This window comes from Perca fluviatilis, chromosome 20 (assembly GCF_010015445.1).
Source record: "Perca fluviatilis chromosome 20, GENO_Pfluv_1.0, whole genome shotgun sequence".
Classification (NCBI taxonomy): domain Eukaryota; kingdom Metazoa; phylum Chordata; class Actinopteri; order Perciformes; family Percidae; genus Perca; species Perca fluviatilis.
Window position 1 is genome coordinate 30,969,452 of NC_053131.1, and position 288,358 is coordinate 31,257,809.

At 41.1% G+C, this 288,358-nt stretch overlaps 5 protein-coding genes across 10 annotated transcripts in view; 4 read left to right on the forward strand and 1 right to left on the reverse strand.

Annotated features, from left to right (window-relative positions):
• Positions 1–1,663: 1,663 nt before the first annotated feature.
• Positions 1,664–7,507, reverse strand: LOC120549706. Of its 2 annotated transcripts, none has more exons than XM_039786798.1 (6): positions 7,385–7,507; positions 3,998–4,234; positions 3,642–3,905; positions 3,156–3,422; positions 2,774–2,914; positions 1,664–2,210 (listed from the first exon to the last, which is right to left on the reverse strand). In XM_039786798.1, the coding sequence occupies exons 1-6, from the start codon at positions 7,437–7,439 to the stop codon at positions 1,975–1,977; spliced, it is 1,200 nt and encodes a 399-aa protein (XP_039642732.1). In that variant the 5' UTR covers positions 7,440–7,507; the 3' UTR covers positions 1,664–1,974. The 2 variants fall into 2 exon arrangements, with proteins under 2 accessions (XP_039642732.1, XP_039642733.1); XM_039786799.1 differs by lacking the exon at positions 7,385–7,507 and adding an exon at positions 4,692–4,982.
• Positions 7,508–10,517: 3,010 nt separating this feature from the next.
• rragd (ras-related GTP binding D) lies at positions 10,518–69,443 on the forward strand. Of its 3 annotated transcripts, none has more exons than XM_039786275.1 (7): positions 10,518–10,804; positions 18,007–18,302; positions 19,756–19,955; positions 22,149–22,263; positions 31,036–31,178; positions 45,457–45,605; positions 46,996–47,762. In XM_039786275.1, the coding sequence occupies exons 1-7, from the start codon at positions 10,678–10,680 to the stop codon at positions 47,034–47,036; spliced, it is 1,071 nt and encodes a 356-aa protein (XP_039642209.1). In that variant the 5' UTR covers positions 10,518–10,677; the 3' UTR covers positions 47,037–47,762. The 3 variants fall into 3 exon arrangements, with proteins under 3 accessions (XP_039642209.1, XP_039642210.1, XP_039642208.1); XM_039786276.1 differs by lacking the exon at positions 46,996–47,762 and adding an exon at positions 69,049–69,443 and having other exon boundaries at positions 10,519–10,804; XM_039786274.1 differs by lacking the exon at positions 46,996–47,762 and adding an exon at positions 49,562–51,244 and having other exon boundaries at positions 10,519–10,804.
• A 20,610-nt stretch (positions 69,444–90,053) lies between these two features.
• gabrr2a (gamma-aminobutyric acid type A receptor subunit rho2a) lies at positions 90,054–169,865 on the forward strand. Of its 3 annotated transcripts, XM_039786523.1 has the most exons (10): positions 90,054–90,323; positions 122,560–122,826; positions 126,442–126,548; positions 145,633–145,700; positions 149,496–149,719; positions 156,248–156,330; positions 159,146–159,286; positions 160,669–160,821; positions 164,018–164,226; positions 168,688–169,865. In XM_039786523.1, exons 2-10 carry the CDS (start codon positions 122,705–122,707, stop codon positions 169,024–169,026), a joined length of 1,446 nt encoding a protein of 481 aa, XP_039642457.1. In that variant the 5' UTR covers positions 90,054–90,323; positions 122,560–122,704; the 3' UTR covers positions 169,027–169,865. The 3 variants fall into 3 exon arrangements, with proteins under 3 accessions (XP_039642457.1, XP_039642458.1, XP_039642456.1); XM_039786524.1 differs by lacking the exon at positions 90,054–90,323 and having other exon boundaries at positions 122,501–122,826; positions 160,669–160,855; positions 168,688–169,012; XM_039786522.1 differs by lacking the exon at positions 90,054–90,323 and having other exon boundaries at positions 122,503–122,826.
• A 5,533-nt stretch (positions 169,866–175,398) lies between these two features.
• Positions 175,399–238,638, forward strand: syne3 (spectrin repeat containing, nuclear envelope family member 3). Its single transcript, XM_039785810.1, has 18 exons — positions 175,399–175,514; positions 177,871–178,028; positions 180,114–180,286; positions 184,023–184,332; positions 191,068–191,223; positions 194,758–195,117; positions 197,791–197,927; positions 198,761–198,935; positions 202,081–202,263; positions 204,604–204,747; positions 206,025–206,159; positions 207,863–208,024; positions 211,670–211,842; positions 213,568–214,105; positions 218,051–218,194; positions 224,124–224,309; positions 226,415–226,465; positions 233,675–238,638. Exons 2-18 carry the CDS (start codon positions 177,885–177,887, stop codon positions 233,855–233,857), a joined length of 3,354 nt encoding a protein of 1,117 aa, XP_039641744.1. The 5' UTR covers positions 175,399–175,514; positions 177,871–177,884; the 3' UTR covers positions 233,858–238,638.
• Positions 238,639–255,289: 16,651 nt separating this feature from the next.
• clmna (calmin a) overlaps positions 255,290–288,358 on the forward strand; it is a 43,222-nt gene continuing 10,153 nt past the window's right edge. The window contains exons 1-5 of the mRNA XM_039785896.1: positions 255,290–255,664; positions 279,513–279,574; positions 284,129–284,224; positions 285,867–285,950; positions 286,037–286,129. Of these exons, the coding sequence (XP_039641830.1) occupies positions 255,580–255,664; positions 279,513–279,574; positions 284,129–284,224; positions 285,867–285,950; positions 286,037–286,129 (420 nt within the window). The 5' untranslated portion in view covers positions 255,290–255,579. The remainder of the gene's footprint in view (positions 255,665–279,512; positions 279,575–284,128; positions 284,225–285,866; positions 285,951–286,036; positions 286,130–288,358) is intronic.

The window sequence follows — 288,358 nt, forward strand, 5'->3', positions numbered from 1 at the left end:
ATAAATAAAAAAGGTCTCCAATGTTGTTTTGCGCCATTGCTTTGGCAAAGAACCCGCCAACAAACTAAATGTCTTTGGGCCCTTATCCAATTACAAAAGACTGTTATTTAGTATAAAAAGTAGAAATAAGATATTAAAAAGTGTAAATCCACTGCAGATGATCATAACTTACCCTGGATATGGTCAAAACCATTAGACTAGTAATCAGATTATTAGTGTGCATTTTAACATACATAAAGACAGTAAACATGACTGCTTGTGAGAGAGTGACTTATTAACACGGACGTCTGTGTAACACTTTGATAAATGTCTTTCAGACGAGAAAGATTGTCAAACAAAAGACACTGTACACTTAGGAGGAGATGTAATGCAGTGTCAACATTAAAATTCATTCAAACAACATACATTACATATTTGACAAAAAATGAAGACTTTGATTTCTTTTTATTGCAGAAATATGTCAGACATCAAATAATAGAAAAAAAACATAAAATGCAACTGTTCAGGAGAGGAAAGAAACCCTGCTGTGATTCTCCTAAACTGTGGACAGACCAAGCTCTTATATCCATATCGTCCTGATTACATCACATATAAAATGAAAATATAAATAAAAATTATTGAACATAGTTCATATATGACATACAGTTGCTATACACAGTACACACACAAAACAATTACAGAATGTTAAACAACTTAAAGTGCACATCTACATTCAGAACACATAGGCTCATGAAGAAGACATTTAAAGTGATTATATGGAATCAGGCTGTTTAATTTCTTTAGAATATGCAGCTAATTCCATTTATATGGAGCATAATACTCAAATGCAGTTTTGCCAAATTCTGTCCTAACAAATGGAATATTTAAGACCAAGGAATCACTAGTGTGAGTGCTATAGTGATACGATTTAAAATTCAGCAAGCTTGTTACACACATACATACAGGCAATTTTTTTAAGCAAGGCTTTGTAAATAAATAAAGTGCATCATGAAAAGTACAGCCAACACTTTGATAAAGGAGACAGCGGTAAGTTCTGAATCCGTCACCAGATATAAATCTAAGGGCAGAGTGATGAACTGCATCAAGTGGCTTTGTAAAGGAAGCTGCATGCATATGAATGACATCCCCGTAATCTAAAACTGATAGAAACGTAGTTTGAACAATCAGTTTCCTACAACTTTGGGTGAGGCAAGATTTATGTATATGAAAGAATGCCAATTTTGGCTTTAATTTCTTTACAAGTTCAGTTATGTGTGGTTTAAAAGACAGCTTATCATCCACCCAAATGCCCAAATACTCTAAACTGGACACTTTTTCAATTTGTGTCCCATCAAAAGTGAGATGGCTCTTTTAGTATTCACAGTAGACACATTTCTTATAAATGTCATAGTTTGCTAAGTTTAAGCGCCAAAAAAACTTGTTAGGATAAGAAAAAAGTTTTTGGTTTGCGTTCATACACCGGTCATCTTAAGTAGTATTTCAGGGACAGGAACATCAGTTTCCCAGGTGAAAGTCTTCTATTTTCCCACCTTAACTCTCCCCCAGCTTTAAAGCCTGTGTTTTGTAGCCTCTTCAATAACGTACATATTAACGGCCATGATAAATGGAAAGTGCAGCTGTGTCCAAAATCATTCCCTCTTTGCTGCATGGTTCACCATATATACGTTGGACCGTTGTATTGAAGTGTCTGAAATCTCAGTGTGAACGTCCACAATGCAATTCTTCACTTTTGATCATTATGAAAAATGACGTGTTGTCCTTACAACTTTCCGATAATGACACAAAACCACTGGGATTTCTAAAGTTTCAAATGTGTCACTGTAGAGAATGATGAACACAGTTCTGTAATTAATGGATTCAGTGCAAAATAACAGCGTCTCTGAGAGACTGACAGTAAAACCTGATGTTCACAGTTGATATTAAATATGTTTGTCTTTCTACAATTTCAAATTCCCTGCTCCATTCCTCAATTAACTATCGCTGTGGCCCCTCAATTTTATCAGCAAAGTACTCTGGGTCATAGTGACTTTGATCCCTTAACATAACGACCATCTCCCACTGCTCGTGGGACTTTCTGTTTCCCTCTCTCCCTTGTGTGACTGAAAAAATAACGCTCTGCAGATCTGGAGAAGCAACACTCTCCATCATCCTGGTAAACTGCTCAACCAGCTGTGGATCAACTCTTGAAGGAGGACTGGGCTTCTTTTTCACTGCAAGGAAAATCACAATTAGGACACATGTTGAAGAAATGTGACCAACAGATGTAGTGAGCTGTACATTTTACAATTGAAAAATAAAGTTCCTCTCCAGTGGACAAAGTATGTAATGGTGACTCTGTTTCTAAAACCCAACCTGACCCCAATAATGGCGACACTGAAAAGTGATAGAGAGAGAAGAGAAAGAGAGGAATAGAAAGTATTGTGGATGAGTGAAATGCAGAAAGTGTGTGCGAGATGAATGCAGAAAGTGTGCATGTGTGTGTATGTTTGTGTATGCGTGTGTGTGTGTGTGTGTGTGTGTGTGTGTGTGTGTGTGTGTGTGTGTGTATGTATATAGAAGAAGGGAGGTGAAACAGAATCACAGCGGACTCATAAATGGGTCCAACACATCTGCTGTATGAAATACATACATTTATTTATTTTACTATTTATTTTTTGCCATTTCTGCTCCGACATTTCTTGGTACTTATATTTTGACTCATATTTCGACTGAGCCCATCGGTTTATTGATGTCGCTGTAGTGAATTTCTGAAAACAGAAATAATAAGTCTTACCACATTTAACCAGATATCGGATTGCACGGTATATACTAGCGATTGTAAACCCAGCGCAGACGACTCCAAGGATTACTTGCAGGATTTTCCAAAACACTCTTGAGTTATCAAGAAGGTTTCTGCCGTCAACAGTATTCCCATCTGTAAGGAAAGACAGAAGATCTTGAAAACCCATGAAAAGTTCTCCATTCTGTCCTCTCTGTTTGAAACTAAGAATAGGAACGATCAGATTTTAAAAAACAGGTTTAGAGTACCATGGAGGTATAAATTCTAAATACCGATACTGACTAAAGCTTTTAGCATGGAATTGTTATTTTCATTTTCAAACTATGTAAACCAAAATATTACAACCATGTTTTGTTAACCTCAAAAAAGGCCTCACCCCAAAAGACGGTGGTGTTGTGACTTCCTGTTTGTACTGTGCAGCCGTACGTGACAGTGTTTCGGCTCTTGGAGATCTCAGCTGTCAGTCGGAGGATCACGGATCCGTCTTCAGCAGGCATCGGTCCAGTTACCCTGATCCAACTGGCCCTGGAAGCCCCGTTTCCAATCAGATGCACCGAGCTCACTGATTTGTCAGTACTCGTCACATGACACCTCAGCAGTGCCTGGTCTGTGTCAACAATGGGCTTGGCAAAAACACGTAGCTCTGCAGAGAAATAAATGATATATTAAGTATCAAAGTATCAATTTCCAGGATAACTGCCCCACATCGCCTCACCTTCCACTCTGTGTGTGTTGCTGTTCTTAAACTCCCTTCGCTTCGGGAAACCACAACAAACTTAGAGCTAGCAAGCTAAAAATGTCAAGTTTTGAAGAAAGTGTGTGTGTGTGTGTGTGTGTGTGTGTGCACTGTTCCAGCTCTTACCTGTTTTCTGCTGTATTGGTCTTAATTGAATTTCCTGGATCATCTGTGGACATTCCACTCTGATGAAGTGTCTATAGGCATGATTCATTAATGTATTCTTGTTCCAGAGTTGTTCCACTGGTCTTGCAGAGGGAGACTGGGACGTCCATCTCTGAGATTCAGGGTCAAAGCTTATGAAGTCCATCCCATCTACTGCCCAGGCTTCAAAAGCAAACACCATCCCATTGGCTGACAGGATGCAGCCCCGCCGCCGCTGTACAACATCTGTACAGGAAGACTGCAAGATTAACTTCTGGTTTTGGATCAGGCAGCTTTTATCATCATGTCACAAAAAACACACACAAAACGTAGCCTACACACTGTGCTGTTCATGAGTCTTGGAATCCCGTAGAGAGACAATATGATATTAAGACTCGCTTCATGACAGTTTTCAGGAAACTTTTGGGACTCCAGGGTAGGTTTGAGTTGTTCTCTTTTCGTCAGGGTGTCACAGTAAGAGATGGGAACTCCATCAAATACAGTTAGTTGTTCAACTAAAGGCTGATCTCCAGGCTGCACACGTCCTGTAGACAAGAACTTCAGAGAGTGGGAACCTGAAAAGAAAAAGAAAACATTTAAAGGGTCAAAACTTACACTCTATGAGGTTTATGGGCTTATCTTTATGTCATATGTGAATTTAAAAATGTCATATGCAAATATATTAACTGCCACTCACACAATATGAGTAATAGTATAATATAATAGGAGAGGCAAGGAATGGCCCCTGACTTTATAGAACTAAGGAGCAAGTGTACAGATAAGCCTGAATTCTGAGAAGACTGAATTCTTATGATTGATCTTACTGTGCTTAGGTTTGTAGTCAGGACCACATACTAGGAATCAAAGACAAATTCAAGACCAAACACAGCTGAGTTCAGACAGGAGACTAAGTCAAATAAGTCAAAATCCAGCATCAACTATTACTTCAGCATCTGTTTTAAACTGTTGTTACTTCAGATCTGAGGACAATCCACTACTGGATTACAGTGTGAGATAGGAACAGGACTTTACCTGTCAGGATCCGGCTGAGACTGATTGCCTTTGTGCCACTCTTGTGGCCTTTTTGTGTATGTTGTTGTTATCTGTGGTTGTTGCTGTGTTCCATGTGTTCTGTTGTTACCTGTCTGTCATCTGTCTTTGTCTCCGCCCTTCCCCTTATATGGTTTGCACTTCCTCTCTTGTTTGTTTCCCTCCAGTTCTGTTCTCACCTGTTCCCAATTGTCAGGTTAGTTTCCCTCCGTTTCTATTCTCACCTGTTGCTCGTTACTGTCTTGTCCAATCCCCTGTCTTTCTGTTTATTGGTCTGTGTATTTCTACACCCCTTTGTTCCTTTGTTTTGTCTCTCTCTGTTCATCTGTAGTTGTGAGTTTATTAGTTGTTTGAGTCAAAATAAAGAGTTTGTTCTGCACACTTGCTGGGAGAGTCTTGCGTTTGGGTCCACCTGCTGCAACCCTGACATTACCGTTGGTCCATACTGTCTAATATAATCACGGTTGGCATATTGTTAAGTAAAACTTGGTAAAATAATGTAGCTCTGATTACAAAGAAATTCATGAGATCTTCCTCCAAATAGCGGAGCACATTGTCCTATCAAGTGTATAAAACACAACAAGAAAGAATCATCACTGAGTGACTTTAGAGGTTTGACGAACCCTGTCTCCCAATGGATTGATGTTAAAAACACTTTTTCCGTCTAAAGTCTTTGTCCCTGTGGAATACATTCTTTTATTAGGAATAACCCCTTGAGATGTAGCATCTCGTTATCAAGGGGGTCCTTAAAGGCAAACATATACAATACATTCACAATTAGACAAAACAACTTGAGGAAAACTCAAGAAAAACATACATCATCAGACATACATAGGCTACATCCTGACTAGGGTTGGGTACCGAAACTCGGTGCCAATAGGGAACCGGTGCCGACGTAAACGGTAGTAACGAGACCGAATAAGAACGAAAGTTTCGGTGCCTCATTTCGGTGCTTGACTTTACACTACACCTGACAGCATGTAACGTTAGCCTACCTTTAGCTAGCAGCTGGATTAAACACCGGTAAAATGCTGACAGCTAACGTTAAACAGTGTAAAGTTTGACTGTATTTCACTGTGGAGGACTTCAACAGCGGGATGTAACAGTCTGCTCTGCAGCGCAGCAGCTGCTGCCGTTGTCGCAATTCATAGATATACAGTAGTAGTACTAGTAGTACTAGTAGTACTATGTTTATATGGTCGGAATGAAACAACACAGACGGTGCGTTCACTTGCAGCTGCCGTTGTCGGAATTAAAAAACACAGACGGTGCGTTCACTCGCAGCTGCCGTTGTCGGAATTAAACAACACAGACGGTGCATTCACTTAAAACAGGTAGCCTCGTGGTGCATTCACAGTAATTGTAAAATACCCTTTTCCCATCTGGGGTTCAACAGCAATTTACTGGTGAAATAAGTTATTGTTATAGTTATTACATTATTATTAAATCTTTAATTTTGACCATGGCCTTAGCAATAAACAAGTCACTGACTTCTTTTTTTTCTTCTTCTTTTTTTTTTTTTTTTTACTTTATTGAAAAGTACCGGTTCAGGCACCGTTTAGGCACCGGCACCGTTTTAAAAGTATCGATTTAGCACCGGAATCAAAAAAACAAAAAACGATACCCAACCCTAATCCTGACAAACAAAAGCAAAGCTCTCCTTCACACCAAAACCACCCATATCCTCTCCATTTAAACCATTAAATATTAGACAGTAAACAGTGAAGGTCATTCATATACAGTTAAAGAAAAAAAAAACAGTTGCAGCTTGTATGAAAATAATTAAGAAGAGCCATCTTAAACTGATGAAAAGAGGAGATAGATCTTAAAGACCTAGGTAAACCATTCCAGTCGGAAGGGGCTTTACATTTAAAGGCTCTCCTCCCAATTTCTTTTGATATATGTGGTACAGAGAAAAAAAGGTGGTCAGTATCTCTTAAACTATAGGGTGATTGATATAAAATCAAGTGTTGTTTCAGATAGAATGGGTAGTTTGAAAAAATGCATTTATGAACAAACTGCAACCAGTGAAACTGTGTATGTTAATACTTTGTGGGAACTGTGCCATTAGGTTCCTGGTCTGCATATCAATGTGTAGAATTCAAAGAATAAAACTACTCAACTAATTGGAACAATGTCATCTTTAAATGCATGTAATGCATACACTCGCCCACCCACTATGCAGTAAAGTTGTTTCCTAAAGAGTATTATATAGCAAGCTATTCAAATCAACAGAAGTCTGATGCACTTTTGACTTAAGTAAAAGTCCTGCTTTTTGTGAAGGTCCTGCTCTAAGATCAGTTTAAACCTACAAACATATCATCATCAAGATAAAACTGCTTTTCTTTAGTTTTGTTTTCTTTATAGTGGAGAAACAAGATGTTTACTTAAGAACAATATTTGTTTTTCTCTCAAATCTTTATCTGCATAATCTAGGTGTTTTAACTTCAGCCATCATAAAAAATGCAAATGAAATGTTATGGAGTAGAAGACATAGTAATTAGTTATGTTTTACCTTAACTTAAAAATGAAAGAAAATGAAAAGAGTTTTTGGTTCCTGCCAACAAATCCTCACACCAACCCCAGCTTGGTGTTGTGCAGTCTTTGTTCTGCAGCTGCAGAACACATAATTGCGCCTCATAATTCAGCAGTAGCATTGATGAATTTTTACTTACCACAGGCATTAGTTGACATCAGTAAACATGGAATTAAAAGTTGAATCCACTTCATCTTGGAGCATTATCATCATCAATCTTTTAGAGTAGCTGGATCCGCTCTGACACATGCTCAGGCTTGCATTGTTCAACCAACTGACATGCAGGTAAGGGGGAAGTCCAAAAATGTATTCCATTACAACGACCACCCTACCTTGACCTATCACAAGATTGGACAAGATAATACAGGATAATTATTTTGCCCAGCAGGTTCAGAACATCTTTAAAAAAGCACTTGTGTGCCTTGAACTTCTCTGTGGATATTAACATCCAGCAGATGGAAGATGTTTCTCTATGAATTGTGTTCATGAAAGAGAATTACACTGAAAAACCTAACTATCATAAATGGTTAGATGTTGGAGTTTGTGAAATAAAAAAAGGATTGGGATGCAATCAGCTTGTGATTCTAACAAAATGTGTGTTGTAGTAGGAAACAGTTGGATGAAATAACAAAATGTATAATTTCTACCACAATACAGTATGTACCTCTAATTTAAGCAACCATGTGTAGTATTATTTAGACTCCAGCTGCTTTAAGTTGAGAAAGCAAGTTTATAGTTTAGAAAAGTTTAGATAGCATGTGCACTGTAGTACGATAACAATCTATCTGTAAACATGGAGACATTTTTATCATTAATGATCTAAACAGTCATCTAGCACACCTGTAGTGTTGAGTTTCTCAACAGGACCAACCAGGCCTAAACCTGCTTATGTTAAAGATCAGATGGCACTGGCTGTGCTCAGCGTAGTCTGACTTTGAAAAGGTGTTGTTCTGATATACGGGTGTGTTTTGAATATTCTATTGAATCACACCTTAAAAAAACGGTTGGTGTTATGGAAGAGTGAATGAGCAGCGAGCTACACACATTCCATGGCAGTCTGCCTGCTGCTGATATTGTTTCCCTGCAAACCTGTGTAGTTTCACTTTCATCTGTAGAATCCTTGGTCCGTCCCTTCTCTGATTAACAAAGAAGTGCCGATCTATACCTTTTCTCACTAAGTTTGAAATCACAATGTCTGCCTAAGTGATATTTTTTAGCCCTGGGTCTTAAAGGTGCACTATGAGTTCCTGCGTGGTTTCAGCACGATTTCATTTTTGTCTCAAATCGTAGGCATCTTTTTGATAGTGACAGTGGATAGACAGGAAAGGGGGGAGAGAAAGAGAGTGGAAGACACTCAGTAAAGGGTAGCAGGTCAGGTTCGAACACGGGCCGCTGCAAAGGCCTCAGCCTACATGGGGCACACGCTCTACTGGGTGAGCAAGAGGCCGCCCCAGGCATCTCTCCTTGATGCGCTAGCTGCCTGGCCCTTGAATACACTGTGAAAAAGACCGGTCTCGGGAGACAACACAGGGGTCATTAACGTCAAACAAACACTAGGGGCACAGGATTCAAGCAATGAAACTGAGGACTATCAAGCATGTAAAGTGTGTTTTTTGCTGGACTTGCAAAAATAATATTAAGATAAAAGCAATTTTTAATGGAGATCAGTTGATTTTTAAAAGAAAAGAATTGATGATTGGCGGCAATGGCAGCCAGGATAGAATGAGGATACGTCTAATATAATTATTTTAAAATCTCATTCAAAACCACTTCGACGTGTTGTTCTGATGTGTGGTCTGGTGTGGTTGCCAGAAATTAATGGTTATATTATGTTTTTTACTGTTTGCTCACCCATGTTTTACCTTATCTTGTTTTTCATTATATCATTGTCACATTATCCTTTTCTTTCTTCTAAATATTTTGTAGAGCCATCTGGTGGTCATACTTTGTGCATACTGCGTTTGTTATGTGAGCTCACTGGCTCCTAGTTCAGGTGTTTAAGATAAGATAAGATAAGATAGACTTTATTAATCCCACATGGGAAATTCCTGTGCTACAGCAGCTCAAAAGAAAAAAAATTACACAAATCAGAATAACAGAAATACACATTAAGTAGACATAGGAGAGACAAAATATACATAAAGTATGAGAAATAGAAAAAAAATAGAATTAGTTATAATAATAATAATAATAGTAAAACAAACATATTTACACAATAAACACCCTTATATAAACAGACAGTGTATAAACAGATATACAGATGAGTAAGATGCGGATGAATATAAAATGACATATTGCACAGTTGGAGGTAACGGAGTAATAAATAAATAAATAAATATGTATAGTGCAGACTATTGTCCAGTGATGGCTCATATTGCAGAAACAGTTAGCAGTGCTACATTGTGATGTTGCATTAAAGAGTCTGACTGCTGCTGGAATGAAGGACCTGCGGTAGCGCTCCTTCTTGCACTGAGGGCCCAGCAGTCTGCAATCATCTTGTCTCTACTAAAGGTGAAACTGTACTGAGGGCTCGGACCTGAAGAAGGCTGTTTGTGTCACTATATGCATGGGTTGTTACTCAGCCCTATTTTAATATGTACTAGTAATTTCAACATCAAATATCCATCTAAAATAAAAGGCTTTTAAATTATCTAAACCCAATTCATGTTGATTTAACACACTGTTCTTAAAGCTGACATTTGATAAATGAAAAAATGCAGTCTATGTGATCCATTATCAATCAATGTAGTATACATTATGGAATTGCCTTTTGGTATTCCTTTTCATTATGAAGTTTATTTTGTGTGTATATATATATATATATTTATTTATGTGCAATTGCATTTTTATCAACAGCTACATAAAAGTGTTTTATTAACCAAACACACATTTATGTAACTGTGGACATGTATGTCAGATGTAATGAAATGCATTCAAAAATACATTAGTAGATGTGCAGTATATTAATAAGATATGCGTACAAATATAAATATATCCAAGACCCATGCAATGACCATGTCATGCAACTGCTGAATTATGGGTACTGCACCTTTTTGGTCCAATTCAGGCACTGGTTCAGAATGTCATTGATGTCATATTATTATAGCAAACTATTTACGGTTGGCTGGTTTCTCTTGTAAGTCTTTAATATATGCCTACACATCTCTTAAAGACCAATTGTCTCATTCTGACTTTTTTTCTCAGAATTCTGACTTTAAACTCTCATCCATAAACCTAACAGAATTAGGCTATAGCCCGGACCCCCGAAGGAGCGGCTGCAGTGTGTCAGACTCCGTGTGTCTGGAGGGGGCAGCAGGGGTGAAAGTTCACCAGCATGGCTCTCACGTATCAGGTGACAATGGGGGAAAGTTGGACACCACACGCGGCTTGAAACCAAGCCCAAAACAAGGCGAAGGGAGAAGAAGTAGAAGCATGTCGGGTGAGATGGTTTCGGCAGCGCTGAGCGGGGAGGAGGAGGAGGACGCAACCCTGGGATATTACGACGACGAAGACGACCTGGAGGCGTTTTCAGACGCAGAGCTTGGCTGTGAGGACGGAGGTAGGCGGATATTTCTGCTGCTTAGGAAGGTCACATTCTAGCAGAGAGCGAGGGGACACGGCACACTTTCACTTCGGCGCTGTACTCGCTGCTGGGGTGTCATGTTACTGGTCTTAGCTAGCCCGTCCTATGGTTAGCGTTAGCTAACTGAAGCTAGTTTACATGGTTTCCCCACGCTGTAGAATGTAGCATTTACCTCTGCGTCAGTTGGGAACTTAACCAGTGTTTTTCCTATTTGCGGAAGAAACCTAGGACTTAAGGTGGCGGCGCACGTATTTGGCGGCGGGGGGGGGGTTTAGGGGTTTAGGGGTCAAAAAAATGCTACGTTTACGGTTTTTCAATAAAAAAATTTAATTTCACATTACTTTGGACCATTATTTTATAACCATATAGCTATGTGTAGAGCAGATAATAAAGAACACTCAAAAAGACAAAACTTGCTAAAGAAGTCCACTTGGAACAAACTAACGTTAACGTTACAATTATTAAATATGATAAAAGTTAGTTATGGGTTCAGTTAGTTTAGTTTTGCTCACATTGATTTTACATTCATGCAGTGGACGTCATTTTTTGATGACATAACTTGCATTACATTAGTGTACTAGTAACAGTTCTACCCATAGATATATACATAGATATAGAATATCGATGGATATATATCTATGGTTCTACCTTTAACCAGGTTTGAGTTTACATGGACCTGGTTGACAGTTGTAAACAAACATTGTAAATGGCCCCAAGTTGATTATCTGTTGCAGTGTTTGTGAATGACATCAACTGGCAGGACGTTAACAAGGGGCGGTTGCCTAGCAATGGAATTCCATTGAAAAGGTGTGTTTTCACAGTTCAATAGTTTGCATTGTCGACACTAAACACTAAAGTACATTAAAAACCATCTACTTCCTGACATCTACTTCTTATAACGTATTCCCTGTTATATATTGTTCTTAAAGTATATTATTTCTAGCAATTCTATTATGTTTACATTCTTGTCTTTTCATAGTCATAGTTAATATTTAATAATAAGCTATTGCACTGTTCAATCCCTGCACTGTTCACTTTTGCACTACGACCACTGCACCCACTCTACCATAGCACCTATCCTGGTCATTGGATCACATGGTCAGTCCACCAGACCTTTGTAATCACTTCACAAATTGTTAACTCTTTAAATTTCTGTGAGTGATTTTTATGTATGTGAGATATATGTGTGCATGTGTGTTTGTTGTCTTATGGTTTTCTAAGCTAGTGCATGCCTAAAATTTCCTTCCGGATGAATAAAATATCTATCTATCTAGCTATCTATCTGTCTAAAAGAAGAAGCAGTTGGCCAAATTGGTCAAATGTTCTAGGCTATATGGCAGTGCTATGCTTCAAGAGCCATTGTACTATTTAAATGTAAACCCCAAGCTGCTTTATTTACACCACATTAGGAGCTCATGCTGCGGGACTAGATTTGACTTGAGACTCACTAGACTAGGTTTGTTAACAGCCTGCATTACTCTGTGTATAATAACACAGCTGTGACAACAGGTGGCTGTGTATGGAGGGAGATGGTCTTGTGAATGGACTACTTGATCCTTGGTCCTGATCTTATGTAACGTTATCTGACATTTGTCCTGCTTACTTGCGGTCTGCAAAACTGGAGATCATGTGTTAAAAACCGGTCAATAATCACATAAAGTTTCTGTAACATTGTTAGCATAATTATGTTTCATTTTCCACATTGTGTTGGAGTTACCAAATGTACATACTTTTATTTTCGGTTTATTTCTTACTTACTATTTTTGGATATATAGAGTTGCTATATATTATAGTAGAATGTACAGATGTTTACATATTATTCTACATTTTATATTCTGTTTTATTTCTTATTTCTATTTGTTCTCATAATGTATCTATTTATATCTCTACTTCAGAATGGAGCAAATGTAACAAAACCCACGTTCCCCCTGGCCCCCGGGAATCAATAAAGTGTTTGTGATATTCACCAACCAAACATTTAATGTTTTATCTGATCAAAGTTAAAGTCATGAGAAAGGTCTGCTTCTATCCCTTTAGTGTGTGTTGATAGAATATATTATCTCATGGTTATAAATAGGCACACTTATTTGAAGGTCTGGTGGCAGAATCATTTCCAATAAGTTTTACTCTGGATGAGACCAACCTGTGGCGGTTTATGCTGCATGGAAAAGCTGAATAATAAGCCTAGTAACTAGCCTAGTACTGTATCTTTTGGAGCAGAGTGGGCAATTTTCCAGGAAGTCGCTGGGTCTGTGTACAGACGCTGGTGTTGACAACAGCGCGAGGATATGTGTTACTACACAGCAGGGGACATTGTTACAGCACAGAGAGCAAGCCTTTGGTCTGTGAATGTGGACACGAATGTGTTCTTAACCCTTGTGTTGTCTTCCATTCTACCATGCATTTTTTTTAAACACTTTTGGTGCTTTAAAAAAAAAAAAAATGTTGGTGCTTTTTTGACGTTTAACGCTTTTTTTCACTACCATGTATAAACACCACTAACACTAACTTATCACCACTAGTTTTACACTTATTTTTGGAATTCATAATCAATAAACCTCAATTATAGAAAGTTATACCTAATTCTTGAGTTATAAAAGCAGAAATTATGAATTATTTAGACTCATTAAAGGAAGGATAATCACAGAAGGGTATATGTCAACGTTCAGTCGGCATACTGTTTAGAAACATTTCAATTTTTTTCATCTTGATGTGGGTCTGGCTTGTCAGGCTAGTTGTGTAGAATGAGTTATTTTTGGGTAATAAAAATTAGGTAGTTAAAATGAAACCCATATTTCTGATAGAGACATTTTGAAAACAGGTCAAATTTGACCCAAAGACATCACAAGGTTTAAAGAACTTCAAACTTAATTGAAGCATTTCCACAAAAATGTGTGCTTAACTGAATGCACCAACCACTGTTTATTTCTGACTGGTCTTCAGTGAAGTATTTCATTCATTTTAAATTATTTTTTTTTTAACTTAGTTTTGTTGAGTTTTCTGTTCATTTGCTCACATGTTCCAAAATTATAAATGAGCGTAGGATGTAAAAGTTCAATCAGCAAAGTCCTCTGGCAAAGTATTATTTTTTTTTACAGATTATTTTTCTAATTGGGATTTAGTTTTGTGACAGTCAGTTCAGTTGTACTGTTGTAGTTGTATCTGCTGTAGTCTTGTTGGATGTACAGTGACTGGTTGGATAGTTGAGCAGCATCTTATCCACTAGGTGGCAGTGTTCGCTTACGGATGTCTATACACAGCACCATAATACTGTATATTGCATTGTTCATTTTGCATTGTTCAGGAACAATGTGACACATGTTGTAATGACATTTTTGTGGACCATTTGTTTTCAATTTCTAAGTTTACAAATTAACAAACTCAATTGTCAAAACTGGTCCTTCCTAACCCTTTTGTTGTCTTCCCTTTGACCATGAAGAACGTTCTTTCCCTATCTCCTGTTGCTTATTTTTTATTTATTTTTTTTACATTTTTGGTCACTATATTCAATAAACTTTTTTCGCTTTTTTAAAATGTCTATCCCTTTTTTTTCTCTCGACGTTTATGGTGCTATTTTCAATGTTTTCGACACTTTCTTCCAGTGTTTTTGAAAAACAAAATTCAGCAATTTTGTCGCTTTTTCCAAGATTTTGGACCATTATTCTGACTTCCTTCATTTCCGATATAAAAACCCTTTGAAACATGAGGGCTAATTTTTTTTAATTTATGTGACGCTAATATGCTTAATAATTGTCCTAGCAAACTGATGAATCCCCTAATGATGAATGATGAATCCCCCCTAATACAAGCTGTAGGCTACTAGTTTATTCATTCATTGGTTTTTAGATTTTACAGTGGTCAGTTTTAAGTGTTTTCATTGGTTTTGTCCCATTATATTTTGTCTGTGGTGTCTGAAACTTTAACAGCGCAACAAATAGAGTAACCTGAACCTGAACCTGTGGTTTAATATATAACAAAACATCTTATAAACTCTTGTGTGTTTTGTGTGCAAAAATCTTAATCTGTCAGAAATTGAACTTTGACATGCATGAGTACAATGCAGTACTTCCCAACGTTTCCTTTATAATACTTAGTTTAGTAGTTAAATACTTGGTAGTTTATTTGTAAGAGCATATAGTTCACGAGATTAAAGGGTGTCTGCAAATCCATATTGTAGTGGAGCGCATACCCTTGTTAATGGAAGGTATTTTGCATTTTATGATGCATGCATTTGTCAGCGTGTAATTTATATATATCAAGGTTTTATTACAGAAGTGGAGGCCTCAGCATTGCATTTTTCATATTGGTGCCAAAATTGCATTTTTGTTCTTGCATTAAGATGCAATTTGCTGCTTCAGCCATGGCCCCGTTTATATGGGGTGTACCTAGAAATCCTTGAAAGTTTGTGAATTTAAGGGGCCCTTCAAGGCCTTGAATGTTTTTGAAAATAGACCTTTAGATGAACTTTTAAAATAAATAGATTTTGTGCAAGAAGAGAAAGTTCTTTTGATATTCATTTTACTTAACGTGGGTAAAGAGGCTTTCCGCTGTTTTAATGTGTCTCCCGCTGTTGCATCATTGTTTTCACACGCCAGCCTGCTAGCTCTCATTATACAAATTCTCAGTGTTTGAATTCACAGTAATTCCCTTTGATAAAGGACTTAAAGGCAGGGTTGGTATTTATTTCCAATATATACACTTTTTTATATATTGTTTGAAATGGTCTTCAAAACCCGACAGCAATAAATAACTTATGGGCTCTGAAAAATGGATAAAAAATATCCTTCATCTGTTGCTGCTGTAATCCTGTAAAAACCTAGACTGGGTAAACCCAGCCCGATCTGTCGGGGGTTTGATTTCACCCTGCAGCTCAGGCTGGAAACCTGTACGTTTTTTCTATCCTGCTTCTGTTACAACCGGGGACCAATCACAAACTGGTTTATGTAAGGGGAAAAAATTCATTATTATTATTATTATTATTATTATTATTTTATCACTTGTTTTAGAATTTTCACTTGTGTGAATTGAACTATTTAAATATATAGTTATCATTTTAAATTGGCAAAATGTCCTTGACAAGATTAGACACCTGGGGGGAGGATTTCTCGAGGCCTTAGGAGGTCTGAGAAAGAAACTGATAATAATGTAACTGCTAGCTTATTAAGAAACTCCTTATATGGTCAAAGGTAGTGATGTAATGAAACTGTTAAGCTTCTCTTCAATGTGTGTGTGTCTTTTGTATAAAGTTCTGTGGGACTGCCTCAAAGATTTTTTGCGGACTGACACTCTGTAAACTATCTTTTCTTGTGCACAAGAATAAAATACCACAGAGACATTGATTGACGCAAGGTCTTTTATTGAACAAATCCTTGTTACCGAAATTTCTTTTACACTTATCCACCTGGCACGCTATTGGCGGGTTTAACACGATGGCGATAGAGAAGCGACCAAGCAGCTTTTTGTTTACATTCAACATGGCGGCCACCGAAGCGCAGCAACCGTTGGTGCCGCTGTCGCTGCTGTTTTAAAAGATTTCAAAGGCAAGTTTTCTCTGAAAATGGAACAGAAACTTGCCCTGGAACAATTCCTACAAAAGAAGGATGTGTTTGCCTTACTACCGACCGGCTTTGCAAAGTACGTCACCCGGATCGTTGGTCTGATTGGTTGAAGGACTGTCCAATTGTGTACAGAGTCATTTGAACTATGGCTGTTGATCACGCCTCTTGTGCAGTAGAAAATACAGAGCAGACTCCCCAGACTAATGTTCAATCTTATAAGACTGAGCTTGGTCTGGTGATAGTCAGACTAGTAAAAACACCCACCAATCACTGCCTCGCGGTCCGCTTTCCCCGCTGTGCGTACTCTACCCCTCCCGTGTACGATGCGTGAGCTTAATGCGCGTCGGTGGCGCATTGCTAACCGTAGTTAAGACATGAATGTCATGAGACACAAAGTAAAATTGCGGTCCTTTCTCTGCTCATGCACGTCTGTGTGGGTCGGAGCCCCGAGGAGATTGCAGGTTTTCCCCTTTCCCCAGCCTAAGCAGAGATAACCTGATGACATCACCAGGGTTATTTTCTCAGACTTAAAGCCCCCACAGAGCCGCAGAATTAAAACTGCCATCATAGACTGAGTAGCGAGGGTGAGCCATAGTGTATTGTTCACGATAATACCGGTGTTATTTTCAGTGTGATTATAGATCCATCATTTCATAATGAATTTGATGTGTTGATGCGTTTACACCAGGACTACGTACAGCAGCAACACACATGATCCGCTAGGAAACGGAGCAACTTCAGTGGAATTGGTTTGGTTGTAAAAGATCCGAATTACAACAAACTAATAAGAAAGACTATCCTATCGGAGCAAGAAGGCGTTAACGGCAAATGGGCAGTATTGCCAGTATTTAATCACATTGTCATAACTATTTTTGATAAATGTAATAGTTAAATATTTATTTTGTTATTTTTGTTTGAATTATACAGCGGAATAAGTTTGATTATGACATTATTTTCTGGATTTTAGTTACTTTAAGTACCTGTTAGTGCTTTTGTTTTGAAGGAACTACGTAGCCTGAGCCACCGGGTGAAGATATTACCAGGTAGACGCTGGGGAGGGCTTATGGTTTTTTTACCAGGGCATAAGAGACGCCATTGTTCTTTTGTTGTTTGCTTGCCAAAAACTGGAGAAATAAACCCCCAAAAACACCATCCTTGCCTGGACAGTAAACATTTTTTATTCTCTGTGTAAGATTCATTCCCTCGGTGCTTCAGTGGCTGTTTGATTTTGAGTTATTAGTTGTAGTTTTTTAATCCAAGGTAGGGCTGCACAATTAATCGCAATTTTATCGAAATCGCAATATGGAGTAGTGCAATATCAAAATCACAGTTTGGTACAGATCCTTGCAAAGATCACACTATAATCATTTCATATTTGAATATTTTTCAATCAAAATAAGAATAATGATACAAAAAAGATAATTCGCTCCAATACAGTGAATCGTATCGGAATCGCAATATCAGTCAAAAATAATCACAATTAGATATTTTCCTCAGATCGTGCAGCCCTAATCTAAGGGCTTTACATTATTTGAAGACTACTCTGCCATATAATTACTCTGCGTTGTCGTTCTAAGCGGTTACCTAACTTAGTGCCTCTGTTCCCTTGCTGTTGTGTAGTGTTGGGCTTCAGCGATTCTCTGAACGGAGAGGTCAAACCTCGTATACTGTTGATGGGCCTGAGGAGGAGCGGGAAGTCCTCCATCCAGAAGGTGGTTTTCCATAAAATGTCGCCCAATGAGACCCTGTTCCTGGAGAGCACCAATAAGATCTGCAGAGAGGACGTCTCCAGCAGCTCCTTCGTCAGCTTCCAGATCTGGGACTTCCCCGGCCAGATCGACTTCTTCGACCCCACCTTTGACTATGAAATGATCTTCAGAGGCACCGGGGCGCTAATCTTTGTCATCGACTCACAGGTCAGCCCACAACTCCACATAATGCATTATAAACATACTTAAGCAGCACATACATTTCTTGTTCCTTATGTGCTGACACAGATGCAATAAATCTGTGATACAAGAACCCAAGGCAGCTTTATTTGTATAGCACATTTCAGGAACAAGGCCATTCAAAGTGATTTACATAAAATATAAAAGAGAAGTTAAAACAGTTAAATATAAAAAAAAATAGAATAAGACATATGAAATACCAGAAAAAGTTCAAATGCAAGAAATTAACAATTCATTTAAGAAAGGCAACATCAAATAGAAAGGTCTTCAGCCTTGATTTAAAAGAACTGAGAGTTGCAGCAGACCTGCAGTTTTCTGGGAGTTTGTTCCAGATATGTGGAGCATAAAAACTGAACGCTGCTTCCCCCTGTTTAGTTCTGACTCTGGGGACAGGAAGACAGGTCTGGGTGGTTCATAACGTAGCAGCAGATCAGAAATAAACCATTCAGTGCTTTTTAAACCAAAATAAGTAGTTTGAAATCAATTCTTTGAGGGACAGGAAGCCTGTGTGAACACTTCAGAACTGGAGTGATGTGATCTACTTTCTTAGTCTTAGGCTACATTTACATTGCTACGTTTTGGTTTAAAAGCAAATACTTTTTGCTACGTATACACCTCGCATTCACACTGCTCTGGCGTTTCAGAGCAAATAAAAAGGAGACATTTGGAAACGTACGTTTGCGTATAGGACCAGTTAACGTTACCTGCCGGTCACATGGTCTCTAAACAGTCCGCTCACGGTGAAGTTCTGCACGGATCAACAGCTGGCCAAAGCGGCCAAAGCGTCAAAAAGCTTCCCCGTACTTTCTGACAAGGCGGCCAGAGCTTCTTTGCAGCTCAAGTCGGCGCCGGTGTGTACGTACAGTGAGTTACTAACGTTACTATGGCAACTAACCGCAACGGGCAGAGTATACATGTTGCCTCCTGTTTACCCCGGCACACGCATGCCCAGCATACGAGAATGTTGATGAGTTTTGAGGTTTGGCCGTGTTAGTTTAAACAGAGATTAGTTCTTCTACTGGAGCTAAAAACACTAAATGTAGTCTTAGTGAGCAGCAGCGTTCTGAATCAGCTGCAGCTGTTTGATAGACTTTTTTAGTGAGACCTGTAAAGACACTTTTACAGTACAGTCTAGTCTACAGAAGATAAAAGCATGGACAAGCAAGTTTTTCTAAATCCTACTGAGACCTAAGTCCTTTAATATATTCTCATGGTTGACTTTGTAACTGTCTTAATGTGGCTTCAAGTCTATGTCCATGACTACACCAAGTTTTCGGCTTTGTCGGTTGTTTATAACATTGCCGATTGAAGCTGAGCGCTGACTTTTACCAAGAAAACTTTTGTCGTTCAAACTCCAAATCTACACCGTAGATGATATTAAAAGGTAAGTTGTGTGAATCTTTTGTCTTCGTCGTGATAGGATGACTATGTGGAGGCTCTGAGTAGACTGCACCTCACAGTGACCCGGGCCTACAAAGTCAACCCAGAAATCAACTTCGAGGTGTTCATTCACAAAGTGGACGGCCTGTCAGATGACCATAAGATCGAGAAGCAGAGGGACATTCACAAACGAGCCAACGATGACCTGGCAGACGCAGGCCTGGAAAGAATACACCTGAGGTGGGCTTTACCTGCAGCACATTTTTGGTTTCACCATTTGTATGGATTGAACAGATATTGTAATAAAAGTAGATTTTAAAATTGTATATAGAGTCATAAATCTTCAGTCTTTTAAGTCAGTGTTCTTTGATATTTTTATACCATGGAAACTGACAAACGGACTCACCTGACTCACATTTGATGCATTTTAGACCTTGAAACCCAGATTGGCTCAGACATGTTTCATATTGATTTATATTTAGTGAACGTTGTTTTGTACGGTACCTGGGGATGATGTAACTTCCAGTAATTTCCACACTTTCTTTGGGTAAATTATTTGTAGTTAAATTTTACTTGATCTTGCTGCAGAGTCACCACAACTCAAAGACTCCTATTGGTTATTTAATACCACCTTGAGAATCGCTGCGCTGGAGACTTGCAAGACTTTCTTGCGAGAAAAGGAGATCAGGGCTGGCTATTGAACTTTTTTGGGAATGAAAGAAACAGCCCATCAAGTATGCAAAACTGTCAAGTACTGATTTAAATCTTAATTTTGCCATTTTCAGGCTCAGTTCTTGTGCAGTTGCATGTGCTTACAGACATGAGACGTTTGTCTTTTTAAAAAAACAAGAGTTTTGTAGAAAAATATCTCTGTTCCTCAAAGTAAGGTTTCAAAACAGAGGTGCTATGGAAGGCTTTGAAAGCCTATATCAGAAGACAGCTTATCTCCTTTGTCTCTCATTTAAAAAGAGTCGTAATGTCCTGAACGGCAGACTTGCTACGGAAAATGAAGGACATCAATGACAAACTGGCGGCCGGCCCAGACCCTACCCTTTACAGAGAACGTCTTAGGCTGCAGGCAGACTTTAACCTCTTATCTATGAATAAATCCAAGCTTCGTCTGCTCAAATCTAGGCAGCGCTTTTTTGAGTCTGGGGATAAAGCTGGGAAGCTATTGGCTCACCAGGCCAGAGCCGAGGCAACCTCACGGCTAATTCCTACCATTAGAGCTAACTCAGGCGAGATCCACCCATATGCTGTCAACATTAACAAAATATTTGCCAAATTTTATGCTGAACTATATACCTCTGACAGCCCTCCCATTGCAGACGACACGCTTAATGATATAACCTTCCCCCAAATAGACGTTGAATCTGCAAATGACTTGGGTGGCCTTATAACCACTGCTGAGGTTCAAGGAGCCATTAACTCTACAGAGCGGTAAATCCCCGGGGCAGGATGGCTGCACTGTTGAGTATTATAAAACGTTTTCTGCTCTCCTCGCGGCAGTTCTAAGAGATGTGTACAACGAGGCTTTTCGTCATCGTCGCCTACCAGACACCCTGTAAAAGGCAACTATCTCCCTAATTCTTAAGAAGGGGAAAGATCCCCTGCTTTGTGGCAGCTATAAACCAATCTCACTTCTCAATGTGGACCTCAAAATTCTCTCGAAGGTTCTTGTACTCTGTCATCAACGGGTGATGCCCTCCATTATCTCGCAGGATCAGACAGGGTTCGTGCCTGGCCGACAGTCCTCCCACAACACTAGACCCCTACTTAACATCATCCACTCGTCAAGTAATGATACCCCGGAAATCGTGGTGTCCCTCGACGCCGAAAAGGACTTTGACAGGGTTGAGTCAGCTTATCTCCTGACTTGGAGACGAGGCCCTCTCTCTTTGTCTTCCTGTATCTACTTTAATTGGTCTGTTTTGCACTTGTATCTTTTGATGTGTGCCCTTACTGGTGTGTGTTTGTCCGTGTGCATGGGTCTGTGTTGTGTGTCCCCGTCTGTTTTGGACCTGAACTGGGTTGGTTTCGGGGTGGGTAAAGGAATTGAAGGGAAGTGACACACTGTTTTCACTATGCTTTGTTCCCCATGGATTGTGACTAAAAGTTAGCTGTGATATCTGCATTATTAACGGACATTTTCAAAAGAAAGCCAGCCCTAAAAAAGATGATTTCTATCACAGACTAAAGTAGCTGAATATGCTCAGTAGGCCTCTACTTACATTTTCTACAGGAACTTTAATGTTGGGTCTATAATGTTTTTTAGAAATGTGTGGGATCAACTTGAAATGCTAATATTTTTATTGGTGACTGCTTTTTTGTTTTCTGTCCACCTCTCTCTGTACAAACCTAAGAATGATCAATACACACAGTAGGTTGTTATTGAAATATATTCTGATTCAAAATTTTCTCTGATTTCTACAGCTTCTATTTAACCAGTATATATGATCACTCCATATTCGAAGCTTTCAGTAAAGTGGTCCAGAAGCTTATTCCACAGCTCCCCACACTGGAAAACCTGCTCAACATCTTCATATCTGTGAGTAACCCGGCTGCTGTGACACACAACCATCCTGACGCTACACCACAGAACATAAAGAGAATGCACCTGGGCCTGGCATCGGTGAACCAAGCAGTGCTACTGAACCAAATTAATCTGACTAAAACCTGACTACAGGATTTGAGTCAAATCTCTATGGAAACCTTACCCTAGTGTGCTGCTGTATTTCCCCCACATTTTAATAATCAAGTTGGATTAGGCACAGCACAGTATATTGCATGTGTGTGTGTGTGTGTCCTCCTATTCTTTACAATCCAGTCACTAGGTGGTAGTGATACATAACGTACAAGTTGTATTGCATCAAATGTCACCACTGATTTTCAAATTAATTTTACCCTGCAAAAGAGCATTCATGAATTTGAAAACTAATGCATATGAACTAGATTTTCCCCCTGACATGGCTGCTACATGCTTTCTGCCACCACATCACCAGTGTTTGGGAGTAACTACTTACATGTAAAGGCGTTAGAAAGACACCAAATCCCAGAATGCACTTGCTTCGCTGCTTTAGCGTCCACTCCCAAGCTAAGCCTACGTTACAGACAGACAGACAGACAGTGAGACAGTCAACTCAACTTAAGTGTGTTTTATTGTCATTTGAACCACGAAACAACGTTTCACCGTGGCTCAAGTGTTTACACAATTAAAATATATAAAAACGACTTTATAAAAAAAAAACGACATACGAAACAGGCTACATTTAGTGCACTGCACACACATTATGTGCTCCGTAAAGTTCGGGTAACGCATATACTAGCATTAGCGCTTGTGGGCTATAAACCGTGTAAACACCAAGTGTAAACACAGCCGTAAATTTGCGTGGAATGTAGAATGGTCGGCATTTTACAGTCAAAAACTCTACTGTCTCTACTCTCTGGATACAAGCACCCCATTTCTGCACCAGGCAGTCCGTGTTAACACAGCCCACCTCGACTAGCTAGTCTTACCTGGCGACAGAGCAGCCGGCCTGGTAGCTGGATAGTCCGGTACAGCAATGTTTAAAAAAACACAGCAATCTCTGGACTCGCGTTGGGAGTTTCGTTGAAGTTGGATGTAGTCCAGTTTATTGTCTAATGAGCGGACACTTGCAAGCAGGATTGATGGAACAGGTGGCCGGTCATTCAAAAATACTACCGTGTTTCTGCTGATACTAAGCTTAATGCTAAATCGGTGAAGTATCCCTTTAATTAATTCAGTTCAATTCAATTTCACTTCAGTTTTATTTATAGTATCAAATCATAACAAGAGTTATCTTTACAGATACTTTACAGATAGAGTAGGTCTAGACAACACTCACAATTTACAAAGACCCAACAATTCCAATAATTCCCCCAAGAGCAAGCATTTAGTGCGACAGTGGCGAGGAAAAACTCCCTTTTAGGGAGAAACCTCGGACAGACCCAGGCTCTTGGTAGGCGGTGTATGACAGTGCCAGTTGGGGGTGTGATGAACAGTGGCAATTATAGTCACAGTAAAGATAATGGAACTATGACTAGAAATAGTAATTGTTGTACTAGTTCAAGGCGTAGCAGGGCACCTCAGGGAGTAGCAGGACATAGCATGACGTAGCCGGGCGTAGCAGGGCACTGCAGGGCGTAGCCGGGCGTAGCAGGGCGTAGCAGGGCACTGAAGGGCGTAGCTGGACGTACCAGGGCACTGCAGGGCGTAGCAGGGCACTGCACGGCGTATTGAATTAAGCTTCATGAAGTTTCATTATGCCATCACTACCGCTCAGTTCCTGTATTCACTGGGCTTCAATCTTCAATTGGATAGTGGCACTTGATACCAATATAGATTATGTATGACTTCACAGATAGTTATGATAACTGTACTTTATATCTATATCTATATATATATATATATATCTTTTCATGTCACAATAATGTATTTGCAAAAAGGTTTGCAAAACAAGTCCATAGTGACTTTTCAAAATGCTTATATGTTGCTTGGCAAAAAAGCGCGGTGGAACGATGATAAACTTATATTGGATTTATGACCACAACTAAGGATTATTTCTTATTGATTAATCTGGAGATTATATGCTTGATTATTTGATAAATAATTTTGTCTATAAAATGTTCGAAGATGATGGTAAAATAATAATAATAAATGTAGCCACAAGCGGCAATTCAAGGGTTCAAACCCTTATTTCGGCCAACAGAAGAAAGCTGCCCAATCGCCAAAGTCAAAGCTGCAAGCATCATTGAGCGGGTTTCGTTCTTCACAAAGCTGAGCTAAGTTACTTCCGCTGGTTTAATTCTGTAGAAAAAGGGGTCAGACCAAGCACACCCCTGTTTTATCTCTACAATTAATGCAGAATTTAATACGTCCCACCATTTCGCCCCCGTTCTTCGGATTTTAATGAAAAAATTGTTTCGTACGTTCAAGTCTTCGTGCAAGATGTCTCCATCTAGTTTTAGCAGGGTTATTTCATAATAGCTTGAATTTTTATTAAGCATCCTTAAAGGCATCCAAGGATGCTTTACACACGATGGCAGAATCACGCGTTTGCTGGGGATAACATAATTAACTGATGTTCATAGATGTAGCATTCCAGATTTCTGCTGGGAGATAGTTTCAGTGTGGAGACTGCCACACTGAAGGCTCTGTCCCTGAAAGTCTGCAGGTTGGTGCAGCATATACAGTGCCTTGCGAAAGTATTCGGCCCCCTTGAACGTTTCGACCTTTTGCCACATTTCAGGCCTCAAACATAAAGATATAAAACTGTAATTTTTTGTGAAGAATCAACAACAAGTGGGTCCCAATTATGATGTGGAACGAAATTCATTGGCTATTTCAAACTTTTTTAACAAATAAAAAACTGAAAAAGTGGGCGTGCAAAATTATTCAGCCCCTTTACTTTCAGTGCAGCAAACTCTCTCAGAAGTTCAGTGAGGATCTCTGAATGATCCAATGTTGACCTAAATGACTAATGATGATAAATAGAATCCAGCTGTGTGTAATCAAGTCTCCGTATAAATGCACCTGCTCTGTGATAGTCTCAGAGGTCCGTTTAAAGCGCAGAGAGCATCATGAAGAACAAGGAACACACCAGGCAGGTCCGAGATACTGTTGTGGAGAAGTTTAAAGCCGGATTTGGATACAAAAAGATTTCCCAAGCTTTAAACATCCCAAGGAGCACTGTGCAAGATATAATATTGAAATGGAAGGAGTATCAGACCACTACAAATCACGAAGAACCCGGCCCGTCCCTCTAAACTTTCAGCTCATACAATGAGAAGACTGATCAGAGATGCAGCCAAGAGGCCCATGATCACTCTGGATGAACTGCAGAGATCTACAGCTGAGGTGGGAGACTCTGTCCATAGGACAACAATCAGTCGTATACTGCACAAATCTGGCCTTTATGGAAGAGTGGCAAGAAGAAAGCCATTTCTTAAAGATATCCATAAAAAGTGTCGTTTAAAGTTTGCCAAAAGCCACCTGGGAGACACACCAAACATGTGGAAGAAGGTGCTGTGGTCAGATGAAACCAAAATCGAACTTTTTGTCAACAATGCAAAACGTTATGTTTGGCGGTAAAAACCACACAGCTCATCACCTGGACACACCATCCCCACTGTCAAACATGGTGGTGGCAGCATCATGGTTTGGGCCTGCTTTTCTTCAGCAGGGACAGGGAAGATGGTTAAAATTGATGGGAAGATGGATGGAGCCAAATACAGGACCATTCTGGAAGAAAACCTGATGGAGTCTGCAAAAGACCTGAGACTGGGACGGAGTTTTGTCTTCCAACAAGACAATGATCCAAAAAAGTAAAATATACAGGATGTTAAGTATTGGCCAAGTCAAAGTCCGAGACCTGAATCCAATCGAGAATCTGTGGAAAGAACTGAAAACTGCTGTTAAGAAACGCTCTCCATCCAACCTCACTGAGCTCGAGCTGTTTTGCAAGGAGGAATGGGCAAAAATGTCAGTCTTCGATGTGCAAAACTGATAGAGACATACCCCAAGCGACTTACAGCTGTAATCGCAGCAAAAGGTGGCGCTACAAAGTATTAATTTAGGGGGCTGAATAATTTTGCACGCCCAATATTTCAGTTTTTTATTTGTTTAAAAGGTTTGAAATATCCAATAAATTTCGTTCCACTTCATGATTGTGTCCCACTTGTTGTTGATTCTTCCCAAAAAATTACAGTTTTATATCTTTATGTTTGAGGCCTGAAATGTGGCAAAAGGTCGAAAAGTTCAAGGGGGCCGAATACTTTCGCAAGGCACTGTACTCAGCGTTCATGCCAGTGTTTTTAACACAGCTAACCTAGCAGTCAAACAGGCGATTCGAAAAGGATCATTTAAGTATAAAGCTAAAACCGATGCATTACTTTTTTTTGTGGATCGGGCCTGATTACTTTTGGCTTGTGTTCATTAGACATTCAAACTGTAAATGCATTGGGTCTTTTATGGAAAGCTATGGTTCACCTATTAGTGCTTGATTGATTAAATGACATTAATTAATGGGTTGAATATGATGGTTTAAATGCAGTATAACTCTGCCTAGTAGTAACACCGATTGAGGACAAAACCAAAGTAAAGCTTAATGGCTCATTTCCATTGTGATTGTTCAGAGTTGATGTGTTAATTAAATGTTCAGCTTTCTCTGATTCACTTCTGTTCTGTCACATCTTCCTCTCTCACTGTGAGTGAGATTTCATATTGTTTTAGCTCTCATATTTAAAGTTTTAAACTTCACAATTTAATCCAAACTTTTCATGGTGTTTTGGCAGACTACAAAATAAGAGATGTTCTCCTGCTAATTGAATTTCAAGCCTTAAAGACAATAGTCTCCCCTTAAGGCGAATTTAATTGGAAAAGCAGTAATTAAGATAAGGTAATTATTAAATAAAGCTTTCCTTGAAGTGATCTAATGTTACCTTTTAAGTTTTAAGTTTACCTAAGATACATTTTTTGTAGAAATGTGTGTTTTTCATTGAGAAAGTGCTTCTCCCTCTGGGGTTAGGATTAACTGTGTTGGTGCCAGTGCTCAAAGTGGGCCGGTACTCACCAGTACGCAGTACCGGCACTTCTACATTTTACTCTTAAGCGTACCTGCACTTTTTCTTGCGTGCCGCTACTTCTCGCGTGTAGCCGGTACTCTACCACTGACAGAGAAAGAGTCACTGTCAGAGAGATTAGTAAGGACCCTAACGTTACATAAACTACACTACCCAGAGGGCACTACGTGACTTACCTCAGATCTTGAAAAATTACGTAAAGGCAAGCACAGCCCACCCTATCAGAAATTCGCTTCTCCACGGACGCTTATTCGAAAAAGCCGTCTGACCGTAACCGATTTTTCACTGCTAAAAATCTAGAAACTAAAAAGAAGTGTGTCGAGTTTGTGAGTCGTTATGTTAGCCTGGCTTCAGAAAGGTGCTAAAAGAAGGCGTGTGCCAGAGCCAGACACGTCAACAGAGGTCCAAGTCCAACCAGAAACATCGATTTGTACGATTCATGAGCTTCAAACTAACGTTAAGGTTGATGTGAGCGGAACAGTTAGCGTTAATGAGGAGTCTGCAGCTACCAACCTTAACGTTACCTTAGTCAATGACACCGACGTCAACAATAACGTGAGTAACGAAACACATGGATGGCCTGACTGTTGGTCAAGGGACCACATTTTTAAAGATGACAAACTGGGCTGGAAAACAGCAGCACCCCGTCACTTGCTGGCCAGACAGAGAGGGGACTGAAGCTGTCAAGAGAATGTATGGGATGTTTAATTCAAGCCTTTTGGTACAGACAAGGCGAAGCAACCGCTGTCACTGCGCAAAAAATTGAAAGACCAGAGATTCGAAAGCACACATTAAGGCAGCCGAAATAGCGGAGATGGCATCCCGCAATGAGCTGAGCAGGCTTAATATCTCCAAGTTTAGTTTTTCACTGTAGAAATCTCAAATGTCCTAATGATTTGCCAATGCAAGAGAGTACCGGCACCTTTTTGTTTTCTCCACTTCAAGCAATGGTTGGTGCAAAATGGTGACTCTACAAAGACTCTATTTACTTTTGATATTTTGTGTGGCTGAAAAGTGTTTTATTTGAACCACATGATAGCTGTACTGGAACATTTTGATGAAATGGACTGTACGCTGTTTTCTAGGAATGTGAAGGTTAATACTTGTTTTCATGAAGGTATTGATTCTTACACAACTACAGAACAACCTTTTGTCTTCACTATAGCTGTCCAAAAAAAACATTTTAAGCATTACTCTCAATGTGTCTCTTGTCTGTTTGTCTGACTGGATAAACAACCTTCTCTCTGCTCTCTGGTCTTTTGAAACCCTGAAATGAATTGCTACAGAATCCAGCGTGTGCATACATACTACTATGATATATACCACCAACCCAAATACTTAAAAGTGCAACTGAAATTCATTGCATTTTTCTGTGACCGCCTGCTTTCTCGACATAAGCAGACAAAAACATTCTTTGCATATCTAGTTAAATAATGTAACCCTTGTGTTGACTTTGGGTCACATTGACCTGTTTTCAATTTTTGTTTTATATCAGAAAATATGGGACGTAGAAATAAGCGCTGAAAATGTGTATAAGAAAAATTTAACAATTTACAACGTTAGAAAAAGCAATAACAAACTGTAAAAGTTTTCAAGGTTGACGGGAAGACAACACAAGGGTTAATGCCAAGCCTATGTGCTTAAAGCAGTAATCATCTGTGTTTCTATCATCGGCTGACATGACACTGATTAGAGTATTAGTATCTTTCATCCCATTTTAGCAATTATGGCATGATGGTATGATTTCATAACTATGTTTTGGAGCATGCTGTAGCTAGTTACAAACAAAATAAAAAAATTAAAATTGGTTTGATGTAAAAACATTTTGCCTTATGTAATGTAATTTAACTTTTTACATATCGTCGCTGTCAGAAAGAAACCTTGTATCTCTATATTTTCATCATAAAATTTTTTAGCATCTGTCTGTGGGTTTTACGCATTTTTAAACAGTGACAAGAGGAGTTTGTCTGATTTTGTCTCACTTCTAGAAAAATAGCTCAATAAAATGTTTTCAAATGAGCCTTTTTTCATTTCCTGAAAAGCAGCAAATTTGGACATACAAGGTTTTCGCCTGACCGTGACACAATATGATTTGTATTACTGAGAATTGTGATGAATATTTAGAGTAACATAATGATTTTAACCACGTTGCTCAGTCCGGACACTGGCTAACAGCATCAAAACACACACATTCTCACTCCCGACTCGTCATACATGGACGCTTGGTCAGGACCCTCGTGGCTCTGTCACTGTTTTAACCAGGCCCCCAGGAAGTATGCCAGGCTTTGAAGCCAATTGAACACAGTGGAATTACAACCTCCAGCCCATCACGTGATGCCCTCTGGCCCAAAAAGACTTTCCAATAGACTTGCATGGCTGAAGAGACGTCTGTAAATCAGTAGTCTATATCCACGACGTTTCATTTCTGGGATTGCTCCGTTGTCGCCGGAAATTATGCGGGATGTCCCTCATTTTGGCCGGATGTCCGTCACCTTCTGCTTTCTTTGCGTTGCCATTCTAAACTCCGGTCGATCTACGTATGAGGACTATACTCCTCAGATCTCTGCAGGGTAAATCCAGACCGCTAGCTAGACTATCTGTCATATCTGAATTTTCTGTTGCACAAATAAAACAACCTTACATACACATGTCAACAACAAGTTCCTTCCCGAGGCTATATTTAATGGGACGTTGCTCCGTCTGATAATTGTGATTGATTTAAAGAAATGCCCATAAACTTAGAGCATGTTTTTTTTTCCTATCCCGGAATGCTGTGTGGACTAGCCAGACCCTCCTCCGCAGCGCTGGGGAGGAAGGTCTGGCAATGCAAGTGGATACATTTTGGAGCGTCACAACCCCCGCAAAAGGACTCGTTTCACTATCAGAATTTGATCCATTCGGTCCGATAACTTTTGGAAAGGAGCAGCACAATTAAATCATTTAATCTCCTTTCAAGTTAGCAGAGCGCCAAATCGGAAATAGCCAGCTCGGTCCGAGGAGTTCTCTAGTGCGCCTGCTCTATCGGCCACACAGTGTGAAAGTAGTGCTGATCATCCGGGTAATATGTTGCTCCATGAAGGCTGTTAGGATAATTATTTATCAAAGAATGGACAAAAATCACTGGAGTTCTCTCAAAGTTCGTTTTTACTTGCAAGTAGAGTCAGTTTTACAGCACTTCAGCGCGTAGGAAGTAAGTACAGAAAAAAATGACTGTTGATAGTCATAAACAGTAGCTTTTCATAGGGAAAAGGGAGTAATATCACACAAAGAGAAACTTTCTTGTCTCTGGTCAGGCTTGACGTCTCCTCCGCATGCCCTGCCCCCAGGGGTTTTCTGTGCTTTCCGCAAGGTCAGTGATAATCACGATTATCACATGAGAAACAGAAATGGATGCACAGTTTCTTATGCAAATAGTTTAACACTAAAATAAAACAAAGACTATAGCAAGCATAACTTTTCTAACAAAGGCTTCATGCGCCACTGAGCAACTCTCATAGGAATGAACAGGGCTCCGCCTCGAATGCTGTATGCAGTAGATCTGAGGCACTGGTAAGATGGAGGGAAGTTAATAATTTACACATACTACCAACATTATTATGATACAAAGTTGGTTGAATATCAGCAACGAATCCCTTCAATGGCCACTAGAGCTCAGTTGTGGTAACATGAATGATTGACTCTAAGTGATGCTCTTCTTTGTCTCGGCCTCTGTTCTCAGAACTCCGGCGTTGAGAAGGCCTTCCTGTTCGATGTGGTCAGTAAGATCTACATCGCCACAGACAGCAGTCCGGTGGATATGCAGACATATGAACTGTGTTGTGACATGATCGATGTGGTCATTGACATCTCCTGCATCTATGGGTAAGCCAACAGACAATCAACAGACCGTAACGTAACAAAAAGTTCCATAATGTCACAAAACACAACACGTTGTTGCAGCTCCATCAGAAATGGTGTCCGTTGGCCTCCTAAATGTCAAAAGAATGGAATCATGGTTGGAAAGTCTTTTAAGAATTGATTTTTCGTTCAGTCATTCCCAATATAAAGGAACACGCCGGGACTTTAGCTAATTCCCGTATCCCCCAGAGTTAGATAAGTCCATACATACCCTTCGCACCCACCGCTAGCCTAGCCTAGCACAGATCCTGGAGGTAACCGGCTCCATCTAGCCTACTGCTCCCAATAAGTGACAAAATAACGCCAACATTTTCCTATTTCCATGTTGTGATTTGTATAGTCACAGAGTGTACAAATAACAAGGTCACATGAGACACAGCCGTCTTCTAACCGTATACATACTGGGATCTATATTCTCAGAAGGGCGAAGCACTGCTACTTGGGTGGAGTGATTATTACTCCAACTCTGAGCGAACTCCAGGCGAACTCTCTGCTTCTCACCACGGGGCTTCTCAGGTGCTGCGAGCAAATCACTCCGCCCAAGTAGCAGAAGTAGCAGTGCGTTGACCTTTTGATTCTGCGATTGGTTGGTTTTGTGGCACACTTGTACCGCTGTGAAAATCTGAGCGAGCGTGTCTAGAGTTGAGCGTGCAGAGAGAGGAGGTTGAGAGTGAGGGAGATGTGACCGGAGTGCAACAGCTTCTACCTGCGAGCAGAGAAAGACATGCAAAGACATTTATTGTGCCCGAAATAGGTTTTTGTTTACTCAAACTAAATTATTTTTGGCAAGTGTAAATTTCTGTTCAAAATGCAATGTAACGTGCAAAATATAGTTCTCTGTGCTCAAAACATGCAATTACTCGCTCAGGAATGTGACACCGCCATACAAAATGTTCTTTATGACCTATATCAGTGTAAATCGTTATCGGGACTTAGAATCTTCGTTCCAAGGATTTTTTCCTTCTGTCTGTTCCAAAGGTTACTGAACTGGGGAAACAGGCGTTTAACCCTTGTGTTGTCCTTCGGGTCATGGGGGCGTTTATTTTACTTTTTGTATTAGCCTTGTGTTGCGCTTCGGGTCCCCGGGACCCTTACTTATTTCATTTCATTTAATGTCAACTACCGTCGACTCGCCCTTCAGGTCTCAGCGACCCTTCCTTTATTTCATTTCATGTTAACAAGGGTTAAAGATGTCACAAGGGTTATGTTTGCTGCTCCCTCTACCTGGAACAAGTTACAGAAAACCATGAAACGTATTGAGTCGATCTCATTGGTCACTTTTAATAGGATGTTGATTGACTTGGAGGCAGCCACATCTGGCTGCAGATGTTTTGCCTGATGTGTTTAGGATTGTGGTTGACTTTGAGGGATTTGCTGATTCAGTTGTTTGATGTTTTTAGTGTTTTTGTGTATTTTATGTTTGTTCATATGTGTGGTTGTACTGCTGCCTGTCTTGGCCAGGACACTCTTGAAAAAGATTTAATCGGAGTTAAAATGAGTCTTTTCCTGGTTGAATAAAGGTAAAGAGAAGTGTCAGTCACTATCAATGTGTGTATACTGTAATGTATATTAAAAAGATTGTATTAGAAAATGAAGAAAAACTGAAAAATAAAGACACAACTTGTACGTCATCAAGAGTATAGAAATCATTTAGATCTTAACAAAGCATCAGAGCCTTGAGATGTGGCAGTAGCTGTTGGATGGTGATATCATTGTCCTCATCAAGGTGAAGTGTGCATGGTCTTCTGTGAGTTCAGAGTGAATTTGCGTACTGGATATTATAGTATAACGGAGCTAAATGTGATGTTGAGCCCAAAGCACACTCTCTCTATCCCCCAGCAGATTCTCTCTGATCTGCTCTATATTCTCGCTTCAATTAGCACTCCAGCTGGGAGCATAATTACGTCCTAATCTAGATCTGTGAACAACTTATATCAAGGTGTAAAGTCATAAATCCTTCTGTTGTGTGTCATACCTGTCACAGGGTCGTATAACACCCCCGGCATACGTCAGATGTGCCATGGTGCAGAACAAAAACAGGGCCACACAAGCAATAGAGTGGACGCCTGCTTTGGGATCTTTTGTGTGTTACTGTTCCTCACTTGAAAAGGCGATCTCTGTAACTTTGGCTCCCCAGGATATGTCTTATTAATATATTATATACATATGAAGCCAGGGCTGTGGGTCATAGAAGTCCGGATATTCTAATGCCTCAATAATAAGTTTCTCTTTGTCCATTGCGACAATGTGACCACAGATGAAAATATGCCATCATGAGACGAGAGAAAGCACAGACTGTAAAATAAAATAATGGAAGTAGCATCAGTGACGTACCCATTGGTTTATGGACTGCCGTTATGAAGCCTTGAGTTTGGCAATTTGGCCGTATTTTGAAACCAGAAGCCGGAGCTGTGGAGGATGATGCGGCCAAGCCAATGTTGTTAATGGTTGCGATGGCGCTGTGCTAAGCTAAACGCTTTCAACCCTTTTTAAGCGAGTCATGCAGCGGAGATTCAGCGATAACGGTAAACCCAATTCATCTGCATGTGCGGCAGTACAGAAAATTGTCAAACTTTCCCTTGAGTTACGCTAGCTAGACAGCATGGTTGGCAAAAACGCTCAACAGGACATTTTTAGGTGATGAAAGTGTTCCAATTAACTTTGATGAAGTAAAAACACACAGTGTTAGACAGAAGTTTACACAGAGTTTTATTTAAGTGAGAAGTAGGGTCGTTTCCCCAAGTTAGATAGAACGCAGGTTTCGGGCACTTCCACATTCTGCACGTTGTCGGATTCTGACAATTATGCAACTTTTCTGGAGCTTCAACTGATCTTAGACCAGTGGGGACATGGAACAGTGAGGTTTACATTAAAAATAATTGGGCCAGTTGTCATGACAGGTGTCATATGGTTCTTGTGTATCAACACCACATCTAAATATTTGACGTCAATTAATTCTGTACATGCCACACAATAAGATAAATAAAAAAGACACATTGGAACACTGTGACAACACCAGAATTGTTGGACAGAACTGTACAACTAAGTACATGACCCACCTTCTTCTTTTTGTGACTCTGTCATGGGGCAAATAAGGTGAAGCGTCTGGAATGTTTTTTTTTTTTATAGATATAGACAAGGACCCAGTTGGAGATAGAGAAGGGGCTGGCAAAGGAAGAAGAAGGCAGGGATGTTATCTTTCTATCAAGCAAGTCTTGTCTGCAGCTAAAGGCAGCATTGGATGATCAGCCTTGATCACGACACAGAAATCCCACTTTCACTCTCACCTGTCATTATTTCAGTTGTTTCTGACATCAAAGGCAGCAGTAAGAGAACATTGAAGAGAGCAAATTCTCCCCATTGGGTGACATCAATTAGTCTCTCTGAAAGAGGTTTCAGTCTCCAGCTCGATCAAATAAATAAAAGAAATGTCTGTAGAAGTTCCCCAACCTCTGTTTATATTACATTGGGTGTCTTAATTGAATGGACGCGGTTCTACATTTTGGCGCCAAATATCAGTAACCTGAATGTGCCCCTCATGACTAGAGCCGTCAATCAAACTCCCAACAGTACCATGGGTTTGAAAGATGCAGAGACACTGTGAGCGTCCCGAACAAAGCGGCTCAAGAGTTGTTAGCCAAGTTAGCAAACAAATCAGAAGACGTTCTGATGCTAACTTTAAGATGATGAATGCAGCAGAGTCGCCAAACAACTGCCAAGCAGCGAACACATACTGTGTCACAGAATTTAATGTACGGAGATGGCAGGCCTCAAAAAGACCATCTTTAAAAAAAGCCAACAGTCAAAGAAAAGCATGCAGCGGTCGCCAAACCGGCTGCTTCCACGAGATTGACCAAAAGGTGTGTGAATATGTGATGGAAAAACGAAATAAAGGGTCTGGATGCTCTAGTCCTTGCACTTCCAATCCGGCCTTTGCAATTTTGGCAGAGCGAAGAGCGGCTTCTGTGACGCTCTGCGTCTCGGCTGTCACAGGTATCGTCTTGACTGGCCGCTTTTGCTCCCAGCAGCCGCGGGCGCAACCAGAGCGCAGCGTCGACGCCCCTGGTGGAATGTAGGGTTAATTCTGACCTGGTTGTTAACGTGAATGCAAGTCGTATGGTGTCATACAGTGATTATGGCAACTCCCATATGGCATAATTCTTGCTTGTGTTTAACTTATTCTCACCATGTTTAAATGCTGGAAATTTCAATTTCTAATGTGTGGTGTTGAGATGTAACTTCAATTTCTTCTGTTTTTTTTCTGATTTGCTTGCGTTTCTGTGCATTGAGCTTCTCAGCTACAGTAGAGGACAATGTCTAAGCTTACACACGTGAGGACAGAATCTAAGTAAGCAGCCTAGAGGGGAAAAGGCTTCAAAACCAACAACGTTTTTGGTTAACATTGGTTGGGATTGGGAACACACAGGCAAGTGTAATATAACCACCAAAACCGAATGACGTATGGTCACAATGCCTCCCCTGGGCCAGGTGGTCCTTGTTTGACCCATGTTTGTTATCGAGATAATAAGGGGAAGTGTGTGTGTGTGTGTGTGTGTGTGTGTGTGTGTGTGTGTGAGATTCACCTTAGGCATCACGTTTGGGGTTTTTAACTGAACTAGGCCACATATGGCCTGAAGTGAGTGAAATATTTAACCCATCACAGCTGCAATGCGGAATCTGCAGCCGAGGGCACAAACAGGACTCCTGCTAATTTTGTATTGGATAGAGGTGGCTGCCAGATGTCTGCGGATTATGTTCTCTTTGTAAACACGTACCATTTAGTTAACCGTAACTCCCCGATTAAGTAAGCCCTAATGATATTTGCACTCACCTGTTTCCTGGAATTGTTCCACATTAACATGTTCATTGGTACCAGTTGGGCCTGCTCACATAAATCCGCTGATTGTTGGACAGAAGGCTGCCATCATTATCATGACAAAACAGCTGGGATGTGATCCTTAATTAGAGGCATTAGTGAATGGAGTCCTTTTTTTTTTACCTCATTTAATTATTGGACTCCTCTCTTGTGAGAAACCTGGCATGCTACACGCTTGGAAAGCTTAAATGTGACTAAAATATTCCTTTGCCAATTCTTTTGTCTGTGAAATACAATTATGTCTTTTTCTCTTTTTGACAACATAAATGAATTCACATTTGACTAAACTCACATTAGTGATGCATGTTTTCTCTTCTTTGGAGCCCTGAAACTATTCTAGGACTACATACGTCACCATGATTAGGCCAGTGGCCATGGAAACGTATGACGGTGTTTTATTTATTTTGATAATTATATTTAAGCCTACATCTGTTGCATAGAAATGCTTTTTAATCATATTTCTTCGGCATATGTTTGTTGCCGGCAATGCCTCAGGTACAGATATGACCGGCAGAAGTTCAGCTTGGTGCTGTCTGTTTGCCTTTATGAAGATTGCTCCCTGATGTGTTAACATAATTGCCTGTGAAACCGTTATAGTTCTTCACAGCTACTTGAACACATTTTGTGAAATGTATTCCATTTCCCACGCAATTTTATAAATTTAGACAAACTTAAGTTAAGGAAAGATTTCACGACAGGTCCAAATTGTTTCACTTTACTTGAGGTCAAGGAAAAATATTCATGACACAATTATAATGCTCTCACAACAGCCAATGGAAAAACAAACATCTTAATGACAGTTAAATGTAATGTTAACACACGAAGCTAAATAATTTATTAAAGTTTGATAATTGGGCCTGTCATGACATATTTATGGCAGGTTATGTTGTCTAGGTTAATGTCAAGTTGTCATTACAAAGACATCGACAGGTTGTATTGTCTAGTTTAATGTCAAGTTGTCATAACACAGACATTGTTGTCTTTGTTAATGTCACGTTGTCATGACAAAGACATCTCGGACAGTGCTAACTTTGCATTAAAAGTGTCAGAATTTACCGAATGACACAGTATTAATGACTGTTGTCATTAATACTCAAAATGACTCCTTCATGTTCATGACAGGTGTCACGTCATAATAATGACTAGGGTTGGGTACCGAAACTCGGTGCCAATAGGGAACCGGTGCCGACGTAAACGGTAGTAACGAGACCGAATAAGAACGAAAGTTTCGGTGCCTCATTTCGGTGCTTGACTTTACACTACACCTGACTGCATGTAACGTTAGCCTCCCTTTAGCTAGCAGATGGATTAAACACCGGTAAAATGCTGACAGCTAACGTTAAACAGTGTAAAGTTTGACTGTATTTCACTGTGGAGGACTTCAACAGCGCGATGTAACAGTCTGCTCTGCAGCGCAGCAGCTGCCGTTGTCGCAATTCATAGATATACAGTATGTTTATATGGTCGGAATTAAACATCACAGACGGTGCGTTCACTTGCAGCTGCCGTTGTCGGAATTAAAAAACACAGACGGTGCGTTCACTTGCAGCTGCCGTTGTCGGAATTAAACAACACAGACGGTGCATTCACTTAAAACAGGTAGCCTCGTGGTGCATTCACAGTAATTGTAAAATACCCTTTTCCCATCTGGGGTTCAACAGCAATTTACTGGTGAAATAAGTTATTGTTATAGTTATTACATTATTATTAAATCTTTAATTTTGACCATGGCCTTAGCAATAAACAAGTCACTGACTTCTTTTTTTTCTTCTTCTTTTTTTTTTTTTTTTTTAACTTTATTGAAAAGTACCGGTTCAGGCACCGTTTAGGCACCGGCACCGTTTTAAAAGTATCGATTTAGCACCGGAATCGAAAAAAAACCAAACGATACCCAACCCTAATAATGACGGTGTCATGTCAGCCTTACTCCGGATTTCCACTGGATGCAGAATGTCTGCAGACCGGGCTGGGCTGCGTGCCGGCTGCGTGGTCAATACCCACCAGGTCCGGATTTGTTGCGGCACGGCTGAGGCCATGACTGACAGCTGTAGTCACGAGGACCCACAAGTTCGCGAATTCACGTAGAATAGAACCACAAAACCAACAACAGTTAGTTTCCATCCAGAGGAGTAGAGGGGAAACAGCTCTGTGCTGTGTTTTCAAGGTGGAGTGCAGGGAGATATGATCCGCCATGAGCACGGTGTATTATATTTTGAAAATTAACCGGATGTTTTATTTTGCTTCTGTGCTCTGCATATCTGCTCTGGAGGGCTGCGGATCACCGGAGCTGTGCCGGAGTTGGAACGCAGCCGTTCTGCACAGTGGAAATACACACATTGACTTTAATGGAAACCTAATGACCGTTCTGGAGCCGGTGGAAATTGGGGGTTATGAACATTCCTTCAAATAAAGTGTTACCAAACTGTCTTTTGAGTAAAACACCAAGTCACTGGAACGAATTTTGAATGGTACAAACTCCAACACAAAAGTTAGTTTAAATGCTTTAAGCAATAATTTAGTAAAACTGAAACTTTAAACATAATACGCAGTCATTTAAAAAAAAAAAAAAAAAACGAAAATAGCTTCCTGAAGTTTTAACGTGCTATCAGTTTGTGTTGCAGACTGCTTACAGAGCTGTAGTAGAGCTAAAGTAGCGCACTTTATAGTTAATTAACTGTAATGGTTATCATCAGTAAAATAAAACACAGATGCAGATAATCTGCAAATTGCCAAATATCGGCCACGATGATAGGCCAGGCCGATAATTGGTTGATCCCTACTATTTAATGCCATTTGTTGCATGAGGGACATGCTTACAGTTTTTGTTAACATCTATTTCCTGTTTGTGTGGACTTTACATGCACTCGTATGTTCTTTAGAGAAAATGTCAAATGAATGTGATGTAATCCATTCAAAGGAGATGTGGAAATGGAGTTTCTGCTGCTTATGTGACAACATGTACGCAGATGGAACGGTAGTAGCAGGTAATGTCTTGATTAGACTCAAAATGAATACAAGGCACGAACGTAAACAGCACAGATGATATCAGGTGCTTTCTCCACGGCAGAAAACAGGACTTGCAAATGAGGTTGGCTTATCTGAGTTCTGACCCAGTTTTACAATTCCTGTTTATCTGTTCTGAGTTTTCCTGATGCTACGTTTTCACATACACTTTCAATCGTTTTGGCCATTTGTGAAGCCCTATGATGAAAGGGCCATACAAATTAACGTGGCCATTTATTTGGCTTTTGGGGCTTCTTCGGTATCAAAGAGTTGATGCTACAGCATATGTATACTGTGAAATGAAAAGTCCCATTCGGTTCAAAAAGAGAAGGAAACCTGAATATATATAAACCAGGAAGACCCATTTGTATTTATCAGATCTTGTTTGCTTTCTTTGTGACCAAGACAGAATAAATTACTAGAGAAAAGCTAAAAAGAACAGCATGTTCTCTCTGTCCAGTGATCAGTTTCTCTGTGTCCTTCTGCTCTGCTTGTTTAAATTCTCAGACTCCTATCTGCCTTTAAACCGCTGCCATCACTGCTTCCATTTCCCTCTCAGTCTCTTCCCTTTCAACCTTATTTTCTACATTTTGAAATGTAGGCTGTGTGGCTGAATACTAAAATCCGGTCTGTGTGCTTCCATGCTGCAACGGCACACTGATGGGTAAATTCACAACGAATGGATATGACCTAAATGTATATCACAGTATTTTATTTGTTTTTTTGCGGTGACGGTATTATATCACGGTACTACAACATTTAAAAGTTACAGTGCCTTGCGAAAGTATTCGGCCCCCTTGAACTTTTCGACCTTTTGCCACATTTCAGGCCTCAAACATAAAGATATAAAACTGTAATTTTTTGTGAAGAATCAACAACAAGTGGGACACAATCATGAAGTGGAACAAAATTTATTGGATATTTCTAACCTTTTAAACAAATAAAAAACTGAAATATTGGGCGTGCAAAATTATTCAGCCCCCTTTAAGTTAATACTTTGTAGCGCCACCTTTTGCTGCGATTACAGCTGTAAGTCGCTTGAGGGTATGTCTCTATCAGTTTTGCACATCGAGAGACTGACATTTTTGCCCATTCCTCCTTGCAAAACAGTCTAGCTCGAGCTCAGTGAGGTTGGATGGAGAGCGTTTGTGAACAGCAGTTTTCAGTTCTTTCCACAGATTCTCGATTGGATTCAGGTCTGGACTTTGACTTGGCCATTCTAACACCTGGATATGTTTATTTGTGAACCATTCCATTGTAGATTTTGCTTTATGTTTTGGATCATTGTCTTGTTGGAAGACAAATCTCGGTCCCAGTCTCAGGTCTTTTGCAGACTCCATCAGGTTTTCTTCCAGAATGGTCCTGTATTTGGCTCCATCCATCTTCCCATCAATTTTAACCATCTTCCCTGTCCCTGCTGAAGAAAAACAGACCCAAACCATGATGCTGCCACCACCATGTTTGACAGTGGGGATGGTGTGTTCAGGGGGGTGATGCGCTGTGTTGCTTTTACGCCAAACATAACGTTTTGCATTGTTGCCAAAAAGTTCGATTTTGGTTTCATCTGACCACAGCACCTTCTTCCACATGTTTGGTGTGTCTCCCAGGTGGCTTTTGGCAAACTTTAACGACACTTTTTATGGACATCTTTAAGAAATGGCTTTCTTCTTGCCACTCTTCCATAAAGGCCAGATTTGTGCAGTATACGACTGATTGTTGTCCTATGGACAGAGTCTCCCACCTCAGCTGTAGATCTCTGCAGTTCATCCAGAGTGATCATGGGCCTCTTGGCTGCATCTCTGATCAGTCTTCTCATTGTATGAGCTGAAAGTTTAGAGGGACGACCGGGTCTTCCGTTAGCTTTGTAGTGGTCTGATACTCCTTCCATTTCAATCTTATCGCTTGCACAGTGCTCCTTGGGATGTTTAAAGCTTGGGAAATCTTTTTGTATCCAAATCCGGCTTTAAACTTCTCCACAACAGTATCTCGGACCTGCCTGGTGTGTTCCTTGTTCTTCATGATGCTCTCTGCGCTTTAAACGGACCTCTGAGACTATCACAGAACAGATGCATTTATACGGAGACTTGATTACACACAGCTGGATTCTATTTATCATCATTAGTCATTTAGGTCAACATTGGATCATTCAGAGATCCTCACTGAACTTCTGGAGAGAGTTTGCTGCACTGAAAGTAAAGGGGCTGAATAATTTTGCACGCCCACTTTTTCAGTTTTTTATTTGTTAAAAAAGTTTGAAATAGCCAATGAATTTCGTTCCACTTCATTATTGGGACCCACTTGTTGTTGATTCTTCACAAAAAATTACAGTTTTATATCTTTATGTTTGAGGCCTGAAATGTGGCAAAAGGTCGAAACGTTCAAGGGGGCCGAATACTTTCGCAAGGCACTGTATACTCCACTTAAAACATGATTCTACTGCTCTTCATTCTATTATCAGTGCAAGGCAAGGCAGCTTTATTTGTAGAGCACATTTCAGCAACATGGCAATTCAAAGTGCTTTACATAAAACATTAAAGAGTATTTAAAACATGTTATGAAAACAGCCAAAATAGAATAAGACAGGTATAACATAAAAGTGTAAAAATGTAAGGGAACATAGCTTAAAGAAATAATTCTTTTTAAAAATTCTTTTGTTCTTTTTGTTCTTCATGTTTATTGGCTCCTAATTAGAATGAGAAGGAGGTACAGGCCTACATGTGTTTTGGTAGGAGTAGCCTGTCCCATAATGTAGCTTAATTGGTAAATGTAATGTGATTTATCTCATAGTTAGGCTATTGGTAACAGCCATGCAGTTGTTTTGAGTTGTGAGTGAACTGTATTGAGCAACCTAAATCTGAGCAATAAAGAATATTAGATTTTTTTTCTTCACGTTTACTGTTGTTTTATTATATCTTATATATAACTTTTGTCACCACTGAAACAAAGTTGCCACAGCTTTTGCGATCTGACATACCACAAACATACCAGCCAAACTGGGTATTACATTACACTTTAATCTACGTCTTTGAAGAAACTAAAAGCCAACATAACCTTTTGCATCTCTCCTCATTTAATGAAGAGTAGAGAGAGTTTGAAAATAACACTTCTCTTCTCGATGTTTGTCTTGCTAAAAAAGAGTACAACCTGTGTGGGTGTGACATAGATCATGTTGTGTTGTGGCAAGCAGATGTCTCTTGTGTGTGTTTATCTCGGTAATTACTTATTGCAAAATCCGTGTTGTGGCAGAACAGGTGACAGTGACGAAAGCGCTACAGTACGCCGCCCACACCTGAATTGCTGCCGCCGACAGCAGCATTAATTCCACATCACTTGCAACCTCTATCTGCCCCGTACACAGCCATTACGTTTTGCATCTGATTGCAATTATCCATGTGGCTTGTCTCCTGTCAGTTGATTTCCCCGTTTGGTCATCTATAGTTGACACTCTTTCACGCGTGTACTCCAGTTTTGTTAATTGGGGTTTCATTTATTGAAGCATAATAAGCATTTTTGTTTATCAAATTGTCAGAAAAAAAGATAGATTTCTGTCAAATAAGCTAACATTGAATCATTGACTATACGCAAACCGATCATGCTTGCTGTTGTGCATAGTCCTTGTGGTCAGCAGTAAAAATACTAAATGACATGGCAGTCCTTCCCTGGATTACTTCAACAGCCTACTATGCACCAGTGTGACTGAGTAAGGTCCCTAAATTTACCTGTGAGTGTTTCCTGAAACAAGTGAAAATGTTGCCTCAATAGAAATCCTCCCTGTCTTTGAAACAGGGACAGGGTTATATGGGAGATGATGCTAGCAGTGCCTTCAGCTCAGAACTGGCAGAAACCAGTGGGACCCAGGTACACCCATCTACTGTCTGGAGAAGTCTGGCCAGAAGTGGTCTTCATGGAAGAGTTGCAGCCAAAAAGCCATACCTCCGACATTGAAACAAGGCCAAGCGACTCAACTATGCACGAAAACATAGGAACTGGGGTGCAGAAAAATGGCAGCAGGTGCGATGGACTGATGAGTCACAATTTGAAATATTTGGCTGTAGCAGAAGGCAGGTTGTTCGCCGAAGGGCCGGAGAGCGGTACAATAATGAGTGTCTGCAGGCAACAGTGAAGCATGGTGGAGGTTCCTTGCAAGTTTGGTGCTGCATTTCTGCAAATGGAGTTGGAGATTTGGTCAGGATTAATGGTGTCCTCAGTGCTGAGAAATACAGGCAGGTACAGTGCCTTGCGAAAGTATTCGGCCCCCTTGAACGTTTCAACCTTTTGCCACATTTCAGGCCTCAAACATAAAGATATAAAACTGTAATTTTTTGTGAAGAATCAACAACAAGTGGGTCCCAATTATGAAGTGGAACGAAATTCATTGGCTATTTCAAACTTTTTTAACAAATAAAAAACTGAAAAAGTGGGCGTGCAAAATTATTCAGCCCCTTTACTTTCAGTGCAGCAAACTCTCTCCGAAGTTCAGTGAGGATCTCTGAATGATCCAATGTTGACCTAAATGACTAATGATGATAAATAGAATCCAGCTGTGTGTAATCAAGTCTCCGTATAAATGCACCTGCTCTGTGATAGTCTCAGAGGTCCGTTTAAAGCGCAGAGAGCATCATGAAGAACAAGGAACACACCAGGCAGGTTCGAGATACTGTTGTGGAGGAAGTTTAAAGCCGGATTTGGATACAAAAAGATTTCCCAAGCTTTAAACATCCCAAGGAGCACTGTGCAAGCGATAATATTGAAATGGAAGGAGTATCAGACCACTACAAATCTACGAAGACCCGGCCGTCCCTCTAAACTTTCAGCTCATACAATGAGAAGACTGATCAGAGATGCAGCCAAGAGGCCCATGATCACTCTGGATGAACTGCAGAGATCTACAGCTGAGGTGGGAGACTCTGTCCATAGGACAACAATCAGTCGTATACTGCACAAATCTGGCCTTTATGGAAGAGTGGCAAGAAGAAAGCCATTTCTTAAAGATATCCATAAAAGTGTCGTTTAAAGTTTGCCAAAAGCCACCTGGGAGACACACCAAACATGTGGAAGAAGGTGCTGTGGTCAGATGAAACCAAAATCGAACTTTTTGGCAACAATGCAAAACGTTATGTTTGGCGTAAAAAGCAACACAGCTCATCACCCTGAACACACCATCCCCACTGTCAAACATGGTGGTGGCAGCATCATGGTTTGGGCCTGCTTTTCTTCAGCAGGGACAGGGAAGATGGTTAAAATTGATGGGAAGATGGATGGAGCCAAATACAGGACCATTCTGGAAGAAAACCTGATGGAGTCTGCAAAGACCTGAGACTGGGACGGAGATTTGTCTTCCAACAAGACAATGATCCAAAACATAAAGCAAAATCTACAATGGAATGGTTCACAAATAAACATATCCAGGTGTTAGAATGGCCAAGTCAAAGTCCAGACCTGAATCCAATCGAGAATCTGTGGAAAGAACTGAAAACTGCTGTTCACAAACGCTCCATCCCAACCTCACTGAGCTCTAGCTGTTTTGCAAGTAGACGAACTTACAGCTGTAATCGCAGCAAAAGGTGGCGCTACAAAGTATTAACTTAAGGGGGCTGAATAATTTTCGCGCCCAATATTTCAGTTTTTTATTTGTTTAAAAGGTTTGAAATATCCAATAAATTTCGTTCCACTTCATGATTGTGTCCCACTTGTTGTTGATTCTTCACAAAAAATTACAGTTTTATATCTTTATGTTTGAGGCCTGAAATGTGGCAAAAGGTCGAAAAGTTGAAGGGGGCCGAATACTTTCGCAAGGCACTGTACTTATCCATCATGCAATACCATCAGGGAGACGTATGATTGGCCCCAAATTTATTCTGCAGCAGGACCATTACCCCACACATACAGCCAAGGTCATTAAGAACTATCTTCAGCATAAAGAAGAACAACAAGTCTTGGAAGTGATGGCATGGCCCCCACAGAGCGTTGATCTCAGCAGCATTGAGTCTGTCTGGGATAACATGAAGAGACAGAAGGATTTGAAGAAGCCTACATCCACAGAAGATTTGTGATTAGTTCTCCAAGATGTTTGTAATAACCTACCTGCCGAGTTCCTTCAAAAACCTTTTTTTTGTGTGCAAGTGTACCTAGAAGAATTGATGCTGTCTTGAAGGCAAAGGGTGGTCACACCAACTATTGATTTGATTTAGATTTCTCTTCTGTTCATTCACTGCATTTTGTTAATTGATGAAAATAAACTATTAACACTTTAAACACATTTTTTCATACCTGCCTAAAACTTTTGCACAGTACTGTATACGTGCAGCCCTAGTTGATGCATTCTTTTTCAGACAAAATGTTTTTCTGTCTCCTCTCCTTCAGCCTGACGGACAGTGAAGCTGGTTTACCCTATGACGAGGAGTCTATGGCCATCATCCACCTGAACAACACCACAGTCATGTACCTGAAGGAGGTCACCAAGTTCCTCGCCATGGTCTGCTTCCTCCGCAAGGAAAGCTTTGAGAGAAAAGGTCAGTACATTTACATGCACGTTAGAAACTCGCAGCATGCATCAACAATCATTCACCATGCCCTCCTGTACTTGAGCTCAGCACTTGATATAGAAAAGATGTGAAAAGATGTGGTTCTTTGATAAAAAGTCCAAGGGTCAAGCTTGTGTAATGGATATAAAAATAACGAGGAATTATCCTTCTGGGAGTGAAAAAATGAAGAGAAAAAAGGAGGATGAGGAGAAAAGAAAACAAGACAGTGGTAAGTAGAGCAGATAACCAAGATTACATTGTAGATATAGAAATTGTGTAACAGTAACAGTAAGTCTGAATGCTGTCATTTAGCCTTAACTATGGGGGCGACACTTGCATAACTTTAGCTAGCTAGCATTAACGTTAGAGTTATGGCGTTTATTCTTTCACGTTTTTGTTAACTACTTAATCTAGCAAGCAGTAGTTGTTCATCATCAAAATCTGTGTTGCCCATTCACAAACTTGTCCTTTTTCATGAATATTTACCACCACCATCAATTCCAAGTATTCCTATTGGCTTGAAATTTTACATTTGCGCTTGCATGAACTGGGGTAGACGCTCCATATTCATGCACCATCTTGAAATACGTTAGCCGGTAAGGGACATACAGGACATACTGCTCCACCGTTCGCCTTTTTGCTGTCACATGATAAACTCCCAGCTGCTGCTAATGCTGCTAACGGGTATCGTAGCTTCCCGGCTCTGGCAAGTTTGAAGAAGGAAAACATGGAGGACCACACGTATTCTAAATCAAAAATTTCAGGAACAGGAGTCTTCTTCTTCTTCACCCAGAATAAGAAAACGGATATTGAAAAGAACAAGAGACCGGCGTCATCAGAAAAAAAGAGTGAACAATGGAGCTGCTTTGGACGCACACACCAAATCCCAACTAGTTAATTATCCTCCGGACCGCTGCAGTCTCCTTTTCTTTCTCTCTCCTTTCCGTCGGGTGGGGCGCGTGCCCGCTGGCGGTGTGAAGCGCGCGTACGCGCCACTGTCCGGCATTCACTCCCACCATAGATACATACACTGACAACCACGGCTGATAGACGGCCTTTTGTACACCTTCGCTTTTTGAAGCGAGAAGGCTACCGTAGCTGTAATACGTACTTTGAACTGTGTGGCGAGAGAGAGTTGATTGTGATTTATGATCTCAATGCTAGATGGGAGAAATTCCCACACATTGGACCTTTAAGAACCCAGTGAAAGCTTCACCCGAGTTAAGCTATGAATGCTATGATAGCTATAAATAATAAAAGCTATGTCCGAGGAGAACATTTAATTCTAATTCTAACGTGAAAGCATTTTCAATTGACTTTATTAACATGCTACTATGATAAGTATCATACACTATATCACTTTCTTATCTCTCCTCAGGATCATTATTGGAAGTTTCTTACAGCAGCGAAAGCGTATAAAGTCCCCTCGCCAAATGCAGCTGATTATTAAAACTGTAAGTTACAAAATCCATTATTAATTATTAAGAGAGCGAAATGTGCGAAGGTCCTTGGATCTGGAGGACATAGTGGCAGCATTTGCCACAGGCAAGGCCCAAAAGCAGCATTTGAAGAGTTGAAAACATAAAAGTGATGAACATTGGTTTATGAGCCAACACTTAAAAATATTCTGCACTATGTCTAGCTATTTATCCATTACTCTGCACTTTCTTCTGTGACCTGTGCAATATGCCATTTTATTTTCATGTGTATATTCATCTGTATATCTGTATATGTTCTTGCCACCTGTATAAAGAAGTGTTTATAGTGTACATTTTACCATTATCACTCTTATTTTTCTATTTTCTATTTTATTTTTTGTGTATTTTTCTATTCTATTTATATTTATTGTGTATTTTTCTTTTTTGTTCTGTTGAATCTGAGCTGCTGTGACCAGTGAATTTCCCCAGTGTGGAATCAATAAAGTCTATCTTATCTTTTGAGGGGCCCCCTGGGAATTTTTGCCTAGGGCACCAACAGACCCTAGAATCACCACAGATTGAACTCCATACAGGGGATCTGCCGTGCCTACTTGCTGTGAGGCAGCAGCGTTAACCACTGAGCCACCGTGCCACCCTTAAATGTAATGTAACACTCTTTATTCCAAGGCCTTTGATATCTTCATCGAAATGTATTAGCGCTCTGTAATTAAACTGAAACTTTGTATTAATTATTTACGTACGTGTTGTCTATTTTATTTAATTCTACTTTAATTGATTTAATCGAACTTGTTCGTCACAGATGCACGTTAAATCGCCTGGGATACTGTACAAATAAACATGTCATCTTGTCTCAACTGGCCTAAATCAACCTGAGTAACTTCAATACAGGTGATTATGGTTCTGTAGAAAGCAAATAAAGCAAGCGCACTTCGGCGGTTGTGTGTGTATCTTCGGCTGCTGTTCCACAGAGTGCTTTAAAATTATGGAGCAGTCAGGTCAGCTGCTGGGAGCTGCCCTGGATCAGTGGGGGGTTCACCGCCTCACTGAAGGGTACTTATCCACTGGCGGTGGATGGATTTAAAGGGCATTGCTTGTTCACTCCGAACATTTTCATACAGGCTGCTTCAATTCTTTGGTCCCAGGTTGACTCTAACGTCTGCAGCATTCAGTCACTGCATTGAGCTTCCTTTAGGAACAGAATATCAGGGTCAGTGGTTTGTTTGTAGCAGCCAAATTGGATTCAAACCCACAATGTCCACAGTGCATAAGGATGAAAAGAGATAGACACAGATAAAACATGTCAGCCAAATGAATCAGCAGGTGTGAAGCCATATCCCTTTGATGTCCTGAACGAACGATCTCCTGTTTACTCTCATTGCTGTGGTAATTATTTTTGCACAAGTACATGTTTAGTTCAGCGGTGTGGTGGAGTAGTCACTTTGAAGTCTGATATATTTCTCTCAGGCTACAACGAATGGTCTCGCTACAAATGGAAAAGTTCTTCCTTTAGGTTTTAAAAAAGACAAGTGCGCCGCTTCACCGTCTCCACTTAAAATCTGAGTTAGTTTCTGGCTCTGGCTTTACAAAGACCGGTTTTGCTAGTTTACTCTGCGACACTGGAGTTGCATGATCTAAAGATCTCACTCAGGTTTCAAAGGTTTTTGTTTGCAGCCCCCCCCCCCAAAACACCGTTGTCATGTAAACAGCCTCTTGGTTCATATGGCCGTTTTCAGACCTGCCTTGTTTAGTTCTGTGGAATCAAACACTGGAGCATTAACCCCCTTGGTTCGCTTCGTTTGGGCTGGTGTGAACACGGCAACCGCACTCGGTTCCGGTTACAAACAAACTGTTGTACGCTTTGGTACGGTTAGTTTTTGGTAACTACGTGATCCGACCCAGCTACCAGGTGTGCGCCTGAAGTTTGAGCTAAACGGCTCCTGTAGTCAGGTCTGCTTTGCAGTCTGCGATGCAGCATCTCCGTGGTCAAACCAAGCGGCAACCTTCGGTGCCGAAAAATGTACGCGGAACTGATGAAAACTGCACTTCATCAAGTGGCCATTTGATGTTTGCTCCAAAAGGGAGTCAGTTTTTCCCCTTTGGAAATATGTGACGGGCTGGTGGCTATTTCTGTCTGCTACTCATCTGTAGTAAATTTTATTTATCAGCGCTACATCAGCAGCTCAATTCACATTCTCAGCCAAACAGTGGCCAAACAGTAGCCGTAATCGTTTTTATACCGCAGATTTTTGTGGGAAAGATGTTGAAAGTGGGAGGGGCACCCTCATCCCTTGTGGAAATTACGCCTCACGTTCAACCTTTAGTATAACTAACCATGACTGGTTACTGATTTCACACAACCAGATAAGTTAAGTTAGCCTTCAATGCTTTTATCTAATTTCTGGTTTATGGTGGAACTTTATTGGATTTTCTGTTTCTGAAAGTATATTCCGTCATCAGCTGTCTGACCTGTAATAGACGTGACCGTCTTCTCTCTGTCCCTCACAGGACTGATTGACTACAATTTCCACTGCTTCAAGCAAGCCATCCAGGAGGTTTTTGATGTCCGAGTAAAGGTTCAACAGAATCGTAAACTTCTCAGTCAGAGGAGGCGGAGCAAACTGACTATGACCAATGGAGAGTTCGGCAACGCCCACTGAGGACTGATGATGTCACATCAGACAGCCAAATGTGCCTGAGCTGCACCCCGACAAATCCATGAGATTCCATCCTCATTCAGAGGGGCACATCAGATTTTTTTTTATCTTGCTGGGAGTTGTTCAGTTTGTTCAATCCACACCGACTCCGACCGCCATCGTCTCTGTTAACACATTCTCACTCCCATTGCGTCAAAAAGCCACGCTCGGTCAGGTGCCTTTGGCGTTTGGCATTGACGCAGAAAGTCTCCTTTAGCGTCATATTTAGACGCACTTAGTTGGGACTCTTGGCGTCATTATTTGACGCTCTCGGGACTCGCGTCTAGCCCCTTTGGTGTCATATTTAGAAGCGATTGGTCGGTACTCTGGTGTCACTATTTGACACTCTGGATCAGGACATATGTTGAACTGACATGCGGCACAAGAACGGGACAGTTAGGTTTAGTAAAATATCGTGGGTGGGGTTACAAAATGTATGTTTCAGGGACATAGGGAACCAGAACGGGACACAAACCCCAGTCTCCTGGGCGAAAGTCTTGTCGTTTGACACCTCTACCACTCCAACCTGCCTCGTTATGCGGATTTTCGGCCTTTCATACTACTCGCTAACATTGTCGAGCTGCTGCTCTGCCCGGTGCGTCCCATACAGAAGCTAAAGGGTGATTTTCGCGCTGGTATCTGGCGCTGAGAGCCACTGACCAAGCGTCCGTATTTTACCACTTGGGAGTGAGAACAGGTCCTCTCTGTACTCAGAAGCAGTTTGTCTGTCAGCAGCAGAGACGACAAACTGACGTCCGCCAGGCTGACTAGATTTACCGGCCCAAACCTTTTTTTGAATAGGCCCCATATGAAGTATACTGTACAGGAAGGTTCATTGGGCCTAATTCACTAATATATTCCTAAGTTTTTTTTTCTCAAAAATGTTCTTAAAAAAGGTCCTAAAACAAGTCTGTCCCTGTAGTGACGTGTGCCTCAGAGTCAGTCTGGGACAATCCTGTTTGTGCCCCTCCCACTTCCGAAATCTTAAATATTTTTTTTACCACAAAAATCGCTGGTATAAAAACGATTACCCTTGCTGTTTAGCCAGCCGTCAGATACTGGCTAAGAATGTGAAGTGAGCTGCTGATGTTGCTCTGATATACTCAGTGGTGGAATGTAACTAAGTACATTTACTCAAGTACTGTACTGAAGTACAAATTTCGAGGCACTTGTACTTTACTTGAGTCTTTTGTTTTAACGCCACTTTCTACTTCTACATTTCAGAGAGAAATATTGTACTTTTTACTGCACTAAATTATTCTGGCATTTCTAGATACTAGTTACTTTACAAATTAGTATTTTTGCACACAAAACACATGTAGTTTATAAAATATGATGTTTATTATAAGTGAAACTACCCAAAAATATACAGGTGATTAAACACAGAACAGTTTTAACTGTTTCCTGTTTCTAAAATGTCAGGATTTTTCTGCATTGAGTACTCTAACTTTAATACTATAAGTACATTTTCCTGATGATACTTACATACTTTTACTTAAGGAACATTTTCAATGCAGGATTTTTACTTGTAAAAAAACCCTGTAATATTTTACAGTGTGGTATTAGTACTTTTTCTTAAGAAAAGAATCTGAATACTTCTTCCACCACTGGATATACTCCATTACTGTTTATTTTTTTCACCCCCATCTTAGTAATAATTACAGCCACAATTACCTGCAATTTTTTCTGCTAACTCACCAATGTTCCCGTAATTGAAATCCCGTCCGGAGCAACATTCTTGTATTTTAAACTAGATGCTGAGTTTTCACCACTGGAGCTAGATCAGCTTGTTCTTCTACCTTTGTATATTTTCAGCTCAGTGTGAAAATTGACTTTTTTGTAAAAAAAAAAAAAAAACAATAAGTAGGAATTCTAAACTGTTTTCAGCTGAGGTACTGGTATTCTCTTTTGTGCCCCATTTCTTTTAGCACATATACAGTAGGTTTACATTTGTGTGTGCAACGGTACCCATGGATAAACGGACAACAACTGATTATGGACGGTTATTCCCGATGGACATCAAAGATAATGATATCCTCCAGAAGTGTAAGTCACACTGAATGATATCAATTCAATTTTATTTATAGTATCAAATCATAACAAGAGTCATCTCAAGACACTTTACAGATAGAGTAGATCTAGACCACACTCTTTAATTTACAAAGACCCAACAATTCCAGTAATTCCCCCAAGAGCAAGCATTTAGTGCGACAGTGGCGAGGAAAAACTCCCTTTTAGGCAGAAACCTCGGATAGACCCAGGCTCCCGGTGGGCGGGCAGTCCGCTGGTGCCGGTTGGGGGTATGATGATGAGTTATGACTCTAAGAAGGAGTAAGATTTGTGATTCAAATTCACCTGACGCATTATATTTGCCCAATGTCCATGTCTATTACAAATCACAACCTAATCAGGTAATTTCCTGATTCAGTTCAAATTCCGTCCGGTCACGATGAGTTAAATTACAAAAGAGCAGAGTGAATTTATTCCCAACCTCCCCCTGTAATTGCAATCCCGTTTAAATATGGCTTTAGTGTTGGCGTTTAATTCCACATATGACCACAGTGCGGTATACAGTTTTGATATGGACTTTTCAGAATGCGTTTAAAAAAGAAAATCCTCCTAAAAAACTATTGGAACTTTGATAATGAAGCCCATGCCAAATTATACCGCCTCAGTCAAAACATACATATTTGATATAGCTTTGATGGAAATTTATTAGGTCACAAAACTTTTCTACTAGGGCTGTCAAACGATAAAAGAAATTTGATCGCGATTAATCGCTGAATTTCTATAGTTAATCGCGATTAATCACGTTTTATCACATGATTAAAATTCTAATATTTTGGATTTCAGAACTGTTTTTAAGTACATATTAACATTGGAAAGCAATTCTTACCAGTGTATCTTGATTGGGAATCAAATGAATGCAAAGAAAGTGACTTTATGAACTTGATTTTAAGATTTGTATTTGTTTATTATTATTTACTGTAAACAAAAGAAAAATGTGTTAATCTAGTCACACATTTGAATCTAGAGTCAATATAGTGTGCAAGTAACTCCTAAATAATTTTGATTACTCACTGCATCACTTTGCAGCAGTTCCAGTTTGGCTTCTCCGTGTCGTACAGGCTGTGTATGCGTGCGTGAAACTACTGTCCCCCTCGACGGCAGTGTATAATGGCCGTTATATACTAGACGCATCCAAGGTGGCGCGCGACATTGTGACGTCAAATTTCCGTAATATCCGGCCGGCGCGTCCGATTTATGGCGCGCAAGCCGAGGTCGTGCACGGCTCTTTTTTTTTTTTTCAGCAGCGCGCGACAAAGCAGAAACTGAATGAGTTTGCCGACAACCGGATGCCAGGACTCTCAGAGTGACTGCAAGTGTCTCCTGTAAACTCACCGGGTTAAGATGAGTTCTTTTATGGTGAATGAAAGGCTCGATCCGACGAAGCAGCTCACTGAATCAAATCAAAGCATTGACGGCATGCTGCTGCCAGTTCTGCCGTTATTTACCTTTTTCTTCTTCTTCTAGTCTGTAGAAAGAGCAACGTCGGTAGCATTTGCTCATTAGCGCCACCGCTGTTCAGGAGAAGACGAACTAGTGTCGCGAGCACCAGCGCAGGTATAAATAGTCACGGCGATCTCATGACGTCACATTTGTATGCGCCAGCTGCGCTGCGTCCAGTATATAACACGCTTAAGACGGGTCAGAACATGCCAACCGTAGTCTTTAAGACCAAGTCTTCTACAATGCTGACAGGTCTGCACTTAGTTGCCACCCATTTTGCAAGAGCAGTAGTAATTTTTTGGGATTTGGTTTCATCCACAGCAAGTAGCACTCCCCAAAATAGTGCTTTGCCTGAGCCCGCTAGCATCAACCTGAGTCACGTTAACTGTACTATGCTTAGCTCGTAGGTGGTAGCTCAAGCTTGACATGCTTCGATGATATTTTAATTCGGCTTTACATAATGTGCATATGGCTTTCCACCCGTCCGGGAGTTTTGGAAAATAAAAAGCGCCATTCAGAATTGTGTTGCTGCTGTCTTTCTCCATCATGCCTGCAGCCTACAACAGCAGGATGGGTTACGAGGAAGTATGGCAAAGTGCGGCAAAGGTTCAAAATAGTAGCTAGTCACGACTCGAAGCCGAGTGAAGTGAAAATAAATTAATAAATAACAAAAATGAATGCGTTATGCTCGGCCCTTAATCGCATCGCGATTAACGCGTTAATGCTGACAGCCCTATTTTCTACCAATAACAATGATAAAGCTGTTAATTGTCCTGCCTGAACAGGTGCAACAACGCTAACAGGAGACTCAGGAAGATGTCAGTCAATCAGTCTAAACTCAGCCACACAGTCCTGGGAAGAGGTCTAATCAGCCAGATTAACTGAAAACAGGTGTGGGTGTTTAGAGCCTTTAATACTGGATGGAACAGGTACCGGAGAATGAGGACCCAAGCGCATAAACAGGCAGGAGACAAGGCACATATCGCTTCAAAGCTTTACTTTTGGCAGTTGCACGCAGGAACCAAAAATATAGCAAAACACTCTGAAGATGAGCCAAGACGAAAAACTTTGGCAGGAACTACGTGGCAAAGTTATTACAGTCAAGCAGCAACTTCATCAGCTGCTTGACTGTAATAACTCCCACAGCCTGACGCGCTGATTGAGTAAAGGGCTGATTCACTCTCAGTGGTTTCTGTGACATGAGAAATACTTTCAAAGTTCTATTTCTAAAAATACAAAAATAAACAGAGCTGAAGGATCGTAGCCAGAGTTCAAAATGAGCTCCATATACCAGCCAAATGCTGGTATAATATGCAAGTGGCTGGTAGATTTGCTTCACTTACCAGCCAAAAAAAAACAGGTAAATTATTGAGTGGCTGGTAACATTGAACATTCATTAACCATTTGTCTTGTAGACAAAAATGTAAATTTTGAACCCTGTGATTCGTAGCCCCACCGAGGGGAAAAGTCACGTCACGCCACTGACCACCTGTGTGGAACAAATCTCTGCCGTGCCATGTTGTAAACTCAGATGGATTTTCATTGGCTGTCAGCGTTTCTATCGTTCTTCTAATCGCTCTAAAAGGGATCCCAACGATATCGTTCGCCACTGTCCTTGCCGTTATAATTGCGGTGTGGACTTCGCCATCCACTTGAGTTAGAACCATTTTTAAAACTATATGTAGAGGCTGAGCCCAAGCTTTAAGCTCCTGAGGTGCTGTTCCACGGGTAGAGTCATTGACGCACTTTTTACCTTTTTGATCAATGAAAGTCCAAGTCCTATTTGCAGTTAAAACCTTTGGTTCCATTTATTTCCATGAGATCTTAGTTGGGTTTCCAGACAAATCACTGCTTGTATGTATGCCTGTGTAGTGTTGTGGTGTTGGTGTGCGTGTGTGCGTGTGGTCAAAAACTGTATGTGCTTCCGGGTTGCACCCGAGGAACCAAAGATTGGTTCCTATTTATACCAAGGGCACTAATTGGCTCTTACACTATATATTCATAGTTATTGTTCTTGGTGTGGGCGGCCCTTAAGGCTGGCGAGTGCACCCCGCTCTCAGGTAGGGAAGATAGCACAGGGATTAGTGACAGCATGCATGAGAAAACGGGCAAGTATGCCAAATCTACCAGTCTCACCGAACCCGTCCCTTTAGGACAGAGACGTTCGGACGCATTTGTTCCTTTCCGATACCTGAACTTGCGTATCGGCCGATGCCGAGCACTGATCCGAACCAGTGCATTGAAAAATACCTATATTTTATTATGCTTTAACAGCTATATATTACTATCCCTATATGGATGTGATATGATTGCTATCATAGTTGTTAAAACTATTTGTGAAACATGAACAAACACAAACAATAAATGCCAAAGAACTTCCTTTTATTACCCAGTTTGACAGCGAGTCATAACGAATAAAAGAACATGAATAAACTACTTTAAAGTAGATTTTATTCTCGGCTAAATTACGTGCATAAACCCTAGTACTTACCGATACCAGCATTTTATGCGGTATCGGAGGCGAACATCTCTACTTTAGGAGCGGCTCCTGATGTCGCTCCTGGGTCCCTAAGGCAGGCACCAGAAGTTTATTAATTAAATTGTATTTATATTGTCAAATCATAACAGGAGTTAGGTGAAGTCAGGTAAAGTGGGACACTTTTTGGTAAATTGCATTTTAAACAACCTAAATCAGTTAGAATGTATTAAAATTGTATGTGTTTTGTTTAAATAGATTGTAATGAAGGCCACTATGGTGACATTTTCCCAATTGATGTATTTATTAACAAACTGTTCATCTTTAAACACCATCTGACACCCTCTTCAGCAAACTGGAAGCAATCAGGTTGAGTGGGACACTTTGTTAGGGAAAGTGGGACACTATTTTATGGTTAAAATGAACGTGAGAAATACAACCCCAATTCCAATGAAGTTGGGACGTTGTGTAAAACGTAAATAAAACCAGAATACATGCATTGAAAATGTGTGGCGCATTATGAAGCACAAAATACAACAACGGAGACCTTCAATTAATTCATACTTGGAAGGATTTTTAAAAAATGCATTTCTGTAACTAATGCAACAATTGTAACATTGTAAACTTCACTCTACATTCAATGAATGGAACTTTCATTAAGCCTACATCCTTTTACCACCTTTTTAACAACTTCAGTGAACACATCCAAGACAGATGAAGTCATCGTCATCCATAAGTCCGTTGTGCTCTCCGCAGGACTCATGATACCACCGTTGGCAGTGGCAGCGGGCCACCCATTCCTCATTGGCCTTTGGGTCGCTTGCATCCCCATAGACCCCCTAGCAACCAGTACAGGTTCACTTCCCTGAACTGAAGGGTAGGAACGGCAGCTTTTTGGGGGCGGACGCCAGCAGGCTTACGCTCTTTTGTTGTTTTTGGTTTCTTTTTGTCTGCTTTGGCCTGGACAAAGTTGAAGTGTTCCTGGCTTGTTAGGTGGTAGCTGGGTGGCCTCGCCATCATCCTCTTCTTTCCCCTCTCTCTTGTAGGTACTCCATAAGGTCTGAGAACCTTACAATGGAAGCCCACTCAGCTGTTGAAGTGCTGGGTAGAGAGGGTGGCCCAGTTGTGAGGGTGGAGGCATGGGGGGCTGGCCCAGTCGTGAGGGTGGAGGCATGGGGGGCTGGCCCAGTCGTGAGGGTGGAGGCATGGGGGGCTGGCCCAGTCGTGAGGGTGGAGGCATGGGGGGCTGGCCCAGTTGTGAGGGTGGAGGTATGCGCGTCCTCATCAGGCTGGCTGGTTACCACTTCTTCCACCCCAAAATAAATGTCCTCCTCTGACAACAGAAGGGTTTCTGATGTTTCCTCAATCACCCTTTCAGTGGTTTGGCTTGGCAAGAAAAGGTCAGTTGGAATGACTTCCATGGAGACAGGAAACATCCCTGAGGCTCGGAAACCTGTAGAAGAGTAATATGTCTAATGTAATGATGCAATGTAAATAAGATAGTAAAAACAATGATCGACTTACTGCTAATCTTTTTATACAAATAATTCAAGACAACTAATTATTAATAAAAGAGTCAAACCTGCTTGGGCATTCTCAACAGTGGCGGCCTTCTTCCACGCGGGGCTGAACACAGAAAAAAAGAGCTGTTTTGGAAGCTTCTTCCCGCCTGTCTTCCTTGTCCACTTGCGTCCCAGTTCCTGCCAGTGGTGTTTCAGGCTTCGAAACAGCGATCTGTCTGCTGGCTGGAGGGCGTGGGTGGTGTGGGGAGGATAGCTCACTACATGGATATTATTTTTCTTCATGAGCTCCATGAATTCCAGATTGAAGACGTGGCTGTAGTGGCCATCTAAGATCAGGACATGGGGTCTTGGATCCTCCTTAGGCAGCTGCTGGACAAACCGCTGGCCCTACTCCAGAAACAGCTGGGAGTTTATCCAGCCATTATCTGACACGCGGATAATTGCTTTTTCTGGTCGTTCCTCCATCCACTCTGCCCTGAGCCTCTTTCCCTTAAAAATGACCATTGTGGGGGTGTAAGTCCCAACCACATTGAACCCAGCCAGGACTGTTCTCCTTTTTCCCCTGATGTTACCTGGAAGCAGGTCACCCCAACAACCTTTTTTGAGATGAAATGGTCCTGCAGTCCGGATTCATCGCAGTTCCACAGGTGAGATGGCGTCTCCTGGATCTGTAGGCGGTGGAGGAGTGACGTGTAGGTCTGAAACCATTGCTCAACTACTGTGAGAGTCATCCCAGAGGCCCTTGCAGCTGAGAGTGATTCTGGCTTGCGGAGGCTCAGGCTTGGATTCCTTTTCATGAACCCTTCAAACCAGTAGTGACCGGCTTTTTGCTCTTCCGCAGAAAAACCAGGGATGCCATTCATTTTGGCGTACTGGAACGCAATACGCCGTGTATCACTGCGTTCCAGGGGGAACCCCCTTTCAGCTAACATTTGAACAAGGCTAGCCAATTCACTCTCAGCCTGAGCTGAGAGCAGGGGGCTCTTACCTGAGGCATGGCGGTAGCCACTCACCAGCCCTTTCACTCGCCTTTGCGGTGTTGATTTTGGGATCCATGCCCTGGCTAAAAACCTTAACTTTGGTTTGTGTCCTTCAGTCACCTCCTGCTCATATTCTTCAATAGCCCCTGCCATTCTCTCTTCACTCCACTGGTTTAGTTTTCTTCCTTTCCTACATAGCTTTCTTTTCCTTTTCTGTATTGCCCTGCCACTCCTTTCTTCTCTCTCTCTCTCTCTGTCCCTCTCCTCTCTGTATGGGTGCCATCTTGTGTATATTGAACAATATAAATTTTATAAAAATGTTATATTCAGACACATTATTATTACTTATAACTTCAAAATGTTATCTTCTTGTTCCTGAAATGGCTGCACTGTGTTTGCTAGCATTAGCCCTAAAACTGTCCCACTCAACCTAACACTGTCAGGTTGAGTGGGACAGTGCTGTGAATCTAATTTTCACAAATATTTTTTACAGTTAGATGCTCATTGTAATTAATCTCTAATACACAGACAGTATAAATGTATGTAAAAGCAGAAGTTTTATTGTTACATCATAAGTGACAGAATTATCAACCTTATTATTCTAAAATAGATTTACACTTGCCGGGTGGCTTACCGTGAGGTCCCAGGAGTCAAGCCATTTGAAAAATAACAACCGGACCACATCTGTGATGTCACACCAATCACAACCTTTATTTCATATCCAATAGACATTCAGCTACAACACCGTAGCAATTGTTGTGATTGGCTTACAAAATTAACCCTACAGTACCCAAAAGCTTAAGTGTCCCACTCAACCTGATGTCCCACAGGACACTTTACAAATAAAGTAAGTCTAGACCACACTCTATAATTTACAAAGACCCAACAATTCAATTCCTCCCCCCCCAAAAGAGCAAGCATTGGGTGTGACTGTGGCGAGGAAAACCTTCTTTTCCACCCTTGTTTTTTTTCCCTCTGGCCTGTTTTTTGGGCCGGTCTTTATTTTTTCGTGGCGACCGCCACGCCCCTGGCCATTATTGAAAATATGTTATGTTCATGTATTTATTAATGTTTGTGATTAAATCTATTTTAACATGATGCTGTCCCTGTTTCTTGTGACTTGTATGAATACAAGTTGAATAAAAAGAAAGAACTTTTGACGTTCCGCTTTTAAGCCAACATGATCTACAAATCTACAATTCCATACGTGCAAACATTGATATCTCTCGCTCCGCTGGATCAGAATGGAGGCTGTGTCTTTTATTTCCTTGTTGCCATGATGAATAGAAGTATCTGAGCTCCATTATGATGCTTTTTATTTCCCACCAGGCTCGCGCTTAACTCAGAGTGAAGTGTTGATGGAGTCCGAGCTAGTTAAAGCTATAGCGCGTAGTTTCTGTCGCCCCCATGAGGAATTCTAAGTAATGACAACAACACTGTCAGCGAGTCCACATGATACAAGCCTTCTGTGACCGCGTACCACCCCACCCCACCCCTCCTCCACACAGTTCCTAACCAAGGAGGACACAGAGGATTAAAAAAACATGGACTCTTCAGAAGAGGTAACTATCTTCACTCGAGCTTCTGCGTGGGAAAGTTGCCGGACGACACAATCTTCTGAACATAGCCATACTGAGAAATACAGAGGGCCTCATGGACTAGCGCTTTTGCGCCCACTTCAGGCGTATTTGTTTCGCAACGTGCGCGTAAAAGCATGGCGAGGTATGTACAAACAGGCTGCACTGAGGTAAAAGCGCAGACTGCCTGTCGCGGGAACTGAAAATGGCAAATTGCGCTTTTCCGTGTCATGCATATGCATTCACGGGAGGGTCAAGGGGAAAGTGGGAGTTTTCCATAAAGAGATGGGAGGGGAAGCGTAAAGTGCGCCTAATTATGTATTCCGCGGTATTTACAAAAAACGGCCGTGACAGCTCGCCTCTATTTTGCGGTGAAAATTCTCCGCCTCTTAAAAGCAGGTGTAAGCTAGCCGCAAGCGGGTTTCACGGCAGGGGCGTCGGACTGGGGGGAAAAAGGGGACTGAGTACCCAGGGCCCTCATGTGAGGAGGGCCCAAAAAGATGCTAGAAGGAATAGCTGTGGATGCGGGGAGGGACCCATAGAGAATGCCTTTCTACAGGGCCCAGAATTTTGTGCTACGCCCCTGTTGCCTGGCATACGCCTCCTGGTGAAATGGCAGCAGTAATCCGAGCAAGACGAAGACAGAGGCCAAGGAGACGAGCTGAAAGGATTTTTGCCACAAGGATCACACTTTTTCAGTTGTGTGAACACAAAATCATGAAGCGTTACAGATTAAGCAGCCATGCGATATCACAGTTACTGGAAGAAATCACAGATGACATCGAAGCTGCGACTCAGCGTTCACATTCCATTCCAGCAGCTGTTAAACTCCTCCCTACGTTACAGATATCGGCATCAGGGTCACTTCAAACAGTCCTAGCATCAGCCGTGGGAATATCGCAGTCTGCACTCAGCCCTATCACAGCACCAGTACTCACCGCTTTGCTACAGCACAATTTACAGTGTAGTGGGCGGAGAAAGGCGCTGATTACCCGATGAACTGCAGGTTTGGTAAATACGACGTGAGCTGAAGTATCACAGCGTGCGCTTTCTGCGGGTTGGCCACGGCGCTGATAACGCTACATTTACAAATGTACGTACATGAGGGCCAGAGAGAGTTGTGTGGAGCTGAGAGTCTTAATTAGCTTTGTAGCAACTCATTTGGCAATGGCTTGAATGTAACGGACGTTCATTAATATCAAAAAGTTACACACTAAAGCTTTAAAGCTGCTTTTTGGAACAGGCCCCTGCGCTTACAATGCTGAAATTAGGTTTGTATTCATATTTTCATTCAAATATTGTATTTCTACTACATATATCTGATCTAAGGGGATCATTGCACAGTTGTCCTTGGTGTTGGAAATGTCTTCAATCTTCATTACTGCTCACTGCAGACAGTGTTGCTCTTCTAGTTTTAGATGAAAGTTTTTAATGGGTTATATAAATTCTATTTAAGTCATTGGTTTGTTTAAAATACGTACTTGATGATGAATCCTAAGCAGCAAGCTGATTTTCAACCAGACACACACACAAAAAAGGGACTTCAGTAGATTTTCTGGAGTTTTCAAATCACCTGTTCTTCCTCGCAGATGAGTGTGCCAAGTTGTCATGGAAATGTAGAAATGTTCTAGTCTTTAGAGACTTCACGTCTGTGCTGGCTTAAAAAAAGAGATTGTAGTTTATTTCAGTCCGGACACTCTTGTCATAGATTTAACCATTTATTGCAACAAATGGAAATCCAGCGATACTTGGCGATGAAGGCTCCGTTCTGATGATGTTCCCTGAATCAGCCAAGCCGCATGCTAAGATGACACAGGGAGCACGCTGCTGAGACCCCCCCTGTACACAAGAGTGACCCCAATCCAAGAAATCATGGAGGCAAGCTTTGCCAGCAGCAGCGGTGTGAGGCAGCAGTGGAGTAGCAGGAAGCCGAGAGGAAAAGGGAGACATTTAAATGATGTGAAAATGGCTGTGATTGGTTGTGACTGGCTGGAATGATAATTCAATTAGTGGGCATATGACATCCGTGTCCTGCGTGAACTAACGCAATGCTTAATTTTGTGATCTTAAAAGCAGTAGCTGACAGGTCAACCTCACCACAAAGTCCATTTAAGTAGCTTCTCTGGAGCTTTTGATCAAAATGTACCATCTTCATCAGCTGCTCATCTTGGAGATCAAAACGCTCTTTCTACGATCGCAATCCCCATTACATTACACTACTAAATGGACCGTGTGGTGAGATTGTTTTAGTTAATTAATCTCACAAGGGGTTGGAAATATGCTTTACTAAAAACCAATACAATTGGGTTTTAATACATTTTAATATTAATATTTAATATTTATAATAGTTTAATATGGGCCCACTAGCTGGATAATCCAGCTTCCTGTCTGTGGCTCTCAGCTCCAAGCCCATTGCTTCCTAAATAAGGTCTTTAAAAACTCAGACAGACTCAATATCATCACTGTCGGGCAGAAACCTCGTATCTCCACATTTCGTTTTTATGTTTTTTATAAATCAATGCTATTGGTCAATCTTTATGTCTGTCTGTGGGTTTTACAAAGATTTAAAGAGTGACGAGGGGATTTTGTCTGACTTTGTCTGAGGTAAATAATAATAAAATGTTTTTAAATTGGCTGCAGGGTTTAACAATAAGGGTTGGCCGATGGCCCGGGGCAAGTAAAACGCCACGTTGGGCAAGTCAGTATAACAACCAACTTGCCCGTTCGGGCGTCATCGCATCATAATTTATGTTATCGTTCTCCTGCCCTAGTCGAACAATGCTTGTGCCGCTGGCCAATCAAGAATTGAGTAGTGTTTTTTTTATGCTTTTTGACTTTTTTTCGACGTTTTTTTAAGCTTTTTAAAAAAAACATTTTGGACAGGGGCCAGTAAAAACTGACTTTGGGCAAGTAGACATTTTTTTTTAAAAACAACGGGTTTGGACATACAAGGTTTTCACACAACAGCGGCAATATAGTTTTTTTAAGACTCCGGCAAATTCACAAAAAATGACAATAGCACTATGGATTGCCCATCACTTGCTATCCATCTATCTATCTATCCATCTATCTAGCCATCTAGCCATCTAGCCATCCATCTATCCATCTATCTATCTGCCCCGTCTCAAGGTCCGATTCACAAAAGATATTGCACTAATGAAATTACACACAAACATGCTGTTAATTTTGCAGCTGAGTGCAATTCACCTTTTTTTGCATCTGTTTTTAATTATCCACGTGGCAACGTATAAATGTTGCCTTCGACCCAGGAACACTGTCGGCAGAACAATTGCAGAGAGAGAAAAGGCCGCGAGCTATAGGTCCTGACCCACGAGTTGCGGAGGCACTCTTCAAAACTTCAGGCAACAACTTTAAACGTGGGAGAGAGAAACAGTATTTGGGATTAAATATCCCAGTCTGTCAATGCGGTTGGTGTTTTCAAACGCTGACCTTTAGACTGTAAAAGAAGATGGCATGATTTAAAGTGGAGGACACTCAGTATAAATGGGCTTCATTACCACCAACTCTGTGAAGACGCTCTGAAGTTTCACTGTAAGTGCATTTGGCTATTAGCGCTGATCTTTGTAAATTGGACTGTTTTTGCAATGAGGCTCATTTGCATAGAAAGGGGACAATTTTTCACCAAATGTATGCAGAATGACCTAATTTTAATAAGTGCAAATAGCACGGGAGCACCGAGACGCTATTTGCTTGGCAGCAGAAGTTAGGGGTGCATTTTACAGTGTCCTTTTGTCTAATTTGTGGAGGTTTAGGTTAAGGGACCATTTTCAGTGGTGGAGCACCATTTGGTGGAGTATTTGTGGCTGTAGGATGGTGTACAGTACAGGCCAAAAGTTTGGACACACCTTCTCATTCAATGCGTTTCCTTTTTATTTTCATGACTATTTACATTGTAGATTCTCACTGAAGGCATCAAAACTATGAATGAACACATATGGAATTATGTACTTAACAAAAAAGTGTGAAATAACTGAAAACATGTCTTATATTTTAGATTCTTCAAAGTAGCCACCCTTTGCTTTTTTATTAATAAGGGGAAATATTCCACTAATTAACCCTGACAAAGCACACCTGTGAAGGTAAAACCATTTCAGGTGACTACCTCATGAAGCTCATTGAGAGAACACCAAGGGTTTGCAGAGTTATCAAAAAAAGCAAAGGGTTAGGAGCAACGGTGCCGTTGCAAAATAACCCCGGGAAGGAACCTGTTTTGGTGGAACATGTGGACGTTTAGAATAGAATAGAATACACTTTATTGTCCCCGAGGGGAAATTTGTCTTGGACATAGTGCTACAATCTGTTGCTTAACAACATCAACATTCTAAAATAAACATAAAATGAAAATAAAATCAACATAAACATGAGATCAACGAAGCGTTCTAAGACATAAAAGAAGGACGCACATTGTAATGGCAAAAATTACATTTAAGCATAATTCCTTGTATTTTTATGTTTTATTTCTACTTTAATTCTCTCACAAATGCTGAAAGAGTTTCTCATTCCCACATGCAGATTCTAACCTTGTGAGACATCCAGTCTGAACATAATGTAAGCACTTTTGCCTGAACAGGTAGGGGCTACAAGGTCATCTCTAGTTTTCCCATGCCAGTTAAGATGTAACTGGGGGGTGAAAGTCGTACCGGGAGGAGGAGGCGAAATGGCTCCAAGATGTCTCTTGTATTTCTCTGATTGTCTTCATGTGTATCAGATTGCATGTAAAAAATTGTAGCATCATAATAAGCCAAGTGTGTGTGTGCTGTCACTCTGAAGATGCATATAAGCCTGGTGTTCTGTTCACTCATTTGAGAAACTGACTCCACACTGGGCTTCGGCCTTTTGTGAAATCATGTTGATCCTATTTGCAAATATATCTTTTTTAATAAAATACAAAAACCCAATTTGGTTTTAGTCTCAGTCTGTCTTATTTGTTTCAATTTACTAAACTCTGAAATTTCCCCCCCTGCTGCAAAGGAAACTTCCATAACAACATGACAGCACAGACAACACAACATCCTAAGAATTAACTGTAATAATTAAATTGCAAAAAGTGCTGGTGTATTTACTGCACCCCTGCTCTGCTGGGCTAAGATCAGAGATGGGAAGTAATAACGAAGTACAAATACTTCGTTACTGTACTTAAGTAGATATTTCTTCTTTACTTTACTATTTTTTTTTGTGGCGACTTTTTACTTTTACTCCTTACATTTTAACACGAATATCGGTACTTTCTACTCCTTACATTTTAAAAATTGGCTCGTTACTTTAGTTTTGTACAAGAGGTCGTAATGTCGGAGAATAGCGCTGACACGCACCTCACGCCGGAACGGGCGCGCCCACCACAGAAAAAAAGTGAGAAAAAAAAAAGAGAGACTGCTTCGGAGGATGATCGATTGAGAATTGTGTGTGTGCGTCCTTGGAACGAGGGTAAGTCGTATAACTTATGTTGTCAGTTAATGTAAGCCTGTTGTTGTATTGGTCTATAGTTCCTGCTCAGTTAAAGTAGGTTAGCTAGTGATTTAGTTGTTTGTGTTCTTCACCTGTTAGCAAAAGCATCAAAAGAGAGAAGTTGTCCGTGTTTTACAGACACACCTGGGGGGGTGGGGGGGGGCGAAGTTTGAAACCAGCATCAGCTTTAAATACGGTCCTAATCTAGTCCTCACTAGCAAGTTTCAAATAATTTCACTGGAGTTACCGTTATTATTTTTCACGTGATCAATACCGAATTCAATCTAATTGGATGGGAATATACTGTAGGCTACGTTGCATGTAACGCACCACTACAAGACGACTCGACAGATTCGGCCGCATTCTGCATTCATTTGCAGCAAATAATTGCAGCATGATGGTGGTAACGTTAGCACTAGTAGTATGGACGGCGACATGATTGAAAATGAAGAAAACAGAGATCCCAGAGATTAGGCAGACAAGCAGCAAGACATTCCCAATCATCCCTGGCCTTATCTGAGAGAGATGTTTGAGATAGGCTAGGAGGCATCAAGTATGACTCCTGGCCAATGTGCTGTGTAACTCTAAAAGTATGGGGAACTTCTTAATTAATCTATGTTTAGTAATTAGGGCCCGAGCGCCGACAGCGGCGAAGGCCCTATTGAAACTGAAGGAATTATTCTTTCTTTCTTTCTTTCTTCTATTATTTTCCCGTCAAATTAATTGGCTTTTTGAGGGGCTTAATATATTCAAAAACTCACCAAATTTGGCGGTCGCATCAAGTCTGGTGAAAATTTACGTATTTTAAGGGTTTCGGGAATAGGCGCACAAAATGGCTCGCTAGCGCCCCCTACAAAGTTAAGAAAATGTAGCCCCTCCAGTGCGTTTAACGTAGACTCACGAAACTTGGTACACCTATGTAACATGTCAAGATGTACAAAAAACTTCATTAGAGCCATACCCTAAACCCAACAGGAAGTCCGCCATTTTGAATTAGTGCGATTTTGGCCATTTCCACATGTCGTACTTTAACGAACTCCTCCTAGAGATTTCATCCGATCAACTTCAAACTCGGTCTGTGCCATCTTAAGATGTTAAAGATGAAAAGTTGTTAAAAGAAAAACTTTTCGTCGCGGGAACGATGGCGTGGGCGGGCCATTTTGTGCGTTTTCGCCCGAAAACAGGAAGTGGGGCTAACTTCGAGTGTACGTTGTCCGATTACCTCGAAACTTTTCAGGATTCATAAGAGTCCAACCCTGAGGACAAATAACGGCCGATATTTACTTAAAGTCATAGCGCCCCCTAGTGGCAACAGGAAGTAGTCCTAAAAGTCAAGGTGCTATACTTTAACGAACTCCTCCTAGAGATTTCATCCGATGGACTTCAAACTTGGTCTGTACCATCCCAACACCTTAACGATGAAAAGTTATTAAAAGAAAAACTTTTCGTCAGACGTTGTGGGCGTGGCGTGGCGGCCATTTTGAGTGTTTAGCGATGACCAAAGAAGTTGTTGTAACTTGAGTGTACGTTGTCGTATCTGCCCGAAATTTGTCAGGATGGACAAGGGTCCAGGCCTGAGGACACCTACAGGCCAAAATTTACTTTTGGTCATAGCGCCCCCCTCTGGCCACAGGAAATCTGCCTTATATGACAAACATCATCCGATTTACATGAAACTTATAATATGTGGTCTAAATGTGATACTGAGCCAGCCCCTATAATATGACCACGCCCACTTACTCAGGCCACGCCCCCTTTCATAACATTTGAACCGTCTAAGGTAGAGTCTTGTGTGAGGTGTCATTGAACTCAGCAACCACGACGCGCACAGAGGCGCGAGGGCCCGTCCATCGCTGCTCGCAGCTTTAATTCATATTGTATCCTTTATATTCTTTCTATATTTGAGCACACACACATACATGTAGATTCCTTTAAATGTTAAGGGGACGATTAAAAAACAGAAACTGGATCTGTGAATTCTCACAGAATCACAACTGAATTCATATCTTGCTATTCAGTCAGAATCTTATTAAGCTGGAGTCCCAGTCTCTGTCACAATAATCATATATGTGATGTTTGGCAGACATCCATTTAAAATGTAGACAATGGCATATAAAGAGCCTGGTTTTTATGTCCACTGAAGTTTCTCATCTTGCACTCTAGTAACGTGTGGTCCAGGTAGCTTTGCATAAAAAGTGGTTGTCATTCGCAAGGCTACTTTTACTTTTATACTTTAAGTACATTTCAAAGCCTGTACTTTGTTACTTTTACTTAAGTAAAGAAGTTAAATCAGTACTTCTACTTTTACCAGAGTATTTTTTAACACAAGTATCTGTACTTCTACTTAAGTACGGGAAGTGAGTACTTTTGCCATCTCTGGCTAAGATTTACTGTTGGAGTTCAGCAGCTTGACCGAAGTTGGAATAAACGATAACTTTAGTCTGTTTGTTTTGCATCTCGACACACGGAATCTTCTCCCTGATGGCAGACGTTCATATTCAGGGAAGAGAGGATGTAGAGAGTCTGCAGTGATTCTTTCGGCTTGTTTTTGAAGGCTCTGTATGGGCTGGTACTCTTTCCTCCCTGTTATCCTCATAGCTGTCTTGTGTGTGCTGACCAGCCTGCCTTTCAGCTGCACTGTTAAGTTGCCAAACCATGTTGTGATTCCATATCTGATGATGCTCTCCAGAATCGCCCAATAGAACATGAGCATTCTGAAATTCAGAAATTCTTTTATTAGGATAACTATGGAGCTAGAACAGTGACAGTAACCTGTAGTATTGAAAATAAAAATTGGCATTGAAACAACAAATATTGGTACTGAAAAATGTTGAACTGAAATATAAAACACAAACATCAAAAAATAATAATCTCACAATGCTATTATTTTATTTCACTTTGACATTTTTTTGTATTATGATAGGTTTTTCAATGTCAATCTACATTTTTTCTTGATGTCTGACTTTTTCAGTAACAGTTTTTTTTTACACTGTCAGGATTTTTACAATGTCACTGGTTTTCAGTTTCAACTTTCTGTCACTGTTTTGGCGGAAGGGAGGGAGGGGCCTGAGGGGAGAGACAAAGAGGGCGTGGTTTACAGGTAATTTGCATGTGATTTGCATACGTGAGAGCACTGCCCCACAGGCATCCTCACAGATTACCTATATCTGCAATGGCTTCCACAAGTTCACCTGGAACCTCCAAATCTAAGTGAGTCTGTTTTTCTCTGCCATTTTTTTCACTTAGAAGCAGGCTGGTTTAGTGTTAACTTTTAATGTAGGCCTAAGCGGTGTTGTTTTGGCAGAGGTTAGAACTGTTCTCTTCATCCATGGTTAGCACACGTCAGCTAACTTGTGGCTAATTGTAGCTAAGTCTCCCATCGAACAAGCGCTAACGCTAGCTAATACCACATCAGCTAGCCCACTTGGGGGTTGAAAGTGATATTAATAGTGCACTGATGTGCACTGATGTGTCAGTCTTTAAGAGGGTCACCTGCTAGATCCCTCCAAACCACTATATATTTGTACCACGCCTCCAGAGGGACCTTGACACTTTACCAGACTTCTCCAGGACCCTGTGCAGCTTCAAAATGTTGAATTAAACCTTCTTTTTTTATTTTGTTTGGATATTTATTATGGCCATATGTGCATAAAAAATAAAATGCACACCTAAAGTGTGCATTTTATTTACAAAAAAAAGTGTAATTGTTTTGTGAAGTATTATAAAAGCAACTGCAGTCTTTTAATAACATTACTTGTCAATTACAGGATATACAAGATCTTTTCTTGGAGGGGGACCATGACAGTGACAGAAGAGTCTGCCAGTGGAGTACTTTTACCACCCATCCAGTGCCCTCTGAGGCTGCAGACCATGGCAGAACTGAGGGCAGCCATTTACCCTGTGACTAACTCCTAGTACAATGGCGGATAGCTTTGCAAGACTGCACTTAACTATGTGATTCTTCACACATAAACATGGCAGGATAACACAGGAAAACCATTTTGTTGTTTAAAATGACACATATCACTACTACTTTATATGTAGTACTGATTTTAATCCTTAACAGTTTTTGAAATGACATGCATTTACACTATGGACTCCAGCAAAACAGTTAAATCTGTACCTTTTCAATGAATAACAAATAAATATATTCAAGTAAGAATTTGACTCTATATTTCATAACAAATTACAGTAAATGCAATGATAATGCATATGAGGGTTAATGTGTACTGGTCTATGCAAAAGGGTACAAGTCCCATTTCATGACTTAAACCAGTGTAAAACAGTGTAAAAGTGTAAATAGTCAAAATCCACAGGCTGATGTTGCAGAACTTCCTGAAGCCTTCTCAGCAGTCTCTCCATAAACTGCCTCCCAGTCGAAGGTGCCTGTAATTATACACAACTTAGTGAAATCAGATGAGAAATGTAAAGGTTATGCCTTTAAGCCAGAAATACCTCAGACATACTAGTTTTTGTTTACAGACAAATTTATACATTTATGTCCAAGTAAACCTTTAACCGATAATATCAGTTAAACAGTTATAAAAATATTGTACTGGACTGGTTTACATGATAATGTTAACTGTTATGTTCAGTTAAGGCAGTTTTCAGTAACTGTGTTTTCCCAGTTTTAGGAAATGTCAGTGAACGTTCTGCCTGTGTGGCTTCCTAGAAACCTGTCAGTCAGCAGCTATACTTGTGATTGGAGGATAGTTATGGGGGAGGGCGTTAACGTTCCGTGCCTGTGTCGGCAGGTAGAGAGAGCGGAGCTTCGTTCTCTTAAGACATCCATGACGGAGCTAATGAGAGCGCTAGCCGCAGTCAAGCCTCGTGCACCAGCAATAACACTGGCCTTAGACTTATAAAGGACACGAATTACTGTTATTATAAATACTAGATTATAGAAGATAGATTGACATCCCCAGCCGGAGACTTAGCTACAATTAGCCACAAGTTAGCTGACGTGTGCTAACCATGGATGAAGAGAACAGTTCTAACCTCTGCCAAAAAAACACAGCTTAGGCCTACATTAAAAGTTAACACTAAACCAGCCTGCTTCTAAGTGAAAAAAATGGCAGAGATAAACAGACTTACTAGATTTGGAGGTTCCAGGTGAACTTGTGGAAGCCATTGCAGATATGTGGTTATAACACATGGATCTGTGGATGCCTGTGGAGCTGCCTTCTCTCCCAGTAGCCTATGCAAATTACCTGTAAACCACGCCCCTTTGTCCCTCCCCTCAGGCCCCTCTCCCCCAAAACAGTGACAGAAAGTTGAAACTGAAAACCAGTGACATTGTAAAAATCCTGACGCGCTAAAAAAAAACTGTTACTGAAAAAAGTCAGACATCAAGAAAAAATGTAGATTGACATTGAAAAACCTATCATAATACAAACAAATGTCAAAGTGAAATAAAATAATAGCATTGTGAGATTATTACTTTTTGATGTTTGTGTTTTATATTTCAGTTCAACATTTTTCAGTACCAATATTTGTTGTTTCAATGCCAATTTTTATTTTCAATACTACAGGTTACTGTCACTGTTCTAGCTCCATAGATAACCCCTTGAGACGTACCATCTCGTTTTCGAGGGGGTCCTGAGCAAAATACAACAAAAAAATTGCAGACATACAAACATGATAAACAGAACAGAAACAAATAGCCAAACAACAACAAACTCAAAACAGACAACAACAAAAAAACACACACACACACACACACAGAGCCTACAATTACAACATAAGAAATAACAGAGAATAATGATCATTCAAAATATAGCCAAGCGTTACTGTAGAAAGTCAGTGAGAGTAAGTGGTTCAATAAAGAGAGAAGAGTGAGGAATGAGATAAAATTGGAGAGTGTTAAAGTCTACATGTACAGTTAGTTTGAAAGTGAGTTACCAAGGCATGTTTAAACAGTCTGAAAGATGAAATGGAGCGAATATTTACTGGTAAGTTATTCCAGTCAGAAGGTGCTTTGAACATAAAAGCATTTTTTTTATATGGACTTAGAAACATTAGGTACTGAAAAGAAAAGCTGTACAGTATGTCTTAAATGATGAGTGGAGGAAAAAGGCCAGACTGAAAAGTTGAAAGGATATTGTTTTCATTAAGATAGCATGACAGTTGATTATAAATTAATTTTTCAAACACTTTAACGACAAAGCATATGATAGAAATTGGTCTATAGTTGTTGAGCTCTAGTACATTGTAATGCGGGAACATTTTCCGATACTGGGTAATTCATAGGTAGACAAAGACATATTGAAGAGATCACATAGAGGATACATAAGTACATGAGATGATAATTTTAAGAATATGGCTTCGATACCATCCAACCCAGAACAATTACTCATTTTAAGATCATTAATAGCATTCTGTACCTCAACAGGTGTGATAGTCCGAAAAGAAAATACGCTGTTAATAGACAGTGGATTATTTGGTTGTAAATGACCACAAATAGGTGATTCAGGCACTATAGAAGAGACAGGAGAGCATGATCTGGCTGCTTACTCCATATAGTCTCAGTCGCCTTAAAAAGTACAATCTCTGCTGCAGTCTATTGCACAGGTGGTCGATGTGTGTTTTCCAGCAGAGAAGATTGTCTATGTGGACACCTAAATATTTGTAAGACGTTACCTGGATGATTTCCTGATTTTTGATGACAACTAGCTCATGGTCAATCATTTGCCCTGGGTCAAGGATCATTTCCTGTGTTTTTGTGACATTTAAAATAAGATGGTTGGTGTCACACCACTTGATAAAGGGGTCTATCTCATCGTGGTACACAGAAAGGTTTATGTCCTTCTGGAGAATGCTCAAAATTGCTGTATCGTCTGCGAATTTTATAATATAGTTATTTGGGTGTACTTTCCTGCAGTCAATGGTATACAATGTGAAAAGTATGGGTGATACCACAGAACCTTGTGGGACCCCGTGTTGCTATGTTTGACCTCTGACTTAACTTGCCATTGACTTTCACCTGTTGTGTCCTGTTAGTTAAAAAAAAAGAGTAAAACCATGTAATCAGGGCAGGGTTAACATGCATATCAATTAGTTTCTTTAAAAGCAGATAGGGTTGTACGGTATTAAACGCTGAAATCGATAAATAATATTCTAGAATAGGTTTTTGTATCCTCAAGGTGTTTAGAAGTAAGATGTGAAATGCAGAGGATGGCATCTTCAGTACTGCGGTCATGTTTATAGGCAAAGTGCCACGTGTCCAACACTGGCTCAACCTCTGCCTTAAGCTGGGACACTACACATTTCCCAAGGCATTTCATTACAATAGAAGTCAAAGCTATGGGTCGAAAGTCACTATTCACTGAGGCAGAGGGGTTTTTAGGGCCTGGTGTTATGATGGATTTCTTCCATAAAGCTGGGACGGTGTGCGTGTCCAGAGACTGTTGGAATATTGGACACCATGCTGGTGTTAGTTCCTCTGCACAGTTTTTGAGCAGAAAAGCTGGTAGTCCATCTGGGCCTGTTGACTTGTTGTATGCATTCTTAATATTTCCGTAGCATTTATCTAGGATCTTATTATTTCGGGTGTGGCATCTTACGTATTGTTCAAAGCCTGGTAAAACAGCCTCTGGCTTACAGTGGTTAAAATCGCCTAAAAAGAAGATTGGTGCTCCGGGTGTGCGCTGCAGCTGTTCATGTGCGCACTCTGCTATGCAAGTAGCGGCTTTACTTGCATAGACGCTGGGGGGGACATAGACAGCAACTATGATAATATTGCCAAACTCCCCTGGGAGGTAGTGTGGTCTCAGGGATATACAGAGCAGTTCTATATCCAGGCTGCATGTGAAGTCTCTTATTGTATACTGTCTGCACCATTTGTCACTCATGTAAATGCACAAGCCTCCTCCGCTCCTCTTGCCGGATGTTACTGAGGAGCTGTTGGCTCGCACAAGCGAGTAACCGTCCAGATTGAGCAGAGAATCAGGGACTCGTTGGTGAAACCAGGTCTCGGTAAACACAATCAGTTTTGATTCCCGGAATTCAAAGCAGTTCCTTTGGTTGATTCGAAGTTCATCCATCTTGGGCATCAGCGACCGCTCGTTGCTCTTGATTATTGATGGTAGTGGTGGTCTCTGATGCCTCCCCGCCTTCCTCGCTTTCGCCGCGGCCGTGTGGCTCGGTTGACAGCCGACTGGAATGGTCGGAGGGACAACAGTGTATCTCTGGAGTATATACCTCGTAGTCCGTATTCCCACTGTGTTGCGTGGCATGGAACTAAAATGATCACTAATGATCATCAGAGCCAACAGCAGGCCAGCTAAGTGTAGGCTTGATACCATTGTTCGAGGCTATTGTTTTCCACGTTCGTGTTGCTGTCAATCAAACGAAGCGAAGCGCACTTGTAAGAAAAAGAAATCAAGGAGCCCAAGTCGCTACAGAGCTGCATTTAGAAGTTGTCGTGTGTAGTCGTGCAACAGAAAACTCCGATTGGACAGATAGTCTAGCTAGCTGTCTGGATTTACCCTGCAGAGATCTGAGGAGCAGTTAACCATAGTCCTCACAAATCCACCGGAGATTAGAACGCCAACACAAAGGAAGCGGAAGATAACGGACATCCGGCCGAAAAGAGTGACATCCGGCGGAATTTCCGGCAGCACATCCTGAATGTGGAACATCCTGGATGTAGACAAGATTCATCATAAAGAAGAATGTGGTCGTCAGATCGAAAAGAGTCCCCCGGTTAAATGGCACTGGCACTCCACACAAGTCTGCGCAAAAGGACACAACAGCTACCGACATCCCCGCCAGCTCACACTTGCCTCAGTGCCTCCTCTGACATACAGATGGACGCCGAGATGGACTTGCTTGTCCCCTTAGTCAGGATCGTAGCCATCGGTTGTAGCTGATAGGCATCTTCACCTTTTCGTGTCTTAACTCTGACGTTTACATTTGAGAACTTGGCTGGCTAGCAGAGTCTGGAGGTGACTTGTGCTGATGAGAGACTCATAAGCCACACGCCATCACCCTCCAAAATCAAACATATAACACACGAGTATTTACAGAAAGATAAATAGACAATTCAGCAAAAGAATTGCGGGGCTGACGGAGAGGCAACTGGAGAAGTCTCCACCTTCTAGAATGGGGACTGAGTCAAAACAAACTACTGTGTGTGTGTGTGTGTGTGTGTGTGTGTGTGTGTGTGTCTGTCTGTCTGTCTGTCTGTCTGTGTTTATGGTAATGAAGGAACATGTCATCCAGATGGGATTTGTTGACAAAAAAGAGAAATATCTGACTTTGAAGGACCTTTGCACATTGATCTTATAGTATTACAACTTTTTTAGAAATGTTTTTGTCTGTTGAGTTGAGGGTTGTCAGTAGCCTCCTGGATTGTTTGACAGCCGGCTATTTGCTCGTTGAGCGGTAAAAAGGACAACGGATTTGGAATGGAATTGGCGAGTTGATTGGCCGCCCATCATGTCTGACAGATTTAGGTCACTCTACTGTTCTGGCTAAACTCGAGGGGGCTTTTGCTGTCTTTTAAAGTAATCCAGAGACGGCTGAGGAGAGCTGTGTGTGAAGGTGAAGCTCTCGCCTACCTGTCAGTCTGTGTTTAATCATCCAGCTGCAAAAGCTGTGGGAAGTAACAGAACAAATGACTTGGGTGATGCAGTCAGGTTTGAATCACAGGGTGTCCGGGCTCAGAGTCGGGGACATAGTGAGGAAAGCAGAATTGACTCTTTGTTGTAGTAGTTTGGACATCAGGGCCGCATTCACAAAGGAGGTCTTAGGAGTCCTCCCGAAAGGCACTAAAGGTTTAAAACAAAAGGTTTCCTCTTACTAAACTCCTCAGCTAAGAGAAGGGGTCGGGATGACCCTGAACGTAATCACTGTAATTTCATTTATGTATTTATAAGAAAGGCTTTTTGCTGAAAATTCAGGCAGCGTGCAGGATGTTTATGCAGACATAGACACCACCTAACACTTCTGGTGGGTCATAAGTAGGGTTGGGCGTAGGGTTGGATTTGAACAATTCTGATTCCAATTCCGATTCTTCTTTTCAATTCCGGTTCTTATCTATTCTCGTTTCCGGTTCTTTGAGGGGTGGATTTGAAATGGGTCACATGCCTATTTTCACAAATAAGAGAAAATTATTCAATGGTGGGTTGCAGTTTTACGGGGCTTTTTCAATGTACAATAAAGCCACACTAGAGCGCTGCTTACTGCGCTCCAAGGCTGCAACACAACAAGCGCCTGGCCGCTTCGGAAACCAAAACTTGCACATGTTAAATTGGGAAGCGATGATCAGATTTGAAACCAAATCCTCCAAACGATTCCAATAAAGAAACGATTCCACTGGAATCGTAATTTTTTAAACGATTCCAAGTAGGAATCGGTTCTCAATGCCCAATCGTAGTCATAAGTGATGGAGAGGGATTACTTTTGTATTAGTCTATACATTGTTTATGCAACCCGTTCTCACTCCCAACTCATAAAATACTGACGCTTGGTCAGTGGCTCTCAGATCACCAACAATCACCCTTTAGCGTTTGTATGGGACGCCCCCGTAAGATGACGTAGTATTAAGAGCGAAAACGGTAGAGAGTAGTATGAAAGACCGAGTGGGGTGGTGGATGGGTCAAACAACACGGGACTTTAACCCTGCAGCCAGGGGTTCGTGTCCCGTTCTTGTGCCGCGTGTCAGTTAAACATATGTCCCGGCCCAGAGCGTCAAAAGGTGACGCCAAGAGCCCCAACTAAGCACGTCTAAATATGATGCCAAAAGCCTAGACGCGAGTCCAAAGAGCGTCAAATAGTGATGCCAAGGGTCCCGACCAAGCGCGTCAAAACGTGATGCCTAGAATCCTGACCAAGCGCGTCTAAATATGACGCTAAAGGACACTTTTTGTGTAAATAACAAACGCCAGAGGCACCTGACCTAGGGTTGCTTTTTGGCACGATGGGAGTGAGAATGTGTTGGTTTATGAAAAAAGCATTGCATATTTTACCTCTCATGAAGATTCCAACATATCTAATCCATGCTCGTTTTGTTTCAATAAATTGTAAAATTTCATGACCAAAGTGGTAAACGGCAACAAGAAAACCTTACAAAAAAGGTTGGTTAATTCGGCCATTAATTTGGCCAATCATTTGTTCAATAAATATTAAAATCACCAATTTGAACAACTAATTCTTCAACCTAAACCAAAATCAAACTGATTCATATGAGTGTTTTCTGATCTGGGACCTCTATGGTTAATATAAGTAAAGATGGAAAGATGGTTTTCATGGTTAAAAGAGACAAACGTTGGCAAGAAGACAGAAAGCAAACAGCAGTTTCTGATGGAAATGTCAGGAAAACACGTTTCAAATGTTCTCCATAATTAAACTGTTAGAGGTAGGAACTGGGAGAGGAAATGAGGAGAGGAACTAATAAGCTGAGAGCGTTGACATTTTGAGCTCCTCACTCGGCACGATAGGAATGAATTAACTTTTACAGATAAAGACAGGTTCATTTGGCTTTGGGCAGATTCCGCACATCCCCGTCGCAACCATCTGACATTCCTTAATTAGACCGTGGCGCTGTAACAGCTCATTAGAGAGTCGTCTGATGGTAATGAAGTGAAACTGTGGGGACATCAGCAACATGAACACCAGACAGTACACTCTAAGAAATATCTGTGTGTGTGTAACTGACTCTAAGGAAGGTGTAGTAATAAGGTAACCACTTCAGAGCTTTATTTTATTAGTTTCCTCTTTTCATATTATGAGTCCTTTATTTTGGCGCCTCCTAGCGGAACGGTAATCTTGCATCTAAAAGGGCGGGACTAGTTTGTGAGACGCACGCACGGAAGTAAGGAGGAAGAACACATGTAGCTCTGAAATCGTATAAAGCTCTAGAAAGGGGATAATTAAGCACCTAGCTGGAACGGGAACAAGGTATTGTGTGTTTGATTTGTTAAATGTTTGTGTGCAGTAATATGGAGTTTAATCTATTCCACTGCGAAGTGTTTAAATGCGTTGTTATCTCTTTGTTATACAAAGTCATGCTAACATTAGCTTTTCGGCATTGTGAATACTGACAGAGGTAACGCCACGGAAATGTTTTATGAATGGTCATAGGTACGGTTAATGTGGCCTTCGGGTAATGTTTATGTTTGTAAGAGCTAATTTTATGTTATTTATCCGTCCTGTAGCTCTTACGGTGTTTCATGAAGAAAAGGTGTAAGGAAAGAGAAGGTATATTTCAATTAAATTGTATTTAAAATCATAAAAAGAGTTATCTCGAGACACTTTACAGATAGAGTAGGTCTAGACCACACTCTATAATTTCCAAAACTCCAAAAATTCCAGTAATTCCCTCAAGAGCAAGCATTAGCAGTGGCTATTGCGAAAAACTCCCTTTTTGTCTGGCTGGGGGTTTGCCACAGTGTGTTAAAAGTTGTATGACTGTATATTTTACTGCTCATATTATGCTTTTTGGCTTTTTCCCTTTCCTTTATTGGGTTATATATCTTTGTTTGTGCACGTTATAGGTTTACAAAGTGACATCATGGGGTGCGTTGAGTTCGGCGTCATCCAAGGATTCCAACTGTGATGTTCAAAATCGGGTTCAAAAGTTACATGGATGCAACGCCAACTTTGACCCATTTGGTGGCGCTAGACCGCTTGTGGTGCAGACCTAAAACTTGGTGAAATGAATTATGGGACTGTCCCAAATCATTGAGCCAAATTTCACAACTTTTTACTGTACGGTTCTATGGGCTGCCCTAGACTCCCATGGCAGAGGAAAGATGTGTAATAAGTAGAATTATGAACCTGAAAATGAGCACAATATGAAACAAAAAAGCATACTCACATGTCCGCGAACACACACACACACACACACACACACCATGTTTGTTTTAGTTAGCTTTTTTTTGCCGTTTGTCGCTCTTTTCGACATTTTCAGATTTCAGAAGTTTGAGTCCTTTCTGTTAATGTAGGGATTTATTTTTTAGAGTTGTAGGCTCAGTGACAGGCTCTTATATTGTTAGAGTGGAAGTCACTGAGTTACTAAACTGTCCTCACTCACAAACCAACATGCAGTGGTGGAATGTAACTAAGTACATTTACTCCAGTACTGTACTTAAGTACAAATGTTGAGGTACTTAAACTTTACCTGAGTCTTTTCTTTTCATGCCACTTTCTACTTCTACTACAGTGGCTAGTTTTTTATACAAATGTTGCTATTTATTGCTAACGTTGTTGTATTATTCATTGTTGAATCTTATTTTATTGCATTTATATTTTAATTAGTATAATAAGTTTTTACTGTACAGCACTTTGTCACCTGGTTTTGAAAAGTGCTAATATACAGTAGTTATTACTACTCCGTTACATTTCAGAGAGAAATATTGTACTTTTTACTCCACTACATTCATCTGACAGCTTTAGTTACTAGTTACTTTACACATTAAGACCTTGGCACACATGTAGTTTATAAAATGTGAAACTACCCAACAATATAACGGCCTACAAGTCCAGCTGAAATGATTAAACACACAAACTGTTTGGATCCTTTCCGGTTTCTAAAATGTGAGGATTTTTCTGCATCGAGTACTTTTACTTTTAATACTTTAAGTACATTTTCCTGATGATACTCACATACTTTTACTTAAGTAACATTTCCAATGCAGGGCTTTTACTTGTAACAGAGTATTTTTTACAGTGTGGTATTAGTACTTAGTAAGGATCTGAATACTTCTTCCACCACTGCCAACATGCTGTATACAAACATTTTACCTAGCGCCAGCCACATTTTGAATTCAAAAGGTATTTATTTAGAGGCGGACAAAATCACATAACATTTTGAATGAAAATATTGTGCTGTTGTCATATACAAACCTTGTTTATCTTCTAAATGCCAACTGTTCATGGAGCTTTAAGGTTTAGGTTTTAATCCTCTTGATTTTTATATTAAAGACCATTTTGATACTATTTATGGCGATAACCTTTCAATGGATTTGCTTTTGCAATTTCCGCACACACGAGGGAATGATATATGCACGTACTGAAGATGATGAAGAGTTAGCTTTTGGGTTGGGTTTGGGCTGTTTTGTTGCACACATTTGGGCTCAAATATGATTTAGATTGACTTATTTTCACATTTGATTTGTGACCCTCCCCAAGGAGGTTATGTTTTCCATGGTTGTCTGTCAGCAGGATTACAGAAACACTTAGGAAAGATTTTCATAAAAGTTGGTATGAGGGTGAACCCATTACATATTTGAGGCGGATCTCAATCATGGGGTTGGAAGATAATTTATTTTTAACTTTCATTTACAGTACAGGCCAAAAGTTTGGACACACCTTCTCATTCAATGTGTTTCTTTATTTTCATGACTATTTACATTGTAGATTCTCACTGAAGGCATCAAAACTATGAATGAACACATATGGAATTATGTACTTAACAAGAAAGTGTGAAATAACTGAACTTATATTTTAGATTCTTCAAAGTTGCCACCCTTTGCATTTTTTGACAACTCTGCAAACCCTTGGTGTTCTCTCAATGAGCTTCATGAGGTAGTCACCTGAAATGGTTTTACCTTCACAGGTGTGCTTTGTCAGGGTTAATTAATGGAATTCTTTCCCTTATTAATAAAAAAGCAAAGGGTGGCTACTTTGAATAATCTAAAATATATATATTTTGTTAAGTACATAATTCCATATGTTAAAAAAAAAAAAAAAAAAAAAAAAACATTGAATGAGGTGTGTCCAAACTGTTGGCCTGTACTGTACATTGCGAGATTGCGAGGCCATTTGTGCTGCGTTCGTGTGTGTCTGAATAATCAGAAGAAGAATTCCTGATCCTATTTCATGGCTCACTTGATCTGCTTCCTTTGCTCTTCAATGTCAAGTAAAATACCGGAAACTGAAAATCAACGTGTTGCTGAAACAGATTTTCGTGTGTCAAAAAGCGACGCTTGGTCAGGTGCCTTTGGCATTTGTTATTGACACTAAATCCGGTTACACACTGGCTGCGTGGCGTGAGCGTGGCGTTTCTGTTGCGTGACAGCTGCGTGGATTTTTCTATGTCTTTACATACCAGAAAGTGTCTGCTGCTGCTAGCCTTGTCTGGACACATGTAGGTTTCCCATTGATAAAATGAAATACCATGTTAAACATAAATATAAACTGATTTGATTACAGCAAAGACAATACAGGCAGTATTGAAGGCAAAATAGGCTACAGAATATTTCGTGCAATATTGCAATATTAGAAAGAAATTTTTTTTACATTTATATCATTTATTTATATGTATTTGTGTCTAAATGACATATAAACACGTTTTCTATTCTATTTTGCATGGAAACGCTTCCAACACGCTTGCGTGTCGCATGAAAAATAGGCGTCGGTTCTATTTCTAGCATGCACGCGTTTTTGGCGCGCCTCGAGCCGCGCCTGAGACATGCGTGTCACGCAGGCAGTGTGCAAGCTCTAACCTGTTAACATGGGAGCCGGAATAAAAACGGACACGCCACGCAGCTGACACGCTCACGCCACGCAGCCAGTGTGTAACCGGCCTGTAGGTCTCCTCTAGCGTCATATTTAGACGCGCTTGGTCGGGACGTACGTTTAAGTGACATGCGGCACAAGAGCGGGAGAGAAAAGATGGTGGGTGGGGTTACATAATGTACGTTTTGGTGACACGCAGGACAAGAACGGGAGAAGAACCCCAGTCTCCTGTGTTGTTGGACCCGTCCGCCCAATGAGAAAAGCCTAAACGCTGCATATAATTATTCTGCACAGCGAATGACAAACATCCACGTGAAGATACAATAGGCAAAACACACTATAGAGTGCAGAGAGGGCCTTCGTTTTGATGTCTAGTCAATGATCATACATCGGCTACTTAAATCAAATTCTAATTTAAATGTTTCAATTTCATGTTTTTTATATGTCAAGTAATGTTCTTAGCTCATTCAAAAACATAGAACAAGTTCTTATGTGGTTGAAGCTGTTACTCTACCTAACCATCAGCCATATGATCTTTTACTTCCTATAGATTCTCAATTAACATCTTTTTATGTTCCTGTTTGACGCCTGTGTGTGTGTGTGTGTGTGTGTGTGTGTGTGTGTGTGTGTGTGTGTGTGTGTGTGTGTGTGTGTGTGTGTGTGTGTGTGTGTGTGTGTGCGCACATGTGCAGGCATGTCTCTTCCTTGCCAGGACAGTGGATTGCGTAACAGCTGCTGGTGGCCGTCGTCTGCACTACAATGTGTTACATAAGACAATTTGATGTTCAGAGTTATAATCCTGCCTGTGCTGCCTGAGCGCTTCCCATCTGGGATTTCCAGCCTGTCCCCGTCCTGAGCTCTGCTCTCTCCTCCCCTGAGTGCTGTTTCACACAGACGCTACTCCACAGAGACAGAGAGGCTAGAATGCACCCTTTGACCAACACTTTGATCCACGATAGGGGGATGAAAAACCTGAAAAGGTCTTATGATTTATGGGGACAGGGGATGAGACACAGCAGCAGCATCAGTGGCTCTCAACCTGGGGGCGGGGGGTTGGATCATTTCTGTGGCGCGCCAGATGGTTGGGGAGAAAAAAAAAAATTACATATTTTAGACTGGGGAATGGATTTTACATTAATGTGAGAAATGTGGTACATTTCATGTTATATTCAGAGCTGTGAATCATTTGTAAATCAGGAGGTCCTGGATCACAGAAAGGGTGCGGTTCTCGCTGGTTTGGGGGGGGCGGGGGAGAAAAAGTCGTAGAGCCTGGAGCACATTGGACAAGGCTAGGTGCTAGCCGCTAAAAGTAAAACTGCTGTCTTTAAAGTAAAACATTATTTATTAAAATGTATTCATTCGCAAAAATCACTCAAAATCAGCGGGGGGAGGCATGGAGAAACAGCTGTTTACGCCGGTTTGCCGCTTTTTCTGTAGCCGTCGAGAGGGGTGGGGGTGGCGATGACCAGCCTCATTATTCTGGTTTTTCAAACGTATTTCTCGCTTTTTTTTCCAACGCTTTTTTTAAATTCATGGAGAAAAGTTAGGCACTTCGTATGATTTACACTTCTTTTTTTATTTCTTCTTTTTCTGTGTACACCACTTTGACGGCAGCTGTATGAGAACGCGGCTGGCCATGTAGGGAGGGAGAACAGGTGGGCGTTAACATACAGGAAGTGGAGTTCGCTTCCCGGGAAAATCTAAAGACTTTCACCCAGGAAATGCGTGTTCCTTGGGAGTATTTTAATACAAACCACGATCTTTTCCTAAACTTAACTTGTCGTTTTGGTGCCAAAACTCAACTTTCGTCGGCACATAACGCTCCCTTTTTCTGGGGTGAAAGACCACCGACTACCGCTGACCTGATGGAGCACCATGACTTTTTTTTTTTTTAAAGATTATTTTTTTGGGGCTCTTTATTTGAAAGTGGATAGACATGAAAAGGGGGAGAGAGATGGGGGATGACACGCAGCAAAGGGCAGCAGGTCAGATTTGAACCCTGCGCCGCTGCAGGACTCAGCCAACATGGGGCGAACGCTCCTACTGGGTGAGCTAGAGGACACCCCAGCTCGTGGTGCTTTGTACCCAGCTCACAGTCACCTATTCTCGGGTAACTAAACCACCAACTACCGCTGACCTGATGGAGCACCAATGCGGAGCACCATAGTCGGCGGCACGAAGCTCTGTAGCGGCTTAAACAGCTAGCAACTGCCGCTCTGTAGCTGATGTCACGTGACCAGTCGGAGGTCTCCTAATTTTCGTATATTATAGGTTTTAGTGTGCATAACTTTTCGTACGATATCCTACGAACCCATTAATGAGAACGCGTTGAATTTATGACATTATACCTCATTTTTGAGTTATGAAACAGCAGAAATTATACAAGATTTCGACTAATTAAGATCAGAGGATGTTGAGTGGATCATAGACTGGTTTATGTCTAAGTTTAGTCAGGATATACTATTTTGAAACCATTTTTTCAAATGCTATAAAATTGAATTAAACACCCCAAATTCAATGAAAGTAATCATTAGTTTTACCTGTGAAGAACACTATGGGTTCTGTACAATGTACATCCATGCATTATTGGTTTTTTTGGGCAATTTGCTTGAAAGAAACCCATATTTCTGATATAAAACACGGGTTAAGAAAGGACCTAGTGAGTCTTTTTTTAAATGGATCTTTGAGGGAACTAATTCCTTGTACCACAAAGGAGGCAAAGTAGGTGGTGTTTGTGTTGCTTTGTACTCAACTTGGATTTTTTTGTGTGACTTTTATCTTGCGATTTTCAGCGTGTAGCTTGCTAGCTCGAAGTTTGTTGTTGTTTCCCGAAGCGAACAGTTTTTTAGAACAGCAACACACGGAGAGCAGACATCCTACACAGATGTCGGGCTTTATCCTGGAAATGTACTTCTGTTGATCCAAAAAATGTTTGTGTGTATAAATACAGCGATTGTGCATTCAGCATGAGAGAGGTGAATTAACCCACTGCCTCTGACACCTGTGCCATTAACCACATCTGTTTATGTCTGTGTGCCATTAGTCTATATCCACGACGTTCCACTTCCGGGATGTCTGTTATCGGATGTCTGTCACCTTCCTCTTTCTTTGTGTGTAACCTCCGGTGGATTTATGAGGACTGTGGTTAACTGCTCCTCAGATCTCTGCAGGGTAAATCCAGACAGCTAGCTAGACTATCTGTCCAATCTGAGTTTTCTGTTGCACGACTAAAACAACCTTTGAACGTACACATGTTCCACCAAAACAAGTTCCTTCCAGAGGCTTTTTTGCAGAGGCACCAGGGCTCCGTGCGGTGATTGTGATTGGCTTAAAGAAATGCCAATAAACGAGAGCACATTTTTCTCCCATCCCAGATTGCTGTGTGGACTCGCCAGACCCTCCTTCACAGTGCTGTGGAGAAGGGTCTGGCAATGGGAGACTAGTGTGTCCTCCACCTTTGCCTTGGGGATCTATTCTACATTTAGTGAATGCAATTTGGTCTTTCCATTTAAAGATGAACAACATGATCCTGCTTCAGCCCTACAGTTGGCTACCTTTCGCATCTGAACCAATATCAGTACCGATACCGGTACCTGAAATTTGGTTCCTGGTACCCTACGGTATTTTTTTGGGTACTTTCCCTCTGTAATTACAAAAAAATATTTAAGTTGTAAAAATTATCAAACATCCTATTTACTTAGAGCATTATGTTATTTATTTAGAATATTTTACACTCTAAAGAAATTAAACAAAAATAAAAATAAACCCCTCCATCTCTCCTCCCAAACCCATCCCTACAACCTATTAAATTGAATAATTATTCATTTCTTACTCACTGTAACTTTTATTCTTGTATTTATGTCATTCTTTTTTAGCCTGTTTTATTTTCATAAAAAATAACCGTTTTTAATTGCTCTTTAATGTTTCATGTGAAGCACTTTGAATTGCCTTGTTGCTGAAAGGTGCTGTAGAAATAAAGTTACAACCTCAGCCTGTCAGTCAGTCAGTAACCAGGGCACAGAAACCACCGTTGTGCCTGCTCATCAGAGGAAGCGTAACGTCAACAGCACCGGGACTGCTTTCGGCTCGTCATTAAAGGTCCCATGACATGGTGCTCTTTGGATGCTTTTATATAGACCTCAGTGGTCCCCTAATACTGTATCTGAAGTCTCTTTTATATAGACCTTAGTGGTCCCCTAATACTGTATCTCAAGTCTCTTTTATATAGACCTTAGTGGTCCCCTAATACTGTATCTGAAGTCTCTTTTATATAGACCTTAGTGGTCCCCTAATACTGTATCTGAAGTCTCTTTCCCATAATTCAGCCTTGGTGCAGAATTACAGCCATTAGAGCCAGTCCCACAATGAGCTTTCCTTAGGATGTGCCATTTCTGTGTCTGTAGCTATTGAGAAAGGGGGGGCAAGGTGGAGGGTGGGGGTGTGGCCTTGACCAACTGCCACTTTGCTCGTTTGAAAGCCATGATGTCTCTCTCTCATGGGTGGGCCAAATTCTCTGGGCGGACAAAGCAGAGAAAGGGGAGGTAACCTTGCTCCTTATGACCTCATAAGGAGAAGATTCCTGATCGGCCCATCTGAGCTTTCATTTTCTCAAAGGCAGAGCAGGATACCCAGGGCTCGGTTTACACCTATCACCATTTCTAGCCACTGGGGGACCATAGGCAGGCTGGGGGAACGCATATAAAAAACCTCATAAAGTGAATGTTCATGTCATGGGACTTTTAATATCATATCACAGTGAATGGTGTCTGCGTGAAGTTTTGAAAAACTGTAACCACACTTGCAACCACTTTATCGGCATTGCCGTAACTCACTGTGACTTCAGCAAAACTGCAGAGCTGACGTAGTTTGCTCCGTCCGCAACTCTGCGCGCGCGCGTGTGTGTGTGTGTGTGTGTGTGTGTGTGTGTGTGTGTGTGTGTGTGTGTCAGATTTATAAAACTGTGCGTACGCACATCTGTAAGCAATGTTCCCTTTATAAATCACAGATTACCCACAAGTGTGCGTACGTGGATCAGCCTCTTATCCCGCACTGTACACGCCCATTTTTAACCATAAATAGTCAATGCAAAGCACCTCATGAATGCTGATCAGTATGTTAATGACCCTGGCAGTTGTTCTTTGGTTATGCCGAATCATGACGACTGGCGGGGAAAAAGCAAGCAGGCATTTCGGCACTCAGGGACAGCTTCCATAAGATTTAACAGAACTATATATTATAGGCTATCCAAACAAGCCTTAGTGATAACGTGAAGAGTATATATAATATTTATATAAAACACTTAGCTGTCTGACATTTCCCTCTGGAAACAGCCGGTTGCCCCCCAGAGTGGCGAGGACCTGTATTTGGACCAGGATGGCACGGTTCCAGCCCGTTGCCCTCTCTACTGGACCCAATTCAGTACATAGATCCAAGAACTCAGCTTTAGAAAATCTAAATCGGCATATTATCATCGTCATGGTCCCTGAAACCTCATTTTCTCCTGATTCTTCCATTAGCGTAGTCCTCCTGCAGGGCCAGCAGGGCCATCATGCAGCATTGCGCACGGGTTCACCGCAGTATTTATATGTTTACAACATATTCTGATTGTTAACACCTTGCCAAAATCACAGCATTAACTTGTGGTATCCACAACCACGATATACAATTTGAAGACGAAAGTGTAATAGGCAAACACACTTTTCTTCATGCAGGTTTTGTCACGAACAGTATTAAAGTTCAGACTTTACGAGGACATTAAGTGATTATGATTGTGCGAGAGCTTAACGACTGTATTTCCAGACTTTGACTTTAAGTGAGGCATCAATACTTGAACATATTACGAGTAATCGTTATTCTCACATTTACTCTCTGCAGTCTGACTTCAGTTCACCACCTCACCATCTGCATCGCCAATTCCCATTGTCTCCAAAATGTGCGTACGCATGGGTCAGAGTTTGCGTGGAGGATCGCACATTCTCCCGTCAAGTTTGTTTTTTTATAAATCACAACCTTTGCGTGGGAAGTGGCGTACGCACATTTTCAGCCCCGTTTTGTGCGTACGCCACGTTTATAAATGAGACCCCGGGTGTCTACAGAGAGGGAGGGCATCTGTGATCTGAGATATGAAGAGGATGTCACAGTGAATATCCTCTCAACAGCATCTGAAGATCACCTGACAAAACCAGGCAGCCTGCTGCTGCACATGGTGGGACGTGTGTGTGTGTGTGTGTGTGTGTCATACCTGCGGCCCTGTGAACTCACCAGGGTGCTTCCTATTTGACATCTGCTTGTGTGTGTGTGTGTGTGTGTGTGTGTGTGGGAGTGGGTGTGTGTGTGTCATACCTGCGGCCCTGTGAACTCACCAGGGTGCTTGGCTTAGTGACAGGAGAGATGATGATGTTTTGAAGCCGAGCTCTCACATATATGTGCAGCTCTGCATGCTGAGTGGGACCTTTATCCAGGCCACAGGCGGCATCACTTGACACAACAAAGTCCCTTGATGTGTGTTTGTCTAAAAAGGGCTCGATTCAGAAATCAATTCTACTTTCACGCTACAAAATATATCTTTTATTTTACGTAATCCATGTGCAACTTCTACCTCCCTTTAGCGTTTAGCATGTTATACGTCACGTTTTTTTCCGTGACTTTACTCCGCAGAAAAACGCTCCCAGATGTAATTTGTACAAGCAGCAATTACGACCTATATTTATATTTCTAGTGACGGCGCCCCCTAGTAGCCGTAGTAATTATGAAGGGAGCAAAGCAGGAAGTAAGGTGATGAAATATAAGAGCACCAAAGGTTGGGGTGGTGGATGGGTAAAACTAACACAGGACTTTCACCCAGGATAGCAGAGTTTAAGAAAGTTTTTTTTTAACTTAAGGAACTTCATGTTCATGCTGCGTTCCAGGCAGCCCGTAACTCGTGTTTTCACAACCTTCTACCTGTGAAAGTGCCCTGGAACAGCAGTCAAACCCCTACCTTACTACCTATGAACTGGTACCAGATGGTTGTACTCTCAGTTACAGTTTTTGACGTGACACACACACAACAACGATGGCGACTCCTGTTGATGCTGTACAGATGCCGGTGATTAACGGTGAGAAATAGAAATAAATAGACATAAATAGGCAACATAAAGTAATTCCACACATTGTAATCAAAACAATACACATACGATTGTGTACTACTACAGGTTATGTTTATTAAATGAAGCCCAAAATATGTCGGCGACTAGAAATTGCTAGTATCAGCTAGCTAGCTAACGTCAACATTAGATAGCTAACACTTGCTAGAAGGGTTTGTCGTGACTTGGCCTGGAACGCTACCAAGTCGTGAGTCATGACTTGAAGTCGTAACTTACGGGCTAAAAATTGTGTCTGGAACGCAGCATCAGTATCATGTGCGTAACCTTCAGAAAGTTCAGGTTCAGGAACGTCCGATTTTAACCCAAACCCCCATCTTTTTCTAAACTTAAATTAGTAGTTTTGGTGCCTAAACATAACCTAACAGCGACCGTGGCGAGTCTTTCTTTTTTTTTTGACTTTACGAATGTCACGTTCAGCATCACATGCATAATCGGAGGTGAAGTAACGTCTGATTTGAACCCAAACCACGATCTTTTTCTAAACTTAATCGAGTAGTTTTGGTGCCTTAACATAACCAAACCATGACCATTTCACAACGTTAAAGACGTGTTTAAAATGGTGGCCTTTACGTTCAAAACAGCTCTTTCTCTCTTCTCTGGTTTAGATATGAGGTCGTATTTCTGCTGCCACTAGGGACACTACTTTATGAAACGCTCCCGTGGGTCGTATCAGAGGGAAGGAAACAAATGACTCATATTGTCGTGTGGTTTAGAGAACTAGTTTTTTTCCCCACATTGTCATTTGATACATTGCTTTAAAAAAATATTGATTCAAGCCTCTCTTAAACAAGAAAAAAAAATAGTAATTTTTCAGTATTATTGAAAGTGCAGTTCAGGGCAATTAAAAGGCAAACTTTTAATATGTTGATACCGACAACCAAAATCTTGAAGAGACAGTGAAGTGCAGAGGTTTTTATTATAGGGTCTACATCTTCCTTTGGTTTAAAAAAACGTCCAGAGACTGCTCTCACCAGCTCGAGGTCAGAGTTCATCCATAATATTCCACTACTACAGTAAGTACACATACACTGTTGATCATCTCTTCACAGATTATTAACACAGACTCATTTCCATTCAGATTACAAAGCTCCTTAGTTTGCCATTTTTAGCGCCGTCCAGCCAACCCGCTATGCCGAATTTAGCACCCAGCATGGCCATCGTCTTACCAGAGATTAAGAAGCCTCTGATATGTTGAAGTCATTAAAAGCTACAATCGACAGATGTTAGAAAACATAAAGCACCGGCCAAAGGTCAAGTCGAACACATGTTATGACATGTTTAAGCTATGAGAAACATTGCATGTGTTGTAAAAGAATTCCACATAAACATGTTCGCTCCTGAGTTTGTTAATAATGATGTAACTCTGTATTTGGAGAGCAAATATGTTGTGGCTTGTGTCATGGACGGCTCTATGGATGGCAATGTCAACCACTTTGATTCAGACTGAGACATTGGTACAATATTGGATGGATTGCCATGGAAGTTGGTACAGACATTCATGGTCCCCACAGAATGAATCCTAAAGACTTTGGTGATCCGTTGACTCCTCTAGGGCAGGGGTGGTTCAAGGATGTGACATTTTATTAAAATGCAGCATAGAAAATCTACTTAGAAACATAGGGAATATTGCATAGGATAAAACAACACAATGTAATTCTGCTAAATAAAACATCACATTAATTATTAGTTTACTTGTTTTCATTTTAAGCAAAATGTATTGCCGAATACAATACACATTTATATACTATAGGCTCAGTCTGCATGTTATCAGAATTTTGGATAGTCACCATGGAAACATTAATTGGTCATGGGACAAGGGCTGGGAAAGTTGGCAGAACAGGCAGCCAAGTGACACAAATCAAAGTGACAAATCACAATTGTCAGATTTACAGCACTCTAGACAAATGGATTGGGGGGAGGGCACCATTGAGGGCCAATCGTATTTCGGTGGAGGTACCCTTCTAACCCCGCCCCTGCTCAAGGGCCATCCTCAGGTCAAAATAGTTATTTATCCAGTGAAATATTGCTGAGGTTTAATCCAATCCTGTTAGCTTATTTGGTCACCTGGCTGAAAAAAGGGGGTGTGGTCTACCTGTGGCTCTGGTTTAAAAGCAACAGGGTTTCCAGCAGGGAGAGCTGAGAGAAGTATGTGTTTGTGTGGCAGCTTCAGGAAGGATGGCTGGATGATTGTGTTTTCAGACCTGTTGCACTCTCATTTTTCTTTCCCCAAGTTATGATTAGTTTGTCAACATCTTAAATGAACCCAAAATGACCAGTCCAGTCAGTGGCACGGCCAAGAAACGCCGACACGAGTGACAAGGCAAGCAGACAGGAGCTGGCCAGCGGCCCAGGCTGGGCCAGAGCGGGTGACCGCCGGAGGAAACATGCTAGCCGCAGACTCAGTGGAAAGGACAGCCCCGGCCCCTGGAGACAAGGTATGATCTCATTCTTTGTTCTCTCTGTTCAGGTCACCAATCGTTTAGGTTTCATTGAGTCATAGTATAGCTAACCTGTGGTGATAAAATCCTAGACAACAAAAGCTAACAGTTACAGGGTTGGTTTATAACATCACATAATCTTTACATTTATCCCATAGATTAGCACGGTATTGTTATATGTTCCCTTCATGAATTGCAATAACTCGTTAAGCATCATAATCAGGTCAAAATTCTAATTTGTTTAATATGTGATAACCAAAAACCTCCAAACTAATACAATTCCCTTAAACTATGTTGGGAAACAATCTGTCCAAGAAAAATAAATAACTTGTGTGTTGTAGAGCAGCTACGTCAGAACAAACTAAAGCATTCTACATACTAATTTCTAGCAGTTTTGAGTCCATAGTAGTATTTTCACACTGGAAAAGTGACCATCAAACTATAGTAAAAACAGTCTGTATACAGTATCACAATTTCTCTGTCCCAGATTAGCTTGCTTATTTTGTATCGCATTAGAAAAGCTGGATGTAAACTGCCAAATTCAGTAAAACTTACTTAATTGTGCAATCAATTTATGCTCGCTTGAGGTGTTTGCCTTTTGTGGTCGGCGTCTTCCCGGATATTCCCATAACGTGTCTTCGTCTCCTAGACGGCATAAAACCTGGCCAGTACTATCTGATATAAAACAACAATTAAAACTTGCTCAACTGAACAATATTCCTGTAGACCTCTTTCTATTTCTCTCTTATACATTAAACATTGGTTAGATGGCCAAGGCGACTTGTTTTGTTTCCGGTTAGCAACCTCTACTTCAACCATGCATAGAATATAGCACCAACCTCTGACCAAACTATGCCGTAGCCTGGTTTATTCGTTCGTAACTAGTTGATGGAAAGGCGAATTCATGTTTCCGTTTTGCAACATTTAAAAAGTCTGTTGCCACAATCTACGAGCTAGCAAACTACATGCTAAGAATGGCAAGTTTTGTTTACGGCTTTTACTGGGACGTTTTGGAACCAATTGGTTGGTTTACACCGGTAAAAACAAATGAGGTTTAACCATGTATCCAGCTAATTAAAACAGCTCACGTTACTGTATTGTTTGAACAGTTAATTTAATATTTTATGTGCCTTTTTTTTTTTTTTTTTTTTTTTCTCTTTTGCGGGGTGCAAATGTTCCACCAAAACAAGTTCTTTCCCGAGAGTTTTTTGCAGAGCCAAATTCTGCCAGATGTCCCTCTTTTCAGCCGGCTGTCTGTCACCTTCCGCTTTCTTTGTGTTGACATTCTAAACTCCGGTCTGGCAATGCCTAGACTAAGGCTACATTTACATTGCTACGTTTTGGTTTAAAAACGAATATCTTTTGCTACGTTTACACCTCTCATTCCCACTGCTCTGGCGTTTCCGAGCCCCTAAATCGGAGACATTTGGAAACACTTCTGACCCGTTTTGGTTTGGAATCTCCGGGGTTGTGTTGCAGTCTCAACGGCCGCAAACGGAGACCTTTGGCAACGCCGGCACTGACGCGCCAATGTTTCGCTGCCTGATTGAGTCTTATCAGTCATGACGTCTCGTTCTCAGACTAAGCTACTAACTTTACCATGGCAACTACCAGCAAAGGGCGGAGTATGCATGCTGCCTCCTGTTTACCCCGGCACACGCATGCCCAGTATACGAGAATATTGATGTGCGGTTTGGGCGTGTTGGTTTAAACGGAGCTGGAGCCTTAAAACACTTATGTGCACGGAGATCGCTTTTGGCTCAAAACTTAGCAATGTAAATGTGGCCTAAACCAGATCTTACTCCGCGGTGCTGTGGAGATAGGTCTGGCAATGCGAGACTACCACAGCGCTAATAGATTGGTTCCTTTGTCCCTGTGACCATGTATGCTGTAATCTCTGAGAGGGTGTAATGTACACTGCTCATTTTAAAACTTGAAACCCATTTTTTCATACCTGACTGGAAGATGGAGGAGGGACCGTGAAACATATTCCTTTGTAATATATATTACAGTGTATTTTTGTATTTTACTGACAGTAAAGTAACCGTAAAGTAGAAAGTAAGAGGTAATTCATACGTATTCATATTTTCATCTGCAGTGACAATACAAAGCAAAAAAATGCCCTTGATTGAGGCTGTGGGAGTGCAGGGTGTGACACTTTGCTGGATGAGAGGAAAGACAGGAGGTGGGCGGATGGGTCGAGAGGTTGAAGCATAAAAGACTTACACATTTTAAGAAAAAAGATGAATTTAGTTTCTCGTCTTTTTTTGCCGCTTTAGTCTTTCGTACCAAGTGTTGCCATGGTTTTATACTGCAGCTCTAACACACTGATGTCTTTTAGATAGTGAAGTTTGACTTTCTGTTACACCTTTTTTAATTTTTTGCTATTGATGCTAACTTCCAAGGTCTCCTTGTGTTTATTTTAATCAAACTGGAAAAAAACAACATAAAACTACTATAAATCCGTACGAGGAACCACTGATATTACCTGTATTGATCCCAAGTAAACATTGTTACATTGCTTATTAGTGAGAATATTCTGGAAAGAGATAATCACACAATTGAACAGGTGGGTTGGATTATATTATATAATTTATAATTATATAATATACTTACAATTACATTCATAAATGTATTCCTGTGCGTACTGATAAAGTTGTCCGTGTCTCGTTTCATCTTTCACAAAAATATTTGTGCGCGTGCACACACACACACACACACACACACACACACACACACACACACACACACACACACACACACACATGCACTCACATCCCCAACAGCCAGGCGATGTTCATCATAATGAAGTAATTTGTCACCCAGTGCAGCAATATGGGACTTTTATGTTTATTTTTATTTTTTTTATTTCTTTCTGTGGCACACAGCTATGAGCTCTATCAGTCGGTGGCTCCACAATACCCAGACAATCCTACGGTGTATTGCTGACAGGATAAATTTATTGTTGATCCCTTTAGGGGGATTTGCTGATAAAAAAGATAAGACAATCGCTCAATCCAAACAATCCTAAACTGCAGTCCATCCAAACTTCCCTTTCCCGAGCCACATCAACCAGCTGTGACTGGGGGATCCCGAGGCGTTCCCAGGCCAGGTTGGAGATATAATCCCTCCACCTAGTCCTGGGTCTTCCCCGAGGCCTCCTCCCAGCTGGATGTGCCTGGAACACCTCCCTAGGGAGGCGCCCAGGGGGCATCCTTACCAGAGGCCCAAACCACCTCAGCTGGCTCCTTTTCACGCAAAGAAGCAGCGGCTCTACTCAGAGTTCCTCTCATATGACTGAGCTCCTCACCCTATCTCTAAGGGAGACGCCAGCCACCCTCCTGAGGAAACCCATTTCTTGCGCTTGTATCCGGGATCTAGTTCTTTTGGTGATGATGCAACCTTCATAACAAACGTGAGGGTAGTAACGAAAATTGACCTCTAGTAATATGCAGTTTAAATGACCTGTATCAAATTCAGAATACTGTCATTTTTGGAATAATAGTGGAATGTAGGTGTGACTGTAAACATACTCAGTGTTCTGCTCCCAATGAGCTGAGGGTAAATTGAGGAGTTTGAAATGATTCTCTGTGGCGTTGTGACTACAAGCAACACTTCATATATTACACAAAGTAATTTGACCCATTGTTCACATACAAACTATTGATTACTGCAGCTTTAAATGTACGTAACAGTATGGATTTACTTCAGAGGCCAATTTTGACAGTAATTGTTTATCGTATTTCTACTGTCCCCTTAAAGTGATGGTTCGGAGTAATTCACCCTAGGGTCCTTTGCACCATGACCTCGAGCCAAACACCCCCCCCCCCCCTCCCAGAAGCTTTTCTCACCTGGGTCTAACATTGGGAGAGTTAGCTAGAGTAGCGTTATCAGCTGAATAGCTTAGCGCAGGGGCTAATGGACCCACGTTTGTATCTTGTAAGTTACCCCACTAATAATGCCCGAAATGATACCAAACGTCTACAAGTAGTACAAATAGGTTATGCTCTCATAAAACGATGGATTGGAAAGTTTGTAAGTACACCAGAAGTTTATGAACACTTGCCTGCTCTCTTCTGCTCTCTGTTGCTGCTGCTGCTACCTGCAGTTAGACGAGTGCTTAGGGCCGTCTACAAATTACTACACCGAAAAGAGTTACAACAAAAATATTTATTAATTCAATGATTAAATAACATAATGTCTCCAAACTTACCTCAATTATTACTTGTCTCCTGCTAGTTATACTACAGCACTTTAAAAAAAAAATTAAATTAATACATATTTTTGTTGCATCTCTTTTCGGTGTTGTAATTTGTAGACGGCCCTAAGCACTCGTCTTACAGCAGCAACAACAGCAGAGAGCAGAAGCCAGCAGGCAAGTGTTATTTACATAACCTTCTGGTGTACTTACAAACTTTCCAATCCATCGTTTTATGAGAGCATAACCTATTTGTACTACTTGTAGACGTTTGGTATCATTTCGGGCATTATTAGCGGGGTAACTTATGTGATACAAAACGTGGGATTAGCCCCGTAGCGCCCTAACGCTATTCAGCTGATACCTCATGCTAATTTCCTTATGTTCGACCCAGGTGAAAAAAGCTTCTGGGGGGGTGTTTGGCTCGAGGTCATGGTGCAACGGACCCTAGGGTTAATTACTCCGAACCATCACTTTAAGTGTAAAGAAATCCGACTTTTTCTGAAAACATTCTTTATTTGTCTGCGTCATACTGAACTATGTTTTTTTTATTTTATTTTCAGTGTCATCAATACGTGTCGGTGAAGCTCCAGACTCCATTAATCTGGTTATGTTCTAAAGGAAAAGCAGTAGGTTTTCTTATTATCACATTATATTTCCCCAGCTGGAGGGAACATCTTAAAGGGATTTTTTTTTTTTTTTTTGGAAATGCATTACCTAAGAAGAGGCTTATCAGATTTATGTGGTAATGAATTTTTGCAGTAATTTTTCCAAACCTGGAGGCTTCAGGTCTGGACAGTTTGATTGTTTTTTTTGTCTTTGCTGCTTTAATACAAAGGTCTGTGTATTCTAAATTCCACTTTTAACGTAGGTTTTTTTCACGACAAATTAGTGGAGTTTGATGCTTTCGTTTCAAAAGTGTACTTTCTCTTATTTCCCAGCTTTTAACAGAGAGTGAATTAGCTGCAAACTGGACAAGGTCAGCCATGGCAGATATTAATGCTGACAAGCAGCCAAGGCTGTTTCTCTTTTACAGCAGCAGCAATTTCAAACACATCAAAAAAAGAAAAGTGCTTGTATTGGTTCTTTGAGGACTGACCTGTGTGGCCCACACACACTGCACAATAAAACCTAAAAGTGGCTGTGATACAACAGACGGACTGGCCGTTTAGATTTTTATTCTTTCTTACGATCAACATTAAATATAGTGCAGTGCCTGTTTTTGGAGTTTTTTTTTTTTTTTAAACTAGATGTTTAAGATTAAGATGTTCGTCGGATGTCTGTGGAATTAAAGACTAAAGACGCGTCTGTCCTCCTGCTCGACGCCGAACCACCGTTGGTCCACTGAGTAGGCAATCTCCCTCTCCTTCTTCTCGTTTGTTTTTTCCCAGATAACTGACATCAAAACACAACAACTTCTCATCCTCTCCCCCTCCCACCACTATTATTGTCGGTGACTCCATCACACAGGGCATACGATTTGTTTTTTTTTAATGCAGTCACACACTGCTTTCCTGGAGCCAGGGTTGCAGACATTCTGATTAAACTTGTAGACCTGATACCCGCACTCCCGACCTCCATCAAACGTATTATGGTCCATTGCGGAGTTAATGAAACCCGTTTTTCACGGGGCAGCCAAATGCTCTGCGGTAATCTTCAGCACGGGCTCCAGACTCAGACATGTGACTGACTTTTTACAAACTTCTTGTCTATTCTGTATTTGTGTTCTTCACTTTTTTCTTTATTCTTTACTTCTTTTTTAATATATTTGTTCTTTACTGTATGCCCCCTATACACCAAGGCAAATCCTATTTCTATAATAAATCTGATTTTGATGCGTTGAGTGGGTGGAAAGTCACAGTTTGAGCGTGCAGCGTACCCATTACTGCACATCCACAAAAGGTAAAAAGAGATGAGAAAGTAGGAGCAGTGGTGGTTGGCGCTTGGTATAAAAATGTTGATGAATAGCAAGAGTATACAGCTTTTTCTCTTCATCTCCATCTTCGCGCGGAAATGCATGTACTTTATAGTAATAGGTTGGCAGAAAAGAATCTCACCATCCTGAATAAAATAAATGTAAAAACCCAAGGTTGAAATGGCCCACTCGAACACTCGTTCAAGTATATGTGCAGGGGCGCGTAAGTCAGTGTCAATGAAACGGTTGCTTTACAGGCTTTTGAGACGGGGGGAGCCAAAGCCTTGAAGTTTTACATTTAAAAAAATATGACCTCTAGGGGTAAGAATACAGTGCCTTGCGAAAGTATTCGGCCCCCTTGAACGTTTCGACCTTTTGCCACATTTCAGGCCTCAAACGTAAAGATATAAAACTGTAATTTTTTGTGAAGAATCAACAACAAGTGGGTCCCAATTATGAAGTGGAACGAAATTCATTGGCTATTTCAAACTTTTTTAACAAATAAAAAACTGAAAAAGTGGGCGTGCAAAATTATTCAGCCCCTTTACTTGCAGTGCAGCAAACTCTCTCCAGAAGTTCAGTGAGGATCTCTGAATGATCCAATGTTGACCTAAATGACTAATGATGATAAATAGAATCCAGCTGTGTGTAATCAAGTCTCCGTATAAATGCACCTGCTCTGTGATAGTCTCAGAGGTCCGTGTAAAGCGCAGAGAGCATCATGAAGAACAAGGAACACACCAGGCAGGTCCGAGATACTGTTGTGGAGAAGTTTAAAGCCGGATTTGGATACAAAAAGATTTCCCAAGCTTTAAACATCCCAAGGAGCACTGTGCAAGCGATAATATTGAAATGGAAGGAGTATCAGACCACTACAAATCTACGAAGACCCGGCCGTCCCTCTAAACTTTCAGCTCATACAATGAGAAGACTGATCAGAGATGCAGCCAAGAGGCCCATGATCACTCTGGATGAACAGCAGAGATCTACAGCTGAGCTGGGAGACTCTGTCCATAGGACAACAATCAGTCGTATACTGCACAAATCTGGCCTTTATGGAAGAGTGGCAAGAAGAAAGCCATTTCTTAAAGATATCCATAAAAGTGTCGTTTAAAAGTTTGCCAAAAGCCACCTGGGAGACACACCAAACATGTGGAAGAAGGTGCCTGTGGTCAGATGAAACCAAAATCGAACTTTTGGCAACAATGCAAAACGTTATGTTTGGCGTAAAAGCAACACAGCTCATCACCCTGAACACACCATCCCCACTGTCAAACATGGTGGTGGCAGCATCATGGTTTGGGCCTGATTTTCTTCAGCAGGGACAGGGAAGATGGTTCAAATTGATGGGAAGATGGATGGAGCCAAATACAGGACGATTCTGGAAGAAAACCTGATGGAGTCTGCAAAAGACCTGAGACTGGGACGGAGATTTGTCTTCCAACAAGACAATGATCCAAAACATAAAGCAAAATCTACAATGGAATGGTTCACAAATAAACATATCCAGGTGTTAGAATGGCCAAGTCAAAGTCCAGACCTGAATCCAATCGAGAATCTGTGGAAAGAACTGAAAACTGCTGTTCACAAACGCTCTCCATCCAACCTCACTGAGCTCGAGCTGTTTTGCAAGGAGGAATGGGCAAAAATGTCAGTCTGTCGATGTGCAAAACTGATAGAGACATACCCCAAGCGACTTACAGCTGTAATCGCAGCAAAAGGTGGCGCTACAAAGTATTAACTTAAGGGGGCTGAATAATTTTGCACGCCCAATATTTCAGTTTTTTATTTGTTTAAAAGGTTTGAAATATCCAATAAATTTCGTTCCACTTCATTATTGTGTCCCACTTGTTGTTGATTCTTCACAAAAAATTACAGTTTTATATCTTTATGTTTGAGGCCTGAAATGTGGCAAAAGGTCGAAAAGTTCAAGGGGGCCGAATACTTTCGCAAGGCACTGTATATGGGACTCTATTGTGACATCTATGTATTGAGAACCTAAGATGAAAACTAACTGGCTCGCTAAAGAGGTGTATGGACGACTCCAGCTGAAATGATTACACCATTAAACACACAACGGTTTGGATGGTTTCCAGTTTCTAAAATGGGAGGATTTTTCTGCATCAAGTACTTTTACTTTTAATACTTTAAGTATATTTTCCTGATGATACTTACATACTTTTTACTTAAGTAACATTTTCAATGCATGACTTTTACTTGTAACAGAGTATTTCTTTTCAGTGTGGTATTAGTACTTAAGTTAAGGATCTAAATCGGGGGTCTTCAACGTTTTTGAAGCCAAGGGCCCCTAGCTGAAAAAGAGACGGAGCAGGGACCCCCTACTACATATATTATATTGTAAAAAATTAAGTTGCATATTAAACTGGGCCTACAATAATGTGTGGGGTGGCCTAAAGCCTTTATACATGACTTCTTTGTATAGAATACTAAGCTATTCAAACACGGACATGTGTCATTAGTATGAGAAAAAAATTAGATTTTAACTGTGTCGGGCTCTGGTCGGGTTCGGTTACTGCTCTGTTTGACGCGGGCCGGGAAAAATGTTTCTTCAAAAATTAACAATAATTTGGTGGCCCCCCTGCATTGACTCTGAGGATCCCCTAGAGGTCCCGGACCCCCTGTTGAAGATCCCTGATCTGAATACTTCTTCCACCACTGTAAATAATAGATGTGGTGGATGTTCACATTGCCTACGATATTTAAGATTTTTGCCACCCTCACACAGGTAAAAAAGTCTAAAAACTGAGTGTATTAATTATATATAAGTGTCCATGTGGCTTTAGGCCGAACTAAGCGTAATCTGAAGTTCATAATAGCCGAACATAAAGCAACGGTAAGGCATGAAAACAACCAACTTGCACCAAAATCTTGCATAGGCATTTTTGTTTAATTGGGTTGAGATCTTGTGACTGTGATGACCATAACATATGATTCACGTCATTTTCATAATTCAGTTGTTGGTATTTAAAGCTTTCACCTTGATGATGAATGATGATGAATCGGTTAATATACATGAAAGAAACTATTATTTCCCACAATTTGACACCTTATTTTTGCCATTCCTATAGTCTATATCCAAGAAATTTCATTTCTGGGATTGTAGGTAATGAAACAGGCAATTAATTTTGGAATTGCATTACCAGTTTATTGTGGAACAACAAACCACAGCACAGCTTACGAACACACAGGACTGAAGACATTTTCACAGATAAAAAGAAGCAGACCTTCTGCACAGGCTCCTTAACAAATCCCACAAAACAGGTGACTGGACAACTTATAAATGCAAAACTGAAGAAATGCCAAATTATTTAAAGACTTGCAGGCTTTGTCCTTGCGGATGTCTACGCAGACAGCAGCTATAACACAGCTTCAGGGGCCAGGAAAAGAAGATACCGTAAATTATGTAAGCAGCAAAACATTAACACAGCAGGCAGTTAAGTACACAGAGACATCCAGAGGGAGAACTTTAACCGTGGCTCTTAATGGAAAAAAACAGACGGAAAGTGTTCCTGACCCAATCTCAATCTGATACCTGAGGCCTCATTTACAAAACGCGACTGTGAACATTGTTATAGTAACCCTCCTCTGTCCTTTGTGGGTCAGGGAATGGTGTGAGGAACCAGCGCTTCAGTAGCCTGCAGAAATTTTAAGTTGGTTAAAGCAGTCAATTGTTGGATCAATGACAGTGAAACACAAGCACACTGCGTATGTATCACTGGGTCATTCCAATTATGCCCAAAGCACAGTGAGGGTTGTGAACTCCCCAACCTGTCTGTTAATTCTCTCTGGAACAAACATGCTGGTTGCCAAAAACCCTAAAGTGGTCAAAACATGTAAAGACAAAAATAATGGGGACTCAAATGTTAAAAAGCAGCTTTATAGGCTGATCATTTGCTGCACTGTGTTCATTGTTTGTCTAATGTAGTACCTCGTGGCACGTTTTTATCTCTCACAACTTATGGAGGTCATATTTTTTCAATGTGCAATGACAAGAGATACAGAATGCGAGTTGTAGCATAAAATGCATCTTTTCTGTTACAGTATTTAACTTCATGTTCCTCATATTGATTTGTTACATTCTGCCCATTTACAATTTCTAAACTGCCTTAAGCTACAGTTTGTTCAGACAAAGCTGTTCTGGTTTTGGCGCCTTTCTGTCCCTGTTGACTGTTAGAATGGCTTCACAGCCAATTCAGAGTGACATTAAAAAGGTCTTTGAAAGGAATTTAGGTTTCTGAATTCTGAAGATACAAGGACAGGGGTGCCAATGTTGTTGTTCTATTTCTTATCCCACATTTGACTAGAAAAAACATTGTACTTTTATAAATCATGCTGCAGCCCCAAATCTTCCCTTCACTTAGGAAGGGATCTGTGTATGACTGGCCTCCAGCAGTGTTACTCTATTTGATGGATGGATGGATAGATAGATAGATAGATAGATAGATAGATAGATAGATAGATAGAATACACACCTTTTCCATATATTTACTTTAATTGAAAGTAAATGCAATACACAAAAGACACTTGCTTGAGGACATTTTAAAATAAATCTATGCATCATGTTTGTATTCTGTGAACAAACATCTTCATATTCCCCTGAAATGAAACTTGATTAATCCCCTCAGGTAAAACTGGGTCATTACCACAGTGAAGGGAGTGACAAAGAATGAAACGGAACAGTGTAGCAAGGGGGGGCTGAATCTTGTGTTTTACTTGATAAAAAAGCAATACTCTCTGCATTGTTATAAATATTTTTTCTCTGGTCCCTCCCCTTGATGAAGACAAAAATTACAACGACCTCCATCCATATTTTTCTATTACTCAATGCCCCGAGCATTGAATTAGTTTGACCATTTATAACTAAATGCATAAAGAATTGAATAGGGTGTACATCTTAAGTCATTAGGCTCGTTCGAGATGAACCGCGCCTCGCCTGTAAAGTAGACGAGAGCAGGCGGCAGCAGCCGGGGGCGGTGACAAAAGTCCGCTCTCAAGTCGGACAGTTTTCCAGCTGATTCCAGCAGCCTTCAGGCTGAACAGGAAGTGACAGAAACACTGTGGTCCGTTCGGGTCCGATTCCGATTTAATAAAATGTTATCAGACCCATATATCAGCTCCTACACAGTCTCCAGTTGTTTTTATTATGACAGAGTAGCTGTCAAAATGCTCTACATGCGATCTGTTGCTGATTTTAATTAACACACTGTAGATGATCCATAATCTGAACAGATTTAGTCTCTCTGACTTCTAAACATCACTATCAGCCTCACAACATGTGTTCTGTACAGAATAAGCCTTTAAATCAGACAAATAGTAGTTAAAATCCCTCCGATTCAAAATCAATAAAAAGTTTATAGAAAACGTCATGTTGAGTCGATTCTGAACCAATCAGCTGTTCGATCAGCTGAGAGGCCGGCGTTTCCCAGCATGCACTGGGTCCGCCTGCGTCCGCCTGGCTCTTGCAGTTGTTGAAAAGCAACTGCGCTACCTGCGTCTCAGAACTGCGGCCGCCTTGGTCTCGTGAGATTATCGTTGCCCACGTGTGCATGACGTCAGAGCAAGTCAGGATCAAGTCGGACACAAATCTAACCGGCATGCATTGGGCGCCGATCGCCGGTGATCGATTCTGCGCGGATCTGGCTCATCTCGAACGAGCCTATTTACTCACCGTTCAACAGTATGTAGACTGCCCTACTTGATCCTCCAGCTTGTTGGAGAGTTTCTACAGAAACGTAGATGGTGCTTACGAGGCTGTGTGCCTCCCTCCGCTGGGTAAGTCAGACCACAATATTGTTCATCTGCTTCCCAAGAATCGGGCTAAGGTGAAGCAAGAGAAACCAATGACTAAAATGAACTAACTGGACTGAAGCCAAACAAGGCCCCTGGCCCTGATGGCCGGACCAGACAAATGCCTAAAGATTGTGCCCCCCAGTTTAAAAGTGTTATCACTCAATTGTTTCAGCTCTGCCTGTACCCAGCTTGTTAGTCTGGATCAACGTTAGTACATGCATGGTTTCAAACTTTTGCAGGTGAGAAGTGGCGGAATAAGTATTAAGAACTTTTACTCAAGTAATACCACAGTGTATTAGTTGCCACGCCCACCCCCAACTCCCATGTCCCGAAATTCACAGATTTTCATCTGTGGTCACCCTAACTGTAGTCGTGATCAACATGTACATGTCTAGGATAATTGCCTAAAATCCAGCATGTGATGTCCCTCACCTTCCGCTCTCTGTCTGTTGCTGTTCTTAAACTCCTTTGCTTGGGGAAACCACAACAAACTTCGAGCTAGCAAGCTACACAATGAAAGAGTTTTGAGTAAAATTTGGATCGTGCACAAGGCAGGCCCGCTTCTTCTATAGACATGCCGTAGTGTTCTGCAAGCAGTGTTTCAAGCAGACAATCCACTTGAGAGCCACCGAGGAGTTCTGCATGTCAAGTTCTTCCATAGTGCTAAGCAGACCAACAAGTGCTTGTACACAGAGTAAAGTTGTCAAGAGCATGACCATCACCAGAGCCATGATGTTCCTATGCTCCTTCAATGCCAGATGTTTTCGATTGCCCATAATGTGCGTGTGTGTGTGTGTGTGTGTGTGTGTGTGTGTGTGTGTGTGTGTGTGTGTGTGTGTGTGTGTGTGTGTGTGTGTGTGTGTGTGTGTGTGTGTGTGTGTGTGTGTGTGTGTGTGTGTGTGTGTGTGTGTGTGTGTGTGTGTGTGTGTGTGTGTGTGTGTGGTCTAATTTTGTGGATCAGAGATTTTCTGTCTGACCGTCCACAAAGCGTGTCCTCAAATGGCAACGTGTCAGAATTGACCGTTTGAAACACATGCGCGCCCCAACCTATCATCCTTATTATTTTCAAGGTAAACCAAAGAATTTAGAATCCAAGATTCAGATTTTAGCTTAATTATGTACGCTGATGACATGGCTCTCGTCAACCTCCTATGTGAAGAAGACACTGCAGAGGAAAGTCTGTATTTTAATCCCAAAAACCCTCCAGATCTGGTGTCAGTCGAGTGCTCTTAAAACCAAAGAAATTGCCATATCCAACATTACATTTAAGACTTGTCGACCCCTAACAATTATAAGGCACCCTTTAGAAAATGCAGAGTTGCATCTACACAGGAAGCCTAATCACTTTGGGCTGTGTCAGAATATTCATTTTTAAGACAGTGTGGAGTTGTTCTATAGGTGTTGCCAAGATAGTCTCTTTGTATGATGAAATAAGAGTTATTTTAATGTTGAATAATTTTGTTATTTACAGTACTTTTCATTATTCTTTTACATTAAAACATATACAATATACCATTCTAGCGCAACTACTTGGATTGATAAATGCAAATGTAAAATACCCAATTGGACAGAATTCATTTGAACTTTTTCAGCTGCAGTTGCAGAAATATCTGAGAAAATAACCTTGAGTTATGGAGATCAGCCTTGTACTACGCACCCAATCAACACCAGGGGGGAATAGGGTAACTTTCTTTTAACCTTGTTCGATATTTCTTTAAGATGTTATTCCTCTATAAAGCCAATTTCACTGCAGATGCACAGCAACTCATGTTTGTGTAAAAAAATAAATAAATAAATTGTCTCCGTCATGAAAAATGCTATGCATCTGCAGATTATATCTTGGCAGAAATGTTGTGGGTATTATGTGAATGTCCAATGCCTGCTTCAGTGGCTGTTTTTGTAAATGAAATTATAACATCAACTGTAGCAACTTCTATCTTTACCCTTACTTTCTCCCTGCTGAAAACACTTTATTGCTTTCATTACATAGCACGAAGACCTATTTCTGTTGAGAGAGAGAGAGAGTAAAATTTATTGTCCCCAAGGGGACATTTGTCTTGGGGGATAGTACTACAATGCACCAAATCTTTCTGTACCACAAATACCTTGAAAGAGGGCAGACTACACATACACTCCAAAGGCAAAACTCAAGGATTCCATTCACACAGAGGGAGAAGAGACGACATGTGCAAAGAGAGGAGAGTTAATTGCAGACGACACATGATATAAGTGAAGGATGGGGACTTCTGGGTGGAGAGAATCCCCTGACTCGTCAAGCAGGCAGGAGTATTGAAGATGGGCCACGTCTTCAGCAGGTGAAGCCAATCTCAGCCAGTGAACTACACATCTTATTCGGTATAAACATTGACTGTTTTACATGCACATAATATTCTGTTTTTTGCCCCTTATTCCCGAAAAAGACAATATTCCGACTAAGCTGTTTACAGCTAATTAATGAATACTCCATTAATATTACTGTTTACATGCAGACGTGCAAAATAGCACTTTTTCAAAGTTTTCCACCAGTTGCGAAATTGTTCGACCGTGCGAACACAGCATCCCTCTTTCATCCCTTCAACCACCTTCTTGAAAAGGTCGACGTTGCTATCCAAGTTTTTCATAATGTTTCAAAGTAGGTGTGTTTGTGTGTTGGGCATGCATCTCTACCTCAGCCCTGCAAACTGTTGGCTGGTTGGTTTGTGTACAGTAACCATAGCAACACACAGAGCTTTGGAAATCACCAAGGGGGTAAGCTTTGCTTCAGAACTCAAACCTCCTATGGTGCCATTTTGATGCTACAAAGTGATCACCTCCCGTTAGCATTCCATTGACTGCCATTCATTTTGATGTCACTTTGACAGCGAATAACTTTACATCTGAAGCGTTTAAAGACTCTATTTGTCCGTTGTTTATTTCTAAAGAAACACGACAATGTATAAAAGGCTCCATTACCTTGTACCTCACGTTATGGCTTTGTAGCAGACGGTTTTATAAAAATAGGCTAACAATTGTGTCATAACCACGAGACTTACTGTCACATAGTAGAAGAATTACCGTATAGTACAGGAGAAGCTCGCAGGCAGTTTCGACTTACGTTAGCTGTTTAGGTTTAATTACTCATGTTAACTAGCATGTTAGTTAGCAATAATTAGCCTGTGCCTATCTTTACATATACCTACACTCTCCGTCTCTGCAAGATTGGGAATGATTGAGATTTCTCTTGGCACAGCTACCAGAAGACTTCAAACTTTCAGACACGTTGCTCACGTCACATTTACGTTGTCTCTCTCAGTTGGAGGCTGCGTAGTAACGCTCAGCGCTCACTGGAAAAGTTCTTCTAATATCCTTCACTGGTCTCCGTCCAGAGCAACGGGATCTGTTGGTCCATTTTATATATGTCAATGGAAATCACCCTTGAAGCCATCTGCACAAGATGTCACCAAAGTTGACAAACTCTTCCACAGGTTAAAGCAGGATTTCCTGCCAATTGCCGTCCTGAAGTAACACCATCCTGCACAGTATATCAAAGTGTGATGGTACCCTTAAGCAATTTGCTCTGAGTCCAAACTGAGCCCTGATTAACTGCAACGGAGAAACCTCATTCCAGCTAAAATGCCTGGGGGAGTTCTGTCAAGCTGCAGGGAGGAGGTGCTGAAAGAAAACACATTTAACTTTGGGATAGGAAATCGTGGTGGGGAAACCTGTGGCACCTGAGACACCAAGACAGTTGTTGCACTGATGTATTAAACACCCCGGCATGATTTCCCTACTCATTATAACAGCAATCTGAAAGAAATGTGTAAATAATGTGCAAGATAATGACATATGCTTAATTCCACAAGCAAAAACCCCAACAGAGCGCTAAGTGCCGACCGCCGTACATGGCGCGCATGCTACGAGCATGCACAGAGACATTAATGCTCAACGCATTGTTCGTTGCAGTATTCTCCGAGACACCAGGGGGCGTACAAACAAACTAATCTGTGAATAAGCAAGAAGTAGTAGAGAAGACAAAGAGACCTGAAGTAAAGGAAAGCAGGTTGCCTGGCAACAATAGTAAACACATCAATGTTAAAACAGACATACTGCGAAACATTAAAATTAACCACTTTAATCATTAACGTGACTGTTGGTTATCTACAAATCAAATGACTGTCTGCCTGTAACACTGTTAAGAACACTCTTTCCATGAAGCCGTTTTTATAGCTTTGACAAAACTATCTCCACACTCTCCAGCCAAATCTTTCTTCCTTTCCCAGTGTGGTGTCTCTCTCTGACCACATATTTAAGGCTGTTTTACTCCCTGTGGTCGGTACATCAAGAATAACACAGATGTTTGTACAGATGAACCTGCTGTTCCCAGCCAAGCACGACCACGCGCCGCAACAGCTTGCGGAGCCTTTGCGCTGGGAACGACAGTGGAAGAAAACGGCTACCTTAAGCTTAGCTTTAAGTAGGAGAAGGAGAATATTTAACTAAATGAGACACCAATAATAGCAGGCTTAGCAGGGAATTGGCCATAACTCAAGTTGTTCTGAAGCATTCCTGCTTAAACTCGATGGAGACATCTGGCACGACGACATGGACGTACGTACCAATTTTCATTTTTAAGCCAACAACCCCTTAACTGAAAGAGAGATGGAGTAGGGAACCTCCTACTACATAATTGTATAAAATTAACCTGGGCCTACATTAACATGTAGGGCAGCCTCAAGCATGCATGCATATATATATATATATATATATATATATATATACTTTTTTTTTTTTAATTCAGCACTAAACTATTAAAATAATAAATATTGGCATGATTTCATAAATCATGTTTTGATGTTAAACATACACAAATCCTTTGGATTACTTGTGGATGGCCAGTGATATTATCAATTTAAAAAAAATCACAAATCGGCAGATTTACATTTGCTAATAATATGTTGGATTTATGTTAGGCCAATTTTAGTGGCCCCCCTGCAGTACCTCTGAGGACCCCCACCCCAGGGGCCCCAGACCCCCTGTTAAAGATCTTGGCAATATAGTCATGAAACAGGTGTGCTTGGTCTCACCCATTTATCTCCACAATTAAAGCAGCTATAGTGACTTTGCGAAGCTTTGTGAAGCCCGAAACCCGCTCACTGTTGCTTGCGGCTATATTTTTTGGTTGTAGTTCCTTAATTTACCAAGAAATTCAAAAGGAACATATTAGCTTAAAAAATGTATCAGTCTCTAAGGCTTTAGGGGTTTTGTTTTCTGTTTCACACAGCAGGACATACGTAGTTCTGTTACTGCAAAAATAATATTAAACCGATTAACTCTCTTAGAAACTCTAAGTGAAGTAGCAGTCGACTGTAGTTTCAGAAAAAAGTGGCAGATAATTTGCATACTGAATCAGCTTTGTTTTTCAGCTACAACAAGTGACTTTTACTGAAATGGAGCATAATAAAATGAATTTGACTCTCAGCGGAGACAGCCTCGGGATAGTAATTTCTTACTCCTAGTGGATTGTAGCCTACTGCACGGTGAATCACTCTGGCAACTACATTTTGTCTTATCCATAGATGATGATTATGATTTCTTATTTAAATTATCCAATAGGTCTTTTTTTCTTGCTCTCTGTATTCTCTACAGAACAAATCACCTGCATTACTGTTCTTTCAAAAAACAAATCAATGAAGGTGCATATACTGTGTGCTACAGCTCCCCTTTCTTTTTATTACAAATCAGTTTGTAGCGAATAATCAGTAAACATGAGGCCTGATGGAATGCATATGAATCATAGGCTACGTCTCAGGTCGTTAAATTCTGATTAAAGGAAAACTTTTCAACCTCCGGCTATGTTTCAGTGCAGCACAGGCAGTACATGCAGATGAGCATGCCCTTTCGTGACACCAGCGCCCTTAGCTCCTCACTCAACCACCGATTCGGATATATTCAAATATTTCTCACCAAAGCTTCGAAGCCCCAAAACTAGTATTCAGGACGGCCCTAGATCCCGACAGCTTGTAGTAACAGACGATGATAATAAAATAATTATTAAAGGGCACATATAGTCTCCCACTGCCAGACCCAGAGATAGGTCTGGCTACACCATAGATACATTATGGGATAGGAGAAAAAACACTCTGGATTGTTGGCATTTATTTTTTTTAAACCAATCACAATCGTCTAAGCTATACCGTCGCTAAGCTATCAACACAGCGATGGTGGCTCTACCAAATGGTTTAAGGAAGGAACTTGTTTTGGTGGAACATCTGCAACCTGCAAAAGAAAACACCACATACAATATTAAATGAAGTAAACTGTTGACACAATTCAGTAACGTGCGCTATTTAAATTAGCTGGAAACATGGTTAAATGCCATTTGCTCTTACCAGTGTATTGCCGTGTGTATTTCGTCCACAGCAATCCCACCAATCAGTCCCAAAACGTCCCATATTGCCGTAAACATATTCTTTATAAATCTTTACAATCCTTCCCTGAAAGAACCAAGCAGACCTGCTTTATTGCACAATCCAAATTTTCTTAAAAATGTGACATTTTCAGCGTGTAGCTTGCTAGCTTGAAGTTTATTGTTTCCCAGAGCGAACAGAGTTTGAGAACAGCAACACACAGAGATGAAGGCGAGGGACAACACACGATAGAGCCACGCGCGGGATGTCAGGCAATTATCCTGGAAATGTACTTCCTTTTATCCGTGATCAAGTCACCAAACTGTTTTTCTCATTGCAAAAGTGTTGTGTTGTGCATCACAGTGGCCTGACAGGTGATAAAAGAGAACACTTAGGAATTCTTCTTCTTCTTCAAAGGCTATTCCCAAGAGGATTCGGATAAAATCATCACACAATCGTATTCTGGCATTTGTCAGGCATCTATTGTATTTCTGCAGTTTGCACATAGTGCTCTCACATAGATCCAAAAAAGGCACTTAATAGCTCTAACTCGTGCCTGAAATGTCCTTTGTCTTATGTAGCTTTTAACATTTAAAGTGCTTAAATCTGTCCCCCTTTTTTTTCATACTCTATAATGTGAAACACTTTGGAACACGTTGGCTTTAAGTTCTTTATGTGCAATATATACATAGTCAGCTTGACTGATGTGTTACGTTATGTAGCTAAATGGAACATATAAGCTGTTTGCATTGAAGGCACTAAAGGCAAGGCAGATCATTCTGGCTTGATCACACTTAATGTGTACTGTAAGACCTGTACTGCAGCAATTCAATTTATGTAAGTGTTACATTGAGGCAAAATGTAAGCGTACGTAGCAGATGTTCGTGTAGCCTGTCTGTGCCATTATGTTATATAATTCTAATGCTGTTTGTTACACCTATTTACAGTACTTCTGTTGGCTGTGCACAACCCCAGATGGAGATTTTGTGTTGTGAAAGAATGTACTGTCCGTGAATACAGATCTTTCTTTCCCAACTCTGTAAAGGTAATCAAACACAACATTGTCCATCCTATTATCTGATAAGGTGAGGTCAATGCTAACTTTGTAGTTAACTTGTAGTTTATTACAACATTACGTTATTACAGCAAGTCAAATTAAAAGTAGACGTAGGGTTGGAATTACCACCACCATACAAATTTAGTAGATTGCATTATCACTGCTCTAATTATTTGGGGTTTAAAACTCCTTGCAGTGCTGCAGGTCATCAGTGGATCGCTCTTGAACAGCAGAGATAGTATGTTGGGCAGCTGACCCAGCACTTGCAACAGCTCCCGGCTGGCACAGGACTCCTGGGGCAAGCCAGATGGCATAACCACAACTCTGGGGAAACTTACTACTATTGTTATGTCTAGGAGCTTTAACAGGGTTTGGCCCTAGTTGTACATTTGAAAATTACAGAAAGTAGCGCTAGTTGCCAGACTAGGTAAGGATAAAAAGCTTACCTTTTTCACACACATCTTTATGATAGGGCAACAGGGAATGGCAGTGTTGGTTACCAAACATCTGCGCCATCAGTTGCTGTCAGTAGCGGAGTGGCAATTTGGAGAGTCGGGACTGTTCCCGGTGGGCCGGTAGTGTTTCGAGGCCGTGAGGGCCGGTCTGATAATTCAATCAGGAGAGACTTGTTTGCAGATATGCAAAATGTTTAATGTACAAGAGCATGTACTCTACAGTGTATTGGAGATTGAACTCCATCGTTATATTAATACATTTAATATATTAATACATTTAATCTAGGGGTAGGGAACCATGATGTAACCCCCCCGATGGAATCCAGACACCGCTGGCGGCGGAGAAGGGCCGGAAGACCAGACCTAGGAGGCACTGGAGCGACAGCCGGAGAATGACTAGGACGGGAGGTGGAAGGGGAGGAGGAGGGACGACGCCTTCCTGAAATGACAGCTGATAGCACAGGGAGAGAAGCAGCTTTTTAAAACAGTGATGTGACGCTGTGATTGGCCTATGGAATCCTTGGCCGTTCCTGATTGGTTTATCAGAAGGTGAACGCCTCCAGCGCTGATTCGCTCTAGGAGAGACTGTTTATTTGTTAGGTCTTCCTGAAAGAATTTGCGCTGAGCTACATTAGTTATAAATTGCAAGTTCTTAGCAACACCATCTGGCGGCCTGGTGTGCGGCTGCTGCCCACGGGTCAAACTGTGCAGCCTCTGCTCAACCCGTACGGCGGGCCGCAGCAGACTCTTATTTCAATACAAACCCAGGCTAATCAGAAAGCACTAACGAGGTGCAGGTCGTGGGGGATTTTTTTGGTCCCACTCCGCCCCTGGTCGCTGTAATGTACTGGGAGCATTGCATAAACCACACGGCATCCTTTGAAACTCAAACCGGCCAAAGGGGGTGCAGAAGGCTTGTCACGCCCATCGTGCAGCGACAAGTGTCAGCACAAAATTCTGGGCCCTGTAGAAAGGCATTCTCTATTGGCCCCCTTCCTACATCAAAAGCTATTCATTCTAGCATCTTCTGGGCCCTCCTCACATGAGGGCCCTGGGGTCCCCTTTCCACACCCCATTGCGGTCTGCGCTGCTGCGACATGTAGTTACATTTCTGGAGAGGTGCACTGTAGCCTACGGCATAGGATAAGTACCTATGGAGTAATATCATCTCAGAACCATAGATTGGGTATTACTTTTATATACCACTTATTTATTTGTTTACTTTCTCTATTTATCTGTACAATTGCTGTCTTTATGCTGCTGCATCAACCGAAATTCCCCACTGGGAATCAATAAAGTTTTTTTTTTTTTTTTTGGATTATCTTTACGTGATTCATCATTCCACACACATAATAATAAATGATGTTCACATGCTGAGGTAATTCATGAGCTTGTATCAAAAGTGAGCCTAACTTCAATCCAAGGCTGATATGATTAGTGGCTGTTGTTCAAACATAACCTACTCTCATTGGTGATTCAGTTTATTAACACCATTGTTACAGACTCATCTTTCTGAATGGAGTCACGTAGCAGCACATATTGATGTCTGCCACACAGATAATTACAAGTTCAGTTTGTCAACATGTAAACTTCCAGGAATGGACGAGTGCAGACTGCTGTGGAAAGTATTGAATGTACTTGAAAAGGGAAATGAGTGAGCTGGCAGCATTCTCCGCGAGGGAACACAACACTGCTGGTATAAGCAAAAAGGCTCCCTCCGCTCCAATTGCACTTTGACGGTGGGCAACTTGAAAAGGCTCAACGTACTCATTACCTCATCCAATCTCGCCGCTTCAACAGCCAAGCCCTAAATCATGTATCGTCAGCACAAGGTGTACACACACTAATCTCTTTCATTCTGATGAATGGACAGATTGTTCTGCATCAAAACAACTCCAATAGATGTAAACCTGGAGCGGGAGACTCAATTTATTTCAAATGTTCACCGTTAATGAATATGATTTGCTTGGTAATGTATCATAGAGTAAACATTATAAAAAAATGTAATCTGTAATTTAAAAAATTACAGATGTAAAGGGATTGTATGAAATCATACACATTAATAAATTGTGAAGTTGCTGATGGAAAACTAACATTTTTGTGATTGTGAGTTTCTGTATTTTATAGTTTAGTTTTGAAAATATGAGCATAGCACCACATGAAAGGTTTATGTTTTCAGTACAATATTAGAATCTGTTTTATATGGTTTTATTGTCCCAGACTAGGATTAATGTGAGCTTGTCCAACAGGCTAACAGGCACCTTATCTATCGCCACCCAAGTTAGCATTGTATTTATTTATTTCATGCCCAACCCACAAATCCATATTTACCAAGTTTTGGGGGATTTGATGCACCCAGAATTGAGGTACATCCAGAAGTATGCTCGCAAGTTCTGGCTACACCACAGATACATTCTGGGATAGAAGAAAAAAACACTGTGTACATACAGTGTATCGCCCTGTGTACTTTGTTCATAACAATCCCACCAATCTGTCCCAAAACGTCCCAGTTAGAGAGTCAATGGCGTAAATATATTCTTTGTAAATCTTTACAATTATTCCCCGAAAGAACCATGCAGGCCTGCCTTGTTTCACGATCCAAATTTTCTTCAAAACTTGTCATTTTCAGCGTGTGGCTTGATAGCTCGAGATATATTGTTTCCCAAAGCGAAGGGAGTTTGAGGACAGCAACACAAAGAGAGCGGAAGGTGAGGGACATCCGGCAAGGCAGTTATCCTGGAAATCTACTTAAGTTGATCCATACTAATCCAGAAGTGATAAATCTCATTCTTTCTCCCATTGGTTTAAACCAACTACGTCTACAGTACTACTTTCCATGTGTTGCTCCCATGTAGAAGGGTGAGGGGGGGGGCTTTTACATCAGGGCCCTTTCTAGCATAAACTCTTATTTTAAGATCTCACATTATTCAGAGTATTTGCCTACTATACATTGTATCTGTAGCAGGGTGCTGGTTTTGTTTCAAGAAATAAAGTGGCGGAGAAGAGCTGCAACATTATTTCTTTATTGAATGCTGCAATGATTTCCCCAAAAACATTCTACACAACTGTGCCTTAAAGTAATGTCAAACCTTGAGTTGCTAAGGCTGCAGTGGTCTACTCACTGAACCGTAGCCGCATTACATGCAACTACACCACATCAGATGTTCTAACAGCAACAGCCGTAGGGTTATTTAAGGCTAAGCCTATAAGCTATTTCCACAACTCCACTACATGGCAAAAACTATTTCAATCAATGTAATTGTAATGTGTTTTTTTGGTTTTTTTAGTCATTTGCTGTGTCTTTATTTTTTTGCTTTTTGTGATCGCTTTGCATCTTTTTGTGGTTTGTGAGATACATCTATATTATTATGGATGGATGGATGGATGGATGGATGGATAGATAGATAGATTATTAATCCCAAATTGGGAAATTACTCTGTTTATTATTTGATACTTTTTATGATAGATTCTGCTAGACTAGATGTTGGTAATATTATTAATACTGGAATTGCATTCAGGTTTTCTCGACGAATACTGTATATTAAGGTGGAAAAGGAAGAAAACTTTTTTTTTTTTAAATGTGAAAAACAAAATGTGAAAAATTGTGAAACCAGTATCCATGCCTGTTGTCTTGTGCTGTTGGGCGCTGACACACCAGGCCGATTATCGGCCGTGGGACAGTCTGGCGAGGTCAGTGACTCAAATCTGTTCAGTGTGTCCCGTGCCGTCGTCAGTCTGGGGGGCTGTCGGCGTTCATTTTGGCCGACCTGACATGTTCGGTCGGCGGCAGGGCAGTCGGGACTCACCCGGAAATGACGAGCGGGATGAGGTGACTGGAGTCTCTCAAAATCTGACGAAAATCTTTTAAACTGACCTTTGTTGAGCTGAAATGAAGACAGATTCAGCAACCACACGGCCTATTTCTCGCTTAAAATGTTTTCAGAAACATGTTTCAGTGAACTATTTTAGTACAATATGAGATCGTATTCTGAACGGCCGCCATGACAGTCTGGCTTTGAATTTCCGGAGAAAACAAACCCATGTGACGGGTTCGTCCAATCAGCTGCCGGTTTTCATTTCTTGGGCAACATTACAGATTAGCGCCGCCTGCTGTTATAGAGATGTATTACGTCTCGTCTCCTCTGGTCTTTTTGGTCTGTTCTGTGGCAGTTTTTTGGACCTCGGGGACGCGACTGATCATATCGACGGGGTTTTCTGTCAACGTTCGGCCGTCAGCTAAATGTGTCTACACCTTAAAGCTGCAGTAGGTAAGATTGTGAAGATCCAGGACTTTGCCAACAAATTTGAACTTCGACAACATCTCAGTCCCTCCCCCCTTTCTGCTGCAGCCCAAACCGTCTCCTAAGCCCCTCCCACACAACAGAGTTTGACAGAACTGCCTAGGCATGTCAGACAACATGTTCAATAACTAAACACCAACACAACGTTAACTTTACTCACCAACAGTAAAACGATGCTAACTAGCAGGCTAGCGTTAGCCATTTCAGCATCATATCAGACCGACCACTGTGCAAAACTATCATCCTCACCAACGTAGCTTTGTGGACTTTTGACTACTAGTAACCAAGTGAAAGATAAATCATTCATGGTAATTATGTTACCTGTCGAGAGGAAATGTGACTACGTCTGCATCGTTCTTCAGATCTTTAAAATCCTGCAGCTCACGCCACCTCTGAAAAGCCTCTCCAATATTCACCGGAGTTTTGGGAAACCTTTCTGCAGCTCGTGCACGGGGAGGGGGGAGGGGAGAACGCTATATATGCGTGTACTGCCTGAGCAGTGATTGACAGGCAGATAGACCCCCCCCCCGTGGCCCTGATTGGAGAAAATCAACCGGGACTGGTGGAATTTTGCTAATGGCACTACAGGCTGTAGGAGGTGCCAGAGGAGGTGTTTTTTATTTTTATTTTACATAATTCATGTAGTTCTACTGGAACATAGGGTCAGTTTCAGCAAATGTGACAGAAAGTTAGTTTTATAAGACTTACCTACTGCATCTTTAAGTATACCTGTTTTACAGACTGTTACAGACTGTACAGACAGGAGGACTAAACCACAAATGAGACACCGTTAGTCAATGTTGTAGTCAACGTTAGTTGAGCAGGACAGACTGCCTTACCGTGAGATTTGGGTCCGTTGTGTAGTATCCTTGAAGAAGACTGAGGACCTTAGCGGAGGAAGGCTCATTAAACTTGTCGTCCCTTCCCGGGAATCCCTGCTTCTCTCAATCAGGCTGTTGTCTAACGTGTGTGTGTGTGTGTGTGTGTGTGTGTGTGTGTGTGTGTGTGTGTGTGTGTGAGAATGTGAGACTAAATTAGATGCCGGGGGCCTGTTTCACAAAAGCAGAATATATAAATCCAGGATAACTGATAAAGCGAGGCTTGACCTAGTCTAATCTGTGCATCCTGGCTTGGTGCGTTTCACGAAGGCCAAGCCAGGCCGAGGAGGAGCGACTAGGTTGAGCCAGGCTGAAGTAATTCAGATACCGTCATAATCATTCCATTCAAGGATTAGGCTACTAATCATTTTCACAAATTAACAGTTGTAGTCTTTGTCTTAAAAGTAAGCAGAAGATAATGTTACTCAGGAAATTTACAATGAAGATCAATTTTCTACAACGCTAGAATGTGATGCGTAAATATCTCTTTCACTCTGTTCCTCCCTCTCTCTCTCATGGGCTAAAATATAAGTTTCCTAAGTCATTAACTTCCACTGCTCGCTTTTAATGCAAAGTGTACAACTGTTCGTTTTTGCAAATGACAGTGACTCATTGAATGGTTTCAGTTAAGAGCAGTATTTCATAAATGTATATTTTTAGACTATCATTCAGTCGGTCCGCTATTATCTGCCACGCTTTTTCTCGCGTTTCATTTTTTTATTTTTTATAAAGGCCGAGTTTCCTTCTCTACATATTATATGCCTTGCTCCCTGTATATATGGACATAGAAAATAAAGACACTGAAGAAATTGGACTCTAAAATCTAGAAGCTATGAAGATAATTAAGTGATAAATTCCATGCACACTGTAAACATGAATGGAACAGAGTGATATTCATCAGTTATTTCCCCCAAAATATAAGGTTAAAAACCATTGAGGTGTCCTCTCCCTGTTAGTATATGAATGTACATATCTACATCACTAGATAGGTACTGGTCCAGTGAACTAAGACTATAATTTAGGAGGATTGTACAATTAGGATATGTTCTTAAATTGTACAATCCTCCCAAATTATATTCCCAGTTTACTGGACAACATAAATTGTGTGCTAAGAATGCCAAATACAATGCACATGGAAGTGGAACAAACATGATCCTTATTGTTAAAGAATTAAAAAAAATTAATCAACTAAAATGATTCAAGGTGCATTGGTCAACTATAGAAATGTACAGCATTGTATGTATTGCCCTTAGTAACAGACTTCATTTAAAACACATTTGAAATGTTATCAGCCTTTTCTAATCATCTCAACAACTGCCATGATATATTCATCAAACTTCTAACAACAATATGAACAGCAGTCTTCATACAGCAATATAACAGTAACAATGACTGTCACATGAATAATTATAAATAAAAAAATAATGGTCACAACTTTAAATAATAACAGTACTTAAATAAACAGCAATATGCACCTGTTGTATTTTAATCCAGGCTGATAATAACAATAGGGTAAAACCAGTGCTGGGTGAACAGAAAAGGCTCCAGGATTAAATAAATCCTGGCTGTTAGCCTGGTCAGGAGCAGGCTAGCTGTACAGAATAAATCTCCATGGTGATTTATATGCCTCCGCTTTCGTGAAACCGAATCAAGGCTTAATTCATCCAGGATAACTGGGAAATCCCGGCTTAATCCCTTATCTTGGTTTTGTGAAACAGGCCCCTGGTTTGTAAATCTGAGCTTTGAGTTCTTTTTGATTTGATTTGACTGGCATTTCCCCTGCTTCTCTCAATCGTGCTGTTGTCTCACCTACCTCTGTCTGTCTGTCTTGTATTGATTATCTTGTTGTGTATTATTATTATTTCCATTGATGCTTTGTTTTAATATATATGCAGTATTTTGTTTTACATGAAGCACTTTGGGTTTACATGTTATGAAAAGTGCTGTATAAATAAAATTGACATTGACATTAAATTTCCCATGTTGCCTTGAAGTAAAAAAAGTGATAAGTTGTCTTAGATAGGCCCTAGATAGAAATGAATTTTGTGATCATTGTTCTTATTTCATATTTTGTTATTAGTACCTTTTCATCACTATTATGTAGTCATATTATTTTCTGTATGTTAGTTTTGTTTTCTTTAATCTTGTAAAGTTTTAACATTATTTAGTTGGAGGTTTCAAATTAGGGCTGGGCGATATAGGTGGAACTCAAAAATCCCGATATTTTTTACCAAATATCTCAATATCAATATTGCAATGATACTGAAGGGTGGACTACTAGTGCTTTCACAAAATATTTACACAACACACCAATAATGTCAATATAATGACGCATGCAAATATTAACATCACTTAACTGTAATGCACCCTAAAAGACTAAACTTATGCCATATTCCGATATAACGATACTCAAAATCTCAGACAATCTCTATTTTAATGTAACGATATTGATCGTATATCGATATAAGATCGATATAGCGAGCTTATATCGATCTATTGCCCAGCCCTACTTCAAATAAACCTCCTGTACATTATGTTAGGTTTGTTTTGGTGAAATTCTGCAGAATAAAAACTAAACTAAAACTAAGATAGGAATGTTACAGCGGAGAGTAACGTGTGGTTCTCCCTGTACAGAGTTTTTGTTCATCTCCAGAGTAACCCATGACCACAACCTATCAACAGCATGAGAATGGCTGCAGAAGGCACTGGGAGCTTTGCAGCTAAATTAACCAGAAGGGTAAATCCCATTTTAATATGGTGATGCCAGGCCAACGTTTTTACATAATTCATCCCATCCCATGGCAGCGTTGGCGACAAGCCAGATCATGCAGTGGCTGATTTGAGGGGGCGATTGGCAGGGAAATCCAGGATTAGCTGCATTTCTGGGAGGCTGTACAGTGGGTGCTGGTTGAGTGGGCGATGAAGGGAATCAGATGTTGAGTCAGTGATTGTTGGGTGAGTCATTAACGTTGGGGAAACATCTGCATCCAGCTCTGCAGGTGGAACATTTGCTTTGCTGCCATCTGCGTGGTATAAGTTTGTGTTGTGTTGGCAATATGGGAAGTAGGGAAGTGACTGAATGTGTGCTATTTAATGTGGAAGTTAAAAAAAAGTTTTACTATTTAATCATATGATTGGAGGTAAAATATATAAGCATAAAGCTTTAATACTACAGTTGGTTCAAAATATTCCATTAATTTCCATCACAAAGATACAAAAAATTGATTTGGGGGGATGGGAGAATTTTTCCTTGGTTCCTTGTAGTGTGTATGTGTTGCAGGTCCTCAGCTGGGTGGAGCCGAGGTGTCATTGCGGTAAGAGCAGGAGCATTACAAATAAGGGTTACACTCTCAAAAGCTTTTTGTAACTCTGAGGACCAATGATATTTGGCCTTTAGCCTTTAACAAGTTTCTGAGGAGCTCAACAATGGTAGAAACATTCCTACAAAAATGCATTTTTTTGTTGCAGACAAGGCCTAATCCGGACACACTCTGCCTTTTCTACCACACAACCCAAATAAGTAACAGTGGCTAACAGTTAAATGTGTCTGAGCCAAGCGGTCAAACAACTCTTCAACACGGTTGTTGGACGTTCCAATCAGCCGAGTGGAAGACTGCATTATTCAGACCAGAACAAATTTCCAGATTGCCAACAACAATGTCCATTAGGTGTTGAAAGGTTGACGGTGCGTTCCACAAACCAAATGGCATCACTCTATATGAATATAACCCAGTGAGCGTTCTGATTGAACCGGTCTATCATGCTCTTTTAGACAACGTGACATGCCAGTAGTCCGTCAGCAGGTCGAACTTGTTGAAAAACTTACTAGACCGCTTAATCTTTAATACCGGGGAAGTAGAAAAGAGTCCCTATCAGCCTGGGGCACAGGCAGGCAAGGTGGCGGCCAAGTAGAGGTGACGGATGGTTTGTTAACACTGAACAATCTGAGAAGCTGTCATTGGAAACTGTTTGGGAAAAGGCAGGTACTTAAAAAAAAAAAATACCTGGCAGGTGATTGGATGAACCATCCATCTATCACATCCGCTATTGTTGTTTTGAACGAACAGTCGTGTTCGACACACACACACACACACACACACACACACACACAACACACACACACACACACACACACACACACACACACACACACACACACACACACACACCCCTAAACCACGGCCGTAGCTGCCAAAAGCTCCTCACCAGATGGGAACCCCCTACTACATAATTGTATAAAATGAACCTGGGCCTACATTAACATGCAGGGCTCACTTTGGGATTGGGCCAATGATTAGTTCAGTAAGCTGGTAGTTCAGACACAAACGCATTAGGTTGGAGCCTGACGAAATGGTGTTTTCATGATAACGCGAGATCACGCGAGTCTCGCGTGAAAGCGTGAAGCTCTCAGAAGCGGATCATCTTGCCTGCCCGACTCACAGATTTTGTATCTTCTGTACAAGTACTTGAAAGAACAGTCACATGTTTATTAAGCTAGCATCTACCTTCCACTCCAAGCACTCCTGGCTTTAAACTCCATGCCTTCTCTCTTCTGGCGTTGTCCTCTGTGATGGCGTATTGTTTTTCCAAATCCAAGATGAATCTCTTGTCGTCCATGGTGTTGTAGAGGAGACGCGTTATTATGGAACCCACCGCAGTTCTAGGCAAGACCCGCCCTTGCTATCATTGGCCAGGCTCGCGAGGTAACAGAACCTGATTTGTTCAGGTCCTATCCCCTGACCAATCGTCTATCCTAACCTTAAAGGTCCCATGGCATGAAAATGTCACTTTATGAGGTTTTTTAACATTAATATGAGTTCCCCCAGCCTGCCTATGGTCCCCCAGTGGCTAGAAATGGCGATAGGTGTAAAATGAGCCCTGGGTATCCTGCTCTGCCTTTGAGAAAATGAAAGTTCAGATGGGCCGATCTGGAATCTTCTCCTTATGAGGTCATAAGGAACAAGGTTCCCTCCCCTTTCTCTGCTTTGCCCACCCGAGAGAGCGAGACATCATGGCTTTCAAACGAGAAAAGTGGCAGTTTGTCAAGGCCACACCCCCACCCTCCACTTTGCCCCCCCTTCTCTCCTCAATAGCTACAGACACAGAAATGTAACATCCTAAGGAAAACTCATTGTGGGACTGGCTCTAGTGGCTGTAATTCTGCACCAAGGCTGAATTTCGGGAAAGAGACTTCAGATACAGTATTAGGGGACCACTAAGGCCTATATAAAAGAGACTTCAGATACAGTATTAGGGGACCACTAAGGTCTATAGAAAAGAGACTTCAGATACAGTATTAGGGGACCACTAAGGTCTATAGAAAAGAGACTTCAGATACAGTATTAGGGGACCACTAAGGTCTATATGAAAGAGACTTCAGATACAGTATTAGGGGACCACTAAGGTCTATATGAAAGAGACTTCAGATACAGTATTAGGGGACCACTAAGGTCTATATAAAAGAGACTTCAGATACAGTATTAGGGGACCACTAAGGTCTATATGAAAGAGACTTCAGATACAGTATTAGGGGACCACTAAGGCCTATATAAAAGAGACTTCAGATACAGTATTAGGGGACCACTAAGGTCTATATAAAAAAGAGACTTCAGATACAGTATTAGGGGACCACTAAGGTCTATATAAAGAGACTTCAGATACAGTATTAAGCAACCTGTCTAGCTTAGGGCCACCGAGTATTAATTTATATTTAATCCAACCCCTTAACTTTTTTTTTTTTTTTTTTTTTTTTTTTTTTTTTGTTTTTTTTTTTTTTTAATTTTTTTTTGTTTTTTTTTTTTGACTGGATACTCTCGCTGTTCCACTTCCTGCCGGTCTGTCGGAACGCCCTGCGTGAAAGTAGACCTGGTGCTTCACGCACGCTTCAGGGACACGACGTGACGCGGCTGGTGGAATATCAAGCATTGACTTGAACTGCCTTGATTGCTGGCGAGAGAACACAGCGCAGATGTGCCCGGTGGAGAAATGGCGTAAGAGTAAGTACTGTTTATTGTGTTCTGTCCGAATATTTGAACAAATTGATGCTTTGGCAACATTGTTATTGGAACTTTCATGCCAGTGAAGCCCCTTTTTGAATTGAATTTCATTGAGAAAATAAATAAATAAATAGAACAGACATGACAGTCTTGTGTGGCTCGGGAAAGGGAAGTTTGGAGTCCCCTGCTGGAACTGCTGCCCCCGTGACCCGACCTGGATAATCTGATGACGATGGATGGAGACTCGACAGTCTTTCGGATTGACCTTCATTAAAAACACATCAATAAGCCACACAGTTGCACTGGGTGACATGTACCTAAATCATGAACACGCACTGTAGTTTATTTTGGCTCACACACATGACACCGTCCTGCTCCTTGCTACTATATGCCCTGATCAAGTTCTTAATAATACTGGAGGTCATGGTTCAAGAATGTCTAGAACCAACGCTTAAATTATTGAAATGATCACACCCCCAACCGGCCCGTCAGACACCGCCTACCAAGAGTCTGGGTCTGCCGAGGTTTCTTCCTAAAAGGGAGTTTTTCCTCGCCACTGTCGCGATAGCCACTGCTAATGCTTGCTCTTGATGGAATTACTGTAATTGTTGGGGTTTTGGAAATTACAGAGTGTGGTCTAGACCTACTCTATCTGTAAAGTGTCTCGAGATAACTTTTGTTATGATTTGATACTATAAATAAAATTGAATTGAAAATTGAATTGAATTGAATTGAATTAAAAATGAAATGAAGGAGCTGGGAATCAAAACCAACAGCAGCACATCCTAAAATATGACGTGGTGATGATTCTGCTCACGGCCCCAGAAACGCTTACTGCTGCCTTGCACTAAGTGAAAATAGGGGGGTTGGCTTTAAACCGCTCCATGTCCCTGAGTGGAGTGAAACGTGATTCCTATGATGAGGTTTTTATTTACAAAAGGGAGGAATAATCTGCCTCACTTATTGTGTCATGCCAGGCTGCAAATAATCTGTGTGTGTGTGTGTGTGTGTGTGTGTGTGTGTGTGTGTGTGTGTGTGTGGGGGGGGGGTTCTCCCTGAAGCATGTAGGCTACAGATGTTCAGCCTTCTCTCTCTCTCTCTCTCTCTCTCTCTCTCTCTCTCTCTCTCTCTCTCTCTCTCTCTCTCTCTCTCTCCCTCTCTCTCTGTGTCTCTCTCGTAAGTATAAGTGCGGACAGTGTACAGCATCGCACACACAAACACATTCCTCTCCTGCAGCTGTCGCGCGGCAGAGCGCCTGATGCCATGACCGAGGACACATCCATCCTCTGCTGAGAACTATGCGCTGCCGGCTGAGCCCTGCTGGAATGAACCGACTGAGAGGGGCTTTCAAAGGACTCACCTGTGGATTTGCGCCGTCAAGATGCCTTATTTGACCAAACCTCTGATTTTACTCCTATGTCTGGTTGTTAGCGGGGAATGCCGTAAGCACGGCCACCGCGTGCGGAGATGGACCGGCACCGTAGAGACCCAAAAGCATGGCACGTAAGTGAAAAGAAATGAGATTTATCCAAATATCTAGCAGATAAATATAAATGGTTTCACTTTAACTGTCATTAGCCTGTCACTAAATTTATCACATAACTGCTGGTTAATGTAGAGGTAAGTGGAGCTCAAGGATTACTTGTCATTTACATTTCCTTAATTACAAATATAATTAAAACCTTAACAATTACTAAAAGGAAACAGAAGTCAACAGAAGCCTCATATTGAGCCACATTACCTGCAGATGGTTGTTTATTTGCTTTTTAGGGAGCCTATTGTAACATCTGGCCAGAGACTGCAGATGAAAACGAGCCTTTTGGCTAAATCTGGCATATTTACTTTACATATTTATTTGTCCCTGTCAAATCAAAATAAAGAAAGGAAAAGAAAAGATGCATTATGTAGGTGAAATGTAGTCTAGGTTTTATCAATATGGTATAAAGCAAAGTTTGAAATGTAACTTTCCTGACATTCTTTTATTTTTTTCTGAGTATTATTTTACTGTAGGGGTGAAATAATGTTTTTCTTTACTGGTTTGGTAAAAAGTGACAGGAAAAGTCTGAGCTTTGTGCACTGCATTCATGAGGTGTGTCAGAAGTGGATCTCTTTGGCATCATTGCAGAATGATGGCATTTTGTTAAAAGACACGCAACAGTCGGTGCATGTTAACACTGTATTGATTAATTTCGTGCATAGGAGTGGAAATCATGAAAATCCGATTAAAAAAAACAAACTGTATTTTAAGTGGTTCATGAACTGCAGTTACATGAGTGCGCTGCCAAATATTCACCCACGCACATCCATACACTGATGGAGGTGAAGCTGCCTGCAAGACACTGACTTGCTCATCGGGAGGACTTTGGGCTTCAGAGGGACGCTTTGACATAGCCTACTGTTCAAGACTGTCCTCTCCAAAGAAACAACAGCATCCGTCATTTGTTTAAATGCCTAAAACAACAAGGGTTTACTGTATGTTTACCAGACAAAGACCTCTTGTGGCTGTGTGAATTATGACATTGACATAGAGCCCAAACATTGACATTGAGCCTAAACAACTTTGCAGGGTGGAGCAGGCCAGCCAATTACAATTAAAGATAGACATCACTTTCCAAATTGGGCCCCTCATCCAAACCCACCCACTCAATTCAATTGTATTTATAGTGTCAAATCACAACAGGAGTTTTCTCAGGAGACTTTACAGATAGAGTAGGTCTAGACCACACTCTATAATTTACAGAGACCCAACAATTCCCCAACAAATCCCCACCCCCGACCCCCAAGCACCACCACCCACCCATAGCTCTACCAACACAGGCACTTTCAAAGAAGCTCCTGGCTTGGCCATTGTAGTACCAGCAATGGAGTCTCTAACAACTATTTCCAAGTCAAGTGTCAACAGTGCCCTGTTTTGCATACATTATGCAGAATTACAGGCGCCCGGATAGCTCAGTTGGTAGAGCGGGCGCCCATATATAGAGGTTTATCCTCGATGCAGCGGGCCCAGGTTCGACTCTGACCTGCGGCCCTTTGCTGCATATGTCAATAGAGGCCTAAAAATGCCCCAAAAATTATCTTAAAAAAAACATTATGCAGAATTATTGTGAGACAATGTGAGACTATAATAGCCATAATTGCTTTTGGAGCCAAACCATGTAGTCCTGCTACAATTGTTTTTTTTTTCTTGACCACAATTATTCCGTAACCATTCGCCTAGTGGTGGTTATTTTAACCATCCAATCCGTTTCCTTAACTGGCCTTTTGATATCTGTATCTATAGCGGTCAGATCAGAGATGGCTATTAATATAAACATTTTTAAACATGATTTGCAAAAGTTATGGAAGGCATTTACAAACAATGTTGTCTTGCTGATAGGGGCATCAAATAAAAAAATGTCATTCTGGAGGGGAGTTACGAATTAACGTTTTTTGGAGCACTTGTTGGAATCAAACCACCAACGCAACGGTTACTTCTTAAAATTCGGAAACCACTCAAGAAAGGCCTCATGAGTTAAATCAAAGTGTAAGCCATGATACAAAAAAATCCCTGTGCAAGTGAATCACAACAACTCTTTCAGAGCATAATGACAGTTTGATATTGAGTGAATTGATATCTGTTTCAAATTCTTGTCATGAAGAAGAAAAGCAGAGCTTTCACAGACCTGGTCGACAGGCGCGTAGGAGGAGATCATGGGTCGACGATACCGAATAAAAGACTCCCACACACAGCCCTCTTCACTCAGAGATATTTAATAACGCTTCGGTACACAGAACCTTCAACAGGTTATTTTTCATCAGGTAGTTATTGTCTTCCAGACTGTATGAGAGATGAAAAGACTGGGATACTTGGTGCTTAAGCGGAGAATGCGACAGTGACTCACTCAGACTTCTTCTGACTGGATGAACCCTAAACCTTATAAGTCATTCACTATTCTCGAGTGGTTTATCGAGAAACAAAGAGGAATATCAGAGTCTGATGCACATCATGTTTGAGATTCCATTATACGTAAAACCCCAATTGGACACACGAGGGCAGGGAGGGCAGTTTTTTTCATTTTCATTTCATTTATCTCTTCTCTTCTGCTCGCTTGCAGAGAAAACGTATATCTGTCTGTTATAGCTCTGCCAGGGCCCCGCCATGTCAAGCCCATCTCTTCTCAGAGGTGATTTAACAGCATGTGGTCTGAACAGCTCCGCCACCATCACAGTTAGTCACACTATATAATGACAATTATCACAGCACGACGTGCATCTAACCAAGGACACAAATCCAATTTTAGGAGTGGCATGTCTGCAGTCCGTGGGACTGTTTTTGCTCAAACGCAGGGTTGATCTAAAAAGACATTTGCATTCTCTCAATCATAATATGGTAAGTAGCTTCTGTGTGAGCTTTCAGCTGCGGACATTTTATGTTTGTGTGGGCTTTTTTGGAAGTATGGAATGCAGATTTTGCGAATGTCCTAGAACATGGAAGATGAGGAAAAAAAAAAAATTGGGTTGGAAATACACGGCCAATTTATGCAGTTCTTGTTCTCAGTTGTCACAGCAGATTGCATCAGTATTCACTGGTGTTGGTTCGTTGGTTTTTATCTCTTCAAAACCAAACCCCAGTCTGTCACTTACTAGTCTGGATCGACGACAAGTTTATTTCCAGGATTAAAAAAATGTGTGTCAAAACAACAAACTTCGAGCTAGGAAGCCACACGCTGAAAGTGTCACGTTTTGAAAAAGTTTTGTGGGATTGCTTCGGAGGAAGTACACACGGCGATACACTGGTAAGAGCAAATGTTTAATGTTTAACCGTGTATCAGCTAATTTAAATAGCTCACGTTACTGAATTCTGTCAACAGTTAACTTCATTTAATATTATATGTGGTGTTTTGTGGGCTGTAAATGTTCCACCAAAACAAGTTCCTTCCCGAGACTATTTAGCAGAGCCAGCGTCGCTGCGTCCAGAGTTTAGCGCCGCACAAGATGATTGTGATTGGTTTAATCCCTTATCCCAGAATGTGTCTGTGGTGTGGCCAGATCTGACTCCCCAGCGCTGTGAAGATAGGTCTGGCAATGCAAGACTAGTCCCATACCTACCCCCTGACAGCAAATGTCATTTTCCTCTAGCTCCTTGGCAAAGAAGCCTCCAGATGTGACCAAGTCTCGCAAAACAAAGACGGAGCATCTGCTCAAAGTAGACGATCACGACTTCACCATGAGGCCAGCATTTGGAGGTAGGTGTGCAATTCTATTATTTTTTTTCTGTTGTATACATACAGACATTTATTCATGATCACATTCACACATGGACACAAACTCAAGGTCCACTTACTAGCTTTTTCTTGATCTTTAAACCACATCTCATCTTCCTAATTGCTTAGTTTTATTGTAAGCTGCCAAAACTATAATCGTAAAGAAAGGAAAACTGGTGGAGTGCCCCTTTATAGCCTAGTTGTTAATGATTTTATCAGTTGGTGTGAGGATTCTTTTTTAGAGCTAAACATATCCAAAACAAAGGATATGATTATTGATAGTACAAAGCATGCTCCCACCCATGATCCTACAATAATCAAAGGCCAGCATGTGGAGTGTGTTAAAGGCAATTATAAGTATCTTGGGACATTGGGTCATTGACTCTAAAATAAACTTGTCTTTTTCTGTTGTGTATTGGTTTGGGAGCCTATCCCTGCAGGACAAAAACTCCCTCAACCAAATCATAAAGTGGGCTAGTGGGCTAGTAGGCTGATAGGTGAGTCTTAACTCAACACACAGCTTAAGGGCACGGCCAACTCAATTTCTTTGGATTGGTCCCATCCTTTCCATGGCGAATTACAGCTTCTCTGCTCTGGCCGTCGTTATGTGGCTCCTAAGGGTAGAACCAAGCAATACAGATATAGTTTTGGACCTGCAGCGATTATGCTATGCAATAAAATTGGAATGCGGGATGCACCTCATCTATAGCAATTAGAGATCTTCAGGCTCCTGTCGGAGCAGTGATGGGAAAGAAAAAAAAGGGGGGGGGGGGGGGGGGGGGGGAAAAAAAAAAAAAAACCAGGTGTGGGAGGGGGCGGGGGGCACCCCAAAGGGGCCGCCCCTTGTAAGATGATGTAGTAATATGAGCGACAACGGTAGACAAGTGGTATGAAAGACCATTATCTGCGTACGGAAGTTGGTTGGGGTGGTGGATGGGTCAAACAAAACAGGTCTTTTACCCAAAAGACCGGGGTTTGTGTCCCGTTCTTGTCCCGCGTGTCATTGAAACGTACATTTTGTAACCCCACCCACCATCTTTTCCTAAACCTAACTCTTCCGTTCTTGTGCCGCATGTCAGTTAAACGTACCTCCTGACCCAGAGCATCAAAAAATGACGGCCAGAGTCCCGACCAAGCGCATCTAGATATGACGCCAAAAGGGCTAGACCCCAGTCCCGAAAGCATCAAATAGTGGCGGCCAGAGTCCCGACTTTTTGGGTCAATAAGAAACGGCAAAGGCCCCTGACCAAGTGTTGCTTTTTTGGCGCATGATGGGAGTGAGAATGCGTTGGGCTGAACTTTGTCCCATTTCGGTCGGCTGTATTGTAGCAAAGTTTGTTTGTTATGATGTTTTATGATGAAGTTGGTGTTGAGGTTTACTTGGACTGCTGTACCCTGTCTGCACAACAAATTTACCCTCGGGTAGTAATAAAGAAGCCCAACCTAACCTTTAATCCTGTTGGATGTGAAGCCTGGAACTAGAAGCGACCTGCATGAAGACAGGGATGGAGGAAAGATTGTATTTGGTTGACATGAGTATGTGTGGCCTGGCCTCCCTCAATCTTAAGAAAACCAATTGCATGTCAGCACTTCGGTCTGCCCTCATGTCTCGTAATAGTCTTGGGTGTCAGAACCTCTGATATGTTGGGCTCTTTGATGTGGTACCAAATTAAAGTATCCATCCCTTTCCTGGAATCATCTCAAAGCATCTCTTCAGCCTACACCTGTTGTGACTGCAATTAACTGAAATGTTTTTTGTTCTGCTGGATCGCAAGAAAAACTAGATCTAAAGCTTCTTCTTTTATTCAGGCTGACAATGTCATTGCCTCTTCTGAGTTTTTAAGATGAATATCTCAGTGCGGTAGATGCTAAACCGTTAAGAAGTTGCTCCCCAAGTCATCGAACATCCCACCGGTGTTGTTCTGTGTGAGATCCGAAGACAGCAGTTCACAAGATGTTTCATACTTGATATCTTTTCAAGGTATGAGTTGAATCTAAAGTGGTGTTTTATCATTAAAATACTTCAGAAAGTAGCTCGTGGCTCGGTTTCTGTTCATATTCTTAGAAGTGTATGCACTCTTGTATCTCTTTAGTGCAATCAAATGAAACTTGTTGGATCGCTTTCATGAAAAGAATTGGATACTGAGATCCACCCAAACCCCTGCTGCGAAATAGAGTGGGAAAGGGATAAATCTTCCTTTGACTCGCCTTCCTCTGAAGTCATACCTTGTTGGCAGCAGAAGATGCAACCGTCATTAAGTGAGGCCGCTTCTCCCCTGTTAAAGCGATTGCTATTTCAGAGAAAGGCAGAGCATGTAGCAGGAGGTCACAGTGGAAATGGGACTAAAAATAGCCCCGGTCCAGGCACAAAGTCCCGAGGATACACGGCTCTAGTCGCATTAGTATTTGACTCTCATACTCCACCCTGTTTCCCTGGAAAGGGATGTCCCCTCCAGATGTGTTTAAACCTGTAGCTTGTTTTTTTATATTAAATAATACTTAAACATGTTTATTCCACCAAAACAGATCAGCAAGATACTGGCTTAGCCGCATCAGAATGAAAGAGGCTGAAAATTGAAAAATGCTCCAAACACACCCCACCCCTTCCTCAGACTCAGAGCCCAAAGATAAGCCTGTTGTTGTAATTCAAATCAGATACTTGACATTGGTAAGTATGGATATTAAGTCGCATTTAATAAAGAAAAAAGGTTGAGGTTACTCTGTTTGTACCCGTAGATAAAAAGTGCAGGGCATCCATGACTCTTCAGTTTCAGACACCACAGACAACATACATTTACAATGGGACAATAAATAAAACAGTTCAAATGCTCCAGTGCTATTCAAGATGCTAGAATATCTCATACTGTAAATACCAATGAAAGCACTGACCACCATAACATACATGGAAAAGTAAAAACTGAATAAAATATTCTAAAAACAGATTAATGAATAGATATTATATACACAAATACAGGCTCCAGAAATATTTTGTGTATATACACAAATACAGGCTTTAGAAAGATTTTGTACAAATTGTGCAATTTTTCTTACAGCTTGTTAATCATCTGTGATTGCAGCTGGGACAAAGCTGTTTTTATTTTGTTTGGTTTTACACCTTGGAATTAAAAACCTCTTTCCAGAAGGGAGCAGCTGAAATTCTGCAAAAAGGTGCAAGCTGTTATTTTGAAATGGAATCTGTTATCCACTGTAGCTGCGTAGTGTACAGGGACTCTGGGTACTTCTGGGATTCACCGATAAGCATATTGAAATCATTCCACAATTATATTTCCACCTGTTCTTTACAGAAAGATTTCCAAACCAAAAGAGAACGAACTATGGGGTTGTTGTTTTTTACAACTTGGGTCTTTCTTTTGTAACTGAAGGCGCCAGTTTAATCAAACATGATAACATTGTACACACTGAAGTTATTACCCAGATTTTTGAATCCTGCAACATCGCTAAGAAGAATAGACATGCAAAACAAGCATTCAGATGATAAGACAACTGATTGCAATTCGGGCTTGGTTCATGATTTTAATGTTTGACTTTAATTTCTAAATTTTCCAAATAAATGTAAGCTGGGGGTTTGTTTACAACCTGTTGGTTGGCTTGTGTTTTGTGCCTCATCATATTCATCTTTAGCAATGACGCAGAGTTCCAAAATGTCAGTGATTGCTTTAGGCAAGTACAATGTTATCATAACTGATCGAACCGATGGCTGGAGCTACAAAAATAAAACCAAAGATGAAATAAACCCTAGTTTTCCTTTAATATGGATCAGTGTTCTGTATGTTTGCTGAAGGTATAAGTTATTTCACCCTTCTAATTTTCAATCTTTGCATATTTTAAGCGGTTTATCCCTATGGCAGCATCAACGTGCTTGGAATTTTCATGGTAATCTGCCTATTAAATTGCTAGAATTATTGTGGGTAAGTGGAAAATGTGAAGCATGAAAGGCGCAATGTGCGTATGCTGTACAATCCCAGTTGGGTACAGGTGCCAGAGATAGCCATATGCATTGTTGTCCGTACACGATTTAAGAAAGAAATGTTTCAACATCAAAGTTTGCCTGACAAATATATTGATGGTTGAAACAATGCCTCATTAACTCCAGTGAGCTTATAATTAAAGGCAGGGTTGGTAAAGTTGAAAAGATTTGAAAGTAGCATCTCCTTGGGGCTCCGACCCGCACGAGCGCCGTTGCTTCAGAGCACAGCGGAGAAAGGACCACAGTTTTACTTCATAATTCATTCACCGCTAAGCTAACAGCTAATATTATCATACCGAATGTTTAACACAATCATGACTACTGTTAGCAACGGCGGCGACGCAAATTGAGCTCAGGCTCTTTACAGGGGGGGTGGTTTTTTCCAAGTTCCGAGGCAGTTTTGAAAAAAGTGGATGTTGTTACATGATTACAGCAGCTACAGATGAGGGCTCTTTTTTCGCTGCTTTTTCAGAGCCATATCAAACAACATATAAAATAGTGTGTATTGGAAATAGTTACCAACCCAACCTTTAGGTGTAAAATGTGGTCTAATAATTATGTCAAAGAATCAGTAGGAAGGTCATCTAAAAAATGGCGCTATCATCCAGGGACCATGGGAATTTGTGGTAGTGTTTAAGGAAGCCAATACTTTTAAGATAGCTTGCCATGTGCCGATGTTCAAGGAAAAACTGTGACCCAATGAATGCAAGTTAAAAGGAAAGGGGGCAATCCAAAATAATTCAGATTTCTTTCTTCAGGGGACCATGAATCTTAGTACAACATGTTATGTTACTATCTGGCCCATCTGCCAGTAGTTTTCAAGACATCTTGCTCTGGATCAAAGTGCTAGACAGGGGATGATGAATATCTCCATCATCAGGAACTACTTTAGGCTTAAAGCTTACATTCAAGGCTTTAAAGCCACTTGAAATTAATTTTTTTTGTTTCTGTTTGAATACAACCTTTTTAGACAGATTTGAAATGTGGAGGCAGGAAAAGCAAAGGTGTCTATAATAAAATGAATGATGGGTAAATTCCATTAAGCTTTGATTTCAGGATCAAGGTATGGTTTATGCTGGCTCAATGTCACTCTCACTGGAACACTTGAATAGAATAGAGAACCATTAGCATACATTACTGTTATTAGTAACACTAATAACAGTAATGTTTTACCAAAGGTTCTCTCAAGCAATTTAGTATTGCACTTCCATAGTAGTTGAACTACCAAGATTCATATAATGTTTAAGAAAAAATGGTCTAAATCAATTCAAAAGTGGCCAATGCTCTGTCTGAAATCACGCACTTCTGTTTTTACACTTGCTTATCTTTTTTAACACTTTTATTTGTACATTTCCAGTTATCACCTAAAACAATCATATTCTCTATCTTACAAATAATCATAGACAAACAATCTCAACAAGAGAAAGACAAAGATAGACCAAACCTAAAATCAACCTTACAGACTTGTCACAGACAACAGACGGACCAGAGATTAAAAAAAAAAACATAACAAAAAAAACAAGTGCACCTAACATTCCTTATTACAGGACTGACCAAGGGCAGGTCTAAACATTCAGAGTTCCAGTTCTAGACCAGGTAAATTGTTCACATAAGTTATCAGAGGGTCCCAGGTTTTGTAGAATCTGTTGATGGAACCGTTGAGGGTACATCTGATTTTTTTCCAGCTTAACATTCTGCATAATGTCCCTAATCCAGTGGTGGTGTGATGGAGGAGTAGCAGCCTTCCATTTAAATAAAATCAAGCGTCTAGCTAATAAGGAGGAAAAGGCAATGACCCTCTGTAAATGAACAGGGGGAACAGATCCCGTCGTATCAGAAAAACAACCAAAAATAGCAACTAAGGGAGAAGGTGAGATGTTATAAGCATAAGCATTAGAGATGACTTCAAAAAAGGATGAACAGAAAGGAACAAGTTTCGGACAAGACCAGAACATATGATAGGAAGTAGCCGGCGTCTGTTTACATCTATCGCATAATGGATCTATGTTCATAAATATTCTTGCTAAGTTGGCTTTTGAGAAGTGCAACCTGTGTAACACTTTAAACTGTATTAAAGAATGTCTGGAACATATGGAAGAAGTGGACTTTAGTAAGAGCCATATCCCATTCCTCATCAGACAGCTGCGCCCCCAAGTCATTTTCCCACTACACTTGCTATTTTGAGTACATGGTGCTTTTTTACTGACGAAGTATGGCCGAATGCAGTGCGCTACAAGAACCCGGATGGTCCAATGAAATCGGTCGAAACGTTGAGTGTGGAACGATGGACCATACCCTTTTCAGCTGTCTAGTGTTTCTTCTTTTTGTCGTTTAACCCTCTCAGGCGCAGCCAAACGATTTTTGACAAAACTCCTGCTCCAAAAGCGATATTAGAAAATGTACTATTTTAATCATATATAACCTAAGACTTTGGTAAACTCATTTCAAGCACGGGAACAATCCGTACAACGCATCATAAGTTAAGGTTTGTTTTAAAAAGACATTTGAGGAATTTTCAGAAAAGCCAACATCAACTTTTTCAGCTTTAGCGCCAAATTATCTCTTGACACATTGCTCTGGGACAGATTTGGGCCTCACTGTATGGAAAGCTGGGTTCGTTCTGAACATTTTGATATGAAACAAATGGGGATCAGTTATATGTAAATACCTTAAAAAGGTGGATTTAAAAAGATATGTGAAAATACCCTTAGACCTCAGAGGTTTAACAGTAAACAACTGGTGAAAAAAGTTGTTATAAGTTATTTTTTTTACATTTTAAATGAATGAATCATTTCAATTTAACCATATGGCCTTTGCAATAAACAAGCCTTTCTTTTAATCTTTAATTTTGAATAAGAGGACACATCTGCTGTTTTGTTTGTTGTTCATTTCATTCTCTTCAAAAGAAATCGTGGGAAAATCCTGTCGTGAACTTAAAATCGTGAATCCTATGGAATCGTGAGTTGAGTGTATCGTTACATCCCTGATGGACACTACTCATCACATTACATTTCATTTAGCTGACTCTTTTATCCAAAGCGACTTCCATTCATACACCGATGGCGCAGCATCGGGAGTAGTTTCGGGGTTCGGTGTCTTGCCCAAGGACACTTCGACATGTAGGCTGCAGGGGCGGGGATCGGACCACCCAATCTCCCAATTGGTACACGACCACTCACACATCCCACAAATGGTCCTCAACTGTCGCCGTCTTTGCGACAGAGCGGGAGCTGCAGGAACGCCAATGCATTTTCAAATTTCTGAATATGGCGGGCGAGGACGCTGTAGCGGTTGTGATTGAAACACCGAACTCCAAACTATGCAAATGTAATTCATACTTTTTGTTTTTAAATAAGTACCATTACACTGCAGTGAAATAATGAGAAAACAAGCCGGTAGATACTGTATATATTGTTGGACGAAAATAGTTAGCGGTAATGCCACCCCGGCCGCAATCTACCATTAGAAAGAAGAGTCATTTCCAGTCGCTGCATAATGGGCGTGTGTGATTCGAGACAACACTACCTTGTCGAAATGTAGGCGCAACACAAGTGAGTACATGTACATGTAAGTGTACTTACGGAAGTATCCGACTTGAGACACACTGTAAGATATCCGAGATACCTAGGTCAAGCCTCCAAAACACTTGATCCAACATGTCCCATAACGCAACTGCCTCCTAAAAACACATGGCTTTCAAATCTCACACCCTCAGCTTGTAATGCAGGCCCTTTGATCTCACCATGACTTCTACTGATGAGTACATATTGTATGCGCTGCAAAGACCGTTACATCTGTACATGGTTGTCTTTCGGTGAATAGAGGGCAGTGAGTGTGGCTAACGTGTGGGGTGTATTATTGCTCTTAATCCTGAGTAAAATAACACATTAAGCTTGTTGTTAATCCACGCTGAAGGGAAAAAGAGAGAAAGCCATAACATTTGATGTATGGGCTCGGAGCGACTCGCGTTATGATCTGTTAACGGTATACCAAAGCCACTGTGTACTTTTCAGAAAATATGGTGGCTTAGCAGTGTTGGGGATTTACTGGAGGTCACAAAGTCAGGTGGGGTTGTTTCCTACTGCCTATTATATTTCCTCCACCCAGCTCTTACAGGCGTACTGCTGGATTCAGTCAGGCTGTCATGAACCATTCAAACATAAAGCTACGAAAAGTAATGCACTGTAATTCGTATGTATTCCACATATTTTTTGCACTTTTTGTCGGCTAAACTTTTTGTCAGCTAAACTTTTTGTAACCACTGCTGAAACGACCCTTACCTCCCGAGCCCTGTACCCTGCTCAAAGTCACCTTTTGTTGGCTAAACTCAACTAGCAACAGCCTCTGAAACGGCTGACAGCTCACGGGGCTCTGAAGCCAGCTCCCAGTCACCTTTTGTCTGCTAAATTTAACTGAAAAGAAGGCTAAACTTAACTCTCATATGAGCGGTCGTCACGTGACCAGTCAGCAGCCGCCTTATTCCATCGTTGCAAGGTCTCCTCAAGAGTTTGGGTGACGGCCGCACATTCTGGCGTCAAGTTGATTTTTATACATCACACCGTGTGCGTGAAAACCAGCGTACGCAAGCTTTTCGTGCGTACCCAACGTTTATACATGAGGCCCCTGGTGAGGATTCACTATAAGCCCCCGACGGGTTTCTAACCTCTCCAGCACACACTCTTTCTCTTCCTATGTGAAAAACATATGATGTGATTTATGTTGTACTGTACTGTACTTTTTTTTGTATATGGTAATATTTTCACTGTATGTTTTGCTGTTACCAAGTGTCCAAACAATCGATACATACTATTAGTATATGATTGAAGGCCAAAGTGGCTCTTATCGTGATAATAACTGGCGGTAAACCTGACCTGAAGGAATACTGGCTTTAAAAAGAATGGAAAACTGGGACAGGAAAGTTAAAGTGGTCATATTATGCTTTTTGGCTTTTTCCATTTCCTTTATTGTGTTATATATCTTTTTTTGTGCACGTAATAAGTCCACCCCAAAGGGACTTACCATCTCCAACAGAAAACCCTGTTCACAAACTGCTCCAAACAGCTCTGTTGTAGTCCAGCCTAGTAGTTCTTACCTAGGTACTGTCAGGGCACGCCCTCATACTCTGCTTCTGACTGGCTAGTAGTCCTTACCTAGGTACTGTCAGGGCACGCCCTCATACTCTGCTTCTGACTGGCTAGTAGTCCTTACCTAGGTACTGTCAGGGCACGCCCTCATACTCTGCTTCTGACTGGCTAGTAGTCCTTACCTAGGTACTGTCAGGGCACGCCCTCATACTCTGCTTCTGACTGGCTAGCAGTCCTTACCTAGGTACTGTCAGGGCACGCCCTCATACTCTGCTTCTGACTGGCTAGTAGTCCTTACCTAGGTACTGTCAGGGGACACCCTCATACTCTGCTTCTGACTGGCTTGTAGTCCTTACCTAGGTACTGTCAGGGGACACCCTCATACTCTGCTTCTGACTGGCTAGTAGTCCTTACCTAGGTACTGTCAGGGCACGCCCTCATACTCTGCTTCTGACTGGCTAGTAGTCCTTACCTAGGTACTGCGCATGTGTGACTCCCAACAAAGATGGAACAGAAGTGAGATGTCTCACTCTGTAGCTAAAACAGAGAGCTCAACACACAGGGTGAAAAGAGGAGCTGCAGCAATGTGCAGTAAAACAAAAATATGGTGTTTTCTGAAAATTAAACCATGTAAACCTATTCTGATATAACCTCTAAATACAATTATGAACCTGAAAATGAGCATAATATGGGTGCTTTTTCCTCTTCATTTATCCAGGGAAAGTACTGATGTGGGTCTTTTTTCCAGCGACTTCCTGCTGCACGCACCCTCATTCTGGGAGCTTTGCCACTGAGCAGTTTCTAATCTTTTAGTCTTGATAAAAAAATGGTTCAAGGGCTATTAATACATCACTGAAATACACAGAAGGCCATAACAACTTGTATATTCTATTTAGAGGCTCTTAAAAAAACTCATATCAAAAATCAAGTGATTGAACATCATCCCCCGTAAGTCTTAAAATAGCATGGCATGATACCCACCAAACAACAGGGCTGTGACTGCTGCTGCCACAGTTTGTAGAGAATCAATTAGAAGATTGTTTCAAGCTTGCTACATCAAAGGAAACTGTAGTAATGTATTGATTTAGGCTCACTGCCGCTTTTGTTATTTCACACCAAATTGAAGGCACTTTTGAAACGTGTATAACTCAATGATTTTGTATTTGCCAAAGAAAACGTTGAGCTTATTACATTAAATGTCACAAAATGGCAGAAATGTGTCATTCCGTAGGCCTGTTGCAATTATTAAATAAATGTCTAATTGTCGTTTATTTTACATAATCTAACAAAGTTTCTTTGTTTAACAGCAATTAATTGCTAACATTAGCTAAGGTCCCAAGGTGTCTGACTGGTAATTGTTGATTTTGTTCAGAAATGCCAAATAGTACTTGCATTGTAAGTAAGTGATTATTAGTTGGACCGTATATAGCAACAAAAATGACGAGGGGGGATACAGCGGATAGAAAAAAGGTTTTATGATAATAAAGCGCCGTTGTTGTCTTCCTAGGCTGTGTATTTGTGTTATTACATTATCTGGGTCACATGACAGCGATATAACCAAAAAATGGATCCTTGAATTCATTCAAAACTTGAATTTGTTTAAAAAGTAATACATTTGAGTGAAAGAGTGTATGTTTGTTTGAGTGATTGTGTGTATGTACTGTATGTATATAATGTTTTTTTCATTTTCTTTGGATTTTAACTTTTCTTTAGTTATGTAGGTTATTTCTATTATTGTTGTTGTTGTTGTTGTTGTTGTTGTTATCATCATCATCATCATCATCACCGGGTGGATTGCATCATATATATATATAATATATATATATAATATAATATAATATAAAATAAAAAAAACTGCAACAATATGTGAATTGTACTGTTCGGTAATGGATTGTAAATTTAAGTGAATGAGTTGCAATAAAAGTATTAAAAAAAATGTAGTCAAAGAGACAATTTATTGTTAATTGCAATTATTTCTGAGAAAATTAATTGTATAGCAATATTTGGAATTGTTACAGCTCTAGTCATTTGCGTTTATCCCCGATCACCAAAGTGACATTCCCGTGATATCCCGTGAGGCGACGTGAGCTCAGGGGAACGTCCCAACAACAACAACCACAGTTTTTGTTTTCTTTATTTATTTATTTTTTAGCTAAAGCTTTAAGCATTGCTCATTGATGGATGGATCAGCTGCCATCTGGAGATATCGGCTTAATTTGCAGTGACTGTAGACTCATCATATCGGACCAGCCAGTACCATCTGTTACCTTCAGGGAGGAGATTCCATTCCCTGCCCCTAAGATCCAAACGAGCCATGCCCACCTTTGTGCCAGCATCCATCGCAGTCTCGCATTGCCAGACCCTCCTCCACAGCGCTGTGGCATTTCTTTAAAACAATCATAATCGTTTTGGGCGGCGCCGGACGAAGCAACGCTGCCAAATGGCCTCGGGAAGGAACTTGTTTTGGTGGAATATGTGAACGTTCAAAAGTTGTTTTCAGTCGTGCAACAGAAAACTCAGATTGGACAGATAGTCTAGCTAGCTGTCTGGATTTACCCTGCAGAGATCTGAGGAGCAGTTAACCATAGTCCTCACAAATCCACCAGAGGTTAGAACGCCAACACAAAGAAAGTGGAAGATGACATCCAGCCAAAATGAGGGGCATGCGGCAGAATTTTCGACGACTTCGGAGCAATCCGGGAAGTGGAACGTCATTGACATAGACTAGCATCCACCAGACTGTTGAACAAACAATAACCCCTAGCCTAGCCTAGCTGTGCCTCGCTGCATGGCACGCCCCACTCCAGCAGAGATGAGCAGATTAAGCTGGCTGCGGTTACTCCTGTTTACAGCTCAGATTAGCACAGGCACCAATCTGTTACGCCATCAGGCAGCTGTTACCCCGCGCATGACTCTTTGTCCCAAACTGAAGAACAGACACAGAAATAAAAAGGGGACCAAAACTGGCTGTAAAAGAACATCTGGTGTCGTGAAAGTATTTTGAGATTCTGTATTCTGATTCTGATATTTGATCAATTGTGGGTGTTACTGTGTATCACCATGTATTGTGTTGAAGAAACGGTGCACAGTTGTGGCCGTTACACACACTCGACTCTGATTGGTGCGATCCGCTGCTGTTTAGACAGAAACGCATTACTTGAAGCCTGACAAGATGGATTTTTGTGTGATGTGGGATCCTGTTATCCTCTGATCCTCTGAAAAAACTTCAGCTTTGCAGCAAAAATAAGTTGATTTTTTTTGGCGCTGCATACACGAAAGAGCCTGCTGTTGTTTGTAATTAGGCAACTGTCTGCTAACACCTTGGCCATAACAACTTTATATGACATCAATGTTGCACTAGGAACATCTTTCTCTGCCTGCAAGTGGCAAAATAAGATAATTCATTATTCAGCTTTAAACTACCTGTAACTTAAACTGAGCAGGAGCATAGCTGAATACACAACACATTCTTAATCTCCCATCGTGTAAAATACGGACGCTTGTTCATGTGTGTTTGGCGTTTGTTATTCACACTAAAAGTCTCCTTTAGTGTCGGGACTCTTGACGACACTTTTTGACGCCATGGGTCGGGACGTACCGACTGACATGCGGCACAAGAACGGGACAGTTTAGGAAGAGATGGTGGGTGGGGTTATAAAATGTATGTTTCAGTGACACGCTGGACAAGAACGGGACACGAACTCCGGTCTCCTGGGTGAAAGTCCTGTGTTGTTCGGCCCATCCACCACCCAAACCTCCCTCCTTACGCGGCATTTTGGTCTTTCATACTACTCACTATCGTTGTCTCTCTTAATACTACGTCATCTTACAGCGCCGCGGTCGAGCTGCTGCTCTGCCCGGTGCGTCCTATAAAGACGCTAAAGGGTTATTTTTTGCGTCGTATCTGACACTGAGAGCCACTGACCAAGCGTCCGAATTTTACAAATGTGGAGTGAGAACGGGTTGGAATACACAGTGTGAATAATGTTGGTTATTTTTAGCAGTGTTCTGTTGGCAGTTCGGTGTTGTATCAGTATGTGGCACGACATTGGCAAGGATGGCAACGTTACCAAAATGGCACAACATGTTGTGTTTTACACTCTGCTATGCTGGTCACTCTCTAGCACTCTGAAATTCATCGACAGATGTTTAAATAACTTAATATAACTTATTACTGTTCTCTTTTTATGGTTTGTTTGCACCAGTAACGTAACGAAAAAACGCCTATAATCTCCATTTTGATCAATAAAAAAATGTTCAGTTATAAGTAAAAGTTTTAAATTATTCATGTGCATATGCATCACTTGTATGTGTCCAAAACAATTTGTTGCTGACATACAGTCAGTAAGGGTTGGCTGTTTTTATTGCTGCCCTGACGGTGCTGCAAATAATTAAAGGTGCTCTAAGCGATGTTGGGTGATGTCACTTCTTGTTGACGTTCAAAGTATTGTCAAACAAAATGGAGGCTAGCTCGCCCCTCCCTCCTCCTCATCCCATCCCCTCCCCCTCCCTCCGTGCTTCCTGAAACAGTCATGAACACGCATTGTGGAAGTAGCCTTCGTGCTAACGCTGCTGCGGTGATGGCTCAACCAACTCCTTCTTGTCTGTTATTGGCTGGAACACTGTTTGTTATGTTTGGTGGTGCAGGTTGGCGCAGTTTGATTTTTGTTGCCGTTTGTGGAGCCTGGGTTGTCTACAGAGACCGCGTTTTTTTACAGTGTGTTCAGGGGACAGGCAGCTAGCGGATAGTGAGGAGATGTTTGCTGTATGTGACAAAAAAATGTCATGACATTGCTTAGAGCACCTTTTAAATAATAAAGCAATGCTAGTGGCAGGGCTGTTTTATTTATGAGCCCTTGAGCAAAAACTTTTTCATACATATTTGTAGTAGTACATCACAGAAATGCATCTGCTGTGCTTGTGAGAACAGCCAATGAAGTATGCGAACAGGCATGAGGAAGTACATTTTTAGTTATGCCTAATCAACAACACTGACACACTTTGGGGCAATCAAGTTTCAGTCATTTAAAGAAGAAAATCATCTTCAATTCTTCATTCTTACTGTTTGCCAACAGCTGCTCTTTCGTCTCTTTCCAATAACTGTCCCTGGCGGTATTTTTCAGTTTATTCCAATATGCCACACCCATCACTGGATGTATGGCAGATTAACCCGTGAAATAACTTGAATGCAGTACAACATAATGTTGATTCCAAAGCCTCCATAAAGACGTGTTGGGATGGTGGCCATCAATGTCAACTCAAATTCATAGAATTGGAGGAGACAAATTGATCAGCTGTGCTTGTGAGAACAGCCAATAAAGAACGCAAACAGGCAACAGTTATCACATTTTTAGTAACACCCAATCAATAACACTGACACACTGCTTTCGGGCAAAGTAACTGAACACAATTCAAAAACCTGGCAGTTTAATTTCCTCTTGCTCAGAAAAAAAACACTCCACTGTGTCTAGCAAGTAAAAACAAAACCTGTCCTTTATAGTAATTGTCTTCTGGAAAAATTGACGTACAAGTAATAAATCAAGTTTAAGTCTTTTAGAGAAAACAAATCCTCTTCAATTCTTCAGTCTTACTGTTTGCCAACAGCTGCTACATGTCTTTCTTCTCTTTCTAATATCTGTCCCTGGCGGTATTTTTCAGTTTATTTCAATATGTCACCCCCATCACTGGATCTATGGCCAATTAACCCCTTAAAATAACTTGAATGCAGCACAACCTAAGGTCGATTCTCAAGTCTCCATAAAGACTTGTTGGGATGCTGTCCATCAATATGGGGCGGTTGTTCAACATTAAGTCCTTCCAGACTGATGAGTTGTTCAGCTCCTCTTTCTGAAATAGATGTAAAGAGTGTATTCTTTATGTCTTTTTAGCCCTATTCGCACGGGATAAGTATTACCTGGTGACCTCCAGTCATTTGTAATAATCGCGGAGGTTGTCTGTGATCTTAATCCCGTGCGAATCGGTCATGTCTGTAATTTGTAAAGTAATAATTCCCCCGCAAATGACCTACCATATTTCGCCGAAAACGGAGGTCCTGTGATAATATTAGTCCCGTGCGAATCGGCATCTCTGTGATTTGGGGTCTAACTGGCTGCGTTGTCAATTATAAATGAAAAGTTTTGACATCATATCCGGGGGATAATGTCTGTAAATTTGAGTAAAATACAGACTTCAGTTATCCCGTGTGAATGCGCCAGACGAAATACAGACGTGTGGGGGTAATTTATAAACTACAAGAGGTCCCCAGGTAATACTTATCCCGTGCGAATAGGGCTTTAGACTGTTTGCCTTATCACACAACAGCTGTGTTTGTTGAGTATGGAAGTCTGTGGCTGCCAATATTAAAATTCAATCATTAAATCATATTGAAATTTCATTTTCCATTTGTGTGCACGATGTATATGGAAAACAGGAAATTGCATTGGCAATTAATATTCAACGTACTCCAAAGTATAAAACAGGTACAAGGATATTGAATGGAAAATAGACCTTTCAGTTTTACTATCCTCTCCTTGTCTCCTCTCCTCTCCATCACACCTGGTCTCCCCGAGACATCTCCTTAGGCTGAATGAGAAGGGAATGATCTATAGTGTCGAAGGCTGCAGTTAGATCTAGGAGCAAGAGGATGGAGCAGTTACCTGAGTCAGCAGCTAGAAGGAGACGCTTATTCTGTACTGTGAAGAGCTCTAAAACCAGACTGTGAGAGCTTCAAGCCATTTATGCCCAATGTGACAAAGAAGTGCACCACACTTGATGGCATTGTCCCAGTGAGTGAAGAATAATCCCAAACGCAGATCACTCCACAGCCCCTCATCTGAAGAGCTTTGATGGCTCTAATCTAGCGTTTAGCATCTCCGCTAATCTCTTTGGATTCTAGACTGCATTAATAAGTGATGCAAAAGTGGTTCAAATCGGCTGTAAATGTTCCCTCCACTTTAGCTGGATCTATGGAGTGTGTGTGCATGCTTTCAGATGATATGTAAGAGGGTCACATGTAATGCTGCCATTCTTATGTAGGGGTCAGAGGTCATGACAGAGATGTTAAAGAGATATGACACTAGGCCTGTACCAATTATTACATAATTGTCTACTAGCAATTTCTTTGTTTAACCGCAATTAATTGCTAACATTAGCTAAGGTCCTAAGGGGTATGACTGTTGATGATTATCGTCAGTTTTATGTTCATTTAAGAAAGAAATGAAGATTAAGACTATCAGCTTCACACAACTTTCACTGTATCTCTCAGTATGACTATGTTCAGAAGATTGTGTCGTCTGGCGACTTTCGCATGCAGAAACTTGATAATGACCTCTTCTGAAGAGTCCATCGTGTTTTTTTAATCCTCCGTGTCCTCCTTGGCTACTAGCAGCTGCATGGACGAGGGGTGGGGGTGGTGCATGATCACATAAGGCTAGTGTCATGTTGATGCACAGACAGTTTTGTTGTCATTACTTAGAATTCCTCATGGGGGCGACAGAAACTATGCACTATATCTTCAAGGCGTGGTTTACTTCATGTGTCATTACATTATCTGGATCACATAGCAGTGGTATAACTAAAAGATGTATTCTGGAATGCATTCAAAACTTTATCATTTCTTTGCAAAAGTAATACATAAATATTTAAAAAATTTGACTGAAAGAGACAATTATATTGTTAATCACATTATTTCTGAGACAATTGTACAGTTAAATCTGAAGTTGTTACAGCTCTACACGTTTACATTTAAAATCCAGGTGCAGCAAAGCAGAATGAGATGTAGTAAATAGAACACTGGAACCTTCTACAGGTACAGTTCATGTAGGCAATGAGTTGGTTAAATATAGTTTTTTCCTTCATTTTATTCATGACAAAACCTCAACTTGTAAGTATGAGCATAGCCATTCAACAAAAGATATCCTATGAGAATGGAAAGCACGGGAACAAACATTTCTCTTGAAAACGCTCAAAGCTGTTGGTTTTAATGAAGACTCTTTGCAGCAGGTGCTGCTTGAATTTAATCTTTTCCATTGAATGGAATTTCCATTTTCAAAATTTCTTTATCAGAGGTATGGTTCTCTTTGAATTACCCAAAAATAATAATAATACCCAGTACAACTAAAGGTCGGATCGAAACTCCCTCTCAGGAAGAAACCTGGGACAGACCCAGGCTCTTGGTAGGCTGTGTCTGACGGTGCCGGTTGGAAGTGTGCTGAATAGTGGCAATAATAATCACAATAAAGATAATGGATCAGTGACTAGAAATAGTAGTCGTAGTAGTTCATGGCATAGCAGGGCACTGCAGGGCGTAGCAGGATGCAGCAGGACGTAGCAGAGCACTGCAGAGCGTAGCAGGTGTAACAATTTTGAGTGTTTTGTTAAATTTTTTAGCATTTGAAAAAGAAATTGAAATGTTTCAAAACCGTATTCTCACTGACCTTTGGCATATACCCATCTGTGATTATCCTTCCGTTAATGTTAGCCTAAATAATTCATAGTTTCTGCTTTTCTAACGCAATTAGGCATCATTTTCTATTAATGACATTTATTGACCATGAATTCCAAAAATAAGTGTAAAACTAGTAATAAATTGGTGTTAGCGGTGTTTATACATGGCAGTGAAAAGAAGACGGCAAAAAAGAAAAAAAAGCGTGTCGAAAAAAGGGACAAAAACGTCAGAAAAAGTGTTGATTTTGACCCGGGAGGACAACAAGTGCATGGTCCAATGGAAGACAACACAAGGATTAACTTTTAAACAGCTTTCAGATCTGTTTTGGGGTTATTGCTCCACTTCCTGTGGATTTGCATAATGTGTTGTGATCTCTCTCGTTTGTACACTGTTTAAAAGTGAGACAGCTGTGAATTCCTGGACTCCACACAAGTTAAATCACACTGAGAAATGTGCCAAACGTCAGCGTGAGTTCACGTGGAAGTAAATGCGTTTTTTTTTATATATATAATCCCATTCACTGAATGGTGAACGCTAGGTCCCTAAAACTCACACTAATATGTCGCAGGGAAAAGTCTAAACTGATTGTAAATAAAAACTGTGTAACCGTCAGAGGGGGGAGTAAGTCACACATGTGCAAGTCTCAAGTCTTAACCTTTAAGTCACAATCAAGTCTCAAGTCACTGTGGTGAGAATCGAGCAAGTCGAGTCCCTGCCATAAGTCCAGCAAGTCACAAGTCAAGTCATAAAAAAAATTGTCGTTAACGTTAGCTAAAAGACACATTCATGTACCTTTGTTTGTGTTGCTTGAAATGACGGATGAAGTTGGATGTTGTGGTTGTCGTGTCAGTAATTTTGGAGTTGTAATCCTTACAACGAGCACCGACTACAAACTCCTTAAATCCGAATTTCACTATTTTGGGGCATCATCCCTTCCATGACGGCTGCCTCCTACGTTTGTCTCTGCTGGTCTGCCACGCTCTGGAAGGTTGCCTAGCAACTTGCCAGGGTGGCGCGTATAGCACAAAAGATGTTCCGAAAACAAAACGTAGCCTAACTTCTCAATACCTTGAAATAAAGAATACGGATTTGGCAATTACATTGATGAAAAGTCAAGTCCTTTCAAGTCATCTGTCAAGTCTCAAGTCTTAAATACCAAGTCAAAGTCAAGTGGATTCATTTATCAATGTAAGTCAAGCAAGTCTCGGGTCATCAATTGGCGACTCGAGTCAGACTCAAGTCGAGTCGTGCGACTTGAGTCCCCCACCTCTGGTAACTGTTAAGGATACAGGTGGAAATGACTAATGAACACATGGGAACTTTTAGGACAGTCCACGACTTACTTCAGTACACAGAAAAAAAACTTTACAGTAACGATTAAATGTAATTTGCTACTTCCACCCCTGACTAAAACACTCAACTCTAAACTGAGCAGAGGAAGGCAGCCAACCGGTGACATTCAGAAAATGGTCTCATAAACCGGCGAGGCGGCACCGCCTGCAGTGTACTTTCACATCTATTTGCTCATGATATTCCTTTGTTTGGCAGGGCCTGCCATCCCTGTTGGAGTGGACGTTCAGGTGGAGAGCTTGGACAGCATTTCTGAGGTCGATATGGTAAGAAAACCTGTATTTATCCACAGCTGTTTATCATGTGACAGAATATTAAAGATGATGCATGCTATAGTCTGAGAGACACATATGTGAATATGCGGTAGAGTACATAATCAAATCCTTATTTTAATCATTTACAACAATTTTGAAAGATAGGCTGTGTTTGCTGAGGATTTTGTTTTTGTTGGTTTTCTTGCCTCTACTGAAATGTTTTAGTTTTTTTTTAAAGTTCAATAAACTAATTAAACTGAACTAAATGTACAGTTTCATACCCACATATCACTGTAAAACTTTTTACTATACATTTACAATAATATACTGGCAGCAGCTTGGCCAGTTGGTTTTAAAATTTTAAGCTATTTTATTGTAAATAGACATAGTTTCTTACTGTATTATTTGAATTTAGAGTAATATACTGGCTGCAGTGTAATTCCCGCCTTTTCCTTTATTTTCCCAAGATGCATTGGTATTAACAGTAAATACCTGTAATCTGTAACATTCGCAGATAGCGCTGTAATGTTATTATTTTCTCCCAGAATGCATTGCCATTTACAGTATGATCCTCTATAACATTAAAACAGTAAGATACTGTGAGATGTTAGCTGTAAATTTACATCAAAGGTTTACAGTGTTATTCGGTTAAACTGAAATTACTTAAAAAAGCTTTTAATATAAGTATATACAATGTCAAATAAACTAATGCTATTGCTAACAGAAGCATTTTTTACGCTTCAAATCCAGTTTCATAATTTTCACATGCATAACTACGGTGGATTGTGTGTTGGGCTCTGACTGCTGCATGAACACAGGTGACCCACACTCAATACTGTGCCTGAACACATCCTGGGTAGACCCAGACGGAGCACTGAAGCTGCTGCTGATGTGATAATTTGCTATTTTTGCACACATGCCGCATAGACATTATGGTAAACATAGCCATGGGTACAGCCAGCAGGTTCTTGCCTGAGGATCTCTGTGTTGCAGGTTGATATGTAGAGAGTAAGTTATCTAGGGCGATGATGTGCTTTATAAGTTATGAGTACAATCTTAAAAAATCAATTCTGCTGTAAAACAAATTGCCATCTGGTGGAAAGACATTAAACGTTAAATTCAATTAAATTAGATCCCTCATTAGCAGTGCCCTTAAAGGAAAACTCAGGCCAATTTTTACGTTAATCTTGATCCCTATAAATATGCGATTACTGTCAATAGTAGAAAAAACGACCCGAATCGGTGCTAGCAAACTGGAGTTGCTGCAGCTACGTCTAGAGCTCCCACTTAGCTAAAACGGCAGTTGTGGGGGCATGTTCTAAAGAGTGCTTTTATGCCTCTTAACAGACACAAAATGCAATTAAAATGTCTGTGCAACATGAACAGGGCCCTTACGTGACAACAAGATGTGTTTTCAACTCAGACATTGTTTAAATTCACCTACCCTGTCTTGCCCTGTTAGCTGCTAGCTGCCGTCCGGGATGAGTGTGTTGTTCAGCCAGGCTTCGGTGATAATCAAAGATAATCATCTTTGTGTGTGATCAATCTGGTGTTGGTGAGTAGGAGGCAAAGCAGTGGCGATCTGTGTGGTAGTTCCTTTAGGGCCTAAAGTGTCACAAAGTGAAACAGTGTCGGGCCGACCCGGCATCCTTGCTTCTGCTCAGGGGCGGATCTAGAAAAATATTTCTGGGGTGGCGAGAGAGGGGCAGGAATTTTTGAGGGGTGGCAACATATGTCAGACGTATATTTACTGAATTTAATCAGTTATCACAGTTTGATGAGAAATAGTATGTACACACTACAAAACGGCACGGGCTACCATTTACAAACTCATACAGACAAACTTCATCTCATGCAATCAGTGTCCTGCATTTGGGTTTTCATTTGAAACAGTTCATATTAGGAATAAGTGACCGTACAATGTGATCTCACTTAATAGGAGATATAGAAGTATGATAGAAGTAAGGGGCATTATCACAGGAAAGGCATTAAGGTAAGACCCAGGTGATGAGAGGCAGATGTGTCAGTGTGAGAGGGGAAGCAAACTGTTTTGGACTGTGTCAGAGAGGAAGCGTTGCAGGCAGCATTTGTACAAGATTAGGAACTGTCATTGATTAGTTCTAACCATCAGACTGTGTTAACACACTAACATTTTTGCCTGGGAAAGAGACTTCAGATCCAGTATTAGGGGACCACTAAGGCCTATATAAAAGAGACTTCAGATACAGTATTAGGGGACCACTAAGGTCTATATAAAAGAGACTTCAGATATAGTATTAGGGGACCACTAAGGCCTATATAAAAGAGACTTCAGATACAGTATTAGGGGACCACTAAGGCCTATATAAAAGCATCCAGAGAGCACCATTTCATGGGACCTTTAATGAAGACACTAAGTACAACCCTTTTGAACCATGCGCCTGGTGCACGGACCCTTTTTTCCGCCGTCAAACTAGCAAAAGTGGATTCGTACACGCCCTAAAGGCACCTGCACCAGGCGCTTCATGCAGTGCGCTTAGCTCATTAAAATAGGGCCCACTGAGTTCTTAAATAACTATGCTTTGACATTCATACACTAGGCAAAATGATGCTCCGAAAGATCTACTATAAGCCCACTACTGTGCATAAGTTGTGTGTTTTCTTCTGTTCCAGGCTTCATGTATCTAATTAGATATATGTGGTTAAACCATTTGATTATATCACTATCCTGGAACATTCCTACCTGAGGTGGTCCTTCATCAAATAGTATTTTTCTTAGATCATTATAGAATGGGCAGTACATTAAAACAAATATTTTTATTCTCTCCTTCCCCAAGATCACAGTACGGACAGTCTTTGATCTTCCTCAGCTCCTATTCAATAAGTAATTGTAGTGTCCCAGAGTGGAGCTGTGCACAGAGAGAGCACAAGCTCTTAGGTAGCCTAGATTATACACAACATATTTTTTACTGTCAGGGCCAATATGAAGAATTTTTGGTTCATCTTTTGGAATGACTGAAAAAGAAAATCAATGTAAAACAACTTGTTGAATGAACATATACAGTATTAATGCACAGTCAGCCCTAAACGGTTTCTTCCAATGCAATGAGGAGTATAAAATTATAAGCAGAAATGATTGTGAAGACAGTTTATTCCTTCTTTTTTTGTGACTTCACCCCATGCAACAGGGTTGTTGTTGTTTTCTTTAATGGAAATGGTTCTCTGTCACTCTGAGCCTGTACAGACGTAGAAGACTGTGAAACTTTGAGTAGCTGGATTCCATTTTTGTCGCTTGGGAAGTTGTCAGCTGGGCAGAATAACTGTAACACGAGAAGGGAAACAGGAAAGTAAGGCAATCCAATTAAATGTTGACAACTGAGGACCGGAAGCAGTTAAACAGCGGCCAGTCTTTCCCAACTGATGCTGCTTTTTGATGGCCACAGCAGCCAGATTTCCCTGGTTGTTCAGCTCCTGTCAGTCAGGTTTCTCAGAGGGCGTGGGTTTCGTTTACATTTTAGGATTGTAGGCCGATGAACATCATCCTTCTTCCCCTTAATTCCACCAGCATTTTGCCATGACTATAAAGCGGAGGGTCCTCCCAGAGGAAATATTGAGCATTTAACACTTCATCCCCTGCATTCTGGTGAATTTTTATGCACCCATTTCGGCCTTTTCTGCATCAATTTATGGGGGATTTACATTTCATTGGGTCTTTAACTTTAAGTCATTGGATTTCACAAAAGGATACCACGCTCCCAGACTAAAAACGTAATGTATTAGGGGTATAGACTGATAAACATCATCCTTCTCTCCTTTTAATCCCACCAGGACTTCACCATGACTCTGTACCTGCGGCACTACTGGAAGGATGAGCGCCTGTCCTTCACCAGCAGCACCAACAAGAGCATGACGTTTGATGGCCGTCTGGTGAAGAAGATCTGGGTCCCTGATGTCTTCTTTGTCCACTCTAAGAGGTCCTTCATCCACGACACCACCACTGATAACATCATGCTGCGTGTCTTTCCTGACGGACACGTCCTGTACAGCTTGAGGTCTGTAGCATTTCAGCATCTGACTTATTCACATGTATTTTCAGACCCATGTCAGCCTGTTGTCATGAACCATACGTTCAAAGAGCTACGATAGGTTAAGCACTGTAATTTGGAAGAATTCCACTTTTTGTTGTTGTTGCTGAATGCACCACGTTGATTGCTGCTGTATTAGAACCATGCTGGCCACAATTGGGAGGAGGTCGGGGTGGATTGATGAATGTTAAAACAGGGAGCGGAGTTCGCTTCCCAGGGAAACGCGTCTTCCTTGGGAGTGTTTTAATCCAAACCACGATGATTTACCTAAACTTAACTAGTCGTTTTGGTGCCTAAACATAACTTTTGTCGCAGCAAAACGCTCATTTTTAGTCGCCTAAACTTAACCGTAATGTCTGCCGAAACGACCGTCAGCTCGCAGTGCTCTGTACCTGGCTCAAAGTCACCTGTTCTCGGGTAACTGAACCCCCAACTACCGTTGATACGGCGGAGCACCATGCGGAGCGGAACACCATGCGGAGCACCATGCAGAGCACCATGCAGAGCTCCAAGCAGAGCACCATGCGGAGCACCATGCAGAGCACCATGCAGAGCACCATGCGGAGCACCATGCAGAGCTCCAAGCAGAGCACCATGCGGAGCGGAACACCATGCGGAGCACCATGCAGAGCTCCAAGCAGAACACCATGCGGTACACCATGCGGAGCTCCAAGCAGAGCACCATGCGGTGCTCCATGCAGAGCTCCAAGCAGAACACCATGCGGAGCAGTGCACCGCCTGATATTCTCCAACCCTTCCGCTATCTCCACTATCTATTTTGCAAGGGCACCGTTCGCTGCATCCTATAGGACAACTGTGATTGATTTAAAGAAATAAAAACAAGCCAAGCGTTTTTTTTCCCCTATAGCAGAATGTTAACTGGTGCAGCCAGACCGTACTCCAGCGCTGGCTGTGGAGATAGGTGTGGCAATGCGAGATCAGACCACAAGTGATGTGATGGGAATTTCATATCATATCAGTCAGGGAAACGAGGCATGATTTTGTTTGTCGTGAAAGTCCAAGTCTTCATTTTGAGGCCTTATTATCTCCTTGTGTTGAGTAATGACGTGGGTAACTCTGCCTGAAAGAGCGGCCAACCCTGAAATAATTTCCTTAGCCTGAGAGTTTCCATACGTTACTGTTGAAGTGCTAGTTCAGATGATTTCTCAAGAATAACATTCTGAAAACAAACACTCAGTGCCAAATACAGAAATGTTTTCATGCTGGCTGGCACAGATCATGGACCTTGTGTCTGTAAAGTGGATATATTATAGGAAGTGAGCACAAACACAACTGTTTCCCACCTACACAAGCACCTGGTAATTTAGTGGCTCACCATGACCATGAGTGATTGTTTCTATCACTGGAGGAAAATGTCAATTTGGTCCAGTGCCATTCTGGTCTCCAAGTGTTTGTCGCATGTCTAAATATGACACTAAAGGAGACTTTTTTGCGTAAATAACAAACGCCAAAGGCACCTGACCAAGCGTCGCTTTTTGACGGGATGGGAGTCAGAATGTGTCGGTCCTGGAGCCGGCCTGCTGGCGTCAGTCATCGGGAGGGACGGCCTCCTCGTGTGCCGCGTGCAGATCCCGCGTCTCTCGTTGACTTTGTCACGGGCCTGCTCCTTGGTGTGTTGTAGTTCAGGTTTTAAAAGGTGTATTTTATAGCGTCCCATCTTTTTAACATGATCATGTGGTATGGTAACCTAAACATCCAAAGGAGGAACAAACTGCAGAGAATAGTGAGCATGGCCTCAAAAAGTACAGGGAAGCCACAAAAGCACTTAAGCAGTATTTCTGAGGAATGCATTACAAACAAAGCCACATTTTTCTGGAAGGACTGATTAAAGTGCATTCAGTACAAAGAGTCCTTCATAAAGCGCATATCGTAAAGTGCATAGAGTCTCTCAGAAAATTATTAGTGACCCCTCCCATCCATTACACAGCGAATTTGAACTCCTACCCTCAGGGAGGCGTTTTAGAGTACCAACAGCAAATAGATCTTTAAGAAATCCTTCATCCCCAGTGCTGTGAAGGTGCTAAATATCACAGGGAACCGTACTTAAGAATGGAATGCAGGGCGAGGCAGACTTCCAGGTCGCAGGTTTTATGCACAGCAAGCATTTTTTGTAGGATATATTTATCTATTACTTAGTAAAGTTACTTTTTATGAAATGTATTGTCTGTTTAGTCCATCTTGCCGTCTTCATACTGTTTGTAATGTCCTGTCTCTCTTGTATTCTTGGAAAACAGAAAGGACAGTAAGAAATATAAAAACACACTGTTATGTATACAGCATAACAATACAATAGAATTTAGAAATTTACAATAAATTGAATTGAAGAGAGGGAAGGAATAGTGCAATATCAGTATAGTCTGAGATTTGAGATTTAAATATAAATATAGTACAAGGCAGTTCAGGGCAATGGTAATATATTAATAACAATATTGTAAATGTAAGATTGAAATATACATGAGGTAGATGAGCAGAACAGTGTTGATTGACTTTGTTCAGTGTAAGGGTGGGGGCTATTTCTGGGCGTTCAACAGAGTGACTGCTTGGGGAAAGAAGCTGTCTTTGTGGCGGCTGGTTTTGGCAGACAGCGCCCCGTATCGCCTACCAGAGGGAAGGAGGTTGAACAGTTTGTGACCAGGATGTGAGGGGTCTGCAGAGATTTTTGCTGCCCCTTTTCCTGACCCTGGACCGGTACAGGTCCTGGATGGAGGGGAAGATCAGCTCCAATGATCTTCTCTGCAGCCCTAATTGTCCGTTGCAGTCTGGCCCTGTCCCGTTTGGTGGCTGAGCCAAACCAGACAGTGATAGAGGTGACAGATTGGATGATGGCGGAGTAGAAAGTGGTCAGCAGCTCCTTAGGCAGATTAAACTGTCGCAGGAAGTAGAACCTCTGCTGGGCCTTTTTCTGGACAGAGCCAATGTGGGGAGACCATTTTAAGTCCTGTGAGATGGTTGATCCCAGGAACCTAAAGGAATCCACAGTGGACACTGTGTCGTTCTGAATGGTGAGGGGTCCACTGTCATCTCCACAGTCTTCTTGGGGTTTCACTGCAAGTGGTTCTGACTGCCATTGGACCAGCTGTTCCACCTCCTGTCTGTAAATATATCTGTAAACGTTACAGTTACAGCGGTTACAGCAGTTACACTTACGTGCTCCATCCACGGTGCTCACATTCAGTTCTGTGTTCATGTGTTTAGGAGAACCACAGCATGGGACTATTTCAATTTTTACTTTATACTATTTCTGCCCAATCCTATTTAGCTTGTGATTTTGTGCCTAAATAACCAACGTTAAAAACTAGAGAAAAAAGAAATTGCCGTGTGAATGCTGTATGTTGAAAGGATGGCACTACATTGCATTGCCAGCCTGAATTGTGTAAGAAGAAGGTGAAGTGGTGAGAATAGTAGGGAATGGGTTTAATTAGTATGAATATCTTTGATTGGTAATCATTGTATTCATGTAATGTAGCTCAGCGTGAATTCTTTCAGGAAGGCCTAACACTTAACTCTTAATCACTGCTTTCTTTCTAAATCGAATCAACTGTTGGAGGCTTTCACCTTCCTGTTAAACCAAGTCTTCATTTTGAGGCCTTATTATCTCCTTGTGTTGAGTAATGACGTGGGTCACTCTGCCTGAAAGAGCGGCCAACCTTGAAATAATTTCCTTAGCCTGAGAGTTTCCATACGTTACTGTTGAAGTGCTAGTTCAGATGATTTCTCAATAGCATTCTGAAAACAAACACTCGAAAATAGTGCGAAATACTGAAATGTTTTCATGCTGGATGGTACAGATCAGGGACCTTGTGTCTGTAAAGTGGATATATTATTGGGAGTGAGCAAACTGTTTCCCACGTACACAAGCACCTGGTAATTTAGTGTCAAAATCGGCCACGAATTCCAAGGGCCAATCACAGCATCACAACCCTGTTTTAAATCTATTTCTCTCCCTGCTGCTGTCAGCTGTCATTTCATGCAAAGCGTGCAACCCCCCACCTCCCTTTATTTCTTTCTTTTTATAAAGAGCTTTATTAAAGTTTTTACAAAATACAATTTATAAACCGTAGGCTGAATAGCATATCTGGAAAAAAACAATACACACAAAAAGAAGAAAACATAATTGATAATATATTATCAATTATGTTTTCTTCTTTTTGTGTTATAACAGGCTTAATTAATTAAGCCTGTTATAACAGGCTTAATTAATAAGATGTACCAGTGCTAAGATGGGCTATTAAACAGTCCCTCCAGAAAAACGTGATTATGCGATCACATAATTCAATTCATGATCAGCCAAAGTCCGCATATTTATGCGGAGGCCGCATTTTTTTCAAATACGCAGCACTTTCGCTGCAGAAATTGCCGATTTCCGCGCAAAATATGCGGGGCTTGCATGATTTCATAATCCCCGCATTTTCGTTGCAAAAAAGTCACATAATATATCTTAGCAGAAAGTTGAAAAATGTTGCGTTTACTTCACACAAGAGCAGCCATTTTCCCCTGTCGCCATGGGAACGTTATGAAGTGACGTAATTACACCACGTGAACATCATCGAAAAGCAGGGTGTTGGGGGGAATCACTTTTTTTTCTCTTTTTCATCAAACCGCAGTTTTTGCAAGTTCCCGCAATTTCATCGCATAAAATTGCATAAATATCCCGTATATTCCATTGCATTTTTTAAGAAAACGTGCAGCATAATCAAGTATTTTTGCCCACAACAATCACAAAAAAACTCCGCATTTTTCTGGAAGGACTGATTACGATTGCCTCATGGAAATAGTAAATGCTATTCTGCCTGCAGTGAAACAGAACTCATTAAGAGTGCAGCAAACACGGCACAGCAAAGCATTCGTAAACAAATCATTCAAAAGCATATACTTCTCCATTTCATATTTGCTTGACTGTTCTTCATACTGACAGGAAAACAAACATGCTGACAGATAAAAAACAAAACAAAAAAAACATCCAACAATGTTACTTTGTCTTTGACTCTTGGAAAATCATAAACAGTATTTCAGGAATGCAGACTGAAGTTTGATATGCCTGGTTCTAGCTAGCATAACAGAGGGCAGAAGCCTCAGAGAATAACACATAACCAAAGCCCTAGAATTCCCTGGGACACAGCTAGTGACCAGAGAGCTGTGCCCTGCCGGGGAAGGCAGGAGAGCTGCTGAAACCACATGGACACCACTGCTGACTGCCTGAGATAGACACTCAGCACTTTGGTTAGTGCTGCTTCTGGCCATAACTGAAATTAGATTAAAATATAACTATATGTACTTATACTTAAAGCGATATACACATACACGATATATACATCTATATATAAAACGTCGTACAATTATACTTGCAGTTTAGTTTTTCTGGAAGGACTGATTAAAGTGCATTCAGTACAAAGAGTCCTTCATAAAGTGCATATCGTAAAGTGCATAGAGTCTCTCATAAAGTGCATCTAGAGTCTTTTCATAAGGTGCTGTAATTCACAGAGTTCTTCTTCTCCTTAGCTCAGCGAGCACTTGTTTGCACACATCATCGCTGTTTAGAACAGTCTGTTGTATGACCATACAGCATCTCGTTTTCCACAACTTGAAGCATATAATACATATGATTATTCGTAACAGTTCCTTGTGTTTCTCTGGTTGAGTCTATTCAACAATACAGTACATAAGAGAATTATATGAAAGATAAAAATTTTACACCATACACTTTTAACTTGTCCCAGACTTCTTTTGCTCTTTAACAGTCCATTAAGAGATCTTCGTCGCAGTAAATCATTGAACATTTTTTGTTTTTTACATAGCAACTCCAAGACACGACAGCTCTGACAGCAAGTCTGTTTACGGCCATCAGCCATCTCACGTCACGAATGCTCTCAGAAAGGTTCTTATTTTTTACAAATTTCAGGAACTGAGTTCCTTTGTTGTGTGTTAGGTGTTTATAATTTATATACCCACCATACTTATAATCATTCATTTAAAAAAAAATCATTTTACTCGGGAGGCCATTCAAGTCAATTTAAAGTTTTTCATATTCATACATAAAATCACCATAAATCAGGTTATATTCTGGACCTTGTCCACCTCCAGTCATCGTCACCCAATGGTGCCCTGGGTCTTCCTCCTACTGGACGCTCCGTCGGCTCCGTCGGCTCCTTCGGTCTGGTCTTCGGGCTCCTTCGCCGCCACCTCCAGTGTCTAGACTCCATCGGGGGGATTGTCTTGGCTTCCTTACCCCTTTAAAAATTATTTTATAACGATGGAGTCTAAGCTCCAAAGACTGTACATTTTATTATGCTTATGTACAATAAAGCTTTGCATATCTGCAAACAAGTCTCTCCTGATTGAATTACAGTGGAGGTCTGTTCCAGTGACCGTGTGAATTGAATTCAGATAATTCAGTGACGTTACCGAATGTATGCACTCCCATCACGGCTCTCACCTTGTGCGTCTCGTTCTTGTGTTGTTTTTGTCGTTGAACAGAGTGACGGTGACGGCAGCCTGTAACATGGACTTCAGCCGCTTTCCTCTGGATTCTCAGACCTGCTCACTGGAGCTGGAGAGCTGTGAGTAAATGGTTCACCTACGGTTCCAAAAAAGCATCAAGTGCTCGAATTCCTGGCCAGTCCAGAGCCAAATTAGAAGATGTGCTACATTATCAGACTTCACATGGTTTTCCTTCAATTCAGGGGGAGAAAACATCAGACATTTCATGAGTTAAAGGGAATACGAGTCAACTTAAGTATTAATATTTCTTGTGATTAATTACCCTTAGAAACCGAGACTCTATAATCTGTTATTCTTGAACTTGATATACACACGAATGACTGTTGACTGGATGTTTACAGGAATTAACTTAAACTGTTATTTAATTATTAAATAGTTTTCTATTTCTGAATTCTGTAAATGAAAAAAAAACTGCCGCAGCGGCAGCTGTTTCAATTCTGACCTGCGACCCTTTGCTGCTCTCTCTCCCCTTTCAAGTCTAAGCTGTCCTGTCAAATAAAGGCATAAAAATGCTTACAAAAAATAGCACACTGAGTAAAAGCCAGGTAGAACAGAAGGCATCAGAGAAAAGAATAGTACCACAAATGCTGAAACAAACACAAACACTGTAAAATACTGCAAATACCAGAGGGAAGGTCATCCCACTGACGACAAGTACAATTAAATGCAGGCTCTGTGTCTTAAAAGTTTGAAAAACTCTCAAAAATGTTTAATATTATATGAACTATGTATTTGATAAAAATGTAAATACATTTCACACACAGCCTACCCCTGAGTTATCTCTCTCACTTCTTCTTCAACTTCTCGGTCTATTTTGCCTAAACATTTCTCTTTTACCAGTTCTTTATCAACCTTACTTAGTTCCTTTTGTTACAGACAAGCGGATTGAAGATCTCTTTTTTTCTCTTAAATTCACTTTCAGCCATTGTGCTTTTCCATCTTCATGTTTGTCATGCAAACTAATAGATTTTTTTTTTTTCCTTTTCTTTTATTTTCCGGGTTTCGACATCTTAGTTTCAATGAAGACAGAACCAGGAGTGCTCCTTATCGATCTTTTGGTCTAATGAGTAGGGCTGGGTATCGTTCAAAAAATGTCGATACCGGTACTGATACCAATACCGGTTCCTAAATGATTCTTCTTTCGATACCAAACTTATAAAACATTACACATAACGGCACAAATCTTTTAATATATTTTTCAGCTCCTCCTACGTGAGCCCCGTCTCTGTGCGTAGCGTAGAGTTTTTCCTGCGCGTCTCTATGACGTGTAACGTTAGACAGCCAATCACAGACATTATTAGATCTTGGTAGAAGCACGCTGCATGCTTATTGGCTCACTTCCACCAACGTTCCCCCAACCCACCCTACCATCCGCACACCTCTCCCACGCCCATTTACCCGTCCACCCCGCACATTGCTGGTCGTCACTCAAGACAGGTCCCACATACACATATACACACACAACAAAAAAATAAATAAATTAAATAAAAAATTAAATATATATATATATATATATATATATATATATATATATATTAAAGGGGGTTTCTACGAGCCCTGTTTGTGTGCGCCCAGCTGGACTTAAAACTAAGATTTATAAAACAGAACAAATGCATATACATATTTTCTGTCTTTGTCTCATCAAAAGATGGGAAAGAGGCAGAGAAGAAATTAGCAAAATCAGATGGAGCAATGCTGGCCGGACAAAAAGCATATCATTTTTTGACGGGCATAAGGCCAAACTGAGGAGCCATGCCTGCCCCGTGAAATTGCTGCCCTGGTCTCATTTGAACCTGAAATTGAGATTAAATTGGTCAGCGTCACCAGTTATTACTCAAAGAATTCTCACACTGTAGCTTGCTGCAGCTTTCTTCTACTGCTAGTTTCATGGTGCAGATTGTTTACTTCTGCCTCTGGCTGCTGCTCGGTTGTTGGCCATCAAAAGCCCTTTCTTCTTTTCTCGCTGGAAAGATGCACCCAGTCATCCGCTCCGATCAACCTATATGTTCATGAATAAATACCAACTGTGGAAGACATGTGAGCAGAATCAAATGATACCTTTATTTAAAACTCTGGGCCCATTGAGGGAGAGCCTTATCTTCAATTGGGCCGAGTGCACAGCATGCATTTCGGCGAATAGACAACATTTAAATTACAAGAGATAAAAACTTTTACCAATCAGGGAAAGCAGACACAAGAATATACTTAGAAGTCATTCATCAAAGCTTTAAATTGACTGATAGATGGGGGAGGGAGCAATTTTAAGGAGCTTTGTGCCACATTTCAGGAATGTGCAGCAGCAGATGAAAAAGCACTCTTGCTAAGCTCAGTCAAACTATGAGGGGCCTCAAGTAAAAGCCATCCATTGGGCCGAGTGGAAAATGGATTTACAATATGGAAATGTAATAAGGGTATTCTTATCAAGAAGTGCTTTACAGATGAACACCATTTTGTCTCATCTCAAGAGATGGACAATGAGTCATATCATACAAAAGACAGTGGTGAGTGTTATAACTTTCATCTGTAATAAATCTAAGTCCAGAGTGATCGACCGAATCTAGGGGTTTAAACTTTGAAGACGCTGTGTGCCTATAAATCACATCTACATAATCAAAAACAGGCAAGAGAGTAGCTTCCATATAGCCATTTCTAACTGCGTGTCAATCACTGCTCATGCACACGCATTCATTCTCCCTTGTGGGGGGAGGGGCTTAGGAGACCGTTTTGGGCTTTAGCGGAAACCGACTGAGAAGTTGCAGATGTTGAAATGTTTTGGCTAAGTCCTGGATCTTCGCAGTCCTACCTCTGGCACCTTTTAATGTGCATTGTCCTGATAAATAACTAAATAAATACATTATGTGTGATGGTTTTCAGATGCCTACACAGATGAAGACCTGATGCTGTACTGGAAAAACGGTGATGAGTCTCTCAGTACTGATGATCGCATCTCCTTATCACAGTTCCTCATCCAGAAGTTCCACACAACCTCTCGCTTGGCCTTCTACAGCAGCACAGGTACACACACACACGCACACACACACACACACACACACACACACACACACACACACACACACACACACACACACACGCACAGGCGTAGATTTCAGGGGGTATGCAGGAGATATGTCCCCTCAATACTTCGATAAAGTAGATTTGTCCCCCTTTAAAAAATAGGAAGGTAAGGCAAGGCAGCTTTATTTGTACAGCACATTTCAGCAGCAAGGCAATTCAAAGTGCTTTACATAAAACATTAAAGAGAAGTTAAAAACAGTTCAAAATATAAAAACAGATAAAAATATGAGACTAAACGTTATCGTGCAGTATAAGAAATGAACAATTATGAAAGAAAACCCACTCCCCAAATGAAGTAAAAATAACCGTTGGGTGGCTAGAAACATGTATATATCCTTCTTACCTGTAGGGCAAGGCAAGGCAGCTTTATTTGTACAGCACATTTCAGCAACAGGGCTATTCAAAGTGCTTTACATAAAACAGTAAAGAGCAATTAAAAACAAATATATGTGTGGGTGTAAATATACCACACAATTTCAGACACCTATAATGCCATCTTAACCTTGTTTTGTGTTGCAGTGGGCAAAAAAGCACAGTCTCTTTTAGATTTGCTGCCTTTAAGTGCAGTAGGAAATGTCGCAATCCATAAATGAACTATATGTATAAACGATCTAAAGGAAAACAATAATTGTGTCTACTTGTGCTACACATTGTTGCATAAAAATTCACCAAAATGCAGGAAATTATGTGTTTGACGCTTAAAATGTTTCTGGGGGACGGCTCCCAGACTGTAATGCACACATGCGTACGCACACACACACACACGCACGCACGCACACACACACACACACACACACACACACACACACACACACACACACACACACACACACACACACACACACACACACACACAAGATAACAATTATTGTGTTCATATGAATCATGTCTGCAGTCATTTCTGCCTACAGTCACTAAACACAAATATCTCGGCTACTTTGACCCCATAAACTTTCCTCTAGCAACCTTCAGGACAAAAGTTTAGATTTTTAGCTCCGCCTCTGGCGGCAACAAGGTCAAGGTTGAAATTTAGAAAATTTTAATTTTAAGCGCAGCCTAGTATGTATACCTTGATTACATTTTGCTCCAGGTACCTTTTAAGGACTCTGTGTTTTGACGTCATTACATTTATTACACGTGTCATTACATTAATCGCATATTATACTGATGATAAGGATTTTACATACTCTGTATATGTTACAGTAATAAGCACATTTCTTAAATGTAGGAAATGAAAGCTCATGTAAAATGTTGCCGTTTTGTGTAACCAGTTTCTACATTGTTGAATCTATGTCTGAGCATGTCTCTTGCTGTGTTTGCAGGCTGGTACAATCGTCTCTACATCAACTTCACGTTGCGACGCCACATCTTCTTCTTCCTCCTGCAGACATACTTTCCTGCCACGCTTATGGTGATGCTATCATGGGTGTCGTTCTGGATCGACCGGCGGGCTGTGCCGGCCAGGGTGTCCCTGGGTAAAAAAAAACTCCCTGTCAAATCAAGACATCAGTTACGTAGATGATTTAACTGATGTCTTTTTGAGTTATTTCAAAGAAATCGTTTGAAATGAAAAAATCAAAAATTAGCATGGTGGAAGAACTTAACACAGGTTAGTTAAAGTAGAAATAACATGTTAAAAAAAAGTCTCAGACAGAAAGACAAAAGTCTCAGGTTGTCATATAAGGCTGCGTCCGATCCACAGTGTACATAAACAGTTCTGTCTGTTCAGGGAATGTCGGTTAAAGATCCATTTGGTAAGACTTATAAAACTAACTTTCTGTCATATTTGCTGAAACTGACCCTATGTTCCAGTAGAACTACATGAAGCAGGTCATTAAAAAAGAATCTGGCTCCTCTGGCACCACCTACAGCCTGTAGTGTGATTTGCAAAAATCCATTCATTCTCCCTTGTGGGGGGAGGGGCTTAGGAGACCACACTAAGTACACACTATATTATAATATAGAGTAATATTGTATGGTGTTTTAAGTGTAGAGTATACATGGCCTGCAGTTAAGCTGATAATTCACTAAGCTAACATACATGTGGTTTAGCTTACAATTTACTAACTTACAGAAATTACGCTTAGTAAAATATTCATCGCAAAAATAAAGTCCAGATTTTGTTCTACGCTCTGTGCTAAACTAGTACTTTCCGATGATGCTTTCGAAGGCATAAACAAAAGAAGGATTGCAGCATATGGGATTTGAGTCCACTCAGCAAAAATATGGCTGCATTCTAAAAACTAAAATGGTCTACTTCCTGTTCTGGGTCAAAGTGCATATCAATCTATAAGAAATTTAAAGGGCTGGTAGGGGGTTAATTTGCTAAACCTGAAGGCAAAACAACTGTACTGAACTAAAATGTTGAAACAAAACCTGATACCATTACATTGAAATGTCTAACTGGTGATTAAATGTGTTTTGATTCATTTAGAAGAAGTACGGTGTCGTTTTTTGCGAGGAGCAATGACTGATGGGTAATCTTGCTTGTGAGCTTCAGGCAAAGTGATGAACCGTTGTTCAGTTGTTCCCTACACAGTTCACAGTTCTGTTTTAACTGAGCATGTTTGCCCCCTACGGTTTGGAGTCTTAGCTAACCCTGAAGTCCACTTCGCAGGGAACTACTAGGAGATCGGAACGCACCCTCAGACTCGATAATAGAGATCAACAGTGTGGTTCCTGAAGTAAAAATCCAATTGATTTTCTCCATAAGGATTTAGATTATCAGCCATAATGTCAACACCATCCGAGGTAGACTGACCACGAGCTATGAGGTTGTGAAACGAACGTTTCTGCTCCTGTAGAAGTCCATATGAAATCAACTTTGTTTTAAGAAAAACATGTTTTATCCGCGATCCTATGGAGAAAAACTGCCCTACCCACAATCCTAAGCGTGACAGCAACGTCTCTGATCGGTCCAACTCGCTGTTACCATAGAAACTCTTACCGTACCCGCGAAACCACAAAAGGCTAGAGCGAGCTTCTGCCATTGAAGTCTGATAGTTTCTGTACACGGTCTTGTACCTATTGCCTTTTTGGCCATTTTCAAAATGTTTTTTTGTGCCGAATCAAATGTTTTTTATATGTCTGTATATATGGGGTTGCACATCTCTCTTGCGCCTTTTCACAGGGAAAATAAAATAGGTTATTTTCTTATTACTACTTTGGTACTACTACATGTCCTTTGAAGAGATTGTGCGTGCCTGAGGAAAATCTGTCTGTGAAATGATGAAAGCTGGCTCCACCAATCTGGAACACACACATGCATACACCAACCTCCCACGTTCCACCCCTCTCACTTATTCTTTTGAATTATTTTCTGCACTGGGGCTCTTGCTCTACTTGCTGTACAGGCATCTGTTTTCCCCCTTGCTGGGATCCTCTCATGGCTCACCTCGTGGCTCTTTTGAACCAGGTCTTTCTTCTCGCTGTAAGGCGAGAGTGCTAGCCGCCCACCCAATATGCCGTCCAAAGTTTCAGTGATTTCTGCTCAAAACTATACTGGGGCCATCCGTTTTAGAAAATTACTGAGTGTTTGTTCTTTTTAAATGAAACTTCATAGTTGTTTTTTAAAAGATTTATGTCTTTAGTCGGAACTGAGCCACAGACAGATTAGGAAAGTCAGAAGGAGACGGAGGAAAGAGACATATTGTTTGTTTTTGGTCTTTTGATGGAATGAGTTGGGATTCTGAAATTATAATAATAATAATAACAGCAACATTTGCATCATATATGCCAACTTTTATTAATCTTAAATGCTATTCATGAAACAAAAAACAACCAGTTTTTTTATAGAGTTTTGCAATTAATTCCCACAGTAAGTGCATTCAGAGATACGACAACTCCCTAACGTCCATCAAGTCCCCATGGACTGAAGGGTTATGCTGCGTTTCAGTTAGGGTAGTCTCGCATTGCCAGAACTTACTCCTTACTCTACAGCGCTGTGGAGTTAGGTCTGGCTACACCAATGAGGCATTCTGGGATAGGAGAAAAAAACGCTCTGGATTGTTTGCATTTCAAAAAAGAAGTTAACTGTTCAAAGAATAAAGTAACGAGAGCTATTTAAATTAGCCTGATACATGGTTAAACCTCATTGGCTCTTACCAGCGTATCACTGTGTGTACTTCGTCCACAGCAATTCCACCAATCGGTCCCAAAATGTCCCAGTTAGAGAGGAAATGACCTAAACATGTTCTTTGTAAATCATTACAATCATTACCTGAAAGAACCAAGCAGGCCTGCCTTGTTGCACGATCCAAATTGTCTTCAAAACCTGACATTTTCAGTGTAGCTTGCTAGCTCGAAGTTTGTTGAACGGCAACACACAGAGAGCGGAAGATTAGGGTTAGGCTTAACCCTTATTACTTAAGTAAAAGTTCTTAATACTTATTCCACCACTGATACCTTCTCAACTGCAGATCTTCGAAACCATGCTGAGTTTTACAGGGTTGTACTTATTGCAGGGCTGTTGGACCACATTGCATCATATTTTATAACTGGTCCTGTTATTACTTTCACCCCCGAGTGTATGGCTTCAGCTGCCAAACACCGGGTCGGTTTCCTGATCCAGAGCAGGCCCTTATACTGCATCTACACTGTGAAAGTAAAAACAGACAAACTCAGATCCAGTACTAGTTTAACTAGAACTATCTTTAACTATCTTGTGTCCAGGGATCACTACGGTGCTGACCATGTCCACTATCATCACCGGAGTGAATGCGTCCATGCCCCGGGTGTCCTACATCAAGGCGGTGGACATTTACCTGTGGGTCAGCTTCGTCTTTGTCTTCTTGTCTGTGTTGGAGTACGCCGCCGTCAACTACCTGTCCACCGTCCAGGACCGCAGAGAGCGCAAGAGGAGAGAGCGGGCGCGATCTCAGGTGTGTTTCTGCTTCAGCATTTCACACAGAATTTCATTCTACTACTGCAATGCCAGTTCCAAATGTACCTGTATTGTTACTCCTGTATTGCTGCCTTCAGCTTTCTCCAAAACCACTGCAAAAATAATCAATGAATACGTGACGGTCAGTGTTGATATTGTAGCTAGCCAAATAGTCAGCAACACGTACACCACTTGCTTGGTCTCCTCTGTGGTGCAGAGAATTAAATCCCCCGAAGATCCATTTCAAAAAGCAAGAACTTCAAAATTGCCACACACACTTTTTCACCTCTGCGTTTGGTTTTATTTGTCGACGTAATCTGTCTGTAAAGGTGTCTTGAGAAACGTCCCTGGGCCCGAAACTTCGACAAATAAAACCAAATGCAGAGGTAAATAATGGGTGCTTTTTTGATATTGTGGCTGGCCGCCACAAATAAATCAGTGTAGAAACACTGTGCTGTATGCTGTATGGTGCTGTGAGAAAAACTCCAAACTGGCATGCAATATTAATTTTTAAATTTCTCTCTGCTCATGATAAATGGATACATACAAAAACAACAAGAGTGACAAAGACAGAAACAAAGAGCAAGGATTTAGGGCCCTATTTTGACGATCACGGCGTAAAGTGCATGGCGCAGGTGCGTTTAGGGCGTGTCCAAATCCACTTTTGCTAGTTTGACGGCGGAAAAAAGGGTCTGTGCGCCGGGCGCCTGGTTCTAAAGGGTTGTTCTTAGTGTCTTCATTAATTCCTAGGTGTGTTTTGGGCGTAACATGCAATAAACCAATCAGAGATCATCTCCCATTCCCTTTAAAAGCCAGGCATGATTGTACCTTGGCGCATTGCTATTATGATGGAGGATTTGCACCGTAATCATTTTATTTGTAATATTTTGCATATTTGTGTGCTGCTTTGCTTCCCTGCGTGTGTAACAAGCATAGTGTGCGCGCGCTGTGCATAAGCCTAGGCACATTTGACTAATTTGCTGTTATAATAACAAAGAAATGGTGCGTTATTGACTTTAGACCAGGTTTTTGTTGGTCAATGGCACGATCACTTCCCGCTGCCTCAAGATAGCAATACGCCAAGAATGCTCCTGAACACACCTCCCTGTAAGACCAGCACGCCCATAGGCGCAAAGATGGGCGCAGGTACATTTGTTATTTAAACGACGTGGGCGCTGGACGGGAAACTGACAACTGCGTCGGTCTTAAACTAGCAAAGACACTTGCGTCGGGCTTTGCGCCGCACTGCACCGGGTGCAAGATAGGACCTTTAGGGCCCTATTTTAATGATCTGAAACGCAAGTGTGAAACGCCAAACGCAAGTAGCTTTGTGGGCGGATCTCTGGCGCTGTTGCTATGATACCAGCGGGATAAATGAGTCTTGCGCCCGACGCAAATCTTAAATGGGTTGGTCTGAAGTAGCTAGGTGTGGTTTGGGCGTAACGTGAAAATAACCAATCAGAGCGTCATCTCACATTCCCTTTAAGAGCAGGCGTATTGTTCCGTGGCGGATTGCTATTTTATGGCCGGATTTGCCTCTGACGCCAGCCGGAGCTGTCCGGGATGCGGCAAAGTAATAAATGCCCGTCTTGACCAGGTGGCGATGTGGCGGCGGCCCTCGGGCGCATCTCCTCAAGTCTGGAGAGGATTGCTGCAGCCATGGAGCGGCCGCCGCCTCAAACGCACCACCTGCTCCTGTTGTGCCCCTTCCTCCTCCCCCCACTCCATCTCTGTCCACCCGCTCCATCAGGAGCGCATCGCTCATTACTCCAGATTCACCAGATTCCGCCGGAGTGTCCAATCCCGCCGTAGTTCAACATCACGTCTCCTTAAGTCCTCTAATATTTCCTCATTTATGTCATCAACACATCCATGATTCATGGAAATGTGTAAAACACAACAAGCCACAAAGAATGCTGCGACTTTTTGAGGACTGTACTGTAAAATGCCTCCTGACCTATCCAAACACCTGAAGTGCATTTTCAGTAATATTTTTCTTTGTAATTATGTATGGTTTTCAAAAATGGGAACTGCTGTAGATGAGAGAAGTGTATGCACGTTGTGCACACGCTACATTATGGCCAAGCATTCGTCCCTAAAATAGCATCTGAATAACGCGCTACTGACTTTAGACTAGCGGCACTGACTTTAGACTAGCGCCACTGACTTTAGACCAGGTTTTTCCTGGTCAGTGGCAGAATTGTTTTCTGAAACTGCAAAATAGGACCACATAACGTTTGCGCCGGAACACGCCTCCTCTTTTCGCTGAACCGCCCCTGGGGTGCAAATACATTCCCTAATTTACCGACGTGCGTCTGTGGAGGGAAAAGTCTGCTGTGCGTCTGGTGCAAAATAGGAATGATACATGCGTCGGTGTACAAAGGCAATTGCACTGAGTGCAAGATAGGACCCTTAGAGTTTGTATTCCACAGTTAACTTTAAGGTTTCAGAAAGTTGTTTTAATTTCAAATTACTCTCACAGAAACACTGAACGGGTGTGAGTTGCCGGGGTTATCTGGGGATGTCAGTATAGATATTGAACTGAATTTTCATGAGCCCAGGCTGTCGGGTTCTACACCATGGGAGGTCTGGGGCTATCAGTGGATCAATGTCCACTGCTGTTTCCATACCCACTGATCCACTGTTTGATTTCTGTACTTACTTTAGGGAATGAAATGACTACATTTACTGCACACTGAACACTCCTGGAATGGATAATCTGTGTTTTTTAAATTTATTTTACCATCAAATAACTCCAAATCATGGTAAGAAGCTGTGAATTATTTTTGAGCAGCAAGATGAACTCTCTATAGATTATGATTCTCAGTTTGCCCGAATCTAGAAGACCAGAAACATCATTACATACACATTATTTTGCCATGAATGAACACACATCCACCAAAGTAATTGTAAACCATTTAGAAAGATAAGGCTGGTGATGTTCTGCATTTTTATAGTCAACAAATGAAACCGGGAAATAAAGCAGATATAGAAACTAAACTTCAGACCACAGCAATTCAGTTAGAAGCTACAATCATAGTAAGAGACTTTCAAAAAGGTCTTTCTCTCCTGCACAGGTCCTGGCGACCGCTGAAATTACTGGATACTATTAACTCTCTTCAAGACTCATAGATTCATAAAACAAGATGAAAATATTTAACTCTGGATGAAGCCATAGACATATATAAACAGGGAAAATGTTTTTAAGGGACACAATCAAAAAGGTTTCCTACTAAATAAAAGGAAATGTCGGGGGAGTCAACACTGGGATTCATCCTCTGGGGACATGAATATCCACCGCAGGTTTCATGGGAACCTTTCATTAGATTTTGAACTAATGGTGATGTTAAATGATGGGCCAGGCAGTCAACTCAGGTAAAAGGGATTATCACTATCCTCTAGAGATAGTGGAAATAATATCCAATTTAAGAAATTTGTAATTTATTTTAAAACAGGGACAATGCACAAGTTAACATTAACCTTGTGTAAGAAAAAGGATAGATGCATTTTACCAGGTTGTAGCACAAGTGCTATTTTCCGCCCGTATTCCCTTGGCAGGTCCCTAAAACCTAAAATATTCGGTGCAAATGAAATACCACCACCGTTAAATCAGACTATCCTCTGGGGACAAGTTTTTCAGTCTGTAAATTAAAATAACAGAACTCTAGAGCCACTTTGAGTCAAGCCTTTGGACTTAAACGTGGCTGGGGCATCTGTTATTTTCCTCAAACTGCTGTCCGTCATCCTGTTGAAAACCTTTTCCTTTTCGGCTAGTTAACTTCTGTTCAAGTAAAAGGTAAATGTACTTTATTGTCACATACACATACATGTTGCGAAATTCATTCTCTGCATTTAACCCATCCCATTTTTAACCCATGGGAAATCATGTGTTTTATTAATTTGCGCTGTCCCCTTTTATAAATAAACTAAACTCAAACATCCCTCAAGGGAGCAGTGGGCAGCCATTTACAGCGCCTGGGGGGCCAACAGCCAGTGCCTTAAGGTCACTGACTGGAGAGCCTAATCTACTAATCTTTGATGGTGGGGGAAACTGGAGCACTCGGAGGCAACCCGCGCAGACATGGTGAGAACATGTAAACTCCACACAGAAAGGAATAGGATTTGAACCCGGAACCTTCTTGCTGCTGGCATGCTATCCACTGGGCCACCATGCCAGTTTCCCTCATTTATGCGTTGAACACCACCTTGAGGAGCCAATAAGAGGCGACGCTGGGAGCAGGGAAGTCTACTTAGAGCGCCTTAGTTTATTTATTAATATATCGGTATTTATCGCCAGCGTATCAATTCTTTTACCACACGAAAAAGGACAACGATATATTGCCGTATTAATATTTTGTCCCACCCCTACTGACTGATGCCTGATATTCTTCCTAAACTTTGGTGTGATCCCTTAAAATTCCAATAATGATTATATACTGCATATTTTCTTCTTTGCCAGTCACTTCCCTGCACCTGCGGGATCTCCCAGACGCGAACCATGACCATGTTGGATGGTACCTACAGCGAGGCAGACACCAACAGCCTGGCCGGCTACACCGAGGAGCCCATGGGGCCAGAGGAGGAGCAGGAAGAGCTGCACGAGGTTCCCGAGAAACCCGAACACATGGTGGTCCACCTGTCAGTGAGCAGTGAGTCCACCACCACCAAGAAGAAGAAGAGCAGCCTGCGCGCCCTCAACATCATCCAGAACACGCACGCCATTGACAAATACTCCCGGATGATTTTCCCTGGTTCGTACATCTTCTTCAACCTTATCTACTGGTCCGTCTACTGCTGAAAGACACTCCTGAGTCTGGACCCGGGCCAGAGAGACTAACACACAGACAGTATGAATGCTGCATCAGAATGGGACACTAATTGTGCTGTTGTACTGTATGTCTGGTTCTGCAAAGTGCAAGTTCTGCAAAAATTCAGCACTGAGACTTTGGGGTTGATGTTTCAGGTTTTTTTTTTCCTCATGCAGCAATTTGAATGTTCATTAGCGCTCTAAACTGTACAACAAAAAATAATAATTTCAATGCTGTTTTTAAACTACTGTTGCTAATTCTTTTGGCCCTTTTCAGCTTCATTTACTGTCAGCTGCTGTTGAAAAGCTTGTTGTCCTCATTACTGCATTTTTTTTCTGAGATGAAGGCAGCTTTGGTCAGAGAAAAAGTTCATTTTTGTATTTGACTTGTTTGTAACATCGATAGATAAGGATAAGGTACGCATTGCCTGCGTTCGTTCTGAGCTACTCCGTTGATGGGTCTCTGTATTTACATTTAGTTGTAATGATTGTCAAGCTGAGATTCACCATGATTATAAGAATTTTAAGCCCATTATCTAGCAGTCATGATTAAATTATAAACAGATGATGACTTCATTTCTATTATGGCAAGATAACACGTTTTGATCATATTCTTTAAGCCTGTTATCCCAAAAAAAATGTATTACTAAGGGCTGGGCGGTATATTGACATATTTTTAAACAAGATATGGGATGAGACAGTATCGTTTATATCGGTATAGGCTATGTCGACGATGTTTCACTTCCGGGATTGTTCAGGTGCCGCCTGAAACTCAGCCGGATGTCCCTCATTTTGGTTACCTTCCGCTTTCTTTGTGCTGGCATTTTAAACTCCACTCGATTTGTGAGGACTATGGTGAACTGCTCCTCAGATCTCTGCAGGGTAAATCCAGACAGCTAGCTAGACTATCTGTCCAATCTGAGTTTTCTGTTGCACGACTGAAAACAACTTTTGAACGTACACATGTTCCTTCCCGAGGCTTTTTTGCAGCGGCTCCTTTGCTCCGTCCTGTGCTTATCGCCGGGCCAAAACGATTGTGATTGGTTTAAAGAAATGCCAATAAACCAGAGCACGTTTTCCCCCCTATCCTGGAATGCTGTGTGGACTTGCCAGACCCTCCTCCGCAGCGCTGTGGAGGAAGGTCTGGCAACGCAAGACTGATATTGGTATAGTTTGATGTTGCATTACATAACCCATTTCTTCAGTAAAGTCGTGCCTGTGTCTGACATTTGCCTACATTTCAAATTGTCATCTGCACAGCTGTATATGTTGTTAGGCAGGAGAGGAAAACCTCTAATTGTACCATTGTTTCCAGTGGTAACGTTCTGTAGTGGTGTCCGCCAGTTACTGGACTTAACGTGAACTTCACTTCTATGAGTTTGAGCAAGTGAGGTGGGGAGAGATGTGACCCAGATTCTCATATGTGGCTTAGACTGAACATTCATCCCACTTTGTAGAAAATAACGAGATATATATTGTGGATTTTTGGTCCATATCGCTTATGTTGATGAATCATTCAACGTGTGAGGCTATATTTAGTGGTGTTTTAAGCTTAATGTTAACACTAACATGTAAACATTCTGAAGATGTTTAGCAGGCAATGTTTATCATGTTCACCATCTTAGTTTAGCATGCAAACGTGTGTTAGTCCAGCTGAGGCTGATGGGAATGTCATTAGTTTTGCTGGTGTTTGGTCATAAACCAAAGGATTCTAAAAAAAAAAATGAAACTGGATGATAATGCTAGATAAAAACTCAGGATCACCAAAGTTATTACACTGTGTACCAAATTTCATGGTAATCATTCCCCCAGTTGTCAAGATATTTCACTCAAAACTAGTTATGTCCGAACGAAGCCTCATGAAACTTCGCAAACCCTTTTCCTAATTTTCTGAGCCCACTAGATGGCGCTCTTGGTTTAAAGAAAAAGGCTCAAGGAATGGCAATTCAGTGTGCTTTCAACCATTTGTTGAACAGAAAGCGCCATCTAGTGGGCTCAGAAAAAAAATGGTTTATGAAGCTTCACGAGGCTTCATTTGGCCAGCACTACTCAAAATCAAAAATGGCAAACGTCATGGTGGTGCTAAAGGCAGATCAAGTCAGATGATCACCAAAGCCAGAAGGAATCACCCTCTGTAGAAAATAAATGTCTGTAGAAAATTGACAATCCATCTAACATTTGCCAGAATATGTCAGTCTGGACCAAAGTAACCACCTCTGAACCTTCTCTAGAACTCCACTGCTGGCACGGATCCAAACTGTTTTCAAATGATCACTTTAATGTATCTTTATCTGAGGATAACAGGCTTCCATACTTCATCGTCCGTCAAAGTGGATTTCATCAATGAGTCGTTCCTCTTTGCCTTGACATTTAAGTCAGGTCCATAACCGTTCCTGTCCACTACTATTAAGTGAATATTATGTTATTGGGCACTTATTATGCAGGTGTCTGTCAGGTGCCATTACACCATTGCAGAAGATTGCTCAACGTGACATAATTAAAAGAGCGCAGGGCAAACCTCAAACGATGGAAAACCAGGTGGAATTTGGGACAGTTCTGTTTGGTTGATGTATTAATTTGAGAAACGTTACAGTCTCCTCCTGGCTCCACAACACAGCGTGTCAAAAACCAACGCTTGGTCAGGGGCCTTGGGCTTTAGTTACTGATGCTAGCATCAGTAACTAAAGATTAGCATAGTTTACCATCTCAGTCAGACGCAGGGGGCTAATTCCAATACAATCCCATCCATGGTGATATTTGATGCTATGGGTATCCCTTTGGAGTCATTTTTCAACGCGCTTGGTCGGGACCAATTTGGCGTCATATTTCAAGTGCAGGGTAAGCCACTCAGTTAAGGTAAAGACCGTGGGTAGGGTTACAAAATGTACGTTTCAGTGGCACAAGAACAGGACATAATCCCCGATATCATGGGTAAAAGTCCTGTGTCATTTGACGCATCCACCACCCCAACTTGCCTCCTTTTCGTCTTTCATACTACTTGCTACCGTTGTCGCTCTTTGTCCTGTTCTTGTTCCGCGAATTGGTGCTATCCAAGTGCGTCAAAAAATTACGCTAAAGGGATACCCAGAACGTCAAATAGCGTAGGTTTTTGAGGCGCTGGGAGTGATAATATGTTGGATTTTCGGTCTTTCATACTACTTGCTACCGTTGGTGCTCTTAATACTACGTCATTTTACAGTTCCATGCAGTCGCTGATGGGTGATTTTGGGCTGGGTAACGGGTTGGGCTCTACACGGGTGTTTTAAGCTCAAATTAAAAATGCAGGTAGAGGCACCTGTGAAGTGAACAGAAGACTTCAGATCTTATCTTAAGATAAAGACATCCTAGGATAATTATTTTAAGCACCACAAAACTCCTTGATCTCTTAAGGAAATTTGACATTTAAGTTATGATCTTGAGATAACAGGCCTAAAAAAAAATATTGCCATTCATGGCCAATCTCAACTTCTGCAGCACTGAACATGCAAATCATTTATTTTCCACTGATTTCGTACTGGTTTTGATATTGTAATGCTGTTCTAATGTTTTAAGAGACTATAGTGACTTTTTGCTAAACTGGCTTCTTGATAAACTTTTGTAACAAGGTCATTTTCACAACGCAACGCTGGATTACTTAAAGGACCATCTTATTTTTTGCTAATTGCCTTAGCATGTGACAGACATATTTACCAAGTACCAGAGATGACTGTAATGATACTTGTATTATAATATGTACTGTAAAAGGTTTGTTGGGCAGTGGGACATTTTGTCCTAAAGTCACTGTAGTCATGTATCCTTGTTCGCAAACAAAATGAACAAAAGCTAGCTTAATAAAATGATTTCATTCAATATCATTTCAGAGGGATTTCTCTTGTCTTTTAAATAAAAGTTAAGTACAGATTGGGAATCAGCTTTCTTGTTCATGTTGCACTTACAAGGTAGAACTTCTTGAGAACTGGATTTGCCTGGTGATATGTTAATTGCACTTCTCATAGTGTGAAAACATGATTATCTACTTTTGAGTAGCTGGTAATGATCTAGGCTTTCATTGCGATACATTTTCTGGCTTATCTAATTCTATAAAAAGCACTAACAGTGGCTGAAACAATGTGTCTTTATGAGAGTGTTCGCATATGACTTATAGGCTCGGATTATAAAAGAGGAGTTGTAATGAGCACAGTCCCCCAAATGTTCTATGGAGGCTTTACTTTCACTTGCTTTTATTGCTAAATGTATGAGTTTTATGCCTTCTTGTGTCATTATTACTGAAAAGCTGAAACACTTTACTGTTGTTTGTGTCCCTGAGAAAATGTGGACATTCAATCATTTCATCAAGAATAAAAGACCAATTATTTTGCATGAAAAATGTGAAGGCTAACACACAAAACATAAAATAACTTAACAAAACGGCAATACATTCTGCTGTTTAGACACAAGTTAGATTAAATTCACCTGTCTTCTATGGCTACAAAGCAAATGTTAACAAGTTGCACTATAACCAGCTTTTATTTACTTGTTTACCAGTTGTAGTTTAAAGGTAGGTGTTTTATTTTATTAACCTTTATTTAACCAGGAGAAATACCACTGAGATTCAGAATCTCTTTTTCAATGGAGTCCTGGCCAAGACAGCAGTACAAAAGTTCCATATTTAAAATATACAGCAAAAACAGACAACATAAAACAGAAAAAAATGAAAAAATAAAAACAGTTGGCAAATTAACATCATCGCCACATAATCACCAGCAGTGCTCGGTAGCATGTGCATTTAGTACTCAAATAATCCTTTATCCTAATTTTAAACTGTATCAATGTTGGTATGTAGTCTAATTTAAGATGATTCTGCAGTTTATACCAGGATGAGGGTGCAAAAAAATGTAAAGGCACTTTCACTGAAAACAGATTTAGGTAGATTTACCCAAATTACAACACAATACATTTTCTCAGTTACCCATGGTGGCATCTAGTCATGTAGATAGTTTTGGTTTTGACATTTCTATATAAAAAGTAAGGTCTATGGATCATGTGAAGTAACTATATCTCAAAATGTTGGCAAATTCAGCTATTCATATGGCTGAACTGGCCCTTTAAGATGTGTGTGAGATTCCATTATTGGCATTTTAGCAGCCCTATTACTGCGAATTTAATCAATAATTAATGCCAGCAATTAAACTGTGGTTTTTATATATTTATAGAAGGCTACCAAGTACTGAAAACCGATATGTAATCCAGCAACATTAAGTACAAGTAGCCTACATAAGTATTTCTTTCCTACCAATAGGAACATCCCTTTGAGACGGTTTGAACCAGTGACTCAGGCTCTGAGTCAGCAGCTGTCCTGGAATAGTTCCTTCTTGTGGCTCAATCTGCGCTGATGACGAGTTCATGTGCTGCAGGAAAACACTGAAATAAACAATGAAGGGAACTTAGTAGGAGTTTAAAGTGAACTGTCAGAAATACTGAAACACAGTATGAGTTGAAATTAGAATTAAAGAGATGGAAAAACAGGTTTTATGCATGCTTCTGATACATAAATGCTCAATGAAAACCACTGTGTTCTCATAGCAGAAGCACTCTTGTGTTTGAAGTTTACTTGCTATTATGTCTATTTTGGGAGCTCTTTCTTCCCATTTTACTGTTAATTTGCGTTGATTTACAAATGACATAACATGAATAAATATGTTCACAAATAACTGGAATGTCTGTATTTTCAGGAGAGAGCTAAGTTGCAAAGTAACAAACATGTACACTGTATGTCAAACGCCCATCGATAGCTGGTTGCTCTCAAAACCTGAAGGCATCACTTGGTTTCCTGCAGAACTTGCCCTATTTTATATAGATAGTTAGTGAAGCACAAATACTAGGCTATTTATTCGTGAAGAGAAACACATAGTAAATAAGATTGCAGTTCACTGTGAAAGTATACACAATTCCTAACCCATAACAAATTGTATAAGTAAATGTAAAAAGAGAAAACTTTGATTTTCTTCAAATTTGTTTGCACCGTTTATATTATTTGATGTCTATCCCTGTATGTCCCTATATGTTAGGGACATTATTTAAGGGGAATATATCCATCAATCCAGAATAACTAACATGAAAAAGATAACCCCTTTCTATAAATTGATGAAACCTAAAATAAATAAAACTAGTTGCGAAATCCCCTTAATATTGGAAAATACTGTGGCCCATGATGTCCCACCTTTTTTTTTTGAAAATGGGTCAAATTTGACCCGAGGACCACAGGAGGGTTAAGAAAGCGCCACTATGCAGTTTTGTTTAGTAATAAACGGAGGTTGCATTTCTGTTGTAATGTCGGGTCGTGTAGTTTACAAGGAGTCTTTAAAGGCAGCACGAAAAGCTGTTGACTCCAGCCCCCAGTGTCCTCCTCTACTTCCTGCCTGCCATAACTTCACTGTACACATAACACAGCAGGACGGCGTTCACGCTAGCTGCTGCTCACACCTGATGAACGCAAAACCGTAAGTGTTTTTACTCTTATAGAGCCTTATCTGATCAATACATCTCCAGCGTTGTTCAGCTAGCTTAATGACATTATGCCTACCTCTACCTACAAACGTGGGAACTCCCTGGAGCCCCGTCGTGCTTAACGTGACGTGACGCCGGGTTAACGTTAACGTTACTGCACTTCAATGAGCTGCGGAGGTTGGTTTGTTGTCGGGGATATTGGCGGTACAACGTTGAATCCTCACCTCTAAGTTAGCATAGCATATAGGTCAGACTGAAGTATTAACTTGGCTGTGTAACGTTAAATATAGCCTACATAAGCGTCCTTGAATTAAAAACGAGCACGGTAACCGTGACAAGCAAATAGTGAATGTTACCGCCGGAAGTGACACACGTGAGAGAACTGGATTAAGGTTAGTGTTAATGCGAGTTTACTGCACGAGCTGTCAAAGTAAGGGAGGAGGGGCTTCGATGTCTCTAAACAGACTGCAGCGGGCGGCGGCTACAATTGAACCCAAAAGTTACTTTTTTGTAACTTTATAAACGTTATAAATGTGGTGTTTATCCATTATTTCTGAGACCAGAAGTGTCGGCGAGTTTCTGATATTCTGTCCAATAAACAAGCGACCGTCTCGATCGCGTGACGTGTTTACAGTGTTTGGTGCGTTTGACAAAGTGCAGCGTGAAAGCAAACCGAACCGAATGTGTTACGTCCCTTCTATGTCTAGGGCCGGAGGACGCTAACGATAAAATAAACCCGGGGGAAAACCAAGCGGAAGCAGTTCAGGTTTAAATAAGATAATTTATTATTAAACTAATAGTAAACAGAAAATGATCTTCAAAAGGAAGACCGATTAATATCGGGCACAACACAAAACACAAACGAAATGCAACAATGTTGCATCTTCACGGCCGAATCACACCGAGTCCACCGAACTACAGGTGTGAAAGCGCCCTATAATGGGAAACGCTATTCAACTGGGCAACAACTTTGACACAACACCGGCAAAGAAAGCTGAATCCTCCAGCGCAGAGCGGACTGTCAGTACAGAGAGCGAAAACGCACTGTCATCGTAGCTGTCCGCCACAAGCTAGCAAGCTAACAAACAACATAAACAAATAAAAGATGCTAACTAGCTACACTTATCGTTCGATACATCTGCTAGGGGCCCCAATTTTAGTGAACAACAGACTACTTGTCAGTCTGACGCTGGGTTCAGATCGGAAGCTCTGCAATCGGGCTGGCCTTCCTCAGACACCCGGCCCGCGCCCCCTGAAACAGCTGTCTGCTCGGGGTCAGCCCTATGTTCCCCAGTCCCTCCAGAAAAACGTGATTATGCGATTGCATAATTCAATGCATAATCAGCCAAAGTCCGCATATTTATGCGGGTGCTGCATTTCTTTTCAAATACGCAGCACTTTCGCCGCATAAATTGACGATTTTCGGCGCAAAATATGCGGGGCTTGCATGATTTCATAATCCCCGCATTTTTGTTGCAAAAAAAGTCACATATATCTTAGCAGAAAGTTGAAAAATGTTGTTTTTACTTCACACAAGAGCAGCCATTTTCCCCTGTTTCCATGGGAACGTTATGAAGTGACGTAATTATGCGACGTGAATATCATCGAAAAGCAGGGTGTTGGGGAATCACTTCTTTTTCTCTTTTTCATCAAACTGCAGTTTTTGCAAGTTCCCGCAATTTCATCGCATAAAATTGCATAAATATCCCGCATATTCCATCGCATTTTTTAAGAAAACGTGCCGCATAATCATGGATTTTTGCCTGCAACAATCACAAAAAAACCTCCCACAGCCCTATGTTCCCACATTTCTACGATTTTTACTTAAAATTAGGCCCTATGTTAGGGTTAGGGTTACATTCCATCTGTAGTCCATTGCTACTGGATAATAGGTTGGGTGTAATTGGCTATCAAATTGGGAGGAAGGGGGATAAAATCTGATACAAATTTATGAAAAAGGAAATGTGGGAACATAGGGCTGTGGGAACTTATACAGTCTATATGCATCAGCCTAACCCTATATAGGCTACATGTCTGTGAGGTGTGGATTCAACTGTATACCTTAGGTCAGTGGTTTCTTGTCTGTGTGGAAGAATTGAATTTCTTGTGTGTCTGCTGGTTTTCCTCATACAAACAACATGCAAATATAATTCTTCATTTCCCATGCTGCAATCTAACAATATCTACTTTTTGTTAGACCCTGCCTACTTTGTGAAACGCCCAGTTCTTTTCCAAATTCAAGCTCCCAGTTTGTAACACAGGTGTTCCTTCAAATTAAAATTGTTGGAATTCCTCTTTAACATTGAGTGCTAGCCGATATCGAGTCTGAATTCTGTTCTTCTTTTTGAGGCTCGGGACTGGTCATGACGCAGCAGGAGCAGCAGGAGTTTATGGAGAGCCTGGAGGCAGCCCTCTCCTGGATGCGGGCCGTCCAGGAGAGGCTGAAGGCCAACGACAACACCCAGGGGCCCCGTGATGCCCTGGAGGGACGACTCAAAGAGACAGAGGTGAGATACTTCACTGACCCCTTATCTAGACTGCAAGCGTATCAGATGCGTTCTCCTCTAGCGCGTCTCACGCAACAGATACTCCTCATTTTAATTTATGCAGCTGCCTGCACACCCATTAACACTCCCAACTGGTAAAATACGGACGCTTGGTCAGTGGCTCTCAGCGTCAGATACTGACACAAAAGTCACCCTTTAGCATCTGTGTGGAATGCACCGGGCAGAGCAGCAGCTAGACCGCGGCGCTGTGAGATGACGTAGTGTTAACGGCAATGGTAGCGAGTAGTATGAAAGACAGAAAATTTGAGTAAGGAGGTAGGTTGGGGTGGTGGACGGGTCAAAAAACACAAGAATTTCACACAGGAGACCGGGGTTCGTGTCCCGTTCTCGTCCCGCGTGTCACTGAAACGTACATTTTGTAACCCCACTAACGATCTTTTCCTAAACCTAACTTTCCCGTTCTTGTCAGTTAACGCACGTCCCGACCCAGAGCGTCAAAAATTTACGCCAAGAGTCCCGACCAAGCACGTCTAAATATGACGCTAAGGGAGACCTTTTGCATCAATAACAAACACAAATAACAATGTGTTGGTCTGCACCGGCTCCTGCAGGCTCGCGTCTCAGCCACCTCTGTCAGGCGTAAACGCGACCTGAAGCGTTTATTTACGCTCCAAGTCTATTTATTCAACATTTTGAGAGTGAATGTGGACAGAGCCAGACAGCAGCGTGCTTGTGTATTCCCACAGACTCTCCCTTAACTTTTGCCCTGCAGCTGGGAAGCAAGACACAGCGGGAACTTTTTGGGTGTAGAGGAGCTGCAGTGTTTATTCATGGACAAACTGCACTAGACACCTGTGCTCAGACCACCAACGCCTCCCTGCCCTGCTGCTCAATGTTTTGAAATTGACGGACAAGACAGAACCGGTATGGACAGCAGGGCTGGGTTTAAAACGTTTTTCATTTGTATGTTACAATATCGATTCATAAAATCCAGAATCCCTGTCTGTATCATATTAAACCAGAAGACCTTAGGAATCTAGTGGTACCAAATATAGCATGCTAGCTAATAAGGAAGGAAAAACGCTCCAAAGATGGGCTACATTTTTGCGAACTGGCATGGACATTTTAAAAGGGGTCCCTTGACTCTTACCTCGAGATATTTAAATTAATTTCACTAAATACTCCCTGACTGTAGAGTCTGTAGAGCTGCATGTTATTGTGTTAAACAAAAAGTACATTCATGTAACTGCCTTGGGGTCAATTTATTAATGTAAACATTGATATTTTTAATAATGCAGCAGGTTAGAGGGAACCTTGTACAGTTTTAGAATCCCTTACATAGCCATTATTGTTTTTGCAACTGATATATTCCAAACCGACATTGAATCGGAAATAGAATCAAATTGGAAATGTAATCGAATCGGGACCTTGAGTGTTTCATGAATGCCGTTGGCACGTGAGCGCTATGCTAACGTGCATTTGCGGTCCAGACAGGGGGTTACTGTTTGACCCTTTACTTTTGACCCCAGCTGCTGCTGGATTACTCTGTCATTAGACTCCAGAGTGGGGACAGCTGCAGCTTCTGGTCTTCAAGCAGGCTTCAGTATCTGAGGGTCCAATTCCTATTTACATTTTAGCAGATAAATATCAGTCATAAGAAGGTGAATTAAACTCACCTAATTTTTAATACAACACTTTCAGAAACTCAACTACCCGGGAGTTTGGGTCCAGCTCAATGTTTGCCAAACAACAAAGCACTTTTCTTTCTTTCCTTCTCTTCTGAAATAAAGCTGCATTCAAGTGCAGTCGGGAATGACAGTACAGTATTCTATGGAAAATGAATCCCCTTAGATGTGATTGTATAAATTATATTTACATATATAATAAATAAAAATTGTATCTGTGGAGAACTAAAAATGATATAACTTCCAACATGTTATTTTCATTCAAAGATGCAAGGCAGGAAGAGTAACCGAAAATGAAGGGGGTATTATTTAGTTTTGTTAATGCCTAATATACCGTGCACCATCTCAACATTGTATATTGACTACAATGCTATTCCCTGTGTTCTACTTTAATGTGTAGAAAATCCATCAGTCGGAGCACGAGGGTCGAGTTAAGATGGACATGGCGCTGGTGGCAGCTGAGAACCTTTTGCAGAGCAGCGATGAAGAGCTGAGGAACCACACCCACGCCAAGCTCAAAGACCTGAAAAGCCTGTGGGAGGAGACCTGCACCTATATCATCCACTGTCACAGGTGCAGCCTACTCACTGCCATATTCAGGTGTACAGTGTGTAGTCAGTTGTAGGTGTTTGACACTGAAGTGTTGGTTAGTTTGCCCTGAGGCCAGCTTTAGCTACATTCACAGTTAGGCTGTTAAAGCTCTGTTTTGAATAGCTTCGGATGTGTGTTTCCAGGTAATTGGTCCACACCTGGACCATCAAAACACTGAAAAGCTACATGCACAAAGAGCATTAATGAGCCCCTATTATTCTCTTTTTGGATTTTTCCATCTTTTAGTGTGTTATATAGTTCTTTGTGTTTGCAATAGATGTATAAAGTACAAAAAACAACTTTCACTCCAAATGGAGCTGCCAGAAAATGTCTCGCCCACATTTCCGTTTGAAATTCCTCAATTAGTGAGGCCCGCCCAGTGTTTCTTATGTGCTGTGTCGCATGAGCAAGCACAACCCGCCCAGTGCCTTGTTTGAATTTGGTTGACCAATCAGAGCAGACTGGGCTTTTTGGGAAGGCGGGCCAAGAGCTCAGACAGTTTTTTGGGTGAAGGAGCTGCAGCAATGGGCAGTATGAGAAACATAATGTGGTTGTTTTTTTTTAACCTCAAAGCATGTAAACCTATTCTAGTAGACCCCAAGAGTACAAATATGATGCTGAAAAGAAGTATAATTTAAAACCTGTTTTTGGTATCAACATGCTGGCTACAGTATTTGACTGAATTGTGGGGCTTTCCCAGTTAATATCCAGATCGTTGGGGTTCTTTCCATTGCAATGCTTTACCTTTTTATGGTGCAAATGTAAACTGCAGAAATGTTGACAATTTATTTACGTGAATGATGTAAGATTTACTTGCTATCATGGTGATGCATACATATTTTAATGTTAGTGTTAGACTGCAGCAAACAAACGTTTTAGACAACAACATGTCAAATGCATAGAGGTGACCTTTTTAGAAGTGAACTTGATTTGTCCAACTGGCAGTCCAGAACCCAAAGAGATTCAGTTTACAATGATATAAAACAGGAAAAACAGCAAGTCCTTTTTGTCATTTTTTCTTTGATAAATGACTTAAACTACATAATTGATGGACTAGTTCAAATGCTCAAAAACCAGACTCTATTTTTAAGTATCTTGTGTACTGTACATATAAAAAACAGCTGAAAAATGTCAAGGCTGGAATATGCTGTTGGAATAATTATAGATTGTGGTTAATTATAATCAAATCAAAACTGCACACATTTCAAAACTACAAACGACATTGCTAAATGTAGCAAAGTAAGGCATAAACATGCTTAATTTCTGTTCTGTTTTGGCTGAGAATGTATAATTCTATCCGTGAGTCAATTATAATAGCAAATAGCTTGCAGCTTGTATTTTAATGTTCGTTGCTTTGTTCAGCAAATATTTTGCTGCTTTTTAGATAAGGTAGGTAAATAACTAAGAAGGAACGTAAATTAAATCTTTTTTTTAAGAACTAAAATTGTCTTTAAAGGTGCAGTAGGTAAGACTTATAAAACTAACTTTCTGTCATATTTGCTGAAACTGACCCTATGTTCCAGTAGAACTACATGAAACAGATAATAAAAAAAACCAATCTGGCACCACCTACAGCCTGTAGTGAGATTTGCAAAAATCCACCACTCTCTGTTCAGATGCACCAATCAGGGCCAGAGGGGGTGTCTAACTGCGTGTCAATCACTGATCATGCACACGCATTCATTCTCCCTTGTGGGGGGAGGGGCTTAAGAGACCGTTTTGGGCTTTAGCAGAAATCGGGGAGGGACTGAGAAGTTGTCGATGTTCAAATTTTTTGGCTAAGTCCTGGATCTTCACAATCCTACCTACGGCACCTTTAAGGTAAGACCCCAGATCTTTACAAAAGAATGGTCAAAATCAAAGCAGCGGAAGCCAAGATATCCTTACTTTTATTTCCTGGAATAGGACAAGCTTCATTAAACGCTGATCATGATGGTTGTACATGATGCAACCAACATCTGCTTTTTGTTAGACTCTCCCTACTTTGTAAATGCCCATGTCTTTTCAAACTTCAAGCTCCCAGTAAGGCTGGATCCCACTTCTAGTGATTGACGGATTTTATCTGCCGGCCGATATATCGGGCCGATATTTGTGTTTTTACGTGTGTCGGTATTGGCCGATTCGCGGCTTCTGCGTTCGCCGATAGTTTTTTTATTTTTTTTCTTCGCATTATTTACAGACCGGCGTCCACAGGCAGCTCTGTGTCGCTGGAGACGCTGCAGTTCACGTGCAGACCATGCACTGCCCCTCCCCCACTAGCAGAGTGCTTGTCTCAAATTACAAATCAAGCACTTAATTTCAGTGGCTACTTTTCAGGTTTATTGTTTTCTTAAATTATTTAAATGTGTTGACAAAGGACATTTTGTGATGACCTGATTCTATCTGTCTTATAATAAGTCAGCAAGCAATGCATCACCAAGGCTGTGTTGTAGATGATGAAAGCCTTTTACCCTTGCACAGTTAACCATATGCAGTGCACCCATCCATATGATGCATATTGCACACATAATTTGGGTGTTATGAATGTAAGATGATTGCAGAAGTGACACTGATCTTTGTTTTTGTTTATTATTTGTAAAGAAATGGCAGAGCAGATACCGAAAACAAATCCAGTGTGGCAGGATTTACATTTTAATGATGTAAATTGAGGGAGCAAAAGCAGCATCGGCTCCAAATATGGGCTCAAGAAAATCGGCAGCCCGTATCGGTCATCGGCTAAGGCTGATGAAAAAAAAATCCATATCGGTCGATCCCTACTCACTTCCCTTAGGTTGCATCCCCGGCTCCTCCCCTTGCTTCCCTTTCTTCCGTCTTAGTCCGTCCCACCAAGGAATGGGGGAGACACGAGGGAATCATGCGAGGAGAGAGGAACTGTTTTTTAGAGGGATGATACGTCATTTCCTCAGATGCGTCGCGTGAATTTGTCAGCTCTGTATGGGCAGAGTTAGCAACGGCTCTCAGCTGCACAGCTTCTGGGTAGGCTGCTCTCGTGTATCCTAGCTCCTCAGAGATCCTCTTCCATCGTCGATCCTTGCTCCTCGATGCTCGCTCCTCCATCTATGTGGCAGAAATAAGCGCTTTGAGGCAGCCTTCACGAAGGAGGGACAGAACAACTTCCGGTTCAATCGCGAAGTGAGGAGTTATCAAATAAACACAGCGGTTCCTGCGGCGAAAAGTTGAGACTGACTCAACTTTTGGAGAAACGCAACCCCACGTCATGCTGCGGTGGCCTGTTATGTAACCAGTGATCAGACTTGTCGGTGGGTTTTGAGCTGCTGTTTGAGGCGGTGCGAGAGTCCCGTACAAGAAACGGGAAACATCACTGCCTCTATCGCTGCCATAAGAAAGTTTTACACTAACACTATGAATAAAAAAACGAAACACAAGCATTGAACTGCCCGGGAGTTTGAAACCGCTGAATGTTTCCTGCATCAACAAAGCACTCGCTATGTCTCGCTCCTCTCTTTTCATTCTCTCTCTCTTGTGTAATAAAACGGCCTTCAAGTGCGTTCGGAAAATTCGAAATCTATAAACGATCTGACGGAAAACAAATTATGAAATCTAAAGTCTACTTGTGCTTTGTTGAGGGGTTTAAGAACACAACAGGATGTCAAATGAGCTGTTTCAGTGACCCCCCCCCCCCGCACCACTCTGCGGAAAATCACTTTTTTGGGTCTGAATGTCCCGTAACTCTGCATGTGTTTCCCCTCACCCCCAGTCGCATCGAGTGGGTGTGGCTCCACTGGGGCGAGTACCTGAAGGCGTGCGAGGAGTTTGAGCTGTGGCTGACGCGGCAGCAGCGCGGCCTGGATGTCGGGGTGGAGCTGCAGCTGGGGGTGAAGGAGAAGCTCTGGCAGGTGGACCAGCAGAGGGTGGTGGTGAGCGACATCCATGGCCAGGCGGCGCTGCTGGAGAGGCTGCTGGACGAGGCTGCCGCGCTGCACAACCGAACCCAGGACCCCAGTGTGGAGCCCCAGGCCCAGGAGAGGCTGCAAGAGGCCTACAACGACGTGCGAGACAGAGCAGAGGTGAGGGGCTCATTTATTTGGTATTTATGTGGTCATTGCCAGATCTTCCTCAACAGCGCTGCGGGACAAGGTCCACGCAGCATTCCGTGATGGGAGAAAAACGTGCTGTGGTTTATTGGCATTTCTTTAAACCAATCACAATCGTCTAAGCCAGAGATCTTCAATAGGGGGACCGTGACCCCTAGGGGGTCCTTAGAGTTGGTGCAGGGGGGCCGCTAAGTCATGTTAATAAAAATGTTCTTTTTTCAAAAATAAAAAATATGTCTGAAAACATACGCTAATATGAATACAACATTTTAATAGCAAAGATAAATTGGCCTATTTGTGAAAAAAACAAAAAACATTTCAAATTACACATTCAAGATAAGCTTACTATTTCATCCGGTCCGGTTCAACTTAGTTTTATACAGTATATTTACAATAGTATGGGGTCCCTACTCCGTCTCTTTCAGCTAAGGGACCCCTGGTCTAAGCGCCGGATGGAGCAAACGGTGCCTCTGCAAAAAAGCCTCGGGAAGGAACTTGTTTTGGTGGAACGTGTGTACGTTGAAAAGTTGTTTTACTCGTGGAACAGAAAACTCAGATTGGACAGATAGTCTAGCTAGCTGCCTGGATTTCTCCTGCAGAGATCTGAGGAGCAGTTAACCATAGTCCTCACAAATCCACCGGAGTTTAAAATGTCAACAAAAAGAAAGCGGAAGGTGACGGACTTCCGGGGCCTGTTGCACAAAACCAAGATAAGGGATTAAGCCGGGATATTCAAGTTATCCTGGATGAATTTAACTTTGATTTGGTTGCACAAAAGCAGGTTGAATTAACCCAGCCAAGTAACCATGGTGATTTATCTTTGCAGCTAGCCTGCTCCAGAGCAGGCTAACAGGCAGGCTAAGATTAATCCTGGAGTCTGATGTGTTAAATCAGCTGCCGCTCTGATCCGAAATAAACGTGTTTAACGTTTAAGTTATTCCGTTGTTTTCTGAATGTGTTCCACTTTATTTTTATTAACCTGCATTATTTGTCACTATTGCTGTCATGAGTTTGATTTAAATCCTACTATTGCAGTTGTTTAGATGGTAAGAAATGGCTTGCACTGACACCTGGAGAAAAAGTGGGACGACGCGGAGGAAATGGGCTTTTCCTCCGCTGCTCTCCCCGTGAAATTTACCCCGTGCAACGTGGAGAGACGGGGGGAGGCAGGGGGATCCTCCCACACCGTGCAGCGGTGGAGACTTTTAGCGTCAATAACGACGACAATGGCACCTGACCAAACGTCCGTATTTTACGAGATGGGAGTGAGAATGTGTTCAAAGCTTCTTAATCATTTTATTTTGGTGCTGTCACTTGTCATCTTCGAGCTTGGGAGTGAGAATAAAAAAACATGAATAACAGGCTACATTGTTTTACAGATATGCTTACAGTGTGTATTGAAGTCACTTACTTATTTTTCTAGTTTTTGCCCAGTCATGTTTGTTCTGTATGAACATTAATTGTAGCAAGATATTTAGAATTAGACATAGCTCATAGAGATTTATGCATATGGTTGTAAAACATATTCTCGCATTATCAATAAGGGTTTGAAATTGAGCCATTTGGAGTGTCAAAATCTTCATTTCCTGCATTCTGATCCATTTTCAGGCACAAATTTATGGTGAAAACCTCCTTAATTTATGTCAAAGAAAATACAAAATTCTGCAAATAAAACCAGCATAGTGTGAAATGCAGTTTAACTAATGCTGTTATGTGAACGGGGCTCAGCAGAGAGGCGGAGCGAGACGACGTCTCTGCAGCTTATTCAGGGAGTCGGGTCAATGCCGCTAAAGCACTCGACACTTTGAGTTTCATGCGTAGGCTACTCCCATGTGGTTCGCACCAGGTGTACAAAAACACGGAAAAAAGTTTAAGGCTCATACCGCCACCTACATTACTGTACTGGAGTGTGTAGAATAATCAATGGCATTAATTAATCTGCACGGAGGAGCTAGTCGGGTCTGTAGTTTGTTAGAGAGAGAGAGAGAGAGAGAGAGGGGGTGGTGGTGGTGGTGGTGGTGGTGGTGGTGGTGGTGGTGGTGCTGATGGTGATATGTGGCGGTCAACATTGATTGTGTAGCCGGCTGTCACAAATTTATCAATGTATGGGAAACGCTGCTAGACTCTAGGGCACTGTTCAACTGCAGCCTTTTGCTTAGAGCAGGGGCCTTCAACCTGATTTAGGGCCGGGGACCCCTTAGCTGAATAAGAGATGGGAGTAGGGACCCCCTACATGTACTGTATACAATTGAGTTGCTTATTAAACTAAATTTCAAAAAACCATTTATTTTTAACATAATTTGGTGGCCCCCTTTGCAGTAATTCTGAGGAGGATCATAGACTGTGTGTGTGTGTGTGTGTGTGTGTGTGTGTGTGTGTGTGTGTGTGTGTGTGTGTGTGTGTGTGTGTGTGTGTGTGTGTGTGTGTGTGTGTGTGTGTGTGTGTGTGTGTGTGTGTGTGTGTGTGTGTGTGGGTGTGTGTGTGTGTGTGTGTGTGTGTGTGTGTGTGTGTGTGTGGCCTTCCTTTTATATATTCAATTTATTTATTTATTTAACCTTTTTATTTATACAGGTAATCTAATTGAGACACAAGGTGTCCTTCTCAGGAGAGTTTGGGACAATACACAGCATCAGTTACAGACAGACAAACAAACAGATTACAGTACGTACAAGACTGACCAAATAGTATATACAATATTTAAACAAAAGTGCCAAGTAGACTTAAAATATTAAAAACAAGATTCCAAAGATGTTTTTTCTCCAGCGGGATCAAGCTGGACAGGTTTAGATCCTGCTACAGTGTATTCCAAGTTGAGGGGGCAAAAAAAGAAAAAAGCCTTTTTTAACCAAGCTCTGTACGAATCGATGGAGCATGGAAAGTAATAAAGGCCTGGGTGCGTAGGCTGTGACGGCAGTGCTTGTGGGACATGTAAATGGGTCAAGTATGTTGGCAGCAATCCAAGGATGGATATGTAGATGAAATTATATCAATGCAAAAGTCTACATTTGGATAATGATGACCAATTGAGCAACGAGTACAGAGTGCAATGATGGGTGAGGGGTTTATATTGTGCGATGCACAACTTGAACTGGAGTAGTTATAAGTCATGTACTGTTGTTTGTGCATGTCAGTGATCAGAGCATTGCACCCAGTCTGTGACAGCTCTGCTTCTGCTAGTGGAAAGGATGTATGGCGCACGGGCTTGTGGTTTATGTGAAAGTGCACACAAGTTAGCTGGTAGAACGTGTGTAGAATAATACTTTGACAACACTTTAATAACACTCTGAGCACAAGAGGAGAGAAGACAATGTAATGGATGAACTAAAGAAATACTCTAAGAAAGAAAATTAGAATGAGCCATGCAGTGAAAGCGTGTTAATTTTCTGGAGTAAAACAAATGAGGAACAGCTTCTTTGTAACAGGAAGCTGGTGGCTTGAAACAGAGCCATTTTTAGGGCTGTCCTGGACTAAAGAACTTCTTAGTCGACTAACACTCACATGACTTGGTTGATTCAATCATGGGGTACTTTCCATAAAATCATCACTCAATGCAAATCAAAGCAGCTATTAGGCTAACTGAAATAAAACCATGCCAATCTCTAGGTATGGTGAAGGGTATGTGATGATGTGGGGCTATTTTAATTCCAAAGGCCAAGGGAACTTTATCAGGATGCATAGTATCCTGGATCCATGAAATAACTGGCCTTTAAAAATAAAAATCTGCCTGCCTCTATGGGAATTTAACATAGGGGTGTACTTACTTATGCCCCCTGTATTTTAAGGAAGAACATTTATTTATTTACGATACATTATTCATTCACAAAGAAAACTGGTGTCTGTAAAGGTTGGATTTTTCTTCATTTTTAAAATAAAGATCAATTTCCAAAAGATGATTTTTTTTTTTTTTTTTTTTTCATTCCTCTTTTTAGTCAACTTTAGCATGGGTTCATAAACTTATGAGCACCACTGTATTGTTGGCTGAGTTTAAGAGTCGGTTTGTGAGGGATCAAAGGGAACTCAAAAGGCTGCCGTGTTTTTACTGAGGAGACTATGGTGCAGTGGAAGCTATCTGGTTTGCCGTATGCGTAGGATTGGGCATCGAGAACTGGTTCCAACTAGGGCTTTGACTCCGAACTTCGTTATTCGAATATCATTCGAATATTAAAAAAAATTATATTCGAACGAATATTAGCCAGCCCTTAATATTCGAACCTGTTATGGGCATTATTTTTTGTAAATGTGTTTGCTTGTAAACGTTGTTTTCAGTTCAGATTCCGAGGCTTTTTCACGCATTTCAAAATGTATCTACACGTCGCGGCGACGCACGTCTCTCGGCCGTGGCTCGGTAGCGGTGCATTCCCCCCTAATTCTCAAAGAAGGCAGGCTAGCCCAGGGCCAGGCCAGATCAGCGGCGTCTTTCTCCCGTCGCGTTCCGCTGTCTCTCCTACCTACACCGGCGCCGCACCCTGTCCCTTCTAGCCTTCCTACCTGCCTGCTCAGTGCTGCTGCACATGAGGAGAGAACACAGAGGGGAGGGCGGGGCTGCTCCTCAGTCACACAACAGAAGAGAAAGGACCGTTTCGGCAGCTACAGGAGAGAAATACATGGCGTGCTCGCTGGACAATACTGGCGACTCTTTTATTTACCAGAAAGTCGCTGTCTTTTCTACAGAAAGTCGCCACATTTGTCGCTTGTCGCTTTTGGAAAAAAAAGTCTATAAGTTGGCAACACCGCCCATACACAATGGCTCGACGCACACACCAACACACGAGTATAAACATCAGACCACTTACGTAGGCTACGGTGAACACTCTGAACTTCCTGTCGAAAGCACACTGTTTGTGTTTAATCCAGGGTCTGACTGAATTTTTTTTTTTAACTGAAGGCATTTAATGGTCAAAATATTATTAATAAATATTCGAATATATTCGAATATTAATATACAAACGAACTTCGAATATGATTTTTGGGCAAAAGTCAAAGCCCTAGTTCCAACTTAGAATAATTTCAAAAATTACGATTTCAATGGAATCGTTTAGAATCCGATCGGTTCCAAATTTATCACACACAAGTCTGGGTTTCCGTGGCAGCCAGCGTACTTTCACTCGCTTGTTGTGTTGCAGCCACGGAGCACAGTATGCGGCACTCTAAAGTGGCACTCTAAAGTGGCTTTATTTTACGTTGAAAAAGCTGGGTAAAACTGTAAATCACCATTGAAACAAAATAACAAAAATTGTTTCTACTCCACCCCTCAAAGAATTGGAATCGAGAATCGATAAGCGCCGCAATCGAAAGGAGGAATCGCAATTGAAATCCAAATTGTTCAAATCAAAACTATGCCCAACCCTACGTGTGATTGTGTTAGTGGGATTCGCATTATATTTGATGTCGAGTGACATGTTAAGTTAGGGCTGGTCGAAAAAATCATAATCGCACAATTACTCATTGACTTTTGGAAAGATGTCGCATTAATTGAACCTCAAAAACAGTGAAACTGTTCAACAAACCACAAGTGAAAACACCAATTTCCCCTTAATATTGTTCCTGTTGAACCTTTTGAATTCCCCTTCAGAACAAAAGACAAAATCAGAGTTTTAAACTTAAAATTGTTTTTTTTTCGATGACATTGTTTTTGTTATTGCTAGGAGCCGAAATCTAAATCACGATCAAAATTTGATCAGTTGCACAGCCCTGTGTGGAATCAAAGTGAGCCTACAGTGCCCACAAATCAGTGATCCCTTAGTTTACATTAACAGCAATCATTTCAAACTTTAATTCATGTTTACTTGTGTTCTTTACTCTTTCTATGAGCAAATCCATCAGCCACACCACTGCACATACATTTGAGGTTAATGAAAAGTGTGCTGATGTTTATTCTGTGCATCTATAAGCAAATCCAGACGCTGCATAGGGAGACAAGAGATTATTGTTATCGGAGTTTCAGACGGGAATGATTAACATTCAGAGAAGAGATACTGTTGGATGGATTAGTTAACAGTAACAAATGCATGCCCGCTGCTTTCCTCATCTATGAGGCTGTCAGATTTTACATCCACCTTCATCTTTATGTACCCACATTAGGGCTGTGCAAGTAATCAAAATTTTTATAGAGATCAATGTAATCGAGGAAAAACTTTTTGCACATTACGTTTTGCAAGTAAACTCGTATTTTGTCTTGTGTTCAGAATGGAGAAAAAACAACAACTTTCAAACAGGAAAAGTATAAAGGGAAATTTCACAGTTCTGTGTTTTCACTGTTGATTTGTTTCACTGTTTTTTAAGTTGAATAAATGCAACCTCTTTCCAAAAGTCAACGAGTATTCGAGATTATGATTTCTTTTCCCCATAACCAAGCAGCCCTAACCTACATCATGAATTCACATGAACACACCATCTGCTGGCAAATCTGCACTTTTGACTCCAAATGGGAATGTTGTGATTTAAATAATGCTTTGTTTGTTTGAGGTTTTCCGAAAGCTCCTCCCGCCTGTGAACTCTCCTTTTGGTTATCTCTGTGTTCTTATCTAAAATGTCAACGTGCGATCAAAAGTCTTGTAGTTGAGATAACCGACAACAAATCTCGCTGTCACAGGAGAATACAAATTCACTCCTCGCTCAGATGCACAAATATGAAGACTGTGATGTGTGCTGATAGATGTTCATTGATTTTGAACAAGTGCGCTGCTAAATATTCTCCTGCTGTGCTAGGAGCGTCTGTCGCTGCTTCAGAAGATGGCGGAGGAGCACCAGACGTACCAAGGCTGCGTTCAGAGGTTCCAGTCCTGGCTGCTGTCAAAGACCAAGGAGCTAACTGATCTGATGGAGAGGGAGGATACAGCCGAGAACAAGCTCAAAGCCTTACAAGTGAGACGCACTAAAGCGGAATTAGGAAGCTGCTGTTTGATCTCTCAAAACCTCTTTTTTATTTTGTCTTTATCAGTTTATTTTCAGCGAGAAATGGGAGAGAATTCTATTTGGATTTTGAACAAATATTCCCAGCTGTGTGACATGCATTGTTGAACTCCAATAGTACCAAACCAAAGAGAAAGTAAATAATATGATCCTCATGGTGAAAGGTGCCACTGCCGCATGACCTCAAAAGAGCATAAATTAATGGATCCAATAAGTGTGGTCTATAGCAGTGATTCCCAACCCTGGATACGTGTAGCTAAAGCTAAACGTATTGTCTAAGCGGCTGAAATGCTTAGCTAAAAGTACTGACTAAATTAGCTAAATGTAGTGGATACATGGTTGAAACTATAGTAGTACTATTGCTGACCAAACCAAAGTAAATATTGACTGTTCAACAATCATGAAATACATTACATTTGAAATTGACGAAGGGGTAAATGAGTTCATCTGACAGGTCTGTAGGGGTACCTCTGGCAAAAAAGGTTGGGAACTACTAGTATATAGCATTAGTGGTGATAGCCGAACCTGCTGGGTCACATAGGAGTAGAGAGAATAATTATATAGCACTGCAGTATTCCAAATCCAAATTCTGTGTAATCCCACTGCAACTGCACAGTTTATAGCCCAGGGCCAGTATTTATCAAGCTTCTCAAAGTGCCATTGTAGTCTTAAATGCTGAGAATTCATGAAATCTACTCCTACTTTCAAACTTCAGTATAAAAGCAATTTCTCACATTTCTTAAAGCTAAGAATCCCTCTTACTCTCCCAGTTATTTAAGACAGCTCGAGAGGTCTCTCAAGTGGCTGGGAGTTGCCAGTAGAGGCTTGTGATGGCACTGAGGAGACAGAGACGTGCGTCAATCTTTCAGGAGAGGAGGAATGTTTTTGAAATATTTGATTAATGTTTGATAAAATATCCTAAAATCTAGGCTATACTATATATAGGCAGGTCAGTTAACAGCATACCGGTTTAAAATTTGTAATTAAGACATGGTGGAAAACGTGTTTCTTTCATTTCCAATGTTTATATCATAATTTATTAACTCTAAAATTCTTTATTTTTAAATGTGTGAATGTAAACTCCTCTTAGTAATGTCACCATTAAAAGTGAGTTTATCTGAGAATATTCTTAAATAAGGAAATCTATTCGGCGATTGGTCCATGTCTATGTCGCCAGACTTTAATTTATAGGCATATATTTCTTTTTTCAGTTTTATTTATGGCCATTTAATGCTCGAAAAGTAGAAGCAATTGGAATGAATTAGTATATAAAAACAGAATTTGTGCTTATAAACAGAAAGTGAAAGCAGCAGACCGTGTGGAGTATGACATAACTCTGTTGTTTTGCTAAGGGAATTAGTGCTGTAGAAATTATAATGAATTGGATGCAGTGAACATGAATAAAGCATGAATAAATAATAGTGCGTTGACCGTGTGAGCTGTTAGACTCCAGATAAATCCACTACTCGCTGTTTTTACCTGGCCTTTGTTATCTTCTGGCCTTTATTTTATATTTTTAGTAAGAATTTCAGTCGTCACAGATATTTCATGTTATTGAGAAATACTCTTTGATTTGAAACCAAGATGTAAAATATTTTTCCAACATTAACTTTGCTATCCAAGCCAACACATATATTTCTAGTTTTCTTTATTGCCACTTAACCACTCTCCAAAAAAGCAAATGCAGTGAATAAGTAAAAAAAAACAGTATTTATGTTTAAAAAGAGAAAGTGAGAGCAGCAGAGTGGTGAGTCTGACATGCCTCTGTTGTTCTGCTGAGGAAATTAGTGCTGTAGAAATTATTATGAATTAAATGCAGTGAACTTCATGAATAAATAATAGTGAGTTTACAGTGTGAACTGTTATACTAAGGGTAATACCACAACTCACTGTTTTTACCTGTTAAAGTGATGGTTCGGAGTAATTTCACCCTAGGGTCCTTTGCACCATGACCTTGAGCCAAACACCCCCCCAGAAGCTTTTTTCACCTGGGTTGAACATTGGGAGAGTTAGCGTAGCGTAGGGGCTAATGGATCCAGTGATGTATCTCGTAAATGACCCCACTAATAATGCCCGAAATGATACCAAACTTCTACACTAGTACAAATAGGTTATGTACTCATAAAACGATGGATTGGAAAGTTTGTAAGTACACCAGAAGTTTATGAACACTTGCCTGCTCTCTTCTGCTCTCTGTTGCTGCTGCGCTGCTGCTACCTACAGTTAGACGAGTGCTTAGGGCCGTCTACAAATTACAACACCGAAAAGAGATGAAACAAAAATATTTATTAATTTAATGATTAAATAAGGTAATGTCTCCAAACTTACCTCAATTATAACTTGTCTCCTGCTAGTTATACTACAGCACTTACTTAAAAAAAAAAAGTTAAATTAATAAATATTTTTGTTGCATCTCTTTTCTGTAATTTGTAGACCGCCCTAAGCCCTCGGCTTACTGCAGGTAGCAGCAGCAGCTAGCAGAAGAGAGCAGGCAAGTGTTCATAAACTTCTGGTGTACTTACAAACTTTCCAATCCATCGTTTTATGAGTGCATAACCTGTTTGTACTAGTGTAGAAGTTTTGTATCATTTCGGGCATTATTAGTGGGGCCATTTACTAAGATACATCACTGGATCCCGCGCGCCGCCCCCCCCCCTCCCCCCCCTCAAACCCCCCTCACCCCTAACTCTCCCAATGTTAGGCCCAGGTGAAAAAAGCTACTTAAGGGTGTTTCTCGAGGTCATGGTGCAATGAAGTACTCTATAAATTTCGGAACTCACTTTAAAGGGTAATTTAGTTATTTTTTAACCCTATTTTCCCATGCTCCAGAGCAGGTTATGTGTTCAGCATATGTTACCACAGCGATGCAACCCGATAACAATTCGTAGTACAGGCCTCTGGGGGCGTTAGCGCATGCAATTTCACGTTTGTTTTTATGTTTAAAAAAAATCTTTTTCTACTCTTTAACAGAAAGGTTGAGCTCCTTTAGAAATCCTTTCCATAATGTTATCAGACACTTAGAATATTAATCTGAACCTGTTAGTGGCAAAACGAGCACTTTTGCGAAGGTTATTACAAGCTGCACAATTGCCCTATCAACTTACATTGTAGCTTGTTTCTGACTGCAGCGATCTCGCTTAATACTGGGCCAAAGTCAAAGATTGTTGTTCCCATCAGTCACTTAGACACAAAAACATAGGAAAAAAACAGTAGTTACCCTTTAAACCTGTTTGTTAGTCACAATTATTTCATGTTATAGAGAAATACTTTGAATCTGAGTTGTAATATATTGTTCCAACTTCATCTTTGGTATCCAAGCCAACACTTTTTTTTTTTCTATACCTTTTATTCTTATTCGTCACACAGTACAATGTAGTGGAATGGAATTTAATTACTGCATTTAAACCCATCCTAAGTATTAGGAGCAGTAGACAGCTCCACCTACAGCATCCGTTGTAATGTTTTCTGGCTCTGCCCCTGTGCCAGGCTCTGGACGACAGCGTTGCCGGCGAGGAGAAGACCCTGCAGCATATCGAGGGGGTGGCCGAGGCGGTGCGGGGCAATACCTCTCCCTCCGGAGCGGAGGTGGTGGTGGAGGAGGCCGAGGAGCTGAGGCTGGGCTGGCACAGGCTGAGGCAGGGCCTGTGTGAGACGGAGGAGGGCCTGCGCTCCAACCTGGACTCCCACAGTCAGTACATGGCCAGATGCATGCGGCTGGGAGAAGACATCGGCCACCTCAGGGTGCTGCTGCAGGGGCTGGACCAGGAGCTGGAGGAGGGCCGCGAGGCAAGGGACCGCACCGACCGCACCGAGGAGCAGATGGTGGGCCAGTGGAGGAAATACACCGTAGGTTTTTCTAAACTTATCAGCAGTATTATAAAGTTTAGTGGAAATGTACTGTAGTCTAGATGCAGGAAACCTATTGTGTTATATGTATTGGTGGCTACTAGGGTTAAACAATATGAAGAAAATATGCAATAATGATATTACTTGCGATAAAGAACAATTATTAAAGAGTACTAATTTCTGCATTTCTACTGCTTTCAGTGTTCTGCTAAAATACAACAACTTGCATGTTGAATTTAAAACCGATGAAATGAAATAATTTCCAACATTCTTTTATTGTAACAAATTGATAATGAATTGAAAATAAAAGGCGCCAATAAATAACAATGACAGTTGCATTTTAAAGTGCAGTTTTCTACTGATATCTTTCAACTAACCCAGAAGATCTCTAAGTGTCTTCTGCGATGTGTCGCAGCCTTTCGCGATGTGTTTATAAAAAAAAAAAGCCCTAGTGGCTACTTAAGTGATGCAGGAACCTGTGAAGTATTTCTGCGATGTAATTCTCATAAAGTTATGTGTCAGATGAAACTTGAGAATGCAAATACACCGGAAAGAAGGTAAAACTATCAGTGACAGTTCCTGTGTGTGTCTGTGTGTCTGTGTGTCTGTGTGTCTGTGTGTCTGTGTGTCTGTCTGTCTGTCTGTCTGTCTGTCTGTCTGTCTGTCTGTCTGTCATGACTTGCACTGAGAGTGTGTAGGAATTCTCCAGTTTGGAGAAGCAGACTGGACTACCGACACGGAAGCTAAGACCGACTGGGATGGGGATGGGATTGTTGAGTTCCATACCAATTTTAGAGGCAAAATATTCACTGATTACCAATATGGCGGTATATAGTGAATTATTGAGAGCTGGAGTGAAAATAGACCTTTTCTATGTGGATTATGCACCGATAAGACTCTGCAAAGATACTCATAAAGCAGCTTACCTAAACAAATAACTTTATTAAAGAATATTTACTATTATTATAGTCTGAATTAATCTAAATACAATCAACAACTGCCGTTTGGTTTTTATCGTTCTGTGGCACTATGTGTTCACATTACAGCGCTTTACTTAGTTTAAAATACTTCGATTTTAGGTAGGCTATATAATATATGGTCTGTTGGTGAAGTAGCATTGATCACTTTTGGGGGGGGGGGGGTACATTTTGTCCCCACCTGGGATAAAACTAATTCAGCAGAGGCAGGGACATGTAGACCAGAAAGGGGGAAATCCCACGCATTGTCAACCAATTCTAGAAGTAAACACTGAGAAAATGAAGAATAAAGAATAATAAAATAAAAAGCTAAATAAACCAATTACCTTTCCATCATACCAAAATATTTGTCCTCCCCCATCACTTCACTTGCTATTATCTATTCTTCTCTGTGGTTGCACACATTACTTTTTGTCATTTTGATGCCTTTCCTCCTTCAATAAACACCTCTAGTCCCTCTTATCACAGTATATTTTACAACCTTATCTCACATGCCTGACGCACTGGAAAACGGAGTCTTGCTGCCCTGTCAGTGAAGCTGCTTTTTTACTTAAGTGGATCCACTGAATGCCTCAGATAGGTGTGGTAGAGTCACAATCTCCTTATGATTTCTATCTGGGTCACTCACACTGCGACACATGCCACATTCATCCCTCTCTTTGTCTTTGTCTGGCAAGATACCGCTGGCTCTGAATTAAGAAGCAGCATTGTATTTTGGAAAAGTGGGAAATGAACGTGACAAACTTTGCCTCTGTGGAGTTTAGCTTTCATATGTTTTGATGTACATGTTTGCAGGATTAGAAAGAGAAATTTACCCCGTGGAGCTGCTTTTGTTGGGTGTGACTGGAATGCTAAATGATCCGTTGGACTCATCTTTCATCTGCTGCAATCTAGACGGGCTGTCGCCTCACTGCGACAAAACCTGTTTTTACTTTTAGTTTTAGACGTGAAATGGATTGTAAACAACTCCAGTTATCTAAATTGCTAACATGCCATTGTAGCTGAAATATTTTACTACTGAGAATTGGCATCGACAGGTAATGGTAAGAAATGCCAAACAATTTTATAGAACATGCTCCAGTAATGTCCCTAACCTTGAAGAAAACACAGTTTTATTGTATTGTTGTTGAAAATGCATTTTGATGTTTTGACATGAAAAAGAAAACTGTTATAACTCGACTCCACATTGTCAGATATTTGCCAAATTTCACACATTTCATGAGAGTCCCGGCCTGAATGCATCTACAGGACAATTTTGAATCCTAGTCATATTGCCACCTACTGGCAACAGGAAATTACCTTGTGTCCTTCTCCTAGCAGGTTAAACATATCTATCTCAGATGTGTTCAGAAATGTCTTAAGAGTTGCTCAGTAGTAAAGCTTTTGACTTTCCATCAAACGCCGTGGCGACCATTATTCGTCATTATCAGTCTATAGATGCTTTTTATATGTCTGAATGAATGTATTATTGTTAAAATTGGGTTTTTATTGACACACTCCGCAGTCGTTTTTTTCAAAGGTTTGTTGACATTTTTGTAGTTCTTTCAGCCAACCGAGAGATATTGTGTCTGTCAGGAATTTCCCGTAACTTCAAATCCGAAGTAACCCCAGTAGGCTGACTTTTTGACCATTTATGGTCTGAATGATATGATATGAACAGCTCACTTTGCTCGTGTACCGTATTTGTGTCTTGCAGGGTGTGAGGAATACTCTGGCAGGGGAAGAGTCGCAAGTGGAACTACTCAAGGCTCAGCTCAAGGAGCTCTTCAGGTTCTCGGAGGACTCGCGCCACCTTTCAGATGATGTCTTAGCTGTTGTCAAAGAACATCAGAGGTCTGTGACAAGAATCCTACCGCTGTTTAAAAACCCTTAAAGTTAAAACCTTGTGGGGGACAAGAAATGAGAAATAGCCTTTAGGCTAATTCTGGCATTTTGAACCCATGTACAGTATAATCATGCGTTTTAGTAATTTGCACTGTCCCCTTCTTAAATAAACTGAATTGGATTGTGGACCACACGTAGGCCACATAATACCTTTCTTACGTTAGGATTAATCTTCAAATGAAATCAGCATCCCAAAATACTGGATTTGAATAAAGTCATTCACTGGATTAAGTGTGTGTGTGTGTGTGTGTGTGTGTGTGTGTGTGTGTGTGTGTGTGTGTGTGTGTGTGTGTGTGTGTGTGTGTGTGTGTGTGTGTGTGTGTGTGTGTGTGTGTGTGTGTGTGTGTGTGTGTGTGTGTGTGTGTGTGTTGTGTGTGTGTGTGTGTGTGTGTGTGTGTGTGTGTGTGTGTGTGTGTGTGTGTGTGTGTGTGTGTGTGTGGGTACTACAGTACGCAAACTACTGTAGGTAGTAAAAACATGTAGGCTCCATAATCTCAACCAGCGTGAACCAAAGCGGCCCACACACTTTTATTATTATTGACTCCCGTAGTAAAAACCTCTTATAATACATCCACGGTGAAGACGACAGCGCATAACGCTAGCTTCACTCCTTCCGTTTCTACCCTTCACAATAAAAGCCCAAATTAAACGGCTAGTTTGAGTTTGTCACACTAAATCCATGCTTTAAAGCAACATTATGTAACTATTTTCCCTTAAAATAACTTTATAACCAAAATGTTGTTTTGTCCATGTTGCAAATGTCTCGTGTGCTCCTGTTGCAGTGTGAAATGCAGAGTGACGAGGCTGTGCTCAGAGTCCGAGTCGGGGCTGAGAAACATTCTCCAGGATCCGCTGCTGGTCTACTCACAGTGGAGCCATATGGTCTCTCAGGTTCTGGAGGCTTCTGCTGAGGTTACGGACTTCTCCCACATCGCCATGTTGGTCCAGACCATTGAGGTAAAACACACACATTTCCTGAAAGAAGCTATCATGATATTTTTATAGTATATACATAACGTGTAATGTGAAGGGGTGTTGCCAGTGGTGGGAAAAATAATCAGATCCTTTACTTAAGTAAAATTACTAATACCACACTGTAAAAATACTCTGTTAAAAGTAAAAGTCCTGCTTTGAAAATGGTACTTAAGTAAAGTATGTAAGTTTCATCAGGAAAATGTAGTTAGTAAGTAAAAAAAGTAAAAGTACTTGAGATATATATATGTGTGTGTGTGTGTGTGTGTGTGTGTGTGTGTGTGTGTGTGTGTGTGTGTGTGTGTGTGTGTGTGTGTGTGTGTGTGTGTGTGTGTGTGTGTGTGTGTGTGTGTGTGTGTGTGTTCAAGTACACAAAAAGCGTACTTGACATATATAAAAAAGCGTTCTGCATGTGGCGTGTGATGTGCAGGTTACCTTCCCCCCAAACACGGACACATCTATACGTCTCGCTGCCACTTGTCTGTAGCTGGCTGTGCTTTCCATGTTTGGGATTCTGAAACGTCCTTAAATTCGGACGTTGACGAAATTGTTTATTCAAAGTCAAAGACAGTTCAAAGTAGTGCAACTTTGCACATTTTGTGGGTCTGAGGTGTATGTCACATTTTAGCTGCCAAAGCTCTGCTGCTCTCTGTCTCTGGTCTCCAGTGCGAGAGGGGGAGTGGCCAGCGGCTAGGACGGCAAATGCCAATGTGTGCTTCTTTTACCGATATATATTTAATGATATATTGCATTTCTAATCCAAACAACATCAAACTTGGCACTGCACTTACTCGTGCCCGTAGCAAGACACCTGTCAAGTTTGAAATCCATCGGACTAACGGTTTGAAAGATATGAGACAGACAGACAGACAGACAGACAGACAGACAGACAGACAGACAGACAGACAGACAGACAGACAGACAGACAGACAGACGAGACAGACGTTCCTGTAATATGATATTGTAAAGTAGGGGCAGGATTATTATTATGCTTCTGCCTGCTCCTTTTCAAACTCATCCTTTTTTTGTTCTTTGATGGAATTGATTGATTTTAATATGATTTGTGTTTTATTTTATTTTTTCCTTTTTTAAAGTAGGTTGATAGATGATAGATAGATAGATAGATAGATAGATAGATAGATAGACTAAACTCCATGCAGAAAAATCATCACTTTTTAGAAACTGGAAAGAATTCATAGGCGATGTAGGCCGTTATATTGCTAGTTTAATTTATAATAAAACACCAGATTTTATAAACTACGTGTTTTTGTGTGCAAAAATCTTAATTTGTAAAATAACTAGTAACTTCTTGCTTTCATTGGCAGTCGGATCAGGCTCCTTAGATCTAATCTTAGAATAGTTCACTATTTTGGGTCACCCCCACTATTTACAAATCAAACCTCTTTGTACTGTGCTCCAACCCTTTCTTTTCATTCTATTACACAGAATACATGATGCCAGTTGTTGCCACACATCTTTGATTTTATGTCTTAAATACATATTTTATGGAACTGTGAGAGTTATCTACAAGACAGAGAAAGCTAACAAATCTGATTGAAGTCTGATAATGTCTCTGATGTCAGGGAATTTTACAAATGGGTCATCACAAATAAACTACAATATATATTCCTTTCCCCTTTCTTATATTCCTCTTTAAAAAACTATTTTTAAATATAAATAGTCACTAAAGTCACTATAAAAATATATATTAAGAGGTATGTTATTTGTTAAAAAGGAAAGTTAAAACACAGGCATACCACATAAAGAAGACATACACTGAACAATTCATCCTTAAACTCAAAATTCAGTGGCATTCAGTTCGGTGTTTGGTGTTTTAACCCCCCAACGTTGTCTTCCAGGCAGCGCTGCCTGGAAGACACTAGGATTAGGCAATGGTTAGGTTTAGGTGCCTTAAAGACGACAGTCGCAGCGCTGCCTTGAAGTCTTGAAGGGGGCTTAAAACACCATCGACCATTCAGTTCAGTTATGGCTCAATTTGTTGCATCAGAGACAGTGGGAGCTCCGACAAGTTCAGTTCAGAAACCTGTTCACGGGACATCTTTGTTGCACGTCAGCCTCAGCTTTCTCCCAAAGCTTCTCTCTACGGTGACACAATCACATGAAACAATGAGGGGATAAACATTGTCACTTAATACATTGTCGTGAATGGGATGCACTGTGTCTCCAAGGGTCACCAAGGAAATAAAAGGGGGGAAAAAAGAGGAGGGTGATAGCAGGTCAGTGCAATAACATACCTGCTATCCCCCTGCTGCTCCCACATCCCTGCCTTCTAAAAAAAAAAAGATCAGAAAGATTTATAACTCCCAATTTTAAGTCTACAGTCAAATGAATTTCAAAGTCAAAGTTTGTGTAAGAGTTGCGTCACTGTGGCAGTACTGAAGTATACTCATAAAAAATCTGTATGAAGTTCTGAACGTAATTCTGTACGGAGAGATTTTCCGAGGTTGAACTTAAAATGCGTGAGTAACTATATTGATTTGATTATAAAATTAAAGTAAATGCACTTATATCCATATTTGCACAATCTTTTTATTTTTAAAATTTATCTTTAAGGGGAGGATGCTATCTATTGTATGTACTTTATATCTTTTGTGCAAATAAACTAAACTAGACTCAACTTTGTGAATGCCAGCCATGTAGCCTTTAAAGAAGGGTTGCCTGAATAAAAGTTCCGACTAGAGCCCTTTTCACACGGGATTAGTATCATCTGGGGACCTTGTGTGATTTCGAAATGACCCCCTCACGTCAGAGGTCTCCGGTCCGGCGGTGGTCCAGACTATGTTGGCCATTAAAGGTGGCGTCGGCAGCCCCCCGCAAACCTATATCCATCTTTGCGAGAGGGATAAAAATGCGCACAGGAAACCATAACCTTGAAAAAAATGATATATGACCCCGCCAAATCACAGACATGTCGATTCGCACAGGACTAATATTTTTTACAAGACCTCGGTGTTCGGCGAAATATGGTCATCTGTGGGAATTTTTACTTTATTGGGCAATAATTGATTATGGTCTGTCAATGCGGAATTGTGGAAATGCAATGATTAATTTCAACACCACCACTGCAACCGACTTGATGTGTTCTCCTTTTTGGTCCTTTTTGTTTCAGCGTCTGCTGAAGGACAGTGTCCAGTTGCAGGAGCGTTTCAGTCTGCTGCAGGTGAAGGGGGACCTGCTGGACTCGGTCTTCGGTCCCGAGAGGTCTGACGGCTTGCAGGGTGAGCTGAGTTCTGCCGTCAGGAACCGAGAGCTGCTGCACACTCAACTGCTGCAGAGGAAGAGCAGGCTACAGGTACCGACACGCTACGGTCATTCATTTGTTCAGTTCATCTTATTCACAAAAGTCAAAGACAAGTACAGTCATAAGACATAATGCAGATATGTGAAATGGGACATCTTGGTTAGCTATTTGAAGCTTGTGTGAAGCGGCCCATCTTAAAGGTCCCATATTATGCTCATCTCCAGGTTCATGCTTGTATTGTGGGATTCTACTCGAACACGTTTACATACTGTAATATGGAAGTCAATCTGTTTCATCGGACTTTTGAAAGAAAAAAATTTAATTTCTACTGAATATTTATGCATTGAAATTACATATCTGAATTGTTTTGCCTCTTAATGTAACTCTTCAAATTTGTAATTGTAATGTTCAACAAAAAACCCCATCTCAGCCCATCCACCCGAACCACCCTCTTATTTTAGAATTCAGCAAAATAAAAAATAAATAACTTATAGAGCTGGCATTATAGTCAAAAACTGTGCTTACAGTGTCACGTTGGCCAATGTATTCTGTGTTGTTATTTTCGAAACTCTTTTTAAATGTGATATTTGAAGACATATCTCGATTGGTTGGTTTTTAGTCTTGGGTCCTAGCAGAAGTCACATTATGAGATTTTTAACCCAGGTGACACTGGGTTTTATTTCTTTATGCTGGCTGTTTTTGGTTTACAAAGCTTTTAAAAAATGTTTAGCATTGCACTCCTATAGCATCCTCCTATATCCTATATGCCATTGGGCAGCTAGCAGGTTGAGCTGAGAATCAGGTGGGTTTATGCTAGTAGCAGCTTATATAGCCTGGAGCATCCTGCCTGCATCCGAGATGAGCAGCGGGCTACAGAGGTCTGGGACACTTAGTTCTAACTCCACACCTCCAGATTTCTATTCTTATCAAACGTGAAGTCTTCAAAACCAACCGACGCAGACTCAAGTGACACTTGAGGACATTTATCAGACTTCACACAGCTCCCTCTGGGGATACTAAAGGGTTTATACTACTCGTTCACACACGCGGTAGAAGTCCCCAACACCTGGAAAGACACTTTGATGTGTGAAATCAGTCGTAGGACAACCAAATATTTTATATTTCATGTTTCTCTCACGACTGTCAACTTTCAGAGCACGTCCTGACAAAAAGTCAGTGTTATTAAATTAAATCTAAAATATAATTTCCACATAGTGTTTGAAAGATATGTAGTGTGCAGTAATAGTTTAGAAGGCCCAAAGCCCCTTGTGCAGGACTCATTTCAGTATGGATGGATGGTTTGTTTGTTTATTTGTTTCATACACCTAAATACTAAATCACACTGAAGAAATATAAAATATCTGAGGGTGTGGGAGAAACCACATACCAAACTCAAAATCACTAGTGCATTTTAAGTATTCTTTTTCATTTATTTGCTTATTTGACAGGGACAATGCTCATTAATTAACAGCAAAGTAAGTGTCATCTGTTGTCCCAGGTCAGTTTTAAAAATGGCAAGCTAAAAAAATTAATTATGTGTGATTTAATTACAGTCATCACGTAAAAGCAACATACACAGACCAACATTCAGGCAGGCACAATGCACAACAACAAGTAACAAACACATCAGATCAAGACAGCAACTAAAAAACCAGGACAATCTGCAGGCGGGCAGCAAAAGTGAACAGGCAGTCAGTAGTCTAATCTGATAATCAATAAACCATTTCTTCAGCTGACCAGTAAAGTATTAATGTTCTAAGTTTCATAAAAAATTTAAAAAACGAGTAACACATGCAGAGAAACAGAAGTAGTTGCCATATTTAAAGTATAAATAAATGTTTCTAAGAGTGATCTTTTTCTTCCAAATCAAATGTTTTAGACAGCAGGGCACTTCTAAGTCTAGTTTTATACATAGAAAATGGCACAGAGGAATCCATTAAATGTACATTTTCATTCAATTCAATTTTATTTATAGCATCAAATCATAACAAGAGTTATCTCGAGACACTTTACAGATAGAGTAGGTCTAGACCACACTCTATAATTTACAAAGACCCAACAATTCCAGTAATTCCCCCAAGAGCAAGCATTTAGTGCGACAGTGGCGAGGAATAACTCCCTTTTAGGGAGAAACCTCGGACAGACCCAGGCTCTTGGTAGGCGGTGTCTGACGGTGCCGGTCACAAAATAACTCCACGAAATTCAATTGAAAACTGACCACGGGATGTTTTGTACCAAGGACTAGTTTGGAAATGTGAATTGTTAACAAAAGGTGAAAACAAAGCGGATATCCTCCTCATACAATGCTTCACCATACAGTCCAGACATGACCGGCTGTACAACAACAACACTTGATGATTCATTCCCCCCCCTCCTCCTCCACCCTCTCAGGGCTTAATCTCAAGAACCAAGGACTTTGGTGACGCCGCAGAGTTGATTCGCTCCCGGCTGGCCAGCCACTGGGACCAACTGGTGGCAGCTGACGGCCTCCAGCCTGACATCCTGGCTAAGAAAAGCCAGTCCGACCAGTTCAGGGTGAGTTTAATCCCAGACTAAACCAGGGCCAAGTCAGCCCAAGTGTGTGCCGGAACAGGCTCTGTGTACACTGTCACGTTGTAGCCTCCAGCATCTGAGGCGGATGAATTTGAAATCAAGTGTTATGCTACTTCTCTAAAGTTACAGTAGATAGCCACAGTGAGAAGATCAGAAAATGACTCTTTTTGCAGTGTAGGCTTTATCATATTCAAAAACGACAAAGACACTAGTAGGGCTGGATCCGAATATTTGACTATTCAGACATTCGTTCTGTGGGTAGTTTTTCGATTTCAGTTTTGGAATTCGAATATTCCTTTTTTCTTTCTTTCTTTCTTTACAATACTGTAATATAGTTAAGACCGATTCAACTTTTGGTGAAACGCAACCCGACGTCACGCTGCGGTGGCCAGTCATGTAACCGGCGATCAGACTTGTGTTTTGAGGCGGTGTGAGAGTCCCGTACAGGAAACCGGAAACAGGAAACATCACTGCCTTTATCGCTACCACAAGAAAGATTTATAACACTATGAGGGTAAAACAGGAAACACAAGAAGCACTGAACTGCCCGGGAGTTTGTGTAACAGCTGACGGTTTCTCTTTTCTTTCTCTCTTTCTCCGTGAAATGAAGCTGCCATCGAGTGCAGTCAGAAATGTCAAGGTCTATAAACGATCTGACAAAAAAAAAAAAAACAGCATTTGTGAAATATAAAGTCTATTTCTGCTACATTGGGGGGTTAAATGACACAACAGGACTTCCCCCATGGCGGCCAAAGTTTCGAATATTTAATGTTGATTCGTACCGAAGCTTCGAAGCACACAAAATGGTATTCGGGACAGCCCTAGACACTAGTGCTTGATGGACTGAAGTTACACAGTCTGATCCATAAAAGACAACATGAATAATGCTGTGTGTTTCAATTACTACATTTGAACACTTAACATCATGTTCATTTGTGAACGAATGCTGTGGTGTTGTGTGTTTTGCTATCTTCAGGCAGCCACTGGTTTCAGTTAATTTCACTTCACAATGAGAGTCGACTGCAAGGCCTTGCAACCTGGGTTTGGTAATCACTGTGAACACTGTGTTGTCAAAGTGATTAATTTATTTATTATAAACGGTCGTGCTGAAATTTCAAACTGAATGTTGTAGTATCTACAGATGAGATGGGGTTTTTTTTAGAGACTGTTAAACAGAGAGTTGCCTGAACTGATAGTTGGGTTTTGTTGTGTTATTTCCCTTGGCTTGCTGTCCCACTGTGTGTCTTGTTTGTCCTCAGGTGATCCAGAAGGACCTGGAGGACTGTGAAGCCCACATCACAGCGCTGGAGACGCTGGTCTCATCCAGTCAGAGCAACAGGACTCAGTTTGAGAGGCTCTATGCTGACTGGAAGCATTTGCACAAGGCAGTCAGGGTAAGACAGGAGAGTGGTTTCAAATGGAGTAAGTTCTGACTCATTTGTTTTTCACATATGCATCGTCACGGCACGTCTATCAAGTAAATCTACAGCTAAGCATAAGTGAATACACCCATGCTAAAGTTGACTAAAAAGAGGAATAAAAAAACATCTTTTGGAAATTGATGCCTTAAAAAATCCAACCTTTTGAGGACACCAATTTTCTTTGTGAATGAATAATGTATCGTAAATAAATAAATGTTCTTCCTAGGGGGCATAAGTAAGTACACTCCTATGTTAAATTCCCATAGAGGCAGGCAGATGTTTATTTTTAAAGGCCAGTTATTTCATGGATTCAGGATACTATGCATCCTGATAAAGTGCCCTTGGCCTTTGGAATAAAATTAGCCCCCCCACATCATCACATGCCCTTCACCATACCTAGAGATTGGCATGGGGTACTTTCCATAAAATCATCTCTCAATGCAAATCAAAACAGCTATTAGGCTAACTCAAATAAAACCATGCCAATCTCTAGGTATGGTGAAGGGTATGTGATGATGTGGGACTATTTTATGTTTCATGAACTTTCAACAAAATAGTGATAAAATAGACCATAAACCAAATAAATATATGTATAAATGATAAGCCCATCATACACATCTCTCCCCAGCACAAAGCTTTTCAGGAACCCTCAAGAAAGACATCCAATCTGGCCAACCGTTTATATGACTTTTTTTTTTCTCAAACTCCACCACCCTAGCCATCTCACAAGCACACTCCTGGATTGACAGCACCCTTTTCATTGAACACTATCTTGTCAGCAGCGCATGTTTTTTTCCCGAGGAAACTTCTACAAATGTTTAATTCATCAGGAACCACCGATCAGTATTTACAACTGAAGGACTAAACTAATAGGAACACAAATAGCCTCAGACATCACTCACAGCCCATTGGCTGTACGGCCAATACTACCCTCAGGCCAGAGATACAGCTCACTCACTTTCAGGACTAAGAGAGTTACTGTCAGGTTCCGTGCCTACATCCATTTGACTTATGAATAGTTGATCGATTTATTTATTCATTTATTCATTTATTTATATATACATTTTAACATACTTCTTGATGATTTTTTTTTTGTATTGCCTATTCTTCATGTATTGTGCTTTGTGAGTTTCACCTACTGATCACTGTTGGACTGCTGGTATGTGATGTGTATGGTAAATTGTGTTGTGTTGCAGGGTATGTGAACTTTATACAAATGCAGTTCCTAACCGATAAATAAAGTGTATTGAATTGAATTGATTCTCTCTGTGCACACTGTGGTAACCCAAATGTGGTCCTTTTGCTCACAATCCCTCCACTCACCAAATACTGTATGATTTCATCCAAAACATACTGCCAGCATGATTCTCGAGTAAACTGGCTCCATATGAAACAACATGGCACCAACACTGCACCCTACTCGGACTAAAAACTGATATATATTTTTTCCGAAGTGACCGAGTACACTGATCTGTTACAATGAAACAATCACACAAGGCAAAACAAACACCGAGGATTTATTTTGATGTCTTGGTAAAAATGAATTTTACAGTATTGTAATGGAAAGTTACCGTTTGCATAGTGGCAACTGTTGGAGCTATTTCCAATGCATTCCATGCATTTCTAAATGTTTTTTCCCCAGCCACTGTCAGTCCATCTGTTACTTTTGTTTGCAGGTGAAGCTGCGTGAGAGTGAGGAGAGCATCGCAGACCACGAGAGCTTTCACGACAGCCTGCTGAACATTGAGAAGTGGCTGATGATCATGAAGCAGAAGCTGGAGTCTTTCCACAGCCCCTCGGGAGAGTGGAGCACTGAGGGCCGCCAGCACGAAGCTGAGGTGTGTGTGTGTGTGTGTGTGTGTGTGTGTGTGTGTGTGTGTGTGTGTGTGTGTGTGTGTGTGTGTGTGTGTGTGTGTGTGTGTGTGTGTGTTGTGTGTGTGTGTGTGTGTGTGTGTGTGTGTGTGTGTGTGTGTGTGTGTGTGTGTGTGTGTGTGTGTGTGTGTGCCCGCCCGCCATCAGCACTTTTCTTTTAGATATTACTGTAGGATTTGGAAGGGGGATGTACACATTAATGGATATAGGACAGTTAATTTTTGGATTGAGTAGTATGTTTTTTTGTTTTTGAAGATTATGTTTTGGGCTTTTGTGCCTTTTTAATTGATAGGACAGCTGTAGACAGGAGGGGGGGGGGAGAGGGTGGACGTCTACATGCAGCAAAGGGCCGTGGGTCGGAATCGAAACCTGGGCCACTGCGGTAAGGACTGAGCCTTGGTACAATAGTTGAGCCCTGTTGAGTAGTATGTTTGACTGAGTTTGAACATGACCTCCTCTAACTAGCCTTCATGAGATGGTGATATAGACCTTTTCAATGGAATTCTATTGCTAGGCAACAGCCTGGGTCCTTGTTAACTTCCTGTCAGTTGAGGTCATTCACATACACTGCAACAGGAAATACACTGGGACACCATCAAATGTTTATATTTATTGTAACGTAGTCTATAGACAGAACTACTATGACGACAAAAAGCCGTTGATTTGAATTGCAGAGATACACTTGTTTACTTCGGTTGTCATTTTCAGCCGTAACTGTAATGTTTAAAGATGTAAAGTTAAACACGGTGGTCTGACGTTTCTTTGGTACTTATTTTCTGTACTGTTGCTTTGCTAGCGTCTTTGATAAACCAAATCTAACGTTAGAAACAACAACATCTCACCGCCGGTCGGACTGACTGGCTAGTTTGGGTGGTGTCATTTTCTTTAGTCTGTGGCCCAACAGGTAAATTAGCTCTCCAAGCTAATGTTAGTCAAATTGTTGACATATGAAAGCATCAAACATGCATTTTAGATGAATGAGATGAGAGTATATCCAGTTGAACACCATCTAGGCATAGGCCTAACGTTAAATTCGTTAATAAACTGTGAATTTGATCGTCTCTCATTTTCGCTGAGCGAGACCGGCAGCAGATCCTTCAATGCCACCAAATACGCTTTTAAATGACCAATAACAGACTGCTAAACGGTGGCAATGTCTGAGGGTTTTCATTTAATTAAAATTTATTTATTTATAAGGGCAAAGCACATTAATTAACATTTCTGTAAATGTGCCAGTGTTTTCAAATTTTCAACTGCAGTCCTTTGGTGAGATGTTCTGTTAATCCTCACTCGTCCCTGACTCTGGTGCTGCTGCGCTGCTGCCGAATGCATGAAAGGGGAAACACTGTACATAGGATTTACCGGGCTGATTGTGCAAAGCCGCTGGTATGGCTCTGTAATATTCCTACAAGTCATCATACAATACAATCAAACATGATTTAAAATGTAATTTCATCACGATACAGCCGAGAGGTGACGTCTGCGGTCTGATTTAGCATGCTAGGGTTCATTGTGTAATTAGGAGATTTGAGAAACGTTTGTTTTGCTCATGTTGTGGAAATCCAGACCCGCAGGTGTCGGGGGTTCATGATGGCTAAACTCGGGAATTCATTCATATCACTTTCCCCCGCTTTTGATTTATTGTCTCGTCAACCACCTCTGTGAAAGAACTGATGGCAGCTCACACAGTGACTTAGTGATGACCCCAGTCATGAATTTTTAATGGGAATCCCAAGGAGACTCTTGATAATTACAGTCTTCATTATTACACTGACCTACCTGCCAATCTCATCACCTACCATAGGTTGAGATTCTTCACCTCTGCATTTCATTAACTCTGAGCATTGTTATAAGTGGCTATGGTACTTTTCAGGAGCTGTGCTCTTTTTAACTATAAAATGAATATCAAATATATGTAGCAGTGTGCAGAAAAGTTTCTTGAGATTTCTTTTTTTAATTAATAAAAAACTGACATCAATCTTATCAGCTAAAACAGACACCAGGAGTGTAACCGAGAGGAGAAATTCATTCCAATAACACTGTTTGTTCAGTGTGTTTGCCCACATTAAACAGCCGGCACAGAGGAATACGTGCGCTTCACCTCAGACGGGAAATTAAGTTTAAAAAAAAGTTTTAAAAGTTTTCTTATCCAGCCGCGAGAGTGAGTGTTGGAAAGCTGCGATCAACAACCTGTGACAGTTTCTTTGGTCGACATCATCACAGCTGAGCCGGTATTAAACATGAATGTGTAGTTTACTGACACCATGTTACCTAAAGTATGCAATTTTACACCTTGAACCCATTTGTGCAGGGGTTTTTAGCTCCAGTGGAAGAACTAATCTCCGTTTAAACTAAAGGCCCAAACCGCATATCACATCAACATTCTCTATACTGGGTAAAGAGGAAGCAGCATGTATACCCTGCCCGTTGCTGGTAGTTGCCATGGTAACGTTAGTAGCTTATTCTCAAAGAACGAGACGTCATGACCCAATCAGGCATGTCAGTGCCACGGTTTGCAGGCAGTTGAGACTGAAACACAACCCCGCAGATTCCAAACCAACATGCCAGAGCAGGGGGAATGCGAGGTGTAAATGTAGCAAAGATATTCATTTTTAAACCAAAATATAGCATTGTAAATGATGTAGTAACACCATTGGTCGGTTGAATGTTGGTGTTTCCCCATTGGCCATTGCTCTTTCAAAATGAATAGGCGTGCAACAGTGTTTCCGCTGGTAAAGTTTAGCTGTTTGCCGTTTATTTACCTCAACTGCAGAGGGTACCAGCTTCATTTAAAGCAGGCTTATATTAAAGAAAGCCCATTATTTGTAATCGACGTTTGATAAGACTGACGGGACAAGGAACACAAGTAGTTAGGCAATCAGACAAGTTGTAGTTGTTTGTGTGATAGACTTGTTTTAATATTCCGATATATCTTTTAGTCTGCTGTTCTGCTCATGGCTGCTAGATATTGGTACCACAAAAACGGTGCAAATTATTGAGGTTTTAGGGTCAAGTAGTTAATTTCTTATTTTTCTGGTAGAGATTTTAAGAAACTGTTTCCGTAAAGATTTAAATTTAAACCAAACCTCAATGCCAAATGTGTGTGAAGCCTTCTACTGTCTGCTATTGGCTGGTCTTTGGAGCTAGATTATGTGTGTTTGTTGTGGTTTGTTGCTTAGTTCCACTGGTCCGGAAAAACATCTACCAGAAACTGAACTCTGAACATCATAAAGTAGACACTGTAAAACTTCTGTTTTGTTTATTTTAAAGGTACGTTTGTGTGTTTTTGAAATGTATGTTTTTAATGAGCCTTGTCGAAGGAGCTGCTTTGGATCTGTCTGTCTGTCTGTCTGGACATGTGTACTTCACTAAGAGCTGGACTTACAGACAGACGCATGACATACAGTATAGGTGTGCTCCGACTGCTTACTAAAAGTAATGAACCATCTGTCAGTTTTGAAATACTACCTGTACAATGATGTTACACTGTATGAAATGGATTCATGGCAGCTGCATCAGGATTGCTGCATGATTAAAAACAGTCTGGCTGTTGAGCCTCCATAGCTGTTGATCCCCTCTGTGTGATTAAAGTGCCATGTCGTTGTCCACAGAGAGCACTGGGAGAGTTTCCAGAGAAGGAGCTTCAGCTGCAGCAGATGGAGGTCCAGGGTCAGGGGGTTTTGGAGAGGACTTCAGAAGAGGGACGGGTCCACATTCTGCGAGACATAAAGCGCCTACGCGAGTCCTGGTTGGCCCTGTACAATATGAGTCTCAATCTTCACAGGTACCTGGGGGAAAAAAAGTATAAGTGTTGTTTTTTTTGCGGTTTGGTATGCTCAGTGTGTGGCGATGGTAAGCAAGGCTATCACAAAGCTCAGCTGTTACAGTCACAAGTCACTCTGACCTGTTTTGTGTAAAAAGTCTGGACGAATCAAAGTAATATAGTGCACTTTAAAAAGAAAAAATGGTACAAAAGATGTATTTATTAAGTACAGAGGTGATGTTAATTATGCTTGTTTTTGTTCTTTTTCTTAATAGCTAGATGAAGTAGGACGTAGTATTTTTATATTGTATGAAATGGTCTGTTTGATTTATCTTGGTGGACTGTGATTTCGTTGTGGTAAAGACTGGGAGTAGGGCCTGATAAGCCTATGGCTTCTACCTATCCCTTTTCGAATGGGTCTAGTGTTAAGTTAAAATTCAGTTGTTTTTTTTGTTATTCATCGTTTTGTTATTTGTTTATTTATTTTAGATATAACCACACAACCCAAAAAAAATTGCAAATGTGTCTAAACTCACGTGGGGAATGCCCCACACCTGGCGTCACTTTCACAGGAGGGCACAAAGGCTGTCTCCAAACCGGAATGACAGGTGCCCTCATGCAAACAAAGCGCTCAACTAAACCAAATTAACTCAATAGAATCTAACTAGGAGTAATTAAAGAAAACCACAAACTGCTAGCGTGGCATGCCCTCATACTCTGCTTCTGACTAGCTTGTAGTGCTGACCTAGGTACTGCGCATGTGCAACTCCCCACAGAGATGGGATAGAAGTGCGATGCCTCACTCGGTAGCTAAAACGGAGAGCTCACCACACAGGGTGAAAAGAGGAACTGCAGCAATGTGCAGTACAACAAAAATATGGTGTTTTTTGAAAATCAAGCCATGTAAACCTATTCTGGTAAAACCTCTAAATATAATCATGAACCTGAAAATGAGCTAATATGAGCAGTTTAAATAATAGTGTAAACAGAAAGACGACAAGGTGTGGTTGTCAGGATCAGTGATGTATAGGAGTGTGTGGATGCAGTGAACCACGTGTGGTGCATGTTGTCAGTAGCTAACGAAGGAAATAACTAAACAGAATGAATTTGTGATGGTGCTAGGTGAAGGGTATACTGCACACTGGTCTTGGGGCAGGCTTTTTATATAGACTGGGAGGACTGGCCAGAGAGACGTTAGAATAAGTGAAATATGACATGTTAGGGAAGCCAAGCTATTGTTTTTTGTATTAAATAGAGACATTCTTTTAATTGTAAACATGAAGTTTCATATCAGTACTTGAATACTTTGTTCAACAGTCAGAGTTTTGTTTGGCCACTTCTTGAATGTTGCTATTACATTTAGCTACCAAGGAACCAAGTGTGGTTTGAAATCACTACGTCTGACCGATTCATGGTAGAAGTTTGGCCAAAAAAACGTTATCAGATCCAGTTACTACAAAGTTTTCACACATTTCAAATTGAGATTATCTTGTCAAACTTCTTGTGGAAAATGCTGTTTCAAAGGTCATGAATAACCATTCAAGCTCAGTTTCTGGAGTGATATTCTCTCTTTCTCACCGTCCGCTTATTGCTGCTCAAAGTTATATGTCAGAATAAAACTGTACGGAGAAAAAAAGAAATTAGAGGAGCGTTGCTCTCTTCTAGTGGTTGTGATGCATTACACTTCCAGGGGATGAGCTGGTGAGTTATGAAAACACTTAACTTCTCTCTTTCTTTCTCTCCCAGACTGCTGAACAGCTCCACAGAGCAGATAGAGACTGACTTTTGGAGTGTTGAAGGCCAGTCTGTAGACAGCCCATCCCTAACAACAAAAACAACAACAAAATTTAGTCTGGGGGAGGGAGACAGTCTGCTCAGGACAGGAGACTCCAGGAGCCAGAGAGGCCAACAACAAGACAAGCCAGCTGAGCTGTATGAAGCCTTGGCTGGCTCTGCACCTGGAAGAGAAGGAAGCCTGGAGGGACAGGCAGCAGAGGGGGTGATGACAGGGCAGGGCTGTTTGATCCAGGGCCATGGTGAAGGTCTCTTCGTTCTGGCTGGACAAGACCATAAACGACTAAGCCCATCCTGGACAGGCAAGCACAGTGGACGCTCCTTTAAAGGAGACCAAGTAGATTCCTCTGCTTGGGGCATTTTCAGCAGAGCGAGTCAGAAAGGTTCCAAAGACTCTGTCGCAGCTGGTAGCACCAACAGTGATGAATCAACAGGGGGCGGCAGCAGCATCTTAGCCGGAGACAGAGGGGGAACAGCTTTAACCACAAAGGTAAGCTTTGTTGAGGGGCGAAGAATAAGAAACTCAATGTTAATAGTGTCAAATCATAACAGGAGTTATCTCATGACACTTTTGAGATGGAGTAGGTCTAGACCACACTCTAATGTTTACAGAGACCCAACAATTCCCCCCCAAGAGCAAGCATTTGGTGCGACAGTGGCGAGGAAAAACTCCCTTTTTACAGACCGAAACCTCGGACAGAACCTGGCTCTTGGTGGGCGTCCATCTACTGCTGCTGGTTGGGAGACAGAAATAGGGTTGGGTACTGAAACCCTAAATGGCCGGTATCTCCGAACACAGAGTTTGGTGCCTCGTCTTGATGCTCGAAATAGATATCTGGTGCTGGTCACTGATGTCCAAAAGGTTCCGGCGGGTGTAGCGGATGTTCGCAGAACCGACAGTAGTAAAGCAATTTGTGATTCTCGCGAGATTTATAGGGCTGCTCCCTCTTAGTCGATTAGTCGACTAATCGGTCGTTTTGGCCAACTTAGATTTCTTTAGTCGATTAGTCATATTTTATGCTTTTTTTCATGCTGAATGACTTATTTCCAAGAAACTTACGAGCACATCTCTGGTAAACTCAAGAATTAAAGTGGTGCTTTTGCGTGACTCTTTGCAGAGAAACTCAGAATTACAGATCTGTTGATTAAATCAACTAATCGATTAGTCGATACAATTGAATGAGTGTTAGTCGACAAAGAATTTCTTTAATCGAGGACAGCCCTAGAGATTTAGCGGGGCGCCACCTCCCAAACCTGCATTGTTGGTTTTCTCAGAGGCGTCCCTCCCCTGCTTTGCTATCGGAGTGATTCGCCCTACTACGACCATCTAAATTACTTTGAAGTTGTTATATTAAGGTACAAATCTTGCATAGTGTGCCTTTAAACACTGTTAAAATGCTGAGATCTAAACGGTCTAAGGTGTGGCTGTATTTCACACTCTGCAGCTAACCACACAGAGGAAACTAGCTGCACCATGGTTTCTGCCAGAGTCGGAGTTGTCAGAAAAACAACAATAATGGTGCGTTTAATTGCAACTCGTAAGCTCATGGTGCATTCAATGTTGTTGTAAAGAACCCTTCTGCCATCTAGTGGTTTCTTCTTTTTGTCCTTTAACAGCATTTGATTGGTCACATACGTTAGTGTTATTACATTTTAAAATAAATCATGTATGTGAGTCGGACAGCTGGGTTCAGAAAAGCGGATGAGTGTCCTGGGCTACTCCCCATAAGGGCAAGCCATTGTCCCCCCAGAGGCTGTCCCACTGGATTGTGGAGGCCATATCTATGAGTGTAAAGGTTTGCAGAAGTTAGAAAAAGAACTTTAGGTTACTTAACATAACCCCGGTTCTTTGATAACAGAGTGACCAACACGTGCCTCCTTGCAGAGACACGGAAAGAAACCTTTCTGGAATGATTTGTAAGGAGCGGGTCGACTGTGATTATATGAGGGGGCGTGGCCCTAGCACAGTTCGACCTGTCTGTCACGGACAGACGTGGTGTCATTGGAGCTTCCATAGTTGGGCACGCCGAGGCGATTCCCATAGTGGAACACCTCACTCTGTTATCAAAGAACCGGGGTTACGTTAAGTGACCTAAAGTTTTAAAAGTATCGTTTTAGCACTGGTATAATGGTAATATGTTACCCAACCCTACTCAGAAACACAGGAGTTTCCTCAATAATTGAACAATACCAAAGGGTTATGGTTTTCCTTCCTTAATGATGTTCTAAATATGTCAATACTCATTAGTATTACAGGCTGTTGCAAAACCTCTCACGATAACTAATTTACTGAATTCATCCCAAACTGATCCAGTGAACTGATTCAATCAGCTGAAAGTATTTCATGAGTTGTTAGGGCAATGCTCTCTGGGCCTCACAGTCAGCTTCTTTCCTTAAATCTTTTATTCAACAAACCAGAATTTTCCAGCACAGTGGTTCATTGTTTGTACTGGTAATTTAACAGGAAGGATTTTCTTTCCCTTGTCAGATGAGGGAAATATGAAACATCCATTCACTTAGATTGACAATGCATAAAAAGTGAATAAAAAATGTAACATAAAAAACCCCGGCTGCCTGTCAAGGCTGAACCACAGATCAACATTCTGCATGGCCAATACTTTGCGGTAAATCTTCAACAATATTGACTAAAGGATTTATACTATTCTACTATGAACAGAAAATAACAAGAAATAGAATAATATGGAGCTGGAGATGACTAGGAAGAGACACAATTGTTTGTCTGCTGTGCAGCTAAGTTTTATTAATATCTAACTTTTATTATCACAGCGCAGTAATTGTCCTGCTTGTCAAATATTACTCCATTAATATTAAAAGAACTTTTACAACAGATCTTTTGACAGCAGCCATGTGACAGTTGTGACCACTAAACTGCTCAAACTGCAGCACTTGATCCATCCAATTGTCCAACAGCCAGATTTGGGCAAATAGGCATCACAACGCATCTCAAATTAGACCTCCAACGACAGCCGATCTGGTTCAGAAATCTCTAACTCAAAAGTAATGAGTGTAGTATTAGTCAAAAAGAACCGTTAGTTAGTTCAGAGCTCACCATTCATTCCTGTGATAGCTGCAGCTGTTCAGACATCAGTCTTGAGATGTTTATTCTGTCATCTTTCCAGTTTTAGTTGTAGGATATTGGCAAGCTCGGAATGTCTGTGATCCTTTTTGCACCCATTTGGCACTTGTCTTGCAAAAGAACTGTTTTTGAAATGAAATCACATCGATAGGAACAGCCTGTTCTCATGAACCATTCGTTCAAAAAACTACGAAAAGTTAAGCACTGTAATTCGTTATTTTGCTGTATTCACTGCATTGACGGCCGCTGTATGAGAACGCGGCTGGTCGCGAGGGAGGAGGTCGATGGGTGGGCGTCATGGAGCTCATAGCCAGCCGGCGTCACGTTACCACCCAACATCACGTGACCAGCCATCAGTCTCTTAATTTCGTAGGATATCCTACATTTTGATGTGGACACATTTTAGTATGATATTATACGGACCCGTTCATGAGAATGCGTTGATAGGAAAACAAAGAAGCACAGAAATCTGGTGACAGATGACTGTTCGTTCTCACTGATGGATTTGTTTTTAAGGAAAAACTCAGGAGTAGCACAAGTCATTTCACATACGTGTGACACATGAGACACAGCCATCTTCTAACCGTATATAAACTGGGAACTATATTCTCAGAAAAGCAAAGCACTGCTACTCTCTGCTCGGGGCTTCTCAGGTGCTGCAAGCATATCACTCCGCCCAAGTAGCAGAAGTAGCAGTGCTTCGCCTACTGAGAATATAGTTCCCAGTATGTATACGGTTAGAAGACAGCTGTGTCTCATGTGACCTTGTTATTTGTACACGCTGTGACTATACAAATCACAAAAACTACAAAAACTAAACAATATGTAAATAGGAAAATGTTGGCGTTATTTTGTCACGTATTGGGAGCAGTAGGCTAGATGGAACCAATTACCTTCAGGATCTGTGCTAGGCTAAGCTACCGTTGGGGGCAAGAAGGGTATGTATGGACTTCTCTAACTCTGGGGGATACGGTGAATAAGACAAAGTCTCAATAGGTCGGCGTGTTCCTTTAAACTTATTCTGGAGGTATTACGTTTAGCTGAACCTTAAGGTAAACAAAGATATTGCAGGCGCCGTAAACACAGATGCTAAAAGCCTAGTGTTCTCTCTCTCTCTCTCTCTCTCTCTCTCTCTCTCTCTCTCTCTCTCTCTCTCTCTCTCTCTCTCTCTCTCTGAGACTGGTTGAATATTCTCATCCCCTGACATGTGACCTGATGTTGTCTAAGCTTTCCCTTTGTCCCATCATACCACGACATGGCGTTTCTAGACTACTTACTTGTTGATTGTGTTAGTGTGTGCTGTGCAAGAGTTTTCATTAGTTGTTTGTGGTTTCATAGGGGGGCACAGGGCGGTACAAATCCATGAAGAGGGAGTTTGAGGCCTGGCTGTCCAAACAGAATGAACTCCTCTCAGGGATCCTCTGCACCAAGGGAGCAACACCCAACGCCAAAGAACTCAAGATCCGACAGGACACACTCAAGGTGAGTTTGAGTTTGTTTGTTTTACAGCTCAGTCTGTAGTTGAAGTATGACACCGCCTCTTGTTCTTGGAGGTAGATGTTAATACTGTAGTTTGTTTTAACATTATTTTTTTTTTTACATAACCGCAGTTTCTTTGTTTAATTGCAATTAATTGCTAACATTAGCTAATGTCTTAAGGCGTATGACTAGTAATTGTGGATTTTGTTTCGATATGCCAAATTGTAATTATATAGGTGATTATTAGTCGGCCGTCCGCAATATTTGTTTAAGGCAAAATATGTGTCAAACCATTCTGAATGAAGTATTGTGGTGCTGCAGAGACGTCCCGGCCTACAAATCCTATCCTACAGACAGAAATCTTTGTTTAGTACAGATCCTCGCATAAATCACACTATAATCATTTTAGTTTTTTAAATGTTTAATATTTTTCAATAAAAATGAGAGAATTATACAAAAATGATCTTTCCCTCCAATATCGTGAATCATATCTCAATCGCAATATCAGTCAAAATAATCGCAATTCGATATTTTCCTCATATTGTGCAGCCTTAGTATATGCCACTAAGAGTGATGTAATGATAGATTAAGTGGAATTGAACTTAAAGTAATAAATGAGGCCAATTACTCTGGATCCCATTTTACAGAAAACTTAATGGAATATAATATAAAAAATAAAATGCTCAGGGTAATGCTCTGTAATGTAAACAATGTGAAGGTACTGCTCAGGTCGATCACCTGTGGTGTTGATATGTTTGTCTGCGTAAATGTACCCACGTCTTAGGCAGTGATAAGAAACCTTATGTATAAATGTATGAGTGCATTAAACGGATGGGAAAACATTATAATCTGTGCGCTGGTAAATCCAACCGTAAGCTGCACATGTTATACTTCACACTGAGAATGTGACGTCAGAAATATGAACATACAGTCTGCACTGAACTAAACTGATATGTTTTCGTTCAGATGCAAGCTGTTAGTGGTTTCTTTTAAGTACGATACGATACAATACAACTTCATTGTCAGTTCACACCGAAATTCATTTTGCATTCCCGAGGATCTCGGCTAAAAAGAAAAAAAAAAAAGTAAAATAATCGCAGAGCTAAACAACAATTGCACACATAGTCCAAAGATTAAGACATATCAACAGCCATGGCAAAGAAACATGTTACATGATATCCTCGGTACCAGAGCTTAATTTGCAGGAAACTGATTTTGCTTTAGCAACCGTATAGACTGCTGTATAAAAGAGTTCCTGAGCCTGTTGTATCTAAACGAAGGGACTCTAATCGCCTGTTAGAAGCCAAAAGTTGGTATTCATAATTTAAAACCTGCACGGAGTCAGAAGAGATGCTGTTAGCGAGCCTGAGAATGCTCTTCTTGTGGACTGTTTGAAAGGAGTGTGCAACAGGTTGACCAATGATCTTAGCGCAAACTTTAAGTTGATTGTATAATTTAGTTTTAAGTTTAGCAGTGCTGGCATAAACCAAAGCAAAGTTTTTCACTGCAGGAACTTAAAGTCCTGATATTATGCTCATTTTCAGGTTCATAATTGTATTTAGAGGTTATATCAGTATAGGTTTATGTGGTTTAATAAAAAACAAAACAAAAAAAACATATTTTTGTTGTACTACACATTGCTTCAGCTCCTCTTTTCACCCTGTGTGTTGAGCTCTCTGTTTTAGCTACAGAGTGAGACATCTCACTTCTGTTCCATCTTTGTTGGGAGTCGCACATGCGCAGTAGCTAGGTAAGGACTACTAGCCAGTCAGAAGCAGAGTATGAGGGCGTCCCTGACAGTACCTAGGTAAGGACTACTAGCCAATCAGAAGCAGAGTATGAGGGAGTGCCACGCTAGCAGCTAGGCGAGCATTATAACGTGTGTTACAAAGTGACCACGTTTGTCTCTGAAGTAAAGGCTGGACTACAATAGAGCTGTTTGGAGCAGTTTGTGAACAGTGTTTTCTGTTGGAGATGGTAAGTCCCTTTGGGGGGGACTTTGGGCTTTTTCACTTTGTAAACCTATAACATGTACAAAAAAGATATATAACACGATACATGAAAGGGAAAATGCCAAAAAGCATAATATGAGTACTTTAACAGAATGCAACCTGTATCATTTGTCTTGTGTTCTGCTTTTATTTCTACATTTTTTTTGCCCATTTGGGGGATGAGTTCCTGCAACTCCATTTGGGCACTCAGGAGGAGATACCTATTGAAAATGCCTGGTAGTAAGCATGTGTGACTTCACATCACAGCAAAGACAACTTCAGCAAATACAACAGCAAACTCAACCATTTTATGACCACATCTGTGTGGAGAAGGAAGAGCGAAGCTTGTTGTACAAACCAACATGTCCGGTAGGGGTGCACGATTCAGAAAATGACGCTATTCAATATCGATTTTTAGGCTCACAATTCAATTGAAAAACGATTCTCGATTTAAAAAAAACAAACAAAAAAAAACAACAATTCACAGTATGTAAATGTAGTTACTTTTCCCATGTGATTGCAATAGACATACAATTATTTATTTTTTTAAATATGAATCGATTTTTTCAAATTCTATGAATCGATTTTGAATCGGTAGAGCTTGAATTGCAATTCGAATATGAATACATTTTTTTTGTACACCCCTAATGTCCGGCCTTCAGTATTTGTGAAAAGGAGGCCAGCTGAAGTCAAAAAGATTACTATACTCAGAGCCCGGCAGAAATGGGGAACACAATGCAACACATCCAAACTGAGCAGGGAAAAAATTTAAAGAGGAAACAAGATTATAGAAAAAATAAAGGTAGGGCAAGGCAGCTTTATTTGTATGGCACATTTCTGCAACAAGGCAGTTCAAATATCTAATATAAATAAAAAAATATATAAAAACAGCTAAAATAGAATAAGACAGATATGATATAAAAGTTACAGTGCACTGTAAGAAATTAACAATTATTTAAAGAAAAAGGCAACATCGAACAGAAAAGACTTCAGCCTTGATTTAAAAGAACAGAGTTGCAGCAGACCTGCAGTTTTCTGGGAGTTTGTTCCAGATATGTGGAGCATAAAAACTGAACGCTGCTTCCCCCTGTTTAGTTCTGACTCTGGGGACAGGAAGCAGACCTGTCCCAGACCACCTGAAGGGTCTGGGTGGTTCATAAAGTAGCAGCAGATCAGAAATAAACCAGTCAGTGCTTTTATAAACTAAACTTATTTTGAAATCAGTTCTTTGAGGGACAGGAAGCCAGTGTAAAGACTTCAGATCTGGAGTGATGTGATCCACATTCTTGGTGTTAGTGAGGACTCGAGCAGCAGCGTTCTGAATAAGCTGCAGCTACCAGATTTTTAGGGAGACCTGTAAAGACACCATCACAGTAGTAAAGGATAACCGTGTGCACTGTGGAACAAACTGGCGCACTGGACGCAGTTTAGGGCTACTGCCCAGCGTACATTGACCCCTGCACTACCCTTGATTCAGCCAAAACATGAAGAAAAAACAAAACAAAAGTTGCCTGTTTAATGGCATTCATCCAAAATGTCCCAGTTTGTAAAATACATAACACAATGAAGAACCTAATACCAAAACCTCAAAAGGTTCCTAGAAGTTTGAGTTATGACGAGCCCCAGGTTATGGGTTGTTCCTGCAGTGAAAAAGGGCTAATGGTTTGTTAATGTGTTAAGAAAATTGAATTCACTGTGATTGAAATGGATGTCTCCGGGCAGAAATCTGACACAGTTTGGAGAATCAAACGTATTCACACTAATATGTGTTTTAATATTAAAGGCTGGATTGCCTAAGGATCTGGAAACTCCAAACGAGTCTTTTAGTACAAGTATTTTGTGAAGGAAAAAAAAGGGGTGAAAATCCCTTCAATTGCAACAGAAAATCTTACAAATGTTTATAAGTCATAAAGTCTCCTCTATAATATATAAAAAGTCCTACGAAATCCAAGTAGTGGAAAGTGTTTCTTAACCATACCCTTACTCCACTTTTTAGCTTCCTTAATATTTGTAACTTCCAGTTTGTGTTGATTCTAGTGGCCGCTTTCACCTGCTGTCGTAAAGGTCTGTTCTTTACGGTGCTTTATTGCCCACGGTAGATTACTGAGTTAGCGTTACCGGGAGGTCATATAGTCGCGTTACAGATACATTGTTGCATTTCAAGTGTTGCATACGGTAACTTGGCCCTTTTGGATGTATGCGCACGAGCCAAAGCATTAAGAGTTTGTTGGAGCAACCAACGTAATAATAACTTATATAGCGCATTTCATAAAATGCACGGACACTTTACACAAGTACAGGGGAACAACGGAAAAGAAAATAGTAGGCCAACACAAACGCGGACTAAAAGGAATAACACGTCCATGTTAAATGGAAGGGAGTCGTAATTTAATGTTGTCTACTGACGTCCAACCACATCGCGCACTGTGAAGTTATTTTTAGAATAAAATGGACATTACGTACCCGAGTGAGCGTGACTCTGTTTCGCCAGTTGTCTTTTTTTACTTTCCCTTTCAGCTTTTAGTTGTTCTTTGTGTAATTTCCTTCTTTTCTGTGAGGGTTCTGCCCCAGTATCAGCCATAACTACAGCAGATAACTTCTAAAATTAAATTAAAATACAATTAGGCCTATATAAAGACATTTCCTGCTGTGACCCTTCAGGATGCTCTGTAGCGCCGTCTACCTGCCGTAAATCATTTTGTGACTTTACGGGAAAATTCGGACCCAGGCAGAGGCATTGATAAAAAACTATATAAAACTAGCGTTGTTTTCACTGTTAGTAAGTAAACTTTATTTATATAGCACCTTTCACAGACAAGAGGGGACACAAAGTGCTTTACAGTGAAACAAAAAACCACAACACATACAAAGCTATATGGCTAATTAAATGCTTGTCTAAAAAGATGAGTCTTCAGGTGTTTTCTAAAGGTTTCCACAGAATCCAAAGCTCTCAAGGCTAAAGGGAGAGTTAGACTTGTTTGCTGTTACAGGTCATTTACGATCATCAGATGGAACATTACACAGTTACAGAAAAGTGTAGAAGTGGCATGTATTCACTTGAAACAATATTTTAAAGGGTAACTTTGGGGTTTTTCAACCTGGAATCTATTTTCCTGTTTGTTGTGTCTAAGTGACCGATGGGAACAACAATCTTTGAAATTGGTCGAGTAAAAAGCGAGACAGCTGCAGGCGGCAGCGGCAAAAACAACCTGAAATGTAACGTGTAATCTAGAATACACCGCAGCATGTTTTTGTTGCTTGAGAAAAAAAAGAAAAAAAGGTGCCGCTGCCCGCTGGGCAAACTGTGCAGTAGGGCTGCAACAATGAATCGATAAAATTTGATTATTAAAAAAGTTGGCAACGAATTTCATTATTGATTCGTTGTGTCGCGCAAATGTTACGCCACTCACTCGCGTAGAAAAAAAAAAAAAGCGCGGAGCAGAAAGACAAGAAAAAAAGAGCAGAGCGGGGGTAGAGGAAATACGGAGAGAGACTGGAGAGACCCGTAACGTTGTTCTGAAACATTTCATACTAAATAAATCAAAAACGTGTTAATTGCAAGATAAGCAAAAGCGACATGGTATGGCACGGGCGCACCACGGGGATGATTCAGCTTCTGACTCAACTAATATATGAGTACCTCAAATTTGTACTTAAGTACAGTACTTGAGTAAATGTACTCCGTTACATTTCACCATGGCGGCGTGTATGGGTAGGGAGTTCCAGAGGGAGGGGGCTGCAATGGTGAAAGCTCTATCACCCCAGGTACGATGCCAAAAAGAGGAAAAAAAGAAATGAGTGCACTTTTTTATCAAAATAAATTGACGATTAATCTTTGCAGCTCTAGTTCTGTTGCACCTTAAGTTGCTTGTCATTCAGACACAATGAGCTTCCTGTTGTAGTCGAGCATGGCTAAACGTCTTTGTTTTGTCCTGGTGCAGGCTCTGAGGGCAGGTGTGGCCGGGGGTCAGGAGCAGTTCCAGCTGTTGCTCCAGGAGAGTCTGGGCAGCGAGGCTGGTTCTGGACCGGCAGAGGACGTGGGTCTGGAGGAACTTCGCTACCGCTGGATGCTCTACAAGTCCAAACTGAAGGATGTGGGAGAGGTCAGGGCCAGGGCTGGTGGCAAGGTGAGCTGACAATGTAGAGTGAAAACTGCTTGCATTTCAGTTCACAGAGAATTGCTTTTCAAGGCTTTTTGTGCATGTTTGCAACAATCCTAGATGGGGAGAATAATCTCAGGCTGATGAGAAAATGAGATTGTACTAGGGCTGCCCCCTCTTAAGGCCAGTTTGTGCTTCTGTGTTAAATCGACAGTGTAGGTACACACAAAGGTACGTGGAGATACATACCCTACGCCGTAGCCTGACGTGCACCTCTCAAAACAATTTAAAGGTGCCCTGCCACACGTATTTCATTACTTTGTGGTAATGTCTGAAGTTCGTTTGTGGAAAAAATGCCTTGGTTACCTTGTTTCAAGCCATTCTAGCGTGGTATAGAAAGCCTACAGGAAGACTCAGCTCGATTTCTGCCAGTTCTCATTAATAATCAGTTTGAATCTGATTGGCTAACAGCTAGCCAATGAGTGCCTGGCTGTCAGACTCCTTTACCCAGCCCAACTGGACGAGCTCATGCTTATTTCTTTTCAGTGGCTATAGCTGACAGAGGTGGTAGCTGTTGCAGTGAGGCGGAAGGTAGAGGACCCAAATGCAGGAGGAGACAGGCAAACAGGAGATGGTTTGAACTCAGGGGTTTAATATAACAAAACTGCAGTACAAAGACTGGAAAACTCACGAAGCAATGTATAAACCGACGGTCAACAACATGGACAGGAACACAAGACACGAGGGAGCAAAACACAAGTCACAGGGAAGAACACCAGATGATCTAACAAGAGACAAAGGGAACACAGAGGCTAAATACATGAGGGGATGAGTAAATCAGGAACAGGTGAGACAACAGGTGAAACGCATCAGGGTGGGGCAGGACAATCAACAAAGGAGGGAAAACACAGGAAGTAAACTGGACAAGACAGAAAACCAGACTCTCAAAATAAAACAGGAAAAACAGACAGAAAACATGAAATCAACTAAACACAGAAACTTGACACAACAAGGGAGAACAGAGAGCAGGAATTAACCAAAACCTACACAATACAGATAACCAACAAAAACGTACATACAACATACAGAAAAGTACAAGGAAGCAACGGAAATAGCGCAAAACACAAGGCAAAATGCTGAAACCATAACAGTAGCAGTTCATTTTCACATTCACAACATAACACAAACACATATGGACCTAACATATTTCAAAAAATGAGAGACCGTCTGTTTCTCTCACTATGACTCTAGAGTCTGCACTCGCTCTGAAGTTAATCCCCGTCACACTTTCACACACACATGCCGGCCCTGCCATTAGAGATGGACGCACACACCAAGGCACAAGTATAAACTTCAGGCCATTTACTTACTTAAATTTAAAGTGATGCTTTTGCATGATTCTTTAAGGGGAAACTTAAGTTTTACAGATCTGTCAATTAAATCAACTAATCAATTAGTGGAAAAAATCCTGTTGAGTGTTAGTCGCCTTAAAAGTTCTTAAGTCCAGGACAGCCCTAAACTCTGCTTGATTTAGGAAACTGTCTATAGTTGCTGTTGTATGTCAGGGTCCTGCTTTAACTCATGTGCTTTCAGTGATGAGCTGTCATGGGATTCCCCCGGTCAGTCCACTGTTGTTTTTTCACCACAAGGTGGTAGTGCAACCTCATTTAGAGCACTGCTTGCACAGTGACTGTTCGGATTCCCTGTCACACATCTGTAAAGAAGCTGCTGCTCAGTACACTGGATGCTGATTACAGTGTTCTCCAGATGTGGTGGAACCAAATGAAAATGTATTCTCAATCCCACATCAATCAACCGTGCAATAATAATGTGCAATACTGTAAATACATTTCACTATTTATTCTCTTTACTTATATTTATTTATTGTTTGATTATCTTTAGAGTGTCTTGTACTTTTCCCACTATCCCTTGCTGCTGCTGCAACAGTGTGAATTTCCCCGTTGTGGGATTAATAAAGGATTTAGTTTATTTATTTTTAAGAACAACGCCCTGGGCCATGCAACACTAAAATGTCACCTATCAGTTCAACAGTGTTGTCCTGCATGAGTCAGTGCTGTAGTATGATGTTTGTAACTCTTGCTGAGTTTTTTTTTTATTTCATATCTCTGCAGAGAGTCCAAGCCGAACAAGAGGAGCCGCCCGTCGCTGCAAAGGTGCAAAAGGTAACAACAAACTATTTAGGATTTTAAAGAGATTACTCAAAATAACTGGACATCACAATTGTTGCAGAGATTATCATCAGTATCCATTTGCTCAATACTGAGAGTAGGATTACCATGATCAATCACCCAAGGCACTGGGAAATATGAAATTCCTCCAAAACTTTCGCATTAATTTTATGTAAATGTAATCACTTTCACACCAAGTCTTCCCTTACATTATAATAAAGCATTTATACAGTTAAATATATTTTGTCACACATTTTACTTGTGAATAAGGAGTGCTTGATTTGAGCTGTATAATTAACTGACTTATATGTAAGTCAGTTAATTAGCTGTGGAGGCCGACATTTTAAAATGAAATAAAAATAATTTTTTAGTTGAAAAACCTTGTACAACTAGTACTCTATTAAGTGGCATGCATGTATTTTAAAGTAGCAGGAGATTATTGTCCACACAGTTGTGGAAGCCGTGTCTACTGCCTCCGTCTTATTAGTGTTGAAAAGAGTGTAAGAATACGAACGGACTCTTCACCATCTGAAACGGACTGGTGGAGCATCCACTGAACTGATTTTCAGGAGAAAAAAAAGACATGATGATGACGGTTACAAAAAATAAATGCACTTACGTGTTGCTCTTTGTAGTTGTAGGATTATTTGAGGCTAATGTACTTGTACTGATTCTTGCTGTTTGGAGTTTGTACCTTCATGGCTGAATGCACTTACTGGAAGTCACTTTGGATAAAAGTGTCACCTTAATAATATTAAATGAAATGTAATGATCCAGGTGGACCTGAGCAGAGCCACACAGAGAGAGAACAGCAGCATGCTGGAAGTACTGTAGCTCTGGTGGAAGAGAGCAGCAATACATTAACATACAGAACATCTGGTCCACCTGGGAATCCTGATTATTTTCATTATGGATTGATCTGTCTATTTATCTGCTTTATCCATAAATCATTTGGTCTATAACGTGTCAGAAAATGGTGACAGTGACCTTCACAATTCCTAAGAGCTATCTTCAAATCTTATGTCCAACAAACAGTCCAAAACCCAAAGATATTCACTTTAGAGTGATATGTAAGAGACAAGAGCAACACGTCTTTTAAAAATCAGATAAAGACCTACCTTTTTAGACCAATGTTTGGTTGACCTGTCTCCACTTTATGTATTTATTTTGTTTTAATAATAACTGTAAAAAAAAATTGTCAAATTGATGAATCAACTATTTGCTTCAGCACTAGACACAGAGGAGTATAGGGGTGGGTATCTTTTGGATTTTTATGATTCCGATGCCGAACCGGTACTTTTAAAACGATTCCGATTCCTAAACCGATTCTTGAAAAACTGAAAAATTACCTCAAAGAAAGTCTCTTTTATAGATGTGGTAGCTGTAATATGCTTTTACATCCATTTTGGTGAGCCCAGAGGGAAAATATGGCATTTTAAAAGTAGCCTACATTTACGGTAGCTAGCTAACGGTAGACTACAGAGAACGGGTGATATTTTTACGTCCTTTTCGGAGCGACAGAGGGAAAATATTTTAGTCGACACATTAAAGCGCCCATATTATGCTCATTTTCAGGTTCATAATTGTATTTTAAGGTTGTACCAGAATAGGTTTACATGGTTTAATTTTCAAAAAACACCATATTTTTGTTGTACTGCACAGCTCTCTCTCACTGCTGCAGCTCCTCTTTTCACCTTGTCTCTGTTTTAGCTACAGAGTGAGACCTCTTTTCTTCTGAACTCTCTTTGATTGCACTTGCACATGTGCAGTATCTCAGATCGTAGATCACGTCAGCTAGTTCCATAGACCGTAAAAGAGGCTGTTTCTCGAATGTCGGTCAGTTACACGGCAGTATTAGCTGGGATTCTTCTAAACGAGGGCACACATGTAAGTAGTTCTTTGGTAGATTATGGTGAACTTGTGTGTGTTGGAGCAGTGCTTTGCCATTGAGAATGAGGTAGCATGCTAGCACTAGCATGTTAACGCTAGCATGTTAACGCTAGCATGCTAAGGTTGCGGTTAGCCAGCTTGTTTCGGCTAGTGACGTAGAAAGCCATGCAGACCAGCTCACCCGGAGACTGAAGGCAGGACACATTCAGAAACCCGTATTCCACTCAAAACAGCATGGATGATTTTTTTCAAAGTTTGTATGCGTGTGGAAGCACCAGAGACACAAAATAACACCACATATCCCAGAAAAAGTGATTTTTTCATAATATGGGCACTTTAAGTGGAACCGAAATGAGGAACCGGAATATGCGTTTTAATCCGGTCCGATTCCTACCGATTGCGTAGGAGCCAGTTCCATAGTGGAACCGGGTTTCGGTACCCAACCCTAGAGGAGTATTAGAAGAATTAGGCTAGTTGAAGTTCTGCAGGTAGCGCTCTTTTCTTTTGTCTTTTAAGCTGTGGTACCCACGCTGTTTCATCATAAACACCCAGTTCTTAGGAACAAATGAACATAACACATTTTTATCCTGTGTAGTGGAGGAGTAGTGAGGCAAAATGACCTGCTCTAATTCAAAATGTTTGGCTCTGTCTTAAAGATTTGAACCAAGTGCTTGAGTGCATTCATTTGACACATTGAAATGTCCCAGAAGTCTTTGGGCTGCAGAGAGCCAAGCACCTGACCTGACCACCCAGGACTGGCACCAAGTCAAGCATATCAAACCAACCCCCCCTCCCAACCATTCATTCATTCAGTGAGCAGATGAAAGCACCCTGTTGACCCCTCAGCTGAGACCGCCCTTCAAACATTCCTGTGTCTTTTCACACACTTTTTACAGGAGGAGGCTTCTGCTCCTGCTCTTTTATCAGCCTTTATCTTCGGGGGAGGGCGGTTGATTGTTTTATTGACTGGATGCTTTGTTGACTCACTGCATTTGTTTTTCTTTTCTAGTGCCATGAAGCAAAAACACCCACCATTTAGCAGCTACTTATGACTTTGCCAGATTACATTAATTGGTGTGCTGGGAAAATCTCTCTGAATTTAAGGTCCTTATAATTCTTTGAGTCTTTTGAATCAAGAAAAAATTTTTGATCGGAAGAGATTGGAGAGCTTTTTGGAACTATACTGTTAGTGAACAGACGGTGCTCTTTGGTTAGGGGCCATGAACAAATCTAATAGACCTCAAGGAAGAACCCAAGGCACTCGTCGCCAAGAACTATTATTTTGAAATGCCTTTACTACATCGGGCACATTCTCAATAGAATGAGATTTAAAATAACAACAACTTCAACTCGTTTCGGCGTCCAGCCTTCTTCAGGAAGTAACTCCTTCAGGAAGTAACTCTCTAAAGAAGGAGGGACTTGTGCCTTGGGTTCTTCCTTGATGTCTATTGGAAGAAATAATGTGTATTTATTTTTGGAACGACAGGCATCTTTGTTTGCATGTCAGATCAACAGTATACATCCTGTCTGCTTTGCTAGTGTTGGGCTTCATGTGTCTAAGCTGTCAAAATGTAGTCCCAAGTAAGACGAACACCTATCAGTTCTAATCAATCTTTCACAGTAAGGTGAGGTAGTGTGTGCAGATAAGACACATACCTTTGTCCTGTGGGTGTTTGTCATATGGAGGTATGATTAGCTAGTTTAATTTCCTCTTCCATCAATCATTAACCTTTACACACAGCCGGTCCCTCTCTCTCCCTGTCTCTCTCCCTCTGTCCATCTGAAGTGTTTGACCATGTTGTTTTGTTTGGTTTGGATTTGTGTTCATGTTTTCATGTTCCTGAACTTCTCAAGATCTCTGTCAAATGATTCATGTATTCATTGGAACAAGTTGTCTGCAGGATCCATTAAGCTTAATCAAAGACAGTTATGTTAAAGGTATATGCAAGTAGCTATATTAAACTTTCAGTGAGAAATCGGCACAGGAAGAAATGAACGTTTTTAAAACTGTGGAACTGAGTTGACAAGATTGAACTAAACCGAAGACCTTTTGATGAGGTTTTATCATCATTTAAACACCTGAAAATGGTTATGAAGATTCTTATCCAGCCCTCGTTCTGCAACTCCATGAGTGAGCCTAAAACTGACCCTCTACTTGTATTGTATGGTCTTTACTCTTATGGCCAGCGGAACTAATTATGGTAAATTTGGTGGAAGTAGACCTACTCATATTCATATATGAGGGGTTATTTTGGGGCATTTTGAGCGTTTTTAACTTTACAGAGACAATGCTTTGTGACTTGGATTCTTAAAACTAGATTCTTACTTCAGACTTATTTTTGTAGATCCGCCATCAGCTCCATCGGTTGTGATAATAGATTAGATTAGTTTAGGTTAGATTAGATAGACTTTATTGTTCCCAAATTGGAAAATTTTAGTGCTACAGCAGCAAAATATCAGACACACAGCACACATACAGAATATACAAGAAATCATAAATAAGATAGTATACAAGAACAAATATAGTATTTAGAAAGATGTAATATTGTGCTCAACACAGTAATTGTGTGTCAGAATGCGGCGGCATCCCCAACATCCCCCAGGTTAGTCGAATGTTTGGAAGAGGAAACAAAGACAAACAGTGAAATTATTACCCAAACTTGTAACCATCAACACAGTTTATAGAACCACTTCCTACTTCGACTTTGACCTGTTGTACTTGATGTGGTAGTGCGCACACACAGTTTTCCTGTGCAATGAGGGATTATTGGCACGGTCATCTAAAATGGTTAAAATAATCTCCATAAATGTTGAAACTGTTGGATGAATACAGATACATTACACAGCATATAGTGCATTTAGCAAACCTAGATCCCTACAATTATTTACACTTTATAATGGTCATAAGTCATAAGGCACATTGTGCTTCTAATGTGTGACAATCATACAATTGCTATGGCCATGGCAATTTTATTTATATAGTACCTTTCACACACGTAAACCCAAAGTGCTTTACATTAAAAACAGGGTTGTTATGTCCCCTTCAATGGTAAAAATATGAGCACAAACATTAGAACGAAGCAGAAACAGAAATAAGAATACAGTGAAAGCATCAACACAACAAGACTATCTTTAAAAATGAACAAACAACTGCAGAATGATATTTTTCTCACTCTGGTGCATGAGGGAACTACACTACATTTTTCTTAGTACTACAGTGTGTCATTGTAATTTATTTAAGCAAATAATATTCACATAACAATCTTACAAAGAAACAGACCATCTGTTGCCTGATGTGTTAGCGTTTGATGCTGGGCCTCAGTGAATTTTTTACTTTGCGGGCAAATGTGTGATTTTACATTCAGTTTTTTTCCAGTGAGTCTGTGTGACGCAGTGCTCAGGAGGTGAAAGATGAACGTAGGCGGTAAACATGATTCACAGAATAACAAGTGTGAGCGAAATGGGAAAGAGTGTCGGGGCCTAAAGCTCATCACTTTACTGTGTGCAGGATGTTTGGCAGTGTGTGGGTGAACTGCTTCTGCTTTCATCTTATGGTTCTTCACTTTCCCTTTACTTACCAGGCTTAAATGTAGATCTGCCCATGTGTTGATAACAACATTTTTATTTTTGAAGCATTTCCCAGCTAATGAATAATCACAAAATCAATGAAAACATTCCTAAAAATTCTGATGAATTTGCTGCAGAAATCCAGAAAAGCAGTTTAGGCACATATGGAGGTACAGTCTTTAAAGCTGCAGTAGGTAAGATTGTGAATATCCAGGACTTTGCCAACAAATTTTAACTTCGACAACTTCTCAGTCCCTCCCCCCTTTCTGCTGCAGCCCAAACCGTCTCCTAAGCCCCTCCCACACAACAGAGTTTGACAGAACTGCCTAGGCATGTCCGACAACATGTTCAATAACTAAACACTAACACAACGTTAACTTTACTCACCAACAGTAAAACGATGCTAACTAGCAGGCTAGCGTTAGCCATTTCAGCATCATATCAGACCGACCACTGTGCAAAACTATCATCCTCACCAACGTAGCTTTGTGGACTTTTGACTACTAGTAACCAAGTGAAAGATAAATCATTCATGGTAATTATGTTACCTGTCGAGAGGAAATGTGACTACGTCTGCATCGTTCTTCAGATCTTTAAAATCCTGCAGCTCACGCCACCTCTGAAAAGCCTCTCCAATATTCACCGGAGTTTTGGGAAACCTTTCTGCAGCTCGTGCGCGGTGAGGGGGGAGGGGAGAACGCTATATATGCATGTACGTGCCTGAGCAGTGATTGACAGGCAGATAGACACCCCCTGTGGCCCTGATTGGAGAAAATCGACCGGGAGCGGTGGAATTTTGCCAATGGCACTACAGGCTGTAGGAGGTGCCAGAGGAGCTGGGTTTTTTTTTTATTTTACATAATTCATGTAGTTCTACTGGAACATAGGGTCAGTTTCAGCAAATATGACAGAAAGTTAGTTTTATAAGACTTACCTACTGCATCTTTAAGACAAGGTTTAAAGAGAGTGCTGTGCGAGTCCATTATTTATTTATTTTTGAGGTTTGTATAAAATTATGTTGCTTCCCAGAAGTGTTTCCTATCTATTCAAATTCAAATAATCATATGTTGGTCAAAATACATATGTTTTAGCATCCGAGTGCTGTTTTCACAAGCACTTCTTAAAACGTTTTCCCACGTGACCTGACGTATGATGCTATACATCCTTATTGGATATGGGCTGTCCAGTCCCTCCAGGTTTTCACGGCCTTTCTTGAGATTGTTGCGGCCCAAAATGCCTGATTTTGCAGGAGAATATTGTGGATATGACCCATGCCTTTGGTGTGGGAGACCTGGGTTCGATTCCCACTGCGATACATCAACCAATGTGTCCCTAAGCAAGACACTTAACCCCTAGTTGCTCCAGAGGCATGCAAACTCTGACATACAGTATATAGCAATTGTAAGTCGCTTTGGATAAAATGACATGTAATGAATAATGTAATAATGTTCTTCTTCTTTACAAATGACTGACTGACATGTCATGTGCGTTCTTTCTGAAAAGTTTTTAGAAATGTCTCATGATATATTGTCTCTCAAAGTGTATTATTCAACTTTTGTTTATGTTAAAGAAGAAAAAGAAAATTGCAATATTCAATACTATCGAATCGCAATACTTCCAGAATCTCAATAAATGAAAATCGCAATACAAATCAAATCGGCACCCATGTATCGTAAAAAGAATCACATTTGAGTAAAAGCATATCGTCCCAGCCCTAGCGTTAATGTGTTGTTGTTGTTGTTGCAGAAGCCCGGCTTGTTGCAGCGGGTGTGTCGGCTGGCTCTGCCTCTGTGGCTCCTGCTCCTGGCTCTGCTGCTCCTGGCCTTCCTGCTGCCCCTCATGGACCACGGCAACAGCTGCTCCCTCTCCAACAACTTCGCCCGATCCTTCAACATCATGCTCCGTTACGACGGGCCACCGCCCACGTAGGAAAACCTCCTCGGATGGAGTAATATCTTATCTCGCTCTCTACAGAAACGTGCGATGCTTTAATAGACCGTGGCTTATGTAGGAAATGTTAACCACTGTCCTTTGATCACAAACCTTCAGTCCAATCCAAAGGATTTGCAACAAAACTTTTACTAATTTTTACAAAAGGACTCCTTTTAATATCATCTCTACTAGGATGGACCACAATCTGTGAAGGAACACAAAACCTAGAAAAGCGTGCAAACAACCGTTCTACACATTCTAGACCTTAATGTCAGCTCTGCTGAGTCTCACATCCTTTGCTTCATTGCAGTTTACAAAACATGATTTGTTAACTTTTAAACTATCTATCACAAAGAGTATACAAAGGTCCAATCGGACTACGAATCCAATGTTCATTCTAAGAATTTCAAAGTATTATAACCAGCCTGCAGAAGCTGCAACATCTGTTAACCAAAGTCATATTTTGTCATCTTTTATTGGCATGTCTTCCCAATATGGTAGTTTATCTAATGGAGACAAAATGATCTTCCTCGAACCTTTTTAATAACTTTGTTTTAATAATACCTAATATAACCCATTATCAGGGCTTGCTTGAAGTCACTTTACATATATTTTTCTTGGTATTACTACTTACCAATTTTATCAGTTTTAACAAGTATCTTTGTTGGTTATAACAACGTTATATCATTTAAACCTTCTTGTTATTACACAAAAACAACAAATCTCATTCAAACATTAAATGCTTCTCATCAGACTAGAAACATAAAAATCATAGTTTTCGTGCAAATAAGTGGTAGTCGATTAATTTCCTACATGGTATATGCAACCCTGGGGAAACTTGATTACTCATGTTACGTCTAGGATTATACCAGAGCTTGGTTTTACTCGTTCATTTGAAAACAAGAAAAGCTAACCATTTAGCCGCCCGACTGAAGGTTCAAGGCCTACCTGCGTGCTAATGCTTGACGTGTCCTCAGCTTCGACGCTGGCCAGCCCACTCCTCTCCACTCAGTCAGTCGGTGCAGCGGCAAACAGCGTTGACACTCAGTTGACAATTAATTTGTTAGACATTCACAAGGCGGACATAACATTAACACAAACTCCGCGGGAAAACATCACAACAAGGCAGAAAACAATCCTCTTCAGTGAGCTGTTCCACCGCAACACGTGTTCTCTCATGTCTGCTTCACTTCCGCTTTTCAGCCCTGTGATTCATATAAGCCACACCCACGTCAGCCTGGCGGCCAATAGGAACCAACAGGTGGATTATGAGGTGACACTATACACAGGGTGAGAGATGCTCAGCCAAAGTCAATCGGTCCGTATAATGTGGAACACGTACCAGGAGATCCAAACCAAAGACTACAGCAACAGACTTGGACATGACACTGTTGAAATATATCTCTAATTCCACCCTGCAGTGGTACCAACATACACTCCCTGAGGTAAAGCAATGCTTCAGCTAATGCTGTGCTAATATGTAGCAATGTTAAATAACTAGTTTGCAAAGAATTACAAAGTGCAGCTTTATATTTTAAATGGTTATGTTTCATCTTTTTTTACGATTCTAAGGTAAAAAGAAAAAAAAAAAGACATTGTGTGTTCCTAGTATTATGAAGTCAACCAGGGCTGTCACTGTGTGTTCATACTGAGAGCCGCTTGGCTAATGCTAACCCTTGTGTTGTGACTGTGAGAGAAAGCGAGGAAGACCTGATACTGCTTTTTCGACCAGCTGACCGTTTGTAACATTGAACTAAAATGGATCATGGATCAATTTATTTCTATAGTTTGTAGCTGTCTTGACCAGATGACTTCGCTATTGGCTGTTGAAACAGATGACTCGACCAGTCCACCATCAGCTGGCTTGAGTCGAGCGCCAAAGTCCTGAGCTTATCTGATTGAGGGTTTCTTTCAACGAGTCTGGCTGAAAAAGTGAAACAGTTTTTGATCAGGTTGCTCACGGTGTAGACACACACGTGGGCCGCTCATTCAGTAACAATTTAGTTGAAGTGGTAACATGAAGATTCATAAGCCCATGATATAATCCTTACTCTTACAATGTTGGATTATGTCAACCTCATCCAGTGCTCTGAATTCTAGTTAAGAAGGACGTTTCAATATTAGTTTAGCATTTGCAGAATGTACTTTAAAGAACCAAAAATGCTCCTTAGGTTGATTGCTGTCAGTATAATATTTTTGGGGAATTTTAGGCCTTTATTATATAGGACAGCTGAAGATGCGAAAGGGAAGAGAGAGGGGGAATGACATGCAGCAAAGGGCTGCGACAAGGACTGAGCTTTTGTACATGGGGCACACGCTCTACCAGGTGAGCTATCCAGGCGTCCCGGTCAGTAGAATATTTGACAGTACATGGTCAAAGTTCTTCTGTGTTCTTGCATGTAAGTTTAAGATTTCCAATCTTTTATTTTTATCCTGTTGGCACGGATTTCCTGACTGCTAATCTGCCACTATTGATGCAGTAATAAGGTGTCCATGATCTTGTTTTTCTGTTCTTTTCTTTTTTTAACTGGACAAGCATCTCATGAGAGCTGTTCAACTGCTTCTCTCTTCTGAAGGTGCAACTTTGCAACAACACGATCAGCCTAAACCACCAGTGAAACCAGTTAGAAAGCCCCTGACATTCTCTCGGAGCACAATGTACTCCTGATGCCAGTGCTCGAGCTGTAAAACTTAACAACTTTATTTTTTTGTGCAAACCCAAAATAATCACTCTCTCTTTTCACTCCACACACACACCCCTAAAAATACACCCAAACACCTCCACACACCTTCACACACACCCACAGCTACTTTCCCTTTTTTGGCTGTGTTTGTGTGTATGATTTGATTTAGCATGTTGCTATGGCAACAGCGGCCAAATCAAGTGAATGTGTGACTTCACAAGTACTCCGGTGTAAGAGCCATGTTGTATTGTTTACAGTTTTAGTGCTTTTTTAGCTGCCATACTTCTTATTTAATGTTGAATTCAGCTTTTGCTTGGGAATGAAAGTGCACAGGTGAAGACACAAAGAGGTTACATTTTAACTTCATTAAATCGTCACAATTCTGGTTCAGGCAGACATGAAAGTATAACTCCCAGGAATAAAATGAAAACCTAACAGCCGGGGGATTTTGTCATGGCACAAATCAGAGTGAGGGCGCAGTTCTTTTCCGCACAAAAGAATGCTGTGTTCACATTATGGCAGAAAGCAAAGTTTAGCTTTTAATGGGCGATACTGTCTATCATCCTTTAGGTTCAGCTGTTAGGTATGGAACCAAGTTCCCTTTAAATGATGTTTGCCTCAGTCTCTAGCGCTGCTCTAACGTACTTTTAAGCTTCCTTTAAATCCTACTGATACAGAACATGACCTGGCCTTACATTGTATCTGCTTAGGCTAAACTACAGTCTCTCTCAGTAACTTAGGGTTCCTTGAGTTGGGCCCATGACACAAGTTATTATATGTATTAGTAGCGTTAAGTTTTAAAACTGTTCAAATGTCTTTTGTTCACACATTTGGTAACGTTCACATAGTTTTCTATAGGTGTTTGCAATCATAATTATTCCAGGTATTTAGAACAGTTATAAAACTTACAAGCAGGGGCAGAGCCAGACGTGATCATTCAGGGCTCAGCCTAAATATAGGGGGGTCCGGGTGCATGCTTAATTTATGGCAGCAATATGCACTATTGTTAGTTTAAGACATTTGACAAAAAAATTGATAAAACCTGTACATCATTTGGAAAAAACATGATAGTTGCCATTTGTATCTAACTGTTCTCCAACTGTCTTCATCGTTCTGAAACAAGAACACAACATATGTTGAGGATGAATTATTTTCACTCCTGCCTGCCTTTTTTAAAATTACATAACATAGGTAGGGTAGGAATTTGGTGTGAACAGCATTATTAATCTTAAAATGAAGGGCGATACTGCCCCAATAATATAACTTTAACTCCATAGATTTGCCGGTCGTGTCGCAGTCACTGAGGGGAAAATGACACAAAGTTGAAGTTATTTTAAAAACCTAAAAGATTTGAGGCTTTTGAGAAAACATTGGGGGCTGGAGCCCCAGAAGCCAGCCCCCTCACTCCGCCCCTGCTTGCAAGTAGCTAAAAAAGTTGCATCACATATTAATGCAGACATACACTTACCATGGCCTTAAAGCTTTGTGTGTACCCTCCAGTTAATCAGCTGTACTCAGTGCCATAACTTTCTGTATTTATTCAGTATATCACTTTATAAAGCACTCTCATGTACTATATACCAGTTAATAACTAAGTTTAAGTATATGGTTTTGTCTTGTCATGTGTGTTAATGCTGCATTGTAAACTCAATCAATGATCACTGCCGCTTATTGCGAAGCCCTTCTGTCTATTATGCATGTGTCGCTTCAAAGCCTATGCAATGCCTGGCTCAAATCCTACATTGTGTCCATTGTTACCTTATGCAACATATGAAACGACTTGAATCTCCTGAGCACAACTGGTCCTTTACACATACTGTGCATGTGTGGCAAACATACAGCAGAAAAGCTGCCAGAATAGTTTGAGTACACTTGTTATGCAAAAAAAATGTCCTAAATGCCAGTGTCTGCTCTCAGATCGAGGTGTTCAATATGAAAATATGCAGGTCATGATTGACAAATGAGAGCTTTTTTAAGTCTATTTTATAAATTTTTTGAAACGGAGAACAAAATGTCATATTATTCAAGAGTGCTCGTATTTAACCAATGTTTGTTTTTTTATTCTGATGAAATAAAAATGCAGTTTGAATATTTTGTGCTGGAATCAATTTTTTGTGTTTAACAATGTAAAGAATATGATCTTGTGACTACCGTTGCCAGGGGCTCTCCTATTTTCCACCACTGTTATACATGAATACATACAGACAGGTAAGACACCCTTGGAATCACTTATCACTTTTTGTACTAACTATTTCCATCTACTTCCTGTCATTGTGTGAAGCTAGGCTAACAATGTAAAGAATATGATCTTCTGACTACTGTTGCCAGGGGCTCTCCTACTCTCCACCACCATCATACATGAATACATACAGAAAGGTAAGACACCTTTTGGAAAATGTGTCACTTTTTGTACTAACCATTTCCATCTACTTCCTGTCTTTGTGTGAAGCTAGGCTAAACATGTAACCATTTATATATCTCCACTGCACACACCAAAATGAACAAACTACTGAACATCTTATATCTATACTTTAACTAATTAATTTTTTCTTTTTTTCTTCTTTTAAAGCGCTTGAAATATAAGAGATTGATTATATAACCATAAAGAGTCCGCCGGTGGGGCAGAAAGTATTGAGAGACGGACTAACACATATCTAGTTTTTGTCTTTTTGTGAAATTCTTTGACAATGACACAAAAAAAAGTAGAATAATACCATCCTTCTGTTTAAACATCAAATGATACAGTATACTGTAAAAGTGTATGTTGTACAATTACACACTAATAGTTTGTTCACACCAAAGCAAATTTATCGCGTGGCACAATCAGATACAAAGTTAATGCAAAGACGCAAACTTGGAAATTGTTCGCCCGGACAACAAGAATGCCGGAAATATGCGAAATTCGGTCAACTTTTGCGTGAAATTTGCGTGACGCTGTGTCACCGAATCCCATCAGTGTTGAGATTCTCCGGACGAATCGGAAAGGCCAGGAAAAATGATTGTAGCCGTCAATGAGCGGTGAAATTCACCCAACTGTTTGTGCCTCTGGGTGATGCGTTAGTTTTTTACGACATATCTGGGACTTCTACAACCAGTACTAAGCAGCGATAGAGTTTAGATTCTCTGCCCGAGCCTGAACTTTCGGGTCGATATTTCCCGCCACTATCCTCGGGCCGGGCCGGGCCCTTGATCAAGCTTTTATTTTTATTTTTTTAAATCATTACTTTATTAGCCTAATTGGGTGGGGAGAAAGCTATGCCTCTCCAGCTTCTCCCGTAGCTCTGGGTCTTGAGTGTGAGGTAAACTGTGCTAAATCGTGTCTCCAACCATCTGTAGCACTGTCTTCGATAATTGCGCAACCAAGCCAGATTGTTTCCGATACCTCACGAGTCCTTTAACAGCAGATGTGGTCTCTCCTATATCCGGCGCGTTGTCGGCCAGTGCGTCGGCATGCAGACCGTGGCGAAGGACCGTATTAATTAGGTGATCGAGACAAGAAAGTCTCCTATATGGCTCCAGGGCTTTGATTATGTTACTGCCTTGATCTGTTACCCACACTATTCGGCTGAGGGAGCTAGGGTAGAGTTTTTTTTTTTACGTTTCTTAATTCGGATAAATTTATGGTCCATTCCATTCTGAATAAACAAACAACGCAGTTTACATGCTTGGTCCTTGTTGCATTATTCATTAAGATAATTCTAAATAGATTTCTGTAGTTCAAACAACTCGCAATTGTAATTGAGAACGTCAGTTATAACGGCTCACGTAATAAATTGTCGGGTTAAAATCGGGCTCGGGCTCATAATTACATGTAATGTGTCGGGCCGGGCTCGGACACAACGTGCTCGGGTAGGGTCGGTCTTGATTTTTTTGGGCTCAATCTAAGCTTTAACCAGCGATGGGGGTTATTGCGGCCATATTGATAATGGGGAAAAAATGGAGGGAAAAAAAGAAACCTTCATATCTCCATGGAGTCCCTCCTCTCCGGCGCATCTCGCACAAGTAACGCAAATTAACACAAATTATCCCGTGGTCAAACTCGTGCAAGTAACGAGCCGAAAATTAGCTTTGGTTTGAACTTAGTGATGGCCAAATGAAGGCTCACGAACCGTTTTCTGTATTTTCTGAGCCCACTAGATGGTGCTCTTAGTTTAAAGAAAAAGGCTCAAGGAATGTAAATTCAGTGTGCTTTCAACCATTTGTTGAACAGAGAGCGCCATCTAGTGGGCTCAGACAATAACGGAAATGATTCACAAAGCTTTATGAAGCTTAAGTAAAAGTATGCAAGTATCATCAGGAAAAACTACTTAAAGTATTAAAAGTAAAAGTACTCAATTAAGAAAAATCCTCACATTTTAGAAACTGGAAACGATCCAAACAGTTCTTTCAGTCAAAGTGTTTAATGGTCTCATCATTTCAGCTGGACATGCAGGCCTGTATATTTTTGGGTAGTTTAGGAAGTATTATCATAAAACAATGTATTTTATAAACTACATGTGATTCGTGTGCAAAAATCTGAATGTGTAAAGTAACTAGTAGCTAAAGCTGTCAGATGAATGTAGTGCAGTAAAAAGTACAATATTTCTCTCTGAAATGTAGCGGAGTAGAAGTAGAAAGTGGCATGAAAAGAAAAGACTCAAGTAAAGAGCAAGTACCTCAGCATTTGTACTTAAGTATATTCCTTGAATAAATGTGCTTGTTACTATCTCCTGCTACCACAGTTGATTTTCTCCAGGACATTATCATGATGTTTTCATCGTCTGATCGTACCCCTCCCACGCTGCTCTCACCTCGGCTCCCCAGCCAGGCCCACCGAGCTGTGCTGCAATCTGGAGCTCACGCTCTGCCAAATCTGTGGAGCAAAAATACCAGAGCAGTTTCTCTCCCAAACAAGGTGCCAGTCCTCAGCCATCTCCAGCATTGTAGAAAAATGTAGACTAAAACAATTTATAGAAACTTAACTCTGATATCTGTAGCCAAACCACAGACTTATTCAGTTTATGGCCAGTTAATCAAAGCTTTTACATTTTGTGTTTTGCAAATGTTTTCACATTGTCAGTAAAAATAAGACCTTTTCTAAATAGATAAAAAATAAATGCTGATTGCTGTTATAATGAATACTGCTGTATCACAATATAAATGTATGTCTTTTGTGGACAACAAATACATTTGTGTGTCTGTCTGTCTCTCTGTCTGTCTGTCTGTCTCTCTGTACTCGGTGCATTATGGGCCAGATGTTTCTTGCATGCCCCTCTTGCTCCCATCTGTCCTGTCTCTGTCTGTCTGTCTTTATTGTGAAGGTGAACCCGTCTCTAAAACAGCATTTAGAACATCTAAGGATTAAAAACTCTATTTATACACAGACTGATACACATCTTTTAGGATTAGCAGGTCACTGTGTGTGTGTGTGTGTGTGTGTGTGTGTGTGTGTGTGTGTGTGTGTGTGTGTGTGTGTGTGTGTGTGTGTGTGTGTGTGTGTGTGTGTGTGTGTGTGTGTGTGTGTGTGTGTGTGTGTGTGTGTGTGTGTGTGTGTGTGTGTGTGTGTGTGTGTGTGTGTGTGTGGTTATACCAGTTGTGTGAAACACACCTTATGTACAGCATAAACTCCTGTGGGGAAAATCTGGCGGCGTACTGCTCTGTATGCTTCTGCAGAATACTCTCAAATGATAATTGGCTAAAACCGTATGCGTATCATGGTGCTGAAATATGGTCAAAAGCTATCACTTTTTTCTGAATCAGCTACTGCATATGATTTATCATTCAGACTTACATAATCTCTCTTAAATTATAGAGTTGCATCTTTTTTTAGTACACAGCCAGGTCTATCATTTATGATGCATCATCGTGTGTGTGTGTGTGTGTGTGTGTGTGTGTGTGTGTGTGTGTGTGTGTGTGTGTGTGTGTGTGTGTGTGTGTGTGTGTGTGTGTGTGTGTGTGTGTGTGTGTGTGTGTGTGTGTGTGTGTGTGTGTGTGTGTGTGTGTGTGTGTGTGTGTGTGTGTGTTCACTCAGACACACACATAGTGCCCATCAGACAGGCCCATCAATCTGAATCCACTCACTCCACATCCCAGCATGCTCTACCAGTCTTAGCATAATGCTGAGATCAACAGAGATAACATCCAGGGGAAAAATAGCAGAACGTCATTTAAGAAAAGCGAGGGAACGCCAGTGAACAGTGAAGTGTTTGTTTTAATTTCAGTTGAATTAGATGATCTCATAGCAGGAAGAAAAACAAAATGCTCGGTCTCCCTTTATCGTGAGTCTAGCTTACAGGTTTACCGTTCCAGAGACTTTAAGTGACTGTATGGACCATTTCAAAAAGGAGAGACTTCATTTAAGAGGGAAATAAGTTTAATGAACATGGTGCGTGATAGGTTGATATGTTAGAGTTTTTGGCGATTAGACTCCATCACAATGCTAAATTATAAGGGGTATAGAGGCCGTGGATATATAGGACTATCCCCTCGATGGAGTCTAGACACTGGTGGAGGTGATGAAGGGATAAAGGAAGCCCGAAGATCTGGATGGAGGTGATGAAGGGATAACCCTTGTGTTGTCTTCCAAACGATCATGCAACTTTTTGTTTTTCTGGGTCAAAATTTTAAATTTAAAACAATTTTTTTATGTTTTGGTCGTCATTTGCAAAAAATGTTATATTGCCTTTATTTGACAGGACAGCTTTAAGACAGGAAAGGGGAGAGAGAGGAGGGATGACACGCAGCAAAGGGCTGCGGGTCGGATTCTGACCCGGGCCGCTGCCAAGGACTCAGCCTACATGGGGCGCACTAGGTGAGCTATAGAGGTCGCCCCAATTATACCTCATTTTTGAGTAAAACATAATAATAACAGACTGTCAAAGTTTAGTCAGGATTCTGTTTAGAAACCATTTCATTGTTTTTTCAAATGCTATAAAAATTTAATAAAACACCCAAAATTCTATGAAAGTAGAAGAGCAACTACGCTATTACGCAACTACGTTATTTTTGGGCAATTCGCTTGAAAGAAACCCCATATTTCTGATGTAGAGACTTTGAGGACAACAGGAGGGTTAAGAGGGACTAGAGCTGGGCAATATATCAATATTATATCAATATCGTGATATGAGGCTAGATAGAAGTGTTGTCTTTTCCTGGTTTTAAAAGCTGCATTGCAGTAAAGTGATGTCATTTTCTGAACTTAGCAGTTGTTGTAACTGTTCTATTATTTGCCTTTACCCACTTAGTCATTATATCCACATTACTGTTATTATTTATCAAAATCTCATTGTGTAAATATTTTGTGAAAGCACCAATAGTCAACACTGCAATATCGTTGCTGTATCGATGTCGCGGTATTTGGTCAAAAATATCGTGATATTTGATTTTCTCCATATCGCCCAGCCCTAAGAGGGACTCGAAACAAGTGGGATTAGTTGTCTTCTGGTTGTCAGAGGAGGACATTTGCATAAAACTGAACCATTCTCGACTTCCCCACATAATGCCACTGGGGGGGCTTTTTGAGTCCTCAAGTAGTGGTGGGCAGCAACAGTACAGTGTGTTTCAATGTTTGCGCTACCAATGAATAGCATTCTGTGGTCTCGCCAGTGTTTGAGTCTGTATGTGTGCGCTGGGCCTCATGGAGGTTAAGGTTCAGGAAACAACAACGGACTTCGAGCTACCAAGCGGAACGCTGAAAATGACAAGTTTTGAAGAAAATTTGGACCGTGGAATAAGTCAGGCCTGCTTGGTTCTTTCAGTGAATGATTGTAATGATTTACAGAGAATATGTTTACGGCATTTACTCTCTAACTGGGACGTTTTGGGAGATAGGTCTGGCAATGCGAGACTAGTTACAGTTTTTTACAATTGCTTACACACTAAAATTAAAACTTTCCCACAATTAGCAAAACCTTACACTCAAGGAGCAAAACACTGGCCTAGATTTGCACAACTGTAAGCACATTGTCAGCTTCACATGTTTTTGCAAAACATCACACACAGTGATTTGCAAAACACTAAACACACTTGTATGCATTTGACACAGACATTTATCATGATGTCATTTCCTTGCAATTTCAAAGCAAAGGCTTTCAAATGGACACACCCATGAACCAACTGTTTAAACACAGCCACCAGGTACGCAAACACATGACTGCTTAATTGTAGATACACCAATCAGGTTTAAGCACTATACAGTATAAAATGCAGCAGGTAAGTTCACCTGCCTTCAACCAAAATGGAAGGAGTCAGAAGAAGAAGACGAGAGGGGGAATCCACAGAGGAGGAAAAGGAGGTAGAGGAAGAGGCCCAGCTAGAGGTAGTGGCCGAGGCGGAGGTAGAGGAATTTTATAATAACGTATACTGTTTATTGATCCCCAGTGGGGAAATTACAATTTAGGAGAGGGAGAGGAAGACCTGAAGCCGGAGAATATGCTCAAAGAAGAAGAGGACCAAATGTATCAAATGAAAGTCGCGCAACACTAGTGGACCATGTTGTGAACCACGGATTGACGCTGAGGGAGGCTGGACTAAGAGTTCAGCCAAATCTTAGCAGATATACAGCGGCATCTGTCATAAGGACATTTCGACAAGGAAACAGGTAACCGAAAATCTGTCTAGTTACAGTAATCAGCTGCTCATTGTATGCACCATATCAGCACTTTTGATACCCCTCCCTGTGACATTTGAGGATTGAGGGTCGAGAACGACAAGGAGGAAGGGGGCCCATATTCACGCGAGGGTTTAAGATCTCCGGCCCCAGGCTCAGGTAGCCCTCGTTGAGGCCATGGAGGACGCCGGTGACCAAGTCGACGCCGCAGCTGCGCAAGGATGGAGTCAACATGGCTTGTCTTGCCAATGAGGATGTTCGCCTGTGATGTTGATGACATTCTCTGGCTAGATCCAGCTCGGCGAAGAGATAATATCTAGTATTTTTTTGTACTTTTTCAGATCATTTTTTTGTTTGTTGTTTTTTCTGTGATTTTTACCTGTAGTGGATACCGTATTTTATGTTTGTCTGTTGTTTGCTGAGCTAACAGTGTTATGCACACTACTGTAGTAGCATGAAAACTTGTGATTCTCCATGTTGACATGTTGACTGATTTGGGTATATGGAAAGAAAGAAATTATATTTTCCTCAGTCTGCAGCATTGGTCTTGTGTAGTGTTTGGTGAACTTATTGTAAAATTGCACTTTCTCTGTGTACTTCATTTACAGTACTCTAATCACTGAGAAGTAGAATTGCTGAAAGTGTTTTAGGTTAGCAAGAGCAGTGTGTATCTGGTTCAAACATAATTAAGTCAAATGAAACGTGTGGGTTTCATATGGTAACAAAATATGTTTTTTATAAATTAGTGTATAGTTTTTGCAAGAGTGTTTCATTTTGCAAAGGGTCTGAGGTGTTCTGCTAATTGTGTGTGTGGTTGTGCTAATTGTGTGTAGTGTTTTGAAAAATACAGCCTCTGTTTTCAAAATTGTGCTTAAGCAATTGCTGTAATAAACTGTAATAACTCTCTCACATACAGTAGTGTGTATTAAACACCTGTTGGTGATATAAGGCTCTATCAAAGGCCACACCGTCTGAGGACTGCAGCTGAGCTGATTTGAAAGTGAAATGAGTAGAGCCTGTCATCTACAGTATGCAAAATGAAACAGGTTATATTAAAAGAGAACAAGAACGATCATATCACATTAGGATATTTGATCTTGGTTCTTACAAGTCCTGCTGTTGTTAATAAGTACAAACACACTGTATCATCTGTTTACACTTTACTTGAAGGTAACCACATAAGAGTGACATGACACTGTCTTGAACGTGTCATTAACATAAACAAGTCATAAACGTATATGACAGAACGCTTCTGTCATTAAGTGTCATTCGGTTTTTGTAATGACAGGTTAGGGTTCATGTGTCATGACAGTGTCATGTCACTCTTACGTAGCTACCTTCAAGTAAAGGGTTACCGATCATCTTCTTATGATCGTTGCTGTTGATTTCCAAGCTAACCCTACCCATCCATGCTGCAGTCTTCAAACAACACCGTTTGATCCTGCTCTGAATTCAGATGAGGACACTGACTGAGCATACAGTACTACTTCCTGACATGTCACTGTGGTAACAGGAGACAAACAGCTCTGTGTTTGTGCAGTCAAGTGTTGACTCGTCCTTCCTCTGACTGCATGCAGTGTCAGAGCATTGATATGGGTGAAACTGTGTGTTTGTGTGTGTGTGTGTGTGTGTGTGTGTGTGTGTGTCAGAGCATGGGAATGGGTGAAACTGATGATGACTGTAGCGTGTGTGTGTGTGAGAGAGCATGGGTATGGGCGAAAGTGACGATGACTGTAGCATGTTTGTGTAAGAGCATGGGAATGGGTGAAACGGACGATAACTAGATGACTGTAGCACGTGTGTGTGCGTGCGTGCGTGCATGTCAGAACATGGGAATGGGTGAAACTGACGATGACTGTAGTGTGTGTGTGTGTGTGTGTGTGTGTGTGTGTGTGTGTGTGTGTGTGTGTGTGTGTGTGTGTGTGTGTGTGTGTGTGTGTGTGTGTGTGTGTGTGTGTGTGTGTGTGTCCAGGCAGTGACACAGCAGATGGACAGGGAGAGGAGCACTGTGGTTGTGATAGGAAGAGAAGGAATTTGTTTGTGACGTGTTTATATATTTGTGTGTGTGTGTGTGTGTGTGTGTGTGTGTGTGTGTGTGTGTGTGTGTGTGTGTGTGTGTGTGTGTGTGTGTGTGTGTGTGTGCGCGCGCGCGTGGGCGTGGTGGCGTGCGCGTGCGCGTGCGCGTGTAAAGTGAGGTGAACTTGTTTCTGTGCTTTGGCTGTTGGTTTGCTATGACTTTTGTCTTTAGGACTTGTATTTGAAGGTGTGCTCTAAATACTTTTTATTTATTTTAATGACTACAAGACATCTATATGCAGTTAATTTTACATTTTACAGTTAGTGTCAGAAAGGTCTGTCTTATGAACCATATTGGTACATATATAGCTATGAAATGTAGTTGGTTGGTATTGACTGCTGCTGTATGAGAACAATGTGGAGCGTGTAGGGAGGAGGTCAGGGCGGATCGGAAGTTCATAAAACACGGCGCCTTCAAGTTGGTTTCCTGGGAAACCAAAAGACTTTCACCTGTGTCGTTCCTCGGGAGTGTTTTAATCCAAACCACGATCTTTTTCCTAAACCTAACTAGTCATTTTAGTACCCAAACGTCGTCGGTGCAGCTGTATCCATTCGAGCCCTTAACCCTTGTGTTGTCGTCCCGTCGACCATGCAACTTTTAGTTTTTCTGGGTCAGAATTTCAAATGCACACTTTTTGTCAACGTTTCGGCTTCCTTCCCGATATTCTTTTGTCGCTTTTTTATTTTTAGGTTTTTGGCATTTTTCCTGACATTTTTTGTGAGTTTTTTTTTTATAATTTTTTCTTCAAATGCTGTTATATTGAACAAAACACCCAAATTCAATGAAAGTAGTGACCTGATCGTTTATTTTACTTGTGAAGAGCGTCATATGGAACCCTCCATGTTAGTGACAATTTGGTTGAACGAAGAGAAATAGAAACCTTTTGAAAATTCCCAATTTTCAAATTTGACCCAAGGACAACAGGAGGGTTAAGCTGACGCTAACTTTTTGTCGGCTAAACTCAACTACCAACGGGCACCGATACGACCGACAGCTCACGTTGTTCTGTATTGGTGTGAATATATTTTCAAACGATATCATAACAACCCGTTTATTAGAATGCGTTGCTTAGAGTAACGCACTTTCTTATGTCTCTTGTTGGTTTTAACAATAATTTATTCAGAACTTTGAGAGGTGTGTACATGCTTTTGTCTCATGGATTGATTGACGAGAATGCGTTGCAGAAGTTCCTGGTGTAGCTGTAGATTCTTGTTGTAAAAGTACAGAGCTTTGCACACCAACATAATGAGAACACACTCACTAAATGGGTCTCAGCTTGCAGCTATCTTTCTTCCTTGTAACTGTACGGTGCATAACAATACAGCTTCCTTAGCCTTCTGACACATGTAGTATGACTGACGTCTCTCTGTGCACGGCCTCCTCTCATCTATGGCATTCTCTGCATTCCCCACGAGCAATTACAACGCTGATCCACTTCCAGATAGCGTTACAGCTAAGAAGCCGCACGCACCGATAGGGTCAATGAACCCAACACAAGTGTGTGATTACATGTGAGATGGTGTTTAAGTGTCTAAGTTTAAATCCACATCGGAGAGACGACAGCAGTGCATGGAACAACATATGCAGAGCCATTTTTCTTTCTCCATCAATATCTTTATTGACAATTTAACCCTCTGGGGTCTGAGGGCATTTTCACACATCTGCTTAAAGGTCCCATGACATGGTGCTCTTTGGATGCTTTTATATAGATCTTAGTGGTCCCCTAATACTGTATCTGAAATCTCTTTTATATAGACCCCTAATACTGTATCTGAAGTCTCTTTTATATAGGCCTTAGTGGTCCCCTAATACTGTATCTGAAGTCTCTTTTATATAGACCTTAGTGGTCCCCTAATACTGTATCTGAAGTCTCTTTTATATAGACCTTAGTGGTCCCCTAATACTGTATCTGAAGTCTCTTTTATATAGACCTTAGTGGTCCCCTAATACTGTATCTGAAGTCTCTTTTATATAGACCTTAGTGGTCCCTTAATACTGTATCTGAAGTCTCTTTTATATAGACCTTAGTGGTCCCCTAATACTGTATCTGAAGTATCTTTTATATAGACCTTAGTGGTCCCCTAATACTGTATCTGAAGTCTCTTTTATATAGACCTTAGTGGTCCCCTAATACTGTATCTGAAGTCTCTTTTATATAGACCTTAGTGGTCCCCTAATACTGTATCTGAAGTCTCTTTCCCGAAATTCAGCCTTGGTGCAGAATTACAGCCACTAGAGCCAGTCCCACAATGAGCTTTCCTTAGGATGTGCCATTTCTGTGTCTGTAGCTATTGAGGAGGAGAGGGGGGGGGGGCAATGTGGAGGGTGGGGGTGTGGCCTTGACCAACTAACACTTTGCTCGTTTGAAAGCCATGATGGCTCTCTCTCATGGGTGGGCAAAGCAGAGAAAGGGGAGGTAACCTTGCTCCTTATGACCTCATAAGGAGAAGATTCCTGATTGGCCCATCTGAGCTTTCATTTTCTCAAAGGCAGAGCAGGATACCCAGGGCTCGGTTTACACCTATCACCATTTCTAGCCACTGGGGGACCATAGGCACGCTGGGGGAACTCATATTTATGTTAAAAAACCTCATAAAGTGAAATTTTCATGCCATGGGACCTTTAAAACACCTTTTAAGGGTATGTGCATATAACTGATCCCCATGTGTTTCACATCAAAATGTTCAGAACAAACTCCGCTTTCTGTGTAGAGATGCCCACATATTTTCTAGAGCAACGTGTAAAGAGATAAGTTGACGCTTAAGCTGAAACGTTGATAAAAATGTATTTTTTTAAATCAGATGGAAAACCCCGTTACTATATTCATATCCATGTCTTCCTTACATTATTGTTGTGCATTGTTATCAAACTCAACGGTACATGCCATAAACAGAATAGCAACATCAGAACTTAAATATTAAAGAAGAGTACCAGAGGACCACCTATTATTACACATCATCTGCCACATGCATCACATTACACACATTACACACATTACTTAGATCCACATTTTCCATATACTGTATAAAAGGACACCACATTTCGCTTTCAAAGAGGGACGGTTTACCTTTGCAGAGCCGTTTCTAGCCCTGCGACAGGCCGAGTCGTGTTGTGTGCTGGTTGTAAGATGATACATTGTAAGCAGCACATTGTTTCTGCGGAAGTATTGCCCTGTGATTTGATTATTTGTTGAACGGTCGGTTGCAGGGAAATGTGCCAGATGGCTTTTAAACCGATTACTCCGGATGATATCGGCTGGCGGGGTTTCAGATTTTAGCCTCTGCAAAGATTAGGACCAACTTTAGTGTTGATTCACTTCAGTGGCTTTTGCCGCGAAAAACATGTGTTTGTCAGTAGGAGGATGATCACTTTGCACTCTGAAATGTGTCATGTAACATGTGCCTCTGCTTTATATTGTGTGGGCAGGGGTGCACTGACACTAGTTTTCAAAAGATAGCATCGGAGAGGGAGAAAATAACCTCCCAACTGGGTTTTTGTGGGTCAGCATGCAAATGGGGACTTCTCAGAAAATCTGCCTCTATCTCGTCTGTATTTATTTATAGAAATCCTAGATTGTGTATTAGCTTGTGTGGGTTTACATGTGGGTTAAACAGAGTGTAGGCGGAAAGGTTATAGAAGAATGTATTATCTTGTATTTAAATATCTGGCGTACAGTTCTTAGATGTCTCCTTTTTTATTATGTAATGTCAAGTTTTTCTATCATGTTGTACAATATACATAAATGCCTGGACTTCCCTTCATTTTCAACAGCCTTTCTGTTTGTCAGGAGTCAACAGTAACAATAATTACAAATTGTTTTTACATTTCTGTTTGTGTACATAGTAAAAATCCTCCTCATGGGAGCGACCGAAACTACACACTACAGCTTTAGCCCTCGTGTTGTCTTCCCGTCGACCATGAACTTTTTCCTGCATTTTTTGGACCTTTTTTTTATGCTTTTGACACTTTTTTAAATGTTTTTGTCACTTTTTTCAACGTTTCATTTTTAAATTCATGGTCAATAAACCTAATTTATATGAAATTATACCTCATTTTTGAGTTAAAAATAATTATTTTGACTAATAGTTAAAGGTCCCATGGCATGAAAATTTCATTTTATTAATTTTTTTTAACATTAATATGAGTTCCCCCAGCCTGCCTATGGTCCCCCAGTGGCTAGAAATGGTGATAGGTGTAAACCGAGCCCTGGGTATCCTGCTCTGCCACACCCCCACCCTCCACATTGCCCCCCTCTCTCCCTCCTCAATAGCTACAGACACATCCTAAGGAAAAGCTCATTGTAGGACTGGATCTAGTGGCTGTAATTCTGCACCAAGGCTGAATTTCGGGAAAGAGACTTCAGATACAGTATTAGGGGACCACTAAGGTCTATATAAAAGAGACTTCAGATACAGTATTAGGAGACCACTAAGGTCTATATAAAAGAGACTTCAGATACAGTATTAGGGGACCACTAAGGTCTATATAAAAGAGACTTCAGATACAGTATTAGGGGACCACTAAGGTCTATATAAAAGAGACTTCAGATACAGTATTAGGGGACCACTAAGGTCTATATAAAAGAGACTTCAGATACAGTATTAGGGGACCACTAAGGTCTATATAAAAGAGACTTCAGATACAGTATTAGGGGACCACTAAGGTCTATATAAAAGAGACTTCAGATACAGTATTAGGGGACCACTAAGGTCTATATAAAAGAGACTTCAGATACAGTATTAGGGGACCACTAAGGTCTATATAAAAGAGACTTCAGATACAGTATTAGGGACCACTAAGGTCTATATAAAAGCATCCAAAGAGCACCATTTCATGGGACCTTTTAAGATCACGGGTTAAGCCACGTAGCTCCACTGTAAACTGATAAATGGTTGTCTGTCTGAAGTGCATAAACATGCTTCACTAATATGATCCTCATTTCCCGTGTGGGGACAGTGTACAGAGAGCAGACCCAGCTTCAGCCTGGACTTAATGACTGCAGCACAGGAAGAGACGCACCGCGGTTCTTCAGCTGCACAACACTTTGAAGCCTTGTTCGGCTGCTGTTTATGCACAAATTAAACCAGAAGAAATACTAAACCAGAGCGCTCTGCAGAAGATAATGACTTGTTTTCACATCATCCAACGTGCTTGTGCGTAGGAGTTCTTGTAAACACAGAACAAAATTATGTTTGGTCTTATATAACACAAAGCCAAATGAAGGACTTCCTTTTCAAAGTGTTCTTTGGTAGTTTTTTGATGCCCAGTTACTATTTTGTTGGCCTAAAAAGGCTGACTGCTTTTATTTTGTGCTGGTGTTTTTAAATTTTTATGTCATAGAAAATTTAGACTATGCTTACCAGTGTTACGTGACATATATTATGATTATTAAAGGTATAATATGTAGGATTTTCCTAAAAACAAAACAATGTATGTACCATGTTTTTTTGTAAACCTCCTAATCTCTCAAAGGTCGGCATCTGATTTTTAGTCCAGGTCTGGTCCGGAACAAAAAAACATTTGGTTCGTTTTTTTTGAGCTTCATGCAGTAAAAGTACAGCAGTATTCTTAGCTCAATGTAGTAAAAGGAAGTTTTTTTCGCTTTGACATCTGTCGCTTTTTTTAAATGTTTTTTTCTCGCTTTTGAAACGTTTTTGTCCCCTTTATCAAAGATTTTGTCGATTTTGTATTTTTTTTTTTTCATAGTTTTTGTTGATTTTTTTCATGTATAGTCAACATTACTAACAATGTGTTGATCAATGAAAATGTATTTCAAATTAGAAAAGTTACACTTCATAAGGTATTGAAATCATAACCCAAGGTACGGGCCAGGTCCGGATTGACGTGCCGTTTGGTCTGGATGCGGACCGTGGTCTGGACTTTGAGAAGCCCTGGTAGAGACTGATACAAAAGTAATCCCTCTCAATCATCACTCATGAGCCATCACACGTGCGTGGTGCTTTCTGTATCTGCAGAGTTTCATCAGTTTTATAACCACCTAACAGAAAGTGACCTGGACACGCTCCATAACAAAGCCCCCACCTACAGAGAGACGGTACGCTGTCAAACCTTTCACCGTAAATTTACAGTAATATCCTGGCAGCAGCTTGGCCAGGCAACTACTGTTTATTTACAGTACATGTACTGTTTTAAAATTGTAATCTATTTTACTGTAAATAGACATAGTTTCTTACTGTATTATTTGAATTTAGTAATAAAGTAATGAACTGGCTGCAGTGTAATTCCCGCCTTTTATTCCTTTATTTTTCCAAGATGCATTGGTGTTAACAGTAAATGCCTGTAATCTGTAACTTTTGCAGATAGTGCTGTAATGTTATTATTTTCTCCCAGAATGCTTTTCCATTTACAGTGTACAATCCTGTATAACATTAAAACAGAAAGATACTGTGGCCGGGTTGGTTCAGTGGGTAGAGCAGGCGCACGTATACAGTACATGGAGGTTTATGCCTCGACGCAGAGGTCCAGGGTTTGAGTCTGGCCTAAGACGATTTCCTGCCTGTCTTCCCCTCTCTCTCTCTCTCTCTCTCTCTCTCTCTCTCTCTCTCTCCCCTTTCTCACCCAGCTGTCCTGTCCGTTAAAGGTGGAAAAGCCCAATGTTAGCTATAAATTTGCATCAAAGGTTTACAGTGTAGGGAGATGTCCTCACAGCCAGCCGGTTCAGGGACTGTCCACAAACAGGCAGAGCCGCCAGACAGACACCGAGATGGACTAGACCAAATCATAAGAAAACAAAAAGTAAATCTACATGACACATTGGAAAGAATCAACCCAAAAACAATGCCGATCTGAGCAGTGTGACTGATCCAAAACTACGGAAATCTAGACTCTGTACGGACTCAGTGAGCACAGCCTCGCCAGCGAGAGAGGCTTTCACAAGCTAGTTTGGTATTGCCAGACCTGTGGAGTAAGGTCTGGCTACACCACAGATGCATTCTGGGATAGGAGGGGAAAAGAAAGACTGGGTTGTTTGCAGGTCTTTTAACCAATCGCAATCGTCGTCGCGCGGTGCTAAGCTCCAGACGCAGCGACGGTGGCTCTGCTAAATAGTCTCGGGAAGGAACTCGTTTTGGTGGAACATTTCAACACGGTCTCACGGCAGTTTGTTAAATTGTCACGTTATTTTTAATCTATTGATTAGTGTACAGTCGTGTTAGTCTCGTTTTTTTTCGTGGTGGCCAAACGTCACACCCCGGGACACGGCAGCGGGGAGAGGACGCCTCGGAAGCACATACAGTTTTCAAGCTTACTACCTAACAGGTGATGAATATTTCTCATACATTGCCTCAAAGAAAGAAAGAAAGAAAAAGAAAAGCCTGCCACAAAAACAAGGAAGAAGGAGGGTACAAGCCTGGATGGCCGGGACATTTGCAATATTTGCAAACCCAGAAATGGAAGATGAAAATGATCCCAAGAAGTCCGAGGAAAAAAATCTGCTGTATCTGCACCCATACCTCCAAAAATGAAATGTTTATTATCATTTTTGATGTTAACAATACTTTTATGGGTTACTATTGTGTATCCAGTTCATTCATTCAGTAATAACTGAATGGGTTTTAAGTGTCCCACTTGGCCAATAAATAAATAAATAAATACAAGTGCCTGGAAAAATGTGGCGTTGGGTCATTGTGTGTTTGAGGAAGAGTCATCCATCCATCCTGTGTTTAATGTTTCTTTCGGTTTCTCTTCTCTAAAGTACAGTAAAGCTCTTAAGCTATTTAGAATAATATCATATGAGGGGCTAAGACATTTGGATCATAATTAAAAATGACGCAAAAGGTACATTTTCAGAAAGTGTCCCACTTTACCACTATTCGCCCTACTGCATATAATTAGCCTAATGTAAATCCATCCTAATATTGTGTTCATATTATGTTCATATAATATGTTTATTGCGTACTGCCCGAATAGCCTATTTGGACAAATTGCATGTTGATGCTTTGGCAACAGTGTTATTTAAACTTCCATACCAATGAGAGAGAGAGAGAGAGAGAGAGAGAGAGAGAGAGAGAGAAAGAGAGAGAGAGAGAGAGAGAGAAAAGGGCGGGCACGCACGCACGCACGCACGCACTGGATCAGCTCCATCCCACCTCGGAAATACCAACCAGGTGCTGCAGCTCCTTCCTGCCCGGAGCTCCAGCGGTCTCCCGCCGTGTTGTGCTGTGATGTGACGGGGGAGAAACCCGCAGTAAACACCAGGCAGCCAGTGAGTGAAACCCTCCCCCCCCCTTCAGCCTGTGTGTACCCGGGCTTGCATGGCTCTCGGTCGGCCCGGCCGGACAATAGACAGACCTCTTGCCCGCTAGTAGCAGAAGCTTCTCCCCGATCCCTGCAGCACTCTCCGCGGCTCCAAATGGCTGGACACGAGTGGGAAGACTGGTTCGAGCGGGAGGAATTCATCGGACAGATCAGCGACATCCGAGTGCAGAATCTGCAAGGTAGGAGCATGCCGACGGGCTCTCACTGGGATATTACTGCGGTAACACACTCTCACACACAGAGAGCTGTGGGAGCGAGGACACGCATGCACAACCTCAGTGCAAAGTGTGTGTGTGTGTGTGTGTGTGTGTGTGTGTGTGTGTGTGTGTGTGTGTGTGTGTGTGTGTGTGTGCGCGTGCGTGTGTTTGCTGCGAGCGACTTTCAGGATCGCAATTGCTTTCGGATTTGGGGAACTTCACATACTAGTGTTTCGGCTGCTTTTCAGCACGAGCCAGCAGTCCCAAACTTTCCATACGGAGCTGTTTAACAGGTCCGCATATATAATAACTGTGGCGATAGGCTACAAAGAGACTTTAGGCTACACGCAATCGGCACACAAAGTGCCCGCAGTGTTGTGTGTGTTCTGTGGAGGTATTTCATTCATAAAGTGCACGTTGTGTGTAAAGAGCAAATAATGTAAACAGTGTTTAATGGCTCTACTCTGTCCCAGTGCGGTCTGAAAATCGTACCTATAGCTCAAAGTTCATTTGGAAGCATCATACAGGCTTACAAACTTCGACTATGTAAAGGAGACATTAGTTTTAGGGCTGATGATAAGTGGTTTCATAGACTATAGTTGACAGAAAAACGGCCTAATAGTTTTGATTATTACATTTTTGACAATTTTGATAATCGACTTTATCATTTAAGTTCTCATGTCTTTGGGTCAGTGGCAGTTGGTCGGACAGAAGGAGCAATTTGAACACCATATGAATTACTGTCCATCATACAGCTCCTCTGTTACATCCAGAGGTTCTCATTACAATCATCACATATCAGCCTGTGTAAGCTTAAAGGAACACGCCGACTTATTGGGACCTTGTCTTATTCCCCGTATCCCCCAGAGTTAGATAAGTCCATACATACCCTTCTCAAAGTCCCAATAAGTCGGCGTGTTCCTTTAAAGAACCATATATCGCCTATTATTTTGTTGTCTTCATATTTGACAGATGATGGAATTGTTAACAATAAAAGATGGCTACACATTTTTTCAAAGGGTGGCATGAAAAAAAATGTGAGAAGATGTTTCACAAAATGTTCTGAGTTGGGCGGACTTCACTCACTTTCTTTGAGAGTTCCTGTTTTGTCCTGCATTAGCAACTACATGGTTGTGCACAACATCGTCTTTTTTTTAAACTAGATTATGGAATTGGCATTATGTGTGTGCATGTTTTATGGGTAAATGTCTGTGAATACAACTGTCAAATCAGCAGCAGAGTGAAAGTATCTTGGTCATTACATTACATTCATTTGGCAAGCCATTTTGGTCAAAGCAACTTCAGGCGCCAGTGACTTAAGTAGGCTAATGGCGCCTTACGCCAGTAACACACCGCCCGCGAAGTCGGTCTCTCTCTGCGTGTGCCTGATCGCCTGTCTCGCTCTAGACGCCGCTGAGAAGTCAAGACAGCCAATTCACCATAAATTTTATTTTGAAAATGTGTTTTATTTTGTAAAGTATCCTCCTGCGCAACAGCGAAAAGTTTATTTATTTTTATATTTTTAATGGTTTCTATCTTTGCATGAACTTGAACTTGAACTTTTTTCCTAAATTTCCAATAGGAAAATTGGTCTGTTGGAAATTTTGAAAGATTAATAATATTTTTTTTTAATTTTATTTAGAAATGCATTACTGCAAATGCACCATAGACAGAGTCCAAGGACGGCAGTATGCTGTAGTTAAAAACCTTTTGGTACAAAAGTATTGTTGTACACATTGCAGAGCACACTGGAACACAGGCCAGCGTTTAAATAATGAGCAACAAGTTTGAAATATGACTTGCCCTGCTGTTTGAACTGGAGTATACTGTAAGTGCTGCATGTTTGCCAAACGGGGCTTTACAGAGATTAGAGGAGCAGACTAACAACAATTGCTCTTTAAAGTGGAAGTAATTGATTTAATGAGTGGGTTGAGAATGAAAGCTTTGTTCAGCTCTAACCCAGTTTATCTCAAAGCCTCTTAATAGGCAAGAACTAGAAATCTCCCAATACAAAAACCATCACTTTATACGGTATTATATGATGGCACAGACTACAAGTAAGAATAGTGTAACAGCATGCAGTGACAGAGTATTAAAGTGCTCATATTATGCTTTTTGGCTTTTTTCCCTTTCCTTTATTGTGTTATATATCTTTTTTGTGCACGTTATAGGTTTACAAAGTGAAAAAGCCCAAAGTCCACCCCAAAGGGACTTACCATCTCCAACAGAAAACCCTGTTCACCAACTGCTCCAAACAGCTCTATTGTAGTCCAGCCTTTACTTCAGAGACAGACGTGGTCACTTTGTAACACACGTTATAATGCTCGCCTAGCTGCTAGCGTGGCACGCCCTCATACTCTGCTTCTGATTGGCTAGTAGTCCTTACCTAAGTACTGTCAGGGCACGCCCTCATACTCTGCTTCTGACTGGCTAGTAGTCCTTACCTAAGTACTGTCAGGGCACGCCCTCATACTCTGCTTCTGACTGGCTAGTAGTCCTTACCTAAGTACTGTCAGGGCACGCCCTCATACTCGGCTTCTGACTGGCTAGTAGTCCTTACCTAGGCACAACTGAGAGCTCAACAAACAGGGTGAAAAGAGGAGCTGCAGCAATGTGCAGTACAACAAAAATATGGTGTTTTTGGAAAATTAAACCACATAAACCTATTCTGGCATTCTCTAAATACAATTATGAACCTGATTAATAAGAGCACTTTAAATACAAGGCCTGCAAGTCAGTGATCACGATAAGACTAGCATAGATAAGACATACTGTATGTATCAACCTTACAAAGTTGATATGGTTAACACAGTAGGAAACAGATGGTGATGGCGCAGTGGATATGACACGTGCCTTTGGTGTGGGAGACCATACATCAACCAATGTGTCCCTGAGCAAGACACTTAACCCCTAGTTGCCCCAGAGGGAGATATAGAGAGATTTATAGCACTTTGGATAAAAGTGTCTGCTAAAATGTAATGTAATGTAAACCTTTGCCATATTTCCACAACCAGCAGAACACAGAGCAACATTATCATATGGAGTCATGTTAACAAGCGTCACGTGCAGCAGTGCTTCTGTTGACTGTGATGTCCGTTACGGAGCACTCGACGGCAGCGCGGGCATTTAAGTGGCACCGAAATCTCCGTTGTCATTTGTTAGGTTGGCCATCGTTTGGATTTTAATAATTCTGATTCCGATTCTTCATTTCGATTCCGGTTGTTATCGATTCTCGATTCCGATTTCTTTGAGGAGTGGAGTTGAATTTTTAACAAGTTTTCCAGGAATTTTTCAACATAAAATAAAGCCACACTTTAAAGTGCTGCTTACTGTGCTCCGTGGCTGCAACCCAGCAAGCACCTGGAAGTACCACGGCCGCTACTGAAACCAAACTTGCCGGTGTTAAATTTGGAACCGATCGGATTTGAAATAATTCGAATAAAGAAATTATTCCATTGGAATTGTAATTTTTTTTAAACAATTTTAATTTGGAACCGATTCTCAATGCCCAATCCTCGTCATTTTGTCTGGTTATATCGGAGGTTTACGCCCATAGATATAAAACAATAACTATGTTTGCGCCGCCTTCACACTGGCAGTTGAAATCCGCTCCGATACGGCTTTGAAACGGCCGGAAGTCATTCATTTCCTGTGGAGTTTCGCAGACCGCATGCGAATGGGTCCGAACGAATGTGGTGCGAAAAAATCGTGTCAGTTGGTCATCCGGATGCGTTCAAAAAATGTAACTCTTGCGAAAGGCTACGGACGGTTCCTATCCGACGGAAGTTAGCGTTGCTATGGTACTGATAAACAAACCTGCTAATGCTAATTGGTTAGCTAGCAACAGACACCGAACTATTGACATTATACCGCTATATATCACATTTAACCGACCTGACATGTCAACGTCCTGGGCAACTTCTCTCCACGCAGCAGCCTTTCTATTTATAGCTGTATAAGACAGGTCAGAGAGAATCGGACATTCAGACACTTATCACTCGTTCTAGTCTCTCTGCCATTTTTGTGAGTCGCTTCCGAAGCTTTTCAACTGTGTAGTACGACGTCCGCTGGGGGCGTATTGCGTATTACGGAGCTGATTTCAACTGCCATATTTATTTATAGATTTTACCACACTGACTGTGAATATTCACATATCTTGTGAGCCTCAAATCTCAGTGGGAAAGTCTCAATTAACCCGCTACGCAACAGCTTTTCAGCATTTTCCTGTTCCTCTCCTGATGTGTTGTGACAGGACGTTTCTTTCCCTCAAAACGGAGCCTCGGCGATGCCGGTCTGGTCTATAGCCTGAAGCCAAAGCCCATCGTGATCGTTTTTAGGACGTGGCAGGGGAACAAATCCGAGATCAGGGTTATTGGATGAAATGTTGGTGCGGCCAACTACACAGCAACCCTTTACCATAGCGTTTTTTTTGTGTGCTGTGTGTCCGTCTGAAAAATCAGAATGTTCTGGAGATATGTGGCTTGTGAAACATGGGTCCAATATTTACATTGGTGACTACAGGGCGAAATAAACGTTCATAATCTGTGTTCACGTTCACTTCTCCCATCAATCATCAATACACTGAAATTACTCTGAGTTGGGGCGTCTTGCTTCTAAAACGGCTCTAATGACGTGTTGCCAGTCTGATGAATTGCACCTGGTGAGCAACCGTTGCCCTGGAAACACACAACTTTGCAACACAATCTTGGCTTAGAAGTCAGGGACAACACAGAAGAACATCAAAATGTCTTGGAATGTGTACAGACAACAAATAATATTAGTTATATTTCTTGGTGCTTGGATTGGACAGAGGCAATATGAGCCTATAAGGATGTGATACACTTACTCCCGCAGCTCCACAACATGGGGTTTCTATGCTGGAGGATGTTTTAGTTAAGTTTAGTGCGTTTGTGTCCATAATGTCTGCAACACTGACGGATGAGCCTGAGCCATCTGATGATGAGTGGCTGCGATTTTCTGCATGAAAGCTGGAAGAGCAGCCAGTGCTTTAAAACAATGGCCTGGAGGCCGTTACATAACGCTTGATGAGACGAGGAGAGAGGGAGAGCAGTTCCCTTTCAGCATTACAGTGCTGGTCCCTGAGCTTCAATATTCTCTCACACACACACACACACACACACACACACACACACACACACACACACACACACACACACACACACACACACACATACACACACTGCCTCCCACCTCATTGGGATCCAGGTTTCTCTCTTGGAGAACAGTAACAGTACTGTGGAGAGCTCAAGCACTTGGCTGCCAATTCATATAGGCCTAGCGGTTATATCATAGTATAAAAGTGGGTTCTGAGTTCTGCCGGAGAATGTGCATTATTTTTAGATGACCGTATGACTCCGATGATGTCATCAGGGTTCTCTTGGCCCGGGATTCGACACTTCACAAATTTAACGGATCAAATGCTGGGTGTGGCGATTGAAAGACGTAGGCGAATGTCTCATGTGAGTCCAACAACTCTAAGACCAACTCGCTCGTGTGCCACTTTAAAGGTATTGCGCGGAACCATTTTATATTAACGAACGTCCGTTACGTTCACGCCATTGCCAAAAGAGTTGCTACAAAGCTAAATTAAGCCTATGGGCGACAACAACACTCGCTGTATTTCTCAGGACAGGACGGCTATGTTTCCAAAACGGTGTAGTCGGGCGACATTCGCGCGCAGCAGCCTCGAGTGATGCGTTTTACGTCACCGCTGAGAAAGGACAACAGCGGCGTTCAGCTTTGGAGACGAAGAGGACTGCTGCAACAGACGGGCCGACCGGCATTTCTGTTGCATAAAAATCTCAAGATAATGACCTCTTCTGAAGAGTCCATCATGTTCTTTTCATCCTCCGTGTCCTCCTTGGCTACTAGCAACTGCGCGATCACCGAAAGCTTGCGTCAAGTGGATGCGCCAACAGAAAACGAATTAAGGAATTAAGAGGAACTGACCCAAGTAAAACAGGACAAACCTGACAGGGCGTGATTCTGTTGGGAAAGGGTGAGAAAGACGGCGCCAGTTAAAGGACACTGAAAACTTCTCATCTTTGGAAAGCAGCGTGTTTGTTTTTGATAACAGCGTGGCTCGTGGTGTACTGTCCTGTACTTGACCCTTTGCTTCAAATGCCTCCAGTGAACATGGTGTACACATCATCGAAAGTGCACATTCAGGGTGTTTTTCCTGCTCGCCATCTCTGCCCTCTCTCTCCCTCTCTGATCTGTCTTGTTTTCAGCCATTGTAAAATTGTAAAATAACCCATAAAGCAGAGGCATTATACAGTGCCTTGCGAAAGTATTCGGCCCCCTTGAACTTTTCGACCTTTTGCCACATTTCAGGCCTCAAACATAAAGATATAAAACTGTAATTTTTTGTGAAGAATCAACAACAAGTGGGACACAATCATGAAGTGGAACGAAATTCATTGGATATTTCAAACCTTTTAAACAAATAAAAAACTGAAATATTGGGCGTGCAAAATTATTCAGCCCCCTTAAGTTAATACTTTGTAGCGCCACCTTTTGCTGCCGATTACAGCTGTAAGTCGGCGTGGGTATGTCTCTATCCGTTTTGCACATCGAGAGACTGACATTTTTGCCCATTCCTCCTTGCAAAACAGCTCGAGCTCAGTGAGGTTGGATGGAGAGCGTTTGTGAACAGCAGTTTTCAGTTCTTTCCACAGATTCTCGATTGGATTCAGGTCTGGACTTTGACTTGGCCATTCTAACACCTGGATATGTTTATTTGTGAACCATTCCATTGTAGATTTTGCTTTATGTTTTGGATCATTGTCTTGTTGGAAGACAAATCTCCGTCCCAGTCTCAGGTCTTTTGCAGACTCCATCAGGTTTTCTTCCAGAATGGTCCTGTATTTGGCTCCATCCATCTTCCCATCAATTTTAACCATCTTCCCTGTCCCTGCTGAAGAAAAGCAGGCCCAAACCATGATGCTGCCACCACCATGTTTGACAGTGGGGATGGTGTGTTCAGGGTGATGAGCTGTGTTGCTTTTACGCCAAACATAACGTTTTGCATTGTTGCCAAAAAGTTCGATTTTGGTTTCATCTGACCACAGCACCTTCTTCCACATGTTTGGTCTCCCAGGTGGCTTTTGGCAAACTTTAAACGACACTTTTTAGGATATCTTTAAGAAATGGCTTTCTTCTTGCCACTCTTCCATAAAGGCCAGATTTGTGCAGTATACGACTGATTGTTGTCCTATGGACAGAGTCTCCCACCTCAGCTGTAGATCTCTGCAGTTCATCCAGAGTGATCATGGGCCTCTTGGCTGCATCTCTGATCAGTCTTCTCATTGTATGAGCTGAAAGTTTAGAGGGACGGCCGGGTCTTCGTAGATTTGTAGTGGTCTGATACTCCTTCCATTTCAATATTATCGCTTGCACAGTGCTCCTTGGGATGTTTAAAGCTTGGGAAATCTTTTTGTATCCAAATCCGGCTTTACACTTCTCCACAACAGTATCTCGGACCTGCCTGGTGTGTTCCTTGTTCTTCATGATGCTCTCTGCGCTTTACACGGACCTCTGAGACTATCACAGAGCAGGTGCATTTATACGGAGACTTGATTACACACAGCTGGATTCTATTTATCATCATTAGTCATTTAGGTCAACATTGGATCATTCAGAGATCCTCACTGAACTTCTGGAGAGAGTTTGCTGCACTGAAAGTAAAGGGGCTGAATAATTTTGCACGCCCACCTTTTCAGTTTTTTATTTGTTAAAAAAGTTTGAAATAGCCAATGAATTTCGTTCCACTTCATGATTGGGACCCACTTGTTGTTGATTCTTTACAAAAAATTACAGTTTTATATCTTTATGTTTGAGGCCTGAAATGTGGCAAAAGGTCGAAACGTTCAAGGGGGCCGAATACTTTCGCAAGGCACTGTATATTTTTTGTGTTAACCTGGTTACACAATTACCACTTGCTATCAATCAATGTAAAGTATTGCTTTTGGTATTTTGGGGCAGTGAGCTTTCGAAATGTAAACTCTCTTGGCACTATTTTTGTCAACCTTGGAATTTAAGTGTTTGTGTCATTTTTATCACAAATAGGGTTGGGCGTCGTTTGGATTTTAACGATTCTGATTCCGATTCTTCCTTTCGATTCCGGTTCTTATCGATTCTGGATTCCGATTCTTTGAGGGCTGGAGTTGAACGGCTCACCTGCTTATTTCACAAATAAGAGGAAAGTTTTATTTTGATTCAATGGTGGGTTGCAGTTTAACTGGGCTTTTTCAACGTAAAATAAAGCCACGCCAGAGCGCCGCTTACTGCGCTCCATGGCTGCAACACAACAAGCGCCTGGTCGCTATGGAAACCAAAACTTGCGCATGTTAAATTTGGAATCCATGATCAGATTTGAAACCAAATCTTCCAAACGATTCCAATAAAGAAATGATTCCACTGTAATAGTAATTTTTGAACCGATTCAAAGTAGGAATCGGTTCTCGATGCCCAACCCTAATCACAAAGAAATGATTGTATTAAGCAAGCAAAAATCAGTCCTGTGTTCAATAAATACATTTTTGTGTTTGATATTTGTAGCATAAGTGCTTGAGACACTTGCTAAACTGGGGGGTTTTGTGTGGATGCTCTTCAAAGCTGTATGAAGGTGTGTTAAGCCATCTGCCAGTGTGTATGTACAACACATGTAAAAGGATTCCCCATAAACCAGCATGCTGAACAGCAAACTGCTGCGCGCGAGTTCAGACAAGCCAAACACCGAGGCTTCTCCCACTGTTCTCTGTTGACTCTCCGCTGTCTGAGCCAGACTGTCTGCAGACAGCGGTGACGGCCCAGCCTCTGCTGCTCGCATTGGGCTGAATGTGGCGTTCCTGAACTTGTGCCCAGTCCCCCTACACCTAGAACTGGGTGTATGGCAAAGAGCCTCAGCCTTCACAAACTCTTCTGCTATGACTTTCCTGGAGGTTAGAGGGGGGAGGTGACAACAAAGATCCCTTCTCTTTAGTTCATCCCCCTTCATTCTTTTTGAATTTCCTCTTCCAGTTGTTCCCGCGGCAAAGCTTTTGTAAACTGTTTCAGGTGTCCACTTGATTCACAGCAAATAAGCTTTCTCTGCATAAACCCTCAGGCTAATATTTACTGAGTAACTGCAGAATTTGTGATGAGGCAGCACATGTTAAACACACACACACACACACACACACACACACACACGAATGCACTCTAAAAGACTGCAGTGTGCTACAAATGAAATAGCATTGTGCATGCTCCCAGATGGCTTTCAAATACAGCAACTGTTAAGACGATGCTTGTGATTCCTTAGGTCGCGATCCAGCGCATCCCAGAAGCACCCCAGAAGCCACAGGCCGGGCAGTAGGTGGAACGGCTAGAGCATCCAGTCGATCAAACTGTCGTTTATAACTGGACTGAACGGCAGAAATCATTTCTCTATGTAGACTACCTATTTTATTGTAGAAGCACCTCCAAATGTGGTCTGAGCGGCTCTCAATGTGTCCTCGATGCATCTTGGGTGCATTCACACCCAAGATGCATGTTAATGCCAGGTCTGAAAAGGGCCTCTGCTCCTCCTCCCTTTCAGGCTAATTAGCGAGGATTACCTCCAGAGAGCTCCATCGTCTAATTTCATAACAGGGTATCGTTAGGAAACTCTTAGTAACAGGTCAATGACAGTTTTTGATTCGTTAGGCCTCTATGATTACAATTATTCCTCTTTGTGTTTCTTGTAATGCCTGAAAGCATCAGGACAATCCTGTGTAGTTGTTTTTGAAATGTATATTTTTATTTCTTTTGACAATGAGGCAGATCTATCGGATTCAGTAAAAAATAGATAACAATTCAGTAAATTTGTTTTGTTTTACAAAGTTAGGAAAGCAATGTTTAAGTCAAGCAAGTTGTGTCCTTACACATGAAATAATAACCCCAGTCTCTTCCACACAGTGAGGCATTCAGCTTATTAATTAAACACTGGTATCAGATCGGTATGGTCAGTATGGGCCAATACCCAAAACCAGTATCAGTATCAGGTCTGAATGTGCTCCAGCGCACTCAAGCGTCGGAAACACAGGGTTAAATGAATGGAAACCAATAGCTGCAATAGCAGCAAAACCCAACGCATTAGACAATCTGCAATTGTATGTTTTGGGAAACATTATAGACCCTATATTCAGATTGTATATCATCCCTTTCTCTTACTGCAAGTGATGAACTGAAACTGAAGATAGAAGCTCTGTGTAGGTGTGTTGAAGTGTGGGCTGACAGGCCACATGATGAGCAAGCAGATGATGACTAAACACCTGGTTTCTGCGGAGGAGGTGATGAAAGCACTGGAGGGGGTATGCTCCAGAGATTTTGTTGAAGGTATCCTTATAAAGCAGTTTCTTCACTTCGAGAAACATGTAGAATAGGGAGCCAGAGGCCAATTCATTATACTACAGGTATACTGGCTCTAAAATATTGCTAAGCTAGGAGCATAATCTGTTCGTTTATAACTTTGATAAAACAACTGCAAGATCTTACCTGCTTTCATCTCCGTTACACAGTGTCTGTGTTTGATTCCCGTCATAGTTGGATGCAAGGATTCAGGGATTGACATTTGATCATCTCACCTTTGGCGATTTCAGACCCTTTTAGGGGGCTCAAGCCTCATCATCTCAGCCCCCCTAAAAATTAATAAAAAGGTTTAATATCCTGTGTGTCTGTCTCCAATGCTACGCACCTGTAACCCCGTCAAGGAAAGGGTTAACAGAAACGTAGTGTTGGCCAATCAGAGGAGGTTGTGCCAGACTCCAGCCACTAAAATTGCTGAATGTTGGAACGTTGTGTCAAATTGGTCGTTATTACTGTGACTTATAAAGTGTCCGGTTTAGTTCCATCATAGTGTCAAAAAATGTTAGCTCAGAGATTATCGGATACTGAAATTACTGATTTAGCATGGCGGGGGGGTTAACACTTTTTTGCAAGGCACCGTATCCGTGTCACATTCTCATTAGGGGCTGAGCCCACCTAAAGGTCTGATCCTAGAATCGCCCCTGACCTCACTCCCGCCGTATTTGTCTGATCTACTCCAGCGTCCCACTCCCTCCCGCTCCCTCAGATCCTCTTCCTCCATACACCTGTCTGTCCCCTCCGCCTGTCTTACCACCATCTGGTATTTATTACCACCCCAACTCAGAAACCTCGATTCATTCCCCCATTTCAAATTGCAACTCAAAACACATCTGTTTAAAACTGGCTATTCCACTTGATGTCTATTGCTCTGCCTCTTTCTATTGTTGTTATTGTTGTTGTATTCTTTATTTTTTGCTGTTTTTAAATGTCTTATGTATGACTGTACGGTGTCCTTGGGTGCCAAAAAAGGTGCCTTTAAATAAAATGTATTATTATTATCTTTATTTGAGCTGATTCCGATTTTTATTTTATTACATTTATATAGCGCTTTATCATAGACAATCATAGCGCTTTTGGGGGGAGGGGACTGCTCTCTAACTCCACTAATGTGTAGCACCCACCTGGGTGATGCACGGCAGCCATACAACGCCTTACGACGCCAGAACGCTCACCACACATCAGCTAGTTAGGGAGGGGAACATGTTTTTTTTAGTGGTGGGGGAAACCGGAGAACCCGGAGAAAACCCACGCAGACTCGGGGAGAACATGCAAACTCCACACAGAAAGGCCTGGATTCAAACCCAGAACCTTCTTGCTGTGAGGCAAGAAGCACTAACCATTGGGCCACCGTGCTGATTTGATTTAAAACTTGCCAAGATCAGCTATGTTTCTGATCACTAGGATCGAATGCCACATACAATAGTAAATGAAGTTAACTGTTTAAACAATACAGTAAAGACAGATTTAAATTAGCCGGATACATGGTTAAACCTCATTAGCTCTTCCCAGTGTATCTCCGTGTGTATGTCGTCCACAGCAATCCCACCAATCGGTCCCAAAACGTCCCAGTTAGAGAGGAAATGCCCTAAACATATTCTTTGTAAATCATTACAATCATTCCCCGAAAGAACCAAGCAGGCCCGCTTTGTTGCACGATCCAAAATGTCTTTTAAAACATGACATTTTCAGCGTGTAGCTCGCTAGCTCAAAGCTCGTTGTTGTGGTTTCCCGAAGCGGACGGAGTTTGAGAACGGTGACAAACGGAGAGCCAACAGCGGAGAGACAAGTCAGGCAGTTATCCTGGAAATGTACTTCCGTTGATCCAGACTATGATGTCACCGACTGTTCTTTTGATTGCCTGGTGATATAATCAAGACAAATGCAAGGCACTCTGAAGGTACAGTACGTGGGAGAACACCATGTTTGGGTCTTCTCTCCATAGAGAGATTTGATCTATCACAGCATCAACTCCCGAGTTGTAATATTTCTGAAGAATTTCTACATTTTTAACCATTTAACCATAATTTGGGGCAAATAGTCAAGTCATTTAAATAAAAAAATTGTTTTTTCTGTTGTTGCCCAACTGTTTAAGTGCATTCTGACATCAGTTCCTCTTGCCTAAAGCAGCTTTAACTCACTCCCACTGGCTTTACTGTTCCGTAGCAAGTGCTCCGAAACGAGCCTGAAAAGTGCTCCTTTTTTAAAAAGCCGTGCATTCCCCCCCCTTCTAAAAATACCTTGCCTCTTTTGAAAAAGGTCAGTGGTTATATTGTGAGATAAACCTCCACCGCTTGGTGATGTAAGATCACTCTTTGTCTCCGGTCTATGATTGGTCTGGAAGGCTGGTTTTTATGAGATGCAGGTGGTTCCACTGCCGGGGCCCTGGAGAAATGGCACAGCACGCTACACTTAGAGCACAGTCTGCCTTCAAAGGGTTAACAGCAGAGCCGTGTGCCTCACCACGCAGCGTTTCTAAGAGACAAAGCACTCGGGTTGACCTGCGGCCGCCGGGGGTGTTCACTGAGGTATAAGCACTACACAAAAATACCCACCCACCAGGGATTGCTTTACATTTTTCACCCTGATTCCACCTGAGCTGCTGTTGCTCTTTCTCCTGATGTCTCAACTTTGTTTTACCCTCGCAGTCCGAAAAAAGCTTTCATGCCATCATTGCTCTTGTTTTCCTGTTATTGAAAGGAAAAGGAGCAGTTTAAAAGTGCACAGGTAATGCCCAGTTTACCTTCAAGCTCCTGGTAAAAACTGTATTTGTTTTCCCTTATTCCTTATCCTCAGGTGCTTATCAGTTCAACCGTACCCACGAACTTTTAGAAGCTGCTGGTTTGTGTAATCTGCTGGAATGTGGATAATATTAGATGGAGGATGACATCAGCTAATGTGTATTGTGTCGAGCTCTCGGTTCAGTCAGTTAAACAAATTCAGACAGGAGCTTTCTCAAAGGCGAAATCTCGCTGATGTGATCTGAGGGATCAAAGCCCCCAATGATCACTTTGTGTTGTCTGTTAAGTATGCCGCGACTGCAGGCAAGAAGAAGAAGGAGCTCAGGAGGTCTTTTGTATTCTCCCCTCACTTTGAACACACGCCGTCATCCTTCTGAGAATACAATCACACTTAGTTTATTTTCTGTGCCCCGAATCGTAGGCTGTAGAAACACATGCATGTATAGTCGATGACATCAACCACGGGTACGATAAATCCATGTTTTGGTAGGGAGGGGTGGGACTGGGTGCAGCTGAGGAGAGACAAACAAGATATCTTAACCTTAACTGACTGTTGGCTGACTGCTGGCAAACAACAACATTATTCCTTCATCTAACTGACTCTGAGAGATCGTTTTGATGTAACAAAAGCTTTTACCTAATGTTTAACCCTTTGCTTATTAGTGCAAACCTCATTCATTATATAGTCTTCTTGTTTCTGTGGATCTTCTATACAGCAGAGTGGTAATGTTTCTGTGTGCGAAGCAGCACTAAGTTTAAAATCTTAAATGTAGGTATGTATCGTCCTGCTCAGGGACTGTTGAAACAGGGTTCATAGTGCTGCTGTCAGTAGACCCTCATCCATTTAAATCCATTTGAAATGGTGATTTCAGAAAACAAGGCACATTCAGATTCAGTTGCTGACAGTGTGTGGTCCAAGGGCAATGACATCAGGACAAGTACTTGCCTCTGGCCATTGACTTGTGGTTATACAAACATGCTGACTGGATTATAAGGAAATGCCATGTTTCTGTTGTGCAACTACTGTATAAAGTGATGATTCAGAAGAAATAAGATCATGATTACTCTGTATGTACAGCTGTGTTCTATCTTTGTTGTAGAACAATGTTTTAACTAATTGTCCAACTCCGTCAAGCTTCCGGATAGTTCTTTCAGGACACTTACCGGGTGTTCCGACTAAATACAGCCCTGAATTAAAGAAACCCAAGGGGCCGCGTTGATGTTGGCGTGTTGTTTTAGGTTCTTTACCAGGAGATGATGAAATAAGATCTGTGAGTTTGAAGGTTTATCAGACACCAAAACACTGCAGAGTGGTGTTATACTAAGTGATAGGATTTTACAGGTAACAGTAGAAATACAGTGTTCACATTGCAACGTCATCTACCATCAATATGAGCTTGTATGTATTTAATTTGCAGCTCCCAAGCGTTGCTGAATTACATTGCTTTGTGTTACGCTGCTTTCCTTTAGGCTGCTTTCCGTTAGGCTGCTTTCCGTTAGGCTGCTTTGCGTTAGGCTGCTTTGCGTTACTCTGCTTTGCGTTACTCTGCTTTGCGTTAGGCTGCTTTGCGTTACTCTGCTTTGCGTTACTCTGCTTTGTGTTAGGCTGCTTTGCATTAGGCTGCTTTGCGTTATTCCGCTTTGCGTTACTCTGCTTTGCGTTACTCTGCTTTGCATTTCTGTGCTTTGCATCAAATTACTTTGCGTCATGTTACTTTGCGTCACGTTACTTTGCGTCACGTTACTTTGTGTTTCCTTGCCTTGTCTGATGGGGTGAGAAACGTGAGCAGCCTGACAATTGGACAGGAAACACATTATCAGTTTTGGTTTGGATGATCTAACAACATTGCAAATTTACGTCAGAATGTGTGTAGTGAGCACACACCGTCTCTGGGACAGTTTGGAAGATATATCTGTTCATTATCCAAGAACATTTAAAGCTGGTACATGAAATTTCTAAAACCCCATTCTGTGTTTTAAAACGTAGCCTTTTTTTTTTTCTCCTCTCATCTCATGACTTATTAACCCTTTCCAACAGATCAGCTTGATGAGTAACCTCAGCTGCACAGATGGTGATTGGCCATCCTCTTATCTTTCAGTTTTCATTCCATCCAATCAGTTGTAGACATTGAACACTAAAATGATTTCTTTATAGCTTTATAGACATCTTTTAACAGGTGAACTTGATGTTAGTCATGTGTCAACATCATTGACCACACACAAGAAATTACCCAAGGTGAACTATTTCTTTGTCTGAAGTCGAGGTTGTTTAAAGACAACAGTCAAGTTTAAGTTTAACATTATAGAATTAATTATAGTAAAACACAATGTTCAGTGGAGTTTAACATGTTATATGATGGCAGGTTTAGTTAAAAAATGTCTTAGTTCAACATTAAGATAATGGGTTGATAATTATAACTGCAAACATGCATTTGCATTTCCTTACATCCTTACACAGATCTGAAATAGTGTTAAACTGGTAAGATGATGAGTTAGCCCAAAAGAGAAGAGGAGAATGAGCCTTTCTGTGATCTCTGCTGTTATGTAATACCTCTGGATGATGCAGCACTGCAGTCTGAAGGGAATATATCAATAAAAGAGCTCTCCTCTATTTTTCGTATTCTGTTACCTTGGGCTACATTCAGGCAAATTTACAGTCCTATTCCCAGTCTGATTATGATGCGCAGTGGCAGTGGCACAAAGGTCTAGTCAATCAGAGAGCATCTATCACTTGGTGTCTGTTCATCTCCTGAGTCTGTGTTCAAAGTGAGCTTGGGATTTGCGTGGGTGGTTCCAGAATATCTGCAGGCGTTCCTTTTTACTGTTTTATCAGAGCAAAAGTCATCCCAGGTAGACAGAACCCAAAGCTATAGTTACTTTCAGATTAACACAACAGAAAGACCTGTCCTCTTCTTCCTATGTAATTTCATTCAGACACGATTAAAGTAAAGAATCCAACTGTCATCATGGATTTCAGGCTGAAGGAGTGGCTATGTTATGGATTTAAGAAACTGTTCTCATAATTTCTCAATAGATGAAATTGTATTGTAATAAAGCATTATTTCCCAAATAAAGTTTAGTTATAGTATATGTCCATTTACGTAGGTATAGGTCCATTTACATCAAGCTCATTTTTTAAGAAGTTAGAGAAGATTAAAAAAAAGTTTGCTCAAAGCACACATGTTGTGCATGTCTTATTATTAATGATTTTCTAGAGATGGATAGATAGAGATACTTAATTATCCCGAAGGAAATTAAGGTGTCCAATAGCTTATCCACAACATACATACACATAGGCGCACGGACATATGACATCCACGCACCCATACTACAAAAATACAAAGGAAGATATCAATAGTGTGCCCTTACAGTAAAGTTTGGTTGTACCATGTGTAAAGTAGCGGTGTGGAAGAAAATGCAGAAAGGTGTAATGGTATCATAGAGCAGGATAGTGTCAGTGCAAATTCTATATCTATTCAAGTACAACAGGCAATACAAAATATCAAAAATAGAATAACCATTACTTAACTATACATAGACACTAATAAAGACTTGAAGAAAAGTTTAAGTTAAAGTTGAAAACTGTCCATACAGACAAAAAGACAGTGTGGTGTATTGACCATACAGGCAAGCAAAATGGGCAGATGGCTAATATAGCCAGTAAGGGAGTCAATCCGTGTCAATCAGTCCAGTCCAGGGTGGTTTACGTGTATGTATAAAGGCACCCAGATGAAGGCATGGTACAAAGGGCAGTGTCTAGAGTCTACTCACTCAATAAATACACTCTGGGTGAATTATTATATTAGGGAATTGGTAAGGATTTGTTTAGAGTAGTAAATAGATTTTATAGATTTTATACTAGATTAGAATGGTATCCAACCCATCAACACACTTCATACAGCTTCACACAAGGAAGTGCTTGCAAAAATTAACCATAGTTTTGATCCATTCTTGCTTCCAAACCGAAACTCCTTATCAGTGTCAACTTGTTGGGTTTTAGAACTCTACTGTAGACTAAAATGTCTCTCACAAAAACTCTTTATCAAAATCCCTGTCTCTTAGTTTCCAGTAGCAACGGAATGGCTACTATAAATAGATGCGGTGGTGAAAATGGGATCCTGTGCCAAAAAAGGTTGGGCACCTCTAGTCTTAAAGTCTGGCACAGTGGCTGGTAACTCTGGCAGACAGCTGTTGTAGTTTTTATTTGGTGTGGATGGTTACCATAGTTGCCGTTGTGTTTGCCATGCATTTGTCTGGCTTTGCTTCACTCTGAATGTTTCTGATCCTGCTTCTTTATCAGGTAGAGAGGTGGCTCCTTTACCTGCTCGTTATCTGACCGCAGATTTATAAGTCTAGACCTGCAGTCTTTAGGCCTAGATGATGTTGCAATCAATTAGTTTCATGCCTGTCTAACATGGAGAGCTCAGACTAATGTGGTGCTGAGTTGAGCCCACTAACCATGAGTAATGGGGCGCCACAGCAACTATTATTGATCCATTATGACGCAATGGTGACTGTATTTTACATTTGCTCAGAGAACTCTGATCTCTGGGGCAGCAACGGCCTGCAAAGGCTCAATGAGGACAGGACACTAATAGACAACTGGCCAATTTATGGTACCAACCCTTTTTAGGGCCAATTTCCCAAACATTTGAGGATGGGATGGCTAAAGTTTTGCACTATTTGATGTCTGCCCTGCACCCCCTGGACAGCAGACCTCTTCTCTTCTCTCCGATCTTGCCACTTGAACGCCCCGCTTTTCTCTTCCTCTTCTTATCCTGTGAAAATAAAGGCATAAAAATGCCCCAAAAATTAGAGGTGTTCATCCTCCATTCACAAATTGTCCATCGCTGCATTCGGTGCATTCATTTATCATTGCATTTATTAATTTGTATGTTAGTAGTTATTGGTTGTGTCGTTAGTAGTTCAATAAACCTATCCTTTAACTGTGCTGTTATTGAAACTATAGGATTAGATACCGCTTTACTTATCCTAAGGAGAATTGATGTTCAGCAATTACAATACAAATTGAGAAGAGTGCAAATACAAAGAGTACAAAATGGTACCCATGTCACTTTTTATGAGTCATACAATGACTTAGGAATCTGGGTTGACAACAGATTGTCATTCAAGGTTCATATTTTGACATTGAAGCTATAGTGCGTAGTTTCTGTCTTTCCCCCATGAGGAATTCTAAGTTTTGACAACAAAACTGTCGTTGCACCCTCATGACAGAAGCCTTCCATGGTCGTGCACCACCCCCACCCCTCCTCCACGCAGTTGCTTGTAACCAAGAAGACACGTAGGTATTAAAAAAACACGATGGACTCTTCAGAAGGGGTAATTATCTTCACGGACGACACCAGTTTCTGAACATAGCCATGCTGAGATATACAGAGGGAGTTGTGTGGAGCTGATAGTCTTAATTAGCTTTGTAGCAACTCATTTGGCAATGGCTAGAATGTAACGGACGTTTATTAATATCAAAAAGTTATGCACTAAAGCTTTAAGACTTAGACTTAACAATTTGTGTTTGTGTGGTTGTTTGAGATTACGAATGTTTTTTTATTCTCAGGTCTCAATAAGATCTCAATGTCAACGAGACTACCTGATGAAATAAAGTTTAGGATATAAGGTACACCTGATCCAACTTTTGCTGGGATTTTTTGTCCGTGCAAAAATGGTCTAAATGCAATCAGTTTGTCTCTGATATCCATTAATCTTCCCTCTGAGGGAATACAAGACATTAACATGTGTGCTTTGGTTGGAATTCACAAAGCATAGAGACATTGACGCCACTAAACCACACAAGGGAGTCACACATTGCCTGTCTAGTTTTTGTGTATTCATTTATAGCCTCCAGAGCTAATTGCTACTAGATTATATTTGTTTGCTCCCTTTGTGCCCTTGCCTCCACCCAGACATGTAATAAAAGAGTTGTCATGCTAAACGTGTCGATGTGGATTTGGTTGCCTCAGCTGAGCCTCCTTTGTTTGCATAGCAAGCAAATAAGACCAACCAAAGCACTCATCTTAGACCACGGTAACTCAGACATGAAGGCCAAGTCATTTATTGGATGGCTGAAATGGACAGCAGTGTTTTTAGTGAGAGAAGCAGACAGAACACCACTGTGAATTTCATTTTGTTTAAAGATATCCCTTGTATTGTTCTTTGTGTCATGGGAACTTGGTTAGTTTATTAACATTTTGTATTAGCCTGTCTAAACGCGTTCGATTGCAGCACGGGTCTCTGGGACCCCCGGTATCGGTATCAACTCCGATACTGTCTAAAACGCTGGAATCGGTATCGGGAAGTACAGGAGTTTATGCACCGATCCAACACCACGTAATAAAGCCCTAAATAAAGTCTACGTTAAAGTAGTTTGTTCTTTTTCCGTTATAACTGACTGTCAAACTGAAAAATAAAAGAAAGTTCTGTGGCATTCATTGTTTGTGTTTGTTCTTGAGTGTTTAACCTGAGCCAGACTGACAACAAAGATAGAAATCATATCACATCCATATAGGGATAGTAGTATACAGTTGCTAAAACATAATAAAATATATGACACACTGGTATCGGATCGGTACTCTGTATCGGCCGATACGCAAGTTCAGGTATCGGAATCGGTATCTGGAAGCAAAAAATGGTATCGGACCATCTCTAGTCCCGGGGACCCGAAGGACAACACAAGGGTTAAATAGTTGAAAACGGAGGTCCGACCTATCTGACCTTTCTGTTCTTCTGTTATCAAAATAGGTGGCGATTAATTTAATATCTGACAACTAATCGAGTAATCTTTGCAGCTCTAAACAGAATATATGTTTAGGTTTGGGTTAGTTGGGGAAAACAAGCAATGTGATGATGACGGGTGAATTTTTGAACTTTGGACGGATCCAGGCTAGCTGTTTCCCCTTGGTTCTTGCCTCTCTCTAACTCTTAACTCCAAGAAACCGAATGAGTATATTTCCCAAAATGTGGAACCTGTAACGGTTACGGTATTTACGTCCCTGTCCTGCTTGGCCCCAGGCTGTGTATCAAGAGTCCATACAGGGTCAGGCACGTGCATCAAGTTACAACCTGAAGAAAATGCTTTGGCATCACAGCCACCAGATCTGATCCAGACCCAGTTAAACACATATGGAAGATTTTGGAGTGTAATGTTACACTGTGTTTACACAGGAGGCATAGCGTGAGCAGCACCTTAGCAGAGCAGCAGCTCCAGTGCTTCGTCTGGGTCTACACAGGATGTGTTCAGGCACAGTTTTGAGTGTAGGCCACCCTCGTTTTGGCAGCGCTCAGAGCCAAACACAATCACTGCAGTTGCGCTTGGAAAACAGCGTAAAAATATGTTTCAGGTTTCTCGTATAGTGCGGGCTGAAAGGCCTCCTGTGTAGACACGCCGTTGGATGTTATCACTCCCCACCACTAACATCATCTAACATCTCCCACTGTCCTGAACGTGAACATGATAGCTCAGGAATGCCTAGAGGGAATTTCTTCAAATTTGGCACAAACGTCCACTTGGACTCAAGGATGAACTGATTAGAATATGGCGGTCAACGGTCACTGAGATCTCACATAACACATTTTTTGCCACAGCTCAAGAACTTCTAATTAATTCTGACATTTCACACAAATAGTAGGGTAAAATGACAAAGTGATGACATGTTATACCCAAAAGGTCAAAGGTCAACGTCACTGCGACATCATAATGTTCTGCAAAAACACTTTTCTGGCCATTCTTTAACGCCAACGTGGTGATTGTAAAGATCTCATGCGCTGCCGGGTTGAAGATGTGTGTGAAGCATCCACTTTTCGCCAAAAAAAATACACTTAAGACCTTTTATTAAATTGCTTCAAAGACTTCACTACATATATTTTATGAGTCTGCACAAACATGAGGTAAACTGCAACTAGACCGGTTGGCGAGGCATTCAACTGCAGAGCAGTAATTCTACTTTTATATACAGTACCTACACTATATTCAGTAGTTTAAACCCTAACCCTCAAACAGAGGGATAATCATGTTGCTGGGCCTCAGAATAAATCATCAAACAGTAAAGCTAACACCCCCTTTTTACAGGTTTAGTTTTTTCTATACGTCTAGCTTAACAAATGATGATCACAGATCCACCGCAGCACATTAAGAGTTCTTTATTCGCCTTTTTGCAGAGCTGCCATTTTCCATGTTACGTTAACAACGTAATATGGTTTTGTAAGTAATTACGTAATTAGTCACTGCGGGGAAACACACGGCGTCAGACTTGTAAAATAAAACTGTTCATAAGTTTAAAAGAGGCCTATTATGTGCCTAGTAAAAGTAATGTCATTGATGCCAGCTGATGTCATTTTTCCAGGTATATTATCCAAAGCGGAGCTCTGGTTTCTGTTAGGGAAGGACTGCAGAGTGCACGGCGTCTTATGTGGCTTCGGGGTGTTTGACATTTTTATGAAAGATAAGGTCACCGTATCCGGACTCGCTCGGAAAACCTCCAAGTGTATCCTTACGAATGAGCCATATTGTAAGCTCTGGTGATTTATTTTGTGCAAGTGGCCAAGAGATTAGTCATTCCAGGTAGTAACTTCACTGTTGGTTGCCTGTTCGGGTCTGATGATAGAGGGTATGCTGTTCTAGCCAGTCATACCTCAATTTCTACCAAGCTATAGTATTGGCTTTTTGTTTAGTTAGAAAAAAAACAAGATACCTCCCCGCCCCAGAATGCAGCATACGGTATCATAACTCAGGTGTGTTTGCATTAATACATTTCCAATGATACCTAATCCTACAGAGGATAGTCCCCGATGATTGTGAGGACTCGTTGACCTTTCGTCGTAAAAAAGCAGTGAAACAGGAAAAAAAAAATCAACATTGAAAATACCTTGAACTGTAAAAAGTTATCTTAATACTTTCCCCTTTGGACTTTTTGAATTCCCCTCCAGAACACAAGACAAAACAAGACTTTACTGTCAAAATGTAATGTGCAAAATAATTACTTTTCTCGATTTCATTGTTTTATTTGTGATAGTTCGGAGCCAAAATCTAAATCACGATCAAAGTTCCATTAATTGCACAGCCCTACTTGAAAGCTTGATCAATTGGCATGGGTTAAACAATAAGTGTATGATTGAAGCCATGCCATTTAATCATTTGGCTGTATTCCCCTCTGGACTATTAGAGCTTGCATCAATGGATACCTGTTGCCAACAATTGGTTATATAGTTCCTTTAGTTTGTAGCGATGGTTGTTTGAATAATGTTCTTAAACATGCTCTTCATTTCATCTCTCATCTTCCTCAATTTGCCTTCAGGCTCTGTCTCGCACTTGTTCCCCCGTCATCTCCTCTTCTCGTCATCCTCTTTCTCTTCTGTCACCTCCCACTTTCCCTTCCTCCTCCACCCCCTCCCTGTGTCTTCTCTGAAAAAGATCCCCGCATTAAAGACTCAGCTACGCCTCCTGAATACCAACCCGACTCGAGCATTGTCTGCGAAACAGTGGGGGGGAATTCTCTGCGTTTGAGGCGTTCCCCTGAGAGTAAGCACTACGCAGGACAGACTGCTCTTCCATTGATGGGGCACATTAACAAATAAGTGGCTGGGTCCTCCACATGCCACTGCTCTACAACTTTAAATGGCCAATATGGACTGCAGCCTGAACCCCCCCGGCCCCCCCTATAATGAAGAGCAGTGTTTTCTTCTCCACTATCTGTGTTTTCTGCTGTCTTCCACCTCCATCAGGCCTCAGTGAAGCAGTCATGATTCCTCTGGAGGGAGAAACGATCAATATCATTACAGCTGCCAAAGCTCTCGTTACACTTGGTGTGTATAATGCATAGTTAGCCCCCAGTGCCTCCAGTGAGCCATACTGGACATAAAGATAAATAATGGCTGACTTTGCTACCATGGTAACCTTTCCAGATTTCCTCCCACCCGCTCTAGTTGCCCTCCCCATATGTCTGCTTTCTGTACTCTGGTGCTGCAGAGTCAGTGTGGACTGAGCAGACGAAAAACTAGTGTCATGCTTCTTGCGTTCATCGTGGTTGGCGCGTTGCCGACGGCGATATGGCGCAAACGCGGCCCGGGCAGCTGTGCGCCGAGCACGCGCACCTCCAAGATTCTCGCACCTTCTTCTCTTCTTCTTCTTCAAATTAACTTCTCTCACTCCCAGTAGGTAGCCCACCTGGTTGAGCCTGCGCCCCATGTACAGAGTCTCAGTCCTTACCGCAGCGGCCGCAGTTCAATTGCGGCCTTTTGCCGAATGTCCTACCCCTCTCTCTCCCCTGATTGTGACAGCCCTAGTTGCATGTAGAGGTCCAACTGGCCAGAATAAGCGGAAACACTGTTGTGGATGTGCAGGCCCTTAAATGTTTAAAGTCAGATATGTCATATACATTGTTGAGTAGTCTCAATTCTTTAGTTGTCCTCCAAATCATCACTGATGTCTGGAACTGGATATTCCTGTCAGGATATTTTAATACTGTGAGTGTGAAACATGGTTAGATAACTGTGTGTGTGTGTGTGTGTGTGTGTGTGTGTGTGTGTGTGTGTGTGTGTGTGTGTGTGTGTGTGTGTGTGTGTGTGTGTGTGTGTGGTGATATGCCTTTGGCGAGCGGGGGCTTCTTCAGACGGTCTCTGTGGGTTTGGCTTCAGTTTCCTGATGACTGAAATCTTCTCTTTCTGTGTTGCAGTTGAAAGAGAACTGGTTCAGAAGAGGACCTTCACCCGATGGATCAACCTACATTTAGAAAAGGTTTGTTGATAGCTTCACGGAATGGTGGCTGCAGAAAATACACAAAGAGGAGACACCGTAATCATGGACTCCACACTCGGTTATTACAGAGCTGCTCCCTGAGCTTTTGTTTACAACCTGGGTGGAACAAGACAGCTTCTTTTATAGCCACTCCACCCCAAATCCCAGGCCAGCTCCATCTCCCCCACAGACTGTATCATGAAACTGAGATTGTATGGAGGTAAATATGGTGCAAAATGCAAGAGCTTGTAGAATACAGGGGCAGTGGTGGCCTAAAGGTTAGAGAAGCGAGCTTGTGACCGGGAGGTTGCGGTTCAATGCCCAGACTGACAGGATAAAATCTGGGTGGGGAAAGTGAAAGAGCAGCGCTTGTCCCTCCCTCGTCACCACCACTGAGATGCCCTTGAGCAAGGCCCTTAACCTCCAACCGCTCCAGTGGAGCTGCTCAGTGACCAGCAGATCAGACTGTGGTTGTACTGGGCAGCTTCCAGGTATGAATGTGGAACTGTGTGAACGTGATCAGTGTGTTCCTGCAAAAGAGAGGCTTCCTCTCAGTGAAACTTCCCTGAATAAATAAAGGTAAAAACATTTTTTTTTTTTTTTTTTTTTTTTTAAGAATACGAAGAATACTTTGCCCAAAACGAAACGCCCTCTTTTGGAATAACAATATGACTTAAAATGTATTCATTTTACATTTCAACTTAGGTTACAGTATTGGTTAACCCTTTTGCTTTATGAATTATTGGTGTAAACATTATTGCATTTAATGGGGGAGAAATATCTTTTTAAACTCAAAACATGCTCTCTTTTAAATCAGTTATATAACCAATGGCCTGAATTTGGTCTTTGTACTGGAAAATGAAGAAAATATGAGTAAATGTTGCATTACAAGTTTGCCTGGTATTTATGTGATTACCAAGCTACACATTTGTGAATATGTTTTCTGTGACTTCACATTCAGGTGTGTATATATCCTATTTTATACAAATAAAACCTGTAACATACATGTTCAGATTTTTGTTCTCACATCGTATTCTACAAGTGCTCACATCAAGTCTACAAGCATTTTTTTGCACCATAATTACCTTCATAAGATTGCCCCCACCATGCCCACTGTATGTGTTTTACACTGCGGCTGAAACACTACAGTACATAAAACAACAGATGCAGTCTCTCCATCTCACTCTATGAATTATGCATGTGGTTGTGTCGAACCGCCAGGGTGCGGCATTAAAGTTTCAGTAGGCTGTACAGTGTTCATCTGCGAGAACAGTGATGATGTTACAGGTCGCGCTAGCCCAAGGTGGTCGTTTTCCTCCCCAAACCACACAGCTAGCTGCTGTATGTAACTATGGCTGGGGTGGATGAGGGGCCCCTCCTCTGCTGCTGTGAGCTTTGGGCCAAATACAGGAGAAATGCTCCAAAGACACCAATGAGAATCCTGTCAATGAAAGGGGGCCAGAAAGTTGGGCTGTATGGAGGCCCAAAGGGGAGACAAAAGTAAATACACAAATGTGATTGTTAACTTAGAAATAAATAAATTACCATCATATGAACTAGAGGTGTGATGAGATCTCGCAAGATTAAAATGCGACGAGACTTCTCGTCGAGGTAAAAATTGTCTTGCGATATCGGTCACAAGTGCAGAGCAGCAGCCAGTAGACGGAGTACGACCTGGTTGGTCTTATAATACGTCAAGATGAGTCTGGCTTGGACCTCTAAATTAGCATAGAAGATCCCCTGCCCGTTCGCCAAAGTTGACTCTGAGTTCACTTTTGCAGAGCGGTAGTGGAGTTGCAATTGTAAAAAGCTGTCGGTAAAACCCAGTGTTAGAAATGAATGACAGTATTAAGGGTTTCTGTTTCTGCCTCCACCTTGTTGTGCCCTCTAAGGTCTAAAGGGCATTTTTACATATATGTAAAAATACATATATAAATGTCTAAAATTAAATTTTGTAATATTACTTCTTGAGTAGACACAAGTGTCCTTGCTAGTTTAAGACCGACGCAGTTGTCAATTTCCCGTCCAGCGCCCGTGTCGTTTAAATAACAAATGTACCTGCACCCATGGGCGTGCTGGTCTTACAGGGAGGTGTGTTCAGGTGCATTCTTGGCGTATTGCTATCTTGAGGCAGCGGGAAGTGACCAACAAAAACCTGGTCTAAAGTCAATAACGCAGCATTTCATTGTTATTTTATCAGCGAATTAGTAAAATGCGCCTAGGCTTAAGCACAGCACACGCACACTATGCTTGTTACACACACAGGGACGCACAGCAGCACACACATGCAGAAGATTACAAATAAAAATGTTGAGGCGCAAATCCGCCATCGTAATAGCAATGCGCCAAGGTCCAAACACGCCTGGCTTTTAAAGGGAATGGGAGGTGACACTCTGATTGGTTTATTGCATGTTACGCCCAAAACACACCTATGAATTAATGAAGACACTAAGGACAACCCTTTAGAACCATGCGCCCGGCACACGGACACTTTTTTTCCGCCGTCAAACAAGCAAAAGTGGATTTGGACACGCCCTAAACACACCTGCGCCAGGCGCTTCTCTGAAATGTAAGTAATGGTTTGCCTGCCTGCATTGGTTCCACCAGTACACCTGTACATTTAGACAAAAGCCAACTCCAGCAGAGGCTTACATCGTTGTGTTTACACTGACACGCTACGTTTCTATGGAAACTCTGTGGTTTCACTCCTGAGCCTGTCTTTCCCGTCTGTCCTCAGTCCCCGACGAGTCTGGGTGAGCTGAGAGTCTGAGTGTCTGATCACATCTTTTGTTTTCTCTCACACAATGAGCCTCTCTTCTCTTACTCACTGTTTGGCCCCGCGTCAAATCTCTGACCCACTAATTAACAATCATACATTTGTCTTCGGTCATCTTGAAAAGTTCCAGTCACTTCACCCCCCCTCCCACCCCCACCCATCCTGCTCGTTCACCCATTCACCATGTTCAGACAAGTTGACAAACGGCTCAGTTAGAAATGACTTGTGTGTTGTGGGAACAGGGCTAAATGTTGGCTCAGGCAGTGTATGCTGTGGGTTACTGACTGATTTTAGATGATTCTGCATAGTTTAGTTCAGTGTCAAGATTTCACTCACATTTCACAGTAGGAACATATCCATATTCCCTTAGTGTTGCTGAAAGCGTACAGCAGTGAGATTGTGTTGATTTTTCTGTGCTGGTTATTGGAAACAGACAGGTGCTGGTCAGAGAGCTGTTCAGTGCCATCCAACGTGTTGGAATTAAAGCTTTAGTGCGTACATTTTTTATATTAATGAACATCCGTTACATTCTAGCCATTGAGTTTCAGCTCCACACAACTCTCTCTGGATTTCTCAGTATGGCTATGGTCAGAAGATTGTGGTGTCCGCAGAAGCTCGAGTGAAGATAATGACCTCTTCTGAAGAGTCCATGTTTTTTTAATCCTCCGTGTCCTCCTTGGCTACTAGCAACTGCGTGGAGGAGGTGCATGCGCGATCACGGAAGACTTGTATCATGTGGATGCGCCAACAGTGTTGTTGTCATTACTTAGAATTCCTCATGGGGGCGACAGAAACTACGCACTATAGCTTTAAAGCTCTGGTGTGTTTGCGAAATTTTAACATTGATTGTGCCTAGGGGTGTAAATCACACGTTTTATCACAATATATTATATATATTCTTTGAACAACGATACAGTATTTGCTGATATCAAGGCTGCCAAGATACATTTCGATTTGATTCAATTCAGGGGCCTGCAACCAATACGAGACGATATATGAGCCCATTTAACACAACAGTTAGACTTACGTTTACAAAAAGCAACTAAAATATATGATAATTTCATGAGTAAGCTATTCCAGACATTTCAATAAAAAAAAAAAAACTACTCTTTTTAATGAAAACAACCATTATAAAGTGGGAATTTCAAAATAAAGGCGCATCTTAAAGATGCCGATCAATATTTTCACTCCGACTTTCGATAAATTGGATCATTGAGGATTGAACTGATATGTCGATCAAGATAAATGTATCGTTACACCCCTAATTGTGCCGTTTTATCTTGAAGGCCTCTTGGTTGCATTCACAGTTTTTTGGGGGTTGCATCTTTTGATGTCGAAGACATAAAGTGTAAATGGGGTCAAAAAAAACAAAAACAACAACAAAAATACACCCCTGACATGGTATCTTTTTCTCTAAAATACCTTTTTCACTTTTTCACAACTACCTATTCTCACTAGGGCTGCAATCATTAATTCATCATTTATCCCGAAAAAAAAGCATCTCAAATTCTCACATTAAACAAGTTAAACAAATCAGTTAAACCATTATTCAATTATCAAAATAGTTGTTTTTGTTAATCTACTAATCGATTTCATCACACCCCCAACCGGCACCGTCAGACACCGCCTACCAAGAGTCTGGGTCTGCCGAGGTTTCTTCCTAAAAGGGAGTTTTTCCTCACCACTGTCGCAACAGCCACTGCTAATGCTTGCAGTTCTAATTCTCCTCTCTCTCTTTCTCTTTCTCTTTCTTCCCTTCCCTTCCCTCTTGTTTTCAGTGTGACCCGCCCATTGAGGTGCATGATCTCTTCCAGGACATCCAGGATGGACACATCCTCATGGCCCTGCTGGAGGAGCTCTCCGGCTGCAAGCTGGTCAGACTCTCACACTTTGTTTTTAGTGCCAGTTCATTTCACACGTGTAACTGTACAGTGTTGTGTGTTGATGTTCAAAAAACAGATTGTGTTTCTCATACTGCCCATTGCTGCAACTCCTCTGTCTGAAACACTCTAGCTGTGTTTGAAACCGTCCCCTCATTCACTCACCCACTACTCCCTATGTAGCGTTTATTAAATAGTGAACTATATAGGGAACGACCAAAGGAGATTTCAGACACTACACTGAAAACTCGTTGTGCGTGTCTTGCGTCAGGAGATGCGCCAGTTGTTTGTGTGACGGAGGCGGGCATCATGTAAACAAACTGAAACAAAAAATACTTCTAAAACGTCCCTGAAACAAAGCAAGCACCCAGGAGGAGAGTAAAATGTTGGATATTATATATGTTGCATGTTGCATTTCCACTGTTTAGAAACGAAAGCCCGCTCCATTTTTCCTTTTCACTTTTCGCGGTGACTTCTGATGCTTCTTCTCCTCGAGGAAAACGCGGCCGTGTTGCATTGTGGTATACGGGAGTAAAATGTAGGGTACATCGTATGTACACTCAAATTAGAAGTGCATTGTGGGTATTTTATAGTGGACTGAATGAAATTAACCGCGGAGAATTCGAACACCACCACAAAATGGCGAACACACTATATAGTGCACTGTTTCCGTGATAGGGAACGGTTTCAAACACAGCTTCTGTCTGAACTCTTGGCCCACCTTCCTGAAAAGCCCAGTGTGCTCTGATTGGTCAGCTGGCCCACCCTGTTGTGATTGGTCAACTAAATTCAAACAAGCCACTGGGCGACTGTGCTTTCTCAGGCAGCACCAATGGGCAGCACAGATAAAAAAAAAAAAATGGGCTGGCTTTCTCAGTCAGTGACATCACTAATTGAAGAATTTCCAACAGGAATGTGAGCGAGACGTTTCAGGCAGACGTCGAGAAAAAGTGCTGTCTGTGGGAGAGAAAGCTCCATTTGGAGTAAAATGTTTGTGTACTTTATATATTATCTATCTATTACAGGGGTGTCAAACTCAACTTCACTAAGGGCCACACTGGAAAATAAGAATCACATCAAGGGCCAGACATGTTTAGTTTAGTGATAGGCTTTTATTTAATCGAAAAAGTAAACTATATTTGACTGTATTATTGCATGTCATATAGTCTTCTCACTTACAGTTTGGTCAACATAAAGTCCTAAAGAAGTCAGGAAAAAGTTCCTCAGAAAAGAAACAAAACATCGGGAAAAATGTCGGCAAAAGTGACAAAAACGTCAGAAAAAATGACAAAAACTTTGACAAAAGTGACAAAAACATTGGGAAAAATTACAAAAATGTCGGCAAAAGTGACCAAAACGTCAGAAAAAGTGACAAAAACAAGGTGGGCCAAAATGTATCGTGAACCTAAATTGATATGCGGGCCGGATCATAATCTGCGAGGGGCCGGATTTGGCCCGCGGGCCTTGAGTTTGACACGTGATCTATTACATTCACAAAAAAACAATACATTTATAAATATACCTTTTTTATTGTGCCGTTTTTGTCGCTTATCTATATCAATAAAGCACAATAGGGGCTCTTTAAGAGTAGTTGTGTCGTTCAATAATACTTTTCTCATTCTGAATAATTATCCAGCTTCATCGTTTCAAGAAGTCCTCCCATCGTATTTTCAGACTCAACAACATCGCCAAGGTCCTGTCTTTCCTGGAGGAGAGAAACGTGAGTACCACAACAGGTAGCATGACGACTACGTCTACCTCCTGATGATTGATTGACTGTTAGCACATACGTACGTGTGTCCCCAGGTAAAGCTGGTCAGTATCGATGCAGCTGACGTCGCAGATGGAAATTCGTCCATCGTCTTGGGACTCATCTGGAATATCATCCTCTTCTTCCAGGTAATCTCATTTTCTCTGCCCGTTACGGCGACTCCTTCACTCATTTTCTTTTTCCGTTGTCGCCTTTCGGAGGAGAGTTGTGACTCGTTTGTACGGGAAAAATGCACTCGCAGAGATCATCACGTTTTGCACAAATATACAAGATTTATTACGTCAAAAGAATTCTCCGTGGGTTGACATTGCACCGTGGATCGGAGAGAAACGTATTTTCAATTGATCTGTATGTCTGGCACTTATTGCAGAATTGACAGTAACGTTGACTTGATTTGACTTTCAACAGAACCTAAAATAAATTTAGGATTTTCAACTAATAACTTCTCACAATGTGGTCACTAATATGTTTCAGTCCTACTCTTACTCAAACGCCAAAAAGCACTAAACAACTCATTATACCTGAGAATGACCAAATTAGAAGGAGGAAGGGAGGTTACCATTTTCTAGTATTATTCTAACAGTTCTTTCATAAAATTTCCAAATTTGAAGTCCAAAAACCATTTATCATAATCTTAAAATTAAATAGATTTCTTTCTAACATACAAAGCATCTTTTTTTTTTTTAACCATGAGTTGATGAACTAATACGTATATGGCTACAACACTGCCAATATTTTAGTTCTATCCTTCTATTTAAAAACCTCTTTGTCCACTCTCATCTGTGCCTTGAGTTTCCATTTCCCTCCTTTCCTTTGCCTCTATTTTCTCTCAAAATTAGGTCAAGCGTAAGAATAAAGTGCCTACTTCACAGTCTTTGGACTTTCCATTCACAAAAGTCCATCGAAGTGCGGCTCTCTGGGTAGTTTATGTAATCCACACTGCGGTTCAATGCCTTGGACAGACACCATGAGGAAACAATTATCTCTGCAGTTCACACAGACTGTCCGCTCACTCTGGTGGCGTTCAGCTCTATGGAGCTGTCTGCACTGCCGGGTCCGAGCTGGGATGAATGGTATTAATGTACAAGATACACATCTTCCTTAATGGCCTTTAACAGAAGTTTGGTCTTTTGGCACATGTATATCTTTTTTATATTCAATTATTTCCTCGAGTGGTCTTGTTTCTCCATCAATCACGGGAAAAGTGTTTGCTTCCAGTAAATGTGTAAATGCGCTTTTAGGTTTCAAGTTTTTTTGTCATTTCCACACAGGTATTTGGAAACAAAATGTTGTTTCCCACAGACCAAGGCAAAAATATAAATACACAGCTACAGAAAAATGCAACAAAGACACAAAAATACATAGAGTAAAATGGTGACATCATCTCCCAATGTGGGGGCTTTTGGCAGTCAACACTATGAGCATTGTAACAGTGAATATATGGCAACATGGATATAAATAATGCTGTATAACTAAATAATAAAACTACGAGAATATTGATAGTATAAATAATGCCTAACTGTTTAGTGTAGGAGGAGAAAAAGTGCACTGGAACAAAGAGCAGATATGAGCAGTGTAACTATTTTTAGACTTAACCACTTGATTTTTAAAGATTTAACGATCTTGCATGATAACATGCCCAAGAAACTAAATAAGTTTGGCCAACTGGTTTGCCACACACGTTTGTTATGCAGGCTTTCAGTTATAAATTTGTAGTCTTCATCACGGTTATTTTTTCAGACTTTAAGCGCTCCCTCCGGAGCCACAAAAAACATCACAAGACTGTTTTCACAGGCTGAGTAGGACTAACCATGACCAGTAACTGATCTTGAATTCCGTAAGATCCAACAACAGATTCAGCACTGAACGGATCATCTGAGTGTTTTAAAGGGCTTTGATTCTGACGTAACACTCTTGTTCATCAGCAGAACACGGCAAACGTGTCATGGTTGCCATGGTAATCCTGTTACTGAATGGGCCTTTTACATCTTTTGTTGTCTTTTCACAGAATCTTAAACCAGAACCGATTCTACTTTATACCTGGGATAGTTTCATAAACCCCTTATAATCCCACACGTTGAGTAGAAAGTTTCAACATAAAAGACTTTGGAAAATAACCTGCGGGAGAGACATGGATGAATTTGATACTCAACAGCTGTTTGGCTGAACAGTTGACTAAAGGGGAATATCCAATCCAAATGTATTTATAGAAAGAGCTGTACAATCAACAAAAACGGTAACAAAAACGTAGAAAGACACAGTAAAAACACAAAGACCAGTTTAAAGACAAAATGACAATTATGTAGAAAGGCAACTAGCATAGTGTGTTAAAAGCCTGAGAATAAATGTGTGTTTTA

What these genes read in the sequence shown, in the direction of transcription:
- gabrr2a (XM_039786523.1), top strand. Translation starts at nt 122,705, where the DNA reads ATGCCTTATTTGACCAAACCTCTGATTTTACTCCTATGTCTGGTTGTT. An exon ending in CATGAGGCCAGCATTTGGAG is followed by an intron (nt 126,549 to 145,632) that starts GTAGGTGTGCAA and finishes TTTGTTTGGCAG; the next exon opens with GGCCTGCCATCCCTGTTGGA. An exon ending in GGCCTTCTACAGCAGCACAG is followed by an intron (nt 159,287 to 160,668) that starts GTACACACACAC and finishes CTGTGTTTGCAG; the next exon opens with GCTGGTACAATCGTCTCTAC.
- syne3 (XM_039785810.1), top strand. Translation starts at nt 177,885, where the DNA reads ATGACGCAGCAGGAGCAGCAGGAGTTTATGGAGAGCCTGGAGGCAGCC. An exon ending in GCCAGTCCGACCAGTTCAGG is followed by an intron (nt 204,748 to 206,024) that starts GTGAGTTTAATC and finishes GTTTGTCCTCAG; the next exon opens with GTGATCCAGAAGGACCTGGA. An exon ending in TCCGACAGGACACACTCAAG is followed by an intron (nt 218,195 to 224,123) that starts GTGAGTTTGAGT and finishes GTCCTGGTGCAG; the next exon opens with GCTCTGAGGGCAGGTGTGGC.
- LOC120549706 (XM_039786798.1), bottom strand. Translation starts at nt 7,439, where the DNA reads ATGAAGTGGATTCAACTTTTAATTCCATGTTTACTGATGTCAACTAAT. An exon ending in GATGTCAACTAATGCCTGTG is followed by an intron (nt 4,235 to 7,384) that starts GTAAGTAAAAAT and finishes TTTTCTTTTCAG; the next exon opens with GTTCCCACTCTCTGAAGTTC. An exon ending in CCGATATCTGGTTAAATGTG is followed by an intron (nt 2,211 to 2,773) that starts GTAAGACTTATT and finishes TTTTCCTTGCAG; the next exon opens with TGAAAAAGAAGCCCAGTCCT.
- rragd (XM_039786274.1), top strand. Translation starts at nt 10,678, where the DNA reads ATGTCGGGTGAGATGGTTTCGGCAGCGCTGAGCGGGGAGGAGGAGGAG. An exon ending in GCTTGGCTGTGAGGACGGAG is followed by an intron (nt 10,805 to 18,006) that starts GTAGGCGGATAT and finishes GCTGTTGTGTAG; the next exon opens with TGTTGGGCTTCAGCGATTCT. An exon ending in GGAAAGCTTTGAGAGAAAAG is followed by an intron (nt 45,606 to 49,561) that starts GTCAGTACATTT and finishes TGTCCCTCACAG; the next exon opens with GACTGATTGACTACAATTTC.